The following is a 288358-nucleotide window of genomic DNA, read 5'->3' on the forward strand; positions in this document are numbered from 1 at the left end:
TGATGATGCGTGGAATAACCCCCATCGAATGTAGTTAACACGGTGGTGACAGGTAAACAATTTGTGTATGAACTAGATAAACACTGGAAATGCCAAACACAAAATATTATAAAAAAAACACAGCTATAAAATTAAAATAATGATGAAGTATTTTGTATTATGAGCTTACTGTGAAAGGATTGTAAATCCTGTACGTACTGTATTTTATGTATATATTGTCAGAACAAATTTATGTCTCTACACTATGCATATGGATGGTGATAAAAGAAACTTGGAAAATGCTGCGATCCAATGCAAAATTTAGGTTAAAATAATGTCCTTCCAATGCCCTTTTCTAGTCAGCGTACACAACTTAACATTAACATAAAAACTATCTTAGCAATCTACCTAAACACATCCATCTAAAACAGAGCAGACGTCCATAGGGCTTACAATGGAGGTTTTCTTACATTGTGACATGGCCGTAATTTTTTGAAAGATCTGGAAATAATTTTACTACAAGATTTTAAACTGAAGATTAAGAATTTTATTGAAAGTTTAAGTAAGATCTAGAACTGAACTAGATTCTAGATTGGCTTACTTTGTACAAGATTTAGTTCTGATCAAACCTGCTATGTGCTTGGTTCATTTGAACAGAGGATTTCTCCTATGTATTGTTATTAGGGAGTCAATCCCCGAGGAAGCCTCTAAGCAACCGTAAGTGTACCACTACTTCACAGTTTGCTCTTTAAAAAAACTGTTTAATAGAACATTAATTGGAAATTTTAACAAATTTCAGCCCATGTCAAAGAGTTTATTAATATTTCGATTTATCTGTCGGAGTGGAAATTCTCATTTAGAAACAAATTCGATGTGAGATAGTGAAAGCCTTGTCAACCAGTATCAAGTGTTGAGTTCTTATTGCTTACTTGTAGAGACCTTGATGTTCGTTACAGTAGCCAACAGAATCTTGTTCTGTGTGAACTTCGAGTCAAAGGCACCTCGTTACATATGTCTGTGGTTAGTTAGAGGTCAATATGTAGAGCGTTTAGTCAGTTAGAGGGATACATCTACAATGTAAGGGAGGGAGACATCTACAATGTAAGGAAGGGAGACATCTACAATGTACAGAAGGGAGACATCTACAATGTAAAGAAGGGAGATATCTACAATGTACAGAAGGGAGACATCTACAATGTAAGGAAGGCAGATATCTACAATGTAAGGGAGGGAGATATCTACAATATAAAGAAGGGAGACATCTACAATGTAAAGAAGGGAGACATCTACAATGTAAGGGAGGGAGACATCTACAATGTACAGAAGGGAGACGTCTACAATGTAAGGAAGGGAGACATCTACAATGTAAAGAAGAGAGACATCTACAATATAAAGAAGGGAGACATCTACAATGTAAAGAAGGGAGACATCTACAATGTAAGAAAGGCATATATCTACAATGTAAGGAATGGAGACATCTACAATGTAAAGTAGGGAGACGTCTACAATGTAAGGGAGGGAGACATCTACAATGTACAGAAGGGAGACATCTACAATGTAAGGAAGGCATATATCTACAATGTAAGGAAGGGAGATATCTACAATATAAAGAAGGGAGACATCTACAATGTACAGAAGGGAGATATCTACAAGGTACAGAAGGGAGACATCTACAATGTAAGGAAGGGAGATATCTACAATGTACAGAAGGGAGATATCTACAATGTAAAGAAGGGAGACATCTACAATGTACAGAAGGGAGATATCTACAATGAACAGAAGGGAGATATCTACAATGTAAGGAAGGGAGATATCTACAATGTAAAGAAGGGAGACATCTAAAATGTAAAGAAGGGAGACATCTACAATGTAAGGAAGGCATATATCTACAATGTAAGGAAGGGAGATATCTACAATATAAAGAAGGGAGACATCTACAATGTACAGAAGGGAGATATCTACAATGTACAGAAGGGAGACATCTACAATGTAAGGAAGGCAGATATCTACAATGTAAGGGAGGGAGATATCTACAATATAAAGAAGGGAGACATCTACAATGTAAAGAAGGGAGACATCTACAATGTAAGGGAGGGAGACATCTACAATGTAAGGAAGGCAGATATCTACAATGTAAGGGAGGGAGACATCTACAATGAAAGAAAGGAGACATCTACAATGTAAGGGAGGGAGACATCTACAATGTACAGAAGGGAGACGTCTACAATGTAAGGAAGGGAGACATTTACAATGTAAAGAAAAGAGACATCTACAATATAAAGAAGGGAGACATCTACAATGTAAGGGAGGGAGACATCTACAATGTAAAGAAGGGAGACATCCACAATGTAAGGGAGGGAGATATCTACAATGTAAGGGAGGGAGACATCTACACTGTAAAGAAGGGAGACATCTACAATGTAAAGAAGGGAGACATCTACAATGTAAGGAAGGGAGACATCTACAATGTAAGGAAGGGAGACATCTACAATGTAAGGAAGGGAGACATCTACAATGTACAGAGGGAGACATCTACAATGTAAGGGAGGGAGATATCTACAATGTAAAGAAGGGAGACATCTACAATGTAAGGAAGGCAGATATCTACAATGTAAGGGAGGGAGACATCTACAATGAAAGGAAGGGAGACATCTACAATGTAAGGGAGGGAGACATCTACAATGTACAGAAGGGAGACGTCTACAATGTAAGGTAGGGAGACATATACAATGTAAAGAAGGGAGACATCTACAATGTAAGGGAGGGAGATATCTACAATGTACAGAAGGGAGACATCTACAATGTAAGGGAGGGAGACATCTACAATGTAAGGGAGGGAGACATCTACAATGTAAAGAAGGGAGACATCTACAATGTAAGGGAGGGAGACATCTACAATGTAAGGGAGGGAGACATCTACAATGAAAGGAAGGGAGACATCTACAATGTAAGGGAGGGAGACATCTACAATGTACAGAAGGGAGATATCTACAATGTAAAGAAGGGAGACATCTACAATGTAAGGAAGGGAGACATCTACAATGTAAAGAAGGGAGACATCTACAATGTAAAGAAGGGAGACGTCTACAATGTAAGGTAGGGAGACATCTACAATGTAAAGAAGGGAGACATCTACAATGTTAAGAAGGAAGATATCTACAATGTAAAGTAGGGAGACGTCTACAATGTTAAGTAGGGAGACGTCTACAATGTAAAGAAGGGAGACGTCTACAATGTAAAGAAGGGTGAAATCTACAATGTTAAGAAGGGAGATATCTACCATGTAAAGAAGGGAGACATCTACAATGTAAGGAAGGAAGACATCTACAATGTACAGAAGGAAGATATCTACAATGTAAAGAAGGGAGACATCTACAATGTAAGGAAGGGAGAAATCTACAATGTAAAGAAGGGGGACATCTACAATGTAAAGAAGGGAAACATCTACAATGTAAGGAAAGGAGACATCTTCAATGTAAAGAAGGGAGATATATACAATGTAAAGACAGGAGACGTCTACAACGTAAAGAAGGGGGACATCTACAATGTAAAGAAGGGAGACATCTACAATGTAAAGAAGGGAGACATCTACAATGTACAGAAGGGAAATATCTACAATGTACAGAAGGGAAATATCTACACTGTAAAGAAGGGAGACATCTACAATGAGAAATAATGATGATGTAAAGGAGGATAATCTATTACGGGATGAACCAGAGTCTATTGTCAAACGCTTAGATTGACGGTACATGCATATATACGCATATATTTAAATTATTGAACAGCAGAAAGCCACTTCAAAATAGTATTTTGATGTAAATATTTACTGGACCGTAGTCTTAACAGCCCCTCAGAGAGCCTTCAAGACAAGTTACACTCTCATGAAGCAATTCACGATAGGAATCCATATCATCTGATCATTACATGTGACAATATCTGGACCACTAGCAGTACATCAGTACGCCTGGAACATTTCACTACTAAATCCCTCAACCACGGAGACATTTCCTCTATCGACGCGTGAAAGTGAACCACCGGTCCTTGACCTAATCCTAGCACATGTAAACAACATTATTGTCATATTGGGTATAATGCCATCCTAACACTCTTGTTTCCATAGACAAATTATCGCTATTTTCTAAATATATTTGCTTTAAGGTCGAGCTTTCGACTCAAATTTAGGTTGGGGGGAGGAGGGAGGAACTACACAAAACCAAACTACACCGCCATTCGAAAACAGTTGGCAACACTGCAGAAGGATGACAGGAACGACGTGGCCCGGGTGGTGCCTGTGAATCACCTGCTAAAAACTTTCGATAGTCTCTTGAGAGCAAATGAAAACCAGCTGACGTTAAAGGTTATCATGCACTTGATAAACCCACAATGGAAAAAAAAAAGAATAATCTGAATGAAGACATCGTCGGATACCCACGGATGATTGCACTATGCTACGTTCCACTTATCACCCGCTGGTTAACTCAGTGAAAAGGCATCGTTTAAATTAGAGGTTATTTGATTGGCTGTTGGAATTTTAGCCAATCCGATTGCAGGTAACATACACTTTATAGAATCTTCATATAAACAACAGGGATGTTTTCGATATTCTGTTTCGCTTATTGGCGCACAAACATGCTTGGCACATCTGTACTGGCCCTTACATAAATACAAATATGAAATATTGCCGTACTAGGTAATACTCGTTTAAAACACGAAATACCAGCAGGACTTCTTGCTCACTATGTTTATAACAGATCTGCACGCCCTCATGGGCATAGCCATATTGTTAAACGTAGTTTTCAATATCTACCCTTCAGAACTGAAGAGTTCTTATTCTAAAAGGGGTGTGTTCTTTGGTTTCTTTTTATAGATTGCCGTCATTGAAACGAGGAGTTTTCACTGAGTTGACCCACGGGTGATAGGTGGAGCGTAGTGTTGTGCAACCAACCGTGGATATCCGACGATGGATGAACGACTGAGAAACACTTAAACAAATTACAATAATGTAAGAAACAGCCACCAAGGCCATTGGTATCCGATGTTTCAATTAAGAAACTCATCTATCATCCAATATCAAATCAAACCGGAAACTGTTTTAGAACTACGAGCAAAACACTAAGAAACTAACGCAATTGAAGAAAGCCAGCGATGACCTCAAAACTGAACAGAACAAGCAGATACCTTAATCAACATTTTGCGAATGTTTGATATGTGTTATGGTTTCTTTTTCCCAATTTCCCACCTACGGTGTTTACATGTCCCAGATGATCCAACATTTAAAGACTTGTTCTCATTATCTATATTTCCGTGAGAAAAGGTATAGAGAGATTCCGGTTGATGAAGACCTTTGACATCATGACATAATATGGCAATGTTTTATATCCTAGTACGAAATCAGACGTGTTCGCCGTATGATGAAATGTCCAATGGCTCCTTTTTCCTGTAGTTCTCGTTTTGAGAGTGACATAACCAGGATTCCGCCAAGATTAGTATAGCGGGTGTCGTCGTGACCTAGATTAGTATAGCGGGTGTCGTCGTGACCTAGATTAGTATAGCGGGTGTCGTCGTGACCTAGATTAGTATAGCGGATGTCGTTCATGAAGCAGAAGGCGCTTATTCACTTCCAACTCACATGGTCTTATTTTCCTTGGACTTTTCAAGCGTTAGTCTAGATAGATGTGAACCACTGGAGTCCAATTCCTACTGACCATGGTTGATAGAATTGTGGACTACTGGAGTCCAATTCCTACTGACCATGGTCGATAGAATTGTGAATTACTGGAGTCCACTTCCTACTGGCCGTGGTTGATAGAATTGTGAATTACTGGAATCCACTTCCTACTGACAGTGGTTGATAGAATTGTGAATTACTGGAATCCACTTCCCAATGACCGTGGTTGATAGAATTGTGAACTACTGAAGTCCACTTCCTACTGACCATGGTAGATAGAATTGTGAACTACTGGAGTCCAATTCCTACTGACCGTGGTTGATAGAATTGTGAATTACTGGATTCCACTTCCAAATGACCGTGGTCGATAGAATAGTGAACTACCGTAGTCAACGTCCTACTGACCGTGGTCGATAGAATTATATTAACATTTTGAGACTAAGCTAGATTGTTGATTGCCAATTAGTTTCGGTATAATATATGTTGTAGGGTTCAAATTATCGAGAAAAAGAAATGAGATAACAGTTAATATTTGGAACATTCGGGACGAAGCTAAGTTGATCGACGCTACCATATATCCCTACATATATTACGTACATTTCAGGAAACATTATTTGATCGACGTCGTGGCCATCGAGCTGTGCTCGTATTGGTCTAATCCCGACTTCAACTTGGCACTCCTAGGTCGACAAAATGTTTGTCGTGAAGGTGAGCTATGTAGATGACACATATTGATGCTGACGTATAAAGTTTGAAGTACAGTGTGTATCAGAACGTGCCTTCGACTCTCCCGTCATATGGAGTTCACGGTATAAACTAGAAAAATTCAATCATGGTCCGAGAATGTGTCTGGGCAGTGGTTTAAGAAACCAATTTATCACTATAATTCCTAAACAGTGTACAATAAATAGCGCCCGAGGACATGGTAACTTGACCAGCAGACTCTGTAACCTGACACCATCGTCATGGCGGGCAGACACGTCCCGTCCATCAGGTCCAAAGTACACGGGACTTCAATACAGTTGGAACATAGAAATGTGACGCCTTGATAGAGTAACAAGGCGATGGTATACCTCCTCATGGTCCGCTCCAGACCAGAGCTCCAATATTGTTCAAAAATAAATTAAAACGTTTACTCGTTAATAGGTATCCGTACTCCTACTGCATCTAAAGCTCTGCTGACTTTGTAATTTACAAAAGGTGACGCATTTACCACTCAATCTTTCCCGGGGTGCGTTTAGGTCTTCTCAATAGCAATGTAGTTTGTGCAAAGAACCCTTTGAGAGATCGGTAAGCATTGTCACTCTTTAGAGAACATTCCCTACAGATTGGAGGGGGCCAAAACCTGGTGGCGTCACATGTAATCACAACTACAAGATGATCTTAGAGCGGTAGTAATTACAAAAACACAACCAGGTAGTCCGACGTGGCGTTTACTTTACACGAATGGAAAAAGTAGTCCACTATTGTGTGTAGATAAAACTCTCCTGGAAAAGAAACACGAATGTTTGAATGTGTGCTGTTTATGTGGCAGTGATTGAATTAGTAGCATATCCCGTAGGTAGATGTTTAACCATATATACCATTTATAATATATCTGTATATTTTGCATAACTATATTAAAGTCAGATGTCATTCAAAGCTTTGTGAATGTCCTCGTCCAGTTGTGACGTCATTATAATGTTGACAGCATAGCTGTGACACTGGATACCACTAGCCCACCAAGGAAGATGCATTATTCGTTTTTTTTTCTCGATAAGATCGAGAAATATTCCATTATATTGAGATATTTCACACAAAAAATGTTAATTATAACCATTGGAGTGCTAGTAGTTGGCATTGATGCAAAGGCATATTGGCAACTGAACGAATTCTTTAAAAGCTACATCGCTGACAGCGTATAAACTGCTTGTCACAGAAATGACATGCGCGGTAGGGAACTTTATTCAATTTACACCAATAAATGACAGAAATAATAGTGTACAGCGCCCTAAAATTATCGCTTATCAGACCGATAGTTACATACAAATATCGAGGCGGTGTAAGATAGAATAACTCAGGAGAAAATTAATCAGTAGGGTAAAATATGATACCCCTAGCATCTTAATGATATCACTAATATCTTAATGATATCACTAGTATCTTAATGATATCCCTAGCATCTTAATGATATCCCGAGTATCTTAATGATATCCCGAGTATCTTAATGATATCACTAGTATCTTAATGATATCCCGAGTATCTTAACGGTATCCCTAGTATCTTAATGATATCCCTAGTATCTTAATGATATCACTAATATCTTAATGATATCACTAGTGTCTTAACGATATCACTAGCATCTTAATGATATCCCGAGTATCTTAATGATATCCCGAGTATCTTAATGATATCCCGAGTATCTTAATGATATCCCGAGTATCTTAATGATATCCATATTATCTCAATGATATCCCGAGTATCTTAATGATATCCATATTATCTTAATGATATCCCGAGTATCTTAATGATATCCCGAGTATCTTAATGATATCCATATTATCTTAATGATATCCCGAGTATCTTAATGATATCCCGAGTATCTTAATGATATCCCGAGTACCTTAATGATATCCCGAGTATCTTAATGATATCCCGAGTATCTTAATGATATCCATATTATCTTAATGATATCCCGAGTATCTTAATGATATCCATATTATCTTAATGATATCCCGAGTATCTTAATGATATCCCGAGTATCTTAATGATATCCCGAGTATCTTAATGATATCACTAGTATCTTAATGATATCCCGAGTATATTAACGGTATCCCTAGTATCTTAATGATATCCATATTATCTTAATGATATCCATATTATCTTAATGATATCCCGAGTATCTTAATGATATCCCGAGTATCTTAATGATATTCCGAGTATCTTAATGATATCCCTAGTATCTTAATGATATCACTAGTATCTAAATGATATCCCTAGTATCTTAATGATATCCCGAGTATCTTAATGATATCCCTAGTACATGTATATTAATGATATCCCGAGTATCTTAACGATATCCCTAGTATCTTAACGATATCCAGAGTATCTTAATGATATCCCGAGTATCTTAATGATATCCATATTATCTTAATGATATCCCGAGTATCTTAATGATATCCCGAGTATCTTAATGATATCCCGAGTACCTTAATGATATCCATATTATCTTAATGATATCCCGAGTATCTTAATGATATATAGAGGTTACACAAAGAGTTGTTGTTGGATATGGAATTTATTTCACACGAGTAAGTTATTTTTTTAAAGTTACAAAAGACACGAGCTTAAGCGAGGATAATTGTGTTATGTCTGGTATTTAGATAGTCCAAGTACGACCAAATGGCACCATTTGAAGTTCAATTTTTTTTTTCGGATGGCCCCCAGAACTCCCTAGAACGCTCGCATGGTCTGGTCGCCAGTGCTGACACACCTTTCATGGACCAGCTACGCCCCTGTCCTCGTACCATCATTTGTTAATGTTGACAAGTGCTGTTGTTTAATTCAAGTATTTTCTTAAACTTAGTTGACGTGCTATCATGTTTACGATAAACAGTCAGCGTTATGCGAAATGTGACAGATATTTCTGTTAAACACAAAGACGTTGTTATCATAACATAATAAATCTTTTAGTATTTAATCAGAACATATTATCCATCACGTGACTTTGTCGAACTCTCCCCACTATGTCGGCCCGTGCCTTGGTATAATTCCACTCACACTTATGACAATGAAGTCGTACGTTTTCAATATGCGCAGTAGTTTTGTGATTAATTGGTTATTTTACTCTTAATTCAAAACATTGCCTTTACTTCACTATTGAAATGCCTACCTTGATCGAGTTTCTAATTACATACGGGTACTTTTAAGGCTTGAAATCCATTAAGATGGAACATTACGTTTTCCTTTAGATAGTCTCTGGTATAAATCCGTTACGGAACCATCACATGTGATCAAACTGATGTCCTGTGTAACTGTCTCTCAAGTTCTATGGTTTTCCAAATATTAAACTAGACAATCAACTCTCACAACAGATTGTTAAACGGCTTTCAATCAAAATTGTATTACGCAAATCTCGCCAAGTAAAAGTGCTAGGATGTCCGATGCACAGGGACCTGAATTATTTCTTTTACAGCTTACGTGCATCTGAACCTTCCCTAGTGTGTATAGCACATTTTCAAACGTGTTTGGGGTTCTAGATTAAACTTTCTGTAAAGGTCCGATGGTATGTGAAGTTATCAGTGTGTCATCATGTCAATAGCTGCGTGTCATGGTAAATCAGATCTATTGTTGCGTCCCATGGTAAATGTTATACGGGATGACTCAGTGTGTCTCTTGGTGCGTCCCATGGCTAATGTTATACTGGGTGACTCAGTGTGTCTTGGTGCGTCCCGTGGTGAATGTTATACTGGATGACTCAGTGTGTCTCTTGGTGCGTCCCATGGTAAATGTTATACGGGATGACTCAGTGTGTCTCTTGGTGCGTCCCATGGTAAATGTTATACTGGGTGACTCAGTGTCTCTTGGTGCGTCCCGTTGTAAATGTTATACTGGATGACTCAGTGTGTCTCTTGGTGCGTCCCATGGTAAATGTTATACGGGATGACTCAGTGTGTCTCTTGGTGCGTCCCATGGTAAATGTTATACGGGATGACTCAGTGTGTCTCTTGGTGCGTCCCATGGTAAATGTTATACGGGATGTCTCAGTGTGTCTCTTGGTGCGTCCCATGGTAAATGTTATACGGGATGACTCAGTGTGTCTCTTGGTGCGTCCCATGGTAAATGTTATACGGGATGTCTCAGTGTGTCTCTTGGTGCGTCCCATGGTAAATGTTATACGGGATGACTCAGTGTGTCTCTTGGTGCGTCCCATGGTAAATTTTATACGGGATGACTCAGTGTGTCTCTTGGTGTGTCCCATGGTAAATGTTATACGAGTGACTCAGTGTGTCTCTTGGAGCATCCCATGGTAAATTTTATACGGGATGACTCAGTGTGTCTCTTGGTGGGTCCCATGGTAAATGTTATACGGGATGAGTCAGTGTGTCTCTTGGTGCGTCCCATGGTAAATGTTATACGGGATGACTCAGTGTGTCTCTTGGTGGGTCCCATGGTAAATGTTATACGGGATGACTCAGTGTGTCTCTTGGTGCGTCCCATGGTAAATGTTATACTGGATGACTCAGTGTGTCTCTTGGTGCGTCCCATGGTAAATGTTATACGGGTGACTCAGTGTGTCTCTTGGTGCGTCCCATGGTAAATGTTATACGGGTGACTCAGTGTGTCTCTTGGTGCGTCCCATGGTAAATGTTATACGGGGTGACTCAGTGTCTCTTGGTGTGTCCCGTGGTAAATGTTATACGGGATGACTCAGTGTGTCTCTTGGTTCGTCCCAAGGTAAATGTTATACGGGATGTCTCAGTGTCTCTGGGTGCGTCCCATGGTAAATATTATACGGGATGACTAAATGTGTCTCTTGGTGCGTCCCATGGTAAATTTTATACGGGATGACTCAGTGTGTCTCTTGGTGCGTCCCATGGTAAATGTTATACGGGTGACTCAGTGTGTCTCTTGGTGCGTCCCATGGTAAATGTAATACGGGTGACTCAGTGTGTCTCTTGGTGCGTCCCATGTTCAATGTTATACGGGGTGACTCAGTGTCTATTGGTGCGTCCCATGGTAAATGTTATACGGGATGAGTCAGTGTGTCTCTTGGTTCGTGCCATGGTAAATGTTATACGGGATGACTCAGTGTGTCTCTTGGTGGGTCCCATGGTAAACGTTATACTGGATGACTCAATGTGTCTCTTGGTGCGTCCCATGGTAAATGTTATACTGGATGACTCAGTGTGTCTATTGGTGCGTCCCATGGTAAATGTTATACGGGATGACTCAGTGTGTCTCTTGGTTCGTCCCAAGGTAAATGTTATACGGGATGACTCAGTGTCTCTGGGTGCGTCCCATGGTAAATGTTATACGGGATGACTCAGTGTGTCTCTTGGTGCGTCCCATGGTAAATGTTATACAGGATGACTCAGTGTCTCTTGGTGTGTCCCATGGTAAATGTTATACGGGATGACTCAGTGATTCTCTCGGTTCGTCCCAAGGTAAATGTTATACGGGATGACTCAGTGTCTCTGGGTGCGTCCCATGGTAAATGTTATACGGGATGACTCAGTGTGTCTCTTGGTGCGTCCCATGGTAAATTTTATACGGGATGACTCAGTGTGTCTCTTGGTGCGTCCCATGGTAAATGTTATACGGGGTGACTCAGTGTGTCTCTTGGTGCGTCCCATGGTAAATGTTATACGGGTGACTCAGTGTGTCTCTTGGTGCGTCCCATGGTAAATGTTATACGGGATGAGTCAGTGTGTCTCTTGGTTCGTCCCATGGTAAATGTTATACGGGATGAGTCGGTATGTCTCTTGGTTCGTCCCATGGTAAATGTTATACGGGACGACTCAGTGTGTCTCTTGGTGCGTCCCATGGTAAATGTTATACGGGGTGACTCAGTGTCTATTGGTGCGTCCCATGGTAAATGTTATACGGGATGAGTCAGTGTGTCTCTTGGTTCGTCCCATGGTAAATGTTATACGGGATGAGTCGGTATGTCTCTTGGTTCGTCCCATAGTAAATGTTATACGGGATGAGTCCGTGTGTCTCTTGGTGCGTCCCATGGTAAATGTTATACGGGGTGACTCAGTGTCTATTGGTGCGTCCCATGGTAAATGTTATACGGGATGAGTCAGTGTGTCTCTTGGTTCGTCCCATGGTAAATGTTATACGGGATGAGTCGGTATGTCTCTTGGTTCGTCCCATGGTAAATGTTATACGGGATGAGTCGGTATGTCTCTTGGTGCGTCCCATGGTGAATGTTATACGGGATGACTCAGTGTGTCTCTTGGTTCGTCCCACGGTAAATGTTATACGGGGTGACCCAGTGTCTCTTTGTGCGTCCCATGGTAAATGTTATACGGGGTGACTCAGTGTCTCTTGGTGCGTCCCATGGTAAATATTATACGGGATGACTCAATGTTTCTCTTGGTGCGTCCCATGGTAAATTTTATACGGGATGACTCAGTGTGTCTCTTGGTGCGTCCCGTGGTGAATGTTATACGGGATGACTCAGTGTGTCTCTTGGTGTGTCCTATGGTAAATGTTATACGGGGTGACTCAGTGTGTCTCTTGGTGCGTCCCATGGTAAATGTTATACGGGATGACTCAGTGTGTCTCTTGGTTCGTCCCATGGTAAATGTTATACGGGATGACTCAGTGTGTCTCTTGGTGCGTCCCATAGTAAATGTTATACGGGATGAGTTAGTGTGTCTCTTGGTGCGTCCCATAGTAAATGTTATACGGGATGAGTCAGTGTGTCTCTTGGTGCGTCCCATGGTAAATGTTATACGGGGTGACTCAGTGTGTCTCTTGGTGCGTCCCATGGTAAATGTTATACGGGATGACTCAGTGTGTCTCTAGGTGCGTCCCAAGGTAGATGTTATACGGGATGTCTCAGTGTGTCTCTTGGTGCGTCCCATGGTAAATGTTTTACGGGATGACTCAGTGTGTCTCTTGGTGCGTCCCATGGTAAATGTTATACGGGATGACTCAGTGTGTCTCTTGGTGCGTCCCATGGTAAATGTTATACGGGATGACTCAGTGTGTCTCTTGGTGCGTCCCATGGTAAATGTTATACGGTATGACTCAGTGTGTCTCTAGGTGCGTCCCATGGTAAATGTTATACGGGGTGACTCAGTGTGTCTCTAGGTGCGTCCCATGGTAAATGTTATACGGGATGACTCAGTGTGTCTCTTGGTGCGTCCCATGGTAAATGTTATACGGGATGACTCAGTGTGTCTCTTGGTGCGTCCCATGGTAAATGTTATACGGGATGACTCAGTGTGTCTCTTGGTGCGTCCCATGGTAAATGTTATACGGGGTGACTCAGTGTGTCTCTTCGTTGTTGTCTCAGAGAGTGATTGACATACAGCCTCTCATGTTGTAATAAGATTCCCCGATATAACGAAGATCTATATCATGTTTTATATTATGCTCCACAGAGTTGACATTGGTTGGTTACTAAAGGCCAAATACCCGCGGATTAAATTTTGTGAGCCGCTTTGAGACGACTTTGTTGTGGTGATTTAGCGGGTATATAAATCTCCATACTATGCCTACAGTTGAAGTCCCTGTGCTCTGGAGTCCGTTACGCACTATTAGATCGACGCTTCAGACGGCTACCAAGCGTTACTTGGTAACTCTCGCAATAAAATTATGTTTATACATTTAATTATGACCTTGTCAGCAAGTTTTAACACTTTATCTAAAGACATGTTGGCATGTTTGTATTTTACTTTCAGATACCCACATTTATCCACAAAATTTTATTAAGCAAAAGTTAAGTAAATGGAATATTTGTTGACTTCACGAGTAATGTTTTTCTTCATATCATTATTGTTGTTCCGAAAGAACCCGCACAAAACTTATTTTATCACTGTTACAAGACCTCGCATGAATCCCTGGTGTTGGACATCACGGTATGTCCGGGCCAGCAGTAAGTCCGGGCGGCGAGGAGTCCGATAAATCGTCCATTAAACGTCAGGTCGCGATCGCCACGATGTCCAGTTGCCCATGTGCACCTGTTACGACCCTCATAGAGGTTCCAGCGCATAGATACCGACTCATGCGCTAATTTACAGACTTCTGGCAAGAAAGCTTCTGTTTCCTAGGAAACTAAACACAGGTTTTTTATGGTTGTCTTGGAAAGGGGATATTGGGAGTGCTACTACGGCTTCCTGTTAAATGAGCTCATCGCCATCTCGAGATAAAATCGATGCAAGCTTCCAAATCTAACCGCAGGCGCTTCCGTGTTCGCCGTGCCGTACCGTGGCGGTCCATCGTCCCTCCGACACGAGCGGGACGGCCCTGTCCGACCCTAATTGGGATAGCGATGCGGAGATGAGGGCTTTTCATGAAAAGTAATTTGTCTTGATGTTCGCCTAATGCTGTGAACACTATCACCCATGTGCTGAGATTCATCTGTACAGAATATTTCAACTATCTTAATTTGAAATCAATTTTCCGTTGATGAAATAAGACCGTTTTTGATAAAAAGAAAATAATATCGTCGGTACGAATGGCGTTGATGGGACGAAGTATTGAACCTATTAGTGCCGCGGAAGGCTGGGTGCTGCATCAGCTGACATTTTATTAACACCCTGTAAAAGCATACCTCGGGCACAGCTGAATGGCCGTGATTAGCCTCTAAATGCTATGTTAGCGAAAATATTGTATTTGTCGTTATATCTTGTGGCAATACTCGATGAGAATTTTTTCGATAAAAACAGAGCGTGATACATACCAGGAGTACTTATTCCACTCAAATTACGCTGTAGAACCTAACACCAATATAGTATAGACACGTGTATATATAACACAGACCTACCGTGTACTTTTATACCTTACACGTGTATATATAACACAAACATAACGTGTAGTTTTATACCCTACACGTATATATATAACACAGACCTACCGTGTAGTTTTATACCCTACACGTGTATATATAACACAGACCTACCGTGTAGTTTTATACCTTACACGTGTATATATAACACAGACCTACCGGGTACTTTTATACCTTACACGTGTATATATAACACAGACCTACCGTGTAGTTTTATACCCTACACGTGTATATACAACACAGACCTACTGTGTAGTTTTATACCTTACACATGTATATTTAACACAGACCTACCGTGTAGTTTTATACCTTACACGTGTATATATAACACAGACCTACCGTGTAGTTTATACCCTACACGTGTATATATAACACAGACATACCGTGTAGTTTTATACCCTACACGTGTATATATAACACATACCTACCGTGTAGTTTTATACCTTACACGTGTATATATGACACAGACCTACCGTGTAGTTTATACCTTACACGTGTATATATAACACAGATCTACCGTGTAGTTTATACCCTACACGTGTATATATAACACAGACATACCGTGTAGTTTATACCTTACACTTGTATATATAACACAGACCTACCGTGTAGTTTATACCCTACACGTGTATATATAACACAGACCTACCATATATAACACAGACCTACCGTGTAGTTTTATACCTTACACGTGTACAATGTTTATATATCACAGACATACCGTGTAGTTTTATATCTTACACGTGTATATATAACACAGACCTACCGTGTAGTTTTATACCCTACACGTGTATATATAACACAGACCTACCGTGTAGTTTATACCCTACACGTGTATATATAACACAGACCTACCGTGTAGTTTATACCCTACACGTGTATATATATCACAGACCTACCGTGTACTTTTATACCCTACACGTGTATATATAACACAGACCTACCGTGTAGTTTATACCTTACACGTGTATATATAACACAGACCTACCATATATAACACAGACCTACCGTGTAGTTTTATACCCTACACGTGTATATATAACACAGACCTACCGTGTAGTTTATACCTTACACGTGTATATATAACACAGACCTACCGTGTAGTTTATACCCTACACGTGTATATATAACACAGACCTACCGTGTAGTTTATACCCTACACGTGTATATATAACACAGACCTACCGTGTAGTTTTATACCCTACACGTGTATATATAACACAGACCTACCGTGTACCTTTATACCCTACTATGCTAGTATTTGCTTGATAATATAACGTTTCAACGTTCGTACCACCTACCTGATCGGTGTTTTTGATGCTATTATTTTGATAAAAACTTTTTTTTTTGCTAATGTGTATATATCAAAAGTTGATATATGAAATATTCTGAAAGAAAAGGAATTTCAACTTAAAGAAAAGTTGAGGGAAGTCATTGTAAGGTAGTATTTTGATGATTACTTTAAGAATACCCTAGCCGAGATCTCGTGCGCGTTTCTTCGTATGAAGGGACGCAACTCTTTCTTTGATGGGATGCAATTTTAAAATTACCCAGCTTTCAACCAGCTTGCTATTTATTTCAATTCAGAATTATATTAATATTGATAATGATACATTTAGCCTCCCGTTTTTATCCTGTATGTGACTATGTAAGACTCCAGTTGTACCTGCTGTTTTCTCCGTGTTAGCAGACACCTCATCATTCAATCATAGGTGCTTAGTAAGTTTAAAAGTCCAAGACCGATTATAGACTAATACATAGATAAAGGTCTGTAACTCCTCCGTCCTGCAAAACTTGGTCAATTTCATCCAAAGTGTCGTCAAAATTTTACCAGAAAAGATTTTTCAATGACGATAGTCTTAATCAAAAGTTAAGATAGTAACCTTTAACATGACACAAAGAAATCGTACCTAAATTTCAAACGAAAATGTCTATTCGCTACACAGAAAAATATAAGGTCAAAACATCTTATTTACTTGTCTAGCGCTTCACTCCATTTCTCCTCTCGTGCTCTCCATGGTGGTTTTTTGCATTGACAGTTATCGCTGTCAAGTCGACGGCCATCTTGCCACTGCCAATAGCCGACCAATGAAATCACGGTTTACAAAACTTGAATGGCAAGTGGCAAGATGGCCATTTCATATTCACTTTGATATGACTCTCCTTTCCTTCAATCTCCATATTTGCTGGGCTAGCAGAAATGTAAATACTTATGCAATCTATGGTTAGTTTTGATTTGTTTTATTTCAAAACTTCCCCTACCAGCTAGGGGCATAGTTAGAGCCACTTTGTCTTTGACCTTTGGACGGAAACGACATTGACCTTTAATCAAGTGAGGGCCTGCAGTAACTCAGTTGATCCGAGTAATGGCCACATGGACCACAGGTGAGTGGTTCGACACTACCTACCTTTGGCGGTTTGTGTTTCTCGCTAAGAAAGCTAAGAAACAGACACACCAGAAAAGCGCTTAGCCCTAATTGCTCTGGCTGGAAGGCGACAGGCCTCTCCTTTGTAGATTAGTGAGGTAGCCACTAGCTGCTACAATGAGACTCCGCCTCAAAATGATCCTAGCTGTTCACGGGATGATAACCCCAACAAGCAAGCTTTAATCCAGTAACCTTGATATTTCGTCAGTTGACCTATCTTTTAATTCATACTGTCATCACAAAATGCTCTTCATTAAAACATACCAAACCTGGCATTGGCTTTAAACCTTTGGATCCAGTTACCTTGACATTTGGTCGGTTGAGCCCTGGCAAAATCCCACAAACATTGCTCAGGTGTGTCATAACGAAATTGAAATGCTTTGACTTTTGACCGATGGCCTTAACATTTGAACAGTAGTCTCCTTGCTTTATTCTGAACAACTTTCCTTCATCATGTCATAACAAAATGTTCATAAGTGAAAAGATACAAAATTTGACCTTGACCTTTGACTCTCTTACCTTGATCTTTGGTCAGTTGACTTCTTGTTTAATTCTTACAAACACTGGTCAAAAGTATCATTGCAAAATGTTCATCAGTGAAAAGCCACAATATTTGACCTGGACCTTTGACCTGATGACCTTGACTTTAGTCAGTAGACTCCATGTTTAATTCTCAACAACCCTGCTTCTTCATGTCATAACAAATGGTTCATCCGTGAACAAAGAGCTCTACAAAAAAGTACCTTGACCTCAGACCCCTTTACCTCTGACCCGATGAACTTGACCTTTGGTCAGTTCACTCCTTGTATAATTCTGAGCAACTTTGCTTTGGCATGTCATAACAAAATATTCTTCAGTGAAAATATCCTAAATGACCGTGATCTTTGACCCAGTTACCTTTACCTCTGACCTTGACCTTTTGTAAGTAAACGCCTTGTTTGATTCTGAACAACTTTGCTTCATAATGTCATAACAAAATGTTCGTCATTGAAAAGATGCAAAATTGTATTTTGACCTTTGCTGGGCTCTAATATAAAAAAACGGTGCTACGTAAGACAATTTGTGTGTATCGTGACTCAGTTAAACTCCAAGGGAATGAAAGATGCTATTAATTTGTAGAGGGGCAGTTCCATGTCTTTTCACATTGTGTAAGATACGGTCTCTCAGCTGATGGAACATGTTTTATTTTTTGCTCAGGAGGTAGAGCCGAGGAACCGAGGAAGGGTACGTCATAGATTCTCAGTTGGGTTATAATATGACGGAGGAGGAGCGATCAATTGTGGTCGTCTCGCCAAGGAGACCTTGAATGACCAACTTAGGTGCTACAGACAGAGCTGTCTTTAAAGTGGTTCCAGTCATTTTCTGTGAGAACAAAATACTAAGACTTTCTGTACTGTTCAGTTTTTTAGATGGGTATTGGATGTTTCACTGTCCACGAAGATTTTCCCTTGTTTTGCTCTGTTTTTTTGCTTTTGTGGTGGCATTGAGTGGTCAAGTGGTATTTCTGGTATAGATCTCTTTGGTTGTGTGAGGGTCTCAGATAATCGCTCCGTATCCCATGATTGATCTAACCAGAGCTGGATATGCCGTTCTTCTGCATTCTCACAGACAGTGATGTAGGTGTGGAGTTGGTTTTCAAAACATGTGTTATTAATGTGCTGTTTTCACCTCAGATCTGAATTGGATGATACTCTTTCCAAGATGTGGTTATCAAATGTATAGAATCATTCGCTTTAGTTTCTGACACAGAGGATGTTTTGGCATTGAATCGCATTCCCAAATTTTGCCGCTTATGTTTCTTGGCTCTTTAGGTCGTTTCGGAGAGCTGTGTGGTCTTGTCTATATTTTTATCTCTCTGTATAGTAACCAGTCGTCGGCAGCCTTTAGTCAAACAACCTTTCAGAATGTATGCCTCAAACAGGAAACCAAGCAAGGAGACCAACTCTCAACAACGCTATACAAGGTTGTAACAACACTATACTGGATAGCACTACAAGCACAGCCATAGGAACTCATATCAGAGATATCAACCTAGCATTCTCAACCTGTGCAGAAAACATTGCTCTTCTTGTATGCCAACAACCACAATGAGATACAAGCAATGTTAGAGCTGGTTGACTTCCACACCAGACTGGACCGTGTCACCGTCAATCCCTTAAAATCAGATATAATCATATACGGAAATAGCAAAAGTCATATAAAAGCATTGAACAATCCCAATTATACCAACTACTGAAACAAAGCACCTGGACTTAACACGTCCCATAGCTAATAAGACTAATGTCAATGAAAGGGTCAAGTATGCAAGAAACACTTTATATGTACTCGTGGGAGCTGGTCTATACACGAGAAATTGAATATCACACACGGCAACACACAAACTATGGAGATCATACGCTGTCCATCGCGTAACCTACAGACTGGAAGTAATAACACTTACAGCAGCAGGCGAGGAAAACAATAGAATTGGCGCACATGGAAATGCTTAGACAGCTCCAAGTCCTGCCAACAACACAGCAAGCACAGCAATATACATTTTAATCAGCGCTGAGCCTGATGAGCAGCTACGACAACTCAACTCTTGCTGCTTGAGCCTCAGAGCTTCACGAAAAGTACTCCCCTCAGCAATGTCTATTCTTGAAAACCATCCAAAAAATTATCTTGGAAAAGAATGCTAAAATCGGTAAGAATACACTTCGAAATAAATCTGCAAAGAAACCCAAGAAAGAAAATCCTCACTGCTCTACCTTCAGGTCCAGCCGAATTCAGCAAACATGATCACGAAATGACAGCTGGAATCACTTGCAAACAATAGAAAATCTACTTCCGACAATAACGGTGTAAACGTTGTCAATGGCATCAAAGACAAAAAAACACCTATGTAAAGCTTCTATTGAACCCAACATTAAAATCCCTACAGGATATCGTGACTCTCGAAAATGACCATAGCAGAGCTGGAGACCCCCTAAAATCCCTACAGGATATCCTGACCCTTTAAAAAATGACCACAACAGTGCTGGAGACCCCCTAAAATCCCTACAGGATATCGTGATCGTCGAAAATGACCACAGCAGGGCTAGAGACACGGGTTTTCCCCCATATGCACTTGGTTACACTGTTCATAGAGAACGTACATGTATACATGATGTGTAAGCTATATTTTTTAAATTTTTTACAGTGTAGCGATGTGTCGCGTTGCGCTGACATTGGTATAATGATAGTCGGTCTCGTGTGCACGCGCGCTTTTAAAGGCAGATCCCCAGTCTCGTATCCAAGCAAACTGAAGCAGTTTTTTCTACTAAAATGTCTGCCACTTCCTTGGAAACGGTGACCGGAAGATGTATATTTATCAGAGGGAACATCTCCAAACCATTTCATTTTTTTTTTTTATTTCTAAACGAAAGCTTTTTTAACTTGCGTTGTCAGCTTTGATAGGCCGACAACCAAAAGTACATATCTATAAATGGAACAAATTCCGAATGGATAAACGTTACATCAGGAATCCTACAAGGCTCAGTACTAGGACCACTGATGTTTGTAATTTATGTAAATGACCTCCAAGGAGCGTTTACCTCAGATGTGTACTTCTTTGCAGACGATACAAATATATTTTTTAAAAATATCTAAAAACCGAACACGACAGTAAAGAGCTTCAGAAAGATATTGATACTATGTGCAAGTAGAGCGACACCTGGCTACTTAAAATAAATCCAGAAAAGTGTAAACATATGAGGATATATAGGCAAGAGAAGAAGCAGACATCACAATGAAGCTGGACCAGTATATCATCTGAACGGGAACAGTATGCAGAGGTCCAACCAAGAAAAAGACATCAGTGAAATTATAGACTCAGATCTCGCATTGGATGAACATAGATCGGAAAAAGCTAAAAAAAAAAAAAAAAAAAAAAACTCTATTTGCTCTTTTCAAAAGATTCTTTCAGTTAATGGACATAAAGTCCTTCATTCCACTTTTTAAATGTTTAGTAAGAACACAGTTCGACCATGCTAGTTGCGAGCGGGCACCACACAAAACCAAATTGATAAAATAGAGGGTGTTCAAAGGAGTGTGAAAAAGTTTCTATTAGGAATGAAGAACCTAATCTACAGTGAGAGGCTGGAGACACTAAACTACCAACGCTGGCATTCGAGAGGATCAGAGGAGATATGGTTGAAATATACAAAATAAAAATTTATGATAAGGAATCTTTAAATGCCATATCAATATGGAAAGATGCGATACTTCCGGTTCCGGCTGCATCGTGGCGGCCGCATTTTGTGCACTTGCGCTGAGACAGATGTAAAAAAAAAAAAAAACAGCTAAATTTCCACTGCCCAGCCAGAAAATACTAGATACTAGTCAGGGAATGTCAAAAGAAAGCAACAAACCAAAAAAATAAAAAGAGACAACCGAGAAAGCTTGAGTACACTCCTATCCACACATATTTTGCAAGAACTGCCTCCACGTCAGCAGAAGTTGAAATCAAATTGGCTGACAGTGCGACCCAGACCGAATCTCTCGAAACACATTTAAATGTAAGAATGTCAATTCAACGGAGAAGAAATTAGCAAGCTAAATAACTAAAGTTGAATAAATAGGACATGGATAAATTGTCAAATAGAATTGATAACGTGGAAAAGAACGTGGAACAGCAGCTAGAAATGTTCGGTGAACAAGTCCTGCAAATGAAAAAAAGTACAAAATATTGCTCTGATAAGGTCTATGAAATAAACATCATGCAGAAAGAACAGAGCCTACTGTACATAAGGCGGACATTAGTGTTCTTGCTAGGAGAACTTAGTTTCAAGTAAAACAAACAAAATACCAGGAGGCCAGAAGTAGAATATATAATGTCTTTATGTACAGACTCGGTGACGGCGGGCGGCCAACTGAACGATTAACGGGTTCGCGTGTGAGAAACTTAAAATTGATGCGAAAGGGGTGGACGCCATAATAGGAACAAAATTCGCACGTCAACTTGATCAGGCTACCGACGGAAGGGAGACAACCCCTAATTCCCCAGACCCCATAATCGTGAAATTCGCGTGTTTTAAACATGTTCTCCAACAAACTGTGGACAGAGACAGGTCTAAGAAAATGTGTGACAGATCGATCTTTCTCTTGACCTAAGGAAGAAAAGGAGTGAGCTCGCTGGGATGGCCCAAAGGATTCGAGCAAAGCAGGGACTACAAATTTCGGTCCGCGATATAACACGCATGAAGTATCGTTAGTAACGAGGAAAACTGCTAAGATCGCTGGAAGAGATATGAGGGAGAGTGACCTAAATAATTGAGCTCTTGTATGACCTGCTGTGAAGGGAAAATAGGACCTAAATAATTGAGCTCTTGTATGACCTGCTGTGAAGGGAAAATAGGACCTAAATAATTGAGCTCTTGTATGACCTGCTGTGAAGGGAAAATACAAGTTCCCAGTTTATAATCCTCAAAATTTTAATGGCATTGATGGAAACATGATTCCCTTTAGGCCTAAGTGATCAACTTCTGTGCTGAGAATAGCAGAAGAAAGATCTGTACAGACACAAATATACATTTTAGATATTCTTGCAAGTGGTTCGCCAAATAAGAAATCGGTATACTTTATTCACTTTATCAGCATACTAATATTGTTCAATATATCTGCATACTTATAATGTAAGTCTGGGAGGAACTGTGAGTGAAATTTGTGCTATTGAAATGTGTTTTGTATACATTGTGTAGATATGTGGTATAGATCTGTAACGTGTTGAGAAAGAAAAAAAGAAAAAGTAAAGGAGAAGAATACGGAAATATACATCCGGTCGTCACGGCTGTCACTGAGATGACACACAACAAGATTATTCCCTAATCGAGCAACAAGCTATCTGAGTTTTTTTGTTTTTGTTTCTATATATATATAAGAACAGTTACAATTTCGGAATGAACTGCCAGAACATGTACCTAGTGTCAGCAATAAATATCAATTCTTTTTAAAATAAGTTGCACAATCACTGGAAAAATCAAGAAGTTTTGAATTTATTATGTATCTATTGTAAGTCTAGTATTAGAGGACTTTAACTAGTCCTGAATCGGATTGTAACTGTAGGTGTAGCCTGAGCGGTAGCTTGTCTCTCCCATGCCATCTGAATAATGACAGTCTGTAATTAATATAACATACGTATGTACTACTTTTAGGTCAAAGCCTGAGTAATAAATGCTGGCCGTGTTCAGTTTAAATTATTAATTCGTTTATGGTCATTTCTCTGTGTGTTTCATTGAAGATAATATAGTACAACAGGGAAGATAGTTTCTCTTTTAGGCGGCTCAAAAGCTAAAAATGGGTTTTTATTAAACTCTGGCATTCTGGGTAATTTCACAGACTTCCGCTTTTGGTTACCTGTGAAGGTCGACTGGTCACATTGCATCTGAAAAAAACTACAGACATGTCCCTTCCAGCACCACCGGTAAGAGATTCAGAATTATGCTTGGGCTTGGTTTCACAATGTCTACTGTATTATGTCTATCTCATCCAACGTATTTATATTTGCTACATGAAGAGATCGTGTCAAATGTATCCCCCCCCCCTCCTCTCCCTCTGACCTGCCAACCAAAATCTGTGTGTTATACCGGTAGGCAGGCCATGCTCCGTAAGCAGGTCGTGAGGGACTTAAGGATATGTTAAAGCATATATCATGTCGTACTTTCTGTCGTTTTTATAGGTTGGATCAACACTCGGTCAATAAAATAACTTATACCGGTAAGGCGGTGTGTGTAGACTACGTGAGTCGTTGCACGATGTTTACTAAGTGCTTATATTACTGTACAATACATTTCAAATTCCCATTTTTTTGTGAGATAGTAGTTTAATTGCCCTTGAAATACAAATTATGTGGTCCTGCTGCTATTGTAGTTACAAACTAATCACTATGTCACAGAAAAAAAATCCAGAATCACCAGATTAGCCTTTTAGTGTACATGTGTTTCAGTAAGAGCTAAAAGTGGAGAGAATTTATAAGGTCACTTTTACTATCTCAGGATACTGTGAATTTCTTTTTAGCCTAATGAAGATGTATGCTTTAAAAGCGAAAGGGTGCTAGTTATCACTTATGTTCCAATGCGAGTCAGGTATTACATTACTCCAACAATGTTAGAGGTTCAACATGGCGAGAAACTTTTGACAGGCGTCGCAGATTCGCCAATGTAATCAGGCGGACTAAGACCTCTTATACGACATAACGTATAGGAGTAGTATTACATATACACTAGTACTGTGGAATGAGATTTCAGAATTTGGTTTTTCTGAAACTCTCAATAAAATTCACAGAGTGTGTTCTGTTATGAAGGAAACACGCTTCCATTTTTATAATAATTTACAAAACATTTTTACACAGAATCATCCCTGGTATGGTTGGTAGTGGCCATGGTAGGCTATACCTATAAAGTTATAACAGGTTGGTGGTTTGTATGGTGTGTTGATTATATAATTGATTGTCCTATTTGAGATTCCAGGTTGATAGACTGTAAAGTTATAACAGGTTATTTATGTCTTTAATGGTGTTGAGATTTTGGAAATCAGAAGAAAAACAACAATATGAAGAAGTGTAATTACTACAGTCCATAAATACATACATGTAAGCTCACTATTATAATTTTAATATTTTGAAAATGCCTTTTTTCTTAAGCAAATTTTGTTTCTCTTCCAGCGTTCTGCTTTTAGGAATCACTTAGCCGCAAGGTTTGCTACAGCTTTCAAGAGATGTCTCTTTGGAGCCACAATTGGAAGTATTGCCTTCGTCTTTGCCCACACTATACCAGAACTAAGAAAAGTTGGAGTAGCATGGAAGTAAGATAATATTTGATCAGAAGATGATTGAATTATGTTCAGATATGGCCATCAAAGCTTTCTTTTTTCAGTCATTAAAATATGATTGCTGAGTACCTGGGTGACCCTTAACTGGTCAATTTTGATCCCGACCAGGGGTGGAAAATGTGAACTCAAACTCTGAACCATTTTTACTAGCTATTACTGTTATTGTTCTCCAAGGAACAAGTACATATTTCTGTAAAATGTTTTTAATTACACCATAATCTTGACACATGTATCAACAGTTAAATAATGTTTTTGTGTTCTATAAACAACATTTATCTGCTGTATGAACAGTTACAATGATGCACATAATGTTGGCACTTGTCATGGCCAAGAAACATGTTATTTTGTACAATGAACCAAAGAAGTGACTTATTCATAACAAAATTAGTTTAATTCAGAACTCTATGCAGATGATACCTAAACTTCTGAGGGCTTTCGAAAATATGTAATCAGCCTCATTGATGTGTTTGAAGCTTTAAGTAAATAAGCAAAATTGGTGTGAATTTGACAAGCCCTGCACTACTGCATTGCTACAATTGTGTTCATGTTCTAGTCAGTTAATTTCTATGATTAAAACAGTAGTTTAGTTTCTTCAAATTGAAGACAGACTGTTGTAATTTGTTTTTCTTCTCAGTCTGAGGCTTTATAGATTGTTGACTGGAATCATGGATTGGCCAATACAATCTCATTTGAACTAGTGTTGAACAAAGTAAAGATTAAGCATGACAATGTCTGAATAAAAGACAAAGTAAATGGTAACATGATTATATTTTCATTCAATTCACTCTTAGCATTAATAACATTTAATTGCATAATGTTGTATAATTATATTTTCATGGTACTTAAGACAAGACACCAGTAGATATTTGTAACATAGTTGTAATTACAATGTTATCATTTTTCTGCATGACACACATATATTAAAAAACATCATTAAACTTAATTGAAAATTGTAGGAGGAGTGATTATTTCCTTTGGACAAGTGAATATATATGTCGAAGGGACAAGTTAATGTTGACCCCTGGAAAAAAGTCAATCTTTGAAATCCTTCTGTTTATGTAATGGGATATTGATCCAATTTGATTTGCTGCATTGGTGACTGAAAGAGATTCAATTTGATATATACCATGGTTAAGTGGTTTGCTACACCTACCCCTCCCCAGAGGGTATATAAGGAGAAATAGTGGTTAGTCTTTTAAATGCTTTATTTGTTTTGGTATCAAAAGAGATTTTTGATCAAAGTTTGTCTGCAACAAAAGTGCTGTAATATGGACTCAATTTTGTATAAACAGAGAGTCAGGAAAACAGGATCAATTTGATTGGTTACTAAAGATTTGAATGGTTGTGAAATTCTGCATCTTTTTTATATAATACAAATTAGAAAGACAGATCTGAGGTTAACAAAAACTGATGGCTGTGCGACCATGTAAACAGTAAAACTAATCTGTATGTGTTGTGGTGTCCTGACAATACTTTTTCTGACATTCTAATTATCGTATTTGTTTTGTTTCAGTACTATAAACCCAGATAAGCTGTACAAAAACATGAAAGCAGCTGACACCTTTCAATCTGTTGATAAAGATGGTGTTTTCCATCGCCCTGATGATGACGACGATGAATGAGCTGTAAGGATTCTAGTGTAAGTTGATGGATCACTGCCATGCTTCAATTTTATCTTAACATAGTTTAATCCTTTAATATATCAACTTAAGTACGAGTTGTAACAATTCTATACTAAGTTGTCACTGCCAGGCTTCAGTTTAATCTCTACAAAGTTTTATCAACTTAAGATTGGTAAGATATTGAAAGGTACTAGAATTTGCTCATTCATGCTCGAAACGTACTGGAATTCATACTTACTGTAAAAATGCATTTCTTTTTCTGATCCCTCAAAAATGAAATATTCATCTCAAGAAAATTATGAATAAAAACATATTACGTGTTTCATTTTATAGAAGCTAAATAAACAAATGGATTTCCACATCTGACTGGGACAAGTCAACAGTTGCTAAACATAATAAGTATTAATAAAACGTTTACTGTAAGGCTCTTTTGTTATTTTAATTATGTTAATGATAAAAAATACCCTAATTCCTAAAAAGAATTAGTCAAAAATTTGCACCTGGAAAATGAGAAAAAGGCTTGAAAGATGCTCAAATTTAATTAAAAAAAAATCTGTTTGAACCCTGTATTAATAAATTACTGAATCGTCTATATGAACTATATGTATAACCAAGAGATGATAATCAAACCTAAGGTCTGTTACCAAGTTAGCACTTGTTTTACATGGACTTATGAACTTTGTATGTCTTATGTAACTTTAAAGGGTACTTAGAATACATTCTTCAGAGCTGACTTTTGCTGAATTATCACAAGAGCAATGGAGGCCCTATGAGCCTGCTTTCATAAACTTTGAGGTCTCAGAATCAAGGGTGGTAGCCCCGACCTCTGATAGGTCGAAATATTTATCATTTAAAAAGTAATCATAAATTCTGATTTACCAATTCTTTCAGAAATTGTTTTAAAATTACCTACTGGCAATCTTGATAGATGAAACTGTTCAAGTTGATTGGAAATGATCATGTCTATTTTGAAGACTATATACAATGTATATTATATGACATTATAAACAAAAATGACAACATAACCATCTTTAGGTAATATTACATAATTATACTCGTATGTGAAGTTACGTAGAACCATCTTTAGGTAATATTACATAATTATACTCGTATGTGAAGTCATCTACATATTTCTAGAATATCAGAGTAACTTATAATTTTATGTAAATCTGACATTTTCTCAATTTTACTCCACAGTGTCACATGAGTGATGATGGATGGATCAGACAATTCTGTATGAAGAGGGTGGAATGAAGATGTGAAATTTGAAACAATTAGTACATATTGTGTATTTTTAATGTGACTTAATAAATTTAAAAACCAATGCCTGTTCTTGTCATCATAATTTAGGTCCATATGATGTATTTATCCACTAAGCAACATACCATTATCAAATTCCCAAGATCTTATTGTACCTGAATGCTCTGAATTGATTCTTTTTTGCGAGTGTCTGACACAGGTACTGTATTCTGTAGTGTTGATGTCATTCTAGTAAAATATATACCCTATGGAAGGAATCCAGAAATAAAGTGATTCTATACAAGGTGAGTGCTGGAGAAAATGTAGGCCATCATATAGTACTGTTTGAGTAAAAAAAACTTCTATGGGTGGTCACTGTTTCACAAAACTTGAATCCTCCCATTTGGTAGATATATACACCAACAATCAGACGGTGGACTGTTACAAATCCTCCTTCCGTGATCCATCCGTTCGCCTCTAAACAATTTGTTGCCATTATTTCTCGGGAAGTCCCAAATGGATCTTTCTCAAAATTCACATGTACCCTGGATCTTTCTCAAAATTCACATGTAACCCCCCACCTAAAAACAGCAGACAGTTAACCATTTTGAACTTTCACAGTTGGAAGTTTTTAATGCTTGTTCTCGGATTTCCTATGAAGGTTCAATTTGGTCACTCAATTTTCATGTTAATTTTGGGATTGATCAGAAAGCAAAATGCTGACATTTGGAAGTTTGACAGATGAAGTAAATTTCACAGAAAGTACTAATAGATCTCAAACTTCAGCTTATAGGTTCCTGGGGGCTCTAGTTGCATGTGCATGTTAAATGTTGTGACTGATCAGAAAGCAAAAATGACAAGGATGTCATCTATGATTTTGACATATAAAGTTTGAAATCAACATTTCTACGAAATTAATGAATATTTTTGTGTCATTTGTGGTTTCTTGTCACTAGTCGTTCAATATCAAGACTGAATAACCTTAAATTTTTAGCCCACCATCATCAGATGGTGGGCTATTCAAATCGCCCTGCGTCCGTGGTCCGTCGTCCGTCCGTCCGTAAACAATTCTTGTTATCGCTATTTCTCAGAAAATACTAAAGGGATCTTTCTCAAATTTCATATGTTGGTTCCCCTTGGTGCCTAGTTATGCATAATGCATTTTGAGACCAATCAAAAAACAACATGGCCGACAGGCAGCCATCTTGGATTTTGACAATTGAAGTTTGTTATCGCTATTTCTCAGAAAGCACTGAAGGGATCTTTCTCAAATTCCGTATGTAGGTTCCCCTTGGTGCCTAGTTATGCATATCGCATTTTGAGACCTATCGGAAAACAACATGGCCGACAGGCAGCCATCTTGGATTTTGACAATTGAAGTTTGTTATTGCTATTTCTGAGAAAGCAATGAAGGGATCTTTCTCAAATTTCATATGTAGGTTCCCCTAGATACCTAGCTATGCATATTGCATTTTGAGACCAATCGGAAAACAACATGGCCGACAGGCAGCCATCTTGGATTTTGACAATTGAAGTTTGTTATAGCTATTTCTCAGAAAGTACTGAAGGGATCTTTCTCAAACTTTTTTGTAAGTTCCCCTCGGTCTGTTGTTCTGCATATTGCATCTTTGGACCAATAGGAAAACAACATGGCCGACTGGCAGCCATCTTGGATTTTGACAATTGAAGTTTGTTATAGCTATTTATCAGAAATTCCTGAAGGGATCTTTCTGAAATTTCATTTGTATGTTGCCCTCTGTGCCTAGTTATGCATATTGGATTTTGAGACCAGTCAGAAAACAACCTGGCTGACAAGCAGCCATCTTGGATTTTGACAATTGAAGTTTGTTATCGCTATTTTACAGTAGGTACTGAAGGGATCTTTCTCAAATTTCATATGTAGGTTCCCCTTGGTCCCTGGTGTTGCATTTTGGGACCAATCCGAAAACAACATGGCCGACAGACAGCCATTATTGCTAAATCTTAAATTTTATATATAGGTTCCCCTTGTTTGAAAAGTACTAGAGGGCTGTTTCTGAATTTACACAGATTAGTAAGACTTAGAGGAAGGGAAAAGTAGAGAAAAGATCAATCTGACATGGAACCTATAAAGATCATTCAATGGTGGGCGCCAAGATCCCTCTGGGATCTCTTGTTCACAATGTGATTAACATGTCCAGAGATAATTATGAGGAAAGAAGAAAAGAACCAATTTAGAACTTTCAATGGTGGGCACCAAGGTCCCTGAGGGATACCTTGTTAGATAATGTAAGATAAAGTCTCAAGTGACCTTTGCATTTGCCCTTTATCTGCATCCTGCATCTGTAAAAAAAATCGTTTTTGAGTTCCTCCCAGAAACCCCTGAACCATTTTCAATAAAATCTTGCAGAAACCTTCCATGCACAATGGACAACCAAAATTAAACTAGAACTGTCGCCAGGATGGCTGACTAATACCCTCGCAATCCGCATAAGTCAATGGACAACTGCAACTTATTTAGAGGCTAACTAAGATAGGCTGTGTATGCCCCTATTTCTGAAATTCAGAAACACAGATTTTTGAAGAGTTGTCTGGACCAGCTACCATATCAATAAAAAATTGGAATTTAAACAGCTGCATGCACATCTGCACATGTTCCCTAACATTCCCGTAACTGCACGTTTTATAACATTCCCGTAAAGTTCTGTGAAAATTGGTTCATAAGTTTTGGAGTAGTTGTCCGGACAAGTAAAACCTATGAATAGTGACCAGTAACCATGGCAACCAAAATTTTAGAATTTTAACAGCTGCATGCATATCCACATATGTCCCTCTCTATTTGTGTGAAGTGGCATTGGAATCGGCCCACCGGTTTAGGAAGAGTTGTCCAGACAAGCAAGATGTGTCTACAGACAGATGGACGGACAACCCGATTCCAGTACCCCACACCCCACCCCCAACTCCGTTGCGAGGGTATAACAAGAGATCCCAGAGGGATCTTGGTGCCCACCATTGAATGATCTTGATAGGTTCCATGTCAGATTGATCGCTCTATTTTTCCCTTCCTCTTACTAATTTGTGCAAATTGAGAAACATCCCTCCAGTACTTTTCAAACAAGGGGAACCTATATATGAGATTTGAGATTTAGCGATAATGACTGTCTGTTGGCCATGTTGTTTTCCGACTGGTCCCAAAATGTATAATGCATAACAAGGGGCCAAGGGGAACCTACATATGAAATTTGAGAAAGATTCCTTCAGTACTTTATGAGAAATAGCGATAACAAACTTCAATTGTCAACATCCAAGATGGCTGCCTGTCGGCCATGCTGATTTCCGACTGATCCCAAAATGTATAATGCATAATAAGGGACCAAGGGGAACCTACACATGAAATTTGAGAAAGATTCCTTCAGTACTTTCTGAGAAATAGCAATAACAAACTTCAATTGTCAAAATCCAAGATTGCTGCCTGTCGGCCATGTTTTTTTCTGACTGGTCCCAAAATTATATATGCATAACTAGGCATAGGGGGAACCTACATATGAAATTTGAGAAAGATCCCTTCAGTACATTCTTAGAAATAGCGATAACAATCTTCAATTGTCAAAATACAAGATTGCTGCCTGTCGGCCATGTTGTTTTCCGACTGGTTCCAAAATGCAATATGCATAAACAATGAACCGAGGGGAACCTACATATGAAATTTGAGAAAGATCCCTTTAGTACTTTCTGAGAAATAGTGATAACAAACTTCAATTGTCAAAATTCAAGATGGCTGCCTGTCGACCATGTTGTTTTCTAATAGGTCTCAAAATGCAATATGTATAACTAGGCACCAAGGGGAACATAATATGAAATTTGAGAAATATCCCTTCAGTACTTTCTGAGAAATAGCGATAACAAACTTCATTTGTCAAAATCCAAGATGGCTGCCTGTCGGCCATGTTGTTTTCCGATAGGTCTCAAAATGCAATGTGCATAACTAGGCACCAAGGGGAACCTACATAGGAAATTTGAGAAAGATCCCTTCAGCACTTTCTGAGAAATAGCGATAACAAACTTCAATTGTCAAAATCCAAGATGGCTGCCTGTCGGCCATGCTGTTTTCCGATAGGTCTTAAAATGCATTATGCATAACTAGGCACCAAGGGGAACATACATAGGAAATTTGAGAAAGATCCCTTCAGTACTTTCTGAGAAATAGCGATAACAAGAATTGTTTACGGACGGACAACGGACGCAGGGCGATTTGAATAGCCCACCATCTGATGATGGTGTGCTAAAAAGCACAACAAACCAAGACAGGTAGGGAGCATCGAATTATGCACTTCAGATCTTCACCTTAGGTGATGAGGCAGACACTCTTTCCAACTGAGCTATTGCGACCACTGAATGGGAAGACAGTTTGATGGTATGTATTAGTCCTGGCTGACCCTCAGGGGCTAATGGGTAGGGCCAGGATGGGCCAAAATATATTAGAACTCAGGTGATCATAAGGTCCAGGGTTTCTTGACCTGTGAAGCCTAAACATGATATATCATTCCATTTAGGCCAACAAGTTGTTATAATTCTTCTTTGCTTAAACCAATACAATTAATGCAACTTGTTGATATGATTATTATTTAAGTGATCAAGTTCCATATGGGATGAGGTATGGTAATGGCAAATCTAGTGACAAAGTGAAAACAGTCCTGTGTGATTTTTTTATTCAAAATATACGAACATTGGATCTCATGAGTACTTATACTATGGAGAATGTTTTTACATTATTTTAACATATCTTAAAATCACAATAAAAGTTTGTAAACATTCCAATAATGAATTTATTCTTTAGTGAATTAAGTATTTATTACAATGTCATTTTTACCAGTGAAACATCGAAAATTATTCATTTTACAAAAGTGATATTTCGCACTGGTGAAAAATATCGCTTTTTCTGATTTGACCAATCAAAACACTCCTTACAAACGACGATTGGAAAATTTAAAAGCTGACTCGGTATATTTTTACTATAAAAATGTAATAACAGAATATCTATCAGTATCTTCAGTTATAGCAAATACATTTCACACTCATGCTGTGCACTCGTGAAAAATATCAAAATATTAGCCCTATTGTGAAATATATTTGGCATTAATACTGAAGACACTTTGATATTCTCTATTGATTTACCAGTATTACTGAAATTGACAGATTTCTGTTAAGAAATTTGTATACAAATAATAAATATGTTTGTAAGTATGCTAACTGATCAAACCTTTAACAAACTGCATTAGGGCACATTTAGATAATATAAACCTGTGCCTTCTTAAAAAAAATTGCTGAATCACGATGACACTAATGAAACAGTTTTCGATGATGAATATTTTTGATGTTATGATTTATCATATAGCTAATCTAGGCTGTTTGAATTTTAAGTTTATGCCCTAAAATTTGAGTGTGTCAAAACAAGTATGATTACATTATACATTATTAGCATTTAAACTTTGACCACCAATATTTGAGTAGAACTCTGATGTTAATGTATTAAAATGTAAATATAAATCAATTATTAATGTGCCGGGATGTAATTATCAACCAATAATTTTGAGGGAAGCATGAACTGTTCTGTACAGATACATTTACAAATTATTTCTTTTTACAGTGTATGAACGAATTTATTATATAATACCCATTCTAAATTACAATACATAATCATAATTAATGATACCTTTTTTTCCACATTAATAAAAAGTACTTTAGTAAATGAATACAAAATTAGGCATTCAAAAATCACAAATTATATAGCATTCTTCTAATAATTGGGGGAGGGGGAGTCAGATTATTCTCTAAATCAATGTTGACAACAAATGTACAGAAGTATTAAAGCGATTCACTTTACATTAGATGAAAATATGATAAGAGTACTGCTTGGAAGAACAATATATGTATGAATATATTGCATAGAAATAATATACTCTCCCCATACACTACGAAGTCAACAATACAGTTGATATTATGACTAAAATTGGTAGAAAACTGTAGACATAAACAAAGGGTGATAACTTTGACAACAACAGTTGAATCAATGCCTCTCGGGGAAGACTGAATACCATGATTATAAAGCCTACTAAGTTTTTAAAGAAAGATGTCAAAAAATGTAGGATCTCTGGACAAAAATCAAACAAAACACTGAAATAAACAAAGGACAATAACTTTTGCAAAAGAGGTTGAATACAAATGCGGTTTAAGGAAACACGGCTTTATATCATGATTATAAAGCATACCAAGTTTAAAAAAGATCGGTTGTAAAAATGTAGTTTATTAAAGTTAAAAATGCACTATAAGTGACCCGTTTTTGGACTAGGCATTTAGAACCCATGGGTTCTTAAAGGGTCAGCAACTTGCCAAATATAGATAATAATCCCAATGCGAGGCATGATTACTGTTACTGTAGCGGACAGTTCATGGAAGTTTCTTAGTCATGTTTCTAATTTTTTACCAAATCAGACAAGATGTAAAACGAGGTCACTTTGATCAACGTTTTAAGTTTTTGATTTGTCTTTAACCATACATTTATTTAACAGGTACTTCAAAATATCATTTTTACTCTTTTTTCACACCCGTTACCTTTGATATCTGAAATTTCTATGTGCCCAGAAAAACAAATCTCACATTTCGAATAGCATACCATATACAGCTAACTTTAATTTTTTTTCTGCAAAATATATCTTTGCTTCATCATGTGATGATAAACTGGTCATCATTAAGATAATGAAATGTGACCTTAACATTTGACCAAATGACCTTGACATTTTACCTTCAGTTAGCTGACTCCTTGATTAATTGTGACAACCTTGCTTAATAGTGTCATAACAAAATGTTCATCATTGAATATATACAGAAAAGACTTTACATTTGACCAAATAACCTTGACCTTTAGCCAGCCGACTCCTTATTAAATTCTGATAGACTGCTTCAAAATGTCATAGCAAAACACTCATTAGTGAAAAGATACATGACTGATGACCTTGACATTAGGTCAGTTGTCTCCTTGTTTAATTCACCCAAGCTTTGCCTCATCAGTTTCTAGAAAAAAATCATCAGTGAAAAAAGTATTTGACCTAATGACCTTAATCTTTGACCAATAGCATCGCGACCTTTAGTCAGTTGACGCCTTGCTTAATCTGACCAAAGAATGTCCCTGACCATTGTATCTAATGACCATGACCTTGACCTCTGACCTTGATTGTTTAATTGGTCTGTGTTTTTGTGAACTAAATATCTTAACCAAATTTCTTAAAAATCGGTTATCGGCCGAGAACAATATTTGTGGGCGGAAAGAAAGACTGTGATAACTCTAGGGTACCCGTATCCCTTATAAAAGTTTACACCGGACAGGCCGGCAGACGACGAAATACCATGATACTAAAATGAATAAATATTTTGTGTAAGTATCTACATTGCACAAATTGATTATTGCATATGTGAACATATTTTAAAAATATTCTGTCTCCTGGTGAAGTACTGCATCGCCGATACTGAATGATGAAGTGATGTGTTTGATGCATGTTTAACAAGACTAGACTCCGTGTCGGTAATGATCGGTCACAACAGAGACCCGATCAAGCTCTCATTAACATTTGGATGTTTTTCTTCGGAATCGTTTTGGTCGAGGAGGCCGTTCTGTAACGAAAGAAAAGAAGTGTAAAATCTTTAGAGTAACATATTTTCAAAAACTGAAATGATATTTCTACTATCAGGACATGACATAATTGTAATTTTGTTCCACTGTAATGGTAAAACATTGTAGTTACGTTCTACTGTAAGGGTATATAACATTGTAGTTACGTTCTACTGTAAGGGTATATAACATTGTAGTTACGTTCTACTGTAAGGGTATATACCATTAAAGTTACGTTCTACTGTAAGGGTATATAACATTGTATAGTTACGTTCTACTGTAAGGGTATATAACATTGTATAGTTACGTTCTACTATAAGTAGATAACATTGTAGTTACGTCCTACTGTAAGGGTATATAACATTGTAGTCACGTTCTACTGTAAGGGTATATAACATTGTAGTTTCGTTCTACTATAAGGATATACAACATTGTAGTTACGTTCTTCTGTAAGGGTATATAACATTGTATAGTTACGTTCTACTGTAAGGGTATATAACATTGTATAGTTACGTTCTACTGTAAGGGTATATAACATTGTAGTTACGTTCTACTGTAAGGGTATATAACATTGTAGTTACGTTCTACTGTAAGTGTATATAACATTGTAGTTACGTTCTACTGTAAGTGTATATAACATTGTAGTCACGTTCTACTGTAAGGGTATATAACATTGTAGCTACGTTCTACTGTAAGGGTATATAACATTGTAGTTATGTTCTACTGTAAGGGTATATAACATTGTAGTTACGTTCTACTGTAAGGGTATATAACACTGTAGTTACGTTCTACTGTAAGGGTATATAACATTGTATAGTTACGTTCTACTGTAAGGGTATATAACATTGTAGTTACGTTCTACTGTAAGGGTATATAACATTGTAGTTACGTTCTACTGTAAGTGTATATAACATTGTAGTCACGTTCTACTGTAAGGGTATATAACATTGTAGTTACGTTCTACTGTAAGGGTATATAACACTGTAGTTACGTTCTACTGTAAGGGTATATAACATTGTAGTTACGTTCTACTGTAAGGGTATATAACACTGTAGTTACGTTCTACTGTAAGGGTATATAACATTGTATAGTTACGTTCTACTGTAAGGGTATATAACATTGTAGTTACGTTCTACTGTAAGGGTATATAACATTGTAGTTACGTTCTACTGTAAGTGTATATAACATTGTAGTCACGTTCTACTGTAAGGGTATATAACATTGTAGTTACGTTCTACTGTAAGGGTATATAACATTGTAGTTACGTTCTACTGTAAGGGTATATAACATTGTAGTTACGTTCTACTGTAAGGGTATATAACATTGTAGTTACGTTCTACTGTAAGGGTATATAACATTGTAGTTACGTCCTACTGTAAGGGTATATAACATTGTAGTTACGTTCTACTGTAAGGGTATATAACATTGTAGTTACGTTCTACTGTAAGGGTATATAACACTGTATAGTTACGTTCTATTGTAAGGGTATATAACATTGTAGTTACGTTCTACTGTAAGGGTATATACCATTGTAGTTACGTTCTACTGTAAGGGTATATAACATTGTAGTTACGTTCTACTGTAAGGGTATATAACATTGTAGTTATGTTCTACTATAAGGGTATATAACATTGTAGTTACGTTCTACTGTAAGGGTATATAACATTGTAGTTACGTTCTACTGTAAGGGTATATAACATTGTAGTTACGTTCTACTGTAAGGGTATATAACATTGTAGTTACGTTCTACTGTAAGGGTATATAACATTGTATAGTTACGTTCTACTATAAGTATATAACATTGTATAGTTACGTTCTACTGTGAGGGTATATAACATTGTAGTTACGTTCTACTGTAAGGGTATATAACATTGTAGTTACGTTCTACTGTAAGGGTATATAACATTGTAGTTACGTCCTACTGTAAGGGTATGTAACATTGTAGTTACGTTCTACTGTAAGGGTATATAACATTGTATAGTTACGTTCTACTGTAAGGGTATATAACATTGTAGTTACGTTCTACTGTAAGGGTATATAACATTGTAGTTACGTTCTACTGTAAGGGTGTATAACATTGTAGTTACGTTCTACTATAAGTATATAACATTGTAGTTACAGTATACTGTATTGATGCCACATCGTAGTTACAGTAAACTGTAACGATGTCACATCGTAGTTACATTCTGTTTTAATGATGCCACATCGTAGTTACATTCTGCTGTATTGATGCCACATCGTAGTTACAATAAACTGTAACGATGTCACATCGTAGTTACATTCTGTTTTAATGATGCCACATCGTAGTTACATTCTGTTTTAATGATGCCACACCGTAGTTACATTCTAATGTAATGATGCCAGATTGCGTCTAGACATTATTAGCTTACCTGGTTTCGGGTTTGGCACACTGTAAGCCTCGTATATACACTCATCTGGAAAACAGAAAAAAACACAGTACATTTACAATTCACCTGATACATCCGGAGTAGTTGTGTGCTCGGTATAGAGCTACAAGGTCATTGACTGACTTTAATTCTATTTTATTATTTTTTAAGGTATTGTTTGGCCATACAAAATAACGTTTTGTGTGGGGCGGTTCGACCATTAAACTAATGGTTCGTGATCGAGATGACCAACCGGGTTTACAGAAAAACATGCAATATGAAATATCTGCCTGAAATCAATGTTATTTCAACAAAAATTCTAAACATATCATAACAAGAGGCTTAGGCGAATGTACAAGTGGTTTCGTTTCGCTTTTACTATAGTAATCAATATAGCTCGTTATCACGTCAAGTAACGCGATAGTATTCGAGGATACAGTATATTTCATATAGAATTTTTAATGTTGGAACTGTTTTTTTTTTTTTTTTTATTTGTAATTAAGTAGGATTTTGAATCATTACCAGCATAGACTATATCATCCTGTGCGAACTCCCTGACTGTAGCTGCCTTTAGGTCGCTCTCGCTTTTGTATTGAACCTCCGACTTTTCCTCTAGCTTCTTTGATTGACGTGAATTTTGTGGAAGGGTAGACAGCGATTTGTTCTTCTTTCTCCACAGGTTGTACTTTTCCTCCTCGCTCGCCCTTAACATAATTAAATAAAATAATCATACACGTATTTGCTTTGTAACATTAAAAGACTGCAGAATCTTACATCACATTAGTAAATACGAATAGCAAATATCGCAGATGCATTGTCATCCAACTATCACCCAGAAACACATCATTACGTCAACTACAACAGATAGTCCCCATTACGGTAACGTATGTATGAAACTGCCCAACCAGCCGAGTATCAGTGACGAACATTCAATGGTATTGATATACTATCGTACTACAGTACTGTCAATCTCGTGTTTAACACTACAAAACACATGCTTTATAATAAATATCATTTTCAACACTACAAAACACGTGTTTCATGTGCATCATTACAAAACACGTGTTTTATAATAAATAGCATGTTCAACACTACAAAACACGTGTTTGATTATAAAAATCATGTTCAACACTACAAAACACGTGACTCATAATAAATATCACAGTGGCGTAGGAAGCGGGGGGGCAGGGGGGGGGGGCAAACATATCTTTTTGCCCCCCCCCCCCCCCCCCCCCCCCACTTTTTGACATCGAAAATCTAAAAAAGGGGAAAAAACACGAATTTGTATATTCATTTCGATAAATATCTGTATATTTTCGAACCGATAATGTTTTCTTGAAGGCAACGATAAAAACTGTATCTTGTACATCCGGAACATTCCGACTTTTATACTAGTATATCGATCCTCAGACCTGTGTGTCGGTCGTCTGCACTAGCCTGGTAAGTCAATATTCATATCTTAATACGAAATTTTGCTTAACTTCATCACATAGATTCAATAAGTTGATGATAATTTGTGAAGTTAATTGAGTTCATAATGAGAACAAGACAGAAACACAACATGAATAAGAATGTGCGGTTTTAACGTGGATCGAGTGATACTATTTACCAACAGGTACGAGGAAATACAAAAAAAAAATCGGCTCGCGCCTACGGCGCTCGCTTTATCACTAAATTACTGCCCCCCCCTTTTCGATTGCAGATCCGCAGGGGGACTTTGCCACCCTGGTACCCGCTTGGCGGCCCCCAGACCTCTCGCAAAAAGGGGAAAAAAATCGGCTCGCGCCTACGGCGCTCGCATGAACACTTAATTACTGGACCCCCCTTTCGAAAACTCATGGATCCGCGCCTGATCCCGAATTATTGGAAATGTGCTATATTTCATTTTCCGCGGAGGGCTTAGACCCCCTTGAACCCCCTATCAGGGCGCTGCCCAGGACCCACTGGGCGGCCCCTCAGACCCCTCGTTAAAAAAAATTGGCTCGGGCCTACGGCACTCGCATTATTACTAAATTACTGGACCCCCAACCCTTTCGAAAATCCAGGCCGGACCTGGTGATTCATGTTTTGCCATACATGATATTTCCTGATTTGCGTAAATAACTTATTTTGTACTACATAAATTATCAAAATTATCATGGGATGTTGAAATGATAATTATTGGCTAATTTTGCGGAGATGGCATACGATTTGTTTAGTGCGTAAAATTTAAGGTTAAAAAAAATTTTGCCCCCCCACTTTTTGACGACTTCCTACGCCACTGTATCATGTTCATCATTACAAAACACGTGTTTTATAATAAATATCATGTTCCACACTACAAAACACGTGTTTCATGTTCAACATTACAAAACACGTGTTTTATTATCAATAGCATGTTCAAAACTACAAAACACGTGTTTTATAATAAATATCATGTTCAACACTACAAAACACGTGTTTCATGTGCATCATTACAAAACACGTGTTTTATAATAAATAGCATGTTCAACACTACAAAACACGTGTTTGATTATAAAAATCATGTTCAACACTACAAAACACGTGTTTTATAATAAATATCATGTTCAACACTATAAAACACGTGTTTTATACTAAATATCATGTTCAACACTACAAAACACGTGTTTCATGTTCAACATTACAAAATATGTGTTTTATTATAAATAGCATGTTCAACACTACAAAACACGTGTTTTATAATAAATATCATGTTCAACACTTCAAAACACGTGTTTTATAATAAATATCATGTTCAACACTACAAAACTCGTGTTTCATGTTCAACATTACAAAACACGTGTTTTATTATCAATATTATGTTCCACACTACAAAACTCGTGTTTTATAATAAATATCATGTTCAACACTACAAAACACGTGTTTTATACTAAATATCATGTTCAACACTACAAAACACGTGTTTCATGTTCAACATTACAAAATACGTGTTTTATTATAAATAGCATGTTCAACACTACAACACACGTGTTTTATAATAAATATCATGTTCCACACTACAAAACACGTGTTTCATGTTCAACATTACAAAATATGTGTTTTATAATAAATATCATGTTCAACACTACAAAACTCGTGTTTCATGTTCATCATTACAAAACACGTGTTTTATAATAAATATCATGTTCCACACTACAAAACACGTGTTTCATGTTCAACATTACAAAATATGTGTTTTATTATAAATAGCATGTTCAACACTACAAAACACGTGTTTTATAATAAATATCATGTTCAACACTACAAAACTCGTGTTTTATTATCAATATTATGTTCCACACTACAAAACTCGTGTTTTATAATAAATATCATGTTCAACACTACAAAACACGTTTTATAATAAATATCATGTTCAACACTACAAAACACGTGTTTTATGTTCAACATTACAAAACCCGTATTTAATAATAAATATCATGTTCAACACTACAAAACTCGTGTTTTATTTAATATTATAAATATCATGTTCCACACTACAAAACTCGTGTTTCATGTTCAACATTACAACACACGAGTTTTATACTCAATATCATGTTCAACACTTCAAGACACGTTTTTTATTATAAATATCATATTCGACACTACAAAACACGTGTTTCATGTTCATCATACAAAATACGTGTTTTATAATAAATATCATGTTCAACACTACAAAACTCGTGTTTCATGTTCAACATTACAACACACGAGTTTTATACTCAATATCATGTTCAACACTTCAAGACACGTTTTTTATTATAAATATCATATTCGACACTACAAAACACGTGTTTCATGTTCATCATACAAAATACGTGTTTTATAATAAATATCATGTTCAACACTACAAAACTCGTGTTTCATGTTCATCATTACAAAACACGTGTTTTATAATAAATATCATGTTCAACACTACAAAACACGTGTTTCATGTTCAACATTACAAAATACGTGTTTTATTATAAATAGCATGTTCAACACTACAAAACTCGTGTTTCATGTTCATCATACAAAATACGTGTTTTATTATAAATATCATGTTCAACACTACAAAACATGTGTTTGTTTATTTAAGCATTGAACTGTTACCAAATGGTAGTATACAGTCGATATGAATACAATTTGGGTGACAGATAAATAGAATACATGAAATATTTATCCGTCACCCAAATTGTAATCATATCGACTGTATACTACCATTTGGTAACAGTTCAATGCTGATATTTACATTCATAATTTTATTTTATTTACTGTAGCTTAATTTGGCGCTTCCCCTATCACTGACGTCATCAAGTTCAAATACCGGAACAGCCGAAATTTCCAGAAGGATTAATATAGTCCCTCATGTCGTTATTAATAGCAAACACATAAAATGGTTTTGCACAAATTTGGCTTTATTTTCTATTTCATATACGTTTGAAGATATCGAAAAATTATTCAAAATTGCAGAATTTCTTATTGTTTAAAATCCAAAGCCGTTTTTCGGCGCAATGCTGTTAACATTTAGAAGTGATGCGGCGTTGAACGGGTATTGCACAGGACAGATTCGATTCCTCGGAAACACTAAGTTTCTATCGACTGAATTTACGTTATTTTCAGAAGAATATCAGTTCTTAAATTCTAAATGAAAGTCGTATTGACAGTAGGTGAAAACGATTTCAAGGGTATTTCGTTCGAAACAGATCCCAGTCAATGAGTCTAACCACAGGGGCATGTCTAGTTTTATATTACAAAAAATAGTCGGAAATACCTATATATATTATATATATAGGTATTTCCGACTATTTTTTGTAATATAAAACTAGACATGCCCCTGTGGTCTAACCGGTCACATCTTAGCAGACGATTTTCAACTTCACAGGGGCTCGATTTTGCAAGGTAGGCCTTTGACATCAGTGAATAATCACAAAACTAAAATCCAATATACATACACAACCGGAAACCATGTCGATATTCCCGACTTTTTACAAGATTTTTTTTTACTGGACTTTTAATGTTGTCGTGTCCTACATTTCTGAAAATATTCAGAAACGAGCCCCTGTGAGTGTGACGACATTGACTTGACAATTTGATAATTCCTAGATCATGAACGGCGCTTATACTTATTTTGAGTTGACTACATTTTGTTTTAATTATAAAATGTTACTCTCATAACTTGTGAAGTTGCATTATTTTTTTGTTGTGGATTATAAATGCTAGCATTCGAAATAACCAAGTCGAAAGTAACTGGCGGCCATTGTTTTGACCAGCAACACCTGGGGCTGTATTCCTACTCTGACCGAATCACTGTAAATTGTAGTATACAGTCTCATGAATACAATTTAGTTTACTAACGACATATAGGCAAATGCCAAACAGAATGTAAATATAAACATTACGACTCGGCTCGCCCTCTTTTGTGATCATATGACAATGCATACGATTTAAGCTATCCGTCAAGGTATGCGTGAATGACAGTCGTACCCCAAAATACATTGTAGGCCTAAGTCAGTCTGACATTGAGTCAAAACACATTTCAATACGATATCATATATCTACATGGAAATGACGTCAGTTCCACCCTGAAAGTGAAGAATAAAACTACGGAAATCTGTTCTCGCCAATTAATGTTATGGTACACTTCCGCATACTTATATTACAACACATATATGTACATCTAACACAATATGGTTAGAATGTCATTCTCATTCACTCTAGTTAATTATATTGTCTACAAGGAATTTCCTCTGGGATGTAGTGTGTAATTGTTTGTATTAGAGGGAAAATCCAACGACCTGACCGGGACTCGAACCAGAGATATCCGAACTCTTAGACGGACGCTCCATTCGTTACCGAACAAACCGGATATGATACTGGTCATAACAATGACCTGGTGAAACCGTTAACTGTTCTCCTCGCCAACCCTAATCAGATTAATTTTGATTCATTATGCAGCAGTGTCTTTGTCTGGGTACTTCATGACAAGAGACTAGCTTCGACTCACAGTCAAGGGACGTTGTTAGCCTCGCCCGACCCCTACTGTATTGTTTACCAGGGTAGCTTGGCCATCTTGGCCAATATGACCAGCATTGATAGTTTGTTTAGTATGTTAACACTCTTTAACTAAAACCATCTTCAGATAGCGTTTACAAGAATAATGAAAGTTAATTATTTACTTCGAGTAAAACTCTGAAAAATGATCAATAGTTCCAAGAAAGTACTTGGGACATCATCAGCTTCAGTGGATCGGTTTTGTTGATCAGGCTATTCATATTCATATCATAACAAATATCGAGGAGACGATGTTCCCAGGTCAAATACACCATGGGGATGTTTCTAGGTCACATTCACAATGGGTGTTTCTGTGTCACATTCACAATGGGGATGTTTCTAGGTCACATTCACAATGGGGATGTTTCTAGGTCACATACACCATGGGGATGTTTCTAGGTCACATTCACAATGGGGATGTTTCTAGGTCACATACACCGTGGCGATGTTTCTAGGTCACATTCACAATGGGGATGTTTCTAGGTCACATTCACAATCGGGATGTTTCTAGGTCACATACACAATGGGGATGTTTCTAGGTCAAATTCACAATGGGTGTTCCTATGTCACATTCACAATGGGGATGTTTCTATGTCACATACACCATGGATGTTTCTATGTCACATACACCATGGCTGTTTCTAGGTCACATACACCATGGCGATGTTTCTAGGTCACATTCACAATGGGTGTTTCTATGTCACATACACCATAAGGTGTTTGTAGGTCACATTCACAATGGGGATGTTTTATGTCACATACACCATGGATGTTTCTACTCTAGGTCACATACACCATGGGGATGTTTCTAGGTCACATTCACAATGGAAGGTTTCTATGTCACATACACCATGGATGTTTATAGGTCACATACACCATGGTTGTGGATCTAGGTCACATAAACCATGGTTGTGGATATAGGTCACATAAACCATGGGGGCGTTTCTTAGTCACATACACCATGGGGGAGTTTCTATGTCACATAAACCATGGGGGCGTTTCTAGGTCACATAAACCATGGGGGCGTTTCTAAGTCACATGTACCACGGGAGAGTTTTTATGTCACATAAACCATGAGGATGTTTCGAGGTCACATTCACAATGGTTGTTTCTAGGTCACATTCACAATTGATGTTCTATGTCACATAAACCATGGGTGTTGATCTAGGTCACATACACCATGGGGGAGTTTCTAAGTCACATACACCATGGGGGAGTTTCTATGTCACATACACCATGAATGTTTCTAGGTCACATACACAATAGGGGCGTTTCTACGTCATATACATAATTGGGTTTTTATTAGGTTACAATAAATGACGTTGATAATTAAGACCGTCGAGGGTGAAAGCGGTTGCTTGTCGGTTACAAGTCTACAATTAAGGATGTTGCTAGGTTACAACTGTACATGTGAGGAGTTTGCTAAGAATACAACAATACATGAAAGGACGTTGCTAGGTCATAATGTACAGAGGAGGCTGTCGCTAGGTTATAAGTGTACAGGCGAGCATGATGCTAGGTTACAAATGTACAGGCGAGCATGTTGCTAGGTTACAAGTGTACAGACAAACATGTTGCTAGGTTACAAATGTACAGGCGAGCATGTTGCTGGGTCATAATGTACAGAGGAGGCTGTCGCTAGGTTATAAGTGTACAGGCGAGCATGATGCTAGGTTACAAATGTATAGGCGAGCATGTTGCTAGGTTACAAGTGTACAGGCGAGCATGTTGCTTTGTTACAAGTGTACAGGCAAACATGTTGCTAGGTTATAAATGTACAGGCGAGCATGTTGCTAGGTTACAAGTGTACATGCGAGCATGTTGCTAGGTTACAAGTGTACAGGCGAGCATGTTACTAGGATATATTATCTAACAGGAAACATTGTTTATATGTTACACGTGTCGAGGAGATAACTTTGCAAGAGTGAAGTCAGTTAATAGCGTTAAATACTCTGACAATTGGCAACTTACAACCCTGGCAGACTACCATCAAGCACCACGAGACAACAGCATGGTGTAGTTTCGAATAAATGTTTAAAAGGGGAAAGGGAAACACGGAATTTCATATTAGAGAGTATATCCATTCATAAAAGATACATCTTCTATCTAATACTACAAAGTACTTATCAAAAACTGCATCACTTAATGAGATACATTTTATTTACCTTTCTACGAGGCATCCAACGGAGGCGCTTGCTTTAGGGACTTCCGGTGGTTGGTAGTCCTCATATGCTTGGTCGCTGTACTTTACTAAATTATCATAAACGTCTTTTTGGAGTTCCTCTACATCGATCTGAGCCCATGCTTCTTTGGGGGGAAACCGGAAATAACTCGTCGGAAATTGTAATTTCTCTGATAACTTTAAAGTCACGTCATGACGTATTGGCACTTTCATGCAAACTTCGACTTTAGCGTCCAGTCCGGATGTCCGCCGCTGTCGTCGGGATGGTATCGTCGATATGACGACGTATGGGTCGGACACTAAATACTCCAGGCTGATTTCGCGGTCACAGTGTAGCGGCGATCTGGTATCATCAAACGGTAGAAAGTCGACGTCCACTGGCAGCGACACCCGCCCGGAAAATATGGCGTCAGCGCGGAATCCTTTCTCCTTCCCAGGAGGCGGCAGTTCGATCAACTTCAGATCAAGGTCGTCTGGGAGATACAATGCCTTCTTTGACCCATCCTCCAGAATTTTGTAGCATCCTACTACTGGAATATCAACGTAAGTCTTTTTACTGAATTTGATTTTGTATTTAAGAACTGTTAAGGATTTGAACACTAAAACATCGCCGGATCTTAATGAAAATGGCGCGGGAACATCAGAAGCAATATCCTCCATGACCTTGACATTGATTGGTTCATTAAGTTCAATAAGGTCTATGATTGATCTGAAACGCCTTAGCGCTTTCCGAAAACGTCCTTTCACGTTGTTTGAAATACTATAGAAGTCCTTTTCCGTTGTACCTAACAACTTCGGGTCGTGTTCTACATGGTGCACCAACACTTCCAACTCTTGTGAAAAATGTCTTCTGAACGCACCTGGGATGGATTTATAATTTGTAATTACGGCTGTAATTGGAAATTCTGTCTGGAACTCCGTCACAAATTTACGGAGGGAGTATTCCTTTGTCATGGGCTTTTCATGCTCTGATTCCGTACTTGATACTACGTCAAGGTCGAGGTTAAGGTCAATCTTCCATCGGACACCCAAATCATCCTTTGGTGACGCTACAAAGAACACTTCCGGTTTTTGCATTGTTATGATGCCTTTGTGGGTTAAGGGTAGCCCCGTGATTCTGGACAAAGTCAGTTCTTTGTTTGTAATGTTACCATATATGGGCTCGCGATCATCCTTCTCATTTGTCCGAGATTCTTCGACGGCCACAAGATTCATATTTTCACTGGACAGTTTAAGTTTTCTAGACACCACCCCAAATGATATAATTTCTTGTAATGTGTAACTTCTGTCGTCTTCCAGAACAGAAAAGTCTCCGTGACAAGATTTCGGAAGTTGGATTATATTTCCTTTCTCGTCCTCACATTCCATAAATATTTGTTCGTCCATTGGACTACGGATTTTTCGATGGAATCTGAATGTTTCATCTTTACGGAAAATAGCAGGCAAGTATGGGTCATCGTAGCCTTTGTTGGCCTGGAATTTCATCGGAAAGACTTCCAATAAATCGCCCACGGTTGGATATATCTTTGGTTTATCTCCAGAAGGGTGTGAACACATTGGCGAAACAATTTTGAATTTGATGGCAGTTTTGGCTGGGACTCTGGCGACCCGCCTTGACCCAGTATCGGTGTCAAAAAATGACAGATTAATGTTGTCCACGGCGAGCGTGTGTAGATAGATGAAGTCACCTTTTTTTATCCCCGTTCTCCGGTACACACCCTTCAGATCCTTCCCTCCAACTACCCTGACGAACTTGGGCAGTTTATAACACTCTGTGATGTCCTTCAGAGAGAATAGCTGTCGGGTCTCCGACAATTTAGTGTCAGAGGACGCCATCTTTATATCCCACAATCTATAACGGAAACACTTACCTGTGTTGACATTTACACAACCTCACTCACGTGGAATGTTTAAAACGTTAGTGCCCCCTATCTCCAGACGGGTACACCACCGATTGTATTGGAATATCGATCAATTTGGACGCCATATTTGCTTACACCTGTGTAAAACACAGATATGGCTGTGTTAAGGCTGTACCTGTAGAGCTGGGGTCGTTTATTTTCCACATAATATATTACACTAATTATCACGCTGTGTATTCCGCACGGCCAATTAACATACACATCCTATAAAGTTCGTCTTTATTTTCCCAGAACACACACGTCCATGACGAAAATCTATTTATATACGTTATATTTCGTCCTAATCATGCTGTGTCCGGCGATATAATTCACAATGTCCTACAAATCCACCAGATCGCTGTGATGTTTATCAATGGACAACTACTGTACATATGTACGCCCAGATGCCCCAAGGTATATATGTGTCCGACACGCTGGATTGATTCCTAGGGTAAATATAGCCTACCTGGATTTTCCACGTCAATGTTTAAAGCTCCAAAAATACCGGTCGAGAGTTTTAAATAGATCACGATGGTCTGGTTCTGTTTAGTTAATAGTTCCTGGTAAAAGGCCAAAGATGAGCCACGTTGTACATACTATTTGAAGTACCAACAACCTGTTGGTAATTTGGACACAAAAAAAAACCCATTCAGTCCTATTCAGTCCTAGAGTACCTGGCGAGTCACCATATACCTCAGAAATGATCCACAAAACTAGTTAATTATGTTTTGTACAGCGGGTTAATGGGCCAAAAACCAAAGGTCACTGGACTTACACCCATTAGAAAACGATCACACTTAAAAGTTCCGTCAAAAACTTTGTTTCTCTCACCAGTGCCTTTGTTCGGGGACGTACATACATCTCCGTAACTATGTCCCTGCTCTGCTGCCACTTTTTATTGGACAAGAGAAAGTTTCATTGAGCGATTGCGGCTCCGGCGTGATACACTACTGTAGGGAGTCCCCGAGTTTAGCGATTGTCTGCATACATAGCATACTCCAGAAGGTGTTATTTCAGCTGCTGTATCTCTAACCCGCTACCTTTTTATACTGATTCTTCTCTGGTTTCCACAATAACACTTCTCCGGTTCTAAAAACCTCTACACGTTTGGCTCATATAATGGAATTCTTCCGTCATTTCTCACATAACCAATTTCTTTCCTTCTCTACCTTGGGAGCTCTCGACTGCCACCACGTGATTGGTGTGTACCCACGGTAACATGGCTACTTATTGTGGCTGCAGTATTGAGAAGTTACACATTTTGTAATCTACTCATAATTTGCCTCAAAGCCAAAAGTTGCCTGCCAGACGTAGCGTGGTAACAATTTAATAACGGCTGCATACCCCTGTTGTATTTTAGGCTGGGCAATGTTATGCGTTAAAAAGGAAACCGTTCTACCTCACTGCATGAAATTCAGTTTTACTAGGCCCACAGGACAGGGTCCGGCGCAGCAGACGTTACTATGGTAATAATGGTCACGCTGTATTGGACTCCTATTGTGTTGCACCGTTTAGACGTTTGAAACATATAGCCGTTATATCTTAATTCCACATCAAAGATTAGATATACTTTGTTAATGCTCTCTGATGCTGGGATGGTACAGATCCCGTTTTGAGAAATTAACCTCCGTCTTGAGAAGTCCATACATAAACCGCTTCAAAGCCTTTTATCGAAGTAGGTAAATGTGCTACATCCTTCAGCTGAAGTACCCCAACCTCATGAACTACCATCTTTTGTCTTTCTGATCGATACGCTTGGTAATTACTTCAATGACTTTTACCGCATTCGAAATGGCCTATCTGGTATCGCCAATATTCATACAACCGTCAGCATCAAAAACGCACGATTTATGGATGATGTCCTCTCTATATGTATAGAACCGCGTTATCTCTGAACAGGTAATTTTACAATAACTAATTGAAACATATTTGTTTTTATTTCATTGTAGCAGACGATTTCAGCAAAATAAAGTCTACTCTCTAGTTAGAAGAATATCCAGAAATACCCCTTTGTATTGCTGCACATAGGGTTGGTGTTCCAGCAGAAACGTTTGTGAATTAATATAAATAATGTTATACTTGTAAACATGTGTAGATATTAGATTGCGCTGATGAGCAGCTTTTTAATATCAGTAATCTAGACTGTAGGAGCCGAGTGGGAGTTTCTTTTTATCAAGTATACACATTTTGTATTATAAATCACACCAAAATATAAAAGATTTCAATTTTTTCTGTCACATTCTAAATGTTTCACAACGTCTAGGTTATATCTAAACCAAGTCTTATTTAACCCCTACATTAGGTTGCTGGCTTGTTTCTGGCTGCCTTGATATACAACACTAACCAACACAATGTGTTGCGGAATCTGAAACCTGTCAGAACGCGCCAATTAAAATCACTCTCTGTGGGCCGTGAATGATACACATCCCCGGGTCAAATCGTCCATAAATCCTACATAGGTTAAGACATAAAGATGGATGATCGGTGTGATAAGTAACACTATCGGCATGTTTATATTGGTATGTCAGTGCTATACTGGTGTAACAAACATAGAACATCATCTCCGCCATTAGGACCCATGTATCAATTCTCGGCCATTAGGACCCATGTATCAATTCTCGGCCATTATGACCCATGATGCGTTTGATTAGCCTGCCTCTGTGTGTATTTGGAAGGCCGCTCTTACTGTACTCGAGTGTTGGGATGTGTTTGAACTGTACTGTGTGTAAGGATGTGTTTGAACTGCCCTTGTGTGTAAGGATGTGTTTGAACTGTACTGTGTGTAAGGATGTGTTTGAACTGCCCTTGTGTGTAAGGATGTGTTTGAACTGTACTGTGTGTAAGGATGTGTTTGAACTGCCCTTGTGTGTAAGGATGTGTTTGAACTGTACTGTGTGTAAGGATGTGTTTGAACTGCCCTTGTGTGTAAGGATGTGTTTGAACTGCCCTTGTGTGTAAGGATGTGTTTGAACTGCCCTTGTGTGTAAGGATGTGTTTGAACTGCCCTTGTGTGTTAGGATGTGTCTGAACTGTACTTGTGTGTAAGGATGTATTTGAACTGCCCTTGTGTGTATGGATGTGTCTGAATTGCCCTTGTGTGTAAGGATGTGTTTGAACTGCCCTTGTGTGTTAGGATGTGTCTGAACTGCCCTTGTGTATGGATTTGTCTGAACTGCACTTGTGTGTAAGGATGTGTCTGAACTGCCCTTGTGTGTAAGGATGTGCTTGAACTGCCCTTGTGTGTAAGGATGTGCTTGAACTGCCCTTGTGTGTAAGGATGTGTTTGAACTGCCCTGGTGTGTATGGATGTGTCTGAACTGCCCTTGTGTGTTAGGATGTGTTTGAACTGTACTGTGTGTTAGGATGTGTTTGAACTGTACTGTGTGTTAGGATGTGTTTGAACTGCCCTTGTGTGTATGGATGTGTCTGAACTGCCCTTGTGTGTAAGGATGTGTTTGAACTGCCCTTGTGTGTATGGATGTGTCTGAACTGCCCTTGTGTGTAAGGATGTGTTTGAACTGCCCTGGTGTGTATGGATGTGTCTGAACTGTACTTGTGTGTAAGGATGTGTTTGAACTGCCCTTGTGTGTAAGAATGTTTGAACTGCCCTTGTGTGTAAGAATGTTTGAACTGCCCTTGTGTGTAAGGATGTGTCTGAACTGCCCTTGTGTGTAAGGATGTGTCTGAACTGCCCTTGTGTGTAAGAATGTTTGAACTGCCCTTGTGTGTATGGATGTGTCTGATCTGCCCTTGTGTGTAAGGATGTGTTTGAACTGCCCTTGTGTGTTAGGATGTGTCTGAACTGTACTTGTGTGTAAGGATGTGTTTGAACTGCCCTTGTGTGTATGGATGTGTCTGAACTGCCCTTGTGTGTAAGGATGTATCTGAACTGCCCTTGTGTGTAAGGATGTGTCTGAACTGCCCTTGTGTGTAAGGATGTGTTTGAACTGCCCTGGTGTGTAAGGATGTGTCTGAACTGCCCTTGTGTGTAAGGATGTGTTTGAACTGCCAATAGGGGTTAGGATGTGTTTGAACTGTACTTGTGTGTTAGGATGTGTTTGAACTGCCCTTGTGTGTTAGTAGAATGTGTGAACTATCCCTTGTGTGTAAGGATGTGTTTGAATGTACTGTACGTTAGGATGTGTCTGAACTGTACCGTGTGTAAGGATGTTTGAACTGCCCTTGTATGTTAGGATGTGTTTGAACTGCCCTTGTGTGTAAGGATGTGTTTGAACTGCCAACAGGGTTTAGGATGTGTTTGAACTGTACTTGTGTGTTAGGATGTGTTTGAACTGCCCTGGTGTGTAAGGATGTGTCTGAACTGCCAATAGGGGTTAGGATGTGTTTGAACTGTACTGTGTGTTAGGATGTGTTTGAACTGTACTGTGTGTTAGGATGTGTTTGAACTGTACTGTGTGTTAGGATGTGTTTGAACTGCCCTTGTGTGTATGGATGTGTTTGAACTGCCCTTGTGTGTAAGGATGTGTTTGAACTGCCCTTGTGTGTATGGATGTGTCTGAACTGCCCTTGTGTGTAAGGATGTGTTTGAACTGCCCTGGTGTGTATGGATGTGTCCGAACTGCCCTTGTGTGTAAGGATGTGTCTGAACTGCCCTTGTGTGTAAGGATGTGTCTGAACTGCCCTTGTGTGTAAGGATGTGTCTGAACTGCCCTTGTGTGTAAGAATGTTTGAACTGCCCTTGTGTGTATGGATGTGTCTGATCTGCCCTTGTGTGTAAGGATGTGTTTGAACTGCCCTTGTGTGTTAGGATGTGTCTGAACTGTACTTGTGTGTAAGGATGTGTTTGATCTGCCCTTGTGTGTATGGATGTGTCTGAACTGCCCTTGTGTGTAAGGATGTGTTTGAACTGTACTGTGTGTTAGGATGTTTGAACTGCCCTTGTGTGTTAGTAGAATGTGTGAACTGCCCTTGTGTGTTAGGATGTGTCTGAACTGCCCTTGTGTGTAAGGATGTGTTTGAACTGTACTGTGTGTTAGGATGTGTCTGAACTGCCCTTGTGTGTAAGGATGTATCTGAACTGCCCTTGTGTGTAAGGATGTGTCTGAACTGCCCTTGTGTGTAAGGATGTGTTTGAACTGCCCTGGTGTGTAAGGATGTGTCTGAACTGCCCTTGTGTGTAAGGATGTGTTTGAACTGCCAATAGGGGTTAGGATGTGTTTGAACTGTACTTGTGTGTTAGGATGTGTTTGAACTGCCCTTGTGTGTTAGTAGAATGTGTGAACTATCCCTTGTGTGTAAGGATGTGTTTGAATGTACTGTACGTTAGGATGTGTCTGAACTGTACTGTGTGTAAGGATGTTTGAACTGCCCTTGTGTGTTAGGATGTGTTTGAACTGCCCTTGTGTGTAAGGATGTGTTTGAACTGCCAATAGGGTTTAGGATGTGTTTGAACTGTACTTGTGTGTTAGGATGTGTTTGAACTGCCCTTGTGTGTAAGGATGTGTCTGAACTGCCCTCGTGTGTTAGTAGAATGTTTGAACTGCCCTTGTGTGTAAGGATGTGTTTGAACTGCCCTCGTGTGTTAGTAGAATGTTTGAACTGCCCTTGTGTTAGGATGTGTCTGAACTGCCCTTGTGTGTAAGGATGTGTTTGAACTGCCCTCGTGTGTTAGGATGTTTGAACTGCCCTTGTGTGTTAGTAGAATGTGTGAACTGCCCTTGTGTGTTAGGATGTGTCTGAACTGCCCTTGTGTGTAAGGATGTGTTTGAACTGCCCTTGTGTGTTAGGATGTGTTTGAACTGCCCTTGTGTGTTAGTAGAATGTTTGAACTGCCCTCGTGTGTTAGTAGAATGTGTGAACTGTCCCTTGTGTGTTAGGATGTGTTTGAACTGCCCTTGTGTGTAAGGATGTGTTTGAACTGCCAATAGGGTTTAGGATGTGTTTGAACTGTACTTGTGTGTTAGGATGTGTTTGAACTGCCCTTGTGTGTAAGGATGTGTCTGAACTGCCCTCGTGTGTTAGTAGAATGTTTGAACTGCCCTTGTGTGTAAGGATGTGTTTGAACTGCCCTCGTGTGTTAGTAGAATGTTTGAACTGCCCTTGTGTTAGGATGTGTCTGAACTGCCCTTGTGTGTAAGGATGTGTTTGAACTGCCCTCGTGTGTTAGGATGTTTGAACTGCCCTTGTGTGTTAGTAGAATGTGTGAACTGCCCTTGTGTGTTAGGATGTGTCTGAACTGCCCTTGTGTGTAAGGATGTGTTTGAACTGCCCTTGTGTGTTAGGATGTGTTTGAACTGCCCTTGTGTGTTAGTAGAATGTTTGAACTGCCCTCGTGTGTTAGTAGAATGTGTGAACTGTCCCTTGTGTGTAAGGATGTGTTTGAATGTACTGTGCATTAGGATGTGTTTGATCTGCCCTGGTGCGTAAGGATGTGTTTGAACTGCCCTGGTGTGTTAGGATGTGTTTGAACTGCCCTTGTGTGTTAGGATGTGTTTGAACTGCCCTTGTGTGTTAGGATGTGTTTGAACTGCCCTTGTATGTAAGGATGTGTCTGAACTGCCAATAGGGGTTAGGATGTGTTTGAACTGCCCTTGTGTGTTAGTAGAATGTTTGAACTGCCCTTGTGTGTAAGGATGTCTTTCAACTGCCCTTGTGGGTTAGGATGTCTTTCAACTGCCTTTGTATTACCATGTTTGATTTTCCCACTTACGAGGATGAGTTTGATTACCAATGTGTGTGTTGGGATGTGATTGAACTACCCTTGTGTTTTAGGATGTTTGACCGTCCTGGTATGTAAGGATGTTTGGACCACCCTCATGTGCTAGGATGTGTTTGAACTGCCCTGGTGTTTAAGGATGCATTTCAATTGCCCTTGCATATTACGATGTCTTTCAACTGCCTTTGTTTTACAATATTTGATTTGCCCGTTTGTGAGGATGAGTTTAATCACCTATGTTTGTGTTAGAATGTGGTCGATCTCCAAGGGGAAGATAGCCTGTGTTAGGATGTGGTTGATCTCCCGGGAGAAGATTGCCTGTGTTAGGATGTGGTTGATCTCCCAGGTGAAGATTGCCTGTGTTAGGATGTGGTTGATCTCCTGGTAGAAGATAGCCTGTGTTAGGATGTGGTTGATCTCCCGGGAGAAGATTGCCTGTGTTAGGATGTGGTCGATCTCCAAGGGGAAGATTGCCTGTGTTAGAATGTGGTTGATCTCCTGGTGGAAGATTGCCTGTATTAGGATGTGGTTGATCTCCCAGGGGAAGATTGCCTGTGTTAGGATGTGGTCGATCTCCTGGGAGAAGATTGCCTGTGTTAGGATGTGGTTGATCTCCCAGGGGAAGATTGCCTGTGTTAGGATGTGGTTGATCTCCAAGGAGAAGATTGCCTGTGTTAGGATGTGGTTGATCTCCCGGTAGAAGATTGCCTGTGTTAGGATGTGGTTGATCTCCCAGGTGAAGATTGCCTGTGTTAGGATGTGGTTGATCTCCTGGTAGAAGATTGCCTGAGTTAGGATGTGGTTGATCTCCTGGGAGAAGATTGCCTGTGTTAGGATGTGGTTGATCTCCCGGTAGAAGATTGTCTGAGTTAGGATGTGGTTGATCTCCTGGGAGAAGATTGCCTGTGTTAGGATGTGGTTGATCTCCCAGGTGAAGATTTCCTGTGTTAGGATGTGGTTGATCTCCCGGTAGAAGATTGCCTGTGTTAGGATGTGGTTGATCTCCCGGTAGAAGATTGCCTGTGTTAGGATGTGGTTGATCTCCCGGGAGGAAGATTGCCTGTGTTAGGATGTGGTTGATCTCCAAGGGGAAGATTGCCTGTTAGGATGTGGTTGATCTCCCGGGAGAAGATTGCCTGTGTTATGATGTGGTTGATCTCCCGGGGGAAGATTGCCTGTGTTAGGATGTGGTTGATCTCCCTGGTAGAAGATTGCCTGTGTTAGGAATGTGGTTGATCTCCAAGGGGAAGATTGCCTGTGTTAGGATGTGGTTGATCTCCCGGGAGAAGATTGCCTGTGTTAGGATGTGGTTGATCTCCCGGGGAAGATTGCCTGTGTTAGGATGTGGTTGATCTCCCGGGGGAAGATTGCCTGTGTTAGGATGTGCTTGATCTCCCTGGGGAAGATTGCCTGTGTTAGGATGTGGTTGATCTCCAAGGGGAAGATTGCCTGTGTTAGGATGTGGTTGATCTCCTGGGAGAAGATTGCCTGTGTTAGGATGTGGTTGATCTCCCAGGGGAAGATTGCCTGTGTTAGGATGTGGTTGATCTCCAAGGGGAAGATTGCCTGTGTTAGGATGTGGTTGATCTCCTGGTGGAAGATTGCCTGTGTTAGGATGTGGTTGATCTCCCGGGAGAAGATTGCCTGTGTTAGGATGTGGTTGATCTCCCGGTAGAAGATTGCCTGTGTTAGGATGTGGTTGATCTCCCGATGGAAGATTGCCTGTGTTAGGATGTGGTTGATCTCCTGGTAGAAGATTGCCTGTGTTAGGATGTGGTTGATCTCCTGGTAGAAGATTTGCCTGTGGTAGGGATGTGGTTGATCCTCCAGGGGAAGATTGCCTGCGTTAGGATGTGGTTGATCTCCCGGTGGAAGATTGCCTGTGTTAGGAAGTGGTTGATCTCCCGGGAGAAGATTGCCTGTGTTAGGATGTGGTTGATCTCCAGGGGAAGATTGCCTGTGTTAGGATGTGGTTGATCTCCCAGAGGAAGATTGCCTGTGTTAGGATGTGGTTGATCTCCAAGGGAGAAGATTGCCTGTGTTAGGATGTGGTTGATCTCCAGGGGAAGATTGCCTGTGTTAGGATGTGGTTGACCTCCAAGGAGAAGATTGCCTGTGTTAGAATGTGGTTGATCTCCAGGGAGAAGATTGCCTGTGTTAGGATGTGGTTGATCTCCAAGGGGAAGATTGCCTGTGTTAGAATGTGGTTGATCTCTCGGGAGAAGATTGCCTGTGTTAGGATGTGGTTGATCTCCTGGTAGAAGATTGCCTGTGTTAGAATGTGGTTGATTTCCAAGGGGAAGATTGCCTGTGTTAGGATGTGGTTGATCTCCAAGGGGAAGATTGCCTGTGTTAGGATGTGGTCGACATCTCTCCGTGTTGGATCTCTCTGTGTGTTAGATCTTTGGGCAGCCATAACATGTATTATCAAGTATTCAGCTTCAAGTTTTTATTGCATTCATTAAGAAATAGAGGATATCTAACAGTGTGTTCAGTAATACCAAATATATTTCATGAGTGTGGCTAATATTTTGATATTTTTCAGGAGTGCATACGAGTGAAATATAGTTGGTATTACTGGATAAACTGTTAGATATTCTGTTTATTACATTTGATAGCAAAATATACCGAGGCAGCTCAATCTCTCGCAGAATTCATTGTGATCCCTTGTTAACGGCGCACAAATGTACGTCACATTGTGATGTTAATGATTCTATCTTCCATAATGACGTCATATAACATGGCAGAAAGCTTTATGCAAATCTTAATTTCCCCCATTGTCAATTGTAAGCAGTGTTCTCATTGGTCAAATCAGAAAATTGATATTTAAAACAAGAGGCCAAGAGGGCCTGTATCGCTCACCTGGTTGATCTATTATTATCTATTAAGTCCCATGGGGGTGGGGAAAGACTCCTGGGTTTATATTTTACATCAGGACTGTGTTCATCTCTTGATCTTACTTGTTTCAAAAATAAAGTAAGTCCTTTATAGCAATATAGTCAAACTGATCCCTTTTGCCCTGCCCTTGAAGCCCCTGGGGGGATCAGCCAATCATTTGTATAAATTTAAATCCCAGCCATCTAGAGATGTTACCACTGAAATATAAATGTCAAACATTGCTTAGGTCCAGAGAAGAAGTCGTTAATATCTTAAATATTGCCAAAAGAACCACTTTTGGCCCCGCCCCTCAGGCCCCTGGTGGGTCAGCCCTTTCATTTGTATAAATTTGAATCCCTGCCACCTAGGGATGCTATCACTGAAATATCAATGTCATACATTGCTTAGGTCCAGAGAAGAAGTCGCTTATATCAATATTGCCAAATGGACCCCTTTTCGCCCCACCCCCGGGCCCCTGTGGAGTCAGCCCCATCATATGTACAAATTTGAATCCCAACCACGTAGGGATGTTACTGCTGAAATATCAATGCCATACATTGCTTAGGTCTAGAGAAGAAGTCGTTAATATCAATATTGCCAAATGGACCTCTTTCGGCCCCGCCCCTCAGGCCCCTGGGGGGGGGGGGGGGGGGGGTGGTCAGCCCCATCATATGTATGAATTTGACTCCTCCCACCTAGGGATGCTTCCTACCAAATTTGGTTGAATTCTGATCAGCGGTTCAGAAGAAGTCAATTGTGTTGACTGCGGACGCCTGGGTATGGCATAAGTTCACCTTGGTCCTTTGGACCAGGTGAGCTAAAAATGTCACTTTTATAGAATGAATAATACTCAATATTTCACAGGTAAAACTGTAATAAATCATTTTCTTTAATTTGTCCACTCAATGTTTTTTTGTCATTTTAAACAGATATATTAAATAAACCAATGTATGTCTTAGAGAAAAAACTTACAGATAACAGCATAAACAATTAATTCTTAAAAGGTTTTTATTACTTAAATTAACTTTTCTGAACACTGTCATCTAATCAAATTCACACTTGCATCACACAATACATGTATCACTCATACCTGCATGTTTAATATGAAAACACAACATTGCTGAACACATTCAGCTAGATATCAATCTTAAGGTAGTAAATTCTACACAGGAAAAGGAAGGGCCACCCTCCATTTGTACACAAAGGTACTTAGTGACATTAGTGTCAGTACACAGGAGGTGGTGTGATTAGTAAACAGGAAGTAGTATGGTTAGTAAACAGGAAGTGGTATGGTTAGTACACAGGAAGTAGTATGGTTAGTACACAGGAAGTGGTATGGTTAGTACACAGGAAGTGGTATGGTTAGTACACAGGAAGTAGTATGGTTAGTACACAGGAAGTGGTATGGTTAGTACACAGGAAGTGGTGTGGTAAGTACACAGGAAGCGGTATGGTTAGTACACAGGAAGTGGTGTGGTAAGTACACAGGAAGTAGTATGGTTAGTACACAGGAAGTAGTATGGTTAGTACACAGGAAGTGGTATGGTTTTACACAGGAAGTGGTATGGTTAGTACACAGGAAGTGGTTTACCAACATTTTGACCAATTGGAAGCCTTCACTTGGCAGCCATTTTGTGGACAATGTCCATTTTTTTTGTTCCATCTAAGAGCGTCTCTTTATTAATCCATTCTTGATATTTTCGTTTTGATATCTCCAATAGAAAATTTCTGACTCAAAATGATATAGCCAATCGGAGGCTGTACGTCAACGGATATTAAAATATCAACTAATGGAAAGATGAACATGGTTACCCAATACCAGTCCTTGGTGAAAGCAGACCATGGCCAGTCCTGGCACAGAGTAGAGAAATAAAGGGAGGGAACTAGTCTAGTCAGAATGCTGGAAGCAGTGTGGTCAGTACACAGGAAATTGAGTACTGCCATCTCAAGAAGGAGTATGACCTGTAGTTAGTGCACAGGAAGTGTTGTGTTGCCTCTCCAGGTATGTGCACATTTGATCAGTACATTGAAGTGGGGTACTGCCACATCCAGGAGGAGTATGACCTGTGGTCAATACACAGGAAGTAGTGTGGTCAATACACAGAAAGTGATGTGGTAAGTACACAGGAGGTGAGGTGCTTAATACTACCAAGGTACCAAGTACCCGGAGTATGGCCTGTGTTCGGTACACGGGAAGTAGTGTGGTCAATACACGAGAAGTAGTGTGATGGTTACACAGGAGGCGAGTTGCTTATCACCACCAAGGCACCACATACTCAGAGTATGGCCTGTGGTCAGTACACAGGAAGTGTACTCTTCTGAAGGTAGGAATGCTTGCAATTATATCTTGCTTTGTTAAAGCAATAATGACAGACGGCACAACTCATATCTATAGTTGATTTTAGCTTTAAGTCATTGTTACACAGACTTAAAACAAAGGAAAGCATTTTTTCAATCACCATTTCTTCAAGTCAAGGTACCAAATGCATGCATCTTCCTTATTGATTTTATATTCCAATGGTGAAAATACCTTCCAGACTGTCAAAGGCATCGAAAAGACACGCTAAGCAATACAGCCAACCTACCCTACATCAGCTCATGTATCAGATACTCAGAAGCTGCCATGTCATGTCTTCAAAAAATCACAAAAAATGTTTTCTCAGACAATTTTTACACCTTGTAAATTGTTTTTTAAGTTTTTCAGCTCTTTTTCCAATCTGATCTTTTCTTCTGAGAATGCTTTCTTGTTTGCCTTTTTCTCTTGTCTTCTCTCCTGAAATTACAACCAAAGAAAAGTTATTGATGATTATAGATTGTGCATTCTTTGTTGTCATGGTGACACATGGTACGTGTATGTAGTCATGGTGATAGATTGTATATGTTTTCAATGTTTTCATGGTGACAGTTTTTGTGCATATGTAGGAATTGTAACAGATTGAATGTGTATGTAGGAATTGTGACAATTGCATGTATATTTTTGGTTACAGTGAAAGATTATATGTTCATGTAATCATGGTGACAGATAACCAGTATATGTGTATATAGTCATGATGACAAATGTGAATACTGTGGTTATGGTTATAGATTGTGTATTTTATGTTGTCATGGTGACAGATTGTGTATTTTATGTTGTCATGGTGACAGATTGTGTATTTCTGTTGTCATGGTGACAGATTGTGTATTCTCTGTTGTCATGGTGACAGATTGTGTATTCTCTGTTGTCATGGTGACAGATTGTGTATTTTCTGTTGTCATGGTGACAGATTGCGTATATAGTCATGGTGACAGATTGTGTATATAGTCATGGTGACAGATTGTGTATTCTCTGTTGTCATGGTGACAGATTGTGTATTTTTTGTTGTCATGGTGACAGATAGTGTATTTTATGTTGTCCTTGTGTAGGTCATTACCTTCCTCTCGTCCTTTATAGCCTGTTTCCTTTCCTTTTTCTCGTGTGGCGTTTCATCCTTTGGTCGGTATGTGCTTGCCCTGTCAGCTAGTTTGGCAGCCCTCTCTGCCTGCTCTATCTGTTTCCGTGACAACACTGGCTTCTTAAGTGACTCGTTTGGAATTCCTAGTCGGGTTGTCAATTCTATTTTCCTTTCCTTTGACCGAAGAAAAGAAAGAAAGTTTAAACATTTCACAGGATTAAGCTGAATTAAAACATTTTAAATAGGTAATTCTGTTAATCAATAGTGTTGTGAATATATGCGACAAACCAACAGGACATAGTTAATTGGCTCCTATCAACTCGCCCCCAAGGTGATGTGCTGCAGTGTGTCACAGCACTCATCATCCTACACTACCATGCTGCTACCATACCAACATATTTCACACTGTGTCAGTTTGACCGTAGACTTCTTTTGCCGTTCACATTCACGGCATATCATAGAAGAAGTCTATACAATCCATATATTCCCATTGTGAATTATCACAATGATATGATTAAATATTCATATCCAAATAAAATTCCCAAGGTAACAACTGTACAAAACTCAGTAACAAATAGTATTTATCTCAGAACTTTTGTGATAGCAAACTCATTTATTGGCTATTTTGTTTTTTTCTGATCAGTCTTCAAATTTTTATTGGGGACCAAGGATAACCTGTCTATGTACTTCTCAAGAAATAGAGCTAACAAACTTCCAACTGCCAAAATTAAAAAAGAACAACAGCTGCCCATCGGCCATTTCGTTTTCCCCTTGGTCTCAAAATTCAATATGAACTAAAAATTAACAAGAGGCTCAGAGGGCCTGAATTGTTCACATGGCAAGTTAGGAATTATAGCAAAATTACTACTTCCAGTTTTAATGTTGACTGCAATATGTTAGTGATGTTTTAGGAAATGGTATACAATATAACAGAGGTGATATGATGCATTAGTAAATCATACTTGGTTTTACATAGATATATTGTCCCATGTCATTACCTCTGTTTGGTGTTTTTGTTAAATCAAACATAACCAAGGGGAAACATATTACATGAAGAATGATGCAAGAACATGTCAGTGATCCTGTGTAATATACATAGTATACGTGGTCACGTATTTCTCAATGGTGACATTGAAAACAGGCAAAGGTCGTATGTATATAGGATCTTTATTGCATTTAATCCTTGTTACTTGCTGGCAAAATATTATACATATGGGTCTTCTGAATTAAGATCATTGAAGTTTATAACATAACATTCTACATGCAACACCTTTGACTTTGAAAACAGGTCAAGCGAAATTTCAAATCAGTCCATAGGAGGAACCTACTGGATGTGTACCCTAGGTCTTCTAGCACTGAAGAATAAGATTGGAAAATAAATTTTAACTATTTGGACCCTGTGTCCTTAAAAATAGTTCAATGTCATTTGTATGAAAAAGTGCTGAATAACAAGATGCTCATTAGGTAATAGGAGTGAGAAAGACAGAAATCATTGAATTGTATATGCAGCATGCATCATAAGCACATCTGTAATTGACTTTCATTAGAAATTTGACACAAGGAGTCCATGCCTCAATGTAACACTAGCTGTCCACGGGGTGATTAACCCAACAAACAGACTATAATCCAGTGACCTTAATCTTTCTTCAGTTGACTTATCCTTTAAGTTAGACCATTTTGCTTCACAATGTCAAAACAAAATGTTCATCAGTAAAAAGATACAAGATCTGCCATGATATTGACCCAGTGACCTTGACTTTAAATTAGCTGAATTCTAGATTAGGTTCTAGTAATTTTGATTTATCTCATCACAACAAGTTCATCAGTAAAAAGATACAAAATTGTACCTTGAACTTTGACCTAGTGTTCTTGACCTTTGGTAAGCCGACTCCTTGTTTAATTCTAACAAACACTGCTTTATAGTGTCACAATAAAACATCCATTAGTAAAAAGCTTCAAAATTTGAGCTTCTCCTTTGACCCAGCGATCTTGACCTCTGACCCAATGACCTTTACTTTGGTAAGCAGACTTCTTGTTTAATTCTGTACAACTTTGCTTTATCATTTCATAACAAAAGGTTCATCAGTGAAAAGATGCAATATCTGACCTTGACCTGAATATGCATTCATGACATAATATTGTAAAAAAAGAAAAGATTAAAATGCATGGATATGTATCCTACAAGATCTAGCTGTGATGCATACTGTCAGGGATACTTTTAACCATGTATTCACTTTTGCCAAACTTTTTTAAATTTGTTAAGATAATGTTTCCCTTTTCCATGTGCAATAATAATTTTAAATGCAGTTAACTTGGAACCATTTCATCATTTTGTGAGCTATGTAAACACCTGGTTTTGTAAATGTAATGCTGAATAAAGAGAAATTATTAATCCTATTATATAATCCAGTTTGATTAATAAGTAAAAAAAAAAGTATTTCTTTATTGATTGAAAAGGAAAGACAAGAATGTTTAAGAGATTTTCAAAATTTCATAACAAGAGCTGCATGTCTTGCAAATGTTTGTCAATAAATAACAAATAATGTCTAAAAAATGTAAAAAAAAGGCGGCTTTTTTCCCTGAAAATATTTCAGTTCAACACCTGGATGGGATAGTCTAAACCCATGGGTATCTGAACGTCAAATATCAGTACCCTAGTGCAATTATAAAGTGATGTGATAATGCCTTTTAACACTTGCACCAACAAGTTTTTGTTCATATAAAAGATCAGTCCAAAACATGAAAAAAAAAACATTTTGTTTCCCCAAAATCTTTCAGTTCAACTCTAGGATGAGATAGTCCAAACCCACAAATATCAATATCCCAGTACTTTAAAAGTTTTTGTCCAAGTCCAAAATAGGTCAAAAAGCAGGTTTTTTGGGGGGCAGTTTATGATGTGGACTTTCTAAATTGTAGCCACTGGAGTTTACCATTAATGGTAGCCATGAACGGTAAATTATATATCATTTTCCAGGTTTCTTAATCATGATCATACATGGTTCCACATACATTTTGATCAGTTTTAAAATTTTTATTTTGAATAAGAACTTTATAGAAGTCCTGAGACCCACGTTTATCTTTCAAGATAATCTCAAGATTTAAGGGAAATTTCGGGAAACGAGCAGATGGATGTTAGATGTTTGAATAGTAAACAGATGTTGGATGTTGGATGTTTGAATAGTCAATCAGCTACAAATATTATGCATACCTTGCTTGGTTCCTCAATCAATTTTGGGTGGTTGTAGATGTTCGAGTATGTGCCTGTAAAATGGAAATATAATTAATATTACTGAATCAATCAGAAAATAATGTTTTTATGTGTTTCATGCTTCTGACTTTACTACCATACAGAGACATGTAACTGTATGACACACCATTTCACACTCAAACTTCTAAAATTTCATTTTATATCTAACACAAGCTTTTTATTTCACAGTGTGGAAGTATGATCTTTGACATTTAATCTTGAACAATGACCACCTAAATCTAGTACTAGGGTAAAAACCACAACTGCTTCTCGATGTATCATTTACTCCGATAGAGGATTACACGGCGAGAAACTTAGGATTGGTGCCTTGTAACTTCTTACATGGCGAGGAACTTAGGATGGGTACCTTGTAACCTTTTACACGGCGAGGAACTTAGGATGGGTGCCGTGTAACCTCTTACATGGCGAGAAAATTAGGATGGGTGACTTGTAACCTCTTACACGGAGAGGAACTTAGGATGGGTGCCGTGTAACTTCTTACATGGCGAGGAACTTAGGATGGGTACCTTGTAACCTCATGCATGGCAAGGAACTTAGGATGGGTGCCTTGTAACCTCATGCATGGCGAGGAACTTAGGATGGGTACCTTGTAACCTCATGCATGGCAAGGAACTTAGGATGGGTGCCTTGTAACCTCATGCATGGCGAGGAACTTAGGATGGGTACCTTGTAACCTCATGCATGGCGAGGAACTTAGGATGGGTGCCTTGTAACCTCTTACACGGTGAGGAACTTGGGATGGGTGCCTTGTAACCTCTTACATGGAGAGGAACTTGGGATGGGTGCCGTGTAACCTCTTACACGGCGATGAACTTAGGATGGGTGCCGTGTAACCTCTTACATGGCGAGGAACTTAGGATGGGTGCCTTGTAACCTCTTGCATGGCGAGGAACTTAGGATGGGTGCCTTGTAACCTCTTACATGGTGAGGAACTTAGGATGGGTGCCGTGTAACCTCTTACATGGTGAGGAACTTAGGATGGGTGCCTTGTAACCTCTTGCATGGCGAGGAACTTAGGATGGGTGCCGTGTAACCTCTTACATGGCGATGAACTTAGGATGGGTGCCTTGTAACCTCTTACATGGCGAGGAACTTAGGATGGGTGCCTTGTAACCTCTTACACGGCGAGGAACTTAGGATGTGTACCTTGTAACCTCTTACACGGCGAGAAAATTAGGATGGGTGCCTTGTAACCTCTTGCATGGCGAGGAACTTAGGATGGGTGCCGTGTAACCTCTTACATGGCGATGAACTTAGGATGGGTGCCGTGTAACCTCTTACATGGCGAGAAAATTAGGATGGGTGCCGTGTAACCTCTTACATGGTGAGGAACTTAGGATGTGTACCTTGTAACCTCTTACACAGCGAGGAACTTAGGATGGGTGCCTTGTAACTTCTTACACGGCGAGGAACTTGGGATGGGTGCCTTGTAACTTCTTACACGGCGAGGAACTTAGGATGGGTGCCTTGTAACCTCTTACACGGAGAGGAACTTAGGATGTGTGCCTTGTAACCTCTTACACGGCAAGGAACTTAGGATGGGTACCTTGTAACCTCTTACATGGTGAGGAACTTAGGATCGGTGCCTTGTAACCTCTTACATGGCAAGGAACTTAGGATGGGTGCCTTGTAACCTCTTACATGGCAAGGAACTTAGGATGGGTGCCTTGTAACCTCTTACATGGCAAGGAACTTAGGATGGGTGCCTTGTAACCTCTTACACGGTGAGGAACTTAGGATGGGTGCCTTGTAACCTCTTACATGGCAAGGAACTTAGGATGGGTGCCTTGTAACCTCTTACACGGTGAGGAACTTAGGATGTGTACCTTGTAACCTCTTACATGGCAAGGAACTTAGGATGGGTGCCTTGTAACCTCTTACATGGCGAGGAACTTAGGATGTGTACCTTGTAACCTCTTACACGGCGAGGAACTTAGGATGGGTGCCTTGTAACCTCTTACACACGGCGAGGAACTTAGGATGGGTGCCTTGTAACCTCTACACGGCGAGGAACTTAGGATGGGTACCTTGTAACCTCTACACGGCGAGGAACTTAGGATGGGTGCCTTGTAACCTCTTACACGGCGAGGAACTTAGGATGGGTGCCTTGTTACCTCTTACACGGCGAGGAACTTGGGATGTGTACCTTGTAACGTCTTACATGGCGAGGAACTTAGGATGTGTACCTTGTAACGTCTTACATGGCGAGGAACTTAGGATGGGTGACTTGTAACCTCTTACACGGCGAGGAACTTAGGATCGGTGCCTTGTAACGTCTTACATGGCGAGGAACTTAGGATGGGTGCCTTGTAACCTCTTACACGGCGAGGAACTTAGGATGTGTGCCTTATAACCTCTTACACGGTGAGGAACTTAGGATGGGTGCCTTGTAACCTCTTACACGCGAGGAACTTAGGATGTGTGCCTTGTAACCTATTACACGGCGAGGAACTTAGGATGTGTGCCTTGTAACCTCTTACATGGCGAGGAACTTAGGATGGGTGCCTTGTAACCTCTTACACGGCGAGGAACTTAGGATGGGTGCCTTGTGACCTCTTACACGGCGAGGAACTTAGGATGGGTGCCTTGTGACCTCTTGCATGGCGAGGAACTTAGGATGGGTGCCTTGTAACCTCTTACACGGCGAGGAACTTAGGATGGGTGCCTTGTAATCACTTACACGGCGAGGAACTTAGGATGGGTGCCTTGTAATCTCTTACACGGCGAGGAACTTAGGATGGGTGCCTTGTGACCTCTTGCATGGCGAGGAACTTAGGATGGGTGCCTTGTGACCTCTTGCATGGCGAGGAACTTAGGATGGGTGCCTTGTAACCTCTTACACGGCGAGGAACTTAGGATGGGTGCCTTGTTACCTCTAAGTTCACACAGGCGATTTACCTGATGGTGATTCTCATAGGCGATTTACCTCATTGAGACAGTCAAACTTTTTAAGTTTGATTGATGATAATGACAATGTAATACTATATACTTAGGATAGATTCACAGTCCCACTTTTCCCAAGGAACCCTGAGAGAGATACATACTTAGGATAGATTCACAGTCCCACTTTTCCCCAGGAACCCCTAAACAGATACATACTATGGATAGATTCACAGCCCCACTTTTCCCAAGGAACCCTGAGAGAGATACATACTTAGGATAGATTCACAGTCCCACTTTTCCCCAGGAACCCCAAGACAGATACATACTTAGGATAGATTCACAGTCCCACTTTTCCCCAGGAACCCCTAAACAGATACATACTAAGGATGGATTCACAGTCCCACTTTTCCCCAGGAACCCCAAGACAGATACATACTTAGGATAGATTCACAGTCCCACTTTTCCCCAGGAACCCCTAAACAGATACATACTAAGGATGGATTCACAGTCCCACTTTTCCCCAGGAACCCCAAGACAGATACATACTTAGGATAGATTCACAGCCCCACTTTTCCCCAGGAGCCCCGAGACAGATACATACTTAGGATAGATTCACAGCCCCACTTTTCCCCAGGAACCCCTAAACAGATACATACTAAGGATAGATTCACAGTCCCACTTTTCCCCAGGAACCCCAAGACAGATACATACTTAGGATAGATTCACAGTCCCACTTTTCCCCAGGAACCCCAAGACAGATACATACTTAGGATAGATTCACAGTCCCACTTTTCCCCAGGAACCCCGAGACAGATACATACTTAGGATAGATTCACAGTCCCACTTTTCCCGAGGAACCCCAAGACAGATACATACTTAGGATAGATTCACAGTCCCACTTTTCCCCAGGAACCCCAAGACAGATACATACTTAGGATAGATTCACAGTCCCACTTTTCCCCAGGAACCCCAAGACAGATACATACTTAGGATAGATTCACAGTCCCACTTTTCCCCAGGAACCCCAAGACAGATACATACTTAGGATAGATTCACAGTCCCACTTTTCCCCAGGAACCCCTAAGACAGATACATACTAAGGATAGATTCACAGTCCCACTTTTCCCCAGGAACCCCAAGACAGATACATACTTAGGATAGATTCACAGCCCCACTTTTCCCCAGGAGCCCCGAGACAGATACATACTTAGGATAGATTCACAGCCCCACTTTTCCCCAGGAACCCCTAAGACAGATACATACTTAGGATAGATTCACAGTCCCACTTTTCCCCAGGAACCCCAAGACAGATACATACTTAGGATAGATTCACAGTCCCACTTTTCCCCAGGAGCCCCGAGACAGATACATACTTAAGATAGATTCACAGCCCCACTTTTCCCCAGGAACCCTGAGAGAGATACATACTTAGGATAGATTCACAGTCCCACTTTTCCCCAGGAACCTGAGACAGATACATACTTAGGATAGATTCACAGTCCCACTTTTCCCCAGGAACCTGAGATAGATACATACTAAGGATAGATTCACAGTCCCACTTTTCGCCGGGTTCCTCGATCTCCACATCAACCATATCTCCATCGTCCTCAGACTCGTCGCTCTTTGCATCCACCTCCTCCCCCATATTCTCATCCACAACATCCTTCAGCTTCCTAAAATGGTAACATCAGAGTTAGCTATCTACAGTTATATGTAACTAGAACTATAATCCAATGGCCAACTGATACCCACCATCACTACTCATTGGCAAACAGACATCTATTGTTTTGGAAAATAGAACCATTGTATTTGCTATCCCTCAAAACACTTTTTAGCTTAATGAGACAATATCTCAATATTGACCAATCAGATGCCTCCATTGTATTTCTATGGTAATGTTTCTGGAGACACTTGATGTCTTAAATAATAGACATTATAAATTTCACCACTTCATAAAGATTGAATAAAATTGATCCAAGGACTGATGAGATATTAGCCAGTACACATAACCTGTGTATAGTGTCTTGGTTAACATGGCTGGGGCATCCAGCTGACCCTTCATTTTTAGCAATTTTAGAAGTCAAATCACTTTTTCTCAGAAATCTGAAGGGTAAGAATATTGTCCAGTAGACATGTCCCCATCTCTGCTAACCAAGGTCTCTGATTACGTTACATGCCAAGAACCCTTGGCATACAGAGTCGTGTTTAAACCATCCCGCCCTGGAATCCCAGGGCATCCAATCAAATCACGTTTTACACTCAGTCTTGGTTTCACAGTTAACGAAAATTGCGGCGACCAGTACAGAGCTACCTTTTCTATTATGTCATGGCATTTTAACTAAATACAGAAACATACAATCTTTGGGGAAACATTCACAGTGTTTGATCAATTGATAGAAGTTATTGATCACATATCTCATCAAAATGACACAATCCTCCATGTGTGTTTGTAAACATAACCAATGAAGTACATCAGTAATGCTCGTTTTGGTTGGTAAAAAATTTCAAGCATAAAGGGTGGTAATTTTGAATCTCTGCTAGAGGGCCAGAACTGATGACTATATCTGCCAACGGTACGTGGAGTGTAACGTAATCAGAAGCCTTGGCTAGTGAAGATGACATGTCAGATCCCATTTTAGAGAGTTAAAACATGCTCTCAGGGGTCTACGGGATACCCTGATGACAACTTTTTAAAGTACATTTACACATGGGCCCTAACATTCCTTTGAAGTTTCATTGAAATTGGTTAAACAAGTCTGAGGGAGTAGTCCAGACAAAATACGTTTTTTTAAATTTTTTTAAGTTTCTTATGGTTACCTTGTAAATCAAGCAGTAAATCACACATTTCAGTTGATTTTCTCCCACAGATTAAAATATAATCTATTATGGGAAGTGATGCTTGAAATTTTATTATTGATCTACATTTTCTCTTCCATCTACAGGCCATTTTGCATTTCTCATTATGTGAGCAAGCATTAAAGGGGGGGAAAATCTCTGATTATCACAGGACACACCCTACTGACACTCCCAACCATGTTGCTCAATAATGTGAGTCATAAGTCATGTAAAAATGACTTCAATGTATATCGTTAAGATAAAACTGAAAATCTATTCCCTAGAATCATTATTTACTTTGCATCTTGTTCTTTCTCAAATTCCTCGAGGATGGTGTTGAGCATGTAGCTTTTCTGGTCTACAGCACCCTCTATATCCTCATGGTCTAGTGGTCCAATCTCTGTGTCGTCGAACTGCTCGTAAAACTGTAAAATATCATAATTACAAGTCAATACATATTTAGTACATTACTTCAATCAGACCATGACATGTTATTTGTAACCAACAAGCTGAAAACATGCACCAAAATACCCCACTTGTGTGGGGCTTAGTTTGTAAGTAATGGAATCTGTCGATTTTAAGCTCCATAGTTACACATTATAAGTAGTGAAATGTAGAGGATTACTGTTCATATATAGCTCAGACAGCCAAGGAAAGCTTCATCATTTACTTTCAGATTAGAAAATGAAACCATATCCTTTAATCATCATAGCTAATACATTCAAAATTGTCTAATACTAGTGACGGAAACTGCCAGAAATCTATGAATACCCCGATCACGTTATCCAAGATGTCTCATTCAACTTCCATAAGGGGTAGTCACCATTTATGCAAAATGTGTCCCCCTTCCCCCAAGGATGACAGTGACAGATCCCATACATCAGGGGCCGCGGTGGCCGAGTGGTTAGGTGTCTCGACACTAAAACACTAACCCTCCACCTCTGGGTTGCGAGTTCGAAACCTACGTGGGGCAGTTGCCAGGTACTGACTGTAGGCCGGTGGTTTTTCTCCGGGTACTCCGGCTTTCCTCCACCTCCAAGACCTGGCACGTCCTTAAATGACCCTGGCTGTTAATAGGACGTTAAGCAAAAACCAATAAAAAAATCCAATACATCAGAGGTTCCTTAGTTAAGATCTCTTCACTGAACTCAGGTATTTGTGTATCCACCACCTGTATGTTAGGGAATATACTTACTGTGTATCTCTGAAAACCAACCATGTTTTATTTGTTATGAAGCTGGTTTAATAGTTACCTTTTCAAATCTATCATCTAGCAGTGTAAGACCGTCATTTCTGCGAATGACTGACGAAGACATCGAGTAGCTGGTGAATCGTGACTTAGTTTCCTCTTCCATAAACATCTGGTCACCTGGGAAACCTCGCATCTCATCATCAGACATGTTTGCATCATTCGAATCCATATCACATTCATCACTGCAAGGTAAAAATAGAAAAACACAACTTAAGTGCGTTACAATAGAGGAATTTCCTTCTCAGATATCCTGACCCATGATACCATGGTATGGACCTAGAGCCAACTGTTGTAGTGGCAGACTTATTTAGTCATGATGAGATTTATAAATGTTGAATTTTAAGCTGACAGTTTCAACAAGCATATAGAATATATGATACAATATGTCCCATTCTGGTTCCATTCTGGTAACGGTTCAAATGGCCACAACATACAGGTGCAAAAATTTCTCAGCAAGAGGCCCATGGGCCTTAAAGGTCAACTGAGTTCTGGAATACATACAGAAAGTTATGTTTTCAGATGAAGAAAAAACCCTGATTTGACAAGTGTGACCTTGAAGGTAGGTCAAAATCATGAAACTGAATAACTTGAGACGCCCTTGCATGCTACTAGCCCAATATCATGACTCTGGGCCTTTTAGTTAAGGAGAAGTTTTTGTTTAAAGATTTCAAAACTTTTCCACTGTGTACACTTGAAAGTAGTTCCAGGTCATAGATTTGAACATCTATTGTAGCACTTTATCCCAGCTTGCTACTGGCCATATATCATGCCCCTAGTTGTCGAGAAGAAGTAAAAAAAATTCATTTTATGATGCATGACGGACACTGTCAGACAAAAGGCGATCGCAATAGGTCACTTTAGACTTCGCCCCCAGTAACCTAAAAATCAGACCTATATATGTACAACATACATCAGAGGTTCCTTAGATAAGATCTCTTCATTGAGCTCAGGTATCTGTGTATCCATCATCTGTATGTTACATACACACTAATTCTGTATTGTAAAGTCACTCACAGTAAACTTCATCATATTCTTAGAAAATGTTGACATATTTGATCGAATGTTTTCTACTTCTTCAATAATAAAACTCTAACATTGGTGTGGAACAATACTCAATATGGAGGGATTTTCATTTAATATTTTAAGACCTGAATTTCCATCTCTGAGGCATCAATGAGTATCCTTGTTCTACATCAGCTGATAGAACTCTTAAGCAGTTCTTAAAACTGTTGTTTCTGGGAATTTTTTTTCTAAAATCAGCACAGCTGTGCAATTTTTAAATGATTGTAAAACTGTTAAAAACAATATTTCAAAGCGACTGTAACTGTTAGCAAATCCATAATGTGATCCTATTTGTATACGAACATGTCTAGATTACTGGATTATGCATTAAGGAATCACCAAACAGCCATTATTTATCACAGAAATATTGTCGTCTATAAATATTTAGGTGAATCTCTATTCCACACACCTCAGAGGTTCCATGATAAGATCTCTTCATTGAGCTCAGGTATCGAATGATCATCATCTGTGTGTTGTTTTGTTATCCTGATAAATGCGCACCCAGCATTTGCATTTCATTATAATCTATTACAGTTAACAACATGTTGCTCTTCCTTCTATTCTGTCAATGGGTCAAAACTGAAAAAGAGGCCCATGGGCCTTAATGGTCACCTGAGTTTTGAAGTATTTCTATCAATTTAACACTTTTTGACCCAGCCCATCAGCCCCAGGGGGTCAGCGGGACCAACTTTTGCCTACCATATATATGTACAACATACATCAGAGGTTCCTTAGATAAGATCTCTTCATTGAGCTCAGGTATCTGTGTATCCATCATCTGTATGTTACATACACACTAATTCTGTATTGTAAAGTCACTCACAGTAAACTTCATCATATTCTTAGAAAATGTTGACATATCTGATCAAACTTTTTCTACTTCTTCAATAATAAAACTCTAACATTGGTGTGGAACAATACTCAATATGGAGGGATTTGACTTAATATTTCAAGACCTGAATTTCCATCTGTGAGGTATCAATGGGTATCCTTGTTGTACAAAAGATGTTAGAAATTTTCAACGGTTCCTATAGCTCAAAGAATTATCATCTTTTTAAAATCAGCAAAGCTGTATCATTTTAGAATTAATTTAACTGTAAGCACACTCACGATATGACTTTAATTATAGGCAAACATGTCTGGTAATTAATATGCATTAATTTAGTAGTCATAAATCTGTTATCACAAAAATATTACTGTCTAAAATGGTTCGGTGGATTCTGTGGTGCCCCTGATTATTACCTAACAATAAACATCTGTTTAATTGATTTCCACACACCTCAGAGGTTCCATGATAAGATCTCTTCATTGAGCTCAGGTATCGAATGATCATCATCTGTGTGCTGCTTTGTTATCTTGATAAAGATACATAAGTGTTTGTATTTATCTATAACCTAGCATTTGTATTTATTTATAACCTAGCATTTGTATTTATCTATAACCTAGTATTTGTATTTATCTATAACCTAGTATTTGTATTTATCTATAACCTAGTATTTGTATTTATTTATAATCTATAATAGTAAACAACTTGTTGCTCTTTCTTCCTTTCAAGGGGTGAAAACTGAAAAATGGTAGATTTCTAGTAAATGTTTTAAGTTGAAATTTTCAGTTATCTTACTTAAATTCAATCATTTGTTTGTGTGGATTACAACTTCATGTTTAATAACCAAAACAATCTATGATCTGCACTAGTGAATCACAGAGCAAGTTTTAATGTTCTTTTTCTTTTACAAACCATTAAGATAACAGCTCAAATTGAATGCTGCTTTTGCATATCCCTTTAAATTTGCTATGCTGATCAACTGTTAATATGATACCTGCACAGTTTCATTAGAAATGTCTTGTAAGGGGCTGTATTCATGATTAGGAAAATACATTTCCTGTGTATCTAAGTAACTCAGATGAGTGTCAACTCCCTATCTATATTGGCCTCTACCTGTGTCATGTTTGAAGATGTATTTAAACATTTTACCAGAATTTTAATAAACGATATAGAGTAAAGGGGGTACATCACACAATTCAGCAATACAACAGCATATCTATATATTGAGAACAATATCAATTACTGGTTTAACCATAATATCCCCTTCTGTTCATTTTTGAAGGACCACAACTGTCAACAAGTTGACATTTTCAATATTGTACAATCAGAACTATATTTGTACAAATATACATCAGAGGTTCCTTAGATAAGATCTCTTCATTGAGCTCAGGTATCTGTGTATCCATCATCTGTATGTTACATACACACTAATTCTGTATTGTAAAGTCACTCACAGTGAACTTCATCATATTCTTAGAAAATGTTGACATATCTGATCAAACTTTGTCTACTTCTTCAATAATAAAACTCTAACATTGGTGTGGAACTACTCAATATGGAAGGATTTAATTTAATATTTTAAGACCTGAATTTCCATCTCCCAATGAATATCCCTGTTGTACATCAGCTAATGTAATTCTTCAGCAGTTTTTATAACTGTTAATCCTTATTCTAAAATTAGCACTATATTCAAATGATTGTAAAACTGTTAAAAACAATATTTCAGAGCGACTGTAACTGTTAGCAAATCCATAATGTGATCTTATCTGTAGACGAACATGTCTAGATTACTGGATTATGCATTAAGGAATCATCAAACAGCCATTGTTTATCACAGAAATATTGTTGTCTCAGAGGTTCCATGATAAGATCTCTTCATTGAGCTCAGGTATCGAATGATCATCATTTGTGTGTTGTTTTGTTATCCTGATAAATATAACCTAGTATTTGTATTTACTTATAATCTATAATGGTAAACAAAATGTTGCTCTTTCTTCCTGTGAGACGGTGAAAACTGAAAAATGGTAGATTTCTAGTAAATGTTTAAGAAGTTGAAAATTTCAGTTATCTTACTTAAATTCAATTATTTGTTCTGTGATGCATTACAACTTCATGTACAAAAACCAAAACAATCTATGATCTGCACTAGAGCATCACAGAGCAGGTTTTAATGGGTTTTTTTTGTTGTTTTTTTTTGTTTTTTTTAGAAACCATTAAGATACCAGCACAAAAACAAATGTGTCTTCGTTTAGATTATCATGCCAAACAACTGTTAGTGTTAATATGATACCTGCACAGTTTCATTAGTAAAGTCTTCTTGTAAGGGGCTGTATTCATGGTTAAGAAAATACATTTCCTATAGATCTAAGAGACTTGGATGAGTGTCAGATCCCTATCTGAAGATGTATTTAAACATTTTACCAGAATTTAAGAAACGATATAAGTAAATGGGTAGGTAAAACAATTCAGCGATATAACAGCATATCTATGTATTGAGAACCATATCACTTACTGGTTTGTTCCGGAATATAAGTATACTGATAAAGCCATAATATCCCTTCCTGTTCATGTTCAAAGGGCCACAACTGTCAACAAGTTGACATTCTCCAATATTGTAAAATTAGAACTATATTTGTACAACATACATCAGAGGTTCCTTAGATAAGATCTCTTCATTGAGCTCAGGTATCTGTGTATCCATCATCTGTATGTTACATACACACTAATTCTGTATTGTAAAGTCACTCACAGTAAACTTCATCATATTCTTAGAAAATGTTGACATATCTGATCAAACTTTTTCTACTTCTTCAATAATAAAATTCTAACATTGGTGTGGAACAATACTCTATATGGAGGGATTTTGTTTAATATTTCAAGACTTGAATTTCCATCTCTGTGAGGTATCAATGGGTGTCCTTGTTGTACATTAACTGATAGAAATCTTTAAAGGTTCTTATAACTCAAAGAATAATCATCTTTTTAAAATCAGCAAAGCTGTATCATTTTAGAATTAATTTAACTGTAAGCACACTCACAATGTGACTTTACTTATAGGCAAACATGTCTGGTAATTAATATGCATTAATTTAGTATTCATAAATCTCAAAAATATTACTGTCTGAAATGGTTCGATGGATTCTGTGGTGCCCCTGATTATTACCTAATAATAAGAATCTGTTTAATTGATTTCCACACACCTCAGAGGTTCCATGATAAGATCTCTTCATTGAGCTCAGGTATCGAATGATCATCATCTGTGTGCTGCTTTGTTATCTTTATAAAGATACATAAGCGTTTGTATTTTATCTATAACCTAGTATTTGTATTTATTTATAATCTATAATAGTAAACAACTTGTTGCTCTTTCTTCCTTTCAAGGGGTGAAAACTGAAAAATGGTAGATTTCTAGTAAATGTTTAAGAAGTTGAAATTTTCAGTTATCTTACTTAAATTCAATCATTTGTTTGTGTGGATTACAACTTCATGTTTAATAACCAAAACAATCTATGATCTGCACTAGTGCATCACAGAGCAAGTTTTAATGTTCTTTTTCTTTTACAAACCATTAAGATACCAGCTCAAATCGAATGCATCTTACTTTAAATTTGCCATGCTGATCAACTGTTACATGTAATATGATACCTGCACAATTTCATTAGTAAAGTCATGTAAGGGACTGTATTCATGATTAAGAAAATACATTTCCTATAGATCTAAGTGACTTGGATGAGTGTCAGATCCCTATCTATATTGGCCTCTACCTATGTCATGTTTGAAGATGTATTCAAACATTTTAACAGAATTTTAAGGAACGAAATAGAGTAAAGGGGGTACATCAAACAATTCAGCAATATAATAATCAGCATATCTATGTATTGAGAACAATATCACTTACTGGTTTAACCATAATATCCCCTTCTGTTCATTTTCGAGGGCCACGACTGTCAAGAAGTTGACATTCTGCAATATCATAAAATTAGTAGAACTATATTTGTACAACATACATCAGAGGTTCCTTAGATAAGATATCTTCATTGAGCTCAGGTATCTGTGTATCCATCATCTGTATATTACATACACACTAATTCTGTATTGTAAAGTCACTCACAGTGAACTTCATCATATTCTTAGAAAATGTTGACATATCTGATCAAACTTTTTCTACTTCTTCAATAATAAAACTCTAACATTGGTGTGGAACAATACTCTATATGGAGGGATTTTGTTTAATATTTCAAGACCTGAATTTCCATCTCCCAATGAATATCCCTGTTGTACATCAGCTAATGTAATTCTTCAGCAGTTTTTATAACTGTTAATCCTTATTCTAAAATTAGCACTAAAAACAATATTTCAGAGCGACTGTAACTGTTAGCATACCCAAAATGTGATCTTATTTGTAGACGAACATGTCTAGATTACTGGATTATGCATTAAGGAATCATCAAACAGCCATTGTTTATCACAGAAGTATTGTCGTCTATAAATATTTAGGTGAATCACTATTCCACACACCTCAGAGGTTCCATGATAAGATCTCTTCATTGAGCTCAGGTATCGAATGATCATCATCTGTGTGTTGTTTTGTTATCCTGATTATGATAAATGTGCACCCAGCATTAGCATTTATTGTAATCTATTACAGTAAACAACATGTTGCTCTTCCTTCTGTCAACAGGTCAAAACTGAACAAGAGGCTCATGGGCCTTAATGGTCACATGAGTTTTAAGTATTTCTATCAATTTAACACTTTTTGACCCTGCCCATGAGCCCCTGGGGGTCAGTGGGACCAACATTTGCATACCATCAAGCTGTCATCCATGCGATAATGGCTAACCCAGCTGTCATCAATGTGATCAAGTTACAAAGTTGAATGGAAATTCCATAGAAATCACAGAAATGCTAGTAAAAAATTTTTATGATTTTCTATATAAAAACGACAGTAAAGTTAACCCATCCGTGCACTTGCATTAGTAAAGTGTGTAAGGGCGTATTCCTGGGTACGAAATTAATTTATACAGATCTTAATGACTCGGATGAGCCGCTAAGATCCCTATCTATATTGTCAGCCTCTAACTGATGTTATGTTTGAAGAATATTCAAACATTTTACCAGAATTTAAAGAAACAAAATAGAGTAAAAGGGGGTACATATATCTATGTTTTGAGAACCATATTACTTACTGGTTTGTTCTGTTAAGTAAACTGATAAAGGCTAAGCCATACTATCCCCTCCTGTACATGTTCAAAGGGCCACAACTGTCAACAAGTTGACATTTTCTAATATTGTAAAATTAGAAGTATATTTGTACAACATACATCAGAGGTTCCTTAGATAAGATCTCTTCATTGAGCTCAGGTATCTGTGTATCCATCATCTGTATGTTACATACACACTAATTCTGTATTGTAAAGTCACTCACAGTGAACTTCATCATATTCTTAGAAAATGTTGTTATATCTGATCAAACTTTTTCTTCTTCTTCAATAATAAAACTCTAACATTGGAGTGGAACAATACTCAATATTGAGGGATTTCATTTCATATTTTAAGACCTAAATTTCCATCTCCCAATGAATATCCCTGTTGTACATCAGCTAATGTAATTCTTCAGCAGTTTTTATTACTGTTAGTCCTTATTCTAAAATTAGCACTATATTCAAATGATTGTAAAACTGTTAAAAACAATATTTCAGAAGGATTGTAACTGTTAGCATACCCAAATTGTGATCTTATTTATAGACGAACATGTCTAGATTACAGGATCATGCATTAAGGAATCCTCAAACAGCCATTGTTTATCACAGAAATATTGTCGTCTATAAATATTTAGGTGAATCACTATTCCACACCTCAGAGGTTCCATGATAAGATCTCTTCATTGAGCTCAGGTATCGAATGATCATCATTTGTGTGTTGTTTTGTTATCCTGATTATGATAATGTGCACCCAGCTTTTGCATTCATTATAACCTATTACAACATGTTGCTCTTCCTTCTGTCTATGGGTAATAACCGAACAAGTGGCCCAATGGGCCTTAATGGTCACATGAGTTTTGAAGTATTTCTATCAATTTAACACTTTTTGACCCTGCCTATGAGCCCCTGGGGGTCAGGAGGGCCAATATTTGCTCCGAATATTTGTTCCGGAATATTAGTATACTGAAAAAAACCTTATATTCCCTCCTGTATATGTTCAAAGGACCACAACTGTCAACAAGTTGACATTTTCTAATATTGTAAAATTAGAAGTATATTTGTACAACATACATCAGAGGTTCCTTAGATAAGATCTCTTCATTGAGCTCAGGTATCTGTGTATCCATCATCTGTATGTTACATACACACTAATTCTGTATTGTAAAGTCACTCACAGTGAACTTCATCATATTCTTAGAAAATGTTGACATATCTTATCAAACTTTTTCTACTTCTTCAATAATAAAACTATAAACATTTATGTGGAACAATACTCAATATGGAGGGATTTCCTTTCATATTTTAAGACCTGAATTCCTATATCTGAGGTATCAATGAGTATCCCTGTTGTACATCAGCTAATAGAACTCTTTAGCAGTTCTTATTACTGTTGACTCTAAGAATAATCATCTTTTTTAAATCAGCACAGCTGTATTATTTAAGAATTAATTTACTGTAAGCATTCACACAATGTAACCTTACTTAGAGGCAAACATGTCTGGTAATTAATATGCATTAATTAAGTAGTCATATATCTGTCATCACAAAAATATTACTGTCTGAAATAGTTTGGTGGATTCTGTGGCGCCCCTGATTATTACCTAATAATATGAATTTGTTAAATTAACTTTTACACACCTCAGAGGTTCCATGATAAGATCTCTTCATTGAGCTCAGGTATCAAATGATCATCATCTGTGTGCTTCTTTGTTATCTTGATAAATATAACCTAGCATTTGCATTCATTATAACCTATTACTGTAAACAACATGTTGTTCTTTCTTCTGTCAACAGGTCAAAACTGAACAAGAGGCCCATGGGCCTTAATGGTCACATTAGTTTTGAGTATTTCTATCAATTTAACACTTTTTGACCCTGCCCATGAGCCCCTGGGGGTCAGTGGGGCCAACATTTGCATACCATCAAGCTGTCATCCAATGCTGATAATGTTAACCCAGCTGTCATCAAATGCTGATAAAGTTAAAGTTAGAATGAATTCCAATAGAAATCACAGAAATGATGGTCAAAAATGTGATTTTCCAATATAAACTACAGTAAAGTTAACCCCTCCCGTGCACTTTCATTAGTAAAGTCGTGTAAGGGCTATATTCCTGGGTAAGAAATTACATTTCCTACAGATCTAAGTGACTCGGATGAGTGTCAGATCCCTATCTATATTGGCCTCTACCTGTGTTATGTTTGAAGATATATTCAAACATTTTACCAGAATTTTAAGAAACGAAATAGAGTAAAAGGGGGTACATATATCTATGTTTTGAGAACCATATTACTTACTGGTTTGTTCTGTTAAGTAAACTGATAAAGGCTAAGCCATACTATCCCCTCCTGTACATTTTCAAAGGGCCACGACTGTCAACAAGTTGACATTCTCCAATATTGTAAAATTAGAACTATATTTGTACAACATACATCAGAGGTTCCTTAGATAAGATCTCTTCATTGAGCTCAGGTATCTGTGTATCCATCATCTGTATGTTACATACACACTAATTCTGTATTGTAAAGTCACTCACAGTGAACTTCATCATATTCTTAGAAAATGTTGACATATCAAACTTTTTCTAGTTTTTCAATAATAAAACTCTAACATTGGTGTGGAACTACTCAATATGGAAGGATTTAATTTAATATTTTAAGACCTGAATTTCCATCTCCCTAATGAATATCCCTGTTGTACATCAGCTAATGTAATTCTTCAGCAGTTTTTATAACTGTTAGTCCTTATTCTAAAATTAGCACAATATTTAAATGATTGTAAAACTGTTAAAAACAATATTTCAGAAGGATTGTAACTGTTATCATACCCAAAATGTGATCCTATTTATAGACGAACATGTCTAGATTACAGGATCATGTATTAAGGAATCATCAAACAGCCATTGTTTATCACAGAAATATTGTTGTCTATAAATATTTAGGTGAATTACTATTCCACACACCTCAGAGGTTCCATGATAAGATCTCTTCATTGAGCTCAGGTATCGAATGATCATCATCTGTGTGTTGCTTTGTTATCCTGATAAATGTGCACGTAGCTTTAGCATTCATTATAATCTATTACAGTTAACAACATGTTGCTCTTCCTTCTGTCAATGGGTCACCACTGAACAAGAGGCCCATGGGCCTGAATGGTCACATGAGTTTTGAGTATTTCTATCAATTTAACACTTTTTGACCCTGCCCATGAGCCCCTGGGGGTCAGTGGGGCCAACATTCGCATACCCTCAAGCTGTCATCCAATGCTGATAATGTTAATCAAGCTGTCATCCAATGGTGATAAAATTAACAACGATAGAATAAATTCCAATAAAAATGAAACAAATGATAGCCAAAATTGTGATTTTCCTATATAAACTATAGTAAAGTTACCCCCTCCAGTGCACAGTTTCATTAGTAAAGTCGTGTAAGGGACTATATTCCTGGGTAAGAAATTACATTTCCTACAGATCTAAGTGACTCGGATGAGTGTCAGATCCCTATCTATATTGGCCTCTACCTGTGTTATGTTTGAAGATGTATTTAAACATTTTACCAGAATTTTAAGAAATGAAATAGAGTAAAAGGGGGTACATATATCTATGTTTTGAGAACCTATATCAATTACTGATAAAGCCATACTATCCCCTCCTGTTCATTTTCAAACGGCCACAACTGTCAACAAGTTGACATTTTTCAATTTTTGTAAAATTAGAACTATATTTGTACAATATACATCAGAGGTTCCTTAGATAAGATCTCTTCATTGAGCTCAGGTATCTGTGTATCCATCATCTGTATGTTACATACACACTAATTCTGTATTGTAAAGTCACTCACAGTGAACTTCATCATATTCTTAGAAAATGTTGACATATCTGATTGAATGTTGTCTACTTCTTCAATGATAAAACATTAGAGTGGAACAATACTCAATATGGAAGGATTTCATTTAATATTTTAAGAGCTGGATTTCTGTCTCTGAGGCATCAATGATCATCTTTGTTGTACATCAGCTATTAGAACTCTACAGCAGTTTTTGTAACTGTTGTCTCAGGGAACTTTTTTCTAAAATCAGCACAGCTGTGCTATTTCTAAATTTTTTGTAAAACTGTTAAAAGTTAGCAAACCCAAAATGTGATCCTATTTGTAGATAAACATGTCTAGATTACCAGGATTATGCATTAAGGAATCACCAAACAGCCATTGTTTATCACAGAAATATTGTCGTCTATAAAATATAGGTGAATCTCTATTCCACACACCTCAGAGGTTCCATGATAAGATCTCTTCATTGAGCTTCAGAGATGTATGTTGCCAGCAACTGAACAATGTCATTTTAGAAACATGCCAACCTCGTCTGTTATGATTGATCACATTTGACCTAATGTAAATAGGTTTGGAGTTTATAATCCATTTGAAAGACAGTACATTTTTTGTGCAAAAACTCTTACAAACTATATACAAGAGGCCCATGGGCCTTAACGGTCATCTGACTCAAAATTAAAGACCCTTATACTATTGTAGTATGCATTCTCTGTAGCGAGTAAAGTGGCACTGTTGGCCATGGTGGCCATCTTGGATTTCTGACCGACCTGAAAAATAGCAACACTAGGTCAAGACCATCTCAGGATCATTTCTGGTAAGTTAGAGCTAAATCCCACTGATGGACTTTGAGAAGAAGTTTTAAATAGGTGTTGTTAAGGAAGAACCATGATTGTGCAATCATGTTACAAAATGGCCGCCGTGGCTGCCATGTCAAATTTTTTAAGAGGCCGAAAAAAAACAACACTTTGTTGGCTCTCCTTCCTTAACATCCACACCAATTTCCAGCTCGATGGCACCAGTGGAACTGGGGAAGAAGTTTAAAATGTGTTTTTCAAGATGGCTGCCATGGTGGCCATCTTGGATTTCTGACTGACCCGATAAATAACAACACTTGGTCAGGATCATTTCTGGTAAGTTAGAGCTGAATCCCACTGATGGAATTTGAGAAGAAGTTTGAAATAAGTGTTATTAAGAAGAACCATGATTGCGCAATCATGTTACAAAATGGCCACCGTGGCTGCCATGTCAAAGTTTTTACGGGGCCGAAAAATAACAACACTTTGTTGCCTCTCCTTCCTTAACATCCTCACCAATTTCCAAATCAATGGCATGAGTGGAACTGGAAAAGAAGTTTAAAATGTGTTTTTCAAGATGGCTGCCATGGCGGCCATCTTGGATTTCTGACTGACCCGATAAATAACAACACTTGGCCAGGACCATCTCAGGATCATTTCTGGTAAGTTAGAGCAGAATCACACTGGTGGAATTTGAGAAGAAGTTTTAAATAGGTGTAGTTAAGGAAGAACCATGATTGCGCAATCATGTTACAAAATAGCCACCATGGCTGCCATGTCAAAGTTTTTACGGGGCCGAAAAATAACAACACTTTGTTGCCGCTCCTTCCTTAATATCCTCACCAATTTCCAGCTCAATGGCACCAGTGGAACTGGAGAAGAAGTTTAAAATGTGTTTTTCAAGATGGCTGCCATGGCGGCCATCTTGGATTTCTGACCGACCTGAAAAATAACAACACTTGGTCAGGACCATCTCAGGATCATTTCTGGTAAGTAAGAGCTGAATCCCACTGATGGTATTTGAGAAGAAGTTTGAAATAGGTGTTGTTCAGAAGAACAATGATTGCGCAATCATGTTACAAAATGGCTGCCGTGGCTGCCATGTCAAAGTTTTTACGAAGCCGAAAAATAACAACACTTTATTGGCTCTCCTTCCTTAACATCCTCACCAATTTCCAGCTCAATGGCATGAGTGGAACTGGAGAAGAAGTTTAAAATGTGTTTTTCAAGATGGTTGCCGTGGCGGCCATCTTGGATTTCTGACCGACCTGAAAAATAACAACACTTTCTCAGGACCATCCCAGCATCATTTCAGGCAAGTTTCAGCTCAATCTGACTAGTGGAACTTGAGAAGAAGTTTAAAATGTGTTTTCAAGATGGCGGCTGTGGCGGCCATCTTGGATTTCAGACCGACCCGAAAAATAACAACACTTGGTCAGGACCATCCCAGCATCATTTCAGGCAAGTTTCAGCTCAATCCCACTGGTGGAACTTGAGAAGAAGTTTGAAATGTGAAAAGTTTACGCACGGCGGACGGCGCACGACGACGGACGAAACATGATGACTATAGGTCATCCTGACCCTTCGGGTCAGATGACCTAATAATGCTTATTCAAACACTTGATATATCACACACCTCAGAGGTTCCATGATAAGATCTCTTCATTGAGCTCGGGTATCGAATGATCATCATCTGTGTGCTACTTATTAATGACATGCATCTTGAAATTATTTTGATTTCTTTTATTAGAAATTTCAATACTTTACCACTTTTCTTAACTTGCTGCTCCATAATGTGTTGCAAAAAGTGTTTGTATTAAATTTCAATGGTTTTTTATCATCCATTTCTTAATTCAGCCCATTCAGTCTTTGATAATCCCCTCCATACTGTTCATTTTTTGTTCCAATCATTTTCCATTCCTCACCTGTCAAATTCTCCTTCCTCCTCCCCAAATTGGCCCTCAGCATTAGCCAGTTCCATGAAATTATCTTCTAACTGGTTATCAGGATCATTAAACTTGAAGTCCTCATCAAGGGCAGCAACTATGTCTGGGTCCCAATCAAGCTTTGGCCCTATATAGACAGATTTAAAACATTAAAATACCATCCATGTCTCAGTTTAACATAAGCACTATATTCAGTATATTATATAGCCATAAAGTGCAACAGCCTGTCGGCCATTTTGTTTTCTGCTCAGTCCCAAAATTCCCTTTGCACAAATAAGGACCATAAGGAACCTACATAAGAAATTTGAGAAAGATCCAACAAGTACTTTCTGAGAAAAAACTGTAACAGTAGTTGCTAATAGATGGGCGACTGACGGATTGACGAAGAAGCAAGGACTGAGGGTGATCCCAACCAACAGCCCATTATATAATGATGGTGGGCTAAAAATGCAAACATTATGTATTAACAATTGTTTTCTGTATACACTTTTGTTAACGCATTACAATTTCTGGACCTCAAAATCTTACTGAAATACTATATATCGATAAAACAATTAACTCTTAATAGTGTACAGTATCATAAATTTACAGCAAACCAAAGCAGAATCTACCCTAACTTGTCTGAGTTGACTCATATCTTCTTTTTTTTTTTTTTTATTTTTTCCAGATTTTTTTCATAAATACAATACATTTGAAACATATATGCACACACATTCTCACACTTACACTCACAGTAACTATAATCCTTACTCATGATTTAATAACATCATCATCATCATTGGTTCATCATCATCACCCTCATCACCATCAATTCATCATCATCATCAAAAGAATCACACTTAATCATCATCATCATCTATCATGATATCATCATCCATACTTAAATCAATATAATTATTACAGTGGAACTTCGTTAACTCGAACTCGGATAACTCGAATACCCCGCTTAACTCGAAGTACCTCGCCGGTCCCGGCCGAATTCTCTCTTTATCTTAGTAAAAAAAACTCGGATAATTCGAATTCGGATAACTCGAAAAACTCGGATAATACGAAGTAAAAATTTGGTCCCAACAATAAAAATCCTACTTGAAATGTTCGAATAACTCGAAGTATAATTTTCGTCGATCGGTGGCAAACGCCGACATTTTTTAAGAGCTAAATTCCGTTTGTAATACTGAACATATCGGCACTACTAACCTACATGCTATTATAAGTGTTTCATAAATTCATAAAAGAAATTGTCGGTTGAATCTTATAACAACAAGTCTTGGTGATAAAAAGTACTTCTTTACTTACATCAGGTAATTTCCCAAGGCGGTCGCCGATATCAGTACACACGATAGTCAACAACTCATCTACCCGTTCGCTCAAGCTGAACTAATCTCTGACACACCGGTAGATCTACCCGGCTGATGTTTTTACAGGTGTAGAAATGACACAGTCACCGGCGCCTATTAAATCTTTAAACTGCTGAAACAATGGCGTAATTACTGCCGAGGTGTTCAGAGTACAACTGTAACGGTCAGTGCTGTCTATTAAATCGGATAAAACGCCAACTCAGTTACAGTAACATTTTATACGCACATGCGCAGCCCAACTTCCGGTGCTAATACACATGGAAATGGCGTGGTTATCAATAAAAAGTAAGTAGGCCGATCAAACAGTATTTTATATATGTCCAATAAAAGGTAATGGTTCTGTTACGTTTTGTATGCAATCTGTGTTAAACTTAAACGGTTATTTGTTTTGACATTAATAACTTGTTATTTTGTCGAATTCCGTTTTATCGTGTACATTTTGCAAACATGACTTGCACATCAGATCGTTCTTGAAGTGACTAAGTGAAAGAAACTTTATCGTGACTGTATATCGGCAAAACTACACCAAATTACAAGTGACATAACGAAACATTACATATATATTTACATGTATTGACCAGTCGTCACACTAAACTGATGAGCGACAGAGCGAAGTTATTATGATTATATAATGTTGACAAATATTGACCAAACTTTTCACCAAAAATGATAACTCGCTTAATTCGAACACTCGGATAACTCGAAGTTTTTTCGCGGTCCCGTCGACTTCGAGTTAACGAAGTTCCACTGTATTTTTTTTCATCACAATAAAACATCATCGTCCTTATCATCACACAAAAAACATCATCCTCATCACCATCATTTTAAGCTAACATCTATACAGACATCATTCTTGTCATCATCCTATTAAGAGAAATTATCCTTTTCATCGTAATTATCATCATTAACATCATCTTACATTCATCATTCAATCACAACAATTGAGTATCATCATCATCTTTACATTTTATTATCAAGTTCATTTTCATCATCATATGATGTGGAGTTAATCATAAAGAACTTGAACCACAAGCCTCACATCTACTTACATCATTTACATATTAACACACATAGACTCATATCTTTATATACTTTTGAACCATCCTGTAAACATTACCTCTGCTTGGAGCTGCCTTATTCAAAAGGCCTACTTCAGTTTCTATATCAGATGCAAATGCTGTGGAAGGGAGCTGGATTTTAACTGCCTGGAAGAAAACAAGGGTTTTTATTGCAAAATTAAACATTAGTTGCCACTTTCCTTTTACATCTCAACTATTTGGTTGACAGGGGAACCAGAAATTGCTCTTAACAGTGTTATTTGTTGTTTAGTAAACATCCTAGTATTACATTTCAGCTTGTCAGAAGCTAAATGTGTGTGTGTGGGAGTGGGGGGTGGGGGATATCCCTGCAATCAGGACTTTCAGAAGAAGCTTTTGCACAATGCTTTCTGGCCATACATCAAGAATGTCCTGGATGAACTTAATGTGATCAATTAAACACTTTATCATGATGACTCTGTATATTGATAGATTTTTTGTCCAAAGGATACCAGGTTGTAATAATCAGGTTTTCTGGAGAGCACTGGTTTTGGGCCAGCCATAATTTTTCATAAATCTGATTCATCATTATGTTGTAAAGGACAACAATAGAATATGCTAACTAAGTTCTTATTGTTCCAGTATTTGTTGAGAAGTTGTTCACAGGATATTGGACCTTGCCTCTCAGGCCCCTGGGGTGCCAGACCTACGGTTAATACAAAATGGTTCCCTTCATATATTAGACCAAACTTGGTCAAAATACGGAACCCAGACCCCGAGCCATGACATAAGCTCACCAGCCCTATACCTGTTGCTCTCGTTTTGATGATATACGTTTGTCATCAACAGCCTCCAACACATATGCTTCATTAGTTTCTCGCAAATGCTGCATGTAGTCATATTCATCGTCATAAAATACTCCATACTTCCTCTCTTCCTCTTTCTTTTTGTCAAAATCCTGAAGCATAAACATTTCAACAATCAACAATCAATTAATCAGACAACCCTTTTGTGGTACAATAGTTAATTGAGGGACAGAGTATTGCGGTTAAAAAATAAGCAGTTCAGCTATTAATTTTATGTTAACATATGGGATAATGTTGGATTTTAAAATAGTTAACTTGAAGAAATTTGTGAGGATCATTAAAAAGGTCAGTGAATCGTATCCCAACATATGTATCTTGATACACCTGTATCGTCAGGTGAGTATATCGTATCCTATCACATGAATCTCATACACCTGTATTGTCAAGTGAGTGTATCGTATCCAGGGCTTTTTCTCACTGGTTTGGGAAAGGGCTTTTTGGTATCATTTTGGGAAGAAAATTGGTGAATTGGGAAAGATTTTTTCAGGAGTAAACTGTAAATTTTGGGAATTTGGCTTAAATATGAAATAATTTCTTTTGGGAAAGGGGCCCCAAAAAGCCCCCAGAAAAAGCCCTGGTATCCTATCACATGTATCTCGATACACCTGTATCGTCAGGTGAGTATCGTATCCTATCACATGAATCTCAATACACCTGTATCGTCAGTTAAGTGTTAACAGTTAACAAGATTTATGATCTTATACTCTTTTCACCAGTAAATATATATAATTCATTGTGACAGATTTCAGTTTTCTGCTCTAGGAATCACTAATAGACTGCTTTCAAATTTACTGTTATTCTCAGACATGATATGTAGACTTTAACCTTTTTACTGCCAGCTTGTAGGAGGACATGTTTGGATGCATCTTCACTGGCCTGAAGTGGATCCTTCTGACTCCTGTGCACAAGGTGGAAGGTCACTGCATTCTTCTTATCAATGAATGGCTTCTTCTTACCCGGCTAAAATGAAAACAGAACCAAGATCATTTATAAATTTGAATCTTTGCTTTTCCATGTTGCAAAATTTTTTTTTAATAATACAACAGGCTCAGCATTGCTCACCTTGATATTTCAATAATCATATGATGAAATATTTTCATTTAAACCACATTACCAATATTTTCCTACTCTTTTGACCTGCCTCTCTCAACAATGGTTCAAATCCTGACATTCTTAAAGAAGAAGGATTTGAAAGAATTGGCTATATTTCCAGTATTTGGCCCCACCTCTCAGGCCCTGGGGGAGCCAACACCTCATTCATATAGCTTTGAATCTCATTCACCCAATAATAATCCAGACCAAATTGCATCAAAATCCATTCAGGCCTAGTTATGATTTAAAGCAAAATGTTGATGGAGGATGGACATTGTGACATGACATAAACTCATCATCCTTTGTACCAGGTGAGCTAAACGTTTTGGGTGTAAAGCTTGTGCATAATATTACAATAACCAAAAAACAGTTGAACAACACAAAAGATGTAGAAGTAAAAACTACAAGATGAGTTGTCAGAAGACAACATATATATAGCTCACAGGGTGGGTTGAAGTTCAGAATTAGATTAAAGGTCAAGGGCAACATTAGCAGGTCTTCAAATGAAATACCAATAAAAAGGTATCGGATTGTGACAAGGAACATGCAGGTCCAATATGAAATCCCTATTTCATATGGTTAATATTCTGTGGCCAAGATTATGTTTTTTTAAGGTAGGTCAAAGGTCAAGGACAGCAAATGTAGCACAAATGGAAAGGGCTTGTCACATTGGAACATGCATATGAAATACCTAAGTTATATACTCATTAGTATTGACACAACACTGTTTTATAAAAACTTTAACCTAGCTGTCTATAGATTCTTGATGCCACCAGGCGTGTAGCAAAAGCACCTCTGGACATCATCCCAGCGAACATAGGATGGAAAAATACAAAATTTGTGCTCCCATAATTGGAGTTGTACAATTAAAATGGAGGTAAATTCTAATTGATGTTACCCATGTTACAGTAAGAAATTTAAATGAACCAATGGATACTGTTCCGACATTCATGTAGTGTTCTACTTGTTATGGAACCAAGAGGAATTCATGTAGTAGCTTCTCCTAATTAGCTTTCAAAATCTGTTTTATTTGGATATTTTTTTAGTGTGGGAAGCTAATCTGTTTATTACTTAATATCTTAATGAGTGGACACACAACAAGTTTATAACATGACTGTTGTACCTGTCTGATAACACTGGACAGGTGTTTACCATTACATGGCTGATACCCACCACACTTTATCAACAAGTGCTATCAGTCATCATTAGGGCTATGTACATTACACATGCATGGGTCTCTCACAGCATTGTGTGTCATTCAACTTAAACTCAAAGCATAAAAGATATGGAGCCATACCATTCAAAAATTCTAGTTAATGGAAGTAGAAAAGATCTGATTTTTTCATAGTTAGTAATTATACAGAAAAAGCGCAAAAAGTTATAAAGCACAAAACGTTATAAAAGTTTCCAAAAAAGCATATTTTCAGTTTAAAGACTAAAAATGTCACATAAGCACAAAATAATTTAGACCAGGGATACATTAGTGTTGTCATGATATATTGATATTTATTGGTATCTGTTCCTTTTGGGAATAATACATTGTGCATTGTAACAGACTTAGTAAGGCTAGCATATTATGATGTCTAGTTCTACATATTCTGTGCCTACTTCAACAGTGAAGATTATGCAAGTTTTGGTATGGCAAGGTTGGTGTAGTTTTAAAGAGATTAATTATGTTTGTAGTTTACAAGTCCAATCTTGAAAGAAAAGAGTGTATCCCTGGTTGCTATGACAGCAGGAATCCTGATGCAGATTTACTACACTGTGCCATTGTAAGTAGTCCAGCATGACACAAAGGCAACACTGGATCTCTTTCTTTGGTAACTGGTTATGAATCTAGTAGTCTGGCATTGACCCACATCATCCAATCAATGTGTTTTTTGAGGTGGGAATCCCATACTGAGCCGGCTTATTCTAGCTTCGACATCACCAGGGTTTTATTGGTCTTTTCCTTCATCTTGGTGGAGGATACTTCATCAGGTTACGCCTAAGAAAACCTAGGGGAACCCTGTATTGGCACTTTTAATAAGGTCACTAATGCGAGCCATTTTTTAATTGTGTATTGAGACAACTTGATATCAATGATAAAGGTTTATATATAGGGTAGGTGTTGTGTCACGACACATTTTTTTTGTTTGTGTCAAAATCTTACTTGCATCAAGTATATCGGAGAATTCTACATTTTCAAATCTAAGTGCATTCTGGCCCCACATCAAACATTTGTCGAAAAAATGTTTACTGTCTAGTAAGGGCTGAAGAAACTTGGGTGAAATCATTAATGCAACTGAGCAAAGTGTGTAATACTATTAATATACAACTCTGCTAGAAGTTGGTATCATCAACTTTTTTGATATTGCAATATACTGCAATGTATTGCTGTGAATTTGTAAATGATAAAAATAAACAAGATTAACCCCCGTCAGATGTTCAAGAGATCATTTTGGGATAATAAGGCTTCCAAATCTGGCAATTAATTTGTCTAACTTTAAGGGTATATAGTCCGATCTGTGCATCACTAAATATTTGAAGAAAAGAATTGCCTTTAGTAAGAAATTTTAATACAATATTTAAATATCTGTTTTGCAGACTTATTTATGTCCTGACTGTCCTTTTATTAACCAGTTATGTATTTGCATATTACAAGCATTTTCTGTACAGTACAACGCAAAGGAGGAAACGAGTAAAATTACAGCAGTCACACTTACAAGAGGTGACCGAAACAAGATTTACCTACAAGAAGTTAGAATTGCCGACAAGAAAGAAAACGAACAATAAGATCGTTTTTATTTCTTAATACAATGTCCGATTTAAGTTCTATTTTGTTTTTATTGTAGCTTGTGGTTGGTTGTAATGTTGCAGACAAGAACTTTGAATTACCGACAAGAATGAAAATTAACAATAAAAATTTGTTTTATTTCTTAATACAATATTGTTCCTTGTCAGTTCTTTTCGGTAATTAGTGAGATCCAAGTACAGAGTTTCTTTTCTTTGATGATGTTTTATTAGTATTTCTAATGCATGCCACGATATATCGTTTCCGATTTCATATCGCAATAACCAGTACTGGTGATAATATTGCCCACTCTTTGACTCTGCTTTTTCTCATTATCTCACTTGTTAGTCAAATCCACCTAACACTTTAGTCGAAATTTCTGTATCTGTATGTTACTGGAAGTCCTCATACTCGAGTATATATCCAGGTGGGAGGAATGTGCTATGAAATTTAGTTTATAATAAGTTCTTGAAGTTTGTAGTCTCCGATGCTTGACAACATCTTCTGGTAAGTTGTTCCAATCGTTAGTGGTTCGTGGGGGAAAAAGAATTCTGGAAGATCACTGTGTTACACCTAAATTGTCTGTAGTTGTTACTGTTTTTAGCACGAGTTTCAAACTTGTAGAATAAACAGGTCGGGGAAACCCCGAGATCGGCGTATAATACCTCGATCGGCCTATTATACGCCGATTGAGGTATGGATTTGTTACTAAAAATAGCTCAAATCAATTTAAACTCATCTTTTTAAAATTTTCTATCCAAGTCGCATGAATTTATGACAAAATAAATAATATTTTGCTGAAATATGTTTAATGGAAGCAGTGGCTACTTAGAAACTTGATGCCACCGTAGTAACAGTACCATCGTAACATAGGCCATATAGACCGGAAGTATTACATCTGTTTTCAGTTCTTTCCCGCACTCAAATAAATTTAATTTTTGTAATTGTATAACGTTTAATGCCTAAATAAATGCGACTTGGATAGAAATTTTTAAAAAGATGAGTTTAAATTGATTTGAGCTATTTTTAGTAACAAATCCATACCTCAATCGGCGTATAATAGGCCGATCGAGGTATTATACGCCGATCTCAGGGTTTCCCCGACCTGATAAAGGATGTCAGTTACAGGTATGGCCAATTGCCCCTTCATAATTTCAAAACATAAAAAAGCTAAAGGACGGTCTCTTCTGCGATCTTTAAGAGGTGGTAGATGCAGGTTTTCCATCAAATTTCATTTACAGTAGTTTTTGTTTTTACATATTTGTTGAAACGAAAACCAAGCAAGGGAAGTCTTCGACACTGACTACGAGGCGCATTACTAATATAATAAACACATGGGAAGAAGCAATGTCAAGAGCTTTTGTTAACAATGTATCGGCTTAGATCCATACCATGTCTGCCAGCACCAAGCAATCTCGTATGGACTACAAAACACGTGGTCGCATAATCATAAGAAAGCTGTCTAAAGGCGTGCTACGTGGAATGTACAATACAAATAAATGGCGTTTTGATCTAAAAAATCTTTCTATAGAGAGTGATGATTTAGTTACACCATGACTTACCATTTTGAAAAGACCTCTGAAAGTTACATTCTAATATATTGCAACATTTGTCTTTTGACCGGAAGTACCTTTGAACTATCGGAACGCATCAAGATTAGTGTATATAAAATAAGAAAAGATTTGAGCTTCCGAACGACTAAAGAAGTACCCAATGAGGAAACATATAAGAAACACAGATATTAACCAATCAAATTTATCGAAACATTTCAGGAAAGGTCATATCCAGAACGCCATCTAGTGGGAACTATGTAGAACCGTTTAGTTGGTTTTGTATAATCATACTTTAGAACAATATTTCCAATCGAATTAGTAACCTGAATAAATGTTCTTTATGGTAGTATCGTTTGAGGTTCAACTGACCTTGCGATATTCTGCAATATCAAAGTCAAATTTGCACTCTATTTTCTACGTCATATAACCACATTAGCATAATCACGTGGGGTCGATCAGCGCACGAGTTAGGCCGAGCTGTCGTTCGTCATTCTACGTCACGCTATTGGAGAGGCTTCCCAGATGTCAATGCGCTGCACAGATTCGCACAATGTATGGAGGGCCGCCATACTGGTGGGACGATATCGGTCACTCTGTTGGCTGAATTCCCTTCAGTTGGGGGCTTTTGGGCATCCCAATGCAGTGCACTCCTGTCGAAATAAAGGAGAAGTTGCTGAAGGCTCTTGATGAGGATAATAATGTAAGAAATTTGGTATTTGGATGCGGTTGTGAGATGTTTTTTGTCCCGGCATGAGGAAGGTGGCCGATTAGCGAACAGTCCGACACTGGACTGTTGCTGATTGAGAGAAAGTTGTGCTGTTGTCGCATGCATGGTCCTAAATAGCCACGATTACTTAAAAATAATACACTTAGGTTAGATTTAAGTGTTATTTATTCGATTAATGAACGTTAAATTTATTATCCAAGAAACACATTTCATTATACAGTGAATATTATGCAAGTTGTCCTTATTTGTGCAATCATATAACGACCGCTGTCGTGTGTCTGGCACATTTTGTTGCCCAGGGCTTATGGCTAGAAACGTGTCGCTTAATTTTACACGCATACCATGTGAATGGGTTACAGAATCGCCATGGATCCGGTCATTCGATCCGCTCAGTGTGCATTGTCTAAATATAGTTGGAAACCACATGGCTTTAGGTCGATGTGTTTTTAACATTGATTTCCTATTGTGATGCTGTAAACTAGAATTAGGTCCAAAAGTTTGGGAGAATAGACTTCGTATTACACTGTACATCCTAGTATTTTATATTTGAATTATAATTGCATCTTATTTGTTTCTAAATGTTTACTGTGCTCTGCTAGTTGGTCATATTGGGATATGAGGCACTAAGCACTGTAGGTGTAAGATAGTTGTACATTTTGCTTAATGCATATGATATTAACCAAAACAGTGAACAGGATTCTGAGCATACTTTATCAGGTTGGGAGCTCCCTTAGAAAGTCGAGAGGGTCTTGATTTTGCAAGAAAGCCATATTATTTTACAATTGAGTGTTCCATTTAAAAACATCAAAAATTTCAGATTTTGGTAAATTTGATTGAAAACCCTTCCACTTTTACATATTAACATCTTTTGTTCAAGCAGTTTTCAATTTTTTGCCAGGTGTAACAAACCAAAAGAATTTTTTTATCAAATGGAGAACTGTTCAAACTTATCACCAGGGCAAAAATAAACAGGTTAAATGTTGCATGTGACAGTGTTTAATATAAAATATATAGTTACTTGTGGAAACAAGAGTTAACCATTTGGTCCAGATGTCCCTTTATAATTGAGACTTCCATTTAGAAAGTTTGTTTGTTTTTATCATGCCATATACAAAGTATTTCACTTATATATAATGTATATGTTGTCCATCTCTGCAGCTGGTGTTGTGCTACGAAATGCATGAGTTGATTTTGAATTTGATATTCATTTTATGCTTTGTAAAATATAAATGGTTTAATTAGTGTCACCAGATTATTGGGTAAGAAAGTGTTGCATGGATTATACTTGCACTAAATGAAGTGTATGATGATGCAACTAGAACTGATTAAATGACGAGTTTGATTTCTATACAATCTCATTGAAATTAGACTTGTAATTTCCGCTCCTACAATACACTGCAATACAAGATCTAACAACACCTAATAGGAGGTCATCTCAGCATGACCTTTGAGCTCAGCAAATCAGTGCATCGCCTATGAAATTTTAGGTGTGAATTAATTTTTCTAAAGTATAAATACTAGCTTACGTAATGTTCACAAGATATTCCGATGGTAGATAGCAATGGTAAACAACATGGATTTGCCCAATCCACCGCACCGAGAACACCTCTAGCGAATTTAAAGTATAACAAACGTGTGCTGCCCATGTGTGTTTTTCCTTAATCATATGAGAGAGAGACAGTGAAGGCAACAGTATCGTGAAAAAAATAGTTTGAAAGGGAGTAACGTGTATAGTAATGGTTTTCGAAATCCAGTTGGCAACACAAGCCGTCCTGTCTATGAGATATTGTATGATCGTTTTCTGTTCTTCTTTCAATGTAATGTCAGAGGATTAGCAACTTTTTTTTTATTACCGTGGCCATTAAGATAGTCTACCAATAATGTTTGTGAAATTTTGAGTATTTCAAATCAAATGCAGGATTGAGTTGTAAATACTAAGGAGACGCAACCAAAGGCTCATATAAGGCTTTGCCATAAGTTTACTGATGTCGTCAATCTCGTCATTGAACATTTTTCATTAGCTTATATTTGAAGCTCAACGGTCATGCTGAGATGACGTCCCGCAGAGTTTTAGATCTTGTATTGCATTGTATTGTAGAGTAACGGAAATTATAAGTCTAATTTTAATTAGATTAATTTCTATATGTTGTACATGAATACTTATATACCTATAATTTTTATCTATAAATACTATTAAATAGATTGATAAAATAAACTGGAATTAAATAGACTGGATAAACACTGGAAAAAAAGGAATTTCAATGAAAATATTTTTAAGTACATAGATTAAGCATGTGACATAATAGGTCAAATTTAACATCTACAGTTAATTACTTAATTACATCATTGTTGTAATTTTGAGTTAAGTATAGAGAATGATCTTTATGGATCTGTAAAATGTTGCCTTGTTTGTTTTGTTGATACCTTTTTAAGAAGAAAGACTATTTCAGTCTTTAAGATGACATCATTTAAGTGATTTTAGATTATATGTACTTGTTATGAAAGTACAAAAAAATCCAGTTTTTTTGTATAATATTGCTTGTTGAAATATTTGACTGAAATTTGTTTTTCCTTGTAGGTGGTCGATATGGCGGGAGTTTTGGCGGTCATCACCGTGTTGGAAACATATCCAATCACCCGGGAGGCCTTGGAGGTTTGTGGATGCTGTTTTATTTGCCTTCTAATAAGACTTGTGCTGGAATCTCATGAGTTGCACCTGAAAAAATTAGTAAAGAAACCACTGTAATCTTGATAAACAGACTGGAGAATAAATGGAAAGTCCTGTTCCTTTTGAACTGTTAAAATTAATTATAAAATAATAGTATGTTATGTATATACCGTATATGTAATGTCGCTGAGATTATAGACAAAATTTTCATCAAGAGTTTAAATGTTATTGCAGAAGGAATGTGAACTGTTTTCATATTGAGATTATGAGAATGTTATCTGCATGCTGGTATCTTTGAAGTAGTGGTATTTCAGTAAACCAAACAATGAGAATATAATAGAAAATCTAGATTTGACAACATAAGCTTAAACAAAAAATTCATCTTTAAGAAGCTATGATGGAGATTAATTTGTGGTTGAAAGATTTTGAGTTTATTCTAGTAACAAAAAGTGTAAAAAAATAAATGTAAGTAAGATGATGATTTTTTTTTACAGCAAACAAGGATTGGCAGGACTGTCAATGAACTCAGACGGAAAACTACTAATGATCAATTGGCCAAACGAGCAAAAAAACTGGTACGGAACTGGCAGAAACTTATATCGGCAACTCCACAGTCAGATAATTGTGCTGTCAATGGTGATAAAGATAATGGAGAAAGGGTAGCTGGAAAACACTCCCAGCTGTCGTCTCTTCAGGGTAGTGATTCATCGTGTCCTAACAGTCCAGCTTTCCCACAAAAGTTAGTGTCTCCTGCACTGACCAGAGTGAATGCACAAAATGCAAGTGTTCGATCTAGTCCTTCACAGTCGCATACAGTTGGTGTCAAGCCAACAACTCCAAACTTGCAGCTATCTCAAAGAAATAAAAGTAAACCAAGTACACCAAAACTGCCACAGAGCTCAGCAACTTTCAACAGTAAACCAAATACTCCTAATCTGCAATTACAACAACAGCGAGGCAGAAGTAAACCAAATACACCTAATTTGCCTCAGAATTCCAAGATTGGACAATCTCCAAACCTTATGAGAACAGATTCTCCGAAGTATTGCCTAAACCAAAAAACTGTCAACTCACCTAAGGTGTCTGTTAACTCACCTAAAGTACCTGTAAACTCACCAAAGGTAGCAGTACTAGAGAATTCCATTCGCGCAGCATCTCCATCAGGTTCTACAGAGTCTAGTCTGGGTAGACCTCTCACACCCTCTGAATGTGGAAGTTCAAGTAGACCACACACCCCACAGTCATTATGTAATGGCCCTGAACAATCTGGAGGGAGGTTGCCTAGAAATCTATCTCATGAGAGTTTGTCAAACTCGTCCACACATAATAACACAGAGGAAAGACACCAGAACAGTTCGAATCATTCCAGTGATGTTCCTTTAGTCTGTAAAATGGTTTCTCCTTCAAAGGCTTCTAAGGCTATGAAGCCAGATCAAAGTTTGAATGTAAAAACTAATGTTGCCAACAAAAAGAGATCACGAGAAGATGTTAATGGATCAGGGCAGCCTAGTAAAATTGCACGTATGCAAAACAGTGATAATTGTAGTGGAACGTATAAAAAGGCTATGAATGGCTCCCTACAAACTTCATTATCAAGCATTGATGCAAGTTTATCGGAAATTGGGCATAGCCCAAGCATAGCTTCAACTCCAGATGGAAAAGGCAGTTTTTCATTGTAAGAGAAATGTTCATCTGTTAGTTAAAACTGAAACAACTCCAAAAGTGACATCAGAAAAAGCAACACTATCTGGAAAAACCCCAAAAGTGAAAACCACAGCACAACTAATAGCAGACTTGCAAGCAAAGAGTGGCAGCGCAGCATTGGGAAGTAGTGTTATAAGAGATATAGAGACCAATCAGATACACAAAGAATCTGATATGACAGATTCTATACTTCCTCCTGGAGTGGGCAAAAAACGTCGACTTAAGCCAGACACCTCCACCCCTGTCAGGTCTCATCTGACACTCAGCAAGACGAAGACGGAACTTGTGGAAAAGTTTTTGCAAACATCTGTGACGCCAAGTACAACTGAAGATCTGAGTCCATTTAAATATGACATCAACAAAGCAGAATCTCCATATACACCTGGTAAATATGACTCAAGCCTAGAGGTGGATGTGACGAACAGTTCAGGCGGCGACACAAGTTTTCGTCCAGCAGAGGTTAAACCTGTAGAACATGCTGATACAGAAAATAGCAATAACGTTCCTGCAGAGGAACATGCAAAACCCTTGACTTTGGAGGAGGCATATGATATGCTTCCACCTATTGATTATAATAATGTATGGACAGAGGATGAGGAGGATGTATCTGAATCTATTCCAGGGGAAGGCGTGTCTGTGAGTGATCGAGATGTGCAACGTGTACTAGAGGAAGAGTGGGCAGGTGTAAATGGTGTTTATAATGCATATGGAAGATGGTGTGATTGGACACAAACTATGTCTAGTTCATCATATAATGGTGATGCTCTTCATATTTTGCCATATGTTCTCATAGATGATTAAGTAGTCAGTGATATTGTTTTGAAATCCTGCTGAAGTAAATGAAGAGACTGATAAACTTGACAACATCAGTTTTAGTGCTTTCATTTATAATGCAGGACCTCTCAATTTCTTATGTTAAAGTTGTTTTTGGAGTTTTTTTTTATTTGTAATAGTTTAATATATGTCATGTGTTATAATGTTTGTGTAAAATTGTCACATTTAAATAATACAAAGAGAGGATATCAGATTTATTAAATAAATCAAAAGCAAAAACTTCGTTTGGATTGATTTACAATTGTAGTTAGTTTAATCAATCTGCCATGCTATATATGCTTATATCTCAAGAATCGTGGCTTTTAGTATTAATGCTAATTTATGACATCTTATATTCCTAGCACATTAATATTTTGTATATTGCTAAACAAAGTCTCTTAAAATTTGAAAGTCTTGCATTAATGATTTGATGATAAATATAAATGGACTATTGCTTTCTAATACAAGTGTGTATGCAATTCTTGAGATAAATGTATTGAAATATAAAGTTATCGAACTCTGTCTCCTTCAGTAAGTTCAATGAATTTAATATATAATACACAAAGTTGGGTCATGCCTTATTCTAGCACTTGAAAATGTAGAGGATGGGTGGAGTAGAATAGCATACAGTTGCATTGTTTGTTTCTTTATCCAAGGTGATTAGCTAGCCTACTCACAGGATTCAAAAGCCTTCATTTATGGAACATCATCCTGAAGGTATAATCATGGTCCAATGACTCTTTGAAATAAGGTATGCTGGGAATCAGGACTGAAGTTTTGTGTTTAGCTCATGATCAGTTCCCAACTGTAACTTAACACAAGTTTAGACAACATTGGCAAGTTCACCTTGGGTTGTCAAAACACCTGATACTTGTTCTGCATGAGAGGGCAAAGTCGAGTGCATTACCTGAAGAACATATATAACTGCTTTCGGGAGTGCATTGCAGATTTCCCTGATCCTCTTCAGATCTACACTGATGGTTCATTCCATTCAATATCAGATGTTGCCTCTATTTTCTCTGCGTATAGCTATTGGACTCTAGGTAAACTTGGAGTGCACACTGTCCTCAATTTGGCCCTCAACCATATTGATCAACACCTGCATTAAAAAGGCAATTGTTTGGTTCTGATTCTCTGTCTGTTCTTCAGAGTTTACAATTATGAGATCTTAAAAACATGCTTGTACAAAACCTGGTCTTTTGAATATCTGGTATCTTAAAAAAAGTGCAAAATAACTTAACTGGATTCTGAGATTTCGGAATTTAAAGGCAACAAACTTGTAACAAGTAAAAAATGCTTTAAATCTCCCAACAAACAAATATCAAATCTATCAATATATAGAGATTTCAAACATGTCATTTGTACTGCCATTCCAAGTTAATGGCATCATCTCTGGTGTCTTGAGACAAGCCAAATTTTTTAGAAAGTATAACCAAAACTTAAAACAGCATTCCAAGTCGTAAAGATTGTAAAGTTGTACTCTCCCAGCTCCATACCGGGCACACATATCCTACTCATTAATTCCTTTTAAAACGAGAAGGTCTATTATTAAGTCATGCATGGGACACTCGATTCACAATGGAGCCTGGTCCAAAGGACTTAGGTGAGCTGATAATTATGCCATACTGTGGCATCCGGCGCCCATCTGTCTGCCATCAACAATAACCTTGTGAACATGATAACCAAGTTTGATGAAACTTTGTATGCAGCCATATATCAACAACATCTTTGACTAGTTCGAAAACGGAAATTATTTAACAGAAACTTGCAGAGTTGTTGCCCTTTGCAATAATATTATTAGAGGACATTGTGAACACGATTACTCGAGTAAATATCAACCAATTTTGATAAAACTGTATGCAGACATAGACATCGACAAGATCTTGATTAGTTCGAAAATGGAAATTATTCTTATTCAACAGTAACTTGCAGAGATTATTATTATTGAACCTTGTGAACATAACTTGAGTAAATGTATGAACATTTTCATCTGATTTTTGTTTATTCACACGTTTGTTAATGAATGACCATGGCCCTATATGACCATAGCTGTCGATAGGCCGTAAAACCAAAACAAACAAATCCATGTTATTTCAATCAAACCTTGAATATACAAGATTGTAGTTGCATTTTAGAATGGACATCACAATATTTTAATTTTAATTTTTTGGTGTTAAAAAAAACAAGGGGCCCATGGGCCTTAACAGTCACCCGAGTTTTGAAGTATTATAAGTTAATTTAATTGACCCTTTTTGGCCCTGCCCATCAGCCCAGGGGGTCAGTCAGGCCAATATGTGCATACCATTGAGCTGTCATCCTATACTGATAATGTTAATCAAGTTAGAATGAGTTCCAATACAAATCCAACAAATCATAGTCAAAATTGTGATTTCTCTATATAAACTATAGTAAAGTTAACCCCCTCCCCAGGGACAAACGTGAAACCCAAGGGTCATGAGACTCACAATTTTGGTAAAGCACCTAAAACCCTTCCATCTATGAAGAGTGTTTGATTCCACCATATCTGAGAGTAGAGTAGAGATGTTTGAAATTTCGGTCAATTAGGCCCTTTTTAGCCCCGCCCCTCAGGCCCCTTGAGGGTGGGGACCATATAATTCACAATTTTGGTTGGCCTTTAGCTATAGAAGCTTCCTGCCAAATTTTATTGAATTTGGTTCAGTGGTTTTGGAGAAGTCAAAAATGTAAATTGTTTACAGATGGATGACGATGGACAAAAGTTGATTAGAAAGTTCATTTGAGCAAAGCTCCGGTGACCTAAAAACTAAAAATTGGTATAAAACCTTCTCCAATTGATAAATACAAATAAGTTTATAGACAAATTGGAATTAATTCTATAATAAATCAGATGCATTTTCTTCTCACTTTTCAGAAAGTTATTTTTTATTTTTGTTTTGAAATCAATCAGTGTTTACGTGTCGATGTATACAGGGTGCTTTCATTAAGTTCTGGCTAACATGCAGTCCTAGTTTGTAAATATTTACCACAATCACAATTTTCTCCATGAAATTTGTCAATTTGGGTTTAGCCATGAAAATTTATTCCAACAGCAAATATAAAGGATGGAAAGCTTTTAGGTGATACATGTATGTTAAATTTTACCTTTATGACCTTCAGTTATATGACATTAACTGGGACCTAATTCATCATGATTCTCAATAATCTTAAAATCTCATCATCTCCACCTGACAAAAGTTTGCTGGCTTGGATATACAAACAGGTTCTTTCCCTTCAGGGGCCATTTCCACAGCATATCTCCTCTTTTATGTACATAAATCAAAACATCGGAGAATACTTCCTACATGTACACACATGAAGACTTCCTACATGTACACACATGAAGTAGTGGCTTTTACTATGGAGCAGTTTTTAGTTTGGATATTTATTATAAAGTAGCCATGGAAACAAATAATCCAAACCACTGATTTTAGCATTTCCAAAGCCAATAAGTAATTCCACAAAACTTCCTGCTCATCTCAATTGAGTGGTTTAGTAGTGACGTCTACTATAGAGGAGCTTTCAATTTTGATATTTCTTTGGTTACCATCGAAACATTAAACTTTATAACCAGTTGATTGTTACTGTGGACACACTGGATTCATCCACTGTACACTATGGCTCCAATGTCTTGATTAGACTTTGATCACCATTTCTGTTCCACCCATCATACTGATTATTACCATACAATCAAATACGAAATATCGTGCCAAAGACGACGCCTGTGGCAGGGAATCTGAACGACTATGATATAACATTATGTAACAAGAGAGCCAATTGGACTCGCTCACTTGTGCAGCTTGACAGGTGAAGACATTTATAAACTTCCAACACCAAATTAATACCAATTCTCTTCAGTAGCAGGTCCATACCAAAATAATATCATAACCTGGGTTTTTATTATTCGGTTACTATATCTTTTGACAAGAGGTTCTAGGTTAATGAGATGAAGTCATTTGTGGCTTTGAAAGGTTAAGGTCATTCTTTGAATAAACTTCGTAGTTCTCATCCTAGCATGCTACTGGCCAAATATCAGGGCCCTGTGTCTCTTGGTGATCAGAAGTTAAAACATTTTAACACATTTGACCAATGTGACCTTGAAAGAAGGTTAAGGTCATTCATTCTACCACGCTGTCAGATCCTTGTTATGACCCTGAGCTTCTTGATGAATTAGATTTTTTTTTTTTTTTTACACATTTGACCCTTGTGACCTTGAAAATATGTTGAGATCATTCATTTGCACAAATATAACCATCAATCCAAACATGCTTCCGGCCAATTATTAGGTCCCTGGTCTTCTTGGTTATTCAGAAGTTGTTTTAAAAGATTTTAACCTGTTTGACCCTTATGACCTTCATGGTAGGTAAGGTTATTTATTTGAACAGATTTGTTAGCTCTTCATCCCAGCATGTAAAAGGCCCAACATAATCACTCTGGGTCTCTTGGTTAACACCTTTGATCAGTGTGATTCATTTTCCCCTTTCCCTGCATGCTCTTGGCCAAATTCATGACCTGGGCCTCTTGGTTATTAAAATTAAGCTAAAGTTGATGGAATGTATGATGGTTGAATGGTCACGACGGATTGGCGCCACACCATGATGGCTTAAGCTCTCCAGCCCTTCAGACAGATGAGGATAGAGATGTTATCTGTAACCTTGATGCCACAAAATGATATTTCCTATTTATTGCTAAGAAACAGCAGTAACAAATATGACCTCAAATCTTGGATGGCTTTCTGGGTTTTTTTTGTATCCAGAAATTGCTGTTCATCATGTGAAAATTCAGGGGATCCTTTATGCATCGAATGAGACAGATCTACAGAGTACTTTTGGAAAAGTTCTGATGGAATTTGTTTACAGATGGACAGTCAAATAGTTGGATTAAATGACAGATTTCACAAGTTGAAACCCCCATCTTAAGATAATAGGTTACCAAGAGGTGCATGGGCCTAAACGGTCATCTGACAAACACTTACAGAAGGGACACACCCCTCAAAGTTATGTTCAGAACAAATTTTGGTTTTTAATATATTTTTAGCCCACCATCATCAGATGGTGGGCTATTCAAATCGCCCTGCGTCCGTGGTCTGTCGTCCGTCCGTCCCTCCGTCCGTCCGTCCCTCCGTCCGTCCGTAAACAATTCTTGTTATCGCGAATCCTCAGAAAGTACTGAAGGAATCTTTCTCAAATTTCATATGTAGGTTCCCCTTGGTGCCTAGTTATGCATATTGCATTTTGAGACCAATCGGAAAACAACATGGCCGACAGGCAGCCATCTTGGATTTTGACAATTGAAGTTTGTTATCGCTATTTCTCAGAAAGTACTGAAGGGATCTTTCTCAAATTTCATATGTAGGTTCCCCTTGGTGCCTAGTTATACATATTGTGTTTTGAGACAAATCGGAAAACAACATGGCCAACAGGCAGCCATCTTGGATTTTGACAATTGAAGTTTGTTATCGCGAATCCTCAGAAAATACTGAAGGGATCTTTCTCAAATTTCATATGTAGGTTCCCCTTGGTGCCTAGTTATGCATATTGCATTTTGAGACCAATCGGAAAACAACATGGCCGACAGGCAGCCATCTTAGATTTTGATAATTGAAGTTTGTTATCACTATTTCTCAGAAAGTACTGAAGGGATCTTTCTCAAATTTCATATGTAGGTTCCTCTTGGTGCCTAGTTATGCATATTGCATTTTGAGACAAATCGGAAAACAACATGGTCGACAGGCAGCCATCTTGATTTTGACAATTGAAGTTTGTTATCGCTATTTCTCAGAAAGTACTGAAGGGATCTCTCTCAAATTTCATATTTAGGTTCCACTTGGTGCCTAGTTATGCATATTGCATTTTGAGACCAATCGGAAAACAACCTGGCCGACAGGCAGCCATCTTGGATTTTGACAATTGAAGTTTGTTATCGCTATTTCTCAGAAAGTAATGAAGGGATCTTTCTCAAATTTCATACATACGTTCCCCTCAGTGCCTTGTTATGCATATTGCATTTTGAGACCAATCAGAAAACAACATGGCTGACAGGTAGCCATCTTGGATATTGACAATTGAAGTTTGTTATCGCTATTTCTCAGAAAGTACTGAAGGGATCTTTCTCAAATTTCATATGTAGGTTCCCCTTGGTGCCTAGTTATGCATATTGCATTTTGAAACTAATCAGAAAACAACATGGCCGACAGGCAGCCATCTTGGATTTTGACAATTGAAGTTTGTTATCGCTATTTCTCAGAAAGTACTGAACGGATCTTTATCAAATTTCATATGTAGGTTCCCCTTGGTGCCTAGTTATGCATATTGCATTTTGAAACTAATCAGAAAACAACATGGCCGACAGGCAGCCATCTTGGATTTTGACAATTGAAGTTTGTTATCGCTATTTCTCAGAAAGCACTCAAGGGATCTTTCTCAAATTTCATATGTAGGTTCCCCTCAGTGCCTAGTTTTTCATATTGGGACCAATCCAAAAACAACATGGTCGACAGACAGCCATTATTGCTAAATCTTAAAATGAAGCTAAAGTTGACAGAACAAGGCTTTGGATGTATGATGGTTGTATAGTCACTAAGACAGATTGGCGCCACACCATGGCTTAAGCTCTCCAGCCCTTCAGACAGATGAGGATAGAGATGTTATCTGTAACCTTGATGCCTCAAAATGATATTTCCTATTTATTGCTAAGAAACAGCAGTAACAAATATGACCTCAAAATCTTAGATGGCTTTCTGGGTTTTTTTTGTATCCAGAAATTGCTGTTCATCATGTGAAAATTCAGGGGATCCTTTATGCATCGAATGAGACAGATCTACAGAGTACTTTCGGAAAAGTATTGATGAAATTTGTTTACAGATGGACAGTCAAATAGTTGTATTAAATGACAGACTACACAAGTTGAAACCCCCATCTTAAGATAGTAGGTTACCAAGAGGTGCATGGGCCTAAACGGTCATCTGACAAACACTTACAGAAGGGACACACCCCTCAAAGTTATGTTCAGAACAAATTTTGGTTTTTAATATATTTTAGCTTAAAGGAGTAGCATTTTGAAGCAAATTTTCAGCCAAGCTACTGATTTGTGGCCTCACCCCTGTCCCCAGGAGTCATACCAGCCTTATTTATATACATTATGATTGCCCTCCACCAATGATGTTTCAGACTAAATTTGGTTGCAGTCCATGCATACCAGGTATATTAAGATTAAGGAGGAGCATTTTAAAGCAAAATATCCACTAAATTCCAATTTTGGGGCCATGCCCCTTTGTCCACATGGGTCGGACTAACCTCACTTATATAAATTATTATTGCCCTACCCCAACAATGTTTCATACTAAATACAGTTATAATCAAGGCATTAAGGAGGAGTAGTGTTTTAAAGCAGTATTTCACCTAAGTTTTCCTTTTGGGGGCTTGCCCTTTTTTCCTCAGTGGTTGGACCCGACTCATTTTGATGAATTATGATTGCCGTCCTCTAAAGTTGTTTCAAACCAAATTTGGTTGTAATCCACCCAAGGGTTAAGAAGAAGTAAGGTTTTAAAGCAAATACTGGTATAAGTATGCAGCCAATTACATGTACATGTAGCTCCATTTGGATATCAATTAAGGCATTAAGGCGGCATAGCCTTTTAAAGCAAAATTTCAGCTAAGTTCCCCTTTTAGGGCCTCAATCCTCAGTCTGGAGGGGTTGCACCTGCCTCATTTATATAAAATATGATCGGCCTCACTCAAGGATGTTTCACACCAAATTTGGTTGTAATCCACTCAAAGGTTAAGGAGTAGAGTTTTAAAGCAAAATTACAGCAAAGTTCCCCTTTCGTGGCCCCAATTGATATAGATTATTATTGCCCTCCTCCAGTGATGTTTCAAACCAAATTTGGTTGTAGTCCACCCAAGGGTTAAGGAGAAGTAAGGTTTTGAAGCAAAAATAATGCCAATTACATGTAGCTCCATTTTGATATCATTTTGATATCAATGCTAAAATAACACATACACACAGGTTAGGTTATAAAATAATTTATTTTAAGGTATTTTTGTTCTTTACAGTTTCTACAAAAATAACTCATAATTTAATAAATAGCATTAAACAAATACATAAAAATATTAAAACAGATAAAAAAAAAACAAATATCTAGACATTCTACCATCATTATTAATTATATGCCAGAAGATTTAGAATAAAAAAATCTGCTACTTAACTGCAGTTAATTGGAGAATACTTTTGTGTGTTCTTAATAGTTAAAATCCCTTAAATGATACTAAAGATATTTGACTGAATAATCATTTCTCTACAGTAGAAGTACACCTGATGGTGTTTTAATCCTACCACGCTTCAATTAATGAAAAATAAATTACACTCCATTTATTGGAGTTACCTATTTTGATTTATGCAGATAGTTTTGAAATCTACACATAGTCAAAGAATATTTACGAAAAGTACATAACTTGCAAAGCAATTAATTTCATACCTAATTTGTTTACTGATAAAATGTACTACATGTACCGGTACATGTAATTTTCATTAGGAATGAAATTATACAGCAATAGGTTCACCACTACACAAAATACTGCTCATTATGCAGGTTCGAGTGACATTTGCTTGGAAGCTTAAAAGTGTATTATTTTTCTTTTAAATGAGTGGGCATAACTATTCCTATATATAGCTACCTCTAATATATTGTATCAATCTCTCAGGACAAATGTGAGACAATCGGATACCTGTTTACATTTCATGTCTAATTCTGCATACTACTACGGTAGTTATTTCCTTTCAAGGAATACAAAACAAAACCCCTCATCATACTCCATAAATTACATACTGGAAGTTGGTTATATATTTTGAACCGTTAACAGTTTTAGTCATATTTGCCGTTAATATTTTCAAGTACACAAATGTCATAACATTTTGTAGATAGAGGTATTCCTTGTTACCTTATTTTTACTGTCTTCCATCTGTAGCAGATTCGTGTTGAAATGTGACACAGTTTAATAACTGATAAAGCATTTCAGAATATTCATTAAAGCAGATACAGTTCCTCAATTAATCTTGATTAATTGAAAATTATCCTACCGAAGTTCTGTTTATACTTTTAACTAGTACAAGATACACCATACATAGATACAATTCACTAGACTAGCTGCTACACTAAATGCATATACAGTGCATGTATTTAATTACCTGACTGATCTTAAATCTGAGGATTTCATCCACAAAACTATTGATGTTTGCAATGAAAAATTAAGAGTCCTAGTTGTTCCATGTACTGTAATGTTTCGTAAAAGAATGACAAATAAAACAATGGAATGGAATTATACATTTCTTAACTGACCACTCTGTTAAGTACACAGCAAGTTCTATAGTCCTGATATACCCTGCACTTCACTCTTAAAGACTAATCACACAGTGCAATTTTTTCATGAGGTTGTCCTTTAAAAATTTCATTAATCTCACTCTTATTATCTTGAAACTGTATTTTTCTTTTAAAAAATCCCTATCAAATTAATACACCATGCATGATTTTGATGTACAAATCATAGATAAGGGCAATGACCTGTAAAAGACAACATAAACATAACTTTATAGAGGATATTTTGATGGTCAATGTATTTTGCTGCCACTTAGCCATACATGTAAATCATTGACAACAAATGAACAAAATTATAATACAGATACATCAAAAATGTGGGACGGATAGAATTCTGAGTATTTTGAGAAACAACCAATTTTGAGCGAAGTAAATTTCTTTCAACATTGTCTCTAATTAAAAGTTGTACATATATCGGGTGTAATGGTAGAATGCCAGACACACTGGCACTAATGTAACCCTGAGAAAAGAACACATTAACAGAGTTCAAACACAATCAAAATAAAACACACTTGTTTACAGTTAGCACTATGTGGCATACCAAAGGTACAAAACATGATTTTGTATTTGTGTTTTTAATAAATAATTGATGTTTTTATCTTGAAATAAAAAGTTGTATAGAGAATGTAACATCAGTATATATTTTCCGTTTTGATGTTAAACTAAATAAAATATTCTACGCAAAAACTTGCCCAAGTACAGAAACCGGTACATCATTCCCTTACAACAGTGAAAATTGAAGAATTCTTATCTTCAAAGCCTATATACAAGACACACAAAGGATATTTCTAAAGGGGACCAACCTAGTTAACGTATGTTCCATTACACCGATACATCTTCAATGTCAACCAAAACAGACAGCTTTTGTTCAAAATAATCTGACCAGAGAATTTGGCAATCAGATAATCTTTCTTGGCATTCCGTCTGACACTGAATTACGGTAATTGTAAAAGATGTTATACATTGTGTATTATTTTTTTTGAAACATAAATTACAAGAAATTACAGAATACCTCTGTGGAGAGTTCATACTAATGAGTTATTTTCCTAGAATTTTATAAACTTTAATTACAATATACATTATTTGATACTCTATAAAAAATCGTGGAAAGCCATAAAGAAAAAAATTGTATGGGATGTTAGTGACTGATAACAAGCATAATAAACAATCTCAGAAACACAAAATATCACAGACTGAAAACAGATCCATTTTACACATCACCAATTAACAGTGCCATCATTGTACACAACAAGTGCTTTTCAAACATTTATACACATGCCCCAGACCCTCATTATCATACAACACTAGATACAACTTTCATGATAGTTATACTTTTATAATAAGAAAAAAGGTGAAAAACATAGTCCACCACTTAATTTGGCATTCATAGATAAGCTAGACTCATTCCACTGACAATCTGGGCTCTCATTCATAGACAAGCTTGGCTCGCATTCCACTGACAATATGGACTCTCATTCACAGACAAGCATGACTTCATTCACTGATGAGCTTAACTTTCACTGACTTTAAAATCTGTAAGTCAGATCATTCACAGTGATTCTATTGTTTAGCTGTATCATTGGCCTGAAATATTATGAATAATGGCCTTTGAATAGATACAAGGACATAACACTAAGTTGTAGTTTATATATTTACAAAACATGTACAGGGTATCACAGTAGCAAATTGTTGTGGTAGTTTTGTGCATGAATATAAGTACAAATTTTATTTGGAATAATCTATCTCAAAGTATCTACATCTCAACTTTTAGAACAATATTTTCAACATCACAATCTACAGGATTTACAGGTATTGAATAAATGAATAATTCTACCCTTGCATCATCAATATAAAATATACAGGAGCTTAATTTATTAATGCCTATCTAAAAACTGATACAAAATATCTGCCGTAATTTACTAGATAAAAAACACTTTGGCTAATATCAGCACCACCTTCACCTTCCAATCTTTGGTAGTTAGATTATACACAATCAACATTATAGTAACTTTGGAAGTGTCTTGAGACGTGTAATATCTAGTATGTTGTCATCATCCTCCCTTGGTTGGGGTGGAGGGGATGGTTCCCTGGCTATCGGACTCAGCACTCTGTCCACAGTCACCACCCGTCGGTTGTCTCCCATTGGACTACTATAGTCATCGTAGCCCTGTGGGCGTGTACTTGAAGCACAATGTATATGTTGACGGGTGGGTGTGGCATTGTTACTTGTCTGACCATGCAACAAACAATTATCCTCCTGACCCTTCTCTGACGACCTATCTAAACGACAGGTTCTGACAGGGGTGTGCACATGAGGGGAGAACTGTTGAACACCATGTGTCGGAGGCTGGGGGGAGGAGAACTGCTCTACACCACGTGTACTTTTAGGTGTGGCTGGTGAAAAGTTGGAATATGGAGTCCCTATCTTTCTTGGTTTTTCCACACAAGGACTTCCATAATCTTTATTGTGTCCATTTATTAGGGGACTTCTGGTTTTAGCTGTGAACTGCTCTTTGTGCCCAAAAGGACTAACAGACACATTGTGACTGTTTGGGGTCCTATTCTGAGGTGTGCCCTTGACAGGTCTATGACGGAGCACCTCTGGGGTGACCTGAGCGGGTGTATCAGACCCTGAGGTAGCTGTACTATAGTCCAGTTTTAACCGATATGTGTCGTCCATCAGAGTGTTTTCACTACTATCACTATTAGTCTCACTCAGGAGGCCATGTTTCTCCATGTATTTCCTTGTAGCAAATGTCATGTCATTTGGAGATATGCCCATGGTAGTCACATTTGGGGTAGAATCCTTATCGTTTTGTAGCACATGTTTCAGCATTGCTAGTCGTTGATTTTCTCTCAACCCTTTTGTCACTCCCCTCGAGTGAGCAGCTTGTGAATGAGCTTTACTCATCTGTGTGAGCTGCTCATCATTGAGGTATTTCATTGCCATGGCATTGATTTCCATGGAGCTGTCCGAGTCCGAGTCAAATAACATGGACATGTAGTTAATCTTTGGGATGTACGTTGTATCGGCAGGGTTACTAGAAACATCATACCTGTAACATATAATCAATAACAGTTAATCACTATATGTGATATCAGCAAATACATTTTACAAATATCACCATTCCATTGCTTATATATATTCAAATTGTGAGTAGAATATTCTGTGATTGTAATTCTGGTGCTATTTTTCCACAGTAAAGAGACATTAGCTTGACGAGTATTACAAACAATTATCTGCTTTATTGGAGTGTAATAGGCAATACATATTCATCGTGATCCAACAGATCGTACTCTGGTCAGGCATTCATGTAACATACTGTTTGATCATTACAGTTGGCCTAATTTATCACAGTGAGTGACTACACAATCTTTACCTCTGCATGTTGCTGAGATGGTGACCTAACATGATGCTCTGTTGTAGTGTGTCCTTGGTCATCTCAACATGACCACTGTCCATGTCCTCCACGCTCTGCTGGTTCAGCATCTTATGGATGTTATCCTACATAATTTTAACACAAAGATGTCAATAGCTTTGAATGTCATTCTGAACATCATTACAAAGTAATGCAGTGACACCATCCACACACATCACTGGTAGCTGATGCTGGTACTTCACTTTACAACGATTGAGAAACAATTAATATATCAACTTCTAATAATCATGATTGTTGACTTTGAAGGAAGCGTATAAGTAGTCTTACTGTAGAAGAAATCCCAAATGGTTGGGCAAGTGACCCAATACCTTCTCATGTCCAATGGGGGAATCAAACCCCTGCCACTTAGATGAAAGGTAAGTGTAATAACCATTGTGCCACCCCACAATGCTGATGTTGATAATTGCTGATGTACGTATTATATTAAGTTGAGGATAAGTGGTGTAACATTGGTCTAACATGTATGGTATTATAGGTAACACATTATCACAGAAATAGCAGGGATGTTTATGTTCCAAACTGTCCCAAGAGTTCTAAACAAAGCTCTGTAAATTCAACTCCTTGTACACTATCTGTGCTGTTAACACTCAAGCACTGGTATTTTTCGTAAATAACCTAACCAACTACGACTGAAGCACTCACCATAAGTCTGTCATAGTACTGCTTTGTGTTCTTGTCATCATGCACATCCTCCTCATCCTCAGAGTCCCCCTCCCCAACGTTCCCTCCACACATGCTGGCCGACAGTGGACTTTTACTGAACTCATTTGACTCTGTCTCTCTGGATGTTATGGATCTATATAAAGGAATGATAAAAATAAAGTCAGTCTAAAGAATAACTGAGATCCTCCTCATGTTTGAACATAGAAAGTTTGGAAGTTTGTTTCTGTCTATAATGGTATAATTCTCTTATAATTCTGAGCATCTTCCAATCCACAACTTTATAGATATCTTTTGTAAAATGACATAAATTTGGATACAATGTGAAACAGAACTCACCTGGAAGGAGAGGATTGATAGCTGGGAAGGTCAACAATGATTTCTGACTGGACACTATCAACTGTCTGGTTGTGGACAGCCATATTGTCCATCACATGAGAAAGATCACCCTGGGAAACATCTACTTCCTCTTCGCGCTCCGTACTGTTGAGGGGCAACAGCCCCCTGTGTCGGATTTCTGCAGGTGTCCGGGGGTCATTACTACATCCCGAGGCCTCACTAGGAGCTGAGCTACTCCCTGATGATCTCTGTCTGCGTTCACCCATGCTACACTGGGACTCCTCACTTGAGTGGTGACTTGTGTGCTGGCTGTATGGATGAGGCCCATCACTGGAGGACTGACTGTGGGGCAAGGATACTTGATGCTGTAGTTGTGGTCGAGCCTTTTGGGGGCTGGTCTGAAGCATCACAGATTGTTTACTCCGCGGACACTGCATGGTAGTGTTGACCCCCACTGAACACATGTTGTTCTTTTGTTTACTCTCCTCAGTCATAGGACCTACTAAACTGTCCCGAGTGTCCGATGAGTTGATGGAGGGTGGCAAGTCTGTCATGGTTGTACACTGTGTGGATGCACTCTGACTGTGCATGAGCATTTGTATCTGAGTCTGTAACTGTTTGAGCTGAGCGTCCTGCTGAAGAAGCAGCTGATAAACCTCTTTTGGAACTTGGTTCCAGTTGATATCTGATCCCCCTAAAGCCTGTGGCATACTAGATTCCTTTGGCCCATCAGGGGGAGATGCACCACATTTGACATTGTTCCCTTTCTCTGGGGTGAAGCTAAGACCACTGTCATCACTAGACTTGCTGCTGTCACCTTCTGTTGTAGATCTTCTCTGGTCCTGTTTTTGGGTTATTTGTCCACCAGATACTGGTGTAAACTGTGAAGACTTTCCCTGCATTGATTGAACTACCCCACCGGATACTTGAGGGGTGGCAAACATTTGTCCTTTGGAATGTGAAGCTGTCATTTGCTCCTTAGAAACTAAGCCTATATTGGGTGCATTGGAATACACATGACCATTGGATGAGGGAACAGATTCTGGATATATCTGCCCATTGGTGGATGATGTTGGATATATCTGTCCATTGGTAGATGATGTTGGATATATCTGCCCATTGGTAGATGATGTTGGATATATCTGCCCATTGGTAGATGATGTTGGATATATCTGCCCATTGGATGCCAGATAAACCTGCCCATTGGATGATGATGTTGGATTTATCTGCCCATTGGAGGAAGATGTAGGATATATCTGCCCATTAGTGGATGACATTGGATATATCTGCTCATTGGAGGTTGGATAAACCTGCCCATGAGAGGCTGGAATGTGCTGGTGGTGAACAAATGCTGACTGTGGCTGACTGCCTCTAGGCTGCTGGCTGTAAGGTTGGTGCATTCTACTTGGTCCTGCGGGGCCTGTGAAAGGAACATTCTGTCCCACCCTCGGGTCTGGATAAGACATTCTGGGTTGTGGCTGTACAGGAACAGGGGGCTGAACAGACCTTGGCACTTGACCTGACATGTTTTGTATGTGTGGATGCTGAGACATGGCATCAATTGTTCTTGGAAAAGAGCTTCCCTGCTGCTGCTGAGTGTTGTGATCAACATATGGCACCTGTTTTGGATGAGGCATGCTGCTACTGTTAGTGCTGACTTGTTGGCTATGCTGCTGAAACTGACCTGGCAATCCTTGAGAGACAGGAAAAGGACGACCACTGGGTGTGTCATAGCCATTGGTCATTGTCTGTCCTTGCAATCCATTCAGCTGTGACATACCCCGATGCGTGGTGTTCTGGTGGTACAATGGCTGACCACCTGGTACCTGGTTATCTTCTTCAGACAAGGCCATATTACCCATGTAGTTGTGAATACCAACCCTGCTGACAGGTGGGCCCTGTGTGCCTGTGCCTCTGCTGACAGGTGGGCCCTGTGTGCCTGTGGTAGAGTGAGGACGAGGCTGACGACTTTGTTGATGGTAGAGCTGGTTCAGCTCTGGGGCACTGTGGCTGTGAAGTGGCATCCTCCTCTGTGGCTGCTGACTGCTGTGCGCAGAGTAATGCGGTGGCTGCTGTGAGTAAGCAGGCATACCAGGCTGACCAGGTATGTTGGTCAGAGGGCGCTGGGGGTTAAAATCTTTGATGTTATTAATGCCCTGTGGGCGCCCCTGGTTAATTGCCAATCTCTTGGGTCCTCCATCAGCAAAGATACCTGACTGTCCATCTTCACCAAACAACAGGGACACTTCTGGCACCATAGGCATCATCGCAGGTAACTGTGGCAAGGAGAAATGGAATCAGTATCCATGATTATTCTACTGTGTCAGTAAAGAATGATAGAATTTAATTTGCATTCTGCTGTTATGTTTGTTTATTACACTTACAGCTTTATTATTTGTTGCCATCTTACCAAATACTAACTAACCAAGACATGTGTTACCATTGGAAAAGCAAATAACAATGATATTTTCTTCTTTTTAGATTTTGATTAATATACTTAAATCTCTCAATGTACAGACTGATATTAAACCAGAGTTCTGGCTTTATTCAGAGTAAACTTTAGTATCAAGTATGCATCTATAGACAAATTTATTATCCAGTTTAATCCTGAAATACATTAAACAAGTAAACTGTTTCAGATTAAACAGTAACAAAAGCAAGATATCTGTGAATAAACTTTGTTGCCATGATCTTACATAGTGATGGATGTGATACAATTTGCCATATAAAATTACGTCTAACTCCAGCTCTCATTCTGGAGTCATTACATTCTCCTGTTCATAATATCAAGGAAAATATTGAAGGGGTCAACTAGAGTCTCTGTCCTCATTTTGATGGAAATCAAGTTAAAGTGAAGTAAAGAGCAAAGAGTAACCAATACCAGGACAGGAGCATGGAAAACAGAATAGGAGGGTAGGCAGAAAACTTTAAAATGACAACAATTTACTTTTGATTTGTGAGGAGCAGGAATATTCCTTGGTGTTATTTCATCACTAGTAGGAGCTGGCTTCTGGGTAAGTTCACCACTGGAAGAACTGTAAAAAAATAAATAAAAAATGACTAAGCTGACATTTTAGTTTCATAATCAGAATAGAGTAACAAAAGTATATTTTTGTTACAGGCAATGAAGATTTTAAAATATTACTTAAATCTAAGCTTTTCTTGTAATAAGGAATATAATATGAACTATTCAAACTTCTTTATAGCAATATTATACATAAAATATTCCATATTTATCCAGTGTTGTTACCAAACTAGTTGATCAACATTCAAAAGACCAGAAGGCAATACATTCTACTAAGCTCAGTTTAGTATTTTTACCTTTCAGTGAACTGATGAAGAGCACCATCAAACAATTCCCTTTTATGGCCATTTTTTACAGTATTTAAGTCCACATCAAAAGTAGCATTTGGATCATTGGACTGAAAGCAAAATTCCATATTCATTCATTAATATAAAATGTACAGTATCATAGAATAAATTTAATAACAGCATGAAAAATTAATATAATGTAGTTTTTATTACATGTATGAGATAGTTTAAAATGTTGGTATACTATATCTTTCATTTGTATCCAGTGGTAACACTATATATATTATCCAGTAAATTCAATGTAAATTGTAGACCAATTTTTAGTTATTTGAATACTAGTGAAGACTTTAATTCAAAACAATTCAATTTTAATAAATAGTATCTAGTTGCAGTTTTACAGCCAGGGCAGATTTTGGAGGATGTAAGCTGTTTGCTAGTAGTGTGTTGGATCTGCAGTAGGTATTCTGACTTACTTTAGATATACTGACAACTTCGTATCCTGTGAGGAGGTCAAATTCCATCTTGGATGTCCCTGACATAGTACTGAGTTCGTAAAACTCTGGCTTAGAGTGGACAGGGCTGTAGAGGACTAGGAGGAAGGGCTCTGGAGGGGAACATATCCTGAAACATATTGTTTAATATGTAAATCACAGACAGGTGACACAAGAGCAGTAATGGCATATTGGGGCCAAAACATCTGACAGAAGTAAGATCATAACACAACAGCAAGTCCACACAGACGTCAGAAAAATCACAGAGCAAGGTCAAGGTCAACAAAAAGGTCATATACAGCACAGCAACAGGTTGGTACAGATTTCAAAAGGTTAGACACAATGTAAGATTACAGATACTGATAAGGTAACATCAGCATCTTAATACTGACAACACTGAAACCAAAAGGAACATACAACTTAATACTGACAACACTGAAACCAAACACAACTTAATACTGACAACACTGAAACCAAAGGAACACACAACTTAATACTGACAACACTGAAACCAAAAGGAACACACAACTTAATACTGACAACACTGAAACCAAAAGGAACACACAACTTAATACTGACAACACTGAAACCAAAAGGAACACACAACTTAATACTGACAACACTGAAACCAAAAGGAACACACTACTTAATACTGACAACACTGAAACCAAAAGGAACACACTACTTCATACTGACAACACTGAAACCAAAAGGAACACAACTTAATACTGACAACACTGAAACCAAAAGGAACACAACTTAATACTGACAACACTGAAACCAAAAGGAACACACAACTTAATACTGACAACACTGAAACCAAAAGGAACACACAACTTAATACTGACAACACTGAAACCAAAAGGAACACACTACTTAATACTGACAACACTGAAACCAAAAGGAACACACTACTTCATACTGACAACACTGAAACCAAAAGGAACACAACTTAATACTGACAACACTGAAACCAAAAGTAACACAACTTAATACTGACAACACTGAAACCAAAAGGAACACAACTTAATACTGACAACACTGAAACCAAAAGGAACACACTACTTAATACTGACAACACTGAAACCAAAAGGAACACAACTTAATACTGACAACACTGAAACCAAAAGGAACACAACTTAATACTGACAACACTGAAACCAAACACAACTTAATACTGACAACACTGAAACCAAACACAACTTAATACTGACAACACTGAAACCAAAAGGAACACACTACTTAATACTGACAACACTGAAACCAAATGGAACACACAACTTAATACTGACAACACTGAAACCAAAAGGAACACAACTTAATACTGACAACACTGAAACCAAAAGGAACACACTACTTAATACTGACAACACTGAAACCAAAAGGAACACACTACTTAATACTGACAACACTGAAACCAAAATTGGAACACACAACTTAATACTGGCAACACTGAAACCAAAAGGAACACACTACTTAATACTGACAACACTGAAACCAAAATTGGAACATACAATTAATACTGACAACACTGAAACCAAAAGGAACACACTGAAACAAAAACAAACATTAACAATTTAATACACACTGACAATGTAACACAGAAACTTTATAAGCATGGAGAAGTATGGTTATTATAGATTGTGAAAAAATCAGTGAAGGCAGAGACAAAGGCTTTGACATATATACAATGAAGCTTGAAACAGAATATATTATTGGTAACAGGTCACCCTGGAAAACATTAACGACAGTAGGAATAATTACTTTTATGATATTTAATGAAAAGATAAATGAATATTAATCAGTTATGAGGTACATATGAGGGCTCTACTACATTAAGATTACCTGTCTGTGATACTGGAGTTGTGAATGTAGCGTAGACATGCTGCCCACACAAAGGGACTATACACAAACGGCACGCCGCTCACCCATCTGTAAACAACACACAATATGTATACTGCCAAGTTCTCACAACTTCTGGCAAAGTGCCAGGATATTGGTCTTTGTATTGATATATGATACAAATAAATGAAGTGATAATATAGAACATGATTGTATTTTCTCATTCTGAAATATCTCCATACAAATTTGAAATTAACCAAAGGACAAAGCCCCAATAGTACCAGGCGTTTCTTATCTTGTTTTAACCCTTTTTACACAGACTCTGTAATGCATCAACATTTGGTATGAATTCACAATGAAAGAAAACAAGAAACAATATTCCAACAAGAGGTAAATTAGGATTTTGGATACATATGTAGCGACACTTACATTCCAACAAGAGGCAGACTGAAGACTTTGGGGTCAGACTCCAACACTAGTAGCACTTTTCTTGTATGGTCCATTGTTAGATAACTACAAATCAAACATGTATGTATTAACCTATGGCTTTTCAATATTTCGTTATTGTAAATATGTTTGATGTATTTTTTTTCAATTAATTTTGACAGAGTCACATGTCAATAACATACATGAAAGTGTCATATGTACATCATACAAGAATTCCATAGAAGTGGATGTGTCACCTGCGCAGCATGTTGGTGATTATGAAGAAAGTGATACAATTTAAACAAAACGGAAAGTTATTTTTTTGTGTGTTTGATGCTCATAAATCATTCTAAATTCCAGACAGATAATGCACATATATGACAGTGACCATCTATAATCAGTAAGTAAACAGTGTATTCAATGGTTTCTACCTCTTTTCTGAGAACTACTAGTAACTACAAGTCATTATTTCATGTACTGCTGATTGGCTGAGATCAAAGGTCATGCTGAGATGACCTCCTACAGGGTATTGTTAGATCTTGTATTGCAGTGTATCATAGAGGAGCAGAAATTACAAGTCTATTCTAATTAGATTGATAAGACATTAGTCTATATATAAAACAAGTTCATCTAACTTCATCAATAATTTCAAAAATTTCTACAGTGTAGTTGGAACTTCCAGGTGAGACACTAACAGGACACATATAACAATTTATCTACAGTTGTATGGAAGTCAACAAAGGCCCAGAGGGCCTAAATCACTGACCTGGTTGTTTTGACTTAACATCAAAATAATGTTTATTTTCAATTTGTTAATAGAAACAAAGCCCAGACTCAAAACAATGGGGGTCAGTCCTATCATTTGTATAAATTAGAATCCAAGCCACATAGGAATGCTTCTTACCAAATTTGGTTGACATTGTATCAATTTACAAAACAAACAAAAAACACACACACAAAAAATATCCTGCCAGCTCAAACTTTTAAAAGGAAGAACTATATGTAGCAAACACCATAAAATCTTAAATACAGTGGAAATGCTTACCCTGTTTTAGGTTCCCCCTGAAGGTGACTCAGACTCATTGGCCCCGACAGGTTTTTGGACAAAGCAGTTGGCACTATAGGTACAGGGGTGATGGGCACAGCTTTCAACTCAGTACCCATAGTGATGATGTCAAACTCCAGATGGTGTACACTCTTGTCTCCAGTGGAGAAGAAGTTACACCAGCCTTTCACCAACAGAAAACTGCCTACATCCAGTGGCTCCTTTGCGCAACATCTCTGTTTTAGCACCTACAACAATCAAACAAATATTGGCTGATACCAAACTTTAAGAAGAAATAACTTTTGGAACTACAATCCAAGATGGCCACTAGAGCTAGATAATGGATTGGTCTATCAATCACATAGAAAGTCGTTTCTTTAAAGAAAGCACTTCATTTATTATCTAGTTCTATCCTTATAATTTGATTTTAAAACTAAAAAAGAAAAATTTTGTAACAGAATTATGTTTAATTCACAACAATATTATTTTTTATCTCCATTGAATTTCGACATAGGCCACATTTTAAATTTTCTGCATGCCTGTTGACAGGAACATATGCTTTTCAGTCTCAATTCCAGGTATGTTGATGTGACAGTCAATGGCAAACTGATTGTCAATGCTTTTTGCCTAAGATACATGCACAATTAACTTATTAGCTTAAAAAAAAAAAACTATCCAGATGTCTGTGGATGACATTAAAATGTGTATAAGTTGCTGTATATACCATAACATTAAAGATAGAATGAATAAACCTATGAAAAACAGTGAAAAAACGAAGTTAAATGATGATATTAAGGATTATTTTTTCTTCAATTTCCAAATTAAATTTAACAAGTAACTTATAGCATTTGCAAAAAGCTTCATGCAAATACACTTTTTCCTTCTGTCCAAATTCAAGATAGCCAAATAAAAGAAAATTATCAAAATGGGACTAAATGATGTTGATTATTTGGATTTTAAACTGACTTGTAATTCAAGGAAATTATTATTGAGAAAGTAATCAAATTGCGATATATCAACATGTATGATACACAAACATGCATTTGGTTGTAAATCCTTATTTTGTCTTATGCTACAATGAGATTCTTGGTTAATCCCAAAGATTAGCATTGCATCATAATCTGGGGTCTGTATTGTCGGACCTACAGAGGTATAGAACAGCTTACCTTTAATCCCATGAGATAATCATCTATTGAGCTCTCCCTCTCTTTCTTAGTGTTGCCCATAATCTGTGAACAAAGCCAAATGCCATATAATAAATCGATTAATAAACATCTGTTAAGACACTACTACCTGGTATATAAATAGTACACTTATGGTACATATGGGTTAGTAGATCTGACAATTGTCACACACCTTAACTTGTACAGGTATAAATCTCTGCTGTTTTATACCTGAGGTCACTCACCTGGATACAATTCTACTGCCTCATTACTAGTAGGTACTACATGTAGTACTAGTTCATTAATTGTGGTCACCAGGAGAGACTGGTTCAGTATTGGAGAACACTTACCTGGAACCCTGGTTTAAAACTATATAATTCAGGATACTATTACATATGACATTTTAATTAATCTACACAAATTATTTTATGTACAATAGACTATCAATAAGCTACAGATTTAAAACAAACAAACCAGAAAGTAATTCTTAATGCAGAACTAACTACCGAAACTTAAAACTAGTTAAAATCATCTTCATTTAAATTAATAATTATAATGCTTTCATTGCATGTTTTTGAGTAAGTAAAGACATAAATGTTTACTTTTTTTTTCAAATTTATAACTAGAATATAACTACTTACACTGTCATTCCACTTCATCAACATTCATTGCCTATTACTTTGGCTTCTGCTATCAAATGGATTACAACTATGGACAAAATATCTAATGCAAGGCAAAAGTTGCAAGAAAATTATTCTATTCTATGAAATAACACTTACCCAGAGTCAGATTTTAGATAATGACTAGAACACTAGCTGAACTAACCTGTAATGGTACAGCCATATCCCCAGATGTCAAGGCACCAACACTAGATGTCAACCCGCCACCAGGGTCAAATCGGTCCAGAGTAAACTTGACACCTTCCCCATCTTCAATAAAACAAAAATGATATTAAAAACTGTTTGAGTTGGAAACTAAATAATTCTATTTAAAGGAAATTCATCATGTATTTAGAAATGTAGCATTAAAACATTGAGTCATTGATAACAATAAGGCGTAAGACACCACCATATACAATCAAATATTACTAGGGATATATCATAAGGTGTAAAACGCCACCATATACAATTAAATATTACTAGGGATATATCATACCTTCATCAATGGAGAGTGAGCCTACTAGGGCACATGAACATTCCTGCTGTCCCGTGCTCTGTAAATGGCGCTGAGCAAAACGAATTACACGCTCCAGTACACATAACTTGGGTTTCCTGCGAGGAAAAGTTCAGACTACTTGTTACATCAGAATTAAAATTATAAACATGAGAAAATACTGGTATATACTGTACTGCATGGTACAATCTTGTGTTTTCACAGATATGATCAAAAGAATGACATTATTCTAACATGTTATAGGAATTAGTTTTACCACACAGCATGAATGATTACCAGGAAACAGATTTTTATCTTACCTGTAATAGGATATGTGCAGCTGTACTGGAGTGTCTATACATTTGTGATCCCAAAGAATTCCCCGAGTATTTGGGAACTTTAACATTTGATTTTCATCTGAAGAGCTGAAAAGAAATCAAGTATATATATATATATGTACCTAGTAAAGGATCAATTACAAGACTTCAAAAATCACAATTCAATTAAATTTACTTTTTAACTTATATAGATATTCTCATGTAGGCAATATAAAAGCAACTGAAGCTGGCATTTCCAAAATGATGTTGATATTGACTAAATTTTCAAATCCCAACAGCAAGCTGTTTGAATGTATCCTCATCTCAAAAGCTAGCAGCTTAAGGTTATTTGCAAAAGTTAAACAGAAAACAGAAATATATATACCGTATATAATTTTTTTTTTGCTTGCTAGGTACTAAACTAACTTTTTTTCTCTATACATGATAATTATTATATTCTGATACTTTGGATTACCAACACTTGACAACTTGCTCTACAGTTCTGGAGCACCATTATAAGAAAGCTGTCGGTATGTATTAAGTTAGACCACAACAAATGTATAAATCTGATTATGTAATTGTTTACGATTCTAGTTGTACCTTTTCTTCTGTCTTTGTATTTCTCCATTCCGATTCAATTCTACGGAGGATACGGGTGATGATTCAAAGTGAACATGTGGATGCATCTGAAAGTTGTTGGGTAGGTTTTTCACCTCCCCTGGCATTGCCATTGAAAATTAGATCTGAAATTATATAATACATGTATTAGTAAAAAAAATTATGATGTTCAAAAACTTATACATATGATATAACTTACAAGGTATTTATGCCATCAATGCAATTTTTATTTCATGATATTGTGTGGAGAAACATATTTTTATCTGTTGTAAACAAAAATGACCATGGCTTATTCTAAGGTTGGGCAACTGAAAACCATGAATAGTGGATACATTTATTTAAACTCAGGTTTTTTAGATGACAGTCATAGTTATTTTTACTTCATTGTTATCTTCCAGGAAAATGGCAGATTACTTGTTAATCATTCATCAAATCTATTTTCAAGAGCTGTATATCTTCCTATGTACACTAGCTCTACATTATATCTGGGCTCAGAATGTCAGAAGTGGATATTTTTACCAGGTGGCCTATTTGGCTACCAAGACATAACATCTAGGAGCCATGAATTGGCATTGTCGATGATGACAACTCCATATGTTATCTATAGGAGATTGAGAATCAATCTTTCTTGGAGCTAAGCTGAAGAACTGTTGCTTTTATTTAATTGACATAATTAAACCTGGGTTGTCGTTGTCTTCAGGGGTGAAGAGCAGACTTTGTGATTGAGGGATACATGTAAAAGTGGACAGTGTAAGTGAAGGTCATCTTTCTAGCTCAGTCTAGCAGGAATTTTCCATTAAGTCTAGCACTAGGATGCCAGCTAGATGTAGAGGTCACTATAGTCTCACACAGGCATGGTATTTTTCATTACTACTAATTCCTTATTTCACTTGCACCACCAGTTTGGTTCTCAGAAATAATTATATTAAAATCATGTATTTTGTTAAAAGTGTCAAATAAAATTTACTTGAACATGATCAACAGCAACAAATAATCTTTCGCTGATTATCAGTGTAAATATAAACTATAATTTCATTAATTTGGCATATATATGTGGATACAAATGATTAGAATCATATTGAAAGTTAAGATTAAGTTAAAAATCCTCAAACAATGACATTCCAAAATGAAAAATACATACCTTATGACAGAGTACATATTGTAACAAGCAACGGAATAGTTAACGTTTTGCATGTTTCAAGTTATTTGAAATGTAAATCACACACAATACGCCGGTATAAAATCCCATTTCCACTGGCAAATATATATTAACAGTTGCGACTTATCACACGGCTCAATGAATTAAACCCTCATCGTTTTTCTTGCCGCTTGCCTCGGTCTCTCTAAAAATGCAACGCACTAGGCTAATACACACTTGTTCAAGGCACATCTTAAACACGCCCCGGCATGTTTACAGTCATCCGCGAACTCGAGAATATTTCAAGAAACAAGTTCAGATAAACTTTGTATGTGAACAAAACTATTAATAACATTAAGCATACTCTAATTTTTGCACTAGATAAGGAGTTAATCGAAATAAAGCAATATTTTTTCTATAATCTCTCTAAAAAGATGTTTGTTTACAACCGGAAGTCGGCTTATTCTAAAGCCGTTGTAGCAAGAATATTCACGTGTATGGAATTCTAATGTTTTAGGCTTCCATAGTCATCCCGTTGAAAATGCTGGGCAGAGAAGCACTTGTTGTGGCTAAAAGTATCTGCGATCATCATTTTTCATTAAAAAAAATGTTTAAAACACCACAGTTCACTTACCTTCTGTAGGAAAACATTGGCGCTTCGTACTCAAAATTTTAATTCACTGCGCATGTAAAAATAATCACTTCCGGTTGTTGTGGCCGGTAGGTACGTTACAGTAGTGTAGCAGGAACACGTCGACACGCTTTTTCAGTGGGTTCTTGGTATGTTAACTATTGATTGAAACTTTATTCAGTATGGGCAATATTTCTATATTTCAAATGATCAACTGTCAGCATGATTAAGGCAAATTTACCTGTCGTGATTCGAGATTTTTGAACCCGTCAACTCGGTCAATTATTGAGATATTTCGCCCCCGGGTATACAATTGTAAAAAGTCAGTTCGTCCTCCTTTTTGTAATAGAGACAATTCGGCCTTTATTGATATGTATAGATTTTATTGAAAATTTCATTTAGTTTAGAAATGAACCGTATGAAAATGATCTCTCATATTTTAGTTACATATTATTGTGAGTGTTTGTCACCGGATTAAAAATCTTATACATATTGTTAAAATTTGTATAATACATCAAAATGTTGCCAACCCATGCCACTTGTCTCTGCAGTAAAAAAATGATAACCTTCATCTATCGTAGTTTATATGGTTAACAAGCAACATAAGCTCTGTAGAGCTTTTATTACGATGATGCTAAGGGAACAATATCGTTTTGTTATACCCATAGGAGGAAAACCAATGTGCCATCAGTGGGGCATCTTCGGTAGCCAAGGTTTCTGATTACGTTACACTCCACGAACCCTTGGCAGATATAGTTGTCAGTTTTGGCCCTCTAGCAGAGATTCAAAATTACCACCCTTTACGCATGAAATTTTCGACCAATTAAAACAAGCTTTACCGATGTACTTCATCTGGGATGTTTACAAACACACGTGGAGGCTTGTGTCATTTTGATAAGATATGTGATCAATTACAAGGTAGTTCTGTTTACTGGGTGCCGCAATTGTTGTTTACTGCGAAACCAAGCCTATATGTAAAATGCGATTTGAATGGATGCCCTGGGACTCCAGGGTGCAACAGTTTAAAGACAACTATATCTGCCAAGGGATCGTGGAGTGTAGCGTAAAAAAGAAGCCTTGGCTAGTGAAAATGTTGGTGTCATATGTCAGACAAACAGACATCATGCCGTCAGGGGAGAGTAGTCTGAAGCTCACGCATGACAGCACTGACAACTATTAGTGCATTAACGATAACTGCTACTGAGTCACCCATGTATTTGATTTGATTTAAGCACATCTTATTTGTACAAATATTTTCATAATATACATGTAGGGATGAGACACAAGTTAAAAACTTTGATATGATATATCTCACATAGATAACAGGGGTTCATTGCAAATGATTTGATATATATATGGATATATGTCCCTCCACAAGGGTCAAGAAGCTACTTCCTGATTAACATGGGACACCATTTTTCAAACAAACATCTGCAACACTCTCATTCTTTTTCCATCAGAACAGGTGCCCCTAGCTGTTCATCTAAGCATAATGTCAAAGACCTTTAGATTCTGACTAGCAGCTTTTTATTTTTTAGTCCACATTCTGCGATCCTCTCTCATGATCACATTCCGAAGAATTTGGTCTTGATGCTGTGCTACTAGATCCACCAATCAATTCTAAATCCTTTCTCAGCATATCCATAGTTTCTTCTAGAACAGGCCTTAACTTTTCTCCTGTGTCTCCTGTAATCTGTTTCTCTTCTTAAAGATCTCTTACAAATTCTACACTTATACCCAGTCTTAATATGTCCATGTGTCATATCAACATGCATCTTCAGTTTTCGTAAACTACATGATGCAAGGTATTCTTATGGTTTTCTTTGGGTTTCTTCTTTGTATACCATTTGTGTCTGCCTTTATGATATCATATTCAGGCCTGTGTGCCATTTCCATAGAATAAGAATCCAAGGCTCCTGTTGTCTCAATTGACAGTAAATGTTATACATGTTAGTTAGTATGCCGATATCTTGGACATCATTAACATTATGACCCTGCTGCGTAAAATCATATTTGACATTTGTTGTACATATTGTATGCTGCATACCCTACATGTTATAAGGTATATAACATTAACAAGTGATGTTCTCTTTAATTTTATGTGATTCTTTAGTAGCGCTGCTAATTAATACTTTATTTGATGCCATAGATTTACATATATAATACCATTTGGGCAAATTTTTCTCTGTAAGATTATGTTTGTATCTTGTATAACTGCCTTATGCTCAATTGCTTTTTCTATGATGATATTTAAGAAAGTATCTAATGCAGCATTTTTACCTGTAGCTGGTGTCCAACCTGATGGTTTCCTTAATGGATTAGGTATTTTTTCAGAAATGATGTCTGAGACGTACCCTACGATTAAACATATATATTTTCGTATCCGTAAAAGAAAAAAATCTCTGGTATATTTGGTATCGGACAAAAGTTTAATACCTTTGCTATAATCTCTAGTTCGACTTTGTTGAGAACATTACTAGATAAATTATTCATGCTGCTATAATCTCCTTTTAATTTTGTTTATTCAAATTTGTTGTGTGGGTTGAATTATATTATGAATTATCAGAGAGGATACATATATATGATAGTCATCAAGAAGTAATGAGGGATATTATGAAATATATGGGGGGGTTACATATATGATATAAGATATATATCATTTTTATATCAGCCTTGGTATTTCATACTACAGTCTTTCAGCTGACTTCAACTGTATACTCATACATTCTCCTCTTTGATTGGTTTACATTGACTCCTTCCTGCACCTAACTCTATCTTGTATGTCCCTATATATCACCTCCTGCTCCTCCAACCTACATTCTGTCTTGTCTGATTGGTCACTCCTGCTCCTCCAACCTACATTCTATCTTGTCTGATTGATCATTATCGTCACCTCCTGTTCCTCCAACCTACATTCTATCTTGTCTAATTGGTCACTATCGTCACCTCCTGTTCCTCCAACCTACATTCTATCTTGTCTGATTGATCATTATCGTCACCTCCTGCTCCTCCAACCTACATTCTGTCTTGTCTGATTGGTCACTCCTGCTCCTCCAACCTACATTCTATCTTGTCTGATTGGTCACTATCGGCACCTCCTGTTCCTCCAACCTACATTCTATCTTGTCTGATTGGTCACTCCTGTTCCTCCAACCTACATTCTGTCTTGTCTGATTGGTCACCTCCTGCTCCTCCAACCTACATTCTATCTTGTCTGATTGGTCACTCCTGTTCCTCCAACCTACATTCTATCTTGTCTGATTGGTCACCTCCTGTTCCTCCAACCTACATTCTATCTTGTCTGATTGGTCACTATCGACACCTCCTGTTCCTCCAACCTACATTCTATCTTGTCTGATTGGTCACTATCGACACCTCCTGTTCCTCCAACCTACATTCTATCTTGTCTGATTGGTCACTATCGTCACCTGTTCCTCCAACCTACATTCTATCTTGTCTGATTGGTCACCTCCTGTTCCTCCAACCTACATTCTGTCTTGTCTGATTGGTCACCTCCTGCTCCTCCAACCTACATTCTATCTTGTCTGATTGGTCACCTCCTGTTCCTCCAACCTACATTCTATCTTGTCTGATTGGTCACTATCATCACCTCCTTTTTCTCCAACCTGGATGCATGAATACCAATACACTGGTTCCTCGCACTCACTGATTGACAATATTTGAGTTATTTTTAGTGATGTTACTAAATATGGACATGTCTACAATACACAACATCCTGTATACACACTGGGCTTGTTACTCTGTAAACTGTCCAATTATCTTATTAAGTGTAATATATAGTGTGAAATAATTGATCTTTCACACTGGAATTACCATCATGCAAATTCACACTAATTGTATTTTTAGATAAAATTATGTCCGCTATTAAACATAGTGTACATAGTGATACAGCGTTATGTAGCAGCTAACTTCACACTAAGGAGGAAATTAACTATAGTTTGATAGGTATTAAGCATCAAAATGATGCTTTACCTAACAAGCAGAGGGTTCATTCCTCAGTGGAGGCCGGCACAATAACATATTTATTACTTTCCTATTACCTTTGTTGCCGTTCCGCACCCAAAGTTTAAACCTTGATAGGTGTGGTGTTCTGAGGTGAACATGAGGGATATCAGTTGTTGTCTTGTTGGGTTTTGAGTAAAAGTGGACTCAAGCATCAGCCATACAGTATTCTTAAATAGTTTACTGTGTTAATATATCTCCTCTAGTCTTCATTCAGTGATATGGTCACCTCCTTGGCTTTGCACTAAGTGAACTCCATTTAACTGTAACATGATCATTTGCAGAAGCTGATTGGCTAGCTGAGGGTCCTGAATTTTATCTCTGGTTGAGGTACACTAATTGCGTTTCTGTTACAAATGCAAAGCGTATGAAAGAAAACTATGTATTTTTCTCCAGATCATTCCGAAAGATCATCCAGCAAAAATCAAGATTTTTAATTCAATCTTCCGCCATTGTGCCCCAAAGTTCCGTCACTACATCTGGAAAAAAATCCTTGACAGGAGGCTTGCAAATCATGACTGATGCAGCTAAATACAACGTGGTTTTTGTCCTTGGGGGACCTGGGGCAGGAAAGGGCACACAGTGTGACAAGATAGTGAAGGTAAGTAAAAACCAATGTCATCAAGGTGTGATAAGGTTGTCAAGATAAATAAAGGTCAAGGTCATCCAGTGAGACAAAGTAGTCAAGGTAAATAAAATTAGAGGTCATCCAGTATGTGAAGGTAATCCGGGTTAGTAAAAGGGAAGGTCATTCAGTATCACAAGGTAGTCAAGGTGAATTAAGAGCAAGGTCATCCAATGTGACAAAGTAGTCAAGGTAAACAAAAGGCTAGGTCATCCAGTCTATCAAGGTAAGTACTGTATATGCGAAATTAATCTTAGAAAAATCTATTTGGAAGGGCATGGTCACCAAGTGTGACACCTAATAAAAGATGTTTTACAACATTGTTACACCACAGTACACTATTTCACCAAAATATGGAAATTTTGACTTGGATTTTGATAATTGAAGTTTGTTATCGCTATTTCTCAGAAAGTACTGAAGGGATCTTTCTCAAATTTCATATGTAGGTTCCCCTTGGTGGCTAGTTATGCATATTGCATTTTGATACCAATCGGAAAACAACATGGCCGACAGGCAGCCTTCTTGGATTTTGACAATTGAAGTGTGTTATCGCTATTTCTGAGAAAGTACGGAAGGGATCTTTCTTAAATTTCATATGTAGGTTCCCCTTGGTGCTTAGTTATGTATATTGCATTTTGAGACCAATCGGAAAACAACATGGCCGACAGGCAGCCATCTTGGATTTTGACAATTGAAGTTTGTTATCGCTTTTTCTGAGAAAGTACTAAAAGGATCTTTCTCAAATTTTATATATAGGTTCCCCTTGGTGCCTCGTTTTGCATATTGCATTTTGAGACCAATCGGAAAACAACATGGCCGACAGGCAGTCATCTTGAATTTTGACAATTGAAGTTTGTTATCGCTATTTCTCAGAAAGTACTGAAGGGACCTTTCTCAAATTTCCGTTGTAGGTTCCCCTTGGTGCTTAGTTATGCATATTGCATTTTGAGACCAATAGGAAAACAACATGGCCGACAGGCAGTCATCTTGGATTTTGACAATTGAAGTTTGTTATCGCTATTTCTGAGAAAGTACTGAAGGGATCTTTCTCAAATTTCATATGTAGGTTCCCCTTGGTGCCTAGTTATGCATATTGCATTTTGAGACCAATTGGAAAACAACATGGCCGACAGGCAGCCATCTTGGAATTTGACAATTGAAGATTGTTATCGCTATTTCTGAGAAAGTACTGAAGGGATCTTTCCAAATTTCATATACAGCTTCCCCTTGTTTGAAAAGTATTAGAGGGATATTTCTCAATTTACACAGATTAGTAAAAGGAAGGGAAAAATAGAGAAAAGATCAATCTGACATGGAACCTATAAAGATCGTTCAATGGTGGGCGCCAAGATCCCTCTGGGATCTCTTGTTTTTCTTATGGAGAAGTTAAGAATAGTTATCTCCCCTATACCAGTATTTCTGATGTCACAGGTCTCCTGACTATATCTTGTATGTATCAATCCTCACAGGGGAGCTAACTCTTGGGTAAAGTCTATCTATCAGGCAAGAGTCTGTGGTTGAAAGGTCGGTTCACAATTTTAATGATGAGATTATATACAGAATACATAATATATGATATGGCAGGCAATATGTTACACAATCTGGTAAGGACAACAGATGAAAACCCTTAGAGTTGAGGTGAAAATGTTGCTATGGAAACTGAACAATGTTGATAATTTTATGTTTTGTTCAATAAGCAAACTTCTTATTCCCTTTTGTTTTGATTCAGGAATTTGGATTTGTCCATCTATCAGCTGGTGACCTTCTGCGGGCAGCGAGAAATGATCCTAATTCTGAGTTTAGGGAAGACATTGCAAATCACATCAAAGATGGATCTATTGTACCAGTGGCTATTACATGTTCCTTACTAAAAAGGGTAAATATCAGACCAGCTTGTATAGTACACGTACTTACGGTCTGTTGTACCATGGCTATTACATGTTTGTTACTCAAAAGGGTAAATATCAGACCAGCTTGTATAGTCCATGGTCTGTTTTACCATGGCTTTTACATGTTCGTTACTCACAAGGGTAAATATCATACCAGATTGTATAGTACACGTACTTACGGTCTGTTGTACCATGGCTATTACATGTTTGTTACTCAAAAGGGTAAATATCAGACCAGCTTGTATAGTCCATGGTCTGTTTTACCATGGCTTTTACATGTTCGTTACTCACAAGGGTAAATATCAGACCAGCTTATATAGTCCATTGTCTGTTTTACCATGGCTTTTACATGTTCGTTACTCACAAGGGTAAATATCAGACCGGCTTGTATAGTACACGTACTTACGGTCTGTTGTACCATGGCTATTACATGTTCGTTACTCACAAGGGTAAATATCAGACCAGCTTGTATAGTCCATGGTCTGTTTTACCATGGCTTTTACATGTTCGTTACTCACAAGGGTAAATATCATACCAGATTGTATAGTCCATGGTCTGTTTTACCATGGCTTTTACATGTTCGTTACTCACAAGGGTAAATATCAGACCGGCTTGTATAGTACACGTACTTACGGTCTGTTGTACCATGCTATTACATGTTCGTTACTCACAAGGGTAAATATCAGACCGGCTTGTATAGTCCATGGTCTGTTTTACCATGGCTTTTACATGTTCGTTACTCACAAGGGTAAATATCAGACCGGCTTGTATAGTACACATACTTACGGTCTGTTGTACCATGCTATTACATGTTTGTTACTCAAAAGGGTAAATATCAGACCAGATTGTATAGTCCATGGTCTGTTTTACCATGGCTTTTACATGTTCGTTACTCACAAGGGTAAATATCATACCAGATTGTTTTGTCCTTATCGTCTGTTTTACCATGAATTTTACATGTTCTAACCAGATATATTTCAAGGATATGCATAGGCCTGTATACAATCCAACAGCAATTTTGTATTTGCCATGCATCTGAAAACTCAGAAGGTATTCCTAACTTTTCTTAGTTTTGGAAATGTAACAAACTATTTTGCTTGAGATTTAGGTTCTATGGATTTGTCTCTTAGAGTTATTTTTTCATTCTGGGTCAAAGAAATGTGTGAAGCTCCTGTGGTTGGATTTATGACAAGATATACGAGAAATTGTGTGGCAATAAACCCATGTCTGTTGATAAGCCCACCTATACATTATATGTATTGTAGTTCAATATAAAGCCCACCTATACATTATATGTATTGTAGTTCAATATAAATGTAAGCTAACATATATATATAATTACAATGTCTGGCAATAAGCCCACCTCATCAGTTTATCTGCTCGACCGAGGGCCTATTGCAGGATAGTATTGTTTGTGATGTCTAATGTGTGGGTAATATGCACTTTTTTCTGATTGCAGGAAATGGAAAAGGCAAAGGAAAATAATCAGGATTATTTTCTGATAGATGGTTTTCCAAGGAACGAAGACAATCTAGATGGATGGAATACACAAATGTCTAGCCAAGTTAACCTGAAAACAGTTTTATTCTTTGATTGTCCAGAAGAAGTAGGTGGTAGAAATGGAATATAGACTTCAGATCTTGACAAAGATAACTGGAAATCATGTAAATTTACTATTGCAAATTATAGATTAAGCTTGAAAAAAAGCTTATTCTTCAGCAGCATGTTGATACCAATGACACATACTATTTACTAAAAACACAGAGAAAATGACATACGGTCTTTAATAAAAACCCAGGGAAAATGTCACATACTCATATAAAAAACATTGGGAAAATGACATATACTCTTGATAATTACCTGTACTAAAACACTTTTGTATTTTAGGTATGTGTTGATCGGTGTCTAGAACGAGGGAAGACAAGTGGGCGAACAGACGACAACACAGAAAGCCTTAAAAAAAGGTGTGTTACATAGCTATACTTAGATGATAATACAGTGCTGTATGCTACAGCTTCAATACATCAGTATTGAACTTTCCAATGACTAATAAAGGTCATGGTCACATATATACAACATCCATAAGACCATAATTTTCACCAATTTTCTGACCATACCTCATCTGTCATTACATGCATGTCATATCATCACATCATAGGAAGATAATTTCTTGCTTCTGATTGGTTGAAATTTAAAACATTTCATGATTTGAGATGATGGGTATTGTTTTAACACTTTGTTGAATTGATACATCATAAAGGGATGTACATGTAAACATATTACTAATTGCCAAATTCAAAGTGTTGGGAAGTTTGCAGTCATGGCTTCCAAATAACTTCATTTAGCCCCTTTAGTTGATTTCCTTTTGGTAATTTCCATGTCATGTTTTGTGATTAATCATTTGTAACATTGTCTCTACTATATAAGTGCCTTAAGGCATGATAAAAGAATGTTCCTGCTCCCCCAGTTGTATGATCGTAAGAGGTGACTTTTAGGATCTTATATTTTCTCCTCTTTCTAAAATTTTTTCTTCTTCCTTATGTCTTCCTCGACACTGCCTCTCTTTTGGCCTTTAATTGAGTAGTTCAACATCCACTCCTTTGAAGAAGGCATCGAGTTCTGTCCCCGGCTGAGACATACCAGAGTCTCTCAAAATGGTATTTTCACTCCTTTGCATTTTGGGAATGGGATGACTGGTTTACTTGTTGTCAGTATACCAGGTAATATGTCCTGCTGGGTATCTTTGGCAGTACCTGGTATGCTTCTGTGAGGCAGCACTATAAAGTTGGCATTAGTTTCGCACTATCACATGGAAACAAATGCCAACATACCTCACATTATACATTTAACAGTGCTAAACAATCCATTGATCTGATACGATACAGATTTGTTACTTGTTACTGGATGAGTTTGACAGTTTTTTTGTTTTTTTTTCTATCTGAATACAAGTACCCGTACATGTTTATAGATAGTACATTTTAATGATGTATGTAACTATGACTGGATATCTTCAGTGTACTTTCTGGGATAGTTAGTTTACCATGAGGATAGCATTAACCCATTGCTCATTCTTCTTACAGAATACAGACATATACAGAGTGCACAATGCGAGTATTACACTATTACTCTACCTTGGGCTTGGTTAGTAAAGTATCAGCAGAAAGATCCCCTAAAGAGGTAAGTTTAGTAAAATGTGATTGACAGTCATGATTGATATAACAAGGGACAACCCCTCTGTGGTTGAAATTAGTTTTGATTAAACCATATTGGAATCATTTTAAAGATTTTGTCTGTTCTTGAATATTAAGATATGTTCCTTATTTTCTAATGATTACAATGGTATCCATTAGCAGAAATATTCAGTTAGTTTCCAGATAGGAGATAGCTTTAAAAATACTGATATTTAACCATAAATATGTAACACTTTAAATATATACATTAATTAAAATACCCGGTATGTATCAATTGATATATCCTTGAATGTATTAATTGACAAGTACACGAACATATAGTCAGTATTTTAATAATTCTATTTATATACTTTCAGGTTTTTGAAGATGTGAAGGGCATAATAATGAAGGTTATGGAATAGTTCTGATGAAGAGATATGTTGTAGCTGTGCTTACAAAACTTTCAATCCATGGCAGTGAGGGATTCTTTGTTGATGGAATGATCAACATTCCGTGGTTTATATATAGTGTAATTGCTAATATAGTGGTGTCAAACATTTTACTATTTTGTGGCAGTTCGTGTACAATGAAATATGGTAGGTAGGAAAACTTATCATTACTTCTTGCTTTGTTTTTTATTCGTCGCAAGGATTTTTTCATAAAATGATAAGACCCGATAGTTCTCTGGTCCTTCATCGTTCATTGTCCATTTTATTCTACAGGGATTCATTGTAACTGTGTTTTATTGTTATGGCTTATCAAAGTGCCTGTCGTATTATAGAGTGCAGGTATTTTTGGTATCACTTTCTGGGAATGTAAGAATGTCAAAAACAAATCTGGTTCCTCCCCATGCTAATCTCTTTTGGTAAAATACATTTGTACAATCATTACACACCTCTCCCGTGTCAATTTGAACCAATATCTATGCCCCCATACCTATCTAAGTTTACACTCCAAAACAATTGATATCTACTATGTTTTTCATATATCTCCAAATGGTATCAGTTTGTAGTACCAGAAAGGAAATTTTAAAAATATGTCGCAAATAACTATACAGGTTTTTGGTTTTATTCACACAAAAATTATTTAACATTGATTGGCTACTTTTTTATTGGTGGATAATACTTGTATTGTCTCAAACTTAGTGGATGTTGATAGCTATTATCAACTTTTTTTATCACCTCATTTTGGCCTAAACTACGGTGCTTCCTTATGAGTATAAACAGATTCAGTAAGATTTTGTGTGGAGTGAGTTGAGACACAATGATATGATTATGATCTTAATAGAGTTTTCATTTCATATGAAATTTTATGAAATAAATCTTAAAAGTTTTAAAATCAAGCTGAGGCAGCCATTTTGTTGCGCCATTCCAATTGATACCGTAACGCTATTGTCCTTATTTTGACTTCATAATAAATTTCTGCCTGGCGCCACCAATGAAAACTACTCGAGGGTTAATTATACCCAGGATGTTTGTTTTTATGTTTTTAAGAATTTCCAATTTCATAATTATGATTAAGTGCTTTATCGGATGTTTTACTCGTTAGCTCCTTTTTTCGCGATATTTACCAATTTCATTTGAAGGGTAGACACTTGCTCTATAAATAAACTTGCTTTCTTGCCATTTCAGTAAAGATTAAAGTTATTTTTATGGTTTATATCTCAATAAAATATTGAAAGAGACTTTATTGCAAGAAACAAAGCATATTCATGACAACTTTTTCACTCAGGATAAGATTGTGTATGTTGTCACATGGCAGAAGAACTTTTGACAAGGATGGTAATTTTATTTATTGAGTAATCCTTTATCGGTCCACATCCAATTGTATCCTGAAATCCTATTCTGTATTCTGGTAGTACGTTTACAAACTATACACCTGCTCCAATTAACACATTTTTTCAGATACTTTCTGTGGCTAGGTGTGCTCAACATTCAAACCATGTTCTATGGTTGATTACAGATATGCATGTTCTCCGATTTGATATTGATATTGGGTTATTTTTTAGATGTTATTTCGGCAAACATTTAAGGAGTTTATCTGTATGTTGACAGCTCATCTCATTTATTCTATTTTTGCCGAAAATTTGAACAAATATTTGATTTGATGGCCCTATCTAGGTCACTTCCAGTGTAAACGTGAATACATGTGTTTTTATTATCTGCATCACTTGTGTGTAATATGCGACATTCAATCTAGCTCTCTCCAAAGTCCAGCGGTTATAAACATAAGTTGGAATTCTTTCCTGGTGTATGAAGCATATACTGAAGGGAGGACATAGTGTTGGCTATATCTGTCTATAATTTGGACAGCTGTGTACATGTATCTAAATTTACCAGGCACCTTTTGACTTGCATCATACAACTGTTCAGAAGTTCCTGGTATAATGTCATGACACTGCAATAGAAATAGTTATCATCTACACTGTATAATCTATATTATCCAATGGAATTCAGGGCCCTGAACATTAATTTATACTATGAATGTCATTACATGTAATCATCAAGACATTTGTTTTGAATGCACTCGGGTAAGATTTTTGTGAAGCTTCAAAGAAGCATCCAGCAAGAAATATGATGGAGAAATGCCCAGTCCATATTGTCTAGTTTTTGTATAGAACCACAAACCCAAGGTGTGTAACAAAATAATTATGTATATCACATTCTCGATCTCCATCACCTGTCAACCTAATGCGATACCATCTGTAATGACATGAAACAAAGGGAAGTAACTGATCAGAATGATATATCATTGATAAGCTCTCTCTTTTTTTTGTTCAGATTAAAGTAATAAGTAATTTGATATTGATTATTTATGCTGCATCATGTTAAAGTATATTGATTTATGGTTACAATTTTTATTAATGCATACAATTAAATAAAGTGCAAATGTGGAACTTTCTAATTTTTTGTGTTTCATTTTTTTTTATTGATTTCCTCCTGTCTTTGTTGGGTAAAATTGATGCCACAATATACCCATAATTTCCAGCAATGTGCCAAGGTACTGTGTATGTTTAGCATTTAGACATGTAGCTTAGTAACACAAAGAAAACTCTTTGAGTCTTGCCTAACCAGGCCTCAAACTCAACGGCACCTCGGTCTCCAGAAATACCTGAATCTTTCATCACTACACCAAGTCCATCTTCCCAAAATAGGATGTTTGATATGTCGGTAATGAATAGCCCGATACTTTGACATGATCATAGTGACAAACCGTCTGTTAGACAAGAATACATTGTCAATGCCCAATGATGTTAAGTTGTTTCCCTGAAAGGAATTGGGATTAAGCCACTTTCCGTATTTGATTTTAATCCTGAGCTCCCCTCCTATATTTTTCAACTGATTTCTTTGTAACTTAAATTGGTTGAATTTACAACCATGATATATAGTTTTGTTTTGACCATTTTTACAAATATTATTGTCCTTTGTTTATTTCAGAGTTTCATTTTAGTGCCGAGATCCTACATTTTTTTGCCAGACTTCTTTGAAACTTGGTAGGCTTTATAAACCTGATTAGTGATTTTCTTTGAACTCTTAGAATATAAACCATTGACTTTGTAGTGCGGGTTGAAGCATGCCACCTAATCACTCATATTAAAGGTGATGCAAATCTTATTTTCAATAAATACATGTATAAGATAGTTCATGTATATAGAACTACCGTATATGGCATTTGGCGGGCGTATATTTTTCTGCTACATGATACTCCTGTTAACAATTTGTTTCTATGGTTACACATAAACTCTGAATCCGAAAGGCACCACTAGACTACTATAGCAATGTGTATACCTGGTCTCATGAAGTTATACTTCAGAAACAGTAATATTTAGATTTTAACCAATTGTTCCCATGGTTACCAAAAAATTATGTAAAACCCAAACCACTCCACGTTTTATGCAGTTATCTTCAACAGTTGTGGATTTATGCTTTGGAAATGGTTACATCAAGGTTTTTTTCTGTAGTTACAGGAAAATGTCAGTAGGCCCCAAAATGTAGTACAATGGAAAGCGCTTGTCACAAGTAACACAAATTTCAAATGTCCAATGCATTTATAAATCCTTTTATAAACATGTATATAAACATGTTCATGCATGTCACAATTGAGAAATTCAAGTAAATGATGTATCAAAATTGATAAGTTGAAAAAAGAAGGCATGACATTTTCACTGTTTTCTATTTCTATTGTAATCTAGCTCATCTAACAATTTATGTTTGGTACTTTCCAGAAGTTTAATTAATTGTTATTGTTGTACATCACTTGTAACAACATCTTCAGAAGAATACTGACAAACAAGAGGTCCAGAGGGCCAGTATTGCTCACCTGGTTGATTTTGACCAAATGTCAAAATAATGTTCACTTTCAATTTGTTATGTTGTTATGGGGTGGGGATCTCAACAGTTTCAAAGACCCCAGGTCCTATTTTTACATCATGACTATGCCCAACAATGCTATATATGGTTATACGGTTGGGATCTTAATGGTTTCAAAGATATATCAAAGAAACTAAGTCCCTAGGGTGGGGAAAGACCCCAGGGCCTATATTTATATTATCTCTTGATGTCCAGCTATGATATATATGGTTATGGGTTGGGAATCTCAAGGGTTTAAACTAGTAGCAATTTAAAGGATTTACCTGAATTTTCCCTATTGGGCCCTGTCCCTCTGGACCCCAGGGAGCCACATCCTCTGTTTACAGAACATTTGATCACCTTTGCCCAATAATGCTTCAGACCAATTTCATCAAAATCCATTCAGGCATTCAGGACTAGTAGGGATTTAAAGGATTAACCTCAATTTCCCCTACTTGGCCCCTCCCCTCTGGCCCCAGGGGAGCCACACGCTCTGTTGGAAATGTTGATGAACGCTAGACAGATGACGAATGGACGACAGACGCTGCACCATGACATAAGCTCACCGGCCCTTCACAACTCAAAACAAATATATGCAAGCTTGTATACATACTATTATGTGTTTTAGTTTATTATATAGATTTAATGTTAAATGTTCATTAAGTGATCTTGCGTTCCATATTTTTAAACTTTGCTAAAAAGAGCTGTGCAAGTCTATCGTCGACTTGGACTCCTTCACCGTCCTTGTACTGCTGATAAGCTAGAAAGCAGCCCCCTATTTCTCCTCTCTCACATGCCTTAATGTTATAGGGTAAAGCTTTCTCTGCATTCTTGTCAAAATTGAAGTCCTTAGATCCATATAAGTATGCTTTTCCTGCCTCAAAACAACTTTTCGCACTGTTTTTTTGACACCCTTTATCAAAGTATTCCATAGATTTTCGAAAATCTTTCATTTTAAAGTCACTTTCCTCTGCAAATGGGATTTTGGTGTGGGCTGGGTGAAAGAAACCAGCAAGTATTTTACAGGCATCTCCATTTCCATTGTCACACCCTTTGTTTGCATACTCTAAGAACTTCTTAGTGTCTTTATACAAATTACCTGTAAAACAAAAAGAACATTGTGATGAGAAGAATGAGGTATTTTTTTCTTTTTGAATGAGGCCCTATATAAAGTACAACGTAATGAGAATTTGGACCACTAGATATGTTTATATACTGGTAGGCCTATACCCTAGATGTGTGTATATACTAGTGTATACATACATCTAGGGGTATAGACCTACCAGTATATACACACATCTAGGGGTATAGACCTACCAGTATATACACACATCTAGGGGTATAGACCTACCAGTATATACACACATCTAGGGGTATAGGCCTACCAGTATATACACACATCTGGTAGGCCTATACCCCTAGATGTTTGTATATATTGGTAGGCCCATACCCTAGAAGTGTGTATAAACTGGTAGGCCTATACCTCTTGACGGACAGATGAACAGATGGACGGAGGGACGGTCATTTCAGTATACTCTTCCCCAAAAACTTTGAGGACTTAATAGCAAGTATTAAATGTAATAGGGAACCATAACAGAAGCCCCTAAACACCAATAATTATGGAAACCCAACAATATCTAAATTTTGATCAATCAGAAGCCTCCATGTGGTCGCTGTGGCAACGAAACGAAGGCGGTTGAATTTGCAGTCCCCTTATATCAATATGTATACCAATTTTCATCAAAATCAGACAATATTTTAATTTCGGCCAAGCAGAGGGTAGAAAATGGAGGTAATTTTGTTAAAATGTGAAACTGAGGTAATGAAATTTACTGGTATCCCTTGATGCATCCAACAGGGTACATACCAAAGTTCGTCAAAATTTCATCAAAATCAGACAACAGAAACACCTAATATGTCAAATTGCAGACAGTGTTTAGTTACATCATTTCACCATTAGTTACACCATTTGACTAAGGCTGAAGAAAATTGGTCAAATGACTGTAGAGTTATTGCCTTTTATCGGAAAACTGATTACTGTGACCAGTTACCATAGCAACCAAAATAAAAGAGTCACATGCACATCTACATAAGGTCCTTTATATTTGTATAAAGTTTATATCAATCTGTTCATAAGTGTAGGAGGAGTAGTCTAGACAACATTTGTGGACAGACAGGCTGATTCCAGTACACCCCACCAATTTTGTTGCAGGGTATAATATTTTATTTGAATGTTCATTGGGAGTTGTTTATTTGTTCACAGGTAGTCACACGGAACCTCATGGAATTCCTCCATCTGAGTAATTACTACTACAGCAGATATATTACCTCTAACATTTTGATAAATCAATTGACCCTTGGGCCTTTAGATAAATCATTCACATTTGCACCTGATGTCCCTTTTTGGTTATTCAAATCTGCTTGTTGAGTGTATATTTTATATACACCTTAGCTTGTAGAGAGCATTCCTAGACCGAGTACCAAATTTACAAACAGAAGTGGGTAGAACTGTTGTACATGAAGACCCATTTCAGTGCCCTCTAGGGTTGGCCACACATCTGATATCCTGAGTTCAGACATGTTTGGACAGAATCATCTGGTAAACTTCAGAGAAGCTAATTAAAGCTTTTGCACCCGGTGCCCCATTTTGACCAAACCCTCCAGCATTGCTGATTTTGTTGATACTTGGATGTGTGTAGTGTCAAAGTCTCAGCTATTGCAATTTATACCCGGGTACTTGGTTGTGATATACATTGTATCCCTGGGCTTTGATACAAAACCAACTTATACAACTATCTAACACCCTGATAGCATAAATAAAGGTTAATAGCAAGCTTCAATAACAGATACATATGTTACATATTATTAATGTACTGATGAGAAAGTTCAAGTAACTTATCTGGTATTCCCAGACAAGTTGGAAAGATCACTCCAATTTCTGGTCACAGTTTACCTTTTACAAATATGTTTTTTTTTTATAAAGACAAGATAAACATATCAAATACTAACCTCTTGAATAATAGAAATAGTTGCTGAGGAAGAAACAGCTTGGTCCATGTTTGTAGGTATCACATGTGTGTTGGTATAACTTGGCAGCTTTATCTTCACGTTTATCAACTTGACAGAATAGGTTACCCAGGGTGAAGCAAGCTGCAAAACAAAGTAAAGGTAGAAAACACCACAATGCTACATGGAAAATTTCATAATGTACTAGTTATAAAGTTTAACTGGTGTTCACTCCTCTTTGAAATGTAATAGTCCCCATTAGTATATCTTACCCATGCTCCTGAAATACAAGTCATGAGAAAATTAAATGATCTGTACACTCCACCTTGTAGAAGCAGCAATGTCACTTGCTCTCCAACTCTCCATCTCTAGTCTATATATAGCTGTAATAGCTAGCTGTAATAAATAAAGGAAAATTGTGTCATCACAACAGTAAATGACTGGCTTCGGCTGTCTATAAGTTTTCTACTGAAAGTAACATAAATCTGCGGGGCAATGGTTACATCTGGAGTCATGTTTTGTAATCCCTTTGAATGACGCATCATTTCAAATGATTTAATCTATGCATTGTATATTATCAATCAACAATAAACAGTTTTTATTGAATAAACAAGATTCCAAACAATCTTGGCGCTCACAATTGAATGATCATTGGTTCTATGTCAGACTGATCTTCTTTCTACTTTTCCCTTCTTCTTTCTCAATAATCTTAACACAAGTATATGTGGAACCTACATGTGAAGTTTCAAAAACATACCTACAGTACTTTTCATAAAATAGCGATAACAAACTTCAACTCTCAAAACTAAGCATGATCGCCTATCAGCCATTTTTTTTCTCAAAAATCTAAATTGAATTGGCACATCTAGGTACCAAGGGGAACTTACGCATGAAGTTTGAAGAATATCCCTCCAGAACTTTTCAAAAAATAGCAGTAACAAACTTCAATGATCAAAATCAAAGATGGCCACCTGTACGCAATTTTCTTTTTCTGATAAAAAATTAAAATTGAATTGGCATATCCAAGGACCATGAGAAACCTACATATGAATTTCGAGGAATATCCGTCTGGTACCTTTCAAGAAACAGCAATAACAAGTATTATTTACAGACGACAGATGACAAATGATGGTCCAGTTCCACTACACTCTTCCCTCCCTTTTAAAGTCTTCGACCCCGAAGACTTCACAACTCACAACCCAGGTTCATGTATCCCCTTGTCAAGTATTCACCTCACTTGAAATAAAGTTTGGTTACAGGCACCAAATGTAATAGAAGTGGAAAAATGCACGGCCAGACTGGGGTTCGAACCCAGGACCTCCAGACACTAGCCGGATGCTCTTCCGATTGAGCTACCTGGACGCCAATGATCGTCCCAGTCCAGTTCCGCTACAGGTTATCTTTGGTTATATTGTTATTCAGGAGATTAAACCGAGAAGATGTATGATGATTTTATGTCCCTTGTGCTAGTTGGTCAAGGCGTTTCATTTGAACAAACTTGACAGACATTTTCAGTTATATCAGTTCTTATGTCTGAAATAAGCATTTAGCTTTTGGACCTCCTTAATTATTTTTCGTCAAACTCCTCAATTATTTTACTTGGGATTATACATTTCATTATTATTTATATTCTTGATTACATGGCGCCTGCAAAATACCACGAGTCTATTCCTTTTGATCACCAAGAAGGCATCGTTGTAAAGGTTTTTCTACTTTCATGATTATGAAATTAAAACTAGGTCAAGGTCATTCAATTTAACAAAGAACATCACTCTATCAACAGCAGATGGCATCCGGATGGGCGTACATGGTACCACAGCATAGGTACAGTTTTCCTTTCTCTTTACGGGAAATAACAAATGAATTAACATTACAAATCATACAAACAGTACAGTGAATGACTGGTCAAGTGGTGGAATGCCAAATTGAGGACAGTTGCATAAAATAAGTTAAACGTTGAAATGATATTTTGACATGTCACAGAACATTGACATAATTTACCATCTGGTTGCTTATGTTCGAAACACTGGATTTGATTTATCATTTTCATTTCATCAAAAGATGGCCCTGAGTCTGCGAACTGGGCTGAAGCTGGAGTCGCCATCGTGATCGTTGTCCGTTTCGAGATTTAGTCCTATCGGAAGCGGTACACCGCATGCGTAGCGGAAATAATTTCTAATATTCCCAACAGAGGGCGTTTCGCGCCAGAATAATCAAGTAGCAAGAGTTTTCATCCGAAAACCAGCACGGAAACATACTTAAACAGAAAATTACATCTGAACTATGAGGTATATTGTAATTTGATAGTGTCAATTTCGTGTTTGAACTACTGTCGACGAGAATCAATTATTAGTATGGCATTCAAATATCTTTATAAGTTTGACAGTTGGCATGTTTACATCTATGGCCGCCATGTTTTCAATTTCGTTATGGTTTCGTCGAGGTCGAAATTATTTCCAGGCTTTGCGTAACAGTATATTAATCAAATTTAAGCTGCTATACTTAACTGTGTTATATCGAGATTTTAAAGTAAATGATCGATGTAGACATGATTTCATCACTTTCCTCCGCTATAATACAAAACAAGCAACGTCAGATGGTCGAGGATTTCTAATATCGCTGTATAATACATAATTAAACAATTCTCTCCAATGAACATCTTACATGGTATTAAAACAATGGATAAATGATCATGTTTCATACTCAGTGCTTTCAGTAGACCTTTGGATTGTTAACTATCGTTCCGGTACCCCACAAGACACAAAAATGTACAAACATTTTACAATGCACAATTAGCCATGGTTTCCGGTCCTGACACCAGACTGACATAGATGTCTGGTTTAGGGCCAGAATGCACTACGACTATGTGAAAGTATGGAATTTTCCAACACTGTTTGGTGTCTAGTCATTATAATTCGGACATGACAGGACATATTCCTTACATACATATGTATATTTAGATATTTGATATTTATCTGAAATTAAACCACTCAAGTAGTCCCATAATCAGGTCGGCGAAAAATACCCACTTGCGTATAATATGCAAATTATCGCAACCTTGCATATTATACGCCAATTGAGGCACAGGGCATGTCTAGTCTTATGTTCAAAAATAGACAGATATACTTATATATAAAGACAAAGGAAGCATCTGTTCGCCATAGAAATTCTTACCTATTTTTTCCAAACTTATTTTTTCCGTACTAAATAACCACCTACCCACATTATCCTACTACCGATCTCTTCAGAAGACTTCAATCTATCAGTTTAAACACGTTTTATATATGTAACATTCATCATAGTTGTTGAAATCCAACTTTAATCATGACATGCAACAAGATTTCCAGCTCCCAAAATTGCCTTACAGGCACTTGACCTTCACCTCTCTTAACACCTGCAAAATTACATCGCTTACTAGGACACATGTAGATTGTGTTCTGACTGACAGGGCATCCAATAGACCCTTGAAAGTTTATAGTTTTGACTCCCCAAAATGAGATTTGACTCAGGTTTTGAAGGAAGTGTCTACTTGACTATGTTTTGACCCTTTCCAGAGGTTTACCATTAATACCAAAACTTACAACATACCAACAGTCAAAATCTGCATTAATAACCATGGTATACTACATAAACCTGTGTTTTTAAGACAACGGGAAATAACCCCCCTTAAGCTATTTTCAGAAGAAAAAAAATCTTTTACCTAAAAAGATATATTATTTTGTGCATTATTGATAATTATTCTAATTTGTCAATATGAATACATTGACCAAACTATTCCTTTTTTTTCCCAGGTACGTCAGTTAGCTGAGGAACTACAATCAGTGTTATGGTGACCTAGCTAGATGCCAACTACATCATGTAATCATTGGAATGTTTGTACCTTGCTTTTGCTGAGCACAGGATATGAGATGATTGTACAAGAAAATATAATTACAATTTAATCATCAATCTAGTCATGAACCAAAAGAAAATGGCAAAGACAGGTCACCAATACCTTTGTGCTAAGAAAATGGTGCTGAAAAAATATAGAAAACAAAGATTTGGTGTAAGGAAGAAATGCATACCTTTGGTGAATGTTCTTGATCCTGATACTGTTAGTGCAAAGTTCAAACTTCAAAGGCAGCATGTCAGCAGATTACAATCACATCAGAATTACAGCAGCTCAACTCGAATGGAAGATGAAACTTTCACTTTATCTCAGTTGGTAACTTCTAGTCTATCACACACCAATGTGTGTTCAGAATTTCCCATATCTGAAATTGGAAGTGAGTTATCTGGAAATCGTGGCAATGGAAATTCTCCATTCAATAGTAGCAATAGTTGTGGTTCACCAGAAAGTGCCGTGATACAGACAAGCTATGTCCCCAGATGTTCAAAGCAGGGTCAAGGGTCAGGTACTGAAGGTCCCAAATGTAATAACATGAATGACTGTGACAACTGTAGTCCTGAACAAAACAACAACCTGGGAACAGAGAATCAATGTGCATGTCCAACTAGGAATGAAAGTACACCTGTCAGGGATATGGAGGAAAGCATCATTGATGTGGTGTCGCTGGATGAGGAAAGTGTTGTAGATGAAGAAGACCCAGTAAGCCAAGTTAATATAAATAATGCCTCCAATGCCTTTGATCTGGAAGAGTGCCTAGACAAAAGAAATCCCCTTTCGGTGGATGTTACAATGACTGAGCAGCTTTCTTCCAGGGTACCATCATTGTGTAAAAATGGTCACCAATTAACGTCCAGGTCATCCGTCTCCCCCGTCAACTGGCAGCAGCAGTTTATGTCATTCTTGTCCACCACACCAGAACCCAGCTTTACAGATGATATACCATGTCATATTTCAACAAACAAGAGTCCATCACATTCCTCACGCAAGAAGAGATCTCGGAGAGCTCGTAGTAGCACATGTCCTTGCTGTGTAGGGTCATCATCTCACTCCATTCATGGAAAGAGGGCAAAACATCACAGTGGGCATTCTCGAAAACACAGTCTGTCCAAAGAACACAAACATTTCATCCGAGATATGGTTCAACTTGTGTCCTTAAGAAATAAAGTTGTGACACTCTTCTGCAGCATATTCCCTCAATGCCAGGAATTCATTCGTGCAATGAATCCTGACAGTGAAAAAGTGGATTTACTCATAGATCAGGTGGTGGACATCCTACAAACGCCTGAACCATTTGACATCAACCATCCGGAAGAGGAGAAAGATGATGTTAAATCAGTAGCAACATATTCTGATAGTGGAACAGACCCTGTGGACCTGTCGGAATATCCCAGTTTGGAAAAACCAGATGATGTTTTCTTTGCAGACAAAGATTCAGATGACATGCCAGTACTTGATGATTACAGTGCAGATGACAAGACACAAGATGAAGGAGAATCTGTCTCAAAGGCACACGGTTATTCTGAAGACTTTTTAGGTTTTTTAGAAAAGACCAAATCTAACCATAATCAGTTAACGAATGATTTCAATGTGAATAAATTAGACCCAGGAGGTAATTTAGTTCTACAGTCAGGTCCTCCAAAAGTGTGTGATCAATCAGACTCTAAAGTATATGGTTCAAGAAATTGTATTAGTGCTTTTTCTGAAGGTGATACAGAGGTTCATATTGATGATGATGCTGGGGGGCAAGTCAGTGACTGGGGAGATTGTTGTCCTAAGTACTGTAATCAACAGGGAGCAAATGTTGATCTTGGGGAATGTTGTGATTCAAAGTGCAATACTAATCAAATTGGGTCATGTGTGCTTTCAAAGAAAACAAAAGAAAGCAAGATCCATGAACTGTCGGGAGAGAAATTTCAGGGATCATTTCAAGAATTTCTGAATTCTAGCAAAAATGAAGACACTAATATTGACCATGAAATGCATGATTCAAGTTGTGAAGGAGAGGAACATGAAAGTAAGTTAACCTCATTTACCAACATAAATTCTCATCAGTCAATACATCTACCTGCCTATTCCGACATCTCAGAAGCAAGCAGATTGTCTAGCAGCTCACCGTTTGATTGGACAGGAGGTGCTGACACACCTTTATTTGGTAAACAGGAGTCCAAGAATGATATCCTTCACAAAGAATCTCGGACCACACAAGACGACAAACCCTGTGACCATGATCTACTGGGCAGTGCTGACGAAGCACACAGTGGACCTACAGTTCAATATGGGACCAAATGTGACAAGGAATTACCCATGTCTTATAATCAGTCAGAATCCGGTGTTGGACAGACAAAAACCATTCAAATATTTGAATCATATGTTGAAGCATGTAGGAAACCAAAAATATGTTTAAAAGCCCTCAAACATAGACTTAATGCACTGCTTACATGGCTGTTACCAAGTGCAAATTTAGGCAGTGCATATTTCAAGAATTTTGACAGTCTTGAATATTTGTTAGATTCTTTGATCTACTGCAACACAGTGCAAAATGACACAGGTTCTCTAGATAATGATAGTGTAAACTAAGTGTCAGTAAATGTGACCAGGTAGTAGTTTGTAAGATAAATCATCTGTTACATTGTTATTCCAGTATGACTGGATGTGTATTGCAATATTCTTTGTCTATTAATTGTTTTCATTTGTGATTTGTTAAATTATTTTGTTTTTAGGTCACCTAAGACAAAGTCTCAAATGACCTATTCTAATTGCCTTTTGTCTGTTGTCGTGAGTAGTCCTTCCAAATTGACTTATAAATTTCAAAAATCTTATTCTCGACTCCACATTATGGTTGAATTAACCCAACACTCTTCACAGATAGAGAAGTGTTAAGGTCCTTTACCAAAATTGTGAATTTCATGATCCTTGGATCTTTCATCTTTCCTTCTTTGGGAGAGGGGGGGGGGGGGGGGGGGGTGTTACTAAGTTTACAGAAGGAAATCACATTTTTATTCAAGCTTGCTTAGAATTAGCAGTTTTGGAAGGCAGTTTGATGCAAATGTTGGCCCCACTGACCCCCATGGACTGATGGGTGGTATCAAAAAGTGTCAAATCGATAAATATTTTAAAACACAGGTGACCGTGTAGGCCCATGGGCCTCTTGTTTTCTGATATAGCCATAAATATCTGGTTTGAATTTTACTATATTCAAATTAACACTGGGTATGCAGGGTTTCTTTCAAAATGTTAATCATTGCATGTTGGATTTTGAAATGATAAATGGCATACCAAATATATTTCTTATTTCTTTTAGAGTCTCAAGTTATAATGTTATGCAATATACTAAAAATAATATCATTTGGTAGTGCCAATGATACAGATTTTTTTTGATAGCCAGTATTCGTACACACGTTTAATGTAGAAAATAGTGTGAATCATTGTGCCAGTATATGTGATCGGTTATCCTTTCCGCCATTTACCAGACCTTCCAAAATAGTACCATGCTGCCATATTCCAATCCTTGATTGATCAAATTCCTGTTTCAGGATCAAATCATGAAGAAAGTTTGTTTTGATTCCACTTTATTTCTGTTTGAAGTAGATACATAATTACACCATAGTGTATATTATTGTCACGGTCAAAGGTCATGCTTTACCGCTTTGGACAAATTAATTACTACAGGTAATTTAACATCATTTACTGATAAGGGTTGGAGTATATTTGTATGAGCCTTGCTCAGTTTGCTTTCTGCATCACTTCTAATATTTTATGTCATTGGAAATAAAATTAAGAAAACATTTCTGCTGTTAAGAATTTATAATTAATTTAATGCATTGTTTAGTCAAAGTATGGAGTCTGAGCACCTACCAGATTGATATTTTATTTCCAAGTAAAGAGATACAAGTCACTAGTACTGCAGATAAAATGTATAACTGGGCCCGTATAACTGACTTGTATTTGTAAAGTAGATGAACAGTGATATGTGCTGGATTATACTGTCCGGCTTTGTCATATGTGCACTGTTTATGTTTTGCCTGATAATGGTAAAGATGAGATCCACAGGTCCTGATTTCTCACTGGTGTCATCTGGGAGGTTTTAGTATATTGTTTCTTACTACTATTTGCTCACCACAACAAACAATCAGTAAATTTAGTCACACTCCAACCTTCCTTAATTAGCGACCACCTGAATTAAGCGACCTACTCATTGATGACCACCTTTTCCCTTCCCCTTGTTATTTGATATAATTTCCTGAACCTGGATTAAGAGACCACCTGCCATATATGACCTTATTTATTGCCTCCCTTTGAATGTCGCATATGACAGGTTTTACTGTACTTAGATTTAATCATTTAAGATTAACTGTATTTCAGAAAAGATAGCAATGGAATACCTAATTTAATTAATGTTAGAAATTGTTTTGAGATTACAAGTGCAGTGGAATACATTTTTATTTTGAGAAAAAATACACAAGAAGAATTCAATTATATCGCTTTCTGATATAATGTCATATTGTAACGACTGGCATGTAGTTAAGCATGTTGGTTTTTGTTTGTTTTGTTAATTAATTGTATCCTTCTCTTTTTTTATCGTCATGCTACATTTCTTTTGGAAAACATTTAAATATTGATGGATGTATTATAGTTTGGAAATAAATACCCCTGATTCTGCTTACCTTACGATGATTTTTGTGCCTACTTTGAAGGTAGATTTTTTGGTCATTTTCAAGGAAGGACTTTTAATTATAAATTTAAGTTTCCTTGTCTATAAAATAAAAAGATTTCTCCACCTCTGCATATGAATGCAAAATAAATCATGAATTTGGAAGAGAAAAAAAAAATCAAAATGCAGTGTCAGTACTGCAAAACTATTTTGAAATTAACAGGGATCAGGGGCTAGAGTATTATTCAGCCATCGCCTCACAGTTCTAAGGTGTTTTTTAGGTGAAACGACTGAAATAATCATACAGGATAATTCAGGATTTAGTGTTCAGTGTTAAGATATATGATTACAAATTTTTTTCAGTATTGTCGAATTATATCAGAAATTGATTTTTGAATGGCATCATTATATTTGTACATAGAAAATACCGGTATGATATTTGTTCTCACCTCTAATGTACCCCGGTACACCTATCACTCAACCGTCCAAATACAGGTTTTCAAAATGTGGAAAATACTGGTTTATTCACAGACAAAGTAAAATATTAATGTCAATAAATTTCAATTTGTTTTGAATTTGATCTTCAGTGTATAAGTAACAAACAGAGGTTTGTAGTGTTTAGAAATATAGCTTTCGTTTATCCTCAACATAATAAATTCTCTCTTTCATAATGTGATGTACATGTCTTGCCCTGTTGCAATTAACCTGCTGAATCCTCCTTGAATGCTTTGTAACAATGTAGAGATCTTTTTATGAAAATATCAGTGTTTAGATTATGTACCATGGATGTTTTTGGGAAGTAATGTACTAGGAGTCTATTTTAGTTAACTGCAGTTTGCAAGTTTATGTTTGGCATTAATATTGTTCAGAACTACAGAAATTAAACAACTAACTCTTAAGAAATGCTTATGAACCCAACAAATATTTTAACAGAAAAGGATACCCCAGGTATATAACATATTGCACATTGTGATATTAAATGTACATTTTGGAAACTGGCTATTTAAAATCACACCACAAAATCTAAACACATTTATCCATAAACATCAATATATCTGTACTACTTGAAGCTAATTACTTTATTTTTGTTGTTAGTGGAAGAATTGCAAGGGTTATATAATTTACAAACCAGATTGAAATGTCCTACGTAAGATATGGAACGTTAACATTCTCTCTCAGATTGCATTGTGGTCCAATCTATATAACATGTGGGCAGTGTACTTTGGGAGAGATTTTTACACAGGGTGGGGAGTCTTTAAAGCACTGTTGTATGTTGTAGTGATAATTGTGGTTACAGTGTACAGATTTTAGAGAATGCCTATATGATAGGCTAGAGTACTTAAGTATCAGTTATGTTTGTACCTTCCCTCTGTTGAACCTGTTATGTTGTTATAATGTGATACTTGTTATATATTGTGAGTTAGAACCACAAAAGTTGAATGTATTTGAGTACCGTTTGATACATGTATTTGTAGCCAATCTCATGTCAGTACCATTTGGTACTATGACTATGTTTGTATCCAATTTCTTGCCTTTGTGATGCACAAACCGTCTGCTAGCTATATATATACATTACATTGTCTACAAACTGGCTACACATATATAGGTCTACTGTCCCCATATCTATTTGAAGGAGCTCTTTAGGGTAGGATTCTCTTTATCTGTGTAACATATATGCTTCTCATAAGTCTGATATAAGGAATTTACACAGCATTAGCTTTTCTGCATGTTTTTCTTTTCTTTTCTTTTCTTTGATACATAATGATTTGATAATTGAATGGACATGTCAGATTTAAAAGTTATTTGAGACTCATTATTATCAAAAGTTGGATACTTAATAACTATAACTGCCTCAATCATGTGCGCCGATGTAGAAGTATATATACTTGTCGAGGGTATATTTCTCAGAACACGGGCAAGTTCTTGAGGTAATTATATATATATTCAGCAACTATTTATTTATTTCAGTTTAAAAAATCACCCTGTCAATCGCCCCACTCAGGTTTCTAAGATGCAAGCACATGTGCAAAAAAAAGTTGTCACATTAGGGTGTATAACTTCAGAATAACTTAAGGATCATTTATGTTGGACATGTAGGCGATTGGACAGGGTGGCTTTTGTCATACATGCATGGGTATGTTGGATGGTTTTTATGCCTATTTTGTATGGATGCATTTCTGCACATCACCATGACAATTTATGATTGTTTACCAATAATGTTAAGTATTGCATGTGGAGTTGAACAAGACAACCACAATTATGATCATATACTTGAATCACATCAGGAATTTTGTACTGAATAATTCTCAGGGTGATTGTTTTCTCAGGATAATGAAATTAATCATGGCCAATGTTTCAGGTTTCAACTCGAACAGATGTGGTAATATTTCATTTTTAGCAAAATATTAAGACCTAATTAAAGATAAGGGAAGAACTAAATTACACAAGCATAAGTCGCAATTTGGCAAATTGATATAATTATATAATGGTAGTGCTTATATTTATTATTAATTACTGTGTGTGTATTTCGAGCCTTTCAGATCATTTATAATCACATCATGGTCCTTATATCTTCTAAAGATGTTCCCTACATTTAGTCCTGAGTGATTCTAGATGTCTAGAGAAAACCAGTTTCATAATTTCTTACATTTACCTATTTTACATCATCAAATTTATTCTTGCGTACCAAAATGTTAGTATTAAAACTAGGTATTGAGATTTCTGTTTTGGATTCTGGCCTCAATCAAAGAGACGCTGTTTAAGAGCATCTTTATACAATACACAATAGCATCAATCTTAGACATATATATGGGATTGTATAATTACCATACATATATCAAAGATGAAGTGTTTAAAACACAACAGTATTTCAGTACTACTGCTATATGTTGACTTTAAGCATGTTTTCTTCTATTCCATGTAGCTATATAGGATATATAGTTTATGAAACCCTTTGATATTTTACAAGCAGCAAAGTAGTTCATCTAGAAGCCACTGTTTGCAATTTCATTTACAGAATGTAATTGATATTTTTACTCGTTTCTGATAGAATAATTTGTCAATAATTGAAAAGAACCCCGACCTGGGACAGTCCTGTCCTGTTAAAACCTAGTTGATGTGTTGTATATGTTGTGTCAAACCATGAAAGTGGAGAAAAAGACTTTAATTTTTGTAGTACTAGTTAAATTATTGTAAATGGCAGCCATAATTCTGTGCAAAACGTGTTGTAAGTTAGATTTTGCTTTGATTAGAATTTGAAATCGGTGAATAATATGTTATTTTTTACAAATTCATTGCCATTTATCAGATCATTTTCCCTAGCTACAATTTATTTCAATGTAACGTACGATAAACTGATATCAATGACCATATTTTTTACATTCTTTTATATTAAGCTTTGACACAGGATCAGATGTACAGTACATTTGCTGTGTACAAATTTAAACCATGAAATATTGATTCGTGTTTATTATTTTGATTCGACTCGTCAGTGTTGCACTTTATCTCCGGTAAATTCCAACATGTTTTTGGGAGTCAACAGAAATTCATTGGAAGGAAACTTCGAGTTTTATACAAACAATGTAAATCTCTTACACTTTTGAATTTGATAATTGTTATTTTTCTTGCAATGGTATAAATGGTAGACTATCAATAACACAGGTGTTTTTTCTCATATTTAGCAGTTGATTTTTTTTTATGCTTGATTAACTAATACTTATACAGTGTGCATAATTCAAATGTCATGTATTTATACTGATATTATAATATTATGCATAGCAAATATTTCTTAAATACGTTTTTTGGTGATCTAAAACATAAGTTATGAATATAATGTTCTTAAACTTTTTTTTGGGGGGGGGGGGGGGGGGGGGGGGTTCTTAATTTTATCTGTACAAGCTTAAAGCCAATACATGAAGAGGACTTAGTCAAGAAGATTACCTGAGCCATATTTATCATTATCATGATTTCGGAAATGGTACATTTGAATGTCAGTACATTTACACTGGTAGTGGTTTCTGATAACCATAACTTGTGAGATGGCTCCATAGAAATTCAACAGTTGTGCTGTCAAAATCTCAGTCAGCACTAAAGTTGTTCTACAGCAGTTACTATGGAGACAAGTAACACTTCCAGTTATAGTACATGGGATTCTAATGTACTAGTTCACATTTATTTTCCTATGAAATAATCACTGTTGTTTTATGTAATTACCACCCATCAGATGCCTATAAGAATTTCTACATGTGATCATCATTGTTTCATTGTTAATAGATGTATATATTCTATGGATCATGTTTACCCCTGTATATATTTATAAAATGAACTACATCATATGCTCTCAGTATTAATATGCTCTATATTATATCAAACTCTTTAAGCTGTTGTTATACTTGCTTGTGTATATAAACTCTCTCCCCTGTCAGCCTTGGTGAACTGTCCCAAGACAATACGAGATGAGTCCACTGTTGTGATATTGGGTGAGATTACTGTGTCTTCATTATGCATCGTACATGGTACAGAAATATTGGCCAAAGATAATCCATCTATGTGTGGATAAGGTTGTATTCTTAGAGATATTATTGATATGCATATAAATTCTACATAATTTTTATCCATTTTCCAAAACTAACTTCATATGAAATAAGATTTTCAGTGTGAAATATACCAATTTTTGTTTCCTTATCTGAACCTAGATATTCTTACTATGTCTTTAGCATTAGAGAAAAATCTGATAGCTTCAAGTTAACTACATGCACATAAATGTGTAAATACCAATATGTAGTTTACTGATGAATATTCCTACTGGCTAGGCATGTATTAGAGGGCCCCACAAATAAAATGCCCCATCATCATTTTCATGTGTAATTATAGACAACTACTGCCAAATGTATAATGATTGTGTAGTTATGGGAGTATCATTATTGATCAAGTCACTTGGAAGTATTTTGAAAGTCATCATTTTATTATTAGATATAAAGATGTTTTCTCCAGAGGTTTGTTTATTGTGTTCTTTTCCCTACATCTGATGATATATACATCTTTCCACTTGCTAAATCTAGGGATGTATACATCTCCTTATTACATCTAGGGATGTATACATCTCCTTACTACATCTGGGGATGTATACTTCTCCTTACTACATCTAGTAATGTATACGTCTCCTTACTACATCTGGGGATGTATACGTCTCCTTACTACATCTAGTAATGCATACGTCTCCTTATTACATCTAGGGATGCATACGTCTCCTTATTACATCTAGGGATGTATACATCTCCTTACTACATCTAGGGATGTATACATCGCCTTATTACATCTAGTAATGTATACGTCACCTTACTACATCTGGGGATGTATACGTCTCCTTATTACATCTGGGGATGTATACGTCTCCTTATTACATCTGGGGATGTATACGTCTCCTTACTACATCTAGGGATGTATACGTCTGTCACCTTACTTCATCTAGGGATGTATACGTCTCCTTATTACATCTGGGGATGTATACGTCTCCTTACTACATCTAGGGATGTATACATCTCCTTACTTCATCTAGGGATGTATACGTCTCCTTATTACATCTAGGGATGTATACGTCTCCTTACTACATCTGGGGATATATACGTCTCCTTACTACATCTGGGGATGTATACGTCTCCTAACTACATCTGGGGATGTATACGTCTCCTTACAACATCTGGGGATGCATACGTCTCCTTATTACGTCTGGGGATGTATACGTCTCCTTATTACATCTAGGGATGTATACGTCTTCTTACTACATCTCTGGATGTATACATCTGTCACCTTACTACATCTGGGGATGTATACGTCTCCTTATTACGTCTGGGGATGTATACGTCTCCTTATTACATCTAGGGATGTATACGTCTTCTTACTACATCTCTGGATGTATACATCTGTCACCTTACTACATCTGGGGATGTATACGTCTCCTTATTACATCTGGGGATGTATACGTCTCCTTATTACATCTAGGGATGTATACGTCTCCTTATTACATCTGGGGATGTATACGTCTCCTTATTACATCTAGGGATGTATACGTCTGTCACCTTACTGCATCTGGGGATGTATACATCTGTCACCTTACTACATCTGGGGATGTATACGTCTGTCTCCTTACTACATCTGGGGATGTATACGTCTCCTTACTACATCTGGGGATGTATACGTCTCCTTATTACATCTGGGGATGTATACGTCTCCTTATTACATCTGGGGATGTATACGTCTCCTTATTACATCTAGGGATGTATACGTCTCCTTACTACATCTGGGGATGTATACGTCTCCTTATTACATCTGGGGATGTATACGTCTCCTTATTACATCTGGGGATGTATACGTCTCCTTATTACATCTAGGGATGTATACATCTGTCACCTTACTGCATCTGGGGATGTATACGTCTCCTTATTACATCTAGGGATGTATACGTCTCCTTATTACATCTAGGGATGTATACGTCTCCTTATTACATCTGGGGATGTATACGTCTCCTTACTACATCTAGGGATGTATACGTCTTGGTACTGATGGGTCAGACATTTTGAATTAAGAATTAAATCAAAGCACCAATAATCCCGACACAGAACATGGCAGCAAAAATAGGTTAAACTACCGGTATAGCGATTAAGTACACGGATCGCTTCACAGGGATGTTATGTTAGGACAAGCCGTATTTATTATAACCATGCGTCAAGCTACAGAAAACACAAGTTTGCACCAAAACATGATATATCTGGTTGAACATCTTCCGGATCGAATGGATCCTTTGTAAATATAAATATTTGCACCATTGACCATCAGATTGGGCTTCAAACTAGGTTTAACAAATCGCTCGACTGATATCTGTCCTAACACGTGCATAATCACTACATCTTTCCAAGCTGCTAGTGGCGTAGCTACTATTGACGCAAAAACGCAGTTGCGTACACATCAATTTTGAAGAGAGAAAAAATGGACTAAAAAATTAGACTTCCAAAAATAAGTGTTATGGTGATCAGACACTAAGACTGAGATTGAAACGTCTTATTAAATTAGCATGATGGCATACATATATATTTTAAAGCACTGACTTTACGAATTACGTTGGTTTAGTAACTCTTTATCGTTCGCATTCTCCCAAGTTCCGCATCCGTTCCAAAGCTTATAATGAATAACAACAGTTGATTTTAACACCATAAAAGCGACAAAATCTTGTCAGAATATTGATCATTTGTTTTCCCAAGTATCATGTAAAGAGCCTAGCAGTTCTAATGACCGCGCAAGCGAAGCTACTAGTGGCATGGGCCTATATATCGGACCAGAATGTTACCGGGACGAACAACTGAGAAAAAAAATATTGTTAACAGCGAGGCGGGAAAACATGGATAATTTCACTTTTCCTTTTAGATAACTTTGTTTATCAATCATTGTCCGAATGGTGACGTGGTCTGACATCGTCCGGAAGATGCCGATCTTGCTATAATTGGTTTTGCCTATTGTTGCTGGGATGACTCGGTAAGCGATAAATAACTAAATGAATTGTTCACAGAACGTTGATATTTCTGATTCTTGAACGTAATAGTGACAAGGATTTTCGTGTACAATACATAACATTGGAATATTTAAATGCGATTATCAACAACAAAATAGTGGGTTTTTTAATCGATCCCTAGTTGACATTGGATGTCAAAATTGACAGTTGGGTACTTCGTCGCTTCTCGAGAATAACAATTTCTGCTATCATCTTCTTTATTTTCTTGCTCAAAATAGAAATATGAAAATGTCAAAAAGAAAAATGCGAATGGACGGTTTATGGATATATTAGCTTTGTTCATCTAAGGAATCTTTGTATTTTACATTTATAAACTTTTCATGCTCAACAATGCAAAAACTGATGGACATCCTATCCTATACAGCATGAACAGATGTTCGTTCTAAGGATTCGACAATAAGATCCGACACTGCTCATGGTAACATTTTAGGGGACATGTCACATATAGGTGGGTTTGGGGGGGAGGGGGGGGGGGGATACTTTGACTTAGTACATGTAATCTAAATAAAACCACATGTACAGTACACTGTCCGTTACTAAGTTCATGTAGTATAAATAAAACCACATGTTCAGTACACTGTCCGACACTAAGTTCATGTAGTCTAAATAAAACCACATGTACAGTACACTGTCCGACACTAAGTTCCGTGTAGTCTAAATAAAACCACATGTACAGTACACTGTCCGACACTTAGTTAATGTAATATAAATAAAACCACATGTACAGTACACTGTCCGTTACTAAGTTCATGTAGTCTAAATAAAACCACATGTACAGTACACTGTCCGACACTAAGTTCCGTGTAGTCTAAATAAAACCACATGTACAGTACACTGTCCGACACTTAGTTAATGTAATATAAATAAAACCACATGTACAGTACACTGTCCGTTACTAAGTTCATGTAGTCTAAATAAAACCACATGTACAGTACACTGTCCGACACTAAGTTCATGTAGCCTAAATAAAACCATATGTACAGTACACTGTCCGACACTAATTAGATCTAGTCTAAATAAAACCACATGTACAGTACACTGTCCGACACTAATTAGATCTAGTCTAAATAAAACCACATGTACAGTACACTGTCCGACACTAATTAGATCTAGTCTAAATAAAACCACATGTACAGTACACTGTCCGACACTTAGTACATGTAGTCTAAATAAAACCACATGTACAGTACACTGTCCGACACTAATTAGATCTAGTCTAAATAAAACCACATGTACAGTACACTGTCCGACACTTAGTACATGTAGTCTAAATAAAACCACATGTACAGAACACTGTCCGACACCAGTCTAAATATGAAAACCACATGTACAATGATCTATTACATTCTGGGTTTTTTTTGGATATATAAGTTAGGAGACGTGTAATATTTAGATGTAGATGATTTGAGTGTTTGATTTAAGAGGTATGAATTCAATACGGTTTGTTAACGCTGCTTGCATAATTTTATATATATATTTATATATTATTATATATTTTATATATTTTTATATATAGACCTATACAAAATGTATATCGTTGGCCCACTTATGGGACGGATGGTGCGAGTGGCTCTGAAAACTGTTAGAGTGACGTCCCTTCACACAGGTATCCAATATGGCGTCCGTCCAGTTGATTCCACCTGTCTCTGATTTGTACGAGATGATTGAAGCGTTCTTACAGGCACGTTCTAAATACTGTATATTCGACTAGAATAAGCGAACACATTCATTACAAGTTTTCTGATTTGGTTCGATAACATTAAATGATGACCTAATATCTTGTATAACAAAAAATGGTGCCCAGTAATCAGCTATGTAAGTCAAATATGGACTTACGTAACTCATTTGATGAACTCAGTTTAGTAATCTAAAGTCTTAACATAATAATACTGATGATTGCGTTATTGTATCAATTAAATGAACTGAAAATTACTTGTTTTCAGGCCCCTGTTTATCACCTGATATTTGAAGCATGCCTGATAGTACTGATCATCAAACTAGTGTTTTCTAAGTCATATGCTGGTGGACCTGAAATCATTCTAACAAAGAAGGTATGTATTTGATGCTTTCCCGGGGACAGATGTCAGGGGCCGGAAGCTTAATCTTCTCATCCGCAAGCATTATAGTAAACTAAGGAAGTGAATTCATTTCCAGTCCGTGCTTAATTATATTTAGTCCACACTAGACAAATTAAACTATGTACAGTAACGTCACTCCTTGATTTAGACATTGATATAGAGACATGTTTGCCCGCGTCCATTAATCATCATATCATAAACCTGCTAATTTGAACTCCTGTGGACCGTGTCATTAGTTCAAAGAATACAAGGTATTTGTGAAATCAGAGGTTGGATCATACTCCTATGCATCTTATTAGTTAGTCCGTCTGATATTGCTGTCAAAAGTTTGTCGTCATGACTTGACTTGAAGTGAACTTCTTCCTCTATCAGGAGAACCTCTGAAGGATCCTTCCTACAGAGTATTCATGTTGAATCTCTAAAATCGTTGGCGTAAGATCATGATAATGTGTAATAAATAGTGATGATTTATAAGCCTTTTATATATATATACTGCAGTACGAGAATTAAACAAACATACATGTATATATTATGTAGATTTGCAAAATTTTGCTGCTTAAAAAAAAAAAAAAAAAAAATTATATATAGATCTAAATTGGACAATGTAGTCATCCACTTTCAAATAAGGATATACAAATAATGGACATAGCATTAACATGATTACCTGGGTTAAAACAATGTAATCATGCAAAGATTTTGTCCTGGTTCTACAAAGGTCTAGTCTAGAGCTCCACTTATAACAAGTCATACACATACGTCTATTTCAGTTAAATTTGAATTTACTGCTGACAAAACTTTGTGTGAATGCATATGTTTTCAAATAATTTGCATTTAATGGGGAAAATCTATGGATAAGTTGGCTTTGTGTTACACTGTATCATGTATAATAAGGTTTTCGTCATCGCGAGAATAATTACCTAAGACTTGTATAATATTCCCTGTTAAAATAAGTGTTGTATGATGTTGTTGTGGACAGGAAGAGGAAGAGCTGTTATCAGATTGGGTGCCTGACCCCCTAGAACAAAATGTGCCTGCTGATCACCCAGTGCTGCAGTCTATGGAGAAAAACATTGTCTCAGGGTAATATTCCATTCTTGTCTATTATCACGTTAAGTAGGAAATATTCAAACAGAGAAGTAATTTCTGTACTGAACCACACTGCTATGTTTGATATCCATTACCAAATCTTAATTGAGCTTTTATCCTCATTGTCATACCAGTATAGGATTATCACTTGTTTAATACTGTGTAGATATGTTATGTTTCTCACAAGGAAATACGATTGACTATGAAGACAGAAGTTAGTAGTAACATATACTCACAGGAAAACTACTTACACACTTAAAAGGACTTTAACAAATACTACCAAGTCCACTTCAGTCAGAATTGACTCAGGATTTCAGACATTTCCACATTTTATTTATTTTACGGTTACCAATTGCAAGTACATTTATTTTACAGTTGCCAAGTACATTTATTTCTTGTATTCCAGAAAACCAGGGAAATATGTGGATATCAATGGGAAAACATGTGTTAACTTGGCAACTCTAAACTTCCTGGGAATGGCATGTAAGCCAGACATAGAGGTAGGTATTGCAGAAAATAAGTCTGGGTGTTTATGTTATATTAAAGGTATGTGGATATATCAAGCTATATAGTATATGATACCTAAGGTATATTTAAAGGTTATTACTAAAGCATTTCACTTGTATCTGGATGTATATTGTGTTGAATAAATTGAAGATTTCTATCTGTGCATGAAGTGTGTGTGTTTAACCTAAAAGTTATGTTAAGTACTGTTGTGAGTATTGAGTACTTGATTTGATTGCATTAGTGACTACACATTCTATCTCTTTATTGAGGATGAACTTGCATTGACTAATTACTCTCATTTAAGCCATTAAAATGTATTTGTCATAGGATGCTGCCATAAAGACAATGAGAAAATATGGTGTTGGATCCTGTGGTCCAAGAGGCTTCTATGGCACGATGGGTAAGTATACTAAGTATGGTGTCGGATCTGGTGGTCCAAGAGGCTTCTATGGCAGGATGGGTAATTTTACTAAGTATGGTGTCGGATCTGGTGGTCCAAGAGGCTTCTATGGCCTGACAGGTAAGTTTACTAAGTATGGTGTCGGATCTGGTGGTCCAAGAGGCTTCTATGGCATGATGGGTAAGTTTACTAAGTATGGTGTCGGATCTGGTGGTCCAAGAGGCTTCTATGGCACGATGGGTAAGTATACTAAATATGGTGTTGGATCTGGTGGTCCAAGAGGCTTCTATGGCAGGATGGATAAGTATACTAAATATGGTGTTGGATCTGGTGGTCCAAGAGGCTTCTATGGCACAATGGGTAAGTATACTAAATATGGTGTTGGATCTGGTGGTCCAAGAGGCTTCTATGACCTGACGGGTAAGTTTACTAAGTATGGTGTCAGATCTGGTGGTCCAAGAGGCTTCTATGGCATGATGGGTATTTAAAGTATACTAAGTATGGTGTTGGATCTGGTGGTCCAAGAGGCTTCTATGGCCTGATGGGTAAGTTTACTAAGTATGGTGTCGGATCTGGTGGTCCAAGAGGCTTCTATGGCATGATGGGTAAGTTTACTAAGTATGGTGTCGGATCTGGTGGTCCAAGAGGCTTCTATGGCCTGATGGGTAAGTATGATGTTGGATCTTGTGGTCTGAAAGTCTTCTATGGCATGATGGGTAAGTATTGTGCTGCACCTGTCAGAAGTAGATGTTCCCTTAGGTGGATAACATGACTCACCGACATGAAGAAAATGTTTCATAATGACATAGTGATAGTTTATCATATGATGTAGTGATAGTTGATTTTATTGTACCTTTATATTTTACACTACTTAAAAAGTGGACAATAGAAATGCTATTTTATTTGAACCACATCCTCCGGAGATGCTATTAACCAGGTCAATAGTCAAAGGTGCTATTTACCAGGAATGAGTGCATTCATATTTTTGCTTCATTCATTCTGATTAGACAATGCATTTGTCATATCACTTCGGATCACCTCTACCACCATCCCTTGTATTACAGTAAAGTACGAAAGCACTTTTGAAAATGTAAGCATTTTCGAGACCAAGATGAAGCACACATAGTTTGTTTACTAAAATCTTTCAAGTGAATGCTAAAGGAATATTTCAGAAAATGGCTTCATTTAAGTTTCGATAATCTGGATGAAGAAGTGCTGGGGATGATTTCTTTGATAAAGGCAGTGCTAACACATAACAAATAATCAAAACAGCAGTTAGCATGCTGAAAGACTGTCTTCAGGAAAAAGCATTAGGAACAGTGGAGGATATGAACACTGGTTCAAAAGAAAAAAATGGAATTATTTAAATGCTAGTATAATAAAACAGTTATTGTATGGGTACTTCTGGAAATAGCACTTTATTGTCCCTGTTGACATTAACTATTTCCCTCGGCTTTGCCCCAGGGAAATAGTTCATGTCTCAGGGGACAAAAAAAATGCTATTTCCTTCACACCCATACAATAACTGTATAATGTGATTTTGTGATTGTTGATTAGGTAATGCAGTGATTGTTGATCATGTGATGCTGTGATTATTGATCATGTGATGCTGTGATTGTTGATCATGTGATGCTGTGATTATTGATCATGTGATGCTGTGATTGTTGATCATGTGGTGTTCCATTTACAGATGTACATCTGGACCTAGAGGAGAAGTTGGCCAAGTTTATGGATTGTGAGGAGTCAATTCTCTACTCCTATGGCTTTGCCACCATAGCCAGTGCAATTCCAGCCTACTCCAAACGTGGTGATGTCATATTTGTGTAGGTTTGGTTTGTGTTTATTGTAATATTATGGTGTCTTGATTTAAACCAAATCCAGATAAGATATGTATTTCTGAACTTCCATTTAACCTATATCCCTGATCTTACTCATACATCAATATTCACCATCAAGTCAATGCTTCCAAGACTTAATTAATTCTATATAACTATGTATTTCTTAATTAATTCTATATAACTATGTATTTCTTTATTAGGGTATGTCTTGTATGTCTTCGTCTGCTCCTGTCCGCATTGTATATATAGTTTAAATTCTGTTGTGTCGCCTGTTGATAGAGATGAAGGGGTGTGCTTTGCCATACAGAAAGGTCTGGTGGCATCTCGTAGTGCCATCAAGTGGTTCAAACACAACGATATGGAGGACTTGGAAAGACTGCTGAAGATCCAACAGGAGGAGGACAGGAGGGTAAAGCAGTTTGATGTCTCTGATGATCGAATGTGATATCTGAATCAAAATATTCCATGTACTGTTAGATTCTTACTATTAAAGATATGAATTATCATGATAATTTTAGTATATATAAAATGTTACAATAATGTGAAGCATAAACAAATTCAACATTCAAATAAAGTAATTCAAAAGTTGAATAATAACAGTAGTTTTATAGACAAAGAAATTTATTCTGCTTATCTTTATTTGAGGTATATATGATGAATTATTTGTTTGACAGATTCCTAAGAAAGCCAAAGTCACCAGACGGTTTTTAGTGGTGGAAGGGTTATACATAAACTATGCTGACATTTGTCCCCTCCCACAACTGGTAGGTCGTACATAAATCTAGCAACAAATGGTCATTGTAAGATATACAAGGTGTTGTTTTGCATATTATCTTAATCTCAAATTTAGATCTATTTGTTGGATGAGAAAGTAACAAATAGTAAAAATTACCATAATTGATTGTGGAGAACCACTAGTCGCATTGTTGACATTCAGAATGAATTTGATACATCTATGTATATTAAGTTGAATTTTGTTGTATTGGTCCATAGGAGACAACATCCTAGCCCAATATTATGTGTTATCCCAGTGTCTATTTAGTTTTCCTTTATTACTGACTAGAGATGTTGGTATGAGAGACTTCTAGAAATGACTATTGTATGTTGTATATTGTATATCTGTTTTAGGTTGCATTGAAATGGAAATACAAGCTACGACTATTTATGGAGGAAAGTCTATCCTTTGGTGTGCTTGGGGCAAATGGCAAGGGAGTAACAGAGCACTTTGGTATTTCAGTAAGTATGTTTATTTTATTGTTTTTGCGATAAAATCGGCAATGTTAATGCAGGCGGGCCTGGGAACCAGTTAATTAATTTTGTATGGCCTTATAAACTCTGATAATGTGGTCTTACCTGATACAGTGAAGTATCTTATTTTTAGCTCACCGGTTACGAGTAACTATGAACTAATGCTGTACTCCCAGTGTCCGCGTCGGCGTCCCCGCTGGCGTCGGCGTCCCACCCCACTTGAAAGTTTTTGGGATCAGTTTTTGGAAAGCTTTTAAGTCCAAAAGTATACACCTCACACCCTTCTTATTTGGTTTATACATTTATTAGAGGTCTAGGAGTGATGTTATAGCAAAATCATGCAGAAAAAAAGTGTGATTTATCTTGGCATTCTACTATTTAGTGGACTTAATTCTTTGGTACCAAAACCCACTTTTAAGATTTTGAGATATTAGGTGATGTACAATTTCAAAATGACATGCTTATGCATACATAAAAAATGAATGCATTGTGTGATTGCTGTCGCCGGTGAGCTTTGGCAATCATTGATTGCAGTTGTTTACATTGTGTCCATAACTCCTTCCACCCTTAAGCACTTACTCTTGTCCAGGCTTTATCTTCTACTGTAACAGTACTTGTCACTTTTGTTACAAATATTCCCATTGTAATTGGGTAAAATCTCAAAAGGCAGTCTCTCTGGGACTAGACCATAGACAGAAACCATACTTAAGTTTAACATCCATCATTGTAGCACCTTTAACAACAGAAATTATAAGACTTTCCCTCTTTATTTCAGCGAGATGAGGTAGATTTGATTGCAGCTACACTTGAAAACGCCATGGGAACATGTGGAGGCTTCTGTTGTGGGAAAAAATATGTAATAGATCACCAGGTAAGTCAGTTACCCATTGGTCACAAAACATTGACAGATTGATCAGAGTGAAAGTCGTGGGTTTGTGAAGTTATTATGGCAACGTCAATATCTTATTAAGCAACTTCACCTAGATTTAGAATCAAATTTTATTTCAATTTATTGTTAATTGAGCATTCACATTCCCATGATAACACAGTGAATACTGGAGACACATAACCCTTGTTAACTCCCATGATAATACAGTGAATACTGGAGACACATAATCCATGTTAACTCCCATGATAATGCAGTGAATACCGGAGACACATAACCCTTGTTAACTCCCATGATAATACAGTGAATACCGGAGACACATAACCCTTGTTAACTCCCATGATAACACAGTGAATACCGGAGACACATAACCCTAGTTAACTCCCATGATAATACAGTGAATTCTGGAGACACATAATCCATGTTAACTCCCATGATAATACAGTGAATACTGGAGACACATAACCCTTGTTAACTCCCATGATAATACAGTGAATACTGGAGACACATAACAATTGTTAACTCCCATGATAATACAGTGAATACTGGAGACACATAACCCTTGTTAACTCCCATGATAACACAGTGAATACCGGAGACACATAACCCTTGTTAACTCCCATGATAACACAGTGAATACCGGAGACACATAACCCTTGTTAACTCCCATGATAACACAGTGAATACCGGAGACACATAACCCTTGTTAACTCCCATGATAACACAGTGAATACCGGAGACACATAACCCTTGTTAACTCCCATGATAACACAGTGAATACTGGAGACACATAACCCTTGTTAACTCCCATGATAATACAGTGAATTCTGGAGACCCATAATCCATGTAACTCCCATAATAACATAGTGAATACTGGAGACACATAACCCTTGTTAACTCCCATGATAACACAGTGAATACTTGAGACATATAACCCTTGTTAACTCCCATGATAACACAGTGAATACCGGAGACACATAACCCTTGTTTACTCCCATGATAACACAGTGAATACCGGAGACACATAACCCTTGTTAACTCCCATAATAACATAGTGAATACTGGAGACATATAACCCTTGTTAACTCTCATGATAATACAGTGAATACTGGAGACACATAACCCTTGTTAACTCCCATGATCATACAGTGAATACTGGAGACACATAACCCTTGTTAACTCCCATGATAACACAGTGAATACCGGAGACACATAACCCTTGTTAACTCCCATAATAACATAGTGAATACTGGAGACACATAACCCTTGTTAACTCTCATGATAATACAGTGAATACTGGAGACACATAACCCTTGTTAACTCCCATGATCATACAGTGAATACTGGAGACACATAACCCTTGTTAACTGCCATGATAACATAGTGAATACTGGAGACAGGGTAGGGTAATGTATCTGTAGGCCGTGTTGTTAAATGTGACAATTTTCAATATTCAATAGACAATATTCAAAATGGAAATTTTTTTTTTACCCATAGAATAAAACATAATTGATAATTTTGTTGTCAGCGTCTTTCTGGCCTTGGCTACTGTTTCTCTGCCTCTTTGCCTCCCATGCTTGCCACAGTCGCCACAGAGGCCCTTCGCACTATGGAGCAGGATCCTTGTAAGTTATTGATTTTGTTATCAAATTGTCAATTATGTTATCAGTGCAGTTTGCAATAGAAAATGATATTTATAGCACTTATTTGTAAAATAAATGTACATTAGTGTCATTAGTGAAACAGGTTTAAATACCACCATAAAGTTTTACACTACCATCAATTCAAAATATAATCTGACAAGTTTGAATTGAAAAGCTTTTGTGAATATGCCTGTATGTATGATGCTGTTTTCTTTCCTTTCAGCAATGCTAACAAAACTGAGTCACAACTGTCAACAGGTTCATGAGAAATTATCTAGGTATTCCGCAGACATTTTTTGGTTATGTTTTCTTTGTGAATTAGCCATTTTCATATCACCTTTAGCTGTTGTGAGATGTAAAACCTTTAACAAACAAAATCATCAGTTTATTAATTTTATAAATTTATCTTAATTTGAACAAATTATTCTTTACAAACAAGAGCCTGCATCAGTGCAGATCATATTCCAATTTTGTATAAACAAAAGGTTTGAAAATCTCTGAAATGTGAAGAAAAAATTTCACCAAAACAGAAAGATAATCCATTTGTATTAAAAAAGTATATTAAATGAAATTAAATGATAATTGGTAATTTTGATTTTTGTTTATCAGAATACCAGGAATACAGGTAAATGGGGATCCTGTAGCTCCAATTAAACATGTGAGACTGGAGGAACTGAATGATGACCGATCCATAAATGTACAGACATTGGAGAAGATTGTAGACAAGGTAATTTATATATATAGGACATGTGTAGTGTATCATAACTACAGACATTGGACAAGATTGTAGACAAGGTAATTTATATATAGGACATGTGTAGTGTATCATTACTACAGACATTGGACAAGATTGTAGACAAGGTAATTTATATATAGGACATGTGTCGTTTATCATAACTACAGACATTGGACAAGGTAATTTATATATAGGACATGTGTAGTTTATCATAACTACAGACATTGGACAAGGAAATTTATATATAGGACATGTGTCGTTTATCATTGCTACAGACATTGGACAAGATTGTAGACAAGGTAATTTATATATAGGACATGTGTCGTTTATCATAACTACAGACATTGGACAAGATTGTAGACAAGGTAATTTATATATAGGACATGTGTCGTTTATCATTGCTACTGACATTGGACAAGATTGTAGACAAGGTAATTTATATATAGGACATGTGTCGTTTATCATAACTACAGACATTGGACAAGATTGTAGACAAGGTAATTTATATATAGGACATGTGTCGTTTATCATTGCTACAGACATTGGACAAGATTGTAGACAAGGTAATTTATATATAGGACATGTGTCGTTTATCATTGCTACAGACATTGGACAAGATTGTAGACAAGGTAATTTATATATAGGACATGTGTAGTTTATCATAACTACAGACATTGGACAAGGTAATTTATATCAAGGACATGTGTAGTGTATCGTTACTACAGACATTGGACAAGGTAATTTATATATAGGACATGTGTCGTTTATCATTGCTACAGACATTGGACAAGGTTGTAGATGAATTAAGTCTTATATTCATATAGAGAGATTGAACAGAAATGTATAAACTGATTGGTTTGTATATGAAAACATCTGTATATACATTTTTTGGTGTAATTTCAGGCACATGATTTTGGTTTGGCTATTACCGTTGCGAGATACCTGGAATCTGAAGAGCACATCACTCCAATCCCAAGGTATTGTAATCTGTCTGTGTATCGTGGCCATTTTGGTGTCGCCTACAACAGATGTCGGAAAGGCGGCAGTGCTTTTCTGACAGAGGCAGTGGCATCAACAATGTTAAGGTTTCATGTTTAGCTCTGTTTCTGACAAAGCAAAATTAACAAACCCTCAATCACAGATTTCTATAGGTAGTAGAGCCTACGACACTAAAAACATTTCATGGATTTCTGCATACGATGTATAGCTGAAGGCATTACACTCTTTTTATAATATTTCTATATTTATTAGTATTTTTTGAGTGAAAACTTCCTGGACTTAGAAGAAAATCAATGAGCCTCTTCAAATATATCCTTGAGTTGCCATGTAAAATGCTTATGACATCTAAATATTTATATATAAATCATATTAAAGTAAGACAGGCAACACATAATTGCAAATTAAAAATTGTGCGGGACATAAATATTTATTGCATGTAATTCTTGTATAAGTATGGGCATCGTGTGTATCTGTGTAGGATATGTACGCCATTTTACCATAATTTCCTGCATATAGCCAGTGTTCTATAACAGTTTTTTTTACATCTAGTGATGTCTTTCATGGGTTATCTGCCTGAGTGGACTGCAATTCTTTTTACACAAATGTGAAAAATGTGGTTTATACATTATTTTCCCATAGAGAAATAAAAACCACAGACAAAATACAGTCAGTAGCAAGTTTGTATGTCTGTATTGAATAGTCTTCATTATTTCCTATGTCTCAAGTTCACTGCTCACAGTCATAAATTTTGATTGACACTACAACAAACAATTCATTAATTGAACGTGTATTTTCAAGGTTCACACATAAATGTATACAAATATGCATGAGTATCATCAATGTATGGGCAATCTGCCTGTGCAGGTTATCTGAAAGTATTTTTGCAAAATGCTTCAAAATGTCTTATTTTACATCCTGCTGGCTTTACCCCAATGGGGTCAATAGTCAATACACAGAAAATTGGTTTATGGTAATATATATACTTATACATTGTATATAAAATGACCAAAATAGCCATATTTGTATATTAACTTTTTGTACACAGAGAGAGCTTTCTGATGAGTCTTACCTTACTTTGTCAATTTTAATGAATTAGATAATTTTTACTCTTTAGTAGCAGAGTATACATTGTTCCTTCTTTTGTTGATGTATTACATTGATTGAGAGTGAACTGTATTGTAATCATGTTGCACTGTTATGTTTCAGTATAAGGCTTTCTGTCAATTCAAACCTCACAGATGAGGAGATCGATAAGAGTATTGAACTCCTTGGCAAAGCTTGTGCCTCAGTGCTCAACAGGTCAGTAGTTCATGAGATGATGGGGCTTTAAAAAACAGGTCAGTAGTTCATGAGATGATGGGGCTTTAAAAACTGCTTCTTGTTTGTGGTTTGTCTATCCTTCAATAATTTCTTTTTTTTTCAATCTTTCTTTGTCAAATGCCTGTCAGTCTGAACATTTCACATTTTCTCAAACACTCCTTTCAGAACCAATTTTAATGAAATTGTGCAGAATCTTTTTTTGGCCAAATGTCAACCAAAATTGTAAATCATATGGTCTCAAACACCCAGGGGTCTGAAGCATAGCAATGGAGCTAAAAGGGATCAAATTGACTGAATTTCAAAGTTTTCTTCTGGAGGCCCAAGTGTGGTAGAATCAAATACTCTTCATTGATGGAATGGCCTGAAAGGGCTTTATCAAAGTTGTAAATTTCATGGCACCTGTGTAAATGGGTCAAATTGACTTGAATTTCAGAAGTCTTCTAAACACTCAGGTAGGGTTTCAAATACTCTTCATAGATGGAAGGGTCTTAAGGTACTTTATTAAAATTGTTAAAGTCATGGACCCTGGGTTTGATGTTTCCCCCATGGGAGAAACTAAACTTTACTATTATCAATACTCACAGGAACTGTTTAGAATTGTATTATGGATACATAGAGGACAATTGTCGGTTTAAGACCCTGGTGACTGTGGACTTCTTATAATCACTACTCAAAGATAACTCAACAGATCATTTTAAGATTTATATACAGGTTCCCCTTGTAATTATCTACTGTATTGCAAGGACTGTATTGGTGCATTAAAAGCTCACTGATGACGAGGACATTGTTACTTAGTTTTATATATAATTATCCAACTATTAAACTGCATGATGTTACAACTTTATCAAATTTTAAATGTTTATAAACCACTCTAATGTACTGCTTTACAACTTATCAATACACTTTTTCATTTTACAGTTATTCTGAGATGTGGAGATCAAGATGTTTGAACAATAGCCCAACAGAGAACGAAATACAATGGTCATGGTGGAAACAAGAATAGTGTTGTCATGGAAACATTGAAATTTGATGCATAGTTACTATAGCTGTTCCAATATCAAGGCCATTATTATTTAAGGAAGTTGTGATAGTACAGATATAATATATGACCTTACATATGTTTTCCTTCGCCATTAATAAGCCAACCTATACCTTGAGCCGTGGTATGTATTGGGCCCTTTAATTATTTATCTTGTTTTTTTTGCCAATTGGTTGAAAACAGGCTAGGTCACATGATAAACCTGTATAAAACAGTATTGACCGCTGTTTCTAGAAATATTGACCGCTGTTTCCAAAGTTAAATATTGAGGACCCTGTGAAAGATTAGCTTTGCTAAACAGGTTGTTTAACCTTAGTAAATTAAGTTTATTATTATTATTATTAAATACCTGTGTCATCTAGCTCACAAATGTGCTCAGTGTCTCTGGCCACTTGAAACAAACATTTCGCCAACTAGGACAAAGCATAAACAACAGCTGGTAGACAATGTTGTCAAACCTAGGTTTTCAAAATCTATCAAAAAGATGTTGACAACAATGAGGACTTCACAGAGACAAAGTCGACGACTAGTACAACAGTCAAGTTCTTCATACAATACCTGTGGTCAAAAATAAACATAAGTTGATGTTTATTCCATTTGAAGTTTTTATCTGATGTATGTGACTTGTAAGGACTGTTGAGAATTCTACACTGTTATCACACAGAATTAGCTTTCGATGACATTTAGAGAAAGGAAATCTAGATATTAACCTCCATAAATAGAAATTGAGAAATATGTTATCTCATAATTCAGACAATTATCAGTGCAACAACGTTATCATGGTAGTTAATGTTTTAGTGTATATAGACTTAATAATGTATGAGCCAATACACAAGTATAATTACAGGTCAATAATAATAATCTTATTCTTTTGGACCTGTTAAGTTATCAATTTTAAATTGTTTTTCTGAAGCAAATGATTATAAGTAAAACTGATTATTATCCAACCCATCCCACTCCAAGATTTACCAAAAAATCAAGAAATATAATTAAGCAATTAAGGCATTTTAAATTTGGTTGATACCTGGTTATATAAGTTAAGAAAAAATATGGACCTTGGACTTCATCCTCAGTTAATATTTTGTCTTTGGTTAATATAACCATGTATTGACCTCATTAAAATTCTGTATTTGTATATTAGAAATGAATTAAGTTTAATACCTTCTACACTCTCTAACATCACTATGACGGTACTAGTCATTTGTCATACACACAATTTAGTGTTATCATACACACAATTTAGTGTTATCATACACACAATTAAGTGTTACCATACACACAATTTAGTGTTACCATACACACAATTTAGTGTTATCGTACACACAATTTAGTGTTACCATACACACAATTTAGTGTTACCATACACACAATTTAGTGTTATCGTACACACAATTTAGTGTTATCATACACACAATTTGTGTTACCATACACACAATTTAGTGTTATCATACACACAATTTAGTGTTACCATACACACAATTTAGTGTTATTGTACACAAAATTTAGTGTTATCGTACACACAATTTAGTGTTATCGTACACACAATTTAGTGTTACCATACACACAATTTAGTGTTATCATACACACAATTTAGTGTTATCATACACACAATTTAGTGTTATCGTTCACACAATTTAGTGTTACCGTACACACAATTTAGTGTTTTCATACACACAATTTAGTGTTACCATACACACAATTTAGTGTTATCGTACACATAGTTTAGTGTTATCGTACACACAATTTAGTGTTACCATACACACAATTTAGTGTTACCATACACACAATTTAGTGTTACCATACACATAATTTAGTGTTACCATACACACAATTTAGTGTTACCATACACTCAATTTAGTGGTACCATACACACAATTTGTGTTACCATACACACAATTTGTGTTACCATACACACAATTTAGTGTTACCATACACACAGTTTAGTGTTACCATACACACAATTTAGTGTTATCATACACACAATTTAGTGTTACCATACACACAATTTAGTGTTATCATACACACAGCTTAGGATGGTGTGTTGTGTTCAGTGTATTGTGATCATTTGTAGATGACTAGATTTACCATTTTTACATATTACTTGTTTATTTGTAGAAGAGGAGAGAAATATGATGTAGATATATACCACATGCTACAATGTGCCTTTATAGAGTTTTAATTTTACTTTATTTTATTGCATGATGACAAAGATCACCCAATAGTATAATGAAGAAAATCATTATCATTCAATTCTAGTAGCGTATTTATATTTCTACCACAATACTCTGTGTTATTCCACTTTTGGGCCTTTGTATAAATGTGCCGACTGTTGTATACAGTTTTTCCACTAGTGATATATAACCTTTCAGTCTTTTGATTTGTCAAGAATTCAAATTTTGACCCAAGCTGCAAGTGTTATTGACGTCATCAATAATCGAATGACCTCACATGACCAGGTCTCGGCCATCACTTGTACAACTTATTTGCTTGCGATAAATAAGATTTGGCCGTGTTTCCATTTGATTCAAGCCAATATTATTGTGGTAGAAACAGGTCACACGACTCTTAATATTTGGATATGAAATTTATTTTACACTAATAAATTATGTTTTAAAAGTTACAAAAGACACTTGCTAAAGCTTGTCTTTTTTATTTTATTTTTTTTAAATAACTTACACGTGTAAAATAAATTCCATATCCAACAGTCACTCTTGTAACCTCTATCACTCTTGTAACCTCTATATATCTTTGTATAATCAAAAATCATCCATGCCAGAACAAAAACTGTTTTTCGTATAGATATGTTAATGCATTAAGTACTTGTATTATATTTTTCATAGTTTTACCATTTCTTTACCAAATACAATGTATTTCAGTTCATGGGAAATCCTGTTCCATTTCTATCAAGTGCCCATATTTTAGATAGAAATGGTCCTCTTTTTTATGTAGCATTTCGTTCCGATATTGTTTTTTAGTTTCAGATCTGTAGAGTACCAAGGTAGATATAATCTCTCTGTTATATCATAACAAAATTAGATTGATGGAAGTGGACGACACTGATCAAGTCTGAATCTCTGTGATATATATCCAGTACAATACGAGTTATTGTTGATACACCATCATTACAAATAATCTAATATTTGATTGTTTCATTACTTCTAGTTTTGTACCTTCTTTATGACATGCACCCATATTTATTTTTGATTTCATTCATCAAAGAATATGAGAGTTTTGACTGAGTGGAGTAACTGTGTAAGATAGAGGTGTGATGCTGAAATTGATGTAATAAAGTATATCTAGTGACTGAGTGGTTATACTTATACAAATGTGGGGTGTAATGTCAAACATATATTTTGGTGGTAAATCTTACAATCTAAATGCTTCGGTTGATTTTTATATAAAAACAGATTAGTCACATGATAATTTGTATTTCCTACTGTGAGCTATAGATGTCTCACATGACAGTTATCCAGTGTGGACCAGATCTGAAAACCTACTGCTGTGTTAGACCTTGTCGTTTATCCAGTGTGGACCAGATCTGAAATCCTACTGCTGTGTTAGACCTTGTTGTTTATCCAGTGTGGACCAGATCTAAAAACCTACTGCTGTGTTAGACCTTGTCGTTTATCCAGTGTGGACCAGATCTAAAAACCTACTGCTGTGTTAGACCTTGTCGTTTATCCAGTGTGGACCAGATCTAAAAACCTACTGCTGTGTTAGACCTTGTCGTTTATCTCCAGTTTATATGTCACCAGTATCTGAGTTACGTGATTTGTATACATTATATCTATTGTAAACTGTTAAGAATCTATGCATTTTTGTTGTTTTTACACAAAACATCTTGTAACCATTTGTTAAACAGGTGGTGATATAATTATGTGTTTTATTGTGATGTTTCTATTGCAGTAAATTCACAACGGTAATCTTCTGCTGAAATATTTTTTATTTATTTTTGTATACAATTTTCATTGTGGATTTTAATATTTTCTAATTTTCTGAATTTGTATATTATGAGAACATAAAATGGGAACATTTTCTAAGGACATGTACATTATGATTACAAGAGAACTAACCATTCCAGTGATGTAAAGTGAGATTTTAGGAGTTCTCTCCCCTTAGTTACAATTGAGAGGAAAAGCAACTGTTCAATCAGTAGTCTATGGGTTTAACATGTACAATAGATAAAGGAATTAATTCATAGACTTAGATAGAAAGCCAAAGCATTAGAAGGAATTGTAATACATATGTGTATAATGAAATGGTAATGTGTGTAGTGAAACAGGTACCACAAAACTAAATGTTTTTTAGTTCATAATTGTGAAATATATTTTTACTTCTATGATTTTTGGTATCAGCAGATTAAGACACAGACAACATAATTTAAGTCATTACTACTTACTGTCTATGAAACTATTTGCTGCAATAAATGGAAAATTGTAAAACTGACAGTGTGAGTGGAGATTCTGTGTTACCCATTACATGAGCGTTTTGCTGTTTTCTGTTGTAAATAATTGGCTCTTCATCCTGTTGACCTAGGTCAGATATTTACCACTAACCTAATTGAAGATAATACATGATAGCCTAGTAGATGGTACTATGTGAAGAGTGTAGAGTTCTGGATAGGAAGGGAGAGAAACAGCTTGGTTTGTTCTGATAATCATAACCTATTCTAATCCCCTTTTGTCGGTCGTCGTGCGTCCGTAAACAATTTACATTTTCGACTTCTCCAAAACCCCTAAACCAAATTCAATGTGGCAGGAAGCTTCTATGGCTAAAGGTCAACCAAAATTGTGAATTATATGGTCCTCACCCCAAAGGGGCCTGAGGGGCGGGGCTAAAAATTTGTTGGATTTCTATTGGAATTCATTCTAGTTTGGTTAACATTATCAGTATGGGATAACAGATTGATGGTATGCACATGTTGGCCCTGACTGACCCCCGGGGGCTAATGGGCGGGGCTAAAAAGGGTCAAATTAACAAAAACTTCAAAAATCTTCTTCTCCTCTCTCAGATATGGTGGAATCAAACACTCTTCATATAAATAAGATGTACCAGATTATCCCTACATAATGGTGTACCAGATTATCCCTACATAATGGTGTACAAGATTATCCGTGTATAATGGTGTACCAGATTATCTATACATTATGGTGTACCAGATTATCCCTATATCATGGTGTACCAGATTATCCCTACATAATGGTGTACCAGATTATCCCTATACCATGGTGTACCAGATTATCCCTATATCATGGTTTACCAGATTATCCCTACATAATGGTGTACCAGATTATCCCTATATCATGGTGTACCAGATTATCCCTACATAATAGTGTACCAGATTATCCCTACATAATGGTGTACTAGATTATCCCTACATAATGGTGTACCAGATTATCCCTATATCATGGTGTACCAGATTATCCCTACATCATGGTGTACAAGATTATCCCTATATCATGGTGTACCAGATTATCCCTATATCATGGTGTACCAGATTATCCCTATATCATGGTGTACCAGATTATCCCTACATCATGGTGTACCAGATTATCCCTATATCATGGTTTACCAGATTATCCCTACATAATGGTGTACCAGATTATCCCTATATCATGGTGTACCAGATTATCCCTACATAATAGTGTACCAGATTATCCCTACATAATAGTATACCAGATTATCCCTACATAATGGTGTACCAGATTATCCCTATATCATGGTGTACCAGATTATCCCTATATCATGGTGTACTAGATTATCCCTATATCATGGTGTACCAGATTATCCCTATATCATGGTGTACCAGATTATCCCTTTATCATGGTGTACCAGATTATCCCTATATCATGGTGTACCAGATTATCCCTATATAATGGTGTACAAGATTATCCCTATATAATGGTGTACCAGATTATCTATACATTATGGTGTACCAGATTATCCCTACATAATAGTGTACCAGATTATCCCTACATAATGGTGTACCAGATTATCCCTATATCATGGTGTACCAGATTATCCCTATATCATGGTGTACCAGATTATCCCTACATAATAGTGTACCAGATTATCCCTACATAATGGTGTACCAGATTATCCTTATATCATGGTGTACCAGATTATCCCTATATCATGGTATACCAGATTATCCCTACATCATGGTGTACCAGATTATCCCTACATAATGGTGTACCAGATTATCCCTATATAATGGTGTACCAGATTATCCCTATATCATGGTGTACCAGATTATCCCTACATCATGGTGTACCAGATTATCCCTACATAATAGTGTACCAGATTATCCCTATATAATGGTGTACCAGATTATCCCTATATCATAGTGTACCAGATTATCCCTATATAATGGTGTACCAGATTATCCCTATATCATGGTGTACCAGATTATCCATACACTGACAGGTACCAGAATTTACTATAAGTTTTATATACTATTTATTTTATTACAGTTATGATGCAACTTCATAACCTATATTGTTAACTATGCCACCCAGTCATGTATTGTTATAAACTGACCTAGGTATACCACGAATCTGTAACATCAGAAAACAGCTTTATGTCATCTTACTTTACAATGGTAACTTGACTAGGTCAGTTATAACATCTTACTTTATAATGGTAACTTGACTAGGTCAGTTATAACATCTTACTTTACAATGGTAACTTGACTAGGTCAGTTATAACATCTTACTTTACAATGGTAACTTGACTAGGTCAGTTATAACATCTTACTTTACAATGGTAACTTGACTAGGTCAGTTATAACATCTTACTTTATAATGGTAACTTGGTTAGGTCAGTTATAACATCTTACTTTACAATTGGTAACTTGACAAGGTCAGTTATAACATCTTACTTTACATTGGTAACTTGACAAGGTCAGTTATAACATCTTACTTTACATTGGTAACTTGACAAGGTCAGTTATAACATCTTACTTTACATTGGTAACTTGACTAGGTCAGTTTAACATCTTACTTTACAATGGTAACTTGACTAGGTCAGTTATAACATCTTACTTTACAATGGTAACTTAATTGACTAGGTCAGTTATAACATCTTACTTTACAATGGTAACTTGGTTAGGTCAGTTATAACATCTTACTTTACAATGGTAACTTGGTTAGGTCAGTTATAACATCTTACTTTACAATGGTAACTTGACTAGGTCAGTTATAACATCTTACTTTACAATGGTAACTTGGTTAGGTCAGTTATAACATCTTACTTTACAATGGTAACTTGACTAGGTCAGTTATAACATCTTACTTTACAATGGTAACTTGGTTAGGTCAGTTATAACATCAGAAAACAGTTCTTACTGACTTAGTCAAGTTACCAGAGTATGGTAAGTTGACAATGCTGTTACATCATGTTTTGTTATTTACAACAATAAATGTAGCAACTAGTAACAAGTGTGGGACAAGTAATGTTATACAGCTAACCTATCACAACATGAAGCACTGTTTAATTACTATGGTGAAATCAACCTGGCCAGACTGCATGACCGCTCTGTACAAAGTGTGGGAATTCTAGGTCTTTTCATTAAATCTTGCTGGTCAAAGTGTTACACAATATAACAATGTGTATTTGTATGGTTATCTAATCTGTGGACCACCCAAGAGGACATACAAATAAAAACAAGTTTTGTTATTGGTGCAAGATGTATTGCTCCTTTTGTGACCTTCAACATTACAACATTAATCAACCCAAGAACGTGTTTCCGATTTTATCTGTATAAGATATTGATGAGACTAAGACTTGTTAATGCGCTAGAAAGTTGACAATACTTCTTAAATTTTGTATAACTATAAAAGAAGATCATGTCTTTTTAGGTGAACAGTACTTTTGATTTAGTTGACTGGCAAAATTGTCCTGTCAACACATCAAGGTCATGTCAGGAGTCTGATGGACTAATTTCAGGACAAGTTTATTGTGCCATTTCACAGAAATGCCCTGCCACAAGAACATTGGCATGGCATAACTTTTCTACCAACGGGTATATTCTGATTATGACATTGAAGACTGACATGGATTACCCTGATATCAAAGTTGTTGAAAAATCAAGAGATACAAGTGACCTTGGCAAGTTTTGTTGAGATTTATCTACTAGTATGGGACAGAGTTGGCTGAATGGGGATTTATTTAGAGTGGATGTAAGAGAGATTTATTTTGTGGTTTGTGTAGAGATTTTGTGGTGGATGGCTATTCAAATCGCCCTGTCTGTTGTCCGTCCGTCTGTTTGTAAACAACCCTTGTTGTGGTTATTTCTTGAAAAGTACTGTAGGGATATTTCTAAAACATCATATGTAGATTCCCATTGGTCCCTAGTTGTGCCAATTCAATTTAGATGGTTGGTCAGAAAAACAAAAGTGGCTGCCATCTTGGATTTTGATAATTGAAGTTTGTTATCTCTATTTCTTGAAAATTACTGTAGGTATATCTCTCAAACTTCATGTGTAGGTTCACCTTGGTCCCTAGTTAGTTCAGTAGTTGCGCCAATTTAATTACGTTTTTTGGTCAGTAAAAGAAAATGGCCGACAGGCAGCCACCTATTGTATTTTGAGGATGGAAGTTGGTTATCGCTATTTCTTGAAAAGTACAGGAGGGATATATCTCAAACATGATGAGTATGTTCCCCTTGGTCGCAAATTGTGCAATTTTAATTTAGATTATTGATCAGAAAACAAAATGGCTGATAGGCAGCCATCTTGGATTTTGATAATTGAAATTTGTTATCACAATTTCTTGAAAGTCCTGGAGGGATATTCCTCAAACTTCATGTATAGGTTCCCCTTGTTCTTGTTATCAGATTATTAAGAGAGAAAGAAGAAAGAAGGGAAAAGTAGAGAGAAGAGTATTCTGACATAGAACCAGTAAATAACATTCAAATTCAGGCACCAAGATCCTTCTGGGATCTCTTGTTAAGTGTTAGGTGAGGGAGAGATTTATTAAGTGTGAGTGTAGGAGAGATTTATTGAGTGTGAGTGTAGGAGAGATTTATTGAGTGTGAGTGTAGGAGAGATTTATTGAGTGAGTTTTAGTGTTATCATACACACAATTTGTGTTACCATACACACAATTTAGTGTTATCATACACACAATTTAGTGTTACCATACACACAATTTAGTGTTACCATACAAACAATTTAGTGTTATCATACACACAATTTAGTGTTATCATACACTCAATTTAGTGTTATCGTACACACAATTTAGTGTTATCGTACACACAGTTTAGTGTTACCATACACACAATTTAGTGTTATTGTACACAAAATTTAGTGTTATCATACACACAATTTAGTGTTATCATACACACAATTTAGTGTTATCGTACACACAATTTAGTGTTACCATACACACAATTTAGTGTTATCGTACACACAGTTTAGTATTACCATACACACAATTTAGTGTTATTGTACACAAAATTTAGTGTTATCGTACACACAATTTAGTGTTATCGTACACACAATTTAGTGTTACCATACACACAATTTAGTGTTATCGTACACACAATTTAGTGTTATCGTACACACAATTTAGTGTTACCATACACACAATTTAGTGTTACCATACACACAATTTAGTGTTATCGTACACACAATTTAGTGTTATCGTACACACAATTTAGTGTTATCGTACACACAATTTAGTGTTACCATACACACAATTTAGTATTACCATACACACAATTTAGTGTTATCATACACTCAATTTAGTGTTACCGTACACACAATTTAGTGTTATCGTACACACAATTTAGTGTTATCATACACACAATTTAGTGGTATCATACACTCAATTTAGTGTTACCGTACACACAATTTAGTGTTACCATACACACAATTTAGTGTTATCATACACACAATTTAGTGTTACCATACACACAATTTAGTGTTACCATACACACAATTTAGTGTTATCATACACACAATTTAGTGTTATCATACACTCAATTTAGTGTTACCGTACACACAATTTAGTGTTATCGTACACACAATTTAGTGTTACCATACACACAATTTAGTGTTATCGTACACACAATTTAGTGTTATCGTACACACAATTTAGTGTTACCATACACACAATTTAGTGTTACCATACACACAATTTAGTGTTATCGTACACACAATTTAGTGTTATCGTACACACAATTTAGTGTTATCGTACACACAATTTAGTGTTACCATACACACAATTTAGTGTTACCATACACACAATTTAGTGTTATCATACACTCAATTTAGTGTTACCGTACACACAATTTAGTGTTATCGTACACACAATTTAGTGTTATCATACACACAATTTAGTGGTATCATACACTCAATTTAGTGTTACCGTACACACAATTTAGTGTTACCATACACACAATTTAGTGTTATCATACACACAATTTAGTGTTACCATACACACAATTTAGTGTTATCATACACACAATTTAGTGTTATCATACACTCAATTTAGTGTTACCGTACACACAATTTAGTGTTATCGTACACACAATTTAGTGTTACCATACACACAATTTAGTGTTATCGTACACACAATTTAGTGTTATCATACACTCAATTTAGTGTTATCGTACACACAATTTAGTGTTACCATACACACAATTTAGTGTTATCGTACACTCAATTTAGTGTTATCGTACACACAATTTAGTGTTATCATACACACAATTAAGTGTTACCATACACACAATTTAGTGTTACCATACACACAATTTAGTGTTACCATACACACAATTTAGTGTTATCGTACACACAATTTAGTGTTACCATACACACAATTTAGTGTTATCATACACACAATTTAGTGTTACCATACACACAATTTAGTGTTACCATACACACAATTTAGTGTTATCATACACACAATTTAGTGTTATCATACACTCAATTTAGTGTTACCGTACACACAATTTAGTGTTATCGTACACACAATTTAGTGTTACCATACACACAATTTAGTGTTATCGTACACACAATTTAGTGTTACCATACACACAATTTAGTGTTATCATACACACAATTTAGTGTTATCATACACACAATTTAGTGTTACCATACACACAATTTAGTGTTACCATACACACAATTTAGTGTTATCATACACACAATTTAGTGTTATCATACACTCAATTTAGTGTTACCGTACACACAATTTAGTGTTATCGTACACACAATTTAGTGTTACCATACACACAATTTAGTGTTATCGTACACACAATTTAGTGTTATCATACACTCAATTTAGTGTTATCGTACACACAATTTAGTGTTACCATACACACAATTTAGTGTTATCGTACACTCAATTTAGTGTTATCGTACACACAATTTAGTGTTATCGTACACACAATTTAGTGTTATCATACACACAATTAAGTGTTACCATACACACAATTTAGTGTTACCATACACACAATTTAGTGTTATCGTACACACAATTTAGTGTTACCATACACACAATTTAGTGTTATCATACACACAATTTAGTGTTACCATACACACAATTTAGTGTTATCATACACACAGCTTAGGATGGTGTGTTGTGTTCAGTGTATTGTGATCATTTGTAGATGACTAGATTTACCATTTTTACATATTACTTGTTTATTTGTAGAAGAGGAGAGAAATATGATGTAGATATATACCACATGCTACAATGTGCCTTTATAGAGTTTTAATTTTACTTTATTTTATTGCATGATGACAAAGATCACCCAATAGTATAATGAAGAAAATCATTATCATTCAATTCAAGTAGCGTATTTATATTTCTACCACAATACTCTGTGTTATTCCACTTTTGGGCCTTTGTATAAATGTGCCGACTGTTGTATACAGTTTTTCCACTAGTGATATATAACCTTTCAGTCTTTTGATTGGTCAAGAATTCAAATTTTGACCCAAGCTGCAAGTGTTATTGACGTCATCAATAATCGAATGACCTCACATGACCAGGTCTCGGCCATCACTTGTACAACTTATTTGCTTGCGAGAAATAAGACTTGGCCGCGTTTCCATTTGATTCAAGCCAATATTATTGTGGTAGAAACAGGTCACACGACTCTTAATATTTGGATATGAAATTTATTTTACACTAATAAATTATGTTTTAAAAGTTACAAAAGACACTTGCTAAAGCTTGTCTTTTTTATTTATTTTTTTTTAAATAACTTACACGTGTAAAATAAATTCCATATCCAACAGTCACTCTTGTAACCTCAATATATCTTTGTATAATCAAAAATCACCCATGCCAGAACAAAAACTGTTTTTCGTATAGATATGTTAATGCATTAAGTACTTGTATGATATTTTTCATAGTTTTACCATTTCTTTACCAAATACAATGTTTTTCAGTTCATGGGAAATCCTGTTCCATTTCTATCAAGTGCCCATATTTTAGATAGAAATGGTCCTCTTTTTTATGTAGCATTTCGTTCCGATATTGTTTTTTAGTTTCAGATCTGTAGAGTACCAAGGTTGATATAATCTCTCTGTTATATCATAACAAAATTAGATTGATGGAAGTGGACGACACTGATCAAGTCTGAATCTCTGTGATATATATCCAGTACAATACGAGTTATTGTTGATACACCATCATTACAAAAAATCTAATATTGATTGTTTCATTACTTCTAGTTTTGTACCTTCTTTATGACATGCACCCATATTTATTTTTGATTTCATTCATCAAAGAATATGAGAGTTTTGACTGAGTGGAGTAACTGTGTAAGATAGAGGTGTGATGCTGAAATTGATGTAATAAAGTATATCTAGTGACTGAGTGGTTATACTTATACAAATGTGGGGTGTAATGTCAAACATATATTTTGGTGGTAAATCTTACAATCTAAATGCTTCGGTTGATTTTTATATAAAAACAGATTAGTCACATGATAATTTGTATTTCCTACTGTGAGTTATAGATGTCTCACATGACAGTTATCCAGTCTGGATCAGATCTAAAAACCTACTACTATGTTAGACCTTGTCGTTTATCCAGTGTGGACCAGATCTAAAATCCTACTGCTGTGTTAGACCTTGTTGTTTATCCAGTGTGGACCAGATCTGAAAACCTACTGCTGTGTTAGACCTTGTCGTTTATCCAGTGTGGACCAGATCTAAAATCCTACTGCTGTGTTAGACCTTGTCGTTTATCCAATGTGGACCAGATCTAAAAACCTACTGCTGTGTTAGACCTTGTCGTTTATCCAGTGTGGACCAGATCTAAAATCCTACTGCTGTGTTAGACCTTGTCGTTTATCCAGTGTGGACCAGATCTAAAAACCTACTGCTGTGTTAGACCTTGTCGTTTATCCAGTGTGGACCAGATCTGAAAACCTACTGCTGTGTTAGACCTTGTCGTTTATCCAGTGTGGACCAGATCTGAAAACCTACTGCTGTGTTAGACCTTGTCGTTTATCCAGTGTGGACCAGATCTAAAATCCTACTGCTGTGTTAGACCTTGTCGTTTATCCAGTGTGGACCAGATCTGAAAACCTACTGCTGTGTTAGACCTTGTTGTTTATCCAGTGTGGACCAGATCTGAAAACCTACTGCTGTGTTAGACCTTGTCGTTTATCCAGTGTGGACCAGATCTAAAAACCTACTGCTGTGTTAGACCTTGTTGTTTATCCAGTGTGGACCAGATCTAAAATCCTACTGCTGTGTTAGACCTTGTCGTTTATCCAGTGTGGACCAGATCTAAAAACCTACTGCTGTGTTAGACCTTGTCGTTTATCCAGTGTGGACCAGATCTAAAATCCTACTGCTGTGTTAGACCTTGTCGTTTATCCAGTGTGGACCAGATCTAAAATCCTACTGCTGTGTTAGACCTTGTCGTTTATCCAGTGTGGACCAGATCTGAAAACCTACTGCTGTGTTAGACCTTGTCGTTTATCTCCAGTTTATATGTCACCAGTATCTGAGTTATGTGATTTGTATACATTATATCTATTGTAAACTGTTAAGAATCTATGCATTTTTGTTGTTTTTACTCAAAACATCTTGTAACCATTTGTTAAACAGGTGGTGATATAATTATGTGTTTTATTGTGATGTTTCTATTGCAGTAAATTCACAACGGTAATCTTCTGATGAAATATTTTTTATTTATTTTTGTATACAATTTTCATTGTGGATTTTAATATTTTCTAATTTTCTGAATTTGTATATTATGAGAACATAAAATGGGAACATTTTTAAGTACATGTACATTATGATTACATGGGAACTAACCATTCCAGTGATGTAAAGTGAGATTTCAGGAGTTCTCTCCCCTTAGGTACAATTGAGAGGAAAAACAACTGTTCAATCAGTAGTCTATGGGTTTAACATGTACAATAGATAAAGGAATTAATTCATAGACTTAGATAGAAAGCCAAAGCATTAGAAGGAATTGTAATACATATGTGTATAATGAAATGGTAATGTGTGTAGTGAAACAGGTACCACAAAACTAAATGTTTTTTAGTTCATAATTGTGAAATATATTTTTATGTACTATATTCTTACTTCTATGATTTTTGGTATCAGCAGATTAAGACACAGACAACATAATTTAAGTCATTACTACTTACTGTCTATGAAACTATTTGCTGCAATAAATGGAAAATTGTAAAACTGACAGAGTGAGTGGAGATTCTGTGTTACCCATTACATGAGCGTTTTGCTGTTTTCTGTTGTAAATAATTGGCTCTTCATCCTGTTGACCTAGGTCAGATATTTACCACTAACCTAATTGAAGATAATACATGATAGCCTAGTAGATGGTACTATGTGAAGAGTGTAGAGTTCTGGATAGGAAGGGAGAGAAACAGCTTGGTTTGTTCTGATAATCATAACCTATTCTAATCCCCTTTTGTCTGTCGTCGTGCGTCCGTAAACAATTTACATTTTCGACTTCTCCAAAACCCCTAAACCAAATTCAATGTGGCAGGAAGCTTCTATGGCTAAAGGTCAACCAAAATTGTGAATTATATGGTCCTCACCCTAAAGGGGCCTGAGGGGCAGGGCTAAAAATTTGTTGGATTTCTATTGGAATTCATTCTAGTTTGGTTAACATTATCAGTATGGGATAACAGATTGATGGTATGCACATGTTGGCCCTGACTGACCCCCGGGGCTAATGGGCGGGGCTAAAAAGGGTCAAATTAACAAAAACTTCAAAAATCTTCTTCTCCTCTCTCAGATATGGTGGAATCAAACACTCTTCATATAAATAAGATGTACCAGATTATCCCTACATAATGGTGTACCAGATTATCCCTACATAATGGTGTACAAGATTATCCGTATATAATGGTGTACCAGATTATCTATACATTATGGTGTACCAGATTATCCCTATATCATGGTGTACCAGATTATCCCTATATCATGGTGTACCAGATTATCCCTATATCATGGTGTACAAGATTATCCCTATATCATGGTGTACCAGATTATCCCTACATAATGGTGTACCAGATTATCCCTACATAATGGTGTACCAGATTATCCCTACATAATGGTGTACAAGATTATTCGTATATAATAGTGTACCAGATTATCCCTATATCATGGTGTACTAGATTATCCCTATATCATGGTGTACAAGATTATCCCTATATCATGGTGTACCAGATTATCCCTATATCATGGTTTACCAGATTATCCCTACATAATGGTGTACCAGATTATCCCTATATCATGGTTTACCAGATTATCCCTACATAATGGTGTACCAGATTATCCCTATATCATGGTGTACCAGATTATCCCTACATAATAGTGTACCAGATTATCCCTACATAATGGTGTACCAGATTATCCCTATATCATGGTGTACAAGATTATCCCTATATCATGGTGTACCAGATTATCCCTATATCATGGTTTACCAGATTATCCCTACATAATGGTGTACCAGATTATCCCTATATCATGGTGTACCAGATTATCCCTACATTATGGTGTACCAGGTTATCTATACATTATGGTGTACCAGATTATCCCTACATAATAGTGTACCAGATTATCCCTACATAATAGTGTACCAGATTATCCCTACATAATGGTGTACCAGATTATCTATACATTATTGTGAACCAGATTATCCCTATATCATAGTGTACCAGATTATCCCTATATAATGGTGTACCAGATTATCCCTATATCATGGTGTACCAGATTATCCATACACTGACATGTACCAGAATTAATTATAAGTTTTATATACATGTACTATTTATTTTATTACAGTTATGATGCAACTTCATAACCTATATTGTTAACTATGCCACCCAGTCATGTATTGTTATAAACTGACCTAGGTATACCACGAATCTGTAACATCAGAAAACAGCTTTATGTCATCTTACTTTACACTGGTAACTTGACTAGGTCAGTTATAACATCTTACTTTACAATGGTAACTTGGTTAGGTCAGTTATAACATCTTACTTTACAATGGTAACTTGGTTAGGTCAGTTATAACATCTTACTTTACAATGGTAACTTGACTAGGTCAGTTGTAACATCTTACTTTACAATGGTAACTTGGTTAGGTCAGTTATAACATCTTACTTTACAATGGTAAATTGGTTAGGTCAGTTGTAACATCAGAAAACATAGTTCTTACTGACTTAGTCAAGTTACCAGAGTACGGTAAGTTGACAATGCTGTTACATCATGTTTTGAAAATACAACAATAAATGTAGCAACTAGTAACAAGTGTGGGACAAATAATGTTATTCATCTAACCTATCACAACATCAAGAACTGTTTTATTACTATGGTGAAATCAACCTGGCCAGACTGACCGCTCTGTACAAAGTGTGGGAATTCTAGATCTTTTCATTAAATCTTGCTGGTCAAAGTGTTACACAATATAACAATGTGTATTTGTATGGTTTATCTAATCTGTGGACCACCCAAGAGGACATACAAATAAAAACAAGGTTTTTTATTGGTGCAAGATGTATTGCTCCTTTTGTGACCTTCAACATTACAAGACATTAATCAACCCAAGAACGTGTTTCCGATTTTATCTGTATAAGATATTGATGAGACTAAGACTTGTTAATGCGCTAGAAAGTTGACAATACTTCTTAAATTTTGTATAACTATAAAAGAAGATCATGTCTTTTTAGGTGAACAGTACTTTTGATTTAGTTGACTGGCAAAATTGTCCTGTCAACACATCAAGGTCATGTCAGGAGTCTGGTGGACTAATTTCAGGACAAGTTTATTGTGCCATTTCACAGAAATGCCCTGCCACAAGAACATTGGCATGGCATAACTTTTCTACCAACGGGTATATTCTGATTATGACATTGAAGACTGACATGGATTACCTTGATATCAAAGTTGTTGAAAAATCAAGAGATACAAGTGACCTTGGCAAGTTTTGTTGAGATTTATCTACTAGTATGGGACAGAGTTGGCTGAATGGGGATTTATTTAGTGTGGATGTAAGAGAGATTTATTTTGTGGTTTGTGTAGAGATTTTGTGGTGGATGGCTATTCAAATCGCCCTGTCTGTTGTCCGTCCGTCTGCCTGTAAACAACCCTTGTTGTGGTTATTTCTTGAAAAGTACTGTAGGGATATTTCTAAAACATCATATGTAGATTCCCATTGGTCCCTAGTTGTGCCAATTCAATTTAGATGGTTGGTCAATAAAACAAAAGTGGCAGCCATCTTGGATTTTGATAATTGAAGTTTGTTATCTCTATCTCTTGAAAATTACTGGAGGTATATCTCTCAAACTTCATGTGTAGGTTCACCTTGGTCCCTAGTTAGTTCAGTAGTTGCGCCAATTTAATTACGTTTTTTTGGTCAGTAAAAGAAAATGGCCGACAGGCAGCCACCTATTGTATTTTGAGGATGGAAGTTGGTTATCGCTATTTCTTGAAAAGTACAGGAGGGATATATCTCAAACATGATGAGTATATTCCCCTTGGTCGCAAATTGTGCAAATTTAATTTAGATTATTGATCAGAAAACAAAATGGCTGATAGGCAGCCATCTTGGATTTTGAGAATTGAAGTTTGTTATCACAATTTCTTGAAAGTCCTGGAGGGATATTCCTCAAACTTCATGTATAGGTTCCCCTTGTTCTTGTTATCAGATTATTAAGAGAGAAAGAAGAAAGAAGGGAAAAGTAGAGAGAAGAGTATTCTGACATAGAACCAGTAAATAACATTCAAATTTTGGCACCAAGATCCTTCTGGGATCTCTTGTTAAGTGTTAGGTGTAGGGAGAGATTTATTAAGTGTGAGTGTAGGAGAGATTTATTAAGTGTGAGTGTAGGAGAGATTTATTGAGTGTGAGTGTAGGAGAGATTTATTGAGTGTGAGTGTAGGAGAGATTTATTGAGTGTGAGTGTAGGAGGAGATTTATTAAGTGTGAGTGTAGGAGAGATTTATTTGGTGGTAGTGTAGGAGAGATTTATTTAGTGTGAGTGTCGGCGCGATTTCTTGAGTCTGCGTGTCGAGCGATTTCTTAGTGTGAGTGTCAGGCGCGCTTTCTTGCGTGTCGGCGCGCTTTTCTTCCGTGTGCGTGTCGTCGACGGTTTCTTCGTGTGCGTGTCGGCGCGCTTTCTTGCGTGTGCGTGTACGCGGCGCTTTCTTCCGTGTTGCGTGTCGGCGCGCTGTCTTGCGTGTGCGTGTCGCGCGCTTTCTTGCGTGTGCGGGTCGGCGCGCTTTCTTGCGTGTGCGTGTCTCGGCGCTTTCTTCCGTGTGCGTGTCGGCGCGCTTTCTTGCGTGTGCGTGTCGCGGCGCTTTCGTCCGTGTGCGTGTCGGCGCGCTGTCTTGCGTGTGCGTGTCCGGCGCTTTCTTCCGTGTGCGTGTCGGCGCGCTTTCTTGCGTGTGCGTGTCGCGGCGCTTTCTGCGTGTGCGTGTCGGCGCGCTTTCTTGCGTGTGCGTGTCGGCGCGCTGTCTTGCGTGTGCGTGTCGGCGCGCTTTCTTGCGTGTGCGTGTCGGCGCGCTTTCTTGCGTGTGCGTGTCGCGGCGCTTTTCTGCGTGTGCGTGTCGGCGCGCTTTCTTTCGTGTGCGTGTCGGCGCGCTGTCTTGCGTCTGCGTGTCGCGGCGCTTTCTTCCGTGTGCGTGTCGGCGCGCTTTCTTGCGTGTGCGTGTCGCGGCGCTTTCTTGCGTGTGCGTTTCGGCGCGCTTTCTTGCGTGTGCGTTTCGGCCCGCTTTCTTGCGTGGGTGTCGGCGCGCTTTCTTGCGTGGTGTGTCGGCGCGCTTTCTTGCGTGTGCCTGTCGGCGCGCTTTCTTGCGTCTGCGTGTCGGCCCGGTTTCTTGCGTGTGCGCGTCGGCGCGCTTTCTTGCGTGTGCGTGTCGGCGCGCTTTCTTGCGTGTGCGTGTCGCGGCGCTTTCTTCCGTGTGCGTGTCGGCGCGCTGTCTTGCGTCTGCGTGTCGCGGCGCTTTCTTTCGTGTGCGTGTCGGCGCGCTGTCTTGCGTCTGCGTGTCGCGGCGCTTTCTTGCGGTGCGTGTCGGCGCGCTTTCTGCGTGTGCGTGTCGGCGCGCTTTCTTGCGTGTGCGTGTCGGCGCGCTTTCTGCGTGTGCGTGTCGGCGCGCTTTCTTTGGTGGTCGTGTCGGCGCGCTTTCTTGCGTGGGTGTCGGCGCGCTTTCTGCGTGTGCGTGTCGGCGCGCTTTCTTCCGTGTGCGTGTCGGCGCGCTTTCTTGCGTGTGCGTGTCGGCGCGCTGTCTTGCGTGTGCGTGTCGGCGCGCTTTCTTGCGTGGGTGTCGGCGCGCTTTCTTGCGTGTGTGTCGGCGCGCTTTCTTGCGTGTGCCTGTCGGCGCGCTTTCTTGCGTCTGCGTGTCGGCCCGGTTTCTTGCGTGTGCGCGTCGGCGCGCTTTCTTGCGTGTGCGTGTCGGCGCGCTTTCTTCCGTGTGCGTGTCGCGGCGCTTTCTTGCGTGTGCGTGTCGGCGCGCTTTCTTGCGTGTGCGTTTCGGCGCGCTTTCTTGCGTGTGCGTGTCGGCGCGCTTTCTGCGTGTGCCTGTCGGCGCGCTTTCTTGCGTGTGCGTGTCGGCGCGCTTTCTTGCGTGTGCGTGTCGGCGCGCTTTCTTGCGTGTGCGTGTCGCGGCGCTTTCTTCCGTGTGCGTGTCGGCGCGCTGTTCTTGCGTGTGCGTGTCGGCGCGCTTTCTTGCGTGGGTGTCGGCGCGCTTTCTTGCGTGTGTGTCGGCGCGCTTTCTTGCGTGTGCCTGTCGGCGCGCTTTCTTGCGTCTGCGTGTCGGCCCGGTTTCTTGCGTGTGCGCGTCGGCGCGCTTTCTTGCGTGTGCGTGTCGGCGCGCTTTCTTGCGTCTGCGTGTCGGCACGGTTTCTTGCGTGTGCGCGTCGGCGCGCTTTCTTGCGTGTGCGTGTAGGCGCGCTTTCTTGCGTCTGCGTGTCGGCGCGCTTTCTGCGTGTGCGTGTCGGCGCGCTTTCTGCGTGTGCGTGTCGGCGCGCTTTCTTGCGTGTGCGTGTCGGCGCGCTTTCTTTCGTGTGCCTGTCGGCGCGCTTTCCTGCGTGTGCCTGTCGGCGCGCTTTCTTCCGTGTGCGTTTCGGCGCGCTTTCTTCCGTGTGCGTGTCGGCGCGCTTTCTTCCGTGTGCGTGTCGGCGCGCTTTCTTGGGTGTGCGTTTCGGCGCGCTTTCTTGCGTGTGCGTTCGGCCCGCTTTCTTGCGTGTGCCTGTCGGCGCGCTTTCTTTCGTGTGCCTGTCGGCGCGCTTTCTTCCGTGTGCGTGTCGGGCCGCTTTCTTCCCTGTGCGTGTCGGCGCGCTTTCTTGCGTGTGCGTTTCGGCGCGCTTTCTTGCGTGTGCGTGTCGGCGCGCTTTCTTCCGGTGTGCGTGTCGGCGCGCTTTCGTTAGCAGTGCGTGTCGGCGCGCTTTATTGACGTGCGAGTGTCGGAGAGCGTTATTGCGTGCTTGTCCGGAGAGATTATTAGCGTGTGAGTGTAGGAGCGAGTTATTGCGGTCGCGTGTACGGAGCGATTTCTTACGTGTGCGTGGTAGGAAGCGCATTTCTTGCGTGCGTGTCCGGCGCGCTTTCTTGCGTGTGTGGCGGCGCGATTTCTTGCGTGGTGCGTGTTCGGCGCGAGTTGCTTCAGTGGTTGCGTGTCGGCGCGCTTTCTTGGGTGTGCGTGTTCGGCGCGCTTTCTTGCGTGTGCGTTTCGGCCCGCTTTCTTGCGTGTGCGTGTCGGCGCGCTTTCTTCCGTGTGCGCGTGGGGGCGCTTTCTTCACTGTGCTTGTCGGCGCGCTTTCTATGCGTGTGCGTTTCGGCCGCTTTCTTGCGTGTGCGTGTCGGCGCGCTTTCTTCCGGTGTGCGTGTCGGCGCGCTTTCTTGCGTCTGCGTGTCGGCCGCGCTTTCTTGCGTGTGTGTCGGCGCGCTTTCTTGCGTGTGCGTGTCGGCGCGCTTTCTTCCGTGTGCGTGTCGGCGCGCTTTCTTGCGTGCGTGTCGGCGCGCTTTCTTGCGTGTGTGTCGGCGCGCTTTCTTGCGTGTGCGTGTCGGCCCGCTTTCTTCCGTGTGCGTGTCGGCGCGCTTCCTTGGGTGTGCGTTTCGGCCGCGCTTTCTTGCGTGTGCGTTTCGGCCCGCTTTCTTGCGTGTGCGTGTCGGCGCGCTTTCTTCCGTGTGCGCGTGGGGGCGCTTTCTTCCGTGTGCGTGTCGGCGCGCTTTCTTGCGTGTGCGTTCGGCGCGCTTTCTTGCGTGTGCGTGTCGGCGCGCTTTCTTCCGGTGTGCGTGTCGCGCGCTTTCTTGCGTGCGTGTCGGCGCGCTTTCTTGCGTGTGCGTGTCGGCGCGCTTTCTTGCGTGCGTGTCGGCGCGCTTTCTTCCGTGTGCGTGTCGGCCCGCTTTCTTGCGTGTGCGTGTCGCGCGCTTTCTTCCGTGTGCGTGTCGGCGCGCTTTCTTGCGTGCGTGTCGGCGCGCTTTCGTGCGTGTGTGTCGGCGCGCTTTCTTGCGTGTGCGTGTCGGCGCGCTTTCTTCGTGTGCGTGTCGGCGCGCTTTCTTGGTGTCGTTTCGGCGCGCTTTCTTGCGTGTGCGTTTCGGCCCGCTTTCTTGCGTGTGCGTGTCGGCGCGCTTTCTTCCGTGTGCGCGTGGGGGCGCTTTCTTCCCTGTGCGTGTCGGCGCGCTTTCTTGCGTGTGCGTTTCGGCGCGCTTTCTTGCGTGTGCGTGTCGGCGCGCTTTCTTCGGTGTGCGTGTCGGCGCGCTTTCTTGCGTGCGTGTCGGCGCGCTTTCTTGCGTGTGTGTCGGCGCGCTTTCTTGCGTGTGCGTGTCGGCGCGCTTCTTCCGTGTGCGTGTCGGCGCGCTTTCTTGCGTGCGTGTCGGCGCGCTTTCTTGCGTGTGTGTCGGCGCGCTTTCTTGCGTGTGCGTGTCGGCGCGCTTTCTTCCGTGTGCGTGTCGGCGCGCTTTCTTGGGTGTGCGTTTCGGCGCGCTTTCTTGCGTGTGCGTTTCGGCCCGCTTTCTTGCGTGTGCGTGTCGGCGCGCTTTCTTCCGTGTGCGCGTGGGGGCGCTTTCTTCCCTGTGCGTGTCGGCGCGCTTTCTTGCGTGTGCGTTTCGGCGCGCTTTCTTGCGTGTGCGTGTCGGCGCGCTTTCTTCCGGTGTGCGTGTCGGCGCGCTTTCTTGCGTGCGTGTCGGCGCGCTTTCTTGCGTGTGTGTCGGCGCGCTTTCTTGCGTGTGCGTGTCGGCGCGCTTTCTTCCGTGTGCGTGTCGGCGCGCTTTCTTGCGTGCGTGTCGGCGCGCTTTCTTGCGTGTGTGTCGGCGCGCTTTCTTGCGTGTGCGTGTACGGCGCGCTTTCTTCCGTGTGCGTGTCGGCGCGCTTTCTTGGGTGTGCGTTTCGGCGCGCTTTCTTGCGTGTGCGTTTCGGCCCGCTTTCTTGCGTGTGCGTGTCGGCGCGCTTTCTTCCGTGTGCGCGTGGGGGCGCTTTCTTCCGTGTGCGTGTCGGCGCGCTTTCTTGCGTGTGCGTGTCGGGGCTCTTTCTTGCGTGTCTGTCGGCGCGCTTTCTTGCGTGTGCGTGTCGGCGCGCTTTCTTCCGTGTGCGTGTCGGCGCGCTTTCTTGCGTGTGCGTTTCGGCGGGCTTTCTTCCGTGTGCGTGTCGGCGCGCTTTCTTCCGTGTGTTTGTCGGCGCGCTTTCTTGCGTGTGCCTGTCGGCGCGCTTTCTTGCGTGTGCGTGTCGGCGCGCTTTCTTCCGTGTGCGTGCCGGCCGCTTTCTTGCGTGTGCCTGTCGGCGCGCTTCTTGCGTGTGCGTTTCGGCGCGCTTTCTTGCGTGTGCGTGTCGGCGCGCTTTCTTGCGTTTGCGTTTCGGCGCGCTTTCTTGCGTGTGCGTTTCGGCCCGCTTTCTTTCGTGTGCGTTTCGGCCCGCTTTCTTTCGTGTGCGTGCCGGTGCGCTTTCTTGCGTGTGCGTGCCGGCGCGCTTTCTTGCGTGTGCGTGTCGGCGCGCTTTCTTGCGTGTGCGTGTCGCGGCGCTTTTCTTGCGTGTGCGTGTCTGCGCGCTTTGTTGCGTGTGCGTGTCGGCGCGCTTTCTTGCGTGTGCGTTTCGGCCCGCTTTCTTTCGTGTGCGTGTCGCGCGCTTTCTTGCGTGTGCGTTTCGGCCCGCTTTCTTTCGTGTGCGTTTCGGCGCGCTTTCTTCCGTGGGCGTGTCTGCGCGCCTTCTTGCGTGTGCGTGTCGGCGCGCTTTCTTCCGTGTTGCGTGTCGGCGCGGTTTCTTCCGTGGGCGTGTCTGCGCGCCTTCTTGCGTGTGCGTGTCGGCGCGCTTTCTTCCGTGTGCGTGTCGGCGCGGTTTCTTCCGTGTGCGTGTCGGCGCGCTTTCTTCCGTGTGCGGTGTCGCGCGCTTTCTTGCGTGTGCGTGTCGGCGCGCTTTCTTGCGTCTGCGTGTCGGCGCGCTTTCTTCCGTGTGCGTGTCGGCGCGCTTTCTTGCGTCTGCGTGTCGGCGCGCTTTCTTGCGTGTGCGTGTCGGCGCGCTTTCTTGCGTCTGCGTGTCGGCGCGCTTTCTTTGGTGGTCGTGTCGGCGCGCTTTCTTGCGTGTGCGTGTCGGCGCGCTTTCTTGCGTGTGCGTGTCGGCGCGCTTTCTTCCGTGTGCGTGTCGGCGCGCTTTCTTGCGTCTGCGTGTCGGCGCGCTTTCTTTGGTGGTCGTGTCGGCGCGCTTTCTTGCGTCTGCGTGTCGGCGCGCTTTCTTGCGTGTGCGTGTCGGCGCGCTTTCTTGCGTGTGCGTGTCGGCGCGCTTTCTTCCGTGTGCGTGTCGGCGCGCTTTCTTTGGTGGTCGTGTCGGCGCGCTTTCTTGCGTCTGCGTGTCGGCGCGCTTTCTTGCGTGTGCGTGTCGGCGCGCTTTCTTGCGTCTGCGTGTCGGCGCGCTTTCTTGCGTGTGCGTGTCGGCGCGCTTTCTTCCGTGTGCGTGTCGGCGCGCTTTCTTGCGTGTGCGTTTCGGCGCGCTTTCTTCCGTGTGCGTGTCGGCGCGCTTTCTTGCGTGTGCGTGTCGGCGCGCTTTCTTGCGTGTGCGTGTCGGCGCGCTTTCTTGCGTGTGCGTGTCGGCGCGCTTTCTGCGTGTGCGTGTCGGCGCGCTGTCTTGCGTGCGTGTCGGCGCGCTTTCTTGCGTGTGCGTGTCGGCGCGCTTTCTTGCGTGTGCGTGTCGGCGCGCTTTCTTGCGTGTGCGTGTCGCGGCGCTTTCTTGCGTGTGCGTGTCGGCGCGCTCTCTTGCGTGCGTGTCGCGGCGCTTTCTTTGCTGTGCGTGTCGGCGCGCTTTCTTTCCTGCCCGCTTTCGGCGCGCTTTCTTTCGTGGTCGTGTCGGCGCGCTCTCTTTCGTGTGCGTTTCGGCGCGCTCTCTTTCCTGCTCGCTTTCGGCGCGCTCTCTTTCGGCGCCGGTCTCGTCGCTCTTTCTTTACCTACTCGCTCCCTCCTGAGGAGAATTGTGGGATGTAGGAATACAGACATTATATAAAGATGTTGATGATGGCTGTTGCAACATATTGCCATTGAAGCCAGGACTTGAAAGGTACAAAACAAATCAAAATCATATAAAACATTGATTTATAGCTTAAGCCAACTAGTAAATATGAATATGACATCATGTTACACTATTTGATAAATGTTGGGCACCTGTTGGTATGGTGTGTGGCAAAAAAGTGGGCATGGCCCATTTACAAGGAAATGATGTTCTGCATCATTGTGAAAGTAAAAGTGACACAGGTGGTCGACCGGGGTTAGAGGTTTAAATGCCCAGTTTTGGTAGGAGCTAAGGATTTTTAATTGCTATTTTTGTTAGCGGTTAGGGGTTTTGATTGCCAGTTTTGGTAAGGGTTAGGGGATTTAATGACCAGTTTTAGAAGGGGTTAAAAAGTTTTAATGGCCAGCTTTAGTTATGGTTAGGGGTTTTAATGGCCAGCTTTGGTAGGAGTTAGCGTTTGAGTATGACTAGTTCCATGAACAAGGGTAGATCCAGTAGGATAGGATATGACTATTGAATATATTTTCTGTAGTTTGATGTTTTTCTGTAGAGTTTGTTGTTGTATGTAGAGTTTGTTGTTGTTTGTAGAGTTGTTGTTGTATGTAGGGTTTGTTGTTGTATGCAGTGTTTGTTGTTGTATGTAGAGTTTGTTGTTGTATGTAGAGTTTGTTGTTGTTTGTAGGGTTTGTTGTTGTCTGTAGAGTTTGTTGTTGTATGTAGAGTTTGTTGTTGTATGTAGAGTTTGTTGTTGTATGTAGGGTTTGTTGTTGTATGTAGAGTTTGTTGTTGTATGTAGGGTTTGTTGTTGTATGTAGAGTTTGTTGTTGTATGTAGAGTTTGTTGTTGTATGTAGGGTTTGTTGTTGTATGTAGAGTTTGTTGTTGTATGTAGGGTTTGTTGTTGTATGTAGAGTTTGTTGTTGTATGTAGAGTTTGTTGTGCCTGAATTAGAAACAGTTCTCCTCTTTTATTGTTACTACTGAAAGCTCGGGGAAACTATCACATTTCCATAATACCATGTCCACAGGGACCTGACACCAGTGCCTCTTGTGGACCTGTACAAAGTCTAGTCTGAGCTTCCATTGACCCCAAAAGCAGACGTTACATATTTTTACAATTAGAAATCTGTCTGTTGAGGCCCGAGGAAAATTTGGCTATGCAAAGTCTTGAAAGAAAGTTGACTTGATCAATGTGGGAGTGTCGTAGCCTCGATTTACATCCGACCGTCCGACTGAACCTGTATCTGTAACGACCGCTCAGAAAGACGGACACATGCAGCTGACTGCACCTACGAAAATCACTCTTGTCAGCTTGAGCACTTTGTACGTATGCCCAAACATTTCAAAACGCCTTACCTTTTCAAGGATATGAGTGTCTAAAGGGACAGGCTCTGTCAACTGGCTTAGTGTTTTGGCATTTCAGTGAGATTACGCTATACAGGGAGTATTAACATGCTAAAAACGCATCAAAATCCCAGAACAAGCAAACCTCACACCTTTGTGGAATATATTGCGAGCTTAAGCAGTAAATAGCTTACCTGATTGTTTTCAAGTACAAGAAACGAATAGGCCTATAACACACGGCTTAACGTAGTCTCTGTACATAACAGACAGCTACTTTACCTGATGCATGTTATAGAATAAATTACATGAAATTCCGAATTCATCGATTGAATATATACAAGTTTCTTTCTGATAGAACATCCAGGTTAATCTGCTATAGAGATAAACATGTCATTGGATGATCAAAGAGCCGAACACATCACCACATCATACAATATGTGTCCTACACATTTATTGCTGGTGGTGAAGGTATAAAAATATAATGTCAAAAAAACTGCCATTTTTATGCAACAACTTGACACTTTGTTGGCTCGCAAAAGAGTAGGAAACTTTCTCAAGAAGTTAAAACTCTGAAAGGAATTTCGTAAATCCACATTAAAATTCACTATGATATTGTAAAGACCACAAATTAAATAAAAGATCTATCTATCATGATTTTAAAATGTAACTTGTGTGTTTGGGATAAGCCTATATCGTTGCTCACCTCTCTTCGTCTAAGTACCGTCCATCTATTTCCAATTTAGTGGGATTTCCTACTGACAAAATCAAATAATCCATACTTAATTCAGTTTCTAAACGCTGGATTTTGAATAACAACTCCATTTTTAATATCAATTATAAAGTCGTTACATCGACAAAACGCGCACGTGTTGAGTTCATAATATTAGTGGTGAGGTTTTTATGACCGCCTCCTGTGTGCCTCGGTCGGGCGTTGTCATAGCAGCCCATCCTCTCTGTGTTAGTATTCGCTTTCTGGCAGATAATAAAACATTTTTGTGAAGAAGATTTACACGGTAAAATGCGCCCTCTATTGTGCATCCCACCGGTGTAATTAGTCGCCTGACAAAACGTTTATTTGTAATATCAGCCCCGCACTAATCGCAATTTGAATAAACTTCCGAAGCGCCATCACCTGTGCTCCTTCGGCGTATATTACCTGTAGTTTATCGATACCAGTAATGTACATCGGGCAGTGCATAAAATGCACAATTCGTGGTTTTTATTTCCAAGAGGAAATTGCATGGAAATAATGACGGAATTTATGATTAATATCAGTCTGTGTACTGACGTAAGATCCATTACGATAGCAGTTTATTCCCTGTTGATTCCTACCTGGTGAAGAATACCTGGTAGATTAGGTACATTGTTCAGTATAGAGACCGGGACTTCAGTGATGAATAGGGAATTTATTTTCAAACCGAACTAAGAACCAGACAAGGACGATCGTTTCAGCATCACACCTCCATACATAAAACACAGACTAACATCACACCTCCACACATAAAACACAGACTTGACATCACACCCTCCATACATAAAACACAGACTAACATCACACCCCCACACATAAAACACAGACTAGCATCACACCCCAACACATAAACCACAGACTAACATCACACCTCCACACATAAAACACAGACTAACATCACACCTCCACACATAAAACACAGATTGACATCACACCTCCATACATAAAACACAGACTAACATCACACCCCCACACATAAAACACAGACTAGCATCACACCCCAACACATAAACCACAGACTAACATCACACCTCCACACCTCCACACATAAAACATAGACTAACATTACACCTCCACACCTCCACACATAAAACACAGACTAACATCACACCTCCACACATAAAACACAGACTAACATCACATCTCACATATAAAACGCAGACTAACATCACACCCCAACACATAAAACATAGACTAACATCACACCTCCACACATAAAACACACACTAACATCACACCCCCACACATAAAACACAGACTAACATTACACCCCTGTACATAAAACAAAGACTAACATCACACCTCCACACATAAAACACAGACTAACATCACACCTCCACACATAAAACAAAGACTAACATCACACCTCCACACATAAAACAGACTAACATCAGACCTCCACACATAAAACACAGACTAACATCACACCTCCACACATAAAACACAGACTAACATTACACCCCTGTACATAAAAACAAAAGACTAACATCACACCTCCACACATAAAACACAGACTAACATCACACCTCCACACATAAACCACAGACTAACATCACACCCCCACACATAAAACACAGAGTAACATCACACCCCCGCACATAAAACACAGACTAACATCACACCTCCATACCAAGTACATAAAACACAGACTAACACCGGACCTCCACACATAAAACACAGACTAACATCACACCTCCACACATAAAACACAGACTAACATCGCACCTCCATACCAAGTACATAAAATACAGACTAACACCGGACCTCCACACATAAAACACAGACTAACATCACACCCCCACACATAAAACACAGACTAACATCACACCCCCACACATAAAACACAGACTAACATCACACCTCCACACATAAAACACAGACTAACATCACACCTCCACACATAAAACACAGACTAACATCAGACCCCCGCACATAAAACACAGACTAACATCACACCCCCACACATAAAACACAGACTAACATCACACCCCCACACATAAAACACAGACTAACATCAGACCCCCGCACATAAAACACAGACTATCATCACACCCCCACACATAAAACACAGACTAACATCACACCCCCACACATAAAACACAGACTAACATCACACCTCCACACATAAAACATAGACTAACATCACACCTCCACACATAAAACACAGACTAACATCACACCTCCACACATAAAACACAGACTAACATCAGACCCCCGCACATAAAACACAGCCTAACATCACACCTCCACACATAAAACACAGACTAACATTACACCCCTGTACATAAAACACAGCCTAACATCACACCTCCACACATAAAACACAGACTAACATCAGACCCCCGCACATAAAACACAGCCTAACATCACACCTCCACACATAAAACACAGACTAACATCACACCTCCACACATAAAACACAGACTAACATCACACCTCCACACATAAAACACAGACTAACATCACACCTCCACACATAAAACACAGACTAACATCACACCTCCACACATAAAACACAGACTAACATCAGACCCCCGCACATAAAACACAGCCTAACATCACACCTCCACACATAAAACACAGACTAACATCACACCTCCACACATAAAACACAGCCTAACATCACACCTCCACACATAAAACACAGACTAACATCACACCTCCACACATAAAACACAGACTAACATCACACCTCCACACATAAAACACAGACTAACATCAGACCCCCCACACATAAAACACAGACTAACATCACACCCCCACACATAAAACACAGACTAACATCACACCTCCACACATAAAACACAGACTAACATCAGACCCCCGCACATAAAACACAGCCTAACATCACACCTCCACACATAAAACACAGACTAACATCACACCTCCACACATAAAACACAGCCTAACATCACACCTCCACACATAAAACACAGACTAACATCAGACCCCCGCACATAAAACACAGCCTAACATCACACCTCCACACATAAAACACAGACTAACATCACACCTCCACACATAAAACACAGACTAACATCAGACCCCCGCACATAAAACACAGACTATCATCACACCTCCACACATAAAACACAGCCTAACATCACACCTCCACACATAAAACACAGACTAACATCAGACCCCCGCACATAAAACACAGCCTAACATCACACCTCCACACATAAAACACAGACTAACATCACACCTCCACACATAAAACACAGACTAACATCACACACCCACACATAAAATATAGACAAACATCACACCTCCACACATAAAACACAGACTAACATCACACCTCCACACATAAAACACAGACTAACATCACACCCCCACACATAAAACACAGACTAACATCACACCTCCACACATAAAACACAGACTAACATCACACCCCCACACATAAAACACAGACTAACATCACACCCCCACACATAAAACACAGACTAACATCACACCCCTGTACATAAAACACAGACTAACATCAGATCTCCACAAATAAAACACAGACTAACATCACACCCCTGTACATAAAACACAGACTAACATCAGATCTCCACACATAAAACACAGACTAACATCACACCCCACACATAAAACACAGACTAACATCACACACCCACACATAAAACACACACTAACATCACACACCCACACTTAAAACACAGACTTACATCACACCTCCACACATAAAACACAGACTAACATCACACCCCCACACATAAAACACAGACTAACATCACACACCCACACATAAAACACAGACTAACATCACACACCCACACATAAAACACAGACTAACATCACACTTCCACACATAAAACACAGACTAACATCAGATCTCCACCAATAAAACACAGACTAACATCACACCTCCACACATAAAACACAGACTAACATCACACCTCCACACATAAAACACAGACTAACATCACACACCCACACATAAAATATAGACAAACATCACACCTCCACACATAAAACACAGACTAACATCACACCTCCACACATAAAACACAGACTAACATCACACCTCCACACATAAAACACAGACTAACATCACACCTCCGCACTTAAAACACAGACTAACATCACACACCCACACATAAAACACACACTAACATCACACACCCACACTTAAAACACAGATTAACATCACACATCCACACATAAAACACACACTAACATCACACCCCCACACATAAAACACAGACTAACATCACACCTCCACACATAAAACACAGACTAACATCAGACCTCTACACATAAAACACAGACTAACATCACACCTCCACACATAAAACACAGACTAACATCAGACCTCTACACTTAAAACACAGACTAACATCACACCTCCACACATAAAACACAGACTAACATCACACCTCCACACATAAAACACAGACTAACATCACACACCCACACATAAAATATAGACAAACATCACACCTCCACACATAAAACACAGACTAACATCACACCTCCACACATAAAACACAGACTAACATCACACCTCCACACATAAAACACAGACTAACATCACACCTCCGCACTTAAAACACAGACTAACATCACACACCCACACATAAAACACACACTAACATCACACACCCACACTTAAAACACAGATTAACATCACACATCCACACATAAAACACACACTAACATCACACCCCCACACATAAAACACAGACTAACATCACACCTCCACACATAAAACACAGACTAACATCAGACCTCCACACATAAAACACAGACTAACATCACACCTCCACACATAAAACACAGACTAACATCAGACCTCTACACATAAAACACAGACTAACATCACACCTCCACACATAAAACACAGACTAACATCAGACCTCTACACTTAAAACACAGATTAACATCACACCCCCACACATAAAACACAGACTAACATCACACCCCCACACATAAAACACAGACTAACATCACACCTCCACACATAAAACACAGACTAACATCAGACCTCTACACATAAAACACAGACTAACATCACACCTCCACACATAAAACACAGACTAACATCAGACCTCTACACTTAAAACACAGATTAACATCACACCCCTGTACATAAAACACAGACTAACATTACACCCCTGTACATAAAACACAGACTAACATTACACCCCTGTACATAAAACACAGACTAACATCACACATCCACCAATAAAACACAGACTAACATCACACATCCACACATAAAACACAGACTAACATTACACCCCTGTACATAAAACACAGACTAACATCACACCTCCACCAATAAAACACACACTAACATCACACACCCACACATAAAACACAGACTAACATCACACACCCACACTTAAAACACAGATTAACATCACACATCCACACATAAAACAGAGACTAACATCACACCTCCACCAATAAAACACACACTAACATCACACACCCACACATAAAACACAGACTAACATCACACACCCACACATAAAACACAGACTAACATCACACTCCACACATAAAACACAGACTAACATTACACCCCTGTACATAAAACACAGACTAACATCACACCTCCACACATAAAACAGAGACTAACATCACACCTCCACACATAAAACACAGACTAACATCACACCTCCACACATAAAACAGAGACTAACATCACACCTCCACACATAAAACAGAGACTAACATCACACCTCCACACATAAAACACAGACTAACATCACACACCCACACATAAAACACACACTAACATCACACACCCACACTTAAAACACAGATTAACATCACACCACCACACATAAAACACAGACTAACATCACACCACCACACATAAAACACAGACTAACATCACACCCCCACACATAAAACACAGACTAACATCACACATCCACACATAAAACACAGACTAACATTACACCCCTGTACATAAAACACAGACTAACATCACACCTCCACACATAAAACAGAGACTAACATCACACCTCCACACATAAAACACAGACTAACATCACACCTCCATACATTAAACACAGACTAACATCACACCTCCACACATAAAACACAGACTAGCATCACACCTCCACACATAAAACAAAGACTAACATCACAACCCCACACATAAAAAACAGACTAACATCACACCACCATACATAAAACACAGACTAACATCACACCTCCACACATAAAACACAGACTAACATCACACCTCCACACATAAAACACAGACTAACATTACATTCCTGTACATAAAACACAGACTAAAATCACACCTCCATACATTAAACACAGACTAACATCACACCTCCACACATAAAACATAGACTAGCATCACACCCCCACACATAAAACACAGACTAACATCACGCCTCCACACATAAAACACAGACTAACATCACACCTCCACACATAAAACACAGACTAACATCACACATATCAGTCTGTGTTTTATGCATGGGGTCTGATGTTAGTCTGTTTTATGGGTGGAGGTGTGATGTTAGTCTGTGTTTTATGTGTAGGAGTGTGATGTTAGTCTGTGTTTTATGTGTGGGTGTGATGTTAGTCTGTGTTTTATGTGCGGAGGTCTGATGTTAGTCTGTGTTTTATGTGTGGAGGTGTGATGTTAGTCTATGTTTTATGTGTGGAGGTCTGATGTTAGTCTGTGTTTTATGTGTGGATGTGTGATGTTAGTCTGTGTTTTATGTGTGGAGGTGTGATGTTAGTCTGTGTTTTAAGTGTGGAGGTGTGATGTTAGTCTGTGTTTTATGTGTGGAGGTGTGATGTTAGTCTGTGTTTTATGTGTGGATGTGTGATGTTAGTCTGTGTTTTATGTGTGGAGGTGTGATGTTAGTCTATGTTTTATGTGTGGAGGTGTGATGTTAGTCTGTGTTTTATGTGTGGAGGTCTGATGTTAGTCTGTGTTTTATGTGTGGATGTGTGATGTTAGTCTGTGTTTTATGTGTGGAGTGTGATGTTAGTCTGTGTTTTATGTGTGGAGGTGTGTTGTTAGTCTGTGTTTTATGTGTGGGGGTGTGATGTTAGTCTGTGCTTTATGTGTGGAGGTGTGATGTTAGTCTATGTTTTATGTGTGGAGGTGTGATGTTAGTCTGTGTTTTATGTGTGGAGGTGTGATGTTAGTCTGTGTTTTATGTGTGGAGTGTGATGTTAGTCTGTGTTTTATGTGTGGAGGTCTGATGTTAGTCTGTGTTTTATGTGTGGAGGTGTGGTGTTAGTCCGTGTTTTATGTGTGGGGGTGTGATGTTAGTCCGTGTTTTATGTACAGGGGTGTGATGTTAGTCTATGTTTTATGTGTGGAGGTGTGATGTTAGTCTGTGTTTTATGTGTGGAGGTGTGATGTTAGTCTGTGTTTTATGTGTGGAGGTCTGATGTTAGTCTGTGTTTTATGTGTGGAGGTGTGATGTTAGTCTGTGTTTTATGTGTGGAGGTGTGATGTTAGTCTGTGTTTTATGTGTGGAGGTGTGATGTTAGTCTGTGTTTTATGTGTGGAGTGTGATGTTAGTCTGTGTTTTATGTGTGGAGGTGTGTTGTTAGTCTGTGTTTTATGTGTGGAGGTGTGATGTTAGTATGTGTTTTATGTGTGGAGGTCTGATGTTAGTCTGTGTTTTATGTGTGGGGATGTGATGTTAGTCTGTGTTTTATGTGTGGATGTGTGATGTTAGTCTGTGTTTTAAGTGTGGAGGTGTGATGTTAGTCTGTGTTTTATGTGTGATGTTTGTCTGTGTTTTATGGGTGGGGTGTGATGTTAGTCTGTGTTTTATGTGTGGGGGTCTGATGTTAGTCTGTGTTTTATGTTATCTAATCATGACAATCACCCGAGCAAAAAAAATCAGTGTTGTTTAGTATGATTGCATATTTCTTTCATCAAGTTTCCGACTTACGACTAAAGATCGATATCGACATATTTCTGAGAAGATGTCGACGTAAACCGAAAAATATGTCGACATATCAGTTTTCTTGTGAGACAACAACGCCGTTTTAATTATCTAGGAAGTCGGAAACACAGTACTGGTGTTTACGATAAAGTCGGAGACATAATGGATAAAGTACATGAATGGTATGTCTGTTATTGTGTGAATGTACTTGATAAGTACGTACACTCAATAAACCCTTGCTAAGTTCGACAGAACGAGCGCGAGGTGTTAATTACACAGAAACTGTTGTTTATAACACTGTACATACCACACACGCTACAATTGACGTATACAACGTCATGTACACTATTTTTGTTAAATCAAAAATTATCACTGCATCATTTGTAACGTATCTTGGCTAGATCTCAATACAATATACAAACTTCAAAGGCTACCTGTTAACAATAGTTTTGATTTTTGAATAGTTCGATTACATAACGAGCGTGTGGGGCTATTGTTTGTCGTACTCATTAACCGGGAGATCTCCCAAACCGCGACAGATCGTCGGACTGGCGGCTACCCTCAAATAAAGTTAATACTCTGTCACGTGACCGCATGCATCTGTGGCACGGGGATGTATGCATGTGTGCCACAATTTCTATCTTTATATCAATAAAAAAAAGTTTGCATTTTCTAAATACTATAAGTTATAACTGGGTAGATTTCTATTTAGTGTCATGCTCGAGTACACAGGGCTCAAATGTCTGAATGACTTAATTTGTACTACAGGTAATGCTATATATACATGTATATATATTGGTGGAGATTTTTACCAAAAGTATATGATATAATCACACTGGAGTATTATTCTGTTAATTTGTGTATAATTTTGTAAGTAGCATGTCAAATTAGTCGTGGGAAGAAATCGATTGGATAATCTGTCTAGTGGAAAAGAATCTGAATGATCTTACCAGTCTCACCAGTAGTACACCAGACTACACAGCGCCAATTAAATTCCTCTGATTGTTAGTTGTTTGTGAAGAGAACTATTTGGATACACAACTATAGGTAGATATTGTAACCTCTACAATACAAAAGCCAAATTGTTGAGTTTGCTGTTGTAGTAAAATATATACGTTTTCCTGATGATTTATTTTCATGCTTGTTTTTTTCTTCTAATGATCCATTAAAGATAATTTACTTTATCATATAAAATAAAGATTCTGGGTACCAGATCAAAACACTTATTTATTTTATTTATTTCTGTTAAAATTGTCACCAATTGAAGAGAGCGTATAACGTATAACAACTGGAAATATTAACTAAATACATCAAACGTATAATAGATAAAACTGGGAACCTTTACCTAAATACGCCAAACGAATAATACTTCAAACCGAGATTTAATACATAAAAACTGGAAACCTTTATCTAGATACATCGTGATTATAATACATAAAATCTGGAAACTTTTATCTAGATACATCGAGATTATAATACATAAAAACTGGAAACCTTTACCTAAATACACCAAACGAATAATACATCAAAACTGGTAACCTTTATCTAGATACATCGGGATTATAATAAATAAAAACTGGAAACCTTTATCTAGATACATCGAGTGTTAATTCACAAGAGTCCCGTGGGCCTTAAAGTCACTTGAGTTTTGAAATATTTCTGTCAATTTAACCCTTCTTGACCCCACCCATTAGCCAATGGGTGTCAGTTGGGCCAACATTTGCATACCATCAAACTGCCTTCCAAAACTGCTGATTCTAACCAAGCTAGTATTAATTCCAAAAGAAATCCAACGAGTGAAAGTCAAAAATATGATTTCCTTATATAAACAATACTAAAGTTTACCTCCTACCCAGGGTCATGAAAATCACAATTTTGGTAAAGCACATTAAGATCCTCCCACCTATGAGGCATATTTGATTCTACGTAATTTGGGTCTTGAGAGGATGTTTTTTGAAATTTCTGTTAATTTGCCCTTTTTGGCCCCACCATTCAGCCCCAGGGAGTCAGTCAGGGCCAACACGTGCATACAGTCAAATCGTCACCCCATGCTGATAATATTTCATTTCATTTCAAAATATTTTATTCAATCAAGCATTTACATTTACATACAATATTTCATAATAGAGATAGAATTTAGATATAAAGTGGATTGGACAACAGGCTAAGCCTATACTGGTCCTTTCCGTACTTCCGTTATCATAAATATTATAAATAATCTTAGTGGTATAGTTGTATTTCTAATAATATTCTGATAATATGTTACCAAGTTAGAATGAATTCCAATAGAAATCTAACAATTAATAGTCCTAAAATGTGATTCCCCTATATAAACGTTATCCCCCCCCCCCCTCCCCAGGGGCAAACGTGATACCCCAGTGTCATGAAATTCACAATTTTGGTAAAGCACCTTAAGATCCTTCCATCTATGAAAAGTATTTGATTCTACCATATCTGGGTATTGAGAAGAAGATTTTTGAAATTTCAGTCAATATGACCCTTTTTGTCCCCGCCCAGTCCCTAAGGGGAGAGGGGGAGGGGTTAGGGACCCTATCATTAACAATTTCGGACGGTCGACGGACGACGACGGACAAAAGTTGGTTAGAATAGGTCACTTAAGATTTTGTCTCAGATGACATTCCTATGCCATATACATATAAGTTCACATTTCATTGGGAGGCTGTATGGCCTGTCAATTACAAACACTTACTAGAACAATTTAGCTAAATACAATACATCATGTAAAATATATGCTTGACCTGTATAGTGCTAATCAATACTAGCTTCTACAAAAGTGGTCAATAAGTCTGCTCATTTTCAAACTTAAACTAATAATTATACTATTTATATTTACCAAGTGTATAATTATAATTTATGTTCATTGATATTTATAACAATTCATGATTTTTCATTAACATATATTAGATTTGAATAATGTTATTATGTCATGCTCTTCAGTTGGGAGGAAATAACGTACGGCAATAATAATACATAAATGACGTGACAAAATGACCAATCGCTTTACCATTTAGCGATTTGTAAAATAATTAAGACTCCCTCAATGCATGATAATTATACAATTATCTAATTATATTATATACTATTGTTTCATGTATTGTACGTAATTTAGGAATTATTCCTAAAACCATTTGAAATATTCAATGTGTGATTATCCATATATACTGTATACCATATTTTTATAGTAATATTGATTATATAATTCTAGGCCTAATATCGTGATAAATAAGATAATATAGTTCTACTGATTTTGTAAACTAATACGATTTCTCAGTTCTTTATATAAATCAGTATTCCTGTGTGCATAATGAAAATCTATTTTTTGTAAGACTTCACATGCAGAATAAAACATGTTTCTAACAGCGTAAATAGCATCAAAATGTAAACATCTCTTTCACACAAATCAATTTAGCTATTTTAAGAACACGGAAGGGAATCCTCGCTTTACCCACAATTCTCAATGGGGATTTCCCTGTGAGAACGAGGCACTGATGTCGAAGGTGTTATCCTAGTATTCAGTGAGTATTGCCAAATTTATCCGTTTGATATCTTTGTCATCCCAAATTAAAGTGCCCGTATAATTGTTTCAAGTGCTAAACTTGGATCTATTTATATGCATTATCTGATTATTTATCGTAAAACCATATTTGTTTTTGTCAATTTATTAATCAGTCCCATCATAGTTTTGACGGGAACTCAACCCAGCTCTCGGTTTGTTTACAAAAAGCGCACTTTTCAATCGAGTACCATCTGCCGCCAAAAATCGATGTCCTTTCGGTTTTTTCGCAGTTTGAAGCATCCTTATAGTTAACTAATGATGGATAGTGTTTTATTTTGCACATAAATTCTCGTTTACGGAAATATTTATCTTATTTATGTGAAGGGGAATTCCTATAGGTAGACCATTATTGACAGTTGCCATATATGGAAGTTGTCGCTACTGCGCATGTGACGCTACCACTTGACACTTCAGTATTGTAAGATAATATATTTAAAGTGGGCTGTTCCAATATTGCTCCAGTCAGATAAATAGTCCAAACCAATGAACATACCCATCTGTATTACAATAGCCCATCTGGTAATCGGACTATAAAGGAGCCCAACAGTGGAGTCATTTGTGTCTACCTGTAGTGTTCTACAGGAATACAGGACTGGACAGTTCATATTTAAACAAAATTCATGAATTGCTCAAAAAATAGGAAAGGGACAATTTTTCCTGAAAACTATTACAACATGAGCAGTATTTCTGATTTTGCCATGTTTCGTTTTAATTTGTGGCACAAAAATCCTTTTTTTTCTCATCATGCAGCGGCAGTGGCAGCAGCTCAGGCTGGAAATCCAGGTATCATGGAAAATACTTCATTTGTTCCTAATCCACTGACTTCTCCGGCCCTGATGGTGTTGGCATCAACAGCTGAAAATCATGAGGGGGCGCGAATGCCTGCTCCCCCTCACCACTTCCAAGGACAAAATGTGGACAAGGACATGCCAACACCTTTCGGTACCCCTCCTTTTACCATGTACAGGCCCGGGGAACACTTCCCCCCTCCCCTGTACACACCTGTACCCCCATATGTACGTGCTAACCTGGAGCGAGGGATGGGGCTGATTAACCCCGGGGGTGGGAGTGCATTCAGACCTGTCAGTAACCCAGAAGGTGTAGAGAACTATCATTCTGCTTTTTCTTTGGCTAAAAAACCCAAACTTGATGAGTCCAGCTCTAGTTATGCTTCGTCTGAGAAGTTGGACAGGGACAGTTGTGATCCTACCCATGAGGGTCCGGAGAGTAAGGGATCCACACCCTTCGTTAAGGAAGAGCGCCCTTCAAGTATCAGCTCTGCTACCAATTCTGAAAATTTCTCTGATGGGGGAGACTTTGACCGAGGAACCCCAGATCCTGAAGGGAGATCTCTCAGAAGTAAGTTTTAATTTTTTTTTTTTTTTTAATTTTTGTTATTCTAATCTTTTCTTTCCCAATAACTGCTAAACCCTTTTATCCCCACCCCTCTAATTTTCCCCACCCAATAATTGCCTTTCAATGCTATCATACTTTTTTTCTGAAGAAAAAATAGCTTCTGATACCATATTTATAAACCACACTTAAGAAATGACATAGACAGTTACCTATCCAAATAGAGGTATTGAGCTGCCACTCGACCAGTAATGAGAATGTCAAAGCAAATGAGAGTTCATGCTGACCTAAAAAAAACTAAAATGATTTTATCGTTTAAAATCAATGAAACTGAGCAAGTTATATTTCATATTTTATGGAAATTCATTATATATTTGTACAGCACAGCTTGTGTGTGGTAGTGATAATTAGCAGAGATTTATCATTTCCATCAGTTTAACTGCCATACAAAAAGTTATCGTCCTGTTTAATATTACAAGCGCTGGACTGATCCCTTTGTCCAAACCTCGTTAGGTAATACAAATTAGGATTCTTCTCTTTAAACTTTCCATAATTTTCTGCTAACCTTTAAATTGTTGAAAGAAGAATGACATTTATCTATTCATGAAAACCCCATCAGTTGGTGAGAGTAGGGTCACATTTCTGATTGTCTGTAATTATAATAAATATAATTTCCAGTTGGACCATTAGCGTTGGCTATGTACACTGATCTGTGTGTCTGCACTAGGTGACACTAACTATATATAACTTGGACTATTGTGCAATGCTGGTGTACCTCTATTGCAGATCAACAATCACCATATATTTTTGTTTAAACTTTTAATAATTTCAGCCATGTTTATTCTCTACTTTTTGTCATGTCTTTGTTCACCAGGAAATACAAACTATTTTTGGCAGACATCTATGATCTTTCCAAGTTTTTTCCCCCCAGAAATTGTCTTTTATTATTAACTTGACTAAATTAATGAAGGAAAAATTTCCTCATCAATATTATACAAAATGTGAAAGTGTGGTAGGAATTATCTATTGATTTGTGATATTAATTACAGACTTCAGTTTGTTATAAACTATGTTAATGAATACAGTTTCAAATAAAGGTAAAAACTTGGTTTGATTAAATGATCAAATATACTGTAATAGGTTATTGTATTTTGTCAAAAATGAAATCTTCATAATTCAAAACTGCGGAAAGATTATTGATGGCACTCCTATAATTTGTATAGGTTCACACACCCAATATAATCTCCTGTCAGACTTACACCGCAGTTAATTATCTTAGTTTACTTCAAATAATAATAATAAAACCAAACTAATTAATTATCATTAACAGTTAGATATTCAGCTTTAACATGTTATCGACACCTCATGCGTTAATTTTTAGGTGAATAGTTTTATATCTAAATTTAATTGAAATTTAGACCATAAAACAACCCATATCTTCCATTTCATTAAAAGTTAGTATAAATAGGTGGGAAAACATCTTAAGTGTTTTATTTTTCTGTGGAGGAGATTAATGGAGTCAATTTGTCGGTCAGGTTATATTTTAATTTTGTACATATTTAACCTTAATAGGTACTGGATTGTTATCAACGAAAAAAAATACCTTTTATAGATCGTTATCAAAGAAAACAAAAATGAATATAATGATGCAAGCTATATGACATTATTTTATATTGAAAAGATTAGTAATATTTAGTTATCAGACACTTTTATTACTCACTTACGATAAATTATCATTTTGGTTAGGTCATGCAACTTTGATATTGGATTAGATAAAGTTTATGCTAATTTCTGTTGTATTGGAAATGTAATTTTTCTGTTCTTTTATTGTGAATAACTAAAGAGTAACAATTATAATGAAAGCATGCTCTATGTTAATTAGCCTACACACAGTTTTCTATGTAATGCTTGGATTGTGATCTTATCCATGTAGTAATACGAAACAAACGAGTAAGAAGTAATATTATTATGATAATTTGATGCAAATTAAGTGTCCATTTATTGATCAATTATGTTAATACACCTACTGAAGCATTACAATTATCTTTTTTTCTTTAGAGAAATTTAGATATTTTTTTTTTCTTCAAATTTTACTATTGTCGGCCACTGAATTTTAATGAAAAAATATTTCAGTGTTGTAACCGGAATTATTATTGCCAACATAAGAAATTTCATCCATCATAAAAGTCTTCAGTATTCTATAATTCTGAAAGTCGGATACTTCAGTGGAGGGTGGAAAAATAAATGTCTCTGTCGGTGAAGAATGGAACCGATGGTGTTAATTTTACTTGTAAAGTACGGTTCTGCAAGGCTCTCTTAAATAATGGACACTTTTACTGCAGCTGATAGATTTGTTATGCATAAGGGAATATTAGTTAGAATTCAAAACCAAAAATATTATTTCACTCTGGTGACCAGAGCCTTGTCAATTAGCGGCCGTGTGAAAGTACAAGATATCTCCCATAGGCCTGGGCTGAGGAGAGGGTCATTCTTCTGCTTAATCTTCTCATGTGAAACTGTCTTTTGGCAAATTTTCTGGAGAAATTAGATAGCTGATTAGAGATACTAAATGTTCACTCTTAATATAATTGTCACTTCACAAAAATCCGAAGCTTTAAGCTGAGTATGATACAGGATATATTTTTTATTAGCAATTGTCAAACAATAATTCTCAAGATTTATGTTTAAAGAAATTATAAATGTTTATGTTGCAATCTATTCTTGTTACATTTTGTTATATTAAAATTCAGTTTATACAATCTTAAAATCTGACCATTTTTTTTCTAATTTATGGAATCAACTCAATTGTCTTTTTCATCCAAAAATTAAAGGGTCAAATTTGAAAAAAAAACAAAAACAAAAAAAAAACAAAAAAAACACACACACATTGCTTAAAACAAATAGATAACTATAAACACATTCATACTGAATTGTTCAGTTCAAATAGCTTTAAAAATGAAATAAGCTTCAATGAAAATATTTATTTTAAACCCACAAATTACTTAATATTTATGGAACCATGGGTATACATTGTGTTGAAGCACATAGGTTTTCATCTTAAATAACTTGCACTCTTTTCCAGTGAATTAATTAAAAGCATTAATATCTTCTGAAATTGATTCCAGTGAATTAATTAATAGCGTTAATATCTACTGATATAGATTTGTCAGCCTTAAAGCTTGTGTTTGGTGATTATCAGTAGATCTGTTACAATTTATACATATACCTTCACTGCATACATAATATACCTACACTAGGAAATAGAATTGAATGAGATGTAAAGATATCATACACCATGTCTAGCTACCATTTCTAAAAGGACAAATTGATGTTTGTGATAGGAATGTTTTAATATCTGAAAAAATACAAATGTTCTTTTTCCTTAGTTTAATGTTTCTAGCTTTGACAGAAGCTTAGGCTGAGATGGTGTTATATAGTTTAGTTGATACGGACTATATCTGATGAGCAATTTTGTGGAGATTTGTTTAAACAAGAAGAGAAGCTAAGCTGTTGTATAATCTAATACATTTCTTACATTATTGTATACTTAATATTGTGATGTTTTTTGCTGATAGTATTACTTTGCTTATTTAGTAGTGATACTTCCGTTTTCTTATTTAGTAGTGATAATATTTCAGCTTCATTATTGATATTTTTGCCTACTTTATTATTATATTAAATATATTTATTCCTGTTTATTAGGTAGTGATAATGTAAATCTCATGCTTATTTCTTAATAATTTAATAGTAGATATTATATCATGCTACTTTGATAGTAGATTTGATTTCTTGCTAATTTTAAAGTAGATATTATTTCTCGCTTATTTAATAGTATATATAATTTCTTGCTAATTTAATAGTAAATCTTATTTCTTGCTAATTTAATAGCAAATATTATTTCTTGGCTATTTAATAGTACATATTATTTCTGGCTAATTCAATAGTAGATTTAATTTCTTGCTAATTTGATAGTAAATATTATTTCTTGGCTATTTAATAGTACATATTATTTCTGGCTAATTCAATAGTAGATTTAATTTCTTGCTAATTTGATAGTAAATATTATTTCTTGCTTTTTTTATAGTAGATATTATTTCTTGCTAATTTGATAGTAAATATCATTTCTTGGCTATTTAATAGTAGATATTATTTCTTTCTAATTCAGTAGTAGATATTATTTCTCGCTTATTTAAGAGTAGATTTAATTTCTTGGTAATTTGATAGTAGATATTATTTCTTGCTAATTTAATAGCTGATATCATTTCTTGGCTATTTAATAGTAGATATTATTTCTGGCTAATTCAATAGTAGATTTAATTTCTTGCTAATTTGATAGTAAATATTATTTCTTGCTTTTTTTTTATAGTAGATATTATTTCTTGGCTATTTAATAGTGGATATTATTTCTGGCTAAATTAATAGTGGATATTACTTCTTGCTAATTTAATAGCAGATATTATATTTTGCTTATTTAATAGCAGATATTATATTTTGCTAATTTAATAGCAGATATTATTTCTTACCTATTTAATAGTAGATGATATTTCTTCCTAATTTAGTAGTAGATATATTATTTCATGCTTATTTAATAGTAATTATATTTTTTGCTTCTTTAAAATATTAGATATATGTTTATTTCTGTTATTTGATAGTAATAATAATTTAAATTTCCTTCTTATTTAATAGATGATATTATTTCATGTTTATTTTAATTTTGTTCGCTAATTTTCTAAGGATAATAGTACTTCCTGTATATGCATAACTAAAATTGCATGCCTATATGTGATAGCAATATTATCTCCTGCTTAAATACTTAAATAGTAATATTTCCCGCTTTTTATATGTTCATATTTTTTCCTTCTTAGATAACGTGATGTTTTCCCTGCTTATTTGAGTTTTTTTCCCAGAATATTCTTGCTTATGAGTTAATTATAATTGAAAAGTCCATAGAGTTACCAGCTGAATGTATCCCTTTATGGTATAAGGATGCAGGTAGTAGAGCCAAACCTTTATGGTATAGGTATTTGGTTAAAATGGAAGGTTAGGAGGGTTATGATACCAATACTTTCCCTTTAACTAGGAGACCGGAGGGTAGATCTAATCCTGATTTTTACAATTTGCCAAGTTAATCAGAAGATGACTGTCCGTGTTATATATAGATGATAAAATACCTATATCCTTTATAGAATGATTGACTTTTGATTGAAGTAAGCTCTTTACATGTGTTCTTGAAAAGCTAAGTTACTTGGTTATTGTGTTAGGGCCATGGAACCTTATGGCCTTGCTAAGTGACTAGCTGCCCCAGGAGCAGGACAGAGGAGGGTAACTTACTGACCCAACAATGGCCATAGTGGCTGGACACAGGTAAGGTGTCGGGTAACATGTAATCTCAATGCCAACAGACTGGCCAGTGTCCACCCCCTGTGGCCGATCACAACATTTGTCACTTTTTTTAGGCTCGGGTGTGAAATGTAAACCGGTTTACTGATTTTATCAGCAAATGACCAGAAAATTGGTACACTATGAATGACGCCTAGCTCTATATAGTCACATTGAATTAATACAAATCTGTTTAAGATTGGTAAGCTGTTTACACCTACAGAACAAGGAACATATAAAAACAAAGATAGCTTTATGTTGACGTGGGACTTGGTTCCAGGTCGATTTTGTTTACAAATCAAAACTTGTGTTCCCCACGGTAATTGTTATGTAAGTGGTACAAGTGAATTAAAAATTCAATTTGATAAAGACAACTTGATAAATAATAGTGCTTGTTGATATAATTGCTTTAGAAGTACAAATTTGGTTACAATTGAGTTTAATGTTCCTAAAGTAGCTTAATTTCTTCTACCGAACCTACTGGTATGACAGATAATTAGATCTTCGTAAGGATTTTCGACATACTTGCATTTTAGCAAATCAGTAACTCTGGATTTTGATGTAGAATCTAGTAGAAACATCTGTTATGTGATTGTGTGAAACAATAATAATATGACATGGAAATTGTAACCTCTCATCAAAATTACAATTGACCAGTTTAAACTGGTCAAATTTTCTACACAAATCTTGAAGTATTAGTTTATATTGTAAAACTTGGGGAGAGGTGACTATATGTTGGTAGGGACACTCCACGTTTCTCCTATACTTTCTGCTTTGGGGACATCTAAGAAATAAATTCAAAAAAAAAAAGATCAACTGTCTAGCCCAAGGCTCTGCTGAGTGAAGAGAGTGAATGATGACAGAATATCATTATTATAATTACAACATCCCTGGTAACTAAAATAATATAAAATCATTATTATAATTATAACATCCCTGGTAATTAAAATAACCAAGCAAGCAATATTTCACAATGTTTTAGGTCCCTAAACTGAAGATTAGACCCCTATGGTCACCTGCCTAGTATGGCTGAGTTAACTATCATATATGGCCGAGTGAAAACATGCCTAGTATGGCTGAGTTAAGGTGACTATAATGTTAAAAATCACTAGGAGAAACAAATATAAAAGATGGAATTTTCCAAGAGTTTGTTACAAAATTGACACTATCTATTTATACCTGAGCCTTTATTATAACTGGTTTATATTACAGAATCTTTATCTTAATTGGTTTATATTGCCGAGTCTTTATCCTACTTGGTCTATATTACAGAATCTTTATCTTACTTGGTTTATATTACCGAGTCTTTATCTTACTTGGTTTATATTACTGAATCTTTATTATCTTACTTGGTTTATATTACCGAGTCTTTATCTTACTTGGTTTATATTACCGAGTCTTTATCTTACTTGGTTTATATTACCGAGTCTTTATCTTACTTGGTTTATATTACCGAGTCTTTATCTTACTTGGTTTATATTACCGAGTCTTTATCTTACTTGGTTTATATTACCGAGTCTTTATCTTACTTGGTTTATATTACCGAGTCTTTATCTTACTTGGTTTATATTACCGAGTCTTTATCTTACTTGGTTTATATTACCGAGTCTTTATCTTACTTGGTTTATATTACTGAATCTTTATCTTACTTGGTTTATATTACCGAGTCTTTATCTTACTTGGTTTATATTACAGAATCTTTATCTTACTTGGTTTCACTGGTTCCAAAGAACTGAAAATTGGTAGGAATGTTAAGGATGGTTGAGCCAATACAACAAAGCATTAATTTTAGTCTTTAAATAAACTTGTCAGCCACAGAGGCCATTTTGTAACATGATTGCACAATCATGGCTTTCGTGAACAACACCTGTTTCAAACTTCTTCTCAAGTTCTGTCAATGGGACTGAGCTGTAACTTGCCTGATGGTCCTGACCAAGTGTTGTTATTTTCAGATCCTAAATCCAAGATGGCCACCGTCTTGAAAAACACATTTTAAACTTTTTTTCCAGTTCTACTGGCGCCATAGAACTGAAAATTGGTAGGAATTTTAAGGAAGGGTAGCCAACAAAGTATTTTTATTTGGTCTCATAAACTTTGACATAGCAGTCATAGTGGCCATTTTGTAACAGATTGCACAATCATAGTTTTCCTGAATGGCACCTTGTTTAAACTTCTTTTCCATTTCCATCAGTGGGATTCAGCTCTAACTTACTTGAATGATCCTGAAATAGTCCTGACCATGCATGCAAGTGTTGTTATTTTCGGGTACGTCTGAAATCCAAGTTAGTCATGATCACTATGGCAGCCATGACCAACAGTACCACTACTTGGTACTGAGACTTAGCATGTACAATAATATGACCTTTAAGGCCCTAGGGCCTCCTTTATTACTGAGTCATTATTAAAAATGCTATCTTTTATCAAAAGTCCATTGCTTGTACATGTACATAGAAAATCATTATCCAATCTCTGATTGTGTGCTAGCTATGAACACATAATTTAAATTTCAAGTGTGAATCCTCTGCTTAATATACTGTAATCAAGTTCCATCAGGTATATGTAATGTCAAGCATTGTATTGAGATGAACATTTTGATCACACCTTACAGGTAGGCTTATATAAATAATAGTGGGCGCCAGAATATATCGGTCTTTTTTATCTTCTAACACCTCTGAGGCAGGTGGAAGATATTCACTAGTTACATAAGTTGTAGCATAACACCTCAAATTAATTCTTTAGGACAGGCAAAATGTCGTCATCAAACAATTCGTCATCAATGATCATGTTAGTGTCACATCTGCCTGACAGAATTTATGTGTGATATAGGGATCCACAATGTTTGTGTGATACAGGGATCCACATTGTTTATGTGTGATATAGGGATCCACATTGTTTATGTGTGATATAGGGATCCACAATGTTTATGTGTGATATAGAGATCCACAATGTTTATGTGTGATATAGGGATCCACAATGTTTATGTGCGATATAGGGATCCACAATGTTTATGTGCGATATAGGGATCCACAATGTTTATGTGCGATATAGGGATCCACAATGTTTATGTGTGATATAGGGATCCACAATGTTTATGTGTGATATAGGGATCCACAATGTTTATGTGCGATATAGGGATCCACAATGTTTATGTGCGATATAGGGATCCACAATGTTTATGTGCGATATAGGGATCCACAATGTTTATGTGTGATATAGGGATCCACAATGTTTATGTGTGATATAGGGATCCACAATGTTTATGTGTGATATAGGGATCCACAATGTTTGTGTGTGATATAGGGATCCACAATGTTTATGTGTGATATAGGGATCCACAATGTTTATGGAAAGAGGATGCACAAAAGTGGATTTTTAATTCAAAGGCCATAGGTGACCATTTATTGAGCAATGTCCAGACATTTATAGGTAAACATTTGTATGTGCTGCTTTCATTCTCGATGTCAGATTATTTCCTAAATTTGTTGTTATGACACACATGTAGACAGAATGTGTTTGGTAAAGTAATAATGTCCAGTAATTCAATTTTCGTGGTTCCTTGGAAAATTGTAACAGAAAGTTACGAGTAACACACACTGTTTTAAGATTGAGCATAAACATTTTGACATGTAATTCATATATGCATATATATATGTATATAAAATCATTTATATACAAAATGTGTATTTTTTTATAGATTTTCTATTGATTGTCCATACAGACAGGTTATTCCTAATAAATATGTCCAATTTTCCTGACGTGATCGTGCTGATATAAGCCAGTGTTCTAGACTTATATGTACCAGCCTTCAGTCTGTCCAGACTTGTACATCCTTATCAAACACTGTGATGGTCCGAGTCCACATCCACCTGTCATTCAAATCAAAAATACAATTTTTACAATCCTATTAGAATGACATTTAAAGCCAATTAATTTCTACATTTATAGTCTTCTTCCTTTTTTCAAACTTCAATTGTCAATTTCCTAGGTTTTTTTTCTTTTTCTGCTGGAACAATTTAACATGACTCGAAGTGAGCCTTGATATGTAATGAATTTTACTGTTCTCTTCACAACTGTACATAGGCTCTAATTTAGTAGAGGGAATGGTAGGTAAAAATCACCTACAGCTACAAAGTATTTTTTCATCCTACATAAGTTATTAAATGTTAATGATTTTCCTGGAAAATACTTTGTATAAAAATCATTGTGCCACCAGTATGAAAACTGAAATATTAAAACAAAAGAGATAGAACAGTGCTTAGATAAGTCTGTCAAATGGACATGTACAAGACTGATACAACTTGTGCATTGAATGAGATCTCTTTGGAACACATTTATTTTTTGTTATATGGTATAAAGTTTGTATAGTGACTTTGTGTGATCATCAGTTAAATAAAGTTCACTAAGTGAAGATATTCCCTTCATGAAATGTTAACAGAAGTAAATATATCTTTGAAATTTGAGCATTAAAATAAATACTTAAAAAAGAAATCTCATTATCAGTATCTAGTCTAAAGGGAAAGAAATCTGTATCTAGTCTAGAGGGATTAGACTATGACGCTCAGTCGAACAGCTTTATCAAGGAATCACACACTATAGGCACACAGATAACAGGGGACATAACTCAGTCCTAAAAGGCCATTTGATTGTTTCATTGTTCTGTATAAAAGGGAGAGTACTCAGGTTGAGAAAAAAAAAATTATTGTGATAAATAAAAATAAATAAATAAATAAATAAATAGTATAATCATCTCAACAAAAAGTCGAACTGTTCTTTTCTGTTTTACCTGATGAAATAAATGTTACTTTAAAAGTTATGACAGTTGAATTTCCTTTACATTATAAACATAGAGGGCAAATTTGAGAGTTTGAGAAACCAAAATTTAACAGTGTACTATACATACAAGTTAAACATGCATTGTACATGTATATACTGTCTGTATACTGTATACCTGGTATTTTTCGCCCCAGGTTATTTTCACCCTTGAGCAACACAAAAGATATTTGCCCCGTTTTAGATTGGTCCTAAACTACTTTTAAGAAATGTCTTATCCTCATTTACAATCGGAAATTTCATTCGGAATTCTCGATACAGTTGCACTCGGAACACTCCGGATTTATCAAGTTCCCCCATTTTCTTTTCTTTGCATATACTGTTGAGGTGTGAAATGTAATCAGGTGTGAAATATAGCATTAAAAATTGAGATTTTTTTTCTGGTTGAAATTCATAACATTTAAATTTACATTTCTCAGTTTCATTCTTTTGGGTATTTTCTTTTGTTACAAGAGTAAAATTATTAAGTTTGTGAATAACTAAAGAATAACTAAATAAAAAATAAGTTTTGATTTTGATGTTGTTAGGAGTAGATAGAATCCTGAATTTATGATGGTCCAAAGTACAGGAGTTGACATGTTGGGGTGGATTATGAGGGTGGTGCAAGGAAGGACACTTATCAGGGCCTGTTTCATCCTTTCTGATAGTTGTAAGTCATTCAGATTTATGGCAGGAGTAATTTGTAACATAAATGCAGAAATTTTCTTTGGAAGATAATAGAAATTGTAATCTCCTTATTTGGGATGGTTTAGACTAGTATAACCTGTAACAAGTTATCTGGTCGGGTCCTATATGGGGTACGTATCCCTAGCTATTTCTTATCTGATGAAAAACAGTTATTTATGTCTCCAATCACAGGACAGGGATTTGTATTTTATCAAATAGGCAGGTTATGCAAGCTTATTGTGGAATCAGATGACAAGGCGAAAACTATTAGATAGAAATTTATCACCCTGCCCAAAGCCCCATACAGATCAGGGCCTGACAGTTTTAAACTGCGGTGGAGATGTCTTCCCCCAAATTCATGAATTTGGATTACAACCCAATCACACAGTGACCATTAACTACTCAGATTTAAATGAAAAGTGAACAAGTGTTGTTTTAACACTGATGGAAGTTGTTTTATTTAATCAGCTTGTGCTAAGTGGGTCCTGAACACTTAATACAGCCGGTGCTCAACGAATCAGCCAGTCTCCTCGGCCAACAGTCCACAACAAATTTTTCCATTATGGAGGGATTCAGCAAAAGTTGGTTTGATTTCGTCCTCATAAAAAAGCTAGTTTGTTTAGGTGGCAGCTAGTTGGCGTTTTATATGCATTGAATATTCTACTAGCCTTTAAGTTAAGCTTTCCCAGGCCAGGGAATAGTATTTCAATGATGTCCCCTCAGAGTTAAGACCCCCAGTTATTGTCTTGAGATACAGATCACCCTCTCCTGGAATAAATGCATAATTTGGTCAATTTGTCATTTGGACCTTATTGTGTTGGTGTCACGCTCCACACTTTATTTACTTGGCAGATTTTGATTTAGTACTCACCCTTTTTTACCTGGCCACAGCTCTTTCATATAAAGGACAGATGCACAAGCTTATTCCCTCGTCAAATTGTGATTAAGTCCCCCCTCATACCATTCCCATCCAAGGTAACAGCCTTACCGATCGCGACTATTTCCATCTGATTCAAATATTACTTCTATCTTTATTGCTAGATTTCATACTAATGGGCTGTACCTAAACAATTCAAATTCTAAATTTGAAAACTGTTTTTTGGTTAAAATCCCATGACAATGGTCCAATGAGATCTGCTTTTGTTAGACCATCACTTCAAATCATGCATCAAAATGTTTTATGTTTAAAGGGGAAAAAAAGGGAGAAAAAGGGGATGTGCTTTACAAATGTGTGAATTACATGCAGCTTAGGCATAAATTTCATGCCAAAATATGTTTAAAAGTGATACTTCAATGGTAATGATTTATGGAATATTTCCTCCTTGCCGTTTTTCGAAAATTACTACTCATCAAATGGCTATGATCGGAAAGGGTTATTTGAAATAGGGACCTTCTATCCATCCTATAGAGAACTAATCCTGACGCATTTGGCAGTCTGCTCGTTTATCTCCATCAAACTGTCATCGGAGTAAAATCACGAAAACTTAAATCTCTGGTCTGTTTACCTGTTCAAAAACACAGCATATTCATCGAAACAAAATAGCTGTAGAGTTCACCTTAATGTGTTGAGGCCTTCAATAGGAGGAGCTGTGTAAATGTAGTGATTCCAAGGAACACTACTTAATCTTGGGAGGAAGTGGGGATCACTTGTATTGACTAGGGGATGGCTGATTAAATACACAATTTCTACCAGTTAATCACTTAGGGGACAAGTGACTGGAATTAAAAGCTGAATTTTTTCGTCAAGTCGTTTGCTGGAAAATTAGCAATTGAGAAAACTAAATCAGTCAATGTTTTTATTTGAAGTTTTGAGAAACATATAAAAACTTCTATTAGCTGGGATACATGGGAAAATTCAGCAGAAATTCAGCCAAACTTGTGAATTATATCCACATTTATCAAATTTAAGCATAGCAGAAATTTATTTGAATAAAAAATTCCTCTTTGAAAGTTAGGGGGGAGGAGGGGATGTCTTTTTCTAGACTAGATTTATTACACAGAATATAATATAATGTAACTACATAGATATATTACACAGAATATAATATAAGGTAACTACATAGATATATTACACAGAATATAATATAAGGTAACTACATAGATATATTACACAGAATATAATATTATGTAACTACATAGATATATTACACAGAATATAATATAATGTAACTACATGGATATATTACACAGAATGTTACTAGATATATTATGCAGAATATTTACTAGAAATATGAAACAGAGTATCTAAATAGTACACAGAATGTCTAGAAATATTACATAGAATATCTACTAGAAATATTACATAGAATATCTACTAGAAATAATCTACTAGAAATATTACATAGAATATCTACCAGAAATATTACATAGAATATCTACTAGAAATATTACATAGAATATCTACTAGAAATATTACATAGAATATCTACTAGAAATAATCTACTAGAAATATTACATAGAATATCTACTAGAAATATTACATAGAATATCTACTAGAAATATTACATAGAATATCTACTAGAAATATTACATAGAATATCTACTAAAAATATTACATAGAGTATCTACTAGAAATATTACACAGGATATCTACCAGAAATATTACACAGAATATCTACCAGAAATATTACATAGAATAAATTGTATCTGCTAGAAATATTACACAGGATATCTACTAGAAATATTACACAGGATATCTACCAGAAATATTACATAGAATAAATTGTGTCTGCTAGAAATATTACACAGAATATCTATTAGAAATATTAAGCAGGATATCTACTAGAAATATTAAGCAGAATATTGACAGTTGCCTGTATAGTAAGGCACCTGTAGAAGAAAGAGATAATATTGAATGGTGAAATATATTGTCATTTGAAAGGTGTTACAATAAAAGCCCTTTGTAATTCAGTGAAATTTTGACTTATTGGTAGTGATTTCTATATATATGAGAAATGTTCCCACCCTATATTTGAGATGTTATATACAAACAGTACATTATGTTGACTTTTACTGTTATACTCTGCTAATGGGTCATGCTAAATCTTGTTAATTCTTGTCGGAGTTCACAAAGGGATAGCTCTACATTTACGATTTATAATTTGCTTTTAGACAGACCTTCAAACTGTGGACTTTCTCAGATGATACAACCTATTATGTAGCTGTAAAGAATTAATTTAGACACCCCATTCACTACTGTGTTTTCCCTTGATGTGCCAAGTCTTGAAACACCTTCTGTAGACTTTTCCACACTCAATCATGATAATTGTACACAGAATGGACAATCTGGGGGATTTGTTTGTCAATTTCCTTTCAAAAACATCCAATAGAATAGAATAAAACTTAACACAGTACTGTTACCTACTGGGGCAGTGGTATATCAGAGGAGAGGGTTGACTGTGTAAAGTGGGTTATTGTTCTTGGGGAGTGTCAGCACTGACAGTTAATACATGGATCTGATATACACAGCTTATCATCCCCAGAGTAGTGAGAATCAATTATACACCCTATACCAGTTTAGCTACTTTGGGTAATTTCTGTCAATCCCTGTTGATATTGTCATATAAATGAGGGTTATAAGCACACATAAGAAAGTTTGTGAAATCAATTATAGTACCCAAGATTTTAAATTGATCCCAGGTGAGTTATTGCTATCAGGTAAAACTCTTGTCAACATTGCCTGTAAATCTGAGGGATCTGGCTAAGAAGTAGGGCCAATTTATGTTTTACCTATAGACTAGGGCAGTTGATACCTGTACGATTATTAATTCCAAAGCACGTACATTCCTGAAATGGCATCTTGATATGGTGAAGTTCACAAGGAGGTATCGGCTTAATGTTTAACTCTACATTAAGACACAATCAGATTCCTGCTGAAAGGAATTGCCATGTTAATAAATTAAAAGTAAACTTTATAAATCCTGTGTTCAGTACAGATAAAACAAAACATTTTCTTACAATTCAGTTCGGTGACCAGGAAGAACGATATAAACTTTTAATTATGAAAACTTATAGTGATCTGCACCTGTACAAACTTGATTATATTCATTGTCTTCATGTTCTTCTATATTAATAAAGGATAAAGTGATTATTGAAACTGAAATAAAAAACATATATTTCACTTCACCGTAAATTAATAATGTCTGCCTCTGTTTGAGTGCCTTGGTAACATACAGGTGATATTATTGGTGCAGTCAATTAAAGTGTGTGCTCCACCAGGTTCTCAGTGTCTGTAGAGTTATAGTTGTAACCCCATGGTGTTATCCTCCACTAGGTTCTCAGTGTCTGTAGAGTGTTGTAACCCCATGGTGTTATCCTCCACCAGGTTCTCAGTGTCTGTAGAGTTATAGTTGTACCCCCATGGTGTTATCCTCCACCAGGTTCTCAGTGTCTGTAGAGTGTTGTAACCCCATGGTGTTATCCTCCACCAGGTTCTCAGTGTCTGTAGAGTTATAGTTGTAACCCCATGGTGTTATCCTCCACCAGGTTCTCAGTGTCTGTAGAGTGTTGTAACCCCATGGTGTTATCCTCCACCAGGTTCTCAGTGTCTGTAGAGTTATAGTTGTAACCCCATGGTGTTATCCTCCACCAGGTTCTCAGTGTCTGTAGAGTTATAGTTGTAACCCCATGGTGTTATCCTCCACCAGGTTCTCAGTGTCTGTAGAGTGTTGTAACCCCATGGTGTTATCCTCCACCAGGTTCTCAGTGTCTGTAGAGTGTTGTAACCCCATGGTGTTATCCTCCACCAGGTTCTCAGTGTCTGTAGAGTTATAGTTGTAACCCCATGGTGTTATCCTCCACCAGGTTCTCAGTGTCTGTAGAGTGTTGTACCCCCATGGTGTTATCCTCCACCAGGTTCTCAGTGTCTGTAGAGTTATAGTTGTACCCCATGGTGTTATCCTCCACCAGGTTCTCAGTGTCTGTAGAGTGTTGTACCCCCATGGTGTTATCCTCCACCAGGTTCTCAGTGTCTGTAGAGTTATAGTTGTAACCCCATGGTGTTATCCTCCACCAGGTTCTCAGTGTCTGTAGAGTGTTGTAACCCCATGGTGTTATCCTCCACCAGGTTCTCAGTGTCTGTAGAGTGTTGTAACCCCATGGTGTTATCCTCCACCAGGTTCTCAGTGTCTGTAGAGTGTTGTACCCCCATGGTGTTATCCTCCACCAGGTTCTCAGTGTCTGTAGAGTGTTGTAACCCCATGGTGTTATCCTCCACCAGGTTCTCAGTGTCTGTAGAGTGTTATAACCCCATGGTGTTATCCTCCACCAGGTTCTCAGTGTCTGTAGAGTGTTATAACCCCATGGTGTTATCCTCCACCAGGTTCTCAGTGTCTGTAGAGTGTTGTAACCCCATGGTGTTATCCTCCACCAGGTTCTCAGTGTCTGTAGAGTGTTGTACCCCCATGGTGTATCCTCCACCAGGTTCTCAGTGTCTGTAGAGTTATAGTTGTAATCCCATGGTGTTATCCTCCACCAGGTTCTCAGTGTCTGTAGAGTTATAGTTGTACCCCCATGGTGTTATCCTCCACCAGGTTCTCCGTGTCTGTAGAGTGTACATGTAACCCCATGGTGTTATCCTCCACCAGGTTCTCAGTGTCTGTAGAGTTATAGTTGTATCCCCATGGTGTTATCCTCCACCAGGTTCTCAGTGTCTGTAGAGTGTTATAACCCCATGGTGTTATCCTCCACCAGGTTCTCAGTGTCTGTAGATTGTTGTAACCCCATGGTGTTATCCTCCACCAGGTTCTCAGTGTCTGTAGAGTGTTGTAACCCCATGGTGTTATCCTCCACCAGGTTCTCAGTGTCTGTAGAGTGTTGTACCCCCATGGTGTTATCCTCCACCAGGTTCTCAGTGTCTGTAGAGTGTTGTACCCCCATGGTGTTATCCTCCACCAGGTTCTCAGTGTCTGTAGAGTGTTGTACCCCCATGGTGTTATCCTCCACCAGGTTCTCAGTGTCTGTAGAGTGTTGTAACCCCATGGTGTTATCCTCCACCAGGTTCTCAGTGTCTGTAGAGTGTTGTACCCCCATGGTGTTATCCTCCACCAGGTTCTCAGTGTCTGTAGAGTGTTGTAACCCCTTCAATGGTATGGTGTTATCCTCCACCAGGTTCTCAGTGTCTGTAGAGTTATAGTTGTAACTCCATGGTGTTATCCTCCACCAGGTTCTCAGTGTCTGTAGAGTGTTGTACCCCCATGGTGTTATCCTCCACCAGGTTCTCAGTGTCTGTAGAGTGTTGTACCCCCATGGTGTTATCCTCCACCAGGTTCTCAGTGTCTGTAGAGTGTTGTACCCCCATGGTGTTATCCTCCACCAGGTTCTCAGTGTCTGTAGAGTGTTGTACCCCCATGGTGTTATCCTCCACCAGGTTCTCAGTGTCTGTAGAGTTATAGTTGTAATCCCATGGTGTTATCCTCCACCAGGTTCTCAGTGTCTGTAGAGTGTTGTAACCCCATGGTGTTATCCTCCACCAGGTTCTCAGTGTCTGTAGAGTGTTGTACCCCCATGGTGTTATCCTCCACCAGGTTCTCAGTGTCTGTAGAGTGTTGTACCCCAATGGTGTTATCCTCCACCAGGTTCTCAGTGTCTGTAGAGTGTTGTACCCCCATGGTGTTATCCTCCACCAGGTTCTCAGTGTCTGTAGAGTTATAGTTGTAATCCCATGGTGTTATCCTCCACCAGGTTCTCAGTGTCTGTAGAGTGTTGTACCCCCATGGTGTTATCCTCCACCAGGTTCTCAGTGTCTGTAGAGTGTTGTAACCCCATGGTGTTATCCTCCACCAGGTTCTCAGTGTCTGTTGAGTTGTACTCCCTTCAATGGCATGGTGCTACCTCCACCAGGAAAAACAACATTTATTGACTTTGCTGCATCATATCATTAAAACGCCCTACAGAGCTAAAGTTAAAGCTAAAGAACTAAAGAACATCCGTCACATTTGTATATGTTATGGGTACAATGACGATGAATGTAAAGTAACCATTTCCTAAACCATTATCTTAATTGTGTTACTATAGATACTGATAATAGTAATATCCAGTTGAGGTGTATTTCAGTACGTTTCAAGTTTTTTGGAAAAGACCTTGTGTTTATTTTTCAGATTACAAACCAAAATGAAAGTAGTGTTTTCATTAATATTGCAAAAAATGCTGTTCTATGATAACAATGTCTTACACAATTTTCCATTTTAATATGAGATTTTAAGCTTTTCTTTCTGTTGAAATGGAAATGTTTCAGAAATCTACGAAATTTAATGTTATATTCTCTACTTTATGAAAGGAAATGATATCAGAATGTATGGGATTTAGGTCAGGCTACAATCACTTATAAGTTGCTGGAGAAAATGGTTTGAAAATAAAGGGGAAAAAACCAAACAAAATAGAATGAAACATATTACAGACCAAGAGAGCTTGCCAGCTGGGAACATTTCCCCTCCTCTACATCAATCGTCTTCAAAATTGGTATTTAAAAATAATCTAAATTTCTGTTTATGATTCTATGCAGCATGGTTAGATTGTAATTTGTAAACTTCTTTACGCTAATTCAAACTGTCTGTTCATGTCAAACATCTATTACTTGTATTGAAAATCAAGCAAAATTACATTTAATTGTATTTTGACTGAAATATCTGAACATTTCTAACAATATCATTGTGTAATATTAGAAAATTCTATTAGCTTAATGAAATAACTACACTGGTAGGAAAGTACCAGATGACAGAAGTGATAGATTGTTTTACACAGAAGATGGAATGATATAGAAATGCCGAGATTTGCAGTGAATAAGTGCATTTCGTCTGCGTAAGGTTGTAATCTGTATCATGGCGTCGTTCTGAATTGGGACGAAGCGTACCAGGGTTCCAGGTAGATTTTCCCAATGCTTGCGTTCAAGATTTTAGATCTGTCTGCTGATTGTTTGATTTTGTATCCACATTGAACTCGGAGTCACGTTTGTTAACCGTATTTATGGTGCATTTCAGTCTGATCTCATGACTAGTGTTTGGTAGAAACTTGCGGTCCTAACAGTACATTGATTCCCAGAATGACAGATCAAGTTAGCTCAAAGACTTTAGATCATTTTTCTATATTGGAACAAACTGCCAGAATGAAAAAAACATTCACTCAAAATTTTAGAATTAAGTAATGTTTTCCTGAAGAATTTTATTTGAAAAAAGTTTGTTAAAAATACTATTAAATCAGAATGTATTTGAATATTAAATCCATGAATTTGTTTCCCTATCAATGTCAACGCTCTGTGGGCCATATACAGGTGGGAGGGAGGTGATTGAATATTGAGTTATTGGCATGTCAAAAAGATTTTGTAAACATGAATTAAGTTAGGGTCGGATTTGGTGGCAGCGTTAGGATTAGGTTGTACTGCTGTATACAGGCGATACCTGGCACTTCAAAGCTAAATCACCTTTATGGTGGGCCAGGTGTGAAAATTTAAATATGCGTTCCTCCAACGTACCGCAGTCCCCCCTGTTTCTAGGTTCCTGTCGATTGGTAATCAAAGAAACAAAGAACTACACCTGTTCTGTACATTAGTTAAGTCGTTGAAACCTAAGTGCTCTTACGTAATGTCAATATCACAGAGTCAGCTCAAGTTTTTTACGTGCCATTTTTGAATAAGGTAAGAATCATAAAATTGTTGATATGTTGAGTATCTGTCAGAAAATCCTGTGTGACTAGAAATCTTTAGCAAAATAAAGCCTGTTTGTCATGTAGTGCTGGAGTGGTGTATGTCAATCTGGAGGGCTTGTTAGTCCTTCAGGGGGTTCACATACTGACGATCAAGTACTGGCCTGAGGACTACTTCTTCTGTTGTCCTGTAGCAGAAACTAACAAGGTTTTCTCAACATAATGAAATGACTTATGATATCTATGTCCCTCTCCCAGTTGTGTAATGACCTATGATATCTATGTCCCTGTTGTGTAATGACCTATGATATCTATATCCCTGTCCCAGTTGTGTAATGACCTATGATATCTATGTCCCTGTTGTGTAATGACCTATGATATCTATGTCCCCATTCTGTAGTGACCTATGATATCTATATCCCTGTCCCAGTTGTGTAATGACCTATGATATCTATGTCCCAGTTGTGTAATGACCTATGATATCTATGTCCCTGTTGTGTAATGACCTATGATATCTATGTCCCTGTTGTGTAATGACCTATGATATCTGTCCCTGTTGTGTAATGACCTATGATATCTATGTCCCAGTTGTGTAATGACCTATGATATCTATGTCCCAGTTGTGTAATGACCTATGATATCTATGTCCCTGTTGTGTAATGACCTATGATATCTATGTCCCAGTTGTGTAATGACCTATGATATCTATGTCCCAGTTGTGTAATGACCTATGATATCTATGTCCCTGTTGTGTAATGACCTATGATATTTATGTCCCAGTTGTGTAATGACCTATGATATCTATGTCCCAGTTGTGTAATGACATATGGTATATATGTCCAAGTTGTGTAATGACCTATGATATCTATGTCCCTGTTGTGTAATGACCTATGATATTTATGTCCCAGTTGTGTAATGACCTATGATATCTATGTCCCAGTTGTGTAATGACCTATGATATCTATGTCCCAGTTGTGTAATGACCTATGATATCTATGTCCCAGTTGTGTAATGACCTATGATATCTATGTCCCAGTTGTGTAATGACCTATGATATCTATGTCCCTGTCCCAGTTGTGTAATGACCTATGATATCTATGTCCCAGTTGTGTAATGACCTATGATATCTATGTCCCTGTCCCAGTTGTGTAATGACCTATGATATCTATGTCCCAGTTGTATAATGACCTATGGTATATATGTCCAAGTTGTGTAATGACCTATGATATCTATGTCCCAGTTGTGTAATGACCTATGATATCTATGTCCCTGTTGTGTAATGACCTATGATATCTATATCCCTGTCCCAGTTGTGTAATGACCTATGATATCTATGTCCCAGTTGTGTAATGACCTATGGTATATATGTCCAAGTTGTGTAATGACCTATGATATCTATGTCCCAGTTGTGTAATGACCTATGATATCTATGTCCAAGTTGTGTAATGACCTATGATATCTATGTCCCAGTTGTGTAATGACCTATGATATCTATGTCCCAGTTATGACCTATGATATCTATGTCCCAGTTGTGTAATGACCTATGATATCTATGTCTCAGTTGTGTAATGACCTATGATATCTATGTCTCAGTTGTGTAATGACCTATGATATCTATGTCCCAGTTGTGTAATGACCTATGATATCTATGTCCCAGTTGTGTAATGACCTTTGATATGTATGTCCCTGTCCCTGTTGTGTAATGACCTATGATATCTATGTCCCAGTTGTGTAATGACTTATGATATCTATGTCCCAGTTGTGTAATGACCTATGATATCTATATCCCAGTTGTGTAATGACTCATGATATCTATGTCCCTGTTGTGTAATGACCTATGATATATATGTCCCTGTTGTGTAATGACCTATGATATCTATGTCCCAGTTGTGTAATGACCTATGATATCTATGCCCCAGTTGTGTAATGACTTATGATATCTATGTCCCAGTTGTGTAATGACCTATGGTATCTATGTCCCAGTTGTGTAATGACCTATGATATCTATGTCCCTGTTGTGTAATGACCTATGATATCTATTTCCAAGTTGTGTAATGACCGTATGATATCTATGTCCCAGTTGTGTAATGACTTATGATATCTATGTCCCAGTTGTGTAATGACCTATGATATCTATGTCCCTGTCTATGGATACAGAGTTTGCATTTTTCAAATTTTTCAGTTTAATGGGGTTTGTTGATTTTGTACTGAAGAAACCAAGAACAAGGAAAACAAATCTGGAGGACATCTTGGTTCTTGACAAGGAAATGAACCCCTTGCTGTGTTGCAAAGTTAGCCTTAGTGTGAAGCCCCATTCCTTGGTAAAGTAACCCCAAGGTTTGAATGAGGCTTTAGGGGTTTGATCCCTGAGTCCTGATCCTTTGATGGCAAGTACAGATAAGGTGTGAGCTGTCAACGATTCTGACAAGGTGTACCAGCGGGGACGGGGACAGGGATGGCCTGATACGTTTTGGATGGTGGGATAACTCACTCTCCAGCGTGATCTCTGGCCTGGGTATAGAGCTGGTCTGTTAGTAAGGATTAGGGTGATCTGGAGTACAGGGCTTAGTAAGGGACTTGATAATTAACCAGGTATTACATCTAAAACTGCCTATTGATTTTGACCGTGACATACTGGGAGTTGTACAGAGATTTGAAGTTCTGTGCTCTGTCAAATAGGCCTAGGTAGGATTAGAGATCTCCACATTTGTTTGGGACTGTGCAGAGAAGTGACAGTCAGTTAATAATTGCGCGGCTCACTTGAGTGACGGCCTGTCACTGACTTGATGGTCCCAAGCCCCTGTCTTATTGTTTGACAATCTACCAAATGGAAATAGCTGTGTTAACCAAAGATTCAAAATGTCCAACTGCTGACTCTGTTGAGAGACCATTTGCATAAATTTTTAGATATGAATTTGATAGAAGGAACATTAATGAATCTGTAAAGCTGCATGTTGAAGAGGTTGATATGCTAGTTGGACAGGAGTTTTAACATGTCGCTGTGAAGCTTCTGTTGCACTGCATACACAATGACATAGGGAGATCTTGATAAGGTGGGGAGTCTAGCAAAAATTGTTTGACACTATGAAACTGCAATAAGAAAACATTTTATTTAAATCACTATCAAAATAGAATCAATCAGTAGGCTTACATATGTTATATCCATTTTCTTCTCTTTGAACTTTAAAGACAAAACATATTGTGAAATTGAAAAAAAAAAAATTTAATTCTAGTATAACAAATCAAACTATACAGTGTTTTATCAATTAAATTCTAGTGTACTTCAGCTTTAACTTAGGTAGAATAGTAAATTAATCAGTTTTGTATTGTCACTTGATTAGGGAGGTAAAGTGATCAGCTTTGTCTTGTCACTTGATTAGGGAGGTAAAATGATCAGCTTTGTCTTGTCACTTGATTAGGGAGGTAAAATGATCAGCATTGTCTTGTCACTGGATTAGGGAGGTAAAGTGTTCAGCTTTGTCTTGTCACTTGATTAGGGAGGTAAAGTGATCAGCATTGTCTTGTCACTTGATTAGGGAGGTAAAGTGATGGACTGATCAGCATTGTCTTGTCACTTGATTAGGGAGGTAAAGTGATCAGCATTGTCTTGTCACTTGATTAGGGAGGTAAAGTGATCAGCATTGTCTTGTCACTTGATTAGGGAGGTAAAGTGATGGACTGATCAGCATTGTCTTGTCACTTGATTAGGGAGGTAAAGTGATCAGCTTTGTCTTGTCACTTGATTAGGGAGGTAAATTGATCAGCTTTGTCTTGTCACTTGATTAGGGAGGTAAAGTGTTCAGCTTTGTCTTGTCACTTGATTAGGGAGGTAAAGTGATCAGCTTTGTCTTGTCACTTGATTAGGGAGGTAAATTGATCAGCATTGTCTTGTCACTTGATTAGGGAGGTAAAGTGATCAGCTTTGTCTTGTCACTTGATTAGGGAGGTAAAGTGATCAGCTTTGTCTTGTCACTGGATTAGGGAGGTAAAGTGATCAGCATTGTCTTGTCACTTGATTAGGGAGGTAAAGTGATCAGCTTTGTCATGTCACTTGATTAGGGAGGTAAAGTGATCAGCATTGTCTTGTCACTTGATTAGGGAGGTAAAGTGATCAGCTTTGTCATGTCACTTGATTAGGGAGGTAAAGTGATCAGCATTGTCTTGTCACTTGATTAGAGTCTGAAGTGTGATATATCTCTCATTGGTCTCAGGTTTCCTTCTTTACAGGGCTGTTAAACACACACCATCATGTCATGTTGTCAAGAAAAGTGAAATGAAGCTTTTTCACACATTTTGGTCTTAACAAGTAATTATCAGTGATTACAGCTAAACTAAGTTCAGAGCAAATTGAGTCTATTGAGAAAATTTACTGATGAAACCACCACTAGTCTGCTTTGAAACTATCAAGTATTTTTGTAAAGTAATAATTCTGCTAATGGAGTCAGTCATCATTGAGTCTACTGGACGAGTTACTACTGAGTTTATTGATGGATCAGTCATCACTGAGTCTACTGGAGGAGGTACTACTGAGTTTACTGATGGAGTCGGTCATCACTGAGTCTACTGGACGAGTTACTACTGAGTCTACTGATGGAGTCAACAGTGAGTCTACTGGACGAGTTACTACTGAGTCTACTGATGGAGTTACTACTGAGTTTACTGATAGAGTCAGTCATCACTGAGTCTACTGGAGGAGTTACTACTGAGTCTACTGGAGGAGTCAACACTGAGTCTACTGGAGGAGTTACTACTGAGTCTACTGGAGGAGTTACTACTGAGTCTACTGGAGGAGTCAACACTGAGTCTACTGGAGGAGTTACTACTGAGTCTACTGATGGAGTCAATACTGAGTCTACTGATGGAGTCAATACTGAGTCTACTGATGGAGTCAACACAGTCTACTGATGGAGTCAACACAGTCTACTGATGGAGTCAACATTGAGTCTACTGATGGAGTCAACAGCATCTACTGATGGAGCTAACATTGAGTCTACTGATGGAGCTGTCAACAGAGTCTACTGATGGAGCTAACATTGAGTCTACTGATGGAGCTAACATTGAGTCTACTGATGGAGCTAACATTGAGTCTACTGATGGAGCTGTCAACAGAGTCTACTGATGGAGCTAACATTGAGTCTACTGATGGACCTAACAATGAGTCTACTGATGGAGCTACGATTGAGTCTACTAATGGAGTCAACACCGAGTCTACTGATGCCAGATGGAGCTATGATTGAGTCTACTAATGGAGGCAACACTGAGTTTACTGGTGGATTTACCACTGAGTCTAATGCTAAAGCTACCACTAAGTAATATAAGACACTTTTTAAAGCTGTTTCACTAGAGTTTGAGGGGAAATCCTTATATGTAATTGATAAGGTATTATGCTAGCTTTTCATCTGCTTAAACATTAGTTGCTTTGGCTGTTTTGCTATAATCCCTGAAAAAGGTATAGGGAAGTGTCGGGATATGTAGCCATACTAGGTACACAAAAATGTGACTGGTTTCTAAGTAGATAAATCTTACTGCATGTCATATGATATAATCTGAAATGACGTTTTTATCGTAATTGACACACTGAGGGAAAAATTGTTACAAAATGCAAATTGCTGACAATATTTTCAGTCAAAGATGAATTTGTAACCTTTTTTTTCCAAATGTGATCGACAGATCAAACTTTAATATGTAAATTTTTGAATATTTTATCAATGGAATTTAATTATAGATGTTGTTTTCAGAACAGAGGAGAAAGTGTGTGCTGGATGGCCAGACACCATGCTGTCCCATTTGTGGCATCACCCTAAGGCCAGGAGAGGTCGACGCCCACTTCAACCTCGAACTTGACAAACTCAATCGCTTCACACGGTAAGACTTCACTTCACTTTAAACTCAATCAGTTTACCTTATCACACAAATCGAATCATTCTAAAACTATATTTATCACTAAACACACTCACTTCATCCAGGAACTAAAGAAAGCTCAGTGAAACTCACTGCTGAATGTTGACCACTTTGAATGCTGCATAACATAATTGATGGAAATTTGGAGCATGTAACAAAAGAAAGGTTTTAACATAAAAATCATTAAGGAAATGCTTCAATTTAGCAACTCAGTAAATAAAAGCTAATTGCACATAATCTTATTAATAGGAGGTTATAATTATAACACATAGACATGGAGACATTAGTGCCCTCTCTGTCCTCTCTGTCCTCTCTGTCCTCTCTAATGGGAGGTTATAATTATAACACATAGACACAGAGACATCAGTTTCCTCTCTGTCCTCTCTGTCCTCTCTAATGGGAGGTTATAATTATAACACATAGACACAGAGACATCAGTTTCCTCTCTGTCCTCTCTGTCCTCTCTGTCCTCTCTAATGGGAGGTTATAATTATAACACATAGACACGGAGACATCAGTTTCCTCTCTGTCCTCTCTGTCCTCTCTAATGGGAGGTTATAATGATAACACATAGACACAGAGACATCAGTTTCCTCTCTGTCCTCTCTGTCCTCTCTAATGGGAGGTTATAATTATAACACATAGACACAGAGACATCAGTTCCTCTCTGTCCTCTCTGTCCTCTCTGTCCTCTCTAATGGGAGGTTATAATTATAACACATAGACACGGAGACATCAGTTTCCTCTCTGTCCTCTCTGTCCTCTCTAATGGGAGGTTATAATGATAACACATAGACACAGAGACATTAGTTCCCTCTCCGTCCTCTCTGTCCTCTCTGTCCTCTCTGTCCTCTCTGATGGTAGGTTTAATTATAACAACTATACACAGAGACATAGTTCCCTCTCTGTCCTGCATCTCCTCTCTGTCCTCTCTAATGGAGGTTAGAATTATAACACATCGACCAGAGACCATTAGTGTCCTCTCTGTCCGTCTCTGTCCTCGTCTGTCCTCTCTAAGGGGAGTTATAATTTAAACACATAGACACAGAGACATTAGTTCCCTCTCTGTCCTCTCTGTCCTCTCTGTCCTCTCTGTCCTCTCTGTCCTCTGTCCTCTCTGTCCTCTCTGTCCTCTCTGTCCTCTCTAAGTTATAATTATAACACATAGACACAGAAACATCAGTTTCCTCTCTTTCCTCTCTGTCCTCTCTGTCCTCTCTAATGGGAGGTTATAATTATAACACATAGACACAGACACATTAGTGTCCTCTCTGTCCTCTCTGTCCTCTCTGTCCTCTCTAATGGGAGGTTATAATGATAACACATAGACACAGAGACATCAGTTTCCTCTCTGTCCTCTCTGTCCTCTCTGTCCTCTCTAATGGGAGGTTATAATGATAACACATAGACACAGACACATTAGTTCCCTCTCTGTCCTCTCTGTCCTCTCTAATGGGAGGTTATAATGATAACACATAGACACAGAGACATCAGTTTCCTCTCTGTCCTCTCTGTCCTCTCTAATGGGAGGTTATAATGATAACACATAGACACGGAGACATCAGTTTCCTCTCTGTCCTCTCTGTCCTCTCTGTCCTCTCTAATGGGAGGTTATAATGATAACACATAGACACAGAGACATCAGTTTCCTCTCTGTCCTCTCTGTCCTCTCTGTCCTCTCTAATGGGAGGTTATAATGATAACACATAGACACAGAGACATCAGTTTCCTCTCTGTCCTCTCTGTCCTCTCTGTCCTCTCTAATGGGAGGTTATAATTATAACACATAGACACAGAGACATTAGTGTCCTCTCTGTCCTCTCTGTCCTCTCTAATGGGAGGTTATAATTATAACACATAGACACAGAGACATCAGTTTCCTCTCTGTCCTCTCTGTCCTCCCTGTCCTCTCTGTCTGTCCTCTCTGTCCTCTCTAATGGGAGGTTATAATTATAACACATAGACACAGAGACATCAGTTTCCTCTCTGTCCTCTCTGTCCTCTCTGTCCTCTCTAATGGGAGGTTATAATGATAACACATAGACACAGAGACATCAGTTTCCTCTCTGTCCTCTCTGTCCTCTCTGTCCTCTCTAATGGGAGGTTATAATTATAACACATAGACACGGAGACATTAGTTTCCTCTCTGTCCTCTCTGTCCTCTCTGTCCTCTCTAATGGGAGGTTATAATTATAACACATAGACACGGAGACATCAGTTTCCTCTCTGTCCTCTCTGTCCTCTCTAATGGAATGGGAGGTTATAATGATAACACATAGACACGGAGACATCAGTTTCCTCTCTGTCCTCTCTGTCCTCTCTGTCCTCTCTAATGGGAGGTTATAATTATAACACATAGACACAGAGACATCAGTTTCCTCTCTGTCCTCTCTGTCCTCTCTGTCCTCTCTAATGGGAGGTTATAATTATAACACATAGACACAGAGACATTAGTTTCCTCTCTGTCCCTCTTGTATGCACTCTAGCTGCTTCATTCCTTGATGGGTTTTGATTGAACTTAACACAAATGCTAAGGACCAAGATATCTCATACATGTTCAAGATTCAGGGTTGTCGGATCAAGATCTAGGTCACTGTTACTATTTTTAAATAACTTTGTCAGAGCTCTAGCTACTTCATTCCTTGTGGGATTTTTATCAAACTTCAAACAAATGCAAACGGCCATGATATATTTGACAAGCTTGAGTTTCAGGGATTTTGGGTCAAGGTCACTGTTACTATTTTTAGTGGGAGGTGGTATGGGACATATATTGTTCCACCAATATACACCAATGTAATATATAAGATACTAAGATAGGTAACCTGTGTAATATACACGATAGGTAACCTGTGTAATATATAAGATAGGTAACCTGTGTGATATATGAGATAGGTTACCTGTGTGATATAAAAGATAGGTTACCTGTGTGATATATGAGATAGGTTACTTGTGTGATATATAAGATAGGTTACCTGTGTGATATATGAGATAGGTTACCTGTGTGATATAAAAGATAGGTTACCTGTGTGATATATGAGATAGGTAACCTGTGTAATATATAAGATAGGTTGAGTGTGTGATATATGAGATAGGTTACCTGTGTGATATAAAAGATAGGTTACCTGTGTGATATATGAGATAGGTTACTTGTGTGATATATGAGATAGGTTACCTGTGTGATATATGAGATAGGTTACTTGTGTGATATATGAGATAGGTTACTTGTGTGATATATAAGATAGGTTACCTGTGTAATATATAAGATAGGTTACCTGTGTGATATATAAGATAGGTTACCTGTGTGATATAAAAGATAGGTTACCTGTGTGATATATGAGATAGGTTACTTGTGTGATATATGAGATAGGTTACTTGTGTGATATATAAGATAGGTTACCTGTGTAATATATGAGATAGGTAACCTGTGTAATATATAAGATAGGTAACCTGTGTAATATATAAGATAGGTTACCTGTGTGATATATAAGATAGGTTACCTGTGTGATATATAAGATAGGTTACCTGTGTAATATATAAGATAGGTAAACTTTGTAATATATAAGATAGGTAACCTTTGTAATATATAAGATAGGTTACCTGTGTAATATATAAGATAGGTTACCTGTGTAATATATAAGATAGGTAACATATGTAATATATAAGATAGGTTACCTGTGTAAAATATAAGATAGGTTACCTGTGTAATATATAAGATAGGTTACCTGTGTAAAATATAAGATAGGTTACCTGTGTAATATATAAGATAGGTAACATATGTAATATATAAGATAGGTAACCTGTGTAATATATAAGATAGGTTACCTGTGTAATATATAAGATAGGTTACCTGTGTGATATATAAGATAGGTTACCTGTGTGATATACTCTAGTCATTGTAAGGACAGGTGCTGTTTTCAATAGATACCCATGGAAACATTCCTATAAATTAATTAGATTGTGGCAGGGATCACAGGTATACAAGTCCTGCATCTATAACAATCACCAGCTGTGAATTTTAGTTGGATTTACTCAATAAAAAGTTTACCTGCTTCTCAAGTTTCTAAATAATTATCAGTTAGAAATCTGGTTTTGATTTAAATTGAGTATAATATATTAGTGTGACCCAAGGGAAGAAGTAACTGGTAAACTTATAAATACAATGACGTTGGACTGAGATTTGGCATTATCTTTATGTGGTTTATGTTTGCTATGGGCAATCAGAAGCTTGTTACTACTGCTTTATTAGTTGTACTCCTTTGTGAAAACTTAAATAACATGAATCCATCACTTTCCTATAGCTCTACGACTTTAAACAAGATAAAGAGAAAATGAAAATCAGAAATGTATATTAAATTCTTTTTTTTTTCTTTCTGAAAAATCAATACAGTAGTTTATTTTGTATTTGTAAGCTATGATTTTTGTATTAGAATGGGTTTTTGAGATGAAACAGATGCGCTTTGCTGTATTGCTGTTTTGTCTGTGTCGCCTGCTGGCAAGCCCAGGAATGGATTTTAATATTGTGTTCAGATCGTCTTAGATTCAAAGCCTTATTAGCTTGAAAGAGCGGAAGTTTAAAAAAAATGAAAAAAAAACCAGTTTTAAAGTGTAGATAAATTTTAAATACTTTGGCCATTTTGTAGTTATTCACAACTTACATAACACTATATTCCGGTAAATATTTCTTATGAACAATTACAGAAAACATCTGTGGTTGGATTTTATGGATATTTGCAAGATGTATGGACATAATGTGGACTTGTGATAACACATGTGAATTATTGCCTATAAAACAGAGAGTCAGTGCCTTGCTGTGCTAGTTATTACTACCCTAACAGTACTTTAGACAACTTATATGCATATTATTTCATTGATATTCAGTAAGCACAAGAAATGTGGCACAGAAGAGCTGGACTTTCCGTGTTTGATCCCACATGTAATATATTGTAAATTGATTTTTATGGTGCAACTTTGTTGATGGTAACTGCCGTATTCTGTCAGAAATTTGATTAGAATGTATTTTGTGATTATGACCGGAAAAATTGTAATGTTTATCTAGATTTAGCCAACATTGTTTGGAGTTTGATTGGTAACAATTAATGTCTGCTTGTGATGGTTTGTACTTTCCACAGATTTGCTGATAGGTTTCTCAGGTTCTTCATCAGCTACCATTAATCACTGCGAGTGTTTAATCAAGTTTGGGCTGTGTACTTTACGATATATACCATTACACTTGTTGGCAGAAATGAAAATTTATCTGTCATAATAATTTTATTTTACTTTGTAAAGATATATCCATACTGAAAATTAAATGCCTATTATATAGAATATGATATCCTAGATATGGTGGGGATGGCATGCTGTTCCTAGTGTTTTAGGGTAACATATATATTGTTATATACAACATTAAATGTCATATGTTATAGGCTGCCATGTTTGAAGAATAACAATTAATTGATATTCATCTCAAAATAAAGGAAAAGTTCCACTAGTCAAGTTCATTTTTCTCTTTATAAAGAAATCTTTGTTAGGTAGGCAAGTTGAATATTCTCTTCAGAAGTAAATCTTTGCATTACAATGTAGGTAGGCAAGTTGAATATTCTCTTTATTAATAAATCATTATATTACAATGTAGGTAGCAAAGTTGAATATTCTCTTTATAAGTAAATCATTGTATTTCAATATAGATAGCAAAGTTGAATATTCTCTTTATAAATTAATAATTGTATTACTATGTAGATAGCAAAGTTGGATATTTCCTTAACCAAAAACAGGCCCTGGGATCTTCCTCCAACATGAGGAATTTAGTTTCTTTAAACACAATCATGTTGAGTCTGGACTTCATATCTGGGATATTTCTTTGAATCAGTTGAGATCCTCACCTGATAACCATATACATAGCATTGTTAGACATCAACAAATAGCTCATAATGAATTGAACATGAATATTATTGACATTTGGTCAAATCAACCTGGTGAGTGATACAGGTCCTCTTGGCCTCTTGTGTATACTGTGGGGCTAGGTGTTGGGTACTAACACCAGCTGTATGAGGGGACATGAACTATGTACTGTTGGACCAGATGTAGGGTCTGTAACAGGGAGTTAGAGGGGACATGAACTGTGTACTGTTGGACCAGATGTAGGGTCTGTAACAGGAGTTAGAGGGGACATGAACTGTGTACTGTTGGACCAGATGTAGGGTCTGTAACAGGAGTTAGAGGGGACATGAACTGTGTACTGTTGGACGAGATGTAGGGCTGTAACAGGAGTTAGAGGGGACATGAACTGTGTACTGTTGGACCAGATGTAGGGTCTGTAACAGGAGTTAGAGGGGACATGAACTGTGTACTGTTGGACCAGATGTAGGTCTGTAACAGGAGTTAGAGGGGACATGAACTGTGTACTGCTGGACCAGATGTAGGGGCTGTAACAGAAGTTAGAGGGGACATGAACTGTGTACTGTTGGACCAGATGTAGGGGCTGTAACAGGAGTTAGAGGGGACATGAACTGTTTACTGTTGGACCAGATGTAGGGGCTGTAACAGGAGTTAGAGGGGACATGAACTGTGTACTGTTAGACCAGATGTAGGGGCTGTAACAGGAGTTAGAGGGGACATGAACTGTGTACTGTTGGACCAGATGTAGGGGCTGTAACAGGAGTTAGAGGGGACATGAACTGTGTACTGTTGGACCAGATGTAGGGCTGTAACAGGAGTTAGAGGGGACATGAACTGTGTACTGTTGGACCAGATGTAGGGGCTGTAACAGGAGTTAGAGGGGACATGAACTGTGTACTGTTGGACCAGATGTAGGGGCTGTAACAGGAGTTAGAGGGGACATGAACTGTGTACTGTTGGACCAGATGTAGGGTCTGTAACAGGAGTTAGAGGGGACATGAACTGTGTACTGTTGGACCAGATGTAGGGGCTGTAACAGGAGTTAGAGGGGACATGAACTGTGTACTGTTGGACCAGATGTAGGGGCTGTAACAGGAGTTAGAGGGGACATGAACTGTGTACTGTTGGACCAGATGTAGGGGCTGTAACAGAAGTTAGAGGGGACATGAACTGTGTACTGTTGGACCAGATGTAGGGGCTGTAACAGGAGTTAGAGGGGACATGAACTGTGTACTGTTGGACCAGATGTAGGGGCTGTAACAGGAGTTAGAGGGGACATGAACTGTGTACTGTTGGACCAGATGTAGGGTCTGTAACAGGAGTTAGAGGGGACATGAACTGTGTACTGTTGGACCAGATGTAGGGGCTGTAACAGGAGTTAGAGGGGACATGAACTGTGTACTGTTGGACCAGATGTAGGGGCTGTAACAGGAGTTAGAGGGGACATGAACTGTGTACTGTTGGACCAGATGTAGGGGCTGTAACAGGAGTTAGAGGGGACATGAACTGTGTACTGTTGGACCAGATGTAGGGGCTGTAACAGGAGTTAGAGGGGACATGAACTGTGTACTGTTGGACCAGATGTAGGGGCTGTAACAGGAGTTAGAGGGGACATGAACTGTGTACTGTTGGACCAGATGTAGGGGCTGTAACAGGAGTTAGAGGGGACATGAACTGTGTACTGTTGGACCAGATGTAGGTCTGTAACAGGAGTTAGAGGGGACATGAACTGTGTACTGTTGGACCAGATGTAGGGGCTGTAACAGGAGTTAGAGGGGACATGAACTGTGTACTGTTGGACCAGATGTAGGGGCTGTAACAGGAGTTAGAGGGGACATGAACTGTGTACTGTTGGACCAGATGTAGGGGCTGTAACAGAAGTTAGAGGGGACACATACTATCTTATTAGTAACACTCACCTGACAGCAAAAGAAGGACACTCATCCATATTTGCGGTTAACCAGTGTTCCTAACAAGTTCATTTACAGAATTGGATTGTAATCAAATTTTGAAAAGCTAGAGGTCCTCTAATTCTCCATTTGTCATAGGCTAATTTGATCATGGGTACACAATCAAATGATTACCAGGCCAGTTAACACTCTAAGTGGTTTATATGTTGGCCCCGGCTCGTCAGTTCGCCATGCCTTTTAAGGGCTTGGTTTGTTAATTACACCCATGTGATGAGTTTTTCACCAAGTCATATTACTGCAGTTTGACAGAAAGAAATACTTGTTGACAAATTGTTTTGCTAGAAAATTGAGTTACTCTTGCATTTTTTGTGAGTGGACCTAGGTCTCCTCTGTCTGGATGGCCGCTAATGTAGTTAGGCTCCAAAAAATGGGACCATGGACAAAAAAAGAAAAATGACATCTGGTTTGGAGCAAGCTAATAAACCTTAGAAACTCTATAGAGATAGTTGAACTCTGTGAGAAAATTGAGAAGTGGAATAGAAAAGGTGGCTATTTTAATGTCTGTTGTGCTGTTTATTATGTCTGCTGAGGTGGAATCATCACTAAAGTACTTCGGAAGTCGTTTTTATATTGGTAATGTTGAAATTGTCTGTCACTCTCTTCTGCCGGAGGAGAGAAAATTGCTGTTTTGTTGCCATACAGCGTCCTGTTATTATGGTGTGTATTGGTTTTTAAATGCTGGTTTGTTCCAGAAAGTTATTTTATTATTTATTTTTGTATATTTCATACACAAAAAACTGACAATGTCAGACCTAGCAGACCATACTAATACATGTAATACTTTTATCAACAGTAAAAATGACAGTAATGTACTGTCTGTATAGCATCTAAAAGAAGGTCCCTCCAAGGTCCTATACCAAAATTGTCATCTTACGAAATTTCGGACAGTCAACATTCAAGATTAATTCTCCTTTGATCATCGGTGAAGTGGCCGAGTTTTAGAGCTCTGTGGAACAGTCTGATCATATGTGTCTGAAACAGATAGTGTATCGCCCATAACACACTATAACACCTGTTTAATTGTAACCTTCTCGTCTTCAGGAGTTTATACTGCATACAAAGATAATGCTTAATATATAATAAAAATGACATCTTAAATCTATTATTGTCAAGAAAATATTTGTTTGCATTATCAAATTTAAAAGTCATAGAATACTTGAGGCAATTAAATTGATGGTCACGGTGTACTGGTACCTATATATATAGATTATATTGATGGTCACGGTGTACTGGTATCTCTATATAGATTATATTGATGGTCACAGTGTACTTACTGGTACCTATATATATATATATATATATATATTATATTGATGGTCACGGTGTACTGGTACCTATATATAGATTATATTGATGGTCACGGTGGACTGGTATCTCTATATAGATTATATTGATGGTCACAGTGTACGTACTGGTACCTATATATAGATTATATTGATGGTCACGGTGTACTGGTACCTATATATAGATTATATTGATGGTCACGGTGTACTGGTACCTATATATAGATTATATTGATGGTCACAGTGTACTGGCATCTCTATATATAGATTATATTGATGGTCACGGTGTACTGGCATCTCTATATATAGATTATATTGATGGTCACGGTGTACTGGTACCTATATATATATATATTATATTGATGGTCACAGTGTACTGGTACCTATATATAGATTATATTGATGGTCACGGTGGACTGGTACCTATATATAGATTATATTGATGGTCACGGTGGACTGGTACCTATATATATATTATATTGATGGTCACAGTGTACTGGTACCTATATATAGATTATATTGATGGTCACGGTGTACTAGTGCCTACATATATAGATTATATTGATGGTCACAGTGTACGTACTTGTACCTATATATAGATTATATTGATGGTCACAGTGTACGTACTTGTACCTATATATAGATTATATTGATGGTCACGGTGTACGTACTGGTACCTATATATAGATTATATTGATGGTCACGGTGTACTAGTACCTATATATATGGGTACCTGTGTATCACATGCATGGTACCATTTTATTTAGTGGCTACAGTGAGCATCCCTGTCACACAGGTAGTGCTGTGAATATGCAATATTGGTCTTGCTCCGTATTTCATATTTGGAATAAAACCAGGAATATCAATAGTTGGTTGAATGTGATTATCTTTCCCATCTGTCATTGCCCCCGACATGAGCCACTCCAGTTGTGTTTGCGTGGCGGTTATTGAGTGGTACTTTGATAATAACACCCGAGTAGCTAAACAAAGACAACTTGATTAAGGCCAAGATTTGTATTCCAAGCTTTTTCATTATCTTAAATTTATTGCTTTTATCAGCCATTACTTTCTAGGCTATGATATAGTTCTAGTCTATATAAGCTCTTCTGTCATGTTAATGTTATGGACAATTTTGCAAATATTTTTTGTCCTTATGACGGTGCTTGAAAGCTTGTAGGAAGTTTTGAGAAATCAGAATAAAAATTGATTTTTGATAGAATCAACCCCTGTCCTCTGATGAGTCAACCCCTGTCCCCTGATAGAGACAACCCTGTCGTTTGATGAGTTGACTCCGTCCCCTAATAGAGACAACCATGTCCCTTGATGAGTCTACCCTGTCCCCCTATGAGTCCATCCTGTCCTCTGATAAAGACAACCCTGTCCTCTGATAGAGACAACCCTGTCCCCCTATGAGTCAATCCTGTCCTCTGATAAAGACAACCCTGTCCTCTGATAAAGACAACCATGTCCCTTGATGAGTTTACCCTGTCCCCCTATGAGTCCATCCTGTCCCCCTATGAGACAACCCTGTCCCCCTATGAGTCAATCCTGTCCTCTGATAAAGACAACCCTGTCCTCTGATAGAGACAACCCTGTCCTCTGATAAAGACAACCATGTCCCTTGATGAGTTTACCCTGTCCCCCTATGAGTCCATCCTGTCCCCCTATGAGACAACCCTGTCCCCTATGAGTCAATCCTGTCCTCTGATAGAGACAACCCTGTCCTCTGATAGAGACAACCCTGTCCTCTGATAGAGACAACCCTGTCCTCTGATAGAGACAATCCTGTCCTCTGATAGAGACAACCCTGTCCCCCTATGAGTCAACCCTGTCCTCTGATAGAGACAACCCTGTCCTCTGATAGAGACAACCCTGTCCCCCTATGAGTCCATCCTGTCCTCTGATAGAGACAACCCTGTCCTCTGATAGAGACAACCATGTCCTCTGATAGAGACAACCCTGTCCTCTGATAGAGACAACCCTGTCCTCTGATAGAGACAACCCTGTCCCCCTATGAGTCCATCCTGTCCTCTGATAGAGACAACCCTGTCCTCTGATAGAGACAACCATGTCCTCTGATAGAGACAACCCTGTCCTCTGATAGAGACAACCCTGTCCCCCTATGAGTCCATCCTGTCCTCTGATAGAGACAACCCTGTCCTCTGATAGAGACAACCCTGTCCTCTGATAGAGACAACCCTGTCCCCCTATGAGTCAACCCTGTCCTCTGATAGAGACAACCCTGTCCTCTGATAGAGACAACCCTGTCCCCCTATGAGTCAATCCTGTCCTCTGATAGAGACAACCCTGTCCTCTGATAGAGACAACCCTGTCCCCTATGAGTCAATCCTGTCCTCTGATAGAGACAACCCTGTCCTCTGATAGAGACAACCATGTCCCTTGATGAGTCTACCCTGTCCCCCTATGAGTCAATCCTGTCCTCTAATAGAGACAACCCTGTCCTCTGATAGAGACAACCCTGTCCTCTGATAGAGACAACCCTGTCCTCTGATAGAGACAACCATGTCCTCTAATAGAGACAACCCTGTCCTCTGATAGAGACAACCCTGTCCTCTGATAGAGACAACCCTGTCCTCTGATAGAGACAACCCTGTCCCCTAATAGAGTCGACTGTGTCCTCTGGTCTGTACATGTGTGAAATGAAATCTTCTTGTCTTTCTAGGGGTGGCAGGAGATCAAGAGACACTACTCCACAAGGTCGAAAGGTGAGTACTTTTAATATTATTGCATGTTTTTGACTGATTTTGTTTTGGCAGCCAACATTCCCATTTCAGAAAAATAATTGACCCATTTAAAGAAAATTGTTATCTAATTATCTACTGACAGTTATAGGTTACGTTGTTAAGGGCATTAATGAGGTCTCTCCATCCCTGTCTGTTGCTGGCTAGTTAGCTCACCTGGTCCGAAGGGATAAAGGCCATACCCTGGCATTCTAGCCATCTGGCCGTCCATCAACAATACCTTGTGAACACGATAACTGGAGTTAATATCAACCACGTTTGATGGAAATTTTTAGCCATATATCAACATGATCTCGGACAAGTTCAAAAATGGGAATTATTTGACAGCAACTTACAGAGTTATTGCCCTTTGTAGTAATATTATCATTAACAAGTTTTGAGCTCACCTGGTCCATCAACATTTCCTTTAGATCCCTACTTGTCCTAACACACAAATGAATTTTGAAATTTGGTCTGAAGCATTATTGGGCGAAGGAGATCTAACATTGTATAAACGGAGGATGTGGCTCCCCTGGGGCGGGGGGCATGCGCAGGGCCTAATATATGGAAATTGAGGTAAATCCTTTAAATCCCTATTTTTCCTGAACGCCTGAATAGATTTTGATGAAATTTGGCCTGGAGTATCATTTGGCAAAGGCAATCTAAGTTTTATATCAATGGAGGGTGTTGCTCCTCTGAGGCCAGAGGGGAAGGTCCTAATAGGGGAAATTGAGGTAAAAAAAAATAAAATCCCAACTGGACCTGAACGTCTGAATGAATTTTGATGAAATTTGGTCTGGAGCATTATTTGGAAAAGGAAATCTAACGTTGTATAAACAGAGGGTGTAGTTCCCCTGGGGCTGGAGGGGCGGGGCCCAATAGGGAAAATTTGGATAAACCTTTTAAATCTCTACTAGTCCTGAATGCCCAAGTAGATTTTGATGAAATTTGGGCTGGAGCATTATATGGCAAATGTATGAATGATGGATGTGACACTCTTGAGGCAGGAGAAAGGGGGCCCCAATATTGGTATATATATGGTATTGCTTCAAACTGAAATCTGTACACCTTGGTTTTGGACGGCAAACATACTTCACATTTCTGTTATTGATATACATGTATATATACAGTATTGCTTCAAGCTGAAATCAGTGTCGGAAGGAAACATAGTTCACATTTCTGCTATTGGTATATATACGGTATTGCTTCAGGCTCAAATCTGTTCACCTTGCAATTTGGTGTCGGACAGAAAACATACCGCACATTTCTTTTATCGTTTTTCATTGTATTTTGATGAACTGTTTATTTATCATAAAATTACGCAATTTAGGATGATTACTTGACAATAACAAGTTGACTAGAGATTGTGTTGCCACTTATCTGTGTAAGGTATCTGTTTAGGATAGAGCACAATACGATGTGGTCATACATCAAAGGAAATAGACCAGTTCTTACACGGTTTGCAGCAACAGTCTGCAACTACTTGGAAAGCAGTGATCAGATTTTTATGTATATTTTATTTGATTATAAAACCTACATGTGGGGATGTGATGTTTTAAGTATCACACATTGAAGTTTATAGGTCTAAAACAGGTCATTTCACATGGTTTAAGTTGGATATGGAGATGGAAATAGAATTGTGGGGGACACCTTTAAACCTACTTGAAACGTCAAAGTTTCATGTCCGTCAGCTTGCCTTGAGGCACGTAATGATACTGTTGACTATCATCCTATTACACTTCTCAGATCACAAAGAAAAATGCAGTTCCGAGTTTAGCTTTTGAAAAGTTTTGTCAAGTTGTGTCACAACTGAGCTCGTTACTCATCAGTTTTATGTCATCCTCAAATCATGTTCATACTGTAGTTGTATTTGGTGACAGTACAGATGTCTGAAACACGATAGTTTACGACTTGTTGAAAGTGTTCGGCTTGCCATTCCCCTTCTCTGAGAGCTAGTCAATGGTATTGTGAGTTTATTTCACAACCCGATATGTTTACTCATTGTTATCAAAGGAGTCTGGTATTTAAACTTCTTCTTTGTCCTCATCATTGTATAATATCCTCAATATGTCATATAACGAATTCCTAAATTACAAAAAACACCTCATCTTAGTTTTCTCTGGGAGGTAAAAACTGGGGTAGTGAGTTAAACTGCAATAAAAACATGTTAAATAATTATGGGAATGGAAACTACGGTGATGACAGGATTGTGTTTCAGGTAGTCTGTAATCCCACCATGAGTGTTGTCAATGTAGACAGCAGCCTAATATGTTGATTGAATTTAAATACAGCCCTGATATGGGGAGGAAATCCAACCTACCTCCTAATGTTACATGTATGAAGGAAAACTGGTGGCCAACATGTGGCGTTTTCTTAATTGTACTTTACAATGTTGTCTGTTCTTTAGATATATAAATGAAATGTGGAATTCATTTAAATTATATCAGTTTCTCGTTGTGAATTGTCTATGTTAGGCTTGTCAAGTCAGATGTTAAAGTCTTACGGTTGAGTCAAACTTAATTCAAAATTAGCATGATTAAAGACTAATTAAATTCCAATGGTAAAGACTAATTTAAGTCTTACATTACCAAGTCAAATGTAAGTCTAATATATAGTCAAGTCAAGTGTTAGTCTGATGGTCAAGTCAAACTCAAGTCTAAAACTCAAGTCAAGTGTTAGTCTGATGGTCAAGTCAAACTCAAGTCTAAAACTCAAGTAAAGTGTTAGTCTGATGGTCAAGTCAAACTCAAGTCTAAAACTCAAGTAAAGTGTTAGTCTGATGGTCAAGTCAAACTCAAGTCTAAAACTCAAGTAAAGTGTTAGTCTGATGGTCAAGTCAAACTCAAGTCTAAAACTCAAGTCAAGTGTTAGTCTGATGGTCAAGTCAAACTCAAGTCTAAAACTCAAGTCAAGTGTTAGTCTGATGGTCAAGTCAAACTCAAGTCTAAAACTCAAGTCAAGTGTTAGTCTGATGGTCAAGTCAAACTCAAGTCTAAAACTCAAGTCAAGTGTTAGTCTGATGGTCAAGTCAAACTCAAGTCTAAAACTCAAGTCAAGTGTTAGTCTGATGGTCAAGTCAAACTCAAGTCTAAAACTTGAGTCAAATGTTAGTCTTATGGTCTAATATTGTCTATGTAAAAGGTTAGTCTATTAAACACTATTATATATAGTCTAATGGTTGATTCAAAGTCTACTCTTATGGTGGAATCATCAATATTCAACTCAGGCTTGAGTCTAATGGGTGTCATATGTCAGTCTAATGGGTGTCATATGTAAGTCTAATGGTAGTCTAATGGTCAAGTGTTAGTCTAATGGTCAAATGTCAGTCTAATGGTCAAATGTTAGTCAAAAGGTCAAATGTTAGTCTAAAGGTCAAATGTCAGTCTAATGGTCAAGTCAAGTGTTAGTCTAATGGTCAAGTGTTAGTCTAATGGTCAAGTCAAAGTCTAGTGGTTGAGTTACACTCAACACTCAAAAACTATTGAATTATTAGCTTTATACTAGAGTGACTTTTAATTTTCAAAAATGTGGATTTATTGTAAAAATCTCAAATTTGTTTTCTCTCATTTACATTGTTTACAGTCTCTGCCGTCTCCTTCTGGTCGACGAGGAAAAGATTCTCCATCCATGGAGGTGGCATCACAGTCCAGATTTGATGTAAGTATTTTCTCGAAGTTCATGTGATCAAGCATACCTGTTGGTAGGCAATGATGTATGGGGTTGGCTACTGGAAAATGTTTTTTTTATTGCTATGCAGTTTTGTCAAATCTAGAGTTGTCATAAGTTTACATTGCCATCCTGTATCAAATGCAACATGAATTTTGATATAATTTCTATCGTAATATCAATATCAAGTGTTGTAAGACATCTATTTCTTTAGATTTCTCCAACGTTGTACAGGTCCTTCCCTGATGTATTTTAAAATCAAAAGATTGTAAACATTCTCTCAAAAATACCAACATATGGTTGTCAATTTATGCATCTTACACAGATATGAAATTTGAAAAATAATTTTGGATTAAATTAAAAAGTTATAATCGTGATTGTGTACCAATATATACTTACATGATATGGGTATTGAAAATATGAGAAAAGGGCATTTCAAAGTCCATCATGGTTTTTAAAAAGTTTTTGTTTGTTTGAGACATGGGCTGTTGGACTTTTATAGTGTACATGTATTTCTTCAGAAATTTACTTCTTGGTTCTAAAATATTACTGTTCAGTAGATTTTACTCTTTGAGAAATTATTTACAAATATATGTAATAGTGCATGTTATACATCCCGTCCTAATAAATGTGAAACATAAGGTCATCAGTAAATTGGAACTAGAAAGGGTACTTATACTCTATACCACCTATACACTCATAAATACCCATCTTACTCTATCACTACCCATCTAATCTCCAATCCAATTACATTTCAACGTTTTTCATGTGCCCCTGGTCGAGCTGGCTTTGTGTGTTGATGCCACTTAACTTGTGGAGCAGGTGCTTTCTGTGGCAACTAGGCAGCAAATTAAGTCAACACAATTTTTTTAATTCAACACTTCTCAATTATTTTCAGTTTTATAAGGTTTAGCATATGTACCATGGACATGTATTGGAAATATTCTGTTCTTTAACCATTAAATTGAGATAAAGATTTAGGAAGGTTTTCCCTTTACATATCAATTATTGAACAGAACATTTATAGCATATCGTTTAATGGGTGTCGCCCTATTCTGATAGAGAACTGTCCATACTAGACTCTTAAGGGGACAATCACACCGGATCCTAGAATTTGAGAAAAAGTTAAATTGTCCCATTAAATAGTGAGTATAGACTTGGTCACAGATGTGACTAGGTAGGTACGGAGTAAAATCAGTGACCAAGACAGTCTTTTACAGCATTTTGCTCAAATTACGAAATTCAATTCTGATCCACGTTACATTTTATCTGTCTCGGTCTTGATGGAAAAAAATCTATAGGGATTTGTACCAGTGGACATAAGACCAATTATTCTGTGATAGCTCAAGGTACCATCAGAGGATGTGCTGTCTGAGGATAGGACTAGGCAACCATACTCGCCAAGATTTACATGGCTTAAATACATTAATAGTAATTGATGAAGGAAGTACATTGATATTTTATAGTAAACCATTTTAATAATGCAAGTTCTTTTCATAGATTGTTCAAATAGACATGTACCCTCTCCTATAGTACAGAGTCTGTGTACCAGGTACAGAATCTGATGTTCATTTGTCAATTACTTTTTTTCAATATCACTTAATAAAACAAGTTGAATGAGAAGGTGGGGGTTAGATAAAGTGTTCTTAGGTAGGTGTGCAATAGAGGGCACTGTTAATTCGATATGCTCACTCAACTAGGGCGGTAGCGCTCACCTCAAAATAATCATACATTACTGTATGTGGCCAGTGCCTCTCTGAGAAAGTAGTAATTATTTAGAGAAATTTACCAGGTGCGAAGTTAGGAAAGACTGAAAGTGTACTGTCAGGATTGGCTGACAAAAGAGTGATTGAGAATTATTTATTGGAAAGCAATGTGTGTTTGATAAGGTAAATACAGTGTGTATATTGTATTGTAAGTGTGTTTGTTTTTTTGGTGAGATAATTACAGACTAGTAGACTGATGTAATTCTGAAAAGTTGGTGCTCAGAGAAAGCTTTGTGTGACCACAACACAACCATCAATTCCATGTTTAATCTACCAATTAGTGTTTCCATTTTTCCCTATCTAACACCTCATTACAAGATATTGGAAAAAATATTTGCAATTTTTTTTTGTTTATTGAATTCTGTCACAATAATTTATAATCATTCAGTGTTTTTCACCACTGGGAGGGAACATGGGGGAGACATTAATGATGTAGTTTAAAATACTGTGGTTGTCTATATTTATCATAAAAATTACAGTCTTGAGTTTGAAATTAAAGTTGTATAAGGAAATTAAAATACAGCGTTTTTTAAAGAATATGTTCAAAAGTTCTTTTCTATTTTTGTTTTTAATACAGAAGGCAAGTTTTGTTTCCCACGAGAGACCTGATGGCCCACGATTAGTATACATGTATAGTAATTTGTCTGGGTAGGGTGATTATCAAGTGCTTGCTCACGATTGATTATGTAGTTAATTTGTAGAGCTGGCACACAAAAATCTCTTAATTTGGAAGAAGAATTGACAAAATGCTGCACTGTGTGGAGGTCATGTTGCAGTCCATTGTTAGAATACCCCTCCCTCTGTAATGATAATGTTAAAAATTCAGGCAGAATACTTGAAATGTTTGTACAAAGGGCATAAAGCCTGTCTGACAAAATGGAACCTTTATGTTGACCAAGTGTAATCTGCTGTTAAATGCTGTGGTCAGGATCCTGGTCACAGTCTAACCTGGGCCATGAAGAAGAAAGCGAGAAATTGTGAGCATGTTGTCTGGTTGTCGAGAGACATCAAATACTGTGGTGTTATCACTGAATAGGATTAAGTGTTAAGTAGCGGCATGAGTGGGCCCCAAAGTTTTTCTTCATTACAGATTAGATGCATTACAGGCTCGACCAAGTAGTCAAATGGAGTAGCTGATAATTTCATAATCAAGAAATATGCCTTGTCTGAGTGACATAAAATGAAAGTGATCAGTTGAAAATCTAGTGATAAGTTGTTGTCAATAAGAACAAAGTAATTGGCTCTATCAGCCGACTTTTGAAGGTAATTAGTCAGGTTTTGATAGGAAATACGCCAAGATTTGTCAGCAATCCGTGTGATAATAGACTTGTATAGTTACATCAACGTTATAAGTACACAAATAAAGTAGAATAACTCCCCATGGATTAGATGATCCAACATTAAAGGGTTGCCACCGCCATATACTATGTCAAATAAAATTCCTCACAGCTTATTCTCCTATTTTTTGATACACAATTGAATTACTCATGAATTAAGTGAAATAAATAAAAGTACCATTACTCGGTTGAAAAAATATATATGAAATTCTCGGTGCTGGTAGAACCGTGATTGTCACGTCTGCTCAACTTAATGGAACTAAAAGTACCTTTGCACTTTCTGATTGAGATTTAAAAAGTTTGAACTTGAGTTGTAATGTGAAAGTAAAAAATTTAAGCATTTGAAAAGATTTCTCAAGTAGAAATTAAAAACTTTGATTTATTAAAGTGCATTTGCATTTATTTTAAGTGTGAGATCATTTTTCAGGTGTATTTTACCAAATTGGTTTCTTTTCCCAATTTCGAAATGTAGATAATATGAATTCTACTAAACAGATTATGAGATGTTTGATGGATAGCATAGCACTGAATTTTTATCTATGACTAGAATCATGTTTATTCTGGCTTATATGAATGACATCAAATGTTACATATTGAGGATATGATGTTTTGTTGGATTTTATTACAAGGCTTTTTGCTGAAATGGAATCATCGTCTGATTAATATTCAAGTCGGTTTTGAAATATTAAATAGTTTCATAGCTTCATGATTTCAGTGATACAAAATGTACTATGAGAGAAAAAAATAAGATTTTATATAAGATTCAGTTGTTTGTGGTATATATATATGTATATATATGTATTTATTAGTGATATAAATGATTAGACAAACATTCAAAGGTGAATTACATCGGGTTACAACCAGGCCCTGTTTCATTCCTGAACTTTCATATCGCATCAGAAGATTTAAAGAAAGTTCCTTAACAAAGATATTTTTTACTAAAACCCAATAATGCTTTCCTATGGAAAACTTTTTAGTTAAGCAACATTTATGAAGCTAGGGCCTAATAATATTTATATTTGGAAGAACAATTTAAATCCATTACTAATAAATTTCCACATGTATTCTGTATCACATGCATGGTTGAATTCAGACTTTGTACAATATGTGGACTTGGTATGATCCTATCAGGACAGATGGACAGACTAATGATCTAGATATTATTGCTGGTTACTGGTTTACCCGGATTGTCTGAAGCGACAACTCGAGGAAACGGAGTACAGCTCCATTCAGTTGAGGTCATTACATTAATTGACCCATGAATGCATACCGTAGAAACAAAATGAAGACAAAGTTTTTGTAAACAATTTGTGCGACTGTTGAGACTGTGGCCTGTCAGAGCGGAGATGGCTGAGCACATTGATGACTGGTTCATGTGGTCACCGCGGATACCAGACCCGGGGTATATGTTTTCACCATATACTTGAAATTTTGACAGGTGAATGTATCATCCTGTCCTACAGTATTCAACCAACACTGATGTTTTGTGTTTTCAATTTCAAAATTGGTAGTGATAATTACTTCTATTGTGACTGCAGCAAGTTTTTCTCCACGATCTGTCATTTAGGTGTGAACAAATATGGCCGCTCAATATTCTTGCATTGTGTGGTGTCAGGTAGGGTTGTACATTATCTCATTAATTAGGTCCTGGTGATTGGTACAGAGTCATTACCATTAGGGCTGACCAAAATAGGTGGCATTGTAATTTACACTAACCATAAATTTGTAGTGTTAATCATATATATTTACTACCATTGTACAGACGTCACATTCTTACAATAGTCAGTTAACCCCTCAAAGTACTAGTCCTTGTCAAATTGATTCTTGTCTGATCTGTGGCACCTTGCGACACGTTTTGTAGACTTATTTCTGTTATACAATACTCAGGAATTATCATTTACTTAATATTGTAAGCAGCATTTTTCAAAAAATTATCTGTAAAAATATTTGAAAATTAAAAACTACTTTTTTTTTAAATGTGCAGAAATACTTACTTTTGGTAAACAAGTTTTTTTTTTTGTTTTTTTTTGTATTCTCTTTGATGTAGAAATATATATTTTTTATATGCTCAAATACAAAAGAATTTAAATGGTCACATGCATGATTATACCATGACAAGGGAAACAACTCCAAAGGTATTAAGGGACATAAGTTAAAAAAAAAAATCTAAAGATTCTTTGATCCGAAATTCTTTTGATGCTGGTTGGATATGTAATTAACTCAGTTTAAAAAGAAAATATTTCTTAATGTTTTATGGCAGAAATTCCTGATATTTATACCCCTATTGTAACGTATGTGTTGCTCTATTTTAAGCGTTTCATTATGAACAGACCAAAAGATGATTATAACATATTTATTACAAACCTACATGTCGTGTGACATTTCTGATCTAAGCCTTTGCTTTATACATGATGTAACAGATACAGGTACATTGTATCTAGCAACGTAGAAATACTTATCTGGTGGTCCGTAAAGTCGCAACAATCATAACTCTTCTCATCAAAACAGGAGTGAATATAATTACAGCTTACTTAATCTCACATAATTAATTACCACAATTTGATTTAATTTTCTAAAATAAAATTGCCAATTCATGTACTTCAAGACGGGTAGTTTGAGAATGTCTTATAAATAAGTACTGCTACATGAATTGATAAAACTCCTCACAAGGCATATCGTAGGCTTCACCTTCTAATTGGTAGTTCAAATTTATTTTTGAAAATTGCTCTTTAAATACATCTGTTGCCTCTAGACATTAAATAAAAGCTTTGAAAAAAGTGATCTAGTATGATTAGGGAAACGTGACCCTTGAATCTGGTTTGTCACATCAGTCAGTATTACGCAACGGTGCAGTCCATCCGTACAAAGTGGGGTGTGTATCAGATTATGCTTAGTGGCTTAGTGTGGCAACATTTTTTTTCCTGTTATCATGGATGTCATCTTAAGTTCATCTTTGATCTATGCAGGTACCTGGGTCCCGTAAGATTTTCACCCATTTATTTTCCAAGTCGTCCTGAGATTTAATCTGATTGACAATATCACGGAAATGCCTTTGTTTGGTATCTGCCATGAACTGCGACGACAGCGATGTCGCATGTCTTCAAGTATAATCTGCCCATGGCTGTTTTTTTGTTCCCGTAGAGTTTCTCAAATTAAAACGAAAGATGAGCCTAGTTGTCTTTAAAGTACAAATTCTATGGCATTCTCTGGAGGTGTGGGTGATTATTTTTTTACGAGCATTAAACGATTAAGTGTAATTATAGCGCCGTTTGTCTTGTATAATTAGTGTCTTGTCTGGTAGGTATTTATACATTTATAGAATCATGATGTTATTGCCAAAAAATCTTAGATTGGTAAGATGAGGCTTGGTGAAGAGAATTATTTATGATGAATGGTTCAAGAAGACCACCCTTTACCTGTAGTCCACAGATTTTTTTTTACTTCTCCATAGCGATGGATCCCGGAGATCAGGTTCCCTAGAGCCGCCACACTTGAGGGTTACTTATGCATAGAAATCAACAGATCTCTATTTATTAATCGTACTATCAGATTTTTTTTTCTGTATGAAGGTAGTCAGAAGATATTCTTAATTAATTTGTAATTAAAGAAGTAAAGTAATTCAAGATAACATCAAAAAATTATCACTTCTTTTGAAGAATTCTATTTGCGTTTTTTGGATAATAGATTTTTAAATACTTAAGTCTGCTGATTAATGTGAGATAACGGGACGTCCAGTGTCCAGAAAGGTAGGAGGCAGTGTACGTATCGACTCGTGACTAATGACTGTACTAATAAACTGGTACAGGTAATCAGGGATGAAATACAGGTAACTTAATCAACCTACGCTGTTGGATAGAATTTGATGGCAAACTTTCCTTCTGTTTAACTTTTTGGTTACTGAGAACATATAATTGCTGTTTTGTTTAGAAACAAAAAACAAAAAAACACACACACACAAAAACAAAAAAAACCCAGCTGAATGGTGAAATAGATTAATGATATGTAGCAGTTAATTTAAATCACTGCCTCCACTAGGATCGAACCAGGAACCTCTGGCTTACTAGTCTTACGCTCATCCTGTCGACCTGGAGAGAAGACATTGTTAGCCGAGTGGTATATTGTGGCTGCTATTTACCAGGGTTACAACACTTATAGGTAAAAAAGGAACATTTTTATATTACATTGTTAACATAGAGATTGTATTTTAAAGATTTGGGGAGCGAAACATTAAAAAAAACCTTCAAACATAAAGTAAATATATTGGATGTGTACATTACTGGATGAACCACTATTAGCTTTTTTAACTAAATCACATTGTCCTCTATAATCAAATAAATAACATTGTCCTCAACAATCATATGAATGACATTGTCCTCAACAATCATATGAATGACATTGTCCTCAACAATCATATGAATGACATTGTCCTCAACAATCATATGAATGACATTGTCTTCTTTTATGATGCAAGATCTTTGGGGTCAAATATGATGACCGTGAATTAGCTTAGGTAGCTGAGTGAACAGCTATTATAATTACTTGTCGGGTGGTTAAATTAAATAAATTACCTAGACTCACATCCTTGCATGGTTCAGGGGTCAAATTTGCTATCAGTATTGTTTAGATATGAATCAAGAAAGTCATAGGGGCCAGAGGAAACATTTGAGTATCTTTGTAACCAATAGAGTTCAGTAACAGTATAAGACTATTCAACATCGAGTCCATAGTCGTGTAAATTTTAAATAAGATTTACACGTAATCATATAATGTTTCGTGTGTCTCCGCTACCATTTGAATTAAGTCAACATGTGGTATTTATTATATTTGCTATCTTTTATAATAACACACATACATTGTATACATAAGGAAAAAGGCTCAACACCAACCACATCATCATACCCAACTTATCGCACTAAAACTTACTCACATTGTATAACTACAACCACATCATCATACCCAACTTATCGCACTAAAACTTATTCACATTGTATAACTACAACCACATCATCATACCCAACTTATCGCACTAAAACTTATTCACATTGTATAACTACAACCACATCATCATACCCAACTTATCGCACTAAAACTTATTCACATTGTATAACTACAACCACATCATCATACCCAACTTATCGCACTAAAACTTATTCACATTGTATAACTAATCAGTAACAAAATGCAAAGATGAAAGTATAATCCAGGTTTGGTTATGACAGCACATGGACTTTTTGAGAAATTAAGGTCAACCCCCAGCTAAATGGGAAATTTTACATTGTACAATTAATTAACAAAGTACAATTAACGGTAATTTTAGTTCAAATTCTGAATCTGAAATGTGCATGTGGATGGTTATAGATATAGATATAAGTATATGCCAGATTTGCATTATAATCGCTTTTGTACTTAGACTCTCGCAAATGCGAGACAAAAAGTGACCTTGACTAATTGGTTCAAGGTCAAAATTTGATATAGTTAATGATGTATACCCTATAGTAATACAGGCTCCATGAGCCTCTTGGTTTCTTTACTCCTTAAACTGACTTTAACTGTCAGAAAGTGTGTAGCAAATATCTTATAACTCGATTCAAACATGTTAAAGTTAATAAAGTATACTGTAACTATGGTTTGTTGAATCATTGTAGATGGTTGTACCCTACTAGATAATGTATGTTATGATAATTATAGGGCTGTAATGGGGGAGAAGTTACTTGTGATCTTCAGTATAAAGTACGGTAGGTAGCAACAGAGTACATCAGCTGTTGGTAACTAGAACCTTCGGTGACATATAGTAATGAAATATTACGATACAGCAGTCATTAGCGTATTGTAAAGGCCATACAGTTGCTTCCTAAAATTAATATATATAAGGATAATGATATCTTTATGATCTCCACTCAAAAGGCACTATTACTTGTGATCTGAAGGTTGACATACAGGGCTTTTAACTTAATACACATGTAGATGTAACCTAAACGTTTGGCGATATGGTAATGCCTATTTAGCACGTATCGGAGCTTTGTGTGTGCGGGGTGGTTGTGGCCTATGACTTATGGCCGGTGTGATATGTTATCTGGGGTATATTGTCCTGTGATGGTAACTGAGACAGTCCCTTTTGGCAGTATATACCGTCCTGGACCTGTGAAAATGTCAGGCGCCTTTTCAGCAGAAATTGCCTGTAGAAAACAAGCTTTGTTCGGAGGTGTAGAAGCAGTGAGTCGTGAACGTAATCGTATGGAAATTTTTTTTTTCTTTACAGACGTACCAGAGGATCAAATGTAATCGGCAAGCCCGGCTCACTAGTAAGTTGTCAGTGTGTTCATTTACATCAGAATCGTGTGCTCAAAAGACTGTCTGAATTTTGTCACTACTGGGGCTGATGTACTCCGGGAATTTTGATTGAGGCTTGTGATAAAAACAAGTGGATGCCACTGGGTGTTACTGATTTCATAGTAGTGTCGAGGAAACAGACTAATTACTACGGTTACCAAAGAGCCGACAAGATGTGCGGTCTAGATTGTGTCAAATAAATAATTAATTGTGAAATATCATATGTACCTGGGCCATTTTTTCCTTTGGGTCTTACCTTTTATTTCAGGTCATTTAATTTAAAAAGAAAAAAAATCACATTAAACTTTACATTAAATGTTATTGATTATGTTTGTATTTTCCCATTTAAACTGAGAACAGTGATGTCGCAGAGTGACTTAATAATAGCTGTGTCTGACTGGGGTTGTTGTCAAAATGTCATATCATTACAATGGAAATGCATTATTATTGCCACCAAATGACAGAATTCATAAATTACTGTAAACATTACATATTATTACAGGTATTCAAACATTGGCATCTAGGCTTCCCTATATACATGTTTATACCCATCTAGGCTTCCCTATATACATGTTTATACCCATCTAGACTTCCCTATATACATGTTTATACCCATCTAGGCTTCCCTATATACATGTTTATACCCATCTAGACTTCCCTATATACATGTTTATACCCATCTAGGCTTCCCTATATACATGTTTATACCCATCTAGACTTCCCTATATACATGTTTATACCCATCTAGGCTTCCCTATATACATGTTTATACCCATCTAGGCTTCCCTATATACATGTTTATACCCATCTAGACTTCCCTATATACATGTTTATACCCATCTAGGCTTCCCTATATACATGTTTATACCCATCTAGGCTTCCCTATATACATGTTTATACCCATCTAGACTTCCCTATATACATGTTTATACCCATCTAGGCTTCCCTATATACATGTTTATACCCATCAGATACATCTAGACTTCCCTATATACATGTTTATACCCATCTAGGCTTCCCTATATACATGTTTATACCCATCTAGACTTCCCTATATACATGTTTATACCCATCTAGACTTCCCTATATACATGTTTATACCCATCAGATACATCTAGACTTCCCTATATACATGTTTATACCCATCTAGGCTTCCCTATATACATGTTTATACCCATCTAGACTTCCCTATATACATGTTTATACCCATCTAGGCTTCCCTATATACATGTTTATACCCATCTAGGCTTCCCTATATACATGTTTATACCCATCTAGGCTTCCCTATATACATGTTTATACCCATCTAGACTTCCCTATATACATGTTTATACCCATCTAGGCTTCCCTATATACATGTTTATACCCATCTAGACTTCCCTATATACATGTTTATACCCATCATATACATCTAGGCTTCCCTATATACATGTTTATACCCATCTAGGCTTCCCTATATACATGTTTATACCCATCTAGACTTCCCTATATACATGTTTATACCCATCAGATACATCTAGACTTCCCTATATACATGTTTATACCCATCTAGACTTCCCTATATACATGTTTATACCCATCAGATACATCTAGGCTTCCCTATATACATGTTTATACCCATCTAGACTTCCCTATATACATGTTTATACCCATCTAGACTTCCCTATATACATGTTTATACCCATCAGATACATCTAGACTTCCCTATATACATGTTTATACCCATCTAGGCTTCCCTATATACATGTTTATACCCATCTAGACTTCCCTATATACATGTTTATACCCATCTAGACTTCCCTATATACATGTTTATACCCATCTAGACTTCCCTATATACATGTTTATACCCATCTAGGCTTCCCTATATACATGTTTATACCCACCTAGGCTTCCCTATATACATGTTTATACCCACCTAGACTTCCCTATATACATGTTTATACCCATCTAGACTTCCCTATATACATGTTTATACCCATCTAGACTTCCCTATATACATGTTTATACCCATCTAGACTTCCCTATATACATGTTTATACCCATCTAGACTTCCCTATATACATGTTTATACCCATCTAGGCTTCCCTATATACATGTTTATACCCACCTAGACTTCCCTATATACATGTTTATACCCATCTAGACTTCCCTATATACATGGTTATACCCATCAGATACATCTAGGCTTCCCTATATACATGTTTATACCCATCTAGACTTCCCTATATACATGTTTATACCCATCAGATACATCTAGACTTCCCTATATACATGTTTATACCCATCTAGGCTTCCCTATATACATGTTTATACCCATCTAGACTTCCCTATATACATGTTTATACCCATCTAGGCTTCCCTATATACATGTTTATACCCATCAGATACATCTAGACTTCCCTATATACATGTTTATACCCATCTAGGCTTCCCTATATACATGTTTATACCCATCTAGACTTCCCTATATACATGTTTATACCCATCTAGGCTTCCCTATATACATGTTTATACCCATCAGATACATCTAGACTTCCCTATATACATGTTTATACCCATCTAGGCTTCCCTATATACATGTTTATACCCATCTAGACTTCCCTATATACATGTTTATACCCATCTAGGCTTCCCTATATACATGTTTATACCCATCTAGACTTCCCTATATACATGTTTATACCCATCATATACATCTAGGCTTCCCTATATACATGTTTATACCCATCTAGGCTTCCCTATATACATGTTTATACCCATCTAGGCTTCCCTATATACATGTTTATACCCATCAGATACATCTAGACTTCCCTATATACATGGTTATACCCATCAGATACATCTAGGCTTCCCTATATACATGTTTATACCCATCTAGACTTCCCTATATACATGTTTATACCCATCAGATACATCTAGACTTCCCTATATACATGTTTATACCCATCTAGACTTCCCTATATACATGGTTATACCCATCAGATACATCTAGGCTTCCCTATATACATGTTTATACCCATCTAGACTTCCCTATATACATGTTTATACCCATCAGATACATCTAGACTTCCCTATATACATGTTTATACCCATCTAGGCTTCCCTATATACATGTTTATACCCATCTAGACTTCCCTATATACATGTTTATACCCATCTAGGCTTCCCTATATACATGTTTATACCCATCTAGGCTTCCCTATATACATGTTTATACCCATCTAGACTTCCCTATATACATGTTTATACCCATCTAGACTTCCCTATATACATGTTTATACCCATCTAGGCTTCCCTATATACATGTTTATACCCATCTAGGCTTCCCTATATACATCTTTATTTTATACCCATCAGATACATCGCATCAATACTACATCATGTTGGTACAATACTACATCGTGTTGGTACACAGTTCACTGGTACAATACTACATCGTGTTGGTACAATACTACATCATGTTAGTACAATACTACATCATGTTGGTACAATACTACATCGTGTTGGTACACAGTTCACTGGTACAATACTACATCATGTTGGTACAATACTACATCATGTTGGTACAATACTACATCATGTTGGTACACAGTTCACTGGTACAATACTACATCATGTTGGTACACAGTTCACTGGTACAATACTACATCATGTTGGTACACAGTTCACTGGTACAATACTACATCATATTGGTACACAGTTCACTGGTACAATACTACATCGTGTTGGTACAATACTACATCATGTTGGTACACAGTTCACTGGTACAATACTACATCATGTTGGTACAATACTACATCATGTTGGTACAATACTACATCATGTTGGTACACAGTTCACTGGTACAATACTACATCATGTTGGTTCACAGTTCACTGGTACAATACTACATCATGTTGGTACACAGTTCACTGGTACAATACTACATCTTGTTGGTACACAGTTCACTGGTACAATACTACATCATGTTGGTACAATACTACATCATGTTGGTACACAGTTCACTGGTACAATACTACATCATGTTGGTACAATACTACATCATGTTGGTACAATACTATGTCATGTTGGTACACAGTTCACTGGTACAATACTACATCATGTTGGTACACAGTTCACTGGTACAATACTACATCATGTTGGTACAATACTACATCGTGTTGGTACAATACTACATCATGTTTGTACACAGTTCACTGGTACAATACTACATCATGTTGGTACAATACTACATCATGTTTGTACACAGTTCACTGGTACAATACTACATCATGTTGGTACAATACTACATCATGTTGGTACAATACTACATCGTGTTGGTACAATACTACATCATGTTGGTACACAGTTCACTGGTACAATACTACATCGTGTTGGTACACAGTTCACTGGTACAAACTACATCATGTTGGTACAATACTACATCATGTTGGTACACAGTTCACTGGTACAATACTACATCATGTTGGTACAATACTACATCGTGTTGGTACACAGTTCACTGGTACAATACTACATCATGTTGGTACACAGTTCACTGGTACAATACTACATCATGTTGGTACAATACTACATCATGTTGGTACACAGTTCACTGGTACAATACTACATCATGTTGGTACAATACTACATCGTGTTGGTACACAGTTCACTGGTACAATACTACATCATGTTGGTACACAGTTCACTGGTACATACTACATCATGTTGGTACAATACTACATCATGTTGGTACACAGTTCACTGGTACAATACTACATCGTGTTGGTACACAGTTCACTGGTACAATACTACATCATGTTGGTACAATACTACATCATTGGTAGTCTGACTCAGATACAATATCTATGATAACAGGTCGAAGTAGGACAAGGAAGAAGAAGACAGAGGAGACTGTTTGTCCTATCTGTAATGAGAGACTCAGTGGTACACCAGAGGAACTCAATGGCCATGTGGAGATGTGTCTTAAAAAGGTACAACAATTCTCTACTTTGGGGAAAAAATTTAAAATCTTATTCAAAGTTGAATGATTATTTGCAAAAGAAATATTATCAGAGGAAACGTCATAGTTACAGCTAGAGGTAAGTTACAGTTTACAGGTCAAAGTGAGAGGTTTTTATATTTATCAAGTAAACATATCAATCAAGACACTGCTAAAGGATATGATATATGATTATTTTTTTATTTGCATTTATATATATATAATTAACATTGAATTATTGATCTGTAGCGTAATGAAATTGAGGATGAGCCGGTGGATGTGGAGGGGGATGGAGACACTTATGAGGAATATACCTGGGCAGGACAGACAAGGATCAGAGCTACTACCATGTTACAAGGGGGCTTCTCAGGTGTGTATAGGGTGACTGTCAAGCATTATCATGACCAGGAATATCTAACAATACTTACTGTCCACCCGAATGTTCCTGTCCCTCTCAGGTGTGTACAGGGTGGCCGTCAAGTATTATTACGACCAGGAATATCTAACAATACTTACTGTCCACCCGAATGTTTTTATCCATCTCAGGGGGGAAAAGGGTGGCCGTCAAGCATTAATAGGATCAGGAATATCTAACAATACATACTATCCACCCGAATGTTTCTATCCATCTCAGGTGTGTACAGGGTGACCGTCAAGGATTATTATTAGGACCAGGAATATCTAACAATACATACTGTCCACCCTGAATGTTCTATCCATCTCAGGTGTGTACAGGGTGACCGTCAAGCATTATTAGGACCAGGAATATCTAACAATACATACTGTCCACCCGAATGTTTCTATCCATCTCAGGTGTGTACAGGGTGACTGTCAAGCATTATTAGGACCAGGAATATCTAACAATACTTACTGTCCACTTGAATGTTCCTGTCCATCTCAGGTGTGTATAGGGTGGACTGTCAAGCATTATTAGGACCAGGAATATCTAACAATACATACTGTCCACTTGAATGTTCCTGTCCCTCTCAGGTGTGTACAGGGTGACTGTCAAGCATTATTAGGACCAGGAATATCTAACAATACATACTGTCCACCCGAATGTTTCTATCCATCTCAGGTGTGTACAGGGTGGCCGTCAAGCATTATTAGGACCAGGAATATCTTACAATACATACTGTCCACTCGAATGTTTCTATCCATCTCAGGTGTGTACAGGGTGACCGTCAAGCATTATTAGGACCAAGAATATCTTACAATACATACTGTCCACTCGAATGTTTCTGTCCTAGTTAAGGGCCAAGTTTAGTTCAGGGAGAATATATGTGGGTCTTGGTTACTCTACAGGGCGAAGTCTGAAGTGACCAATTCTAATCGCCTTTTGTCTGTCATTGTCCATCTTGTGTTGTGCCTCTGTAAGCAATTTACTTTTTCAACTTCTTCTCAAAAATCAAATTCAATGAAATTTGGCAGGAAGCTTCCATTGCTATAGGTCAACAAAAATTGTGAATTATATGCCTTTGGAAAAATACAAACATAGTAAAAATTATCAGTATGGGATGTCTTTTGAATAGTATGTGCATATTGGCACTGACCGACTCCCAGGGGCTTATGGGCAAGGGTCAAAATAAGTGCAATTTAAAAAAAAACTTCTTCTCAAGGCCCAAATAAGGTCGAATCAAATACTCTTCATAGATAGAAGGGTCTTAAGGGGCTTTACCAAAATTGCAAATTTCTTGACCCTGGTGTTTCACGTTTGCCCCTGGGGAGGGGATTACTTTACTATAGTTTACATAGTGAAATCACATTTTTGACTAATATTTGTTTGATTTCTGTTGGAATTCATTCTGATGTTGTAAATATTATCAGCATGGGATAACAGGTTGATGGTAGGCATATATTGGCCCTGACTGACCCCCTGGGCTGTTGAGCGGGACCAAAAAGGGTCAAGTTAACTGAAATTCTTCAAAACTCAGGTTAAGGCCCATGGGTCTCTTGTTTGTAATGATTCTCTTCATGCCCAATGTATTGACAATGTATACCGTTACACAGGTTTGTAGAGCAGGGTATACCTAGTTAGATCCCTCCTACAGCACTGATCCTCCTTAGGCACCGTCTAAATGGTGACTTTGTAGAACTAGAACAGAACTTAGGATAAGAACTACAGTGAATGGCTCTGTGCTTATCAACTGTCATAGACAAACAAGCAATGTTTAGTCAAGTCTGTATCTGCCAACACAAATCAGGATCAACTCCGAAGACATTTTAATATCTCATCCATTTAAATACCAGTTTTTTTATCTTTCTGGAAAAAAGTATTCCATGTTTCAAATCTCTGTATTATATCATCATCATTTACAATTTCAATCATGAGAGATCAACACTGTGGCTGCATTCCCCTTACTAAATCAAACATTGCCGGGACACTGAGTCAACATGGCCATCAGCCTACACACAAGCAAAGAGTCTGTGTAGTGAGATAATTGAGGTATTTGATAAGGGACTCTCATCCCTATGTCAGACCAAACTATTAATTGGGGCCTTTTGATGAGGTACTCTCATCCCTTTGTCAAGCCACACGCACAAACTCCACAGAGCAGCAATAATATTGACCTCTGAGGTTTGACCTAGAACTTTGTTCACCTTGAATTTAGGTTCTAAATAAATGTTCTTTGATGATAATTTCTACAAATCACATTTGTTATGTGTAAGTTATAGGTACAAATCACAGGTATAATGTGTAAGTTATAGGTACAAATCACAGGTATAATGTGTAAGTTATAGGTACAAATCACAGGTGTTATGTGTAAGTTATAGGTACAAAAAACAGGTATAATGTGTATGTTATAGGTACAAATCACAGGTATAATGTGTAAGTTATAGGTACCAATCACAGGTACAATGTGTATGTTATAGGTACAAATCACAGGTACAATGTGTAAGTTATAGGTACAAATCACAGGTATAATGTGTTTTTACACCTTTCTTGCAGGTACAGGATTCCAGGTGATGAATCTAAAGAAATCCATGGAGGAGGATATTGATCTCAATGTGGATGGAGATGACTCGGAACAGTACGGAACTGCACAGTATCTTTTTCTTAGTTTGTCGCTACCTGATACTATCTACCAATATAGCCAAGGCATAAGTAATTTGTTGTCAATGACATATTAGATTTAAGCACATTTTCTGAACTCTTTATCAGCATCTTTATATCAAATTTAAATGTTTGTTGATTGCATTATTTCATAAAATTCCTGTGTGACATGATACTGTTGGTCTCCTCTTGGTGTATTAGTGACCTTTGTTCAAGGTCACATAGGTCAATTGCTCTCTACTTGGTGTTCCTGTTTCAGTTGCAAGAAACTTTCATCCAATTGTGTGCAAGATACATATTTGAAGCAACAACTATTCTTCAAAAGGCTATCAACTGAGGTTTTAAAACATATCTTTGAAATTCTTGCAGAGACCCTACTTTATTATTATTTTTTTTTTTGTAAAGTGATACTTTAACTGTGATAGCCTTGTTTGACATTCTCAGGCATAAAAAGAGTCATATGTACTTACCTATCTTTACACTTATATACAGAGAAATAGGCATTAGAGTAGGTCCGTGGTGAGTTATGTCCCTTGACTTGATCCAGATTTAATGAAGGAGACATTCTACCCTGCCGTTCCGATGAGCCTTCAGAAGATCTGGAGAGAAAGGCTCTTAGGGGTGCAGTATTAAGGTGAGTTCAGGTTCAGGCACTATCTTCATCTTAGATAGGATCATGGTTACTGGGGTTAGTAGTAGGTTAGGGACATTGTAGGTGGTTATAGGATCATGGTTACTGAGGTTAGTAGTAGGTTAGGGACTTCGTAGGTGGTTATAGGATCATGGTTACTGAGGTTAGTAGTAGGTTAGGGACATCGTAGGTGGTTATAGGATCATGGTTACTGAGGTTAGTAGTAGGTTAGGGACATTGTAGGTGGTTATAGGATCAGGGTTACTGAGGTTAGTAGTAGGTTAGGGACACTGTAGGTGGTTATAGGATCGGGGTTACTGGGGTTAGTAGTAGGTTAGGGACACTGTAGGTGGTTATAGGATCAGGGTTACTGGGGTTAGTAGTAGGTTAGGGACACTGTAGGTGGTTATAGGATCATGGTTACTGAGGTTAGTAGTAGGTTAGGGACATTGTAGGTGGTTAAAGGATAAGGGTTACTGAGGTTAGTAGTAGGTTAGGGACATTGTAGGTGGTTATAGGATCAGGGTTACTGAGGTTAGTAGTAGGTTAGGGACATCGTAGGTGGTTATAGGATCATGATTACTGAGGTTAGTAGGTTAGGGACATTGTAGGTGGTTATAGGATCATGGTTACTGAGGTTAGTAGTAGGTTAGGGACATTGTAGGTGGTTATAGGATCATGGTTACTGAGGTTAGTAGGTTAGGGACATTGTAGGTGGTTATAGGATCATGGTTACTGAGGTTAGTAGTAGGTTAGGGACATTGTAGGTGGTTATAGGATCATGGTTACTGAGGTTAGTAGTAGGTTAGGGACATTGTAGGTGGTTATAGGATCAGGGTTACTGAGGTTAGTAGTAGGTTAGGGACATTGTAGGTGGTTATAGGATCATGATTACTGAGGTTAGTAGTAGGTTAGGGACATTGTAGGTGGTTATAGGATCATGGTTACTGAGGTTAGTAGTAGGTTATGGACATTGTAGGTGGTTATAGGATCAGGGTTACTGGAGGATAGTGTTGTTGGTTAAAGGTACTGGTTGGTTTGTCTTTAAGTTCTTGAGAGCACTTTGGGTTGCTAGAGACTCTGGCAAGGTTGTAGCTTAGAATATACATGTAGGTAGAGGAGTTATAGAATATACATGTAGGTAGAGGAGTTAAGGTGGATATACCCACATCATTGTACTGAAAAGGGTTTGTTGATACTGTTTAAGGAGTGTTGTTCAAATGCTGGTCAATGAGTACTTGTTTATATTAAAACTTTCATGTAAGAGTTTTTGGCTTTGCACTGAGGTGGTTATATGTACTTTTCCTCGAGAGTATTGCATCATCACTGTATGGTCTGAAGATTGTAACACAAGGAAACATTAAAGCCAGGCGTGTTGAGCTCCTTACCTTTACGTACCTTTGTAAAGGAGATCAAAGCAACCAAACTTTGACATTTAGTAGAATCCTAGAAAGTAGTATGACAAGAAAAGTGTGGTATTGATGTACCTGGTTGCTTTGATACTGGGGACACTTACAGAGGCTGTTGGTAGCAATGTCCCTGATATAGTTCAGTGTGTAGTGTTTATATAGACAATGACAACTCTTTACTGATGTTACTGGGTCTGTGGTTTATAGAATCGGACAAACAAGCTGCAATATCAAAGGATCTAAGATTACATCAGTCTCCTATACCCATTATATCAGTCCCTAGGGATGGGGGGACTAGACTAGTTTTGTGTTGTGTCCATCTGTCATTCTGCTTTCTTTTCTGGGTTCCATTTCACCCTGTTACTGGTAATTCATACTTGAGATATGGGTTCACTTTGGTGAGACTGTGTGTCATGTATCAAAAAAACTTAAGTCACTCTGACCTACATTTTGACCTTTGACCCTCATCAAAGAAAAAGCTTGTCCATGTTGTATCTCCTACACCATTTATCACAACTTCATGCTTAGGGCTTGAATTCACCTAGGTCAGATAGTGTTATGTTTTAAAAGTAGGTCATGTTGACCTGTATTTTAGCCTTTTACCTACATCAAAATATAAAAAAAAGGTTCTGGCTTGATATCTTGTCACCAGAACTTCTTACTTCTGGCATGGGTTGATCTTACTTGGAACATGGGTTCACTGGTATGAACCTTATCTTGTCTACTGAAATAAGTGATATTCTTAAATTTGTTCATTGTAATATTTAATATTCATTCACATTAATACCACTTAAAGCAATTATCCAATATTATTGGTTCATCAAACATTACTTGTATAGAATTAATTTTTTATGCAAATTCATAACCTGTGCATTCTTGGCATATAATTTCACAACCTGTAGGGACTAATTTGCCCAATTGTCCTGTTTCATAGAATATCTTTATTCTCTTTGCAGAAATATTTCACCAGGTGATCCATCTACTTCACAGTGCAATGGTAAGTATTATCTCATTGTTTTGAATGGCATTCAAAGGGAAATAACTTGTATATAATCTTGTTTGTATTGGCAAGGGAGATAACTCATTGATGATATTATAAAGAAATTACTAAAGGAACACCATATTTTTAGACCAACGTTATCAGATGATGGGCTGTTGAAATTGTCCCACTGTCTCTTGTATGTCCTTCTATCTTAAATAAATGTCAACATAATATGTATGTCAACAAAATATGTATGTCAACACTATATATATGTCAACACTACATATGTCAACACTATATGTCAAGAGGTAAATATGAGGAAAAGAGAAAAGATCAATTTTACAAAGAACTTACTAAGAACTTTCAATGGTGGGTGGAAAAATCCTTTTGGGATCTTTTGTTCATATTTGGAAAGTTATTTGATCAAGGATTATATTAATAGTTTTTGAGTAATTTTTTACCTAGACTACTACTAACCTCATTAACCTAAGACAGGTATACTCAAAAATATTATTCTAAAATATCACTTTTTTTTAAAGATAAATCTCAAATTTTATTTCACGTGGTAATAGTATGTGTTAGCTTCAGCTGTCAAGTCTGCTTTTGATGAATTATTTAAAGACTGAAAATCTGGGTTTACTTTAAAAGAAATAATTTTCTTGTCAAGCAGTTAAAAAAAAATTCTTGTCACACAGTATCTAGTGCTCACGAAACCATGGAGATGGAGGGTAATATCAGTTCCAGTCCGGGCAGTTCTCCTACTCACCCAAACAGGTAAACAACAGAAATGATAATTACTGGTATTATTGAAATAAAAACAAGAATGATTATGTTTTGGCATAAACTCATAACAGGCGAAATGAAATTATCTACTACAATGTATAAATTAATGTACAAGTTACATCAGGATTCAGTATTTAGTTCTAGATGGTTATTATATATACGAGACATATTGAACAATACTGGTTTTAATGATATATGGTTACTTCAACATTCTTGTACAAGTAATAGAGAATATCTTAAAATAATCATTAAACAAAGACTTCAAGATCAATTTGTTCAAAAATGGTTTAATGAAATTGATAGCTCCTCGCGAGGACAAGTATATTCTTTGTATAAATCTCAGTTTAATTTTGAACCATACCTATTGAAATTGAATCATAACGACCGAAGATATTTGTGTAAATTTAGAACTTCTAATTTAAAATTTCCTATAGAGACAGGGAGATGGAATAACGTTCCTCGCGAGGAAAGGTTATGTCCTCTCTGTACAAACTGTGTTGGTGATGAGTACCACTATCTATATGTCTGTAAAAATGATTCTGTAGTAGCACTACGAGCAATTTATATACCAAAATATAAATTATTATATTAATCCTAATTGTGACAAAATGAAAGGAATGTTCTCTATATGTAATTCAGGTTTGTTAAGTAAAGTAAGTCGTTTTATCCAAAGAGTAATTAAGCTTTTAAGTGTGTAAAGAACATTAGAATAATTCATGATTTGTATGATTTATCTTGATTTGTCTATTGATTACTTTGTCCATCCAATAGTTCTCTTTTTCCCCTTTATGACCTCTTGTTACATATGTATATATGTCATGAGTGAACCAATAAAATCTTGAAAAACCTTGAAAATCTTGGTACTCACCCAAACAGGTAAACAACAGAAATGATAATTACTGGTACTCACCCAAACAGGTAAACAACAGAAATGATAATTACTGGTACTCACCCAAACAGGTAAACAACAGAAATGATAATTACTGGTACTCACACAAACAGGTAAACAACAGAGATGATAATTACTGGTACTCACCCAAACAGGTAAACAACAGAAATGATAATTAATGGTACTCACACAAACAGGTAAACAACAGAGATGATAATTACTGGTACTCACTCAAACAGGTAAACAACAGTGATGATAATTACTGGTACTCACACAAACAGGTAAACAATAGAGATGATAATTACTGGTACTCAACTACACAGGTAAACATCAGTGATGATAATTACTGGTACTCACCTAGACAGGTAAACAACAGAGATGATATTTACTGGTACTCACTTAGACAGGTAAAAAACAGAGATGATAATTACTGGTACTCAACTACACAGGTAAACATCAGTGATGATAATTACTGGATCAAACGTTATGATTATTAGTCTGTAGTTAAGGTCATTAAGAAAATTTCAAAGTATTTAGGTCATGCTTCACGGTCAATGGTTATTGAGGAATTAGGAGTGTTTCTCCTTTTTGTTAGTTTTACAAAAGTTCCGTGCAGGTAACTTGTGTTTCTTTAAAAAATCAACATCTACATGGATGTATTACAAATGGTTTGATAGCTTCTTAAGATAGATTCATAAGATAATAAGATTAATCAGTAAATCTCCTTGTAAAAGTTTATGACATGCTACCAGTAAATAAAAGTCATATACAGTATTTTTGTGAAGTAATGGTTAATATGAAATGCCTACTGTTATGGTGGACGTGATTAAAGGGAAGTAACCTTGTTTTCTGACCTTGTTATTGGTTGGGTTACAGCATGGACATTGAGGGTTCAGCAGCTGAGGTTATTGAGGCTCTCAAGGCGAGGTTAAAGTCTAAAGAAACAACAAAGAAAGAAATCCCAAAATGTCTCATATGTATGGTAAGTGTGGAAAAGCGCATTGTAGCTTTTTTTGTGATTTTCACGACATAATGTAATGTGTATCAAGTGGTGACTTCTTTTATTTGCTTGCATCTTTTTGTGTGAAGGTTGAGTAGTAGACAAATGATGTTATATAATTTGTAAATCTACATTTTTGATAATTTTGTGATATTTTACACACAGTCGATATCACTTTTGTACCATTAACTGAGTGATGTTCATGACATCATTATCAAGGTATGTACTACTCACCTAGCCCTGTAATTTTGTGTGTAGATTGTAAAATTTGTTTGTTGTTTTCTGCAGGAGTCCTATAACAAACCCCTTACCTCAATCCAGTGCTGGCATGTCCACTGTGAGGGGTGCTGGCTCCACACACTGGTACGTATGGTCCGTTACAGTAGTCTCTCTAACTGTAGCTACTCTGGATTGTTTTACGAAGTCTACTTGATAGGAAGGTATTTTTAGCCCACTGTCGTCAGATAGTTGGCTATCCTAATCGCCCTACATCTCTCCGTAAACAATCCTTGCTATTCCTTGGTCCCTAGTTGTGTCTTTTTAATTTTAAGTCGGATAAGGAAAATAAAATGGTCAAATGAGGGCCATCTTTTATTCTAACTGTAGATGTTTGTAATGGTTATTTCTTGAAAAGTACAGGAAAAATATTTTGAATTGGAAATCAAAATGGCCTTTAGGTGGCCGTCATGGATTTTGACAGTTAAAACTTCTTACCAATATATCTCAGAAAGTTCTTCTTAGATCTTTCTTAGTTTGCATATGAAGGTTTCCCATATTATCAAATGATTAAGGGGTAGAGGGGAAGTAGAGAAAAGATTATTGTTTCATACTGGACAGATAACAATCATTCAATAGTGGGTGCCAAGATCTCTCTGGGATCTCTTTTAATCAACTTATTAAAGTTTATTCCTACAAACCTTATTAGATCATTGTATTAGAATTCTCATTTTAATGTGAATTTTTTTTTTTTTATTTTCAGGGTGCGAAAAAGCTGTGTCCTCAATGTAATATGATCACTGCCCCAGGGGATCTGCGGCGTATCTATCTTTGATCATCTGTGATGGGTTGGTGTATCCATGACCTTGACTTGTGGGGAATTTGGACACTCACTTTTACATGGACAAAATTGACTGATTCTGTTATAACTTATACAGTGATATAACTTCCTATCAAGTCACAATCATAAAGTGCTGACCAGCAGTTACCAGTAGTATTAGACAGGTGACCAGTGGTTACCAGTGGTATTAGGCTGGAGGTGACCAGCGGTTACCAGTGGTATTAGGCTGGAGGTGACCGGCGGTTACCAGTGGTATTAGGCTGGAGGTGACCAGCGGTTACCAGTGGTATTAGGCTGGAGGTGACCAGCGATTACCGGTGGTATTACGCTGGAGGTGAACAGCGGTTACCAGTGGTATTAGGCTGGAGGTGACAGGCGGTTACCAGTGGTATTAGGCTGGAGGTGACCCACAGTTACTAGTGGTATTAGGCTGGAGGTGACCCACAGTTACTAGTGGTATTAGGCTGGAGGTGACCCACAGTTACTAGTGGTATTAGGCTGGGGGTTACCCTTAATGACCCACGGTTACCAACGTACTAGACATGTGACCCACAGTTATCAGTGGTATTAGGCTGTAGGCGACCAGCGGTTACCAGTGGTATTAGGCTGGAGGCGACCAGCGGTTACCAGTGGTATTAGGCTGGAGGTGACCAGCGGTATTAGCCTGTAGGCAACTGATGGTTACCAACAGTTTTTGTTTGGAGATTACCTTTAATTCCTGCAATTCAAGGTTTAATTTAGCTTTAATTTATAGACTTTGTCAGAAATTGTATATATAAACTATATGAGTGCTTTTTGAAAAAAATTATCTATGTTGTAATTAAATGACAAATCATTCCTCGATCTTTTGGCCTGACCAGGCACAATTTCCTCTGAGCTTATGGTACGGTGCAGCATCTGTCAATTTATGCACAGGTGTATAGTGTTACCTTGTCCAACTGTCCCGTCACTTCCCATTCCAAATCAACGACATATCTTGAGATCCCCTCAACAGTTTATATTTACACCATAATAACATAACATCTACACCTGGTCATATTGTGGTGGTCAGTGGTCAAGGTTCAAAGGTTAAAGGTCCCCTTTTCAGTTCTTTTGCATTGTTTCATAGATGTTTGTGAAGACTGCTTGTGACAACTGGTACAAACATATTTCATCAGATATCAATCAAAGAGATTGGACACAAGTTATTACAACTTACTTACCCTTTCCCTCGAAATTCAAAAACCATAGGTGTTCTAATCATGGTTCTAACATTGATAAAGTATATACATGTATACATATCTTTTTTTCCAAAAACATGACGTTCTGCCCTTGTCTTTAATTAGACAAATGTATGTACTTAATTATTTCATATTATCTGTTTTTTCTGTGATTCTTACTACACAATTTTCTTTGACCTTGTATAATTATTGTGATACAGTTTTGATTATTGTACTTTGAATGCATACATTACAAACATGGGAAATCTTCTTGAACTACATTTTAGGAATTCAAATCAATTTCAATAAAAGATTGTGATCTTGGTGAGCAATCAAGTCTGAGCCAGACTAAGTTCTAATAAACTCATTGTTTGTGCTGGGTTTTTTTTTATTTATGCCTGTGTGTTTGTTATATGAAATCTGATTTGTTAGGAAATATGTAATTTTCAAGAAAGAAAAGATTTTAGCTGGAATTAATGTTGTAAAGATAAATTGCTTGTTGAATGAATTTGTGAAAAGGAAAATTTACAATAAAAATTGTATCTGAAAATTGAGCGAGTGTGTATATGTGTGAGCCGTTGGTTATTTGTTACCTTGGTGACCTGATGCTGGTGAGAATAGATAGGTTCCTAGTCCTGGAGAATAGGTCTTTGTTGTAATCCGGGTGTGTCCTTCATGTTATCAATCAAAGTGTTATCAAATTTAGGAACATATGGGAGATGTTACCAACATATTAGGTTGTGAATTTGTACTCGGAATAAACATCTCATTGTACCGATTGTAATGTTGTCTTTTTTGTTTGGTCAAAACATATGTGGCATGTTAGTCGCAATCTATTTCTTCGAAAGTATGCCCCCCCCCCCCCCCCCCCCCCCCCCCCCCCCCACCCCCACACACACACACACATTTTCAGGCAAAGTGATTCTCTAAAGAGAGGATGATTACGTTACACTACACGAACGTTCTTGGAGTGTAACCTAATCAGAAGCCTTGGCTAGCGAAGATGCCTGTTCTGCAGTTTTAAATGAACTGTTTAAACAATTGGCCATTGTTTCCGATCGGTAACTAGTACATAACATACAGGTATACCCCCTAGGATTTTAATATTTCCGGAAAGTAGATGAAGGTGATTAATTTGAACAAACCTGGTAGCCCTTTATGCCACATGCTTCTGGACCAGTGTCATGACCCTAAGCTTCTTGATTTTTGAGAAAAAGTTATTTAAAGGGAAAAGTTGACGCCCTACCACGGCATAAGCTCTTTCGGACAGGTGAGCTAATGAAATTGAAATAACCACGATGGTTTCATGGTCATCAATTAGTGGTTGGTTTCAAAATATAACTTCATATCCGCAACAAACTCGCTAACTTTTGATTCTGTCCATTGTAATTGACAGCTATAGATTAATCACACGGAAGCAGGAAAATGGTACCATATGGGTTGTAAAAAGCTGTATGCATACGTATGTTGAACACAGAATTCATGTCATTTCGATAGAAATTGGAAGCTAATTCCCGTATTGGTTCCCTTCAGTAGCCTGGATGATACACACTATACGTATACGTTATGCCATGGGTGAATTTTAGGGGCCACCTCTCGTTAATTTTTTACTTCGATTGCACGTGATGCAAGAATCCCATAAAGTCGTAACTTTTACGGTAGACCAGTGTTGATCCACGTCACTTGGCCCTTTCTCGAAATTCAGGAGCAATACCCGACATGCTAATCTACTCTGCTTCTTAATTTTTCTCGTGACAATCGCATGGTCACGATTAGCTACCAGTGATTGGTTAAGCACCGGCGTCTGTATCTGGATAGTAGTTATAGAAATGATTGGTTAAGGACCAGCGTCTGTATCTGGATAGTAGTTATAGAAATGATTGGTTAAGGACCGGCGTCTATATCTGGGTTGTAGTTATAGAAATGATTGGTTAAGCACCGGCGTCTGTATCTGGATAGTAGTTATAGAAATGATTGTTTGAGCACCGGCGTCTATATCTGGATTGTAGTTATAGAATTGATTGGTTAAGGACCGGCGTCGATATCTGCATAGTAGTTATAGAAATGATTGGTTAAGCACCGGCTTCTGTATCTGGATAGTAGTTATAGAAATGATTGGTTGAGCACCAGCGTCTGTATCTGGGTAGTAGTCATAGAAATGATTGGTTGAGCACCGGCGTCTGTATCTGCGTAGTAGTCATAGAAATGATTGGTCGAGCACCGGCGTCTGTATCTGGATAGTAGTTATAGAAATGATTGGTTGAGCACCGGCGTCTGTATCTGCGTAGTAGTCATAGAAATGATTGGTCGAGCACCGGCGTCTGTATCTGTGTAGTAGTTATAGAAATGATTGGTCGAGCACCGGCGTCTATATCTGGGTAGTAGTTATAGAAATGATTGGTTAAGTACCGGTGTCTGTATCTGGATAGTAGTTATAGAAATGATTGGTTAAGTACCGGCGTCTGTATCAGGATAGTAGTCATAGAAATGATTGGTTAAGTACCGGCGTCTGTATCTGGATAGTAGTTATAGAAATGATTGGTCGAGCACCGGCGTCTGTATCTGGGTAGTAGTTATAGAAATGATTGGTTGAGCAACGGCGTCTGTATCTGTGTAGTAGTTATAGAAATGATTGTTTAAGCACCGGCGTCTGTATCTGGATAGTAGTTATAGAAATGATTGGTCGAGCACCGGCGTCTGTATCTGGGTAGTAGTGATGGAAATGATTGGTTGAGCACCGGCGTCTGTATCTGTGTAGTAGTTATAGAAATGATTGTTTAAGCACCGGCGTCTGTATCTGGATAGTAGTTATAGAAATGATTGGTCGAGCACCGGCGTCTGTATCTGGATAGTAGTTATAGAAATGATTGGTTGAGCAACGGCTTCTGTATCTGGGTAGTAGTTATAGAAATGATTGGTTAAGTACCGGCGTCTATATCTGGGTAGTAGTTATAGAAATGATTGGTCGAGCACCGGCGTCTATATCTGGGTAGTAGTGATGGAAATGATTGGTTAAGCACCGGCTTCTGTATCTGGATAGTAGTTATAGAAATGATTGGTCGAGCACCGACGTCTGTATCTGGGTAGTAGTTATAGAAATGATTGGTCCAGCACCGGCGTCTATATCTGGGTAGTAGTGATGGAAATGATTGGTCGAGCACCGGCGTCTGTATCTGGATAGTAGTCATAGAAATGATTGGTCGAGCACCGGCGTCTATATCTGGGTAGTAGTTATAGAAATGATTGGTCGAGCACCGGCGTCTGTATCTGGATAGTAGTCATAGAAATGATTGGTCGAGCACCGGCGTCTATATCTGGGTAGTAGTCATAGAAATGATTGGTCGAGCACCGGCGTCTGTATCCGGATAGTAGTTATAGAAAAGGATAGTCCCTACTCCTGGTATATCATAACCTGTACAGGACGCCTGTGGTTTCGGACGTCAAAAACTAACCGAAAGCACGGTGATGTGAAAGCCCATTGGTGGTATCGCAGGCGTCAGCATCTGCTGGTCAGTAATTATAGAAAAAAAATAGCTACTACTACTGTAGGGGCTATTATTTTCTATCTCTAAATACTAATCAGATGCAGACGTCTGAGGTCATATCTGGTTGGTTTACTATTACACTTATCTTAAAGCAAAGCACGAACTAACACGCAAAAGGTAGCGGTTCAGAGAATATTAGATCCAATGTGCCACCAGAAAATTCAATCTGCGGACAAACCGGTTCGTCAATTTTAAATGTAATATTTCAAACATATATCTTGACGGACCTACAAATGTTAATACAGGCCTTGGAAGTCTTTGTCAAGGCTCGTCACAACAAAGTGGTCTAACCGTTTGGACCGCAAAAAACGAAAACGGCCTAGGTGTTTGATATGTAACCTTCAAAAACATTGATAAAGGAACAAACTAAATTCTAGTGTTTACATTTAATTTTATATCACATTTTAAACAGTACATACAAATCATCACAATATAAACTGCTTCTTTGTCTCTGTCTTCTTAAGAACAACACTTCCATTCACTATTATACCAAAGCCAAATCAGAACATGTTAGGGATGTGTACAATGATAACAGATATACGACTGGGAAGAAATTATTTCGATAAGCACAAAAACTTCATCACACACACACACACAAACTAACTAGTACAACCCGCAATGCTATCGGGAATCTCGGTTATAGCACTTCATTGTAACATTTGTCTCTTTATTTACAAATCAATAACTTACCGCTATCTACAACAATATCGCTAACTCCGGCTATCTATGATACTATCGCTAACTACGTTATCTAGGAAAATATCGCTAACCGCCGCTATCTACGATAATATCGCTAACTACGGTTGTCTACGATAATATCGCTAAATACATGTACCGTTATCTACGATCATGTAGCTAACTACGGTTATATATGACACCATCGCTAACTACGATTATTACTTAAAATGTACGTGCGAAATCTATACATGTATCGGACCGTCGTTATTTCAATACAACAGTCCATATATTGTCCGATTAACTTAGGCTAGCAAGTTTATTTCAGACCCAATATGTCTTGCTGACAAGCACGGGAACATCAAACGTTACTTTTCGGCCTGGTGTGGCCAGCCGGTTGACATCCACGGCACTGCTGCTGGCGCCGGGGTCGACAAGGTTGTGGTTGTGATCTTCCAGTAGGAAAGGAGGGAGATCCTGGTTCTGTCCCCGTCTGTCTTTATTCCTGTGCCAGGGGAAGTTGTCCCATGCGAATGAGTTATCGTGCTGAGGTGTATTCATGGACGTTGCTCCGCGTGAACTCAAGGAACTGTAGTCCAGTTCAGCCGTCACACTCCAGCTCCGGAACAGTTCTGTGATGCTGTGGCGAAGGTTTCCGTCACCATCCGACGCATTCTGGGGTAATATTTGTTCTGTTACGTAACTCTCGCCGATGTTATTCTCGCACACGCACGCGCTGTTTACGATGCCTTTGTTGATGGACGCCGGCTCTGTGGAGCTTGGTCTTATGGACGACATTTCATCTACAAGTTTAGACAGATCTCCTGGACTAAATGTGCCTTGACTACCCTGTTCCACTAACCCTGGAACGTTGGTATATGGTATGGACGTGGACATGGACGGATTTCCAGACGTATTGCTGCTACCAACATTCGGAAGTAACGACGTGTTGTCAGTGTAATGCGACTCTGCGGAACCCATGCTACTGGCCATGCTTTGATTGTAAGGTTGAGACATCAGTCTGGGTGGGCATTCCGTCAACTCCACATTTCTATTGGCGGCCATTTTCTGGTGGAAATACAAGATACTGCTTGGCAGACTTGGAATTCCGCTCACCTCACTTTCCTCCTGACTTCCGCGCGCTGACGTGTACACAGTTGATTGGTTATTCACGCTCTGTCTCGAGATGTGATAGCTAGTGTCGTGGTATGACGTCACGAACGATGTGTCGTCATCTTCCCCGCTGTCTAGACTAGAAGTCGGAAAACTGGCGTCGGTGGATGACAGTGGCGTTGACGGATATGACGTCATATGAGAATTTGTGAGATTGGTGTTCGTCAGCGCCTCGGATAGCGCAGCACTGGATAAGACAGCACTTTTCTTACGGCAATTGTTACTCTGAGCTGAGTAGTCAATGTCCGTATTCGGCGTGTTGTTGTGGACGTGGAATGCGTTCGAATCCTTGTCGAAGGTCTGACATGTACTATATGTATCCTCACTATTGGTCGTATTGATGGACATGAGCCGAAGCCGTTTTTCCGGTGATCCCGCCTCAGATTCCTCGTAAGATGGCGGCGGCGCCTGGGGCGTTACCCAGGTCAGATGGTACGGTGAAAATGGCGCCTGTGCGCTGACGTCGAAACTTTTGGAAACGTCTGTATACACATCCTCTGACATAAGGGACGAGTCCATCTCGTCAATGGGGGAGAGAGGGTTGAGATGACCACGCATATTGTTGACACTGTCTGGACACAGTTTCCAGTTATCCTTATCCCAGTAGAACGTGAACTTTGGCTGACTACCATGATGATAGTGAGGTGCCATCGGCATAACGAAGGCCTGGTCGCCACGTAAGCTGGAACGCAAAGGCGTCGTCGACCTAGTCGAACTGCGCACGTAGTCTATTCCGGTCGTCGAGCTGCCAACCAGACTTCGGGAAAACCGGCTTAGCGAGGTATTGGTTGTATCAGGCGGGCCATCTTGTCTTTTTCTCTGAATATAATGGCAGTAAAGAAATACGATGACGCCTGCCACGAATAAGCCAACGAGAACGACGGGGACAATGATTCCCCAATCGGAGTTGCCGGAGTCGTCGGGTGGGTTGGTCGTCTCCTGGGTTGGAAGAACGTTTGACTCCATAGCTAGCCCACTGTAACACAAAAACGTTTTGGTGATGGTGAGAATGCAGTGAAATCTGTCAACTATCACAGACATCATTAATTGGAAAAGAAAATGATATCTATAGACAAACATCAAATATATGATGTGATTGCCCGATAAGTAAAAAATGCCAATAAGTTTAACATTTTAGTTATGAACGGAATGAAACGTCAATATTTTCTTAACATGTGACGTCATATGTTAGCTGTCAGACGTTCAGGGATGTTGCTGTTGGTAGAAATAACGAGGGCACTTATTATTTATAACGAGGTTTGATAACTTATGTGCATGTCGTCGCATTAGAGATTGTTTTCATATGTTGGCTTGATTTATGTAATATTTAACCTTATTAAAATCCCTACTTGAAATTTTCTATTTGCATAATCAGAAAATATTATCTATACCTGCGTCTATATTACTGTTTAGTTTTGACAGAAAATGTGGTGTTATTATTAAAACATTAGGACACGAACCTTCCTTTTGGAGAATTCCCTAATATCGATTTCTATACAACTGTGAGTACGATGTGTATTGTGCAATCGCACAATTTTTACATATACAAAAAAATGTATCTGATAACGTTTCTGTGAATAAAGTGGGATTGTTGTTTTTTTCTATGAATTCTAAATAAGAGTAAATGTGTTAAATACACGTGATTACACAAGGGCTTGTCCAATACCTTATTTACTAAAACTAAACCATCCACTTGATTAGTATATTGAAGATATTGATGCATTGCAAAACAAAAATTTACATAAATTTGTCATTTTACCCCAAAAGGCACTTTTTCTGAAAAATGAGAAGGAAATACATATTATATATGAGAGAATTCAGTCTAATTTGTCTAACATGATCCTATTAGGACGTTACCTAGAATGTCGATATATCTGAAGGTACTGTTGTCGCTTCATGTTGTAGGAGTATCACAGCGATAATCGTACAGTGCTGGTTGTTGACGTACAAGTGTTGGTTGTTGACGTACAGGTGTTGGTTGCGGATAACTGATGATCGTACAGAGTCCAAATAGTAGTGTTGTGAGGTGACATGGGGACTGGGTAGTTATATACACCGGTAAACAGAGATATACTCGGACACTGGTGTTTACCTGTACAAGTGTCTACACTAAACATGCACGTGTCACATGTCTGTAAACACCACAGCGCGTGCCTTGAGTACACATGTACTCTACACGATCATGACCATGTTTTGATAAAACATTTAATTACTAGTATCATTAGCTAACGATAACAAACACTAGTCTATTTCACTCGCGTGCTATCTTATACTTATAGTAATCGACAGGTACAGCAATTAAGGGCCGGAATCAATCGATTATCAATTAATTAACTAATCAAATAATTAACATGTAATATAATCGATGATTATCTATATAAACACGTACCTTTTGTGGTCATTTCCCCTAGTATATATCCTTTTTCGTAACAGTAAAATAATCCAGTGGTCACCACCAAAATACACAAACAAAATGGTCTAGTCTATTATAACGATTTATCCGAGGGAGGTATAGCTTGTCTTCTGAAGACAAACAACATGGTCGCATAACTGACGATATTCCACGGAAAAGCATTTTTGTCATTTTTTTAACTATCAATCCACACTATCGCTGTAGGACATGATCGCTATGTGGTGTGTAGTGATGTAATTGTGATATATTTTACAACCCTCACCCCTGTAACATGGTATGGACTCTCCCTCGTGACTACATTTCACTCGGACCTATTCACCAAAGTCCAAACATTTTTTTCTGACAAAATCAAAAACATGATGGCAACTTTATCATAGTAAGAAAGTATTGGTTAGATAATTATCGAGTCAAATTGATTAATCGTCGATATTTTTCATCAAATAAAAAAATAAAAAAATAATGGGTTTAACCAGGTGGTTCATTGTGCAATGTGCTACCATCAGTAACTAACAAAACGCTTGATGAAACAACTGTGTATCAAAAGGCTTAATGTAACAAAACGCTTAATGTAGCAACTGTGTAACAAAACACTTAATGTAACAACTGTGTAACAAAACGTTTAATGTAACAACTGTGTAACAAAACACTTAATGTAACAACTGTGTAACAAAACGCTTAATGTAACAACTGTGTAACAAAACGTTTAATGTATCAACTGTGTAACAATACGTTTAATGTAGCAACTGTGTAACAAAACACTTAATGTAACAACTGTGTTACAAAATGTTTAATGTAACAACTGTGTAACAAAACGCTTAATGTAGCAACTGTGTTACAAAATGTTTAATGTAACAACTGTGTAACAAAACGTTTAATGTAGCAACTGTGTTACAAAATGTTTAATGTAACAACTGTGTAACAAAACGCTTAATGTAGCAACTGTGTTACAAATGTTTAATGTAACAACTGTGTAACAAAACGCTTAATGTAGCAACTGTGTTACAAAATGTTTAATGTAACAACTGTGTAACAAAACGCTTAATGTAACAACTGTGTAACAAAACGTTTAATGTAACAACTGTGTAACAAAACGCTTAATGTAACAACTGTGTAACAAAACGCTTAATGTAACAACTGTGTAACAAAACGTTTAATGTAGCAACTGTGTAACAAAACACTTAATGTAACAACTGTGTTACAAAATGTTTAATGTAACAACTGTGTAACAAAACGCTTAATGTAACGACTTTATAACAAAACTTTAATGTAACGACTTTATAACAAAATGTTTAATGTAACAACTGTGTAACAAAACGTTTAATGTAGCAACTGTGTAACAAAACGCTTAATGGAACGACTTTATAACAAAACGTTAATGTAACGACTTTATAACAAAACGCTTAATGTAGCAACTGTATAACAAAACACGTTTAATGCATCAACTGTGTAACAAAACGTTTAATGTAACAACTGTGTAACAATACCGCTTAAATGCCTGTCTA

The 288358-nt window shown here is 37.4% G+C and overlaps 10 protein-coding genes and 1 non-coding gene across 18 annotated transcripts; 5 read left to right on the top strand and 6 right to left on the bottom strand.

The window, feature by feature from the left end:
* Positions 1–32947: 32947 nt before the first annotated feature.
* On the bottom strand, positions 32948–49532 carry LOC117325235. Its single transcript, XM_033881330.1, has 4 exons — positions 46509–49532; positions 38836–39017; positions 38317–38361; positions 32948–35928 (listed from the first exon to the last, which is right to left on the bottom strand). The coding sequence occupies exons 1-4, from the start codon at positions 48359–48361 to the stop codon at positions 35879–35881; spliced, it is 2130 nt and encodes a 709-aa protein (XP_033737221.1). The 5' UTR covers positions 48362–49532; the 3' UTR covers positions 32948–35878.
* A 9437-nt stretch (positions 49533–58969) lies between these two features.
* LOC117325236 (protein LTV1 homolog) lies at positions 58970–94088 on the bottom strand. Of its 2 annotated transcripts, none has more exons than XM_033881333.1 (11): positions 93991–94088; positions 89389–89523; positions 88506–88655; positions 87778–87865; positions 85282–85429; positions 71650–71830; positions 70694–70821; positions 69098–69234; positions 64619–64671; positions 61390–61584; positions 58970–60752 (listed from the first exon to the last, which is right to left on the bottom strand). In XM_033881333.1, exons 1-11 carry the CDS (start codon positions 93991–93993, stop codon positions 60639–60641), a joined length of 1332 nt encoding a protein of 443 aa, XP_033737224.1. In that variant the 5' UTR covers positions 93994–94088; the 3' UTR covers positions 58970–60638. The 2 variants fall into 2 exon arrangements, with proteins under 2 accessions (XP_033737224.1, XP_033737222.1); XM_033881331.1 differs by having other exon boundaries at positions 61390–61590.
* Positions 71032–71111, bottom strand: LOC117326636. The gene has a single exon (XR_004532486.1). It is a non-coding gene; the product is annotated as a small nucleolar RNA SNORD53/SNORD92 (small nucleolar RNA).
* A 378-nt stretch (positions 94089–94466) lies between the features above and the next one.
* On the top strand, positions 94467–100449 carry LOC117325237 (mediator of RNA polymerase II transcription subunit 26-like). The gene is given in 4 exon segments (XM_033881334.1): positions 94467–94681; positions 97287–97361; positions 97871–99055; positions 99057–100449. Coding segments are annotated over 4 exon segments (2148 nt in total). The 5' UTR covers positions 94467–94618; the 3' UTR covers positions 99882–100449.
* A 7467-nt stretch (positions 100450–107916) lies between these two features.
* Positions 107917–125905, bottom strand: LOC117325238 (SCL-interrupting locus protein homolog). 2 transcript variants are annotated; one of them, XM_033881335.1, is made up of 16 exons: positions 125859–125905; positions 124069–124211; positions 123472–123576; positions 123155–123270; positions 122825–122928; positions 122003–122065; positions 120837–121084; positions 119795–119878; positions 119369–119455; positions 117506–117653; positions 117042–117142; positions 116668–116755; positions 113721–115996; positions 113364–113517; positions 112662–112786; positions 107917–112337 (listed from the first exon to the last, which is right to left on the bottom strand). In XM_033881335.1, exons 2-16 carry the CDS (start codon positions 124197–124199, stop codon positions 111281–111283), a joined length of 4887 nt encoding a protein of 1628 aa, XP_033737226.1. In that variant the 5' UTR covers positions 124200–124211; positions 125859–125905; the 3' UTR covers positions 107917–111280. The 2 variants fall into 2 exon arrangements, with proteins under 2 accessions (XP_033737226.1, XP_033737227.1); XM_033881336.1 differs by lacking the exon at positions 125859–125905 and adding an exon at positions 125228–125408.
* LOC117325241 (UMP-CMP kinase-like) lies at positions 125885–138466 on the top strand. 2 transcript variants are annotated; one of them, XR_004532227.1, is made up of 8 exons: positions 125885–126004; positions 130275–130479; positions 132233–132379; positions 133852–133998; positions 134280–134356; positions 135473–135569; positions 135940–138194; positions 138286–138466. XR_004532227.1 is itself a non-coding variant. In XM_033881340.1 (7 exons), the coding sequence occupies exons 2-7, from the start codon at positions 130393–130395 to the stop codon at positions 135982–135984; spliced, it is 600 nt and encodes a 199-aa protein (XP_033737231.1). In that variant the 5' UTR covers positions 125885–126004; positions 130275–130392; the 3' UTR covers positions 135985–138466. The 2 variants fall into 2 exon arrangements, 1 of the variants encoding a protein (XP_033737231.1); XM_033881340.1 differs by having other exon boundaries at positions 135940–138466.
* A 1125-nt stretch (positions 138467–139591) lies between these two features.
* Positions 139592–145098, bottom strand: LOC117325240 (putative beta-lactamase HcpC). Of its 2 annotated transcripts, XM_033881339.1 has the most exons (4): positions 144919–145029; positions 143190–143313; positions 142921–143061; positions 139592–141010 (listed from the first exon to the last, which is right to left on the bottom strand). In XM_033881339.1, exons 2-4 carry the CDS (start codon positions 143191–143193, stop codon positions 140571–140573), a joined length of 585 nt encoding a protein of 194 aa, XP_033737230.1. In that variant the 5' UTR covers positions 143194–143313; positions 144919–145029; the 3' UTR covers positions 139592–140570. The 2 variants fall into 2 exon arrangements, with proteins under 2 accessions (XP_033737230.1, XP_033737229.1); XM_033881338.1 differs by lacking the exon at positions 143190–143313 and having other exon boundaries at positions 144919–145098.
* An 8-nt stretch (positions 145099–145106) lies between these two features.
* On the top strand, positions 145107–149762 carry LOC117325239. The gene is made up of 2 exons (XM_033881337.1): positions 145107–145205; positions 146709–149762. Exon 2 carries the CDS (start codon positions 146873–146875, stop codon positions 149381–149383), a length of 2511 nt encoding a protein of 836 aa, XP_033737228.1. The 5' UTR covers positions 145107–145205; positions 146709–146872; the 3' UTR covers positions 149384–149762.
* A 10840-nt stretch (positions 149763–160602) lies between these two features.
* On the top strand, positions 160603–172974 carry LOC117325243 (serine palmitoyltransferase 1-like). Of its 2 annotated transcripts, none has more exons than XM_033881341.1 (16): positions 160603–160702; positions 160965–161072; positions 162076–162179; positions 162592–162685; positions 163020–163092; positions 164783–164915; positions 165210–165339; positions 165605–165694; positions 166059–166166; positions 166954–167049; positions 168593–168689; positions 168931–168985; positions 169317–169434; positions 170347–170420; positions 171649–171741; positions 172681–172974. In XM_033881341.1, the coding sequence occupies exons 1-16, from the start codon at positions 160637–160639 to the stop codon at positions 172763–172765; spliced, it is 1524 nt and encodes a 507-aa protein (XP_033737232.1). In that variant the 5' UTR covers positions 160603–160636; the 3' UTR covers positions 172766–172974. The 2 variants fall into 2 exon arrangements, with proteins under 2 accessions (XP_033737232.1, XP_033737233.1); XM_033881342.1 differs by having other exon boundaries at positions 171649–171779; positions 172681–172791.
* Positions 172975–211761: 38787 nt separating this feature from the next.
* LOC117325244 (E3 ubiquitin-protein ligase Rnf220-like) lies at positions 211762–279829 on the top strand. 2 transcript variants are annotated; one of them, XM_033881343.1, is made up of 15 exons: positions 211762–212666; positions 237911–238037; positions 249905–249947; positions 253545–253619; positions 262991–263033; positions 267922–268037; positions 268295–268415; positions 270996–271092; positions 271648–271734; positions 274097–274137; positions 274818–274896; positions 276671–276776; positions 277083–277157; positions 277774–278253; positions 278322–279829. In XM_033881343.1, the coding sequence occupies exons 1-14, from the start codon at positions 211928–211930 to the stop codon at positions 277843–277845; spliced, it is 1821 nt and encodes a 606-aa protein (XP_033737234.1). In that variant the 5' UTR covers positions 211762–211927; the 3' UTR covers positions 277846–278253; positions 278322–279829. The 2 variants fall into 2 exon arrangements, with proteins under 2 accessions (XP_033737234.1, XP_033737236.1); XM_033881345.1 differs by having other exon boundaries at positions 278498–279829.
* Positions 279830–282980: 3151 nt separating this feature from the next.
* On the bottom strand, positions 282981–287065 carry LOC117325245. 2 transcript variants are annotated; one of them, XM_033881347.1, is made up of 2 exons: positions 286833–287065; positions 282981–285419 (listed from the first exon to the last, which is right to left on the bottom strand). In XM_033881347.1, the coding sequence occupies exon 2, from the start codon at positions 285407–285409 to the stop codon at positions 283595–283597; it is 1815 nt and encodes a 604-aa protein (XP_033737238.1). In that variant the 5' UTR covers positions 285410–285419; positions 286833–287065; the 3' UTR covers positions 282981–283594. The 2 variants fall into 2 exon arrangements, with proteins under 2 accessions (XP_033737238.1, XP_033737237.1); XM_033881346.1 differs by lacking the exon at positions 286833–287065 and adding an exon at positions 286301–286682.
* Positions 287066–288358: the final 1293 nt, after the last annotated feature.

Source organism: Pecten maximus, chromosome 4 (assembly GCF_902652985.1).
Source record: "Pecten maximus chromosome 4, xPecMax1.1, whole genome shotgun sequence".
NCBI lineage: Eukaryota > Metazoa > Mollusca > Bivalvia > Pectinida > Pectinidae > Pecten > Pecten maximus.

Excerpts from the sequence above, each read along its gene's own strand:
- LOC117325235 (XM_033881330.1), bottom strand. The coding sequence starts at position 48,361 with ATGGCGTCCTCTGACACTAAATTGTCGGAGACCCGACAGCTATTCTCT. Across the intron at positions 39,018-46,508 it reads GTTGGATGCCTCGTAGAAAG|GGCGAGCGAGGAGGAAAAGT; the intron begins GTAAATAAAATG and ends AATTATGTTAAG. Across the intron at positions 38,362-38,835 it reads GGATGATATAGTCTATGCTG|ATGAGTGTATATACGAGGCT; the intron begins GTAATGATTCAA and ends TCTGTTTTCCAG.
- LOC117325236 (XM_033881331.1), bottom strand. Across the intron at positions 69,235-70,693 it reads GAGAAAGAACAAGATGCAAA|GAAGCTGAAGGATGTTGTGG; the intron begins GTAAATAATGAT and ends TTACCATTTTAG. Across the intron at positions 60,753-61,389 it reads CTATAAAGGACGAGAGGAAG|GAGAGAAGACAAGAGAAAAA; the intron begins GTAATGACCTAC and ends TTGTAATTTCAG.
- LOC117325238 (XM_033881335.1), bottom strand. The coding sequence starts at position 124,199 with ATGGCAATGCCAGGGGAGGTGAAAAACCTACCCAACAACTTTCAGATG. Across the intron at positions 123,271-123,471 it reads CTGCACATATCCTATTACAG|GAAACCCAAGTTATGTGTAC; the intron begins GTAAGATAAAAA and ends TTTTCCTCGCAG. Across the intron at positions 121,085-122,002 it reads ATTATCTCATGGGATTAAAG|GTGCTAAAACAGAGATGTTG; the intron begins GTAAGCTGTTCT and ends TGATTGTTGTAG.
- LOC117325241 (XM_033881340.1), top strand. The coding sequence starts at position 130,393 with ATGACTGATGCAGCTAAATACAACGTGGTTTTTGTCCTTGGGGGACCT. Across the intron at positions 133,999-134,279 it reads TCTTTGATTGTCCAGAAGAA|GTATGTGTTGATCGGTGTCT; the intron begins GTAGGTGGTAGA and ends TTTGTATTTTAG. Across the intron at positions 134,357-135,472 it reads ACAGAAAGCCTTAAAAAAAG|AATACAGACATATACAGAGT; the intron begins GTGTGTTACATA and ends TTCTTCTTACAG.
- LOC117325240 (XM_033881338.1), bottom strand. The coding sequence starts at position 145,021 with ATGGCGACTCCAGCTTCAGCCCAGTTCGCAGACTCAGGGCCATCTTTT. Across the intron at positions 143,062-144,918 it reads CGAACATAAGCAACCAGATG|CTTGCTTCACCCTGGGTAAC; the intron begins GTAAATTATGTC and ends TTTGTTTTGCAG. Across the intron at positions 141,011-142,920 it reads CTATTTCTATTATTCAAGAG|GTAATTTGTATAAAGACACT; the intron begins GTTAGTATTTGA and ends TTTGTTTTACAG.
- LOC117325239 (XM_033881337.1), top strand. The coding sequence starts at position 146,873 with ATGAACCAAAAGAAAATGGCAAAGACAGGTCACCAATACCTTTGTGCT.
- LOC117325243 (XM_033881341.1), top strand. The coding sequence starts at position 160,637 with ATGGCGTCCGTCCAGTTGATTCCACCTGTCTCTGATTTGTACGAGATG. Across the intron at positions 164,916-165,209 it reads CGTGGTGATGTCATATTTGT|AGATGAAGGGGTGTGCTTTG; the intron begins GTAGGTTTGGTT and ends GCCTGTTGATAG. Across the intron at positions 167,050-168,592 it reads AATATGTAATAGATCACCAG|CGTCTTTCTGGCCTTGGCTA; the intron begins GTAAGTCAGTTA and ends TTTTGTTGTCAG.
- LOC117325244 (XM_033881343.1), top strand. The coding sequence starts at position 211,928 with ATGAATTGCTCAAAAAATAGGAAAGGGACAATTTTTCCTGAAAACTAT. Across the intron at positions 268,038-268,294 it reads TGGAGATGTGTCTTAAAAAG|CGTAATGAAATTGAGGATGA; the intron begins GTACAACAATTC and ends ATTGATCTGTAG. Across the intron at positions 276,777-277,082 it reads CAAAATGTCTCATATGTATG|GAGTCCTATAACAAACCCCT; the intron begins GTAAGTGTGGAA and ends TGTTTTCTGCAG.
- LOC117325245 (XM_033881346.1), bottom strand. The coding sequence starts at position 286,341 with ATGAAGCGACAACAGTACCTTCAGATATATCGACATTCTAG. Across the intron at positions 285,420-286,300 it reads CAGATATATCGACATTCTAG|TGGGCTAGCTATGGAGTCAA; the intron begins GTAACGTCCTAA and ends TTTGTGTTACAG.